Source organism: Mytilus trossulus, chromosome 9 (assembly GCF_036588685.1).
Source record: "Mytilus trossulus isolate FHL-02 chromosome 9, PNRI_Mtr1.1.1.hap1, whole genome shotgun sequence".
In the NCBI taxonomy this organism is placed as follows: domain Eukaryota; kingdom Metazoa; phylum Mollusca; class Bivalvia; order Mytilida; family Mytilidae; genus Mytilus; species Mytilus trossulus.
This window is the reverse complement of record NC_086381.1, coordinates 27,250,545-27,538,902: the sequence shown is the minus strand read 5'-3', so window position 1 is coordinate 27,538,902 and position 288,358 is coordinate 27,250,545. Positions and strand designations below refer to the sequence as shown.

Sequence of the window (288,358 nt, the reverse complement as noted above, 5' to 3'; positions counted from 1 at the left end):
CAAATTTTGTAATACATATATATATACAAATGTACAGTGTATCATATTTCCTCAGATATATATTTCTAACAAATTTTATGGTAAACTTGTGTCAAAATCTGGTGTTGAAATTTAGTACATATTGTCTATATAGCATATATATGATATCAATGTTTTAATGAGGTAATACTTTAGGCTGTAATATGTTTTTTTTTAAGTAGAAAAAAAACAGAGGAAAATATGACAGGCTGCTTTGTGTAATACCCTTGCTCATCATGTTGGGTAACAATTCTAATCACAGGAACAAAGAATGAAAGCAAAGAATTACTCATTCCGACCATTTCCATTCCAAATTAAGTTAAACATACATGTAACCATATGTCTTACACCATGAAATGCAATTGGATTTCTGCATTTGTTGTGATTTATCATGAGATTAGGTTAGGTTGCTGAAAGAATCTCTCCTAAATTAATGAAAGAACTCCTCTTAAATTATTAAATGCACTCACTTTGCATTAACAATATGGTGTAAATTAGATCTGGGACATAATATATTGACTACTGTATCTGGGGGCGGATCAAGCCATTTTAAAAAGGAGGGGGTTCCAACTAAATGTCCCCATTCAAATGCATTGATTGGCCAAAAAAAGGGGGGGTTCCAACCCCGGAACCCCCTCTGGATCTGCCAATGGTGTAATAACGGGGTTAACCTCCTCATGTGAATAAAATGTTTACATGTATGATTGAAGCCAACCAGCACAAGATTACACTATAACTACATGTTTATAGGCTCAGCACAGACTTGTTCTTAAAAAGATCTTAAGACTTATTATTAAATGTATACATCAATCAAATTAACTTTTCTCTTCATATTTCTGTATTTAGCTTTTGACTTATGTTGACTGTCATATTGTGTTCCATTTTATAAGATGTTGCAAAAGCTGACCATCAAAGTAAAAAGTTATGTAATTAGAAGTTCAATATTTACATTTGTAAATGAAAGTCATTGACTTAAAAGTTTAGAAGGCATTATACAAGCTTTTTAAGTAGAGAAATATTTATTTTGCGGTGACAGTGAAGTGAATGCTATCATTGAAGTATTGGTGACACAACCATTAACATTAAGATTACAGAAACATAGTTTGCTCAAACACAGTACTTAGAAAGTGAAATCGGGTTAATACTTGTAAATGCAAACCTTGTTGGACTTTAAAAACTCATTAAGCTACACTGACATAAATTTTATTTAAATTTCAATTTGAGTTCAATTTCTTGTAAGAATCAATGTATGTTTTTTTTGTGTTTTAAATGCAGATTTGTGATTTTATCGTTGAACACTGTGATCGTAATCTGGTATCAAGTCTAAATCAAACTTTTGTTGTGGATTTTAAACGTAGAAAATGTCACTGGATTGACACAAGCCATTAAACATAATTTGAATGACATGTTGTTCTGTAACCAACAATCGTAAGATGTTCTTACTAAGCCCTTTTAACCCCGTTGGTTTTATAATTCCTTTGTATCCTAGAAGGATCAGTCTCAGATTGACCGCCAGATTGACAGAGATGACCTTGTTGATCTTAAAGGTCAATCAGTATTATATTTCTGCCAAATGTAATCTACGTTAGAATGTATGTGATTTTTAGTTTGTTGTCGTGTTTGTCAAAGGTTTACCCCCTTATGTAAACAGAATTAATGGTCCATTAGGTTGTACAGTAGTCGTTGTAAATACCTATATAAAAGTAAGGAGTTCCTACGGATGTTAGAAATGTAAGGAAATTAAAGTCTTTACAATTACCATATATTTGTATGCCCTATCCTGTCTCTGCTACTGACACAGTACATACAATTTGTCCATTTAACCACTTTATATGGATTTGGTTTATGATAATTTCTCTTAAGACTTGTAATGGCATATAAGGAACTACAATTTTTTCAGAAGATGATTTATGCATTAAATAAATTTAAAAAAAAAAGCGCACACAATAACCATTTCCTCAAAAATAATGTGTTACAACAATTTATAATTATGTATTCAACTACTGTATGACTATAAAAAAAGATGATGTGGTATGATTGCCAAAGAGACAACTCTCCACAAAAGACCAAAATGACACTGAAATTTAGTCTGAACTCTCAGAGGTTGTGTGTTTGAAAGCACTTGACTCCAAGGTAAAGGATTGGATTGTCTGGTTTCCTGCCAAGATTGGTGATTTTCTTGGGCACTCAAGCTTCTTTTACTTAAAAAAAAATCTTATGGTACTCCTCAAAAAAGCCCATAGTGTTGAAAGTGGTGTTACACACCAATCAATTCATCAATCAACCAATACAATTATTGCCAGTTTTCATCACAAATTTCATAACATAACTTGTATGTCATGCTTATTACTAACATTGCAACTGCATTCATTTCTTTAAGTAAACAAGGTTTAGTCAAATGGGCCATAAAAGATGCTGTGTTGTTCAAAGTTTTGCATTTAAAAGTACAATTGTACTAGTATGATTACCCTTAAGCTTATAGAATTGAAGTACATGTATGGGGTCAACAAATCTGAACTGAGAAAAGCTTCTGTTGATTAAAATTTAAAATTTAATTAAACTTTCCCCTTAGATTACGTTAGATAGTTATTTTCTATTTTACATGACTGCAGTTCAAGTCGTTAACAGCTAAACCAATTTACTTCAGCATCTTTGTGTAAAACTGCATGAAAAAAATTACAAAGCAATATTTTATTACACTTCTTTAAATATAGAAATTATCATGATTATTGTGTGCATTTATTATTGCAATTTTGTCATTTTCTATTTTAATTTTGCAATATTGAAAAAATCCTGTTAAATTCATATAAGAATTTCAAAATGCAAGTTTAAAACCCTGTCACATTTTTTGCAATAATAAAAACATCTCAATAATTTATGAATTTACAGTATTAAGTTTAGTACATTTTACTGATAGAGATATGAATCCTGTCAAATTATCATGCTTCCAAAAAAAGATTTGTTGTCAATGAAGTCTGTAAATATTGAATTTTCAATGTTACTATCAAATGATTTGACATACGTGGGTTATGCATGTTATTATAATTTCTTTATTTTGCTTTTGTAAGACTGTTTTTTTGCTGAAATAGAAAAAAAAAGAGGTGGGTGTTAGTTATACATCGTTGGTTCTAAGCATAGCACATTTCCAGGGAGATTTCACTTGCCATTTTGTCAATTCAACGACCTGTGGCAAGTAACATATATGTAGTTACTAAAGTTCTAGATATATGAAAATAGACTTATAGTTTTAAATTTGTTGTTTTCAGGACTAAAGATTCCTGAACCAGAAACCAAAAGCTCATGTACGTGTCCTGATCATTTCTTCTCCTGTGGGAATTGTATATGTATTCCAAAGAAATGGGTCTGTGACGGAGACAATGATTGCTCCAATAATCAGGACGAAAAACATTGTGGTAAGTTTCCATGGTAACTGTTGTCTGTGATGGAGACAATGATTGCTCCAATAATCAGGACGAAAAACATTGTGGTAAATTTCCATGGTAACTGTTGTCTGTGATGGAGACAATAATTGCTCCAATAATCAGGACGAAAATCATTGTGGTAAGTTTCCATGGTAACTGTTGTCTGTGATGGAGACAATGATTGCTCCAATAACCAGGACAAAAAATACTGTGGTAAGTTTCCATGGTAACTGTTGTCTGTGATGGAGACAATGATTTCTCCAATAATCAGGACATAAATCATTGTGGTAAGTTTCCATGGTAACTGTTGTCTGTGATGGAGACAATAATTGCTCCAATAATCAGGACGAAAATTATTGTGGTAAGTTGCCATGGTAACTGTTGTCTGTGATGGAGACAATGATTGCTCCAATAACCAGGACAAAAAACACTGTGGTAAGTTTCCATGGTAACTGTTGTCTGTGATGGAGACAATGATTGCTCCAATAATCAGGACATAAATCATTGTCGTAAGTTTCCATGGTAACTGTTGTCTGTGATGGAGACAATAATTGCTCCAATAATCAGGACGAAAATCATTGTGGTAAGTTTCCATGGTAACTGTTGTCTGTGATGGAGACAATGATTGCTCCAATAACCAGGACAAAAAACACTGTGGTAAGTTTCCATGGTAACTGTTGTCTGTGATGGAGACAATGATTGCTCCAATAATCAGGACATAAATCATTGTGGTAAGTTTCCATGGTAACTGTTGTCTGTGACGGAGACAATGATTGCTCCAATAACCAGGACGAAAAACATTGTGGTAAGTTTCCATGGTAACTGTTGTCTGTGATGGAGACAATGATTGCTCCAATAATCAGGACAAAAAACATTGTGGTAAGTTTCCATGGTAACTGTTGTCTGTGATGGAGACAATAATTGCTCCAATAATCAGGATGAAAATCATTGTGGTAAGTTTCCATGGTAACTGTTGTCTGTGATGGAGACAATGATTGCTCCAATAATCAGGACATAAATCATGGTGGTAAGTTTCCATGGTAACTGTTGTCTGTGACGGAGACAATGATTGCTCCAATAACCAGGACGAAAAACATTGTGGTAAGTTCCCATGGTAACTGTTGTCTGTGATGGAGACAATGATTGCTCCAATGATCAGGACGAAAAACACTGTGGTAAGTTTCCATGGTAACTGTTGTCTGTGATGGAGACAATGATTGCTCCAATAATCAGGACATAAAACATAGTGGTTAGTTTCCATGGTTACTGTTGTCTGTGACGGAGACAATGATTGATCCAATAATCAGGACAAAAATCATTGTGGTAAGTTTCCATGGTAACTGTTGTCTGTGATGGAGACAATGATTGCTCCAATAATCAGGACGAAAAACACTGTGGTAAGTTTCCATGGATTCTCTAGCTGTCAAGGTGATGTTAACCTTGATCTTTTCAGTTGCTATTACACTGACCAAAATGACTAGTCTGCCAGCTACAATAATGGAAAAAGTAAAAATGTGGAAGAAAATATATATAGTCACAAAATTTTGCTTTCATTAAAATGGAAACTTGAGATATTAAAAGTTTATCTTGCAGGTAATATTATACAATTACTGTCTTTTGATGGGGTAAATGTGTAGTTTTCCAAAGTCAATTAAACCACATATTTACCAAAACAAGAGACAGAAACTGTTTTATTCAATATTCTGAGAGAAATGTATGTAATGGCAAAAATTTTATTAATCAAAACCATCAAAAGTTTTTTTACCAAAATAGTGCAGGTAAAAGCAAACGACGTTACATGCGATGAATATCCTTTTTTCGCATGTGAATATGCTTATTTATTCAAAATCCCATTCATATAGAAAAACATACTAAAGTTTTATCAATATGGAATATATATAATAAGTTTTCTTAAATGCATGACAAATTAACATTTTCCTTTTCAATTCTTTGTGAATTATTTAGATAAGTTGCATTAGATAATTATATAAACACTCAAGGTTGACAATGGTAAATCAATTATTGGAAGTTTTGTCTAATAGTGTCAACATAACTATCGTCTGCATTTAGACAGTAGAAAAAGCTATTTATATTGCTATATAACGAAATTAATCCTTTGATCTCACTAGCACAGTAGAGTGCTATGAAAAATTATTGGTAGAAACAAAGGGTGCACATGCCTTTGTCAATGAAATATCGATGTCGTAATAGGTAAAATAGCGATAAACAGATTATCATTGTTTATCTCGACTCTATGGATTTTCTCACTTTTGCTGTACTCGCCAATGATAATCTATAAATATCTCAATTTTGAGTCTTCATTAATTTTAAAAGTTGTAATAATGCAGATTGCCGTTTGCAACACCAATGTACAGTTACTAACAAAAATTGCCCTTTAAAAATTAATATCTAGAATTGTGTAGAAACATATTTGAAATTTTTCAGTTTTCTTCTTTGAAAAAATGTACTTCAGGATTAAAGAATATAGTGGCAGAAATATGTTTTTATACGACCGCAAAATTTGAAAAAAATTTCGTCGTATATTGCTATCACGTTGGCGTTGTCGTCGTCGTCGTCGTCCGAATACTTTTAGTTTTCGCACTCTAACTTTAGTAAAAGTGAATAGAAATCTATGAAATTTAAACACAAGGTTTATGACCACAAAAGGAAGGTTGGGATTGTTTTAGGGAGTTTTGGTCCCAACATTTTAGGTATTCGGGGCCAAAAAGTGCCCAAATAAGCATTTTCTTGGTTTTCGCACTATAACTTTAGTTTAAGTAAATAGAAATCTATGAAATGTTGACACAAGGTTCATGACCACAAAAGAAAGGTTGGGATTGATTTTGGGAGTTTTGGTTCCAACAGTTTAGGAATTAGGGGCCAAAAAAAGGCCCAAATAAGCATTATTCTTGGTCTTCGCACAATAACTTTAGTTTAAGTAAATAGAAATCAATGAAATTTAAGCACAATCTTTAAGACCACAAAAGGAAGGTTGGTATTGATTTTGGGAGTTTAGGTCCCAACAGTTTAGGAATTAGGGGCCCAAAAAAGGCCCAAATAAGCATTTTTCTTGGTTTTCACACCATAACTTTAGTATTTATAAATAGAAATCTATGAAATTTAAACATAAGGTTTATGACCATAAAAGGAATGTTGGTATTGATTTTTGGAGTTTTGGTCCCAACAGTTTAGGAATAAAGGGTCCAAAGGGTCCAAAATTAAACTTTGTTTGATTTCATCAAAAATTGAATAATTGGATATGCCGAATCTAACTGTGTATGTAGATTCTTAATTTTTGGTCCCGTTTTCAAATTGGTCTACATTAAGGTCCAAAGGGTCCAAAATTAAAGTTAGTTTGATTTTAACAAAAATTGAATCCTTGGGGTTCTTTGATATGCTGAATCTATAAATGTAATTAGATTATTTATTATTGGCCCAGTTTTCAAGTTGGCCCAAATCGGGGTCCAAAATTAAACTTTGTTTGATTTTTTTCATAAAAAATTTAATAATTGGGGTTCTTTGATATGCCAAATCTAACTGTGTATGTAGATTCTTAATTTTTGGTCCTGTTTTAAAATTGGTCTACATTAAAGTCCAAAGGGTCCAAAATTAAACTAAGTTTGATTTTAACAAAAATTGAATTCTTGGGCCTCTTTAATATATGCTGAATCTAAACATGTACTTAGTTTTTATATCGTCGTATATTGCTATCACGTTGGCATCGTCGTCGTCCAAATACTTTTAGTTTTCGCACTCTAACTTTAGTAAAAGTGAATAGAAATCTATGAAATTTTAACACAAGGTTTATGACCATAAAAGGAAGGCTGGTATTGATTTTGGGAGTTTTGGTCCCAATATTTTAGGAATTAGGGGCCAAAAAGGGCCCAAATAAGCATTTTCTTGATTTTCGCACTATAACTTTAGTTTAAGTTAATAGAAATCTATAGAATTTTCACACAAGGTTTATGACCACAAAAGAAAGGTTGGGATTGATTTTGGGAGTTTTGGTTTCAACAGTTTAGGAATTAGGGGCCAAAAAAGGGCCCAAATAAGCATTATTCTTGGTTTTCGCACAATAACTTTAGTTAAAGTAAATAGAAATCAATGAAATTTAAACACAATGTTTATGACCACAAAAGGAAGGTTGGTATTGATTTTGGGCGTTGCGGTCCCAACAGTTTGGGAATTAGGGGCCAAAAAGGGACCCAAATAAGCATTTTTCTTGGTTTTCCCACCATAGCATTAGTATAAGTGAATAGAAATCTATGAAATTTAAACACAAGGTTTATGACTATAAAAGGAAGGTTGGTATTGATTTTGGGAGTTTTGGCCCCAACAGTTAAGGAAAAAGGGGCCCAAAGGGTCCAAAATTAAACTTTGTTTGATTTCATCAAAATTGAATAATTGGGGTTCTTTAATATGCCGAATCTAACTGTGTATGTAGATTCTTAATTTTTGGTCCCGTTTTCAAATTGGTCTACATTAAGGTCCAAAGGGTCCAAAATTAAACTAAGTTTGATTTTAACAAAAATCAAATTCTTGGGCCTCTTTGATATGCTGAATCTAAAAATGTACTTAGATTTTTGATTATTGGCCCAGTTTTCAAGTTGGTCTAAATCAGGATCTAAAATTATTATATTAAGTATTGTTCAATAGCAAGTCTTTTCAATTGCACAGTATTGTGCAATGGCAAGAAATATCTAATTTCACAATATTGTGAAATAGCAAATTTTTTTTTAATTAAGAGTTATCTTTCTTTGTCCAGTAAAGTAAGCAAGAAATATCTGCAAGAATTTTTTTTAATTGGAGTTATCTTTCTTTGTCCAGAATCTTTACCATTCAGTGATAACAAGCAGTTTTTTTACATCTTAATATTTTATGATGTATTTAAATGAGTAGTAATTGTTGCAAACTCCATTAGAATATTTTAATTGAAATTAGTTTTGGAATAAGGGAAAGGGGGATGTGATTAAAAAATTGGGTTCAATTTTTCTCATTTGAAATTTCATAAATAAAAAGAAAATTTCTTCAAACATTATTTTGAGAGGATTAATATTCAACAGCATAGTGAATTGCTCTAAGAGAAAACAAAAATTTTAAGTTCATTTGAATACATTCATTCTGTGTCAGAAACCTATGCTGTGTCAACTATTTAATCACAATCCAAATTTAGAGCGGAATCCAGCTTGAATGTTGTGTCCATACTTGCCCCAACTGTTCAGGGTTCAACCTCTGCGGTCGTATAAAGCTACGCCCTGCGGAGCATCTGGTTCTCATTTGAAATTTCATAAATAAAAAGAAAATTTCTTCAAACATTTTTTTGAGAGGATTAATATTCAACAGCATAGTGAATTTCTCTAAGAGAAAACAAAAATTTTAAGTTCATTTGAATACATTCATTCTGTGTCAGAAACCTATGCTGTGTCAACTATTTAATCACAATCCAAATTTAGAGAGGAATCAAGCTTGAATGTTGTGTCCATACTTGCCCCAACCGTTCAGGGTTCAACCTCTGCGGTCGTATAAAGCTACGCCCTGCGGAGCATCTGGTTTGATTATGAGCCCAGTTTTCAAGTTGGTCCAAATTAGGATCCAAAATTATTATATTAAGTATTGTGCAATAGCAAGAAATTTTCAATTGCACAGTTATAAATTCAGCAATAGCAAGAAATCTTCAATTGCACAGTATTGTGTAATAGCAAGAAATCTTCAATTGCACAGTATTGTGCAATAGCAAATATTTTCAATTGCACAGTATTGCACAATAGCAAGAAATATCTAATTGCACAATATTGTGCAATAGCAAGAAATTCCAATTGGATTTCAATTGGAGTTATCTTTCTTTGTCCAGAATAGTAGTTGAATCAACTTAAATCATTGTTTTATACACTATACAATGTATATTCACTTTTACTTCCAACTGATAGATTAAAACAATCTTTACCATTCAGTCATTGTCAGTGATAACAAGCACTTTTTTACATTTTCATATTTTATGATGTATTTAAATGAGTAGTTTTTGTTGCAAACTTCATTAGAAATTTGAATTGAGATCAGTTTTGAAATAAGGGAAAGGGGGATGTGAAAAAAAAATTGGGGAGGGGGTAAATTTTTTTCATTTCAGATTTCATAAATTAAAAGAAAATGTCTTCAAACATTTTTTTGAGAGGATTAATATTCAACAGCATAGTGAATTGCTCAAAGGCAAATTTTTTTTTTTAAGTTCATTAGACCACATTCATTCTGTGTCAGAAACCTATGCTGTGTCAACTATTTAATCACAATTCAAATTTAGAGCTGAATCCAGCTTGAATGTTGTGTCCATACTTGCCCCAACCGTTCAGGGTTCAACCTCTGCGTTCGTATAAAGCTACGCCCTACAGAGCATCTGGTTTAAAAGTATTAAAAAGTAGGAGCAGTAGCATGAGTAGTATGGTGACATTGACATTAATATTAAAATAACTTGTGTGTAGTGTACATGATACATTTATTTTAAATGAAAGAAAAGCTTCCCATGCCACAGTGACATTTTGAATTATGATTAAATAATGATTGATAACATATATTTTCTGTCAGTGTAGAAATGATTTTAGAATAACCATTTGTGTAATGGGTCCGTTTTCGGAGGATCTATGAAGGGTGCCAATAAATTTTTTTTTGTAACAGAATTAGAAAATTTGTTCAGGAATTTTATTGATTCTTGTTGAACAAAGTTCTATAGGTAAACAAAAAGGAAATGAAATTTGGGTCTATGTACTATAATGGGAATAATGACCTCTCTTGTTGATATTTTCTATTTAGGTGGAATAATTATGTCGTAATGCTGTAAAGATTGGATGAGAGAAATGATATTTTACACCAACTTTCTGCATATATTGAGATTTTCGTTTTTCTGCCAGTGTATTCATGGTATTTGTCATTAGAGATCCAATGTGCCAGGGAATTTACTAACGGCTTTGTAAATTTGTTAACCTCTCAATCGGCATTTTTGGCTAGTACCCCTTGTAAGCATGATACCTTTGTATAAAATTCTGTAAATATTCTGGTTAAATATACGATGCAAAAGAGGATTATAACTTATTGCCATTTGACATAAAAGTTACAGGAAAAAAGTGATAAACAGGATATTTTAGATGTAAGATTACTGATCTAAAGACCCAGACACTATAAAACTTATAAATTTTGTTAAAGATTAAAATTTCTGCTAAAATCTTTGGTTATGATTAATCTTATTTTACATCAAATGTTGAGCAAATTTAAATTAAAATTGTATGCAATAAATGTATGATAATTTAGGTGTCTCATAAAAATATGAATAGCTGTATCTATCAAACATAACTGGCACCTAGTAAAAAGTTAAGCTTTACACCATCATGACAAGGGATCTATCAATCTTAACCAGGGAACTGTGATCAGGAACCTGAGAAAAAATGTTTATTCTGGACAGAGCTAAAGGATTTAAAACATCATGTAGTATATACATGTACTGTCAAAGAGTTTTACATTGTCAATCAAACATCTGTATTACAATGAAGGTTCTTGATCAACATTTCTGACTTTTTCTGCTCCAACTTTTTCGATACCAGGATCAAGGTCCTTTTTGATGTCAAACACTTTAGGACTATGTTTAGAATTTGGCAAGGTTTTCAGACAGATCCTTTGGAGAATTTCCCAGAATTACTATTGACCTATGTCAAAGTAATATCTCACAGCATACTGAAGTGTGTATCTTTGATCTACCCTTTTCCTTTGGAAATGTTTGCATCAGTTTGTCTGCTGTTATAACAGTCTGCTAAACATCACCACTCACTCCATGTAAATAAACTGTCAACAAATTTATTACTTTCAAGATAAAGTAGCTATTCATTAATTTTGAGTAAAGTTTTCTTGTTAAAAGATTCTTGATTATACAACCACTTGATCAGCATCAATAAAAGACACATATCTGTTGAAAGGAAAATGTTAGTGCAGAAAAGAGTGTTTGTCAGAACTTTACTTTGATTCAGATACCACATACACCAAGGCATACACTTCCTGCAGATGTAATGCTGGCATTATAATAAGTTTGATAAGTTCTAAGATAAAATATATAGAATAACCATACTTTGTTTCAAAAATGAATTTTATTTATTCAATTCTTGCTGCTTTCTATTACAGATTTTATAAATACGTTTACTTACTAACAAAAGAGAAAACAGTTCAATTAAAAATCATCAAATTCATACCACTTAATAAGGTGAACCTTGAAAATATGTTTTCTTAAGAATTTTTAGTAGCCCGTAGACTTGCAAGGGACCATTGGTCTGTGGACCCCCACTAGTTTTACGTTGTATATATTTACATACATTCTACTATAGAATACTATAGTGTACATAGTTTAACTCTGCATGAGAGTTTAATTACATTGACTTGTCTTTAACTTGGATACATCAGATTAGTAAGGTTAACATTATATCATATAAAACTTTTTGATGAGCTTTCTGTGGGGGATTAACTCTCAGTCAGTATGACTACTGTACCAATCTCAAAACAAATTTCAAAACATATAGTTTGACAAATAATCTGTTTATAATTACCAACACTATGAAAAAATCGACTGAATTGCTTAATCATGTTGTAAATAAAGTCACATGGCTTTCTGAAAGCAAAATATTGGTAGTGGTAGACTTAAAGTCTTCCGACAGAGTCGGTCAGGTGTCAATCATTCAAAAGAATTGTCATTCATACTTTTTCTTATCATTGAATAATGTGATATTTAGTTGTACAGAGATAATATATACTTCACCTGTAGGTTGACATGATCTTTTGATGTCATATTAATCAGGTGTTATCAGGTGTAAAAAATACAAAAATTATACAAGTCAATATCAATCCAGATATCACATTAGTAGCATGTGCATTTTTTGCTGCATATTTTAGATAATATTACTAAATATTTTGTTTACATTGCATTATTCAGTCTTTTATCTAAAGGTTTTATTTCATAAGATATTGTTTAAACTGTCAAAATTACAGACTAGGTAACGATAGTCGATATCATACTTATAAAAACTTGTCATTAAAATGTATATCCATACTTTTATGAAAATTTGACTTTATAATTATTTTATAATTTATTGAATTATGGTATTTTATAATGTATTCAGTTTCTATACAAATGTATTTGGTCTCTAAATCAACAAATTATACAAAACTATCTAATCTTTCATGATCAGTGAAAATTACAATAATGTATTGCAATTTAAATATGTCTGTGATAAAACTACTGTAATTGTAAGATGGTTAATATTAAATGATCATTGTCCGTTTCTGTATAAATTTTCATTTATAAGAAGATATAGGAAGATGTGATATGAGACAACTCTCAATCCAAGTAACAATTCATAAACGTACACCATTAAAGGTCAAGGTATGGTCTTCAACACAGAGCATTATGTCTCACACCGAACAGCAAGCTATAAAGGGCCCCAAAATAATTACTAGTGTAAAACCATTCAAATGGGAAAACCAACGGTCTTATCTGTTTAAAAAAGCAAGAAACGAGAATAACTCATGAACTACTTCATCAAACAACAACTTTTGAACATCAGATTCCTGACTTAGGACAGGTGCAAACAATGTCAGTTTCTGTATATATTTTTATTCATTACACATGTTAGAGGCAACTTAGAGACATACATTCAGTTAATAATACTTCGACCTGTATTCCAGCAGATTAAATTACCACTGAAGGAGTGAGGAGACACTCAGGTGACCTTTCTGTTTCCCTATTTCTTTTAAATTAAATTTTTGCATGCTAGGTCTCTGTACATTAGAACAATTTGAAATGTTTGGTATTAAGTACTGAATTGGTGGGTTGAAAATTGTAATGCATTTTTTGCTTACACATGTCTCTAGGTAAAGATATATCTCATAGATTAAAATTCATGACCAACTTGTCAAATAGTTTGCAAAATGTAAATTTTACCATGATATTGAGTTTCAAGGGGTATTGTATTTCCTAAGAAATGTAAGACTGTAAGTCACTTATCATGGCTCCGGTATATTGGATCATTTTAGCTTGGTTGTTTCTGTGTGTGGATTGAAGTTTCATTCAGTTTTCTTAGAATTTATATATTAATATGGAGAAAATAATGAATTTCTGTAACTTTAAAATTCCAATTCAAGACTTTGTTAATCATTTTTAGAGTGTTATACATTCACATTCATATGATTTATAATATTATTACTGCTATCTTTTACATAAAAACCAAGTGTAATTAACAGACAGTCATATGTTGCCAATTATTACAAATCATATTCATATTATACAAGAAAAAATCTATCTGCTTTATGTGTATCAGGATGAAGAAAAAAGTTAGTAAATCAAACGAAAACTATTATTCTTTTGGCAAAATCTCTGTCTGCTTTCAGGAGAATCTAAATACAAATCTTGATCCTTATTATTAGCCCACTTTGAGGTCCCCTTTTTGTTCCCTCCTAATATGACATTTATTTTGAGGTCTCCTTCTTGTTCTCTCATCATGACTACTGGTAATCTGTTTTATTTTGAGGTCCCCTTTCAGTGCAATCCTATTATGACCAATCCACTTTGATGTCTCCTTTCTGTTCACCTCTTATGACTAATCCAGTTTGAAGTCCTGACTTTCTGTTTCACTCTTATGACCAATCCACTTTGATGTCTCCTTTCTGTTCACCTCTTATGACTAAATCTAGTTTGAAGTCCTGACTTTCTTTTTCATCCTTATGACTTATCTATTTTATTTTGATGTCCCCTTTCTGTGCCCCATCCTTGTGACTAATCCACTTTGAGGTCTCCTTTCTGTTCTATCCTGATGACTATTCCACTTTGAGGTCCTCGTATGACTTTTCCACTTTGAGGTCCCCTCTCTCTGCAATCCTTATGACTAATCTATTTTGATGTCTCCTTTCTGATTCATCCTTATGACTTATCTATTCTATTTTGATGTCCCCTCTCTTTGCCCCATCCTTGAGACTTATCCACTTTGAGGTCTCCTTTCTGTTCCATCCTTATGACTAATCCACTTCGAGGTCTCCTTTCTGATCCATTCTTATGACTTATCCACTTTGAGGTCTCCTTTCTGTTCCATTCTTATGATTACTGTAAACTTTTTTCGCATGTATTCTTTATTTCGCGTTTTACCCATTCTAGATTACTTCACAGCTATTTGATTTCGCGATGTTCTGATATACTTGATGAAGTTAAATAAGGAATGATTCAAGTTTACATATTCGCGTTATTTTTCACGAAAACAATTTGCTTTCAAAAATTAGTTGGTTTACAGTATTCCACTTGAAGGTCCTCTGTCTGTTCAATCCTTATGACTTTTTTGATTGATTGATTTCTGAATCTATTAAAGTACCTAATTCGTACTTGAATAGTACAGATATATAAAAAATGTGAGAACATTGAAAACGGTGAAAAAAGCAATACAAGTTGTCCCTTATCAGACTTCAGTTTACCAGTACATAAGACTGTACCTTCTAAACAACATCACTTTTCTATTAGTTTACCTTTCAACATTTGAATAACTGAACTGAAGTAAATCTATAAAATTGGCTAGGGCCCTAGCCCCACCGTGAGCTTAAAAAATGGAGAGAAAAAAAAGTATACAAGAGACTATTTACTCAGACTATTTAAGCAATGTGTTACCACTGTTGAGTTTTTAAAAGATCACCCAAGACACCAGTCTTTTGAAGAATGAATGCAGGGGTGCGAATGATAGATTACAAGGTTAAAGGTCACATATTTTAGTCTTAAAGCAAAACCCATTTATATTTATCAAATAGCTAAAATAATCTTTTTAAAATCTAAAATAAACATTTAAACTACCATCTGACTTGTATCAGGAATTGTGTAAACTTTTGTATTTTTTTGTGCTTGTGAAATATTTGCACATCACCTTAAAAAATATATGAAAATTTATTATTAAATGTGGCTTTATCAACTGAAATAAATATATTGTTAAATCAATAGCAATGAATTAACCAAATTTAAAGAATAGAATATCAAAACTTAATTAAATATTATCCAGAAAGTTAACTAAGAAACTACGACTTAATTGGTGTAAATATCAAGTAGAAAAATAATATTTATTAACTGGCCATAAATGGCAATTGCGATGAAGATTATCCAAATTAGGAAAATCTGGGTGAATTATACTTGACAAGTACCTGCAGACATCTGAGTTTAATCATTACCTCCTTAGCGTTCATTGTCTCTCGTTAACATTATAACAATTAGTATTAAGTACTGGTGATCATTGTTATAGTTCATGTAAGTGGATACAAGTGTCTGTGTAAGCCAGGAAATTGATGCTTGCTATCTATTAGTGGAATTTGTATCAAAGAAAATGTTTATATTTATCATATAGATAAAAAAAGACATATTGTTTTTCATAACTGACATAATATGATGTCTGCTATTTAAGTAGTTCTAGTCTACAGGTCTAGTGTATATGTTGTATGGTCTTTGATCCAGACCTTGTGACAGTCTGTGTTCAGCCCAATCTTTAAGGAGAAGTCTGGTGGTCAATGTACATTATTTTCATTGTCAAGTAGCCATTGCCAGCTCATGTTCTGTGGAGGGCATGTGTTTCTTACATTGAAATTAGAAAAGTTATACATGTATATTGTGTAGGTTGAAAATAAAGATCATTTGTGTAAATTTTGAACTGTTGTAAATCTATATATTCTTGGCATATTGTATATAGTATACATATATTATAATCGAGAGGTTTGAGGTCAATCATATTACCAATTATCTTTACAGTGTCCAAAATACAAGTGACTAATCTCCTTTCATCCCTTGGACTCATATGTCCTCAGTCAATTATAAAAATGATCTTTCTTAAACCAGTGGTATTATTTGGATCACAAAAATTATTAGAGTGTTTAGTGTCAAATCTTTGATATTTCTGTTGACCAACAAACAAGTCTGCTGACCATTACTTTAATCCCCTTTGTTTTACAGCCTTTATGAATTACAAGTTGATATTTTAAGTCATATAATTCTCCTATATTGCAATTAAAACCAACCAAAAAGCTTCTTATTTTTATACTGATACAATAAGGTAATAGATATGTTATTTTTCTAGTAAAATAATACTTGAAAAGTGTTATTTAATAATTTAAATGACCAGTTTGACAGATACTGTACACTGCATAATATTTACCCATTGAACCAGCTTTTAAATATTACTGCAGAATTCTCAAATTTTTTGGCAGCAAAGAAAAATAATGACTTCCAAATGTTTCCCACAATTTACAACATATATAAATTTAATGATAATCCCTCTATTACAGATTGTGCTTGCATTATATTCTGCTGTATAAAATTAAACTATTTAAGAACAAAATATCTTTCATATAAAAAAGAAGATGTGGTATGAATGCCAATGAGACAACTATCCACAAAAGACCAAAATGACACAGACATTAACAACTATAGGTTACCTTGTGGCCTTTAACAATGAGCAAAGCCCATACCGCATAGTCAGCTATAAAAGGCCCCAATAAGACAGTGTAAAACAATTCACTCTATTTTACAAATACTACCATATGACACTTATAATAGGAAATAGTATGATTTGTTTTACTTTTCATATAATATTGTGCTATGCAAGACCAAAATGAAATGGAGATATTACAGTTTATATGATAAAACACTCATCATCTACATAATACAAAAATACAAATAAGTTACAATCATGTTTAAAGGCGTCCAATATATGCACGCATATAGGAATTACAGGCAATTTAATTTTTGTATATTAATAATAACATGCACAACAAAATTTAATTCATTTTTACTATTATACTTATTTGAAATTTTACAAATCCATTTAAATAATTAAAGTAGAGAAATAATTCCATAAGAAGAGAATACGTTATCGGAGTGAACTCTTCTTGACTAGCTACCAGTTAAAGCCTATTGATTTCACAAATACTGTAAAACTACTTTTTTTCTCAACAATTCAATCATTCTTCTACTCAGCTACTCTGGATTATTAAATTTCAGAGTTTCTAAATATTTCTACATAATTAAAAGCTAAGATATGATTGACAAACACACCCAGGTGGTTGGGTTTGTGTCCATGTTTTATTAGGTTTCAGGTAGCCTTTCAATTGACACAGGTGTTCACTTTGATGTATTACACACCTGTTATCACCTGTAGTCTGACCATCTTACCTATATAATACCTACATGTTACCTACATGTTCGTACATCTGATTATAGATCATCATCATATATTGACATATACGATTAGTAAATAAATAAGTCTTCTTTGAATTAGAAATATGCATTGCATGCTATGAAATTTTGTGTCTATTTAAATTTATTTGCAAACACATGTCTTTATTATAGATTATACCTTAACATGCATGCTGTGCAGTTTAAATTCAGGTGCAAAACTTTTGTCTGCATTTAACATTTAGGTTCTTCTGTTTCATTGTCAGTTTTCAGTAACAAAATTTTATACAACCAGTAAAATAATGACCTCTGCTGAAGGTTAAATGGAAAATTTCTATATGAATGGACACAAAGTATTTGTATCATACAAATTATCTTGCATTTGTTTGAATTATTTATGTGATCAAATGCATATACAATGCAAAGATACCAGACTTGGAATTTTGTATACCCTACAGCCTGTACAGGCATTTCACCTTCAAAAGACACATCATTGCCATCAATGACACTGGAATCATAAAGATTAAAAAGGCAAAATAAAGTACAAATTTAAAGATCATTGATCATGAGAACCCAAAATTACAGGTATTTTTGCCATAAACATAAAGTAAGCTTCTTTTCTTGTGTAATGAATGAGACCAACTGAGTACTATAATCTGATGTCTTGTGTCTTTATTTAATTAGCACCATGACCTATATTTTTTAATCTTTTTCAGATCAAACATGCCTTCCAAACCACTTCACATGTAATAACCAGCGATGTGTAAAGATTGAATGGCTTTGTGATGGAGATAATGATTGTGGGGATGACAGTGATGAACTCAGTTGTCGTAAGTTACTGTTACTATAGTGATGAACTCAGTTGTGGTAGGTTACTGTTACTATAGTGATGAACTCAGTTGTCATAAGTTACTGTTACTATAGTGATGAACTCAGTTGTTGTAAGTTACTGTTACTATAGTGATGAACTCAGTTGTTGTAAGTTACTGTTACTATAGTGATGAACTCAGTTGTCGTAAGTTACTGTTACTATAGTGATGAACTCAGTTGTTGTAAGTTACTGTTACTATAGTGATGAACTCAGTTGTAGTAAGTTACTGTTACTATAGTGATGAACTCAGTTGTTGAGAAGTTACTGTTACTATAGTGATAAACTCAGTTGTCATAAGTAACTGTTACTATAGTGATGAACTCAGTTGTCGTTAGTTACTATTACTATAGTGATGAACTCAGTTGTCTTAAGTTACTGTTACTATAGTGATGAACTCAGTTGTTATAAGTTACTGTTACTATAGTGTTGAACTCAGTTGTAGTTAGTTACTGTTACTATAGTGATGAATTCAGTTGTCGAGAAGTTACTGTTACTATAGTGATGAACTCAGTTGTCATAAATAACTGTTACTATAGTGATGAACTCAGTTGTCGTAAGTTACTGTTACTATAGTGATGAACTTGGTTGTCGTAAGTTACTGTTACTATAGTGATGAACTCAGTTGTCGTAAGTTACTGTTACTATAGTGATGAACTCAGTTGTCGTAAGTTACTGTTACTATTGTGATGGACTCAGTTGTCATAAGTTACTGTTATTAAAGTGATGAACTCAGTTGTCCTAAGTTACTGTTGCTTTAGTGATGAACTCAGTTGTTGTAAGTTACTGTAACTATAGTGATGAACTCATCTGTCATTAGTTACTGTTGCTATAGTGATTAACTCAGTTGTCGTTAGTTACTTTTGCTACAGTGATGAACTCAGTTGTCTTAAGTTACTGTTGCTATAGTGATGAACTCAGTTGTCAAGGTTACTGTTGCTATAGTGATGAATTCAGCTGTCAGGAGTTACTTTTGAAAGAATTAAACTCAGTTGTCATGAGCAAATTGTAAAAGAAATGGACTCAGTTGTCATAAGTTACTGTTTTTATAGAGATAAACTAAACTGTATGTTACTGGTGTTATAGTGACTACAGTTATTATATTAGCTAGTGTTGTAGTGATGAAGTCATTTGTAAGTTACTATTGTTATAGATATGTACTCAGTTGTAGTAAATTTTCATTGCTATAGTTATGAACTGAGGTGTCAAAAGTTATGACTCAATTGTCTGATGTAACTTGTTATAGTGATACAGATAGTTTACCATGTTTAAATACTAGTATTCAATCTTTTATTTAAAGAATGTAGAATGAAATGATAAAAATCTGTAAATTAAAAAGAGTTGTTGAAGAAACATCAACAGTAACTAAACAAAACTGAGATCAAGACTAAAACAAGCATATTTGTCCACTTCTAGTACAAGCACATGTCTTTCTTATGCAAGATTCATATTTCAGCTTTAAACGATTGATTCTAATCTGTTTCTATGAAAAGATTTTGTGCATATTTCAGCCTCAAAGAATTGTAGTACTGACCAGTTTGCCTGCAGTGATGGAAGTTGTATACCGAAACATTGGAAATGTGACCATGACCCTGACTGTACTCACGGAGAAGATGAAAGGAACTGTGGTAGGTAACAATAAGATATGTTATCCCTTTGATATATAATAGTTATTTACTTACATGTCATGTTCAGGTTGTAGCATGAATATCCAACATAGATCCATTCTTTTATGATTTATTTTGACAATAACACCTCTCATAATTTATATTATAGAATTAATTCAGTAATTGATATCAATGATGTCTTGATTAGTTTGAAAAGAAATGCAACTTGGTGCAGAGTGAATTAATAAAAATTCACATGGTTATTCTGATCATGAACTGTTCAGTTTATAGAGATTTAATAAATTTTGGATTGCAGTGATATTTGATGATTTACATCAATAACGGCCATAATTGATTGCTAGTGTACAGAAAATAACATTGATACTATCATAATTGTTATGGTTATGATTTCACACATAATTTTTTGGATAGACTTTTTTTAGTTTGTACATATGTATGGTTAGGTTTACATCTCTTGAGAAATACGAAGACACTTACATACATGAGATAGATAGTAGGGGTGACAAAACAGATCACTATTACATATAGTATTTTAGATAATTGTATAGGAGTAGGGATGACAAAACAGATCACTGTTACATATAGTATTTTAGATAATTGTATAGGAGTAGGGATGACAAAACAGATCACTGTTACATATAGTATTTTAGATAATTGTATAGGAGTAGGGATGACAAAACAGATCACTGTTACATATAGTATTTTAGATAATTGTATAGGAGTAGGGATGACAAAACAGATCACTGTTACATATAGTATTTTAGATAATTGTATAGGAGTAGGGATGACAAAACAGATCACTGTTACATATAGTATTTTAGATAATTGTATAGGAGTAGGGATGACAAAACAGATCACTGTTACATATAGTATTTTAGATAATTGTATAGGAGTAGGGATGACAAAACAGATCACTGTTACATATAGTATTTTAGATAATTGTATAGGAGTAGGGATGACAAAACAGATCACTGTTACATATAGTATTTTAGATAATTGTATAGGAGTAGGGATGACAAAACAGATCACTGTTACATATAGTATTTTAGATAATTGTATAGGAGTAGGGATGACAAAACAGATCACTGTTACATATAGTATTTTAGATAATTGTATAGGAGGAGGGATGACAAAACAGATCACTATTACATATAGTATTTTAGATAATTGTATAGGAGTAGGGATGACAAAACAGATCACTGTTACATATAGTATTTTAGATAATTGTATAGGAGGAGGGATGACAAAACAGATCACTATTACATATAGTATTTTAGATAATTGTATAGGAGGAGGGATGACAAAACAGATCACTATTACATATAGTATTTTAGATAATTGTATAGGAGGAGGGATGACAAAACAGATCACTATTACATATAGTATTTTAGATAATTGTATAGGAGTAGGGATGACAAAACAGATCACTGTTACATATAGTATTTTAGATAATTGTATAGGAGGAGGGATGACAAAACAGATCACTATTACATATAGTATTTTAGATAATTGTATAGGAGGAGGGATGACAAAACAGATCACTATTACATATAGTATTTTAGATAATTGTATAGGAGGAGGGATGACAAAACAGATCACTGTTACATATAGTATTTTAGATAATTGTATAGGAGGAGGGATGACAAAACAGATCACTATTACATATAGTATTTTAGATAATTGTATAGGAGGAGGGATGACAAAACAGATCACTATTACATATAGTATTTTAGATAATTGTATAGGAGTAGGGATGACAAAACAGATCACTGTTACATATAGTATTTTAGATAATTGTATAGGAGGAGGGATGACAAAACAGATCACTATTACATATAGTATTTTAGATAATTGTATAGGAGGAGGGATGACAAAACAGATCACTATTACATATAGTATTTTAGATAATTGTATAGGAGGAGGGATGACAAAACAGATCACTGTTACATATATAGTATTTTAGATAATTGTATAGGAGTAGGGATGACAAAACAGATCACTATTACATATAGTATTTTAGATAATTGTATATCATTATAATAAAGGTCAGCATTATTAAACTTTCTTTTAGCATGTTTATATGCAATAAACAAACATGCAGTAAAAATAAAATCATAAAAATTAAAAAATAGAAAAGGATATACTTGATTTGATTACATAGGCTGTAGATGACAGTGTAAAAGAAAATTCCTGATGATTTACTGTACATTGTTTTGCAAATATTGCATTTAAAACTATCTCTCAGCAGTTTTCTATATCTCTCAGGAACCACATTGAGAAAATATAGCTGTTTTATTCATAACCATTATATATTTATGTATTTCAGCTGTGACATGTAATGAACACCAGTTTAAATGTCAGGACAAGTCTAGCTGTATACCTAAAGAATGGAGGTGTAACTCTATACTGGACTGCTCTGATGGTAGTGATGAAGATAATTGTAGTAAGTTCATGTTCCAGCTGACATAGCTGATAATTATAGGTAGTAAGTTAATGTTCCAGCTGACATAGCTGATAACTTTTGGTAGTAAGTTTATGTTCCAGCTGACATAGCTGATAACTATTGGTAGTAAGTTAATGTTCCAGCTGACATAGCTGATAACTTTTGGTAGTAAGTTAATGTTCCAGCTGACATAGCTGATAACTTTTGGTAGTAAGTTAATGTTCCAGCTGACATAGCTGATAACTATTGGTAGTAAGTTAATGTTCTAGCTGACATAGCTGATTACTTTTGGTAGTAAGTTAATGTTCCAGCTGACATAGCTGATAACTATTGGTAGTAAGTTAATGTTCCAGCTGACATAGCTAATAACTTTTGGAAGTTAGTTAATGTTCCTGCTAGCAATGCTGGTAAAAACTGAGATGTAGTTTTGAACTATGTAGATAGTTACTATTCCAGCAAACAAGACTGGTAGTGATTGGAATTATTCTAAAAAAGTTATTTTTCTAGCTAAGGAAGATAATAATACAATGATTATATTATCCATCTAAAACCTGGTAGCAAATGACCTTAAGTTGTATTCAAAAAGTAACTCCAAGGAAAATTTTAATCAAAAAGTCCCTTGTCAGATGAAAAAATCAAGAGTCAAACACATCAACCAAATGGAAAGCAATTGTCATATTCCTGACTTGGTACAGGCATTTTCTTATGTAGGAAATGGTGGATTAAACCTGGTTTTATCGCTAGCTAAATCTTCTACTTGTATGACAGATGCATAGAATTATATGCCTGTAAATTTATCTTGTTTATATTTAAGAAAGATTTCCTTGCAGACTAAAACTCGTAATTTATACAGATTTAGATTTACATTATGAATTATCTATGTATATTGTAGATGAACAGCAAGCCTTCTGTAGTAAACATGAATTTACTTGTCTACAAACTTCTACATGTGTTCCACTGAAGATGAGATGTGATGGTAAAAATGATTGTAAGTCTGGTGAAGATGAATTACTTTGTGGTAAGTTTGTTGTTAATTTTGTCAGTTTAATTTATTAAAAATAGATAGGAAATTTACTTTTTAGAAATTTTTACAGTTCTAAAACTATGGAAAAAGAAAACCTACCAATCTTAGACATGATTTTTATCATTAAGAGTATCAATGTCTTCTAAAATATTACTGTCCTTTCCACAACCTTAAGTCATATCACTAGTTAAATATTCCATAAAATACATTGTTTGGAGAATTTGAATAGATATAACCTAGAAACTTCTTCATATCATGTTAATACTTTTACTATCAAATTGCTTTTTACTCCAAAACAGTCTTACTGGTATAGCTCCACAACAGTGAAAATAAATGAGTGTTTGGGGAAGATGATTTGTTTGAGTCTCATTCGATACTACAAAAAATCCTGTAAACTACTGTATTATGCTGTTATTTTAATTGATGTAAGGAAATTAGTGTCAAGGAAAAATTTTGAAAAGTAATATCAGCTGTAAATAATGTAGGACAAGGTTCACACATTATAACCAGGAAGAGATCTGTATTTTTTAAGACATTTATGAAATACTTGTCCTGGTGTATAATACTTTTTCACTTTTGTTCACAGAAGCATCAGATAAATCTGATTGTTCATCAGATGAGTATGTTTGTGGTGATGGCTCCTGTATAGCTATGGACTGGGTCTGTGATGGAGTTACTGACTGTGCCAACCTGATGGATGAACAGAATTGTAGTAAGTTATTCACTTTAGTCCCCTTCTTTCTTTATACTCATGAGTATGTATGTGGCGATGGCTCCTGTATAGCTATGGACTGGGTCTGTGATGGAGTTACTGACTGTGCCAACCTGATGGATGAACTGAATTGTAGTAAGTTATTCACTTTAGTCCCCTACTTTCTTTATACTCATGAGTATGTTTGTGGTGATGGCTCCTGTATAGCTATGGACTGGGTCTGTGATGGAGTTACTGACTGTGCCAACCTGATGGATGAACAGAATTGTAGTAAGTTGTTGCACTGACCTCAGTCACCTACTTTTGTTATTATCATTAGCTTGTACTTTAGATCAAAATTCATGTGGAGTTCATTTAGGGACTGCATTTGCTAATCAGATAGTTAAACTGAATAAGATGAGTAAGGGGGTCTTTAGTTATAAAAAACAACTACTTGGTATTCAAATTTCCTTTGTTATAAAGTTATTTGGTATGTACAGCTTTAAAACATTCTCCTGAAATTACACAAGCACTTGCAACCAAAATTGGAATGAATTATTCCTGATATGTTTTACATTAAGATTTTATCAGACGATAATGTAAACCAAAACATATTGAAAGAACAAAACTCTTCTAGTCAGTGAAGATAGTGACTGTTGTTAATTAAAGCCAGTTAATTTGTTTTCCCATCTTTCAGCATTTTTGTCGTGTAATCCTAACCAGTTCCGATGTGACAATGGTCATTGTATCAGTAGATCTAAAAGATGTGATGGAGTTGATGACTGTTCTGATGACAGTGATGAAAAGGGGTGTGGTAAGTTGTTAGAACATCCCATTAATGAATACTTAATCACACCCAATCACTATTTATTTGTCATGATGACAGTGATATAAGGGGTGTGGTAAGTTGTTAGAACATCCCACTTATAAATAATTTATCCCATCCCCTCACTATGTATTCACCATGATGACAATCTGCAATAAAAATGGTTCAACAGAATTCAACAGAAGTTGCATTGGTTTTAATAGAACATGAAGTTTGCTAATTCTATTCTATTTTTATCTTAACTCTTTTAAATTTCTTATTCTAGAAAATGGACCTAGCCTTTTATACTTATATTATTTTGAAAAAAACAGACAACTATTATTGCTATGATTATTTGTTGTAATACTCCTACAATTTACATTATCTAGAAACCCTGAATGGAGAGATTCAGTGCAGTCCAGGACAGTTTAGTTGTGGGAATGAGAAATGTATACCCTTAGACAAGAAATGTAATACATTTGATGACTGCGGGGATTCTTCTGATGAACTGAACTGTGGTAAGTTTCATGGCAACAAGAACTTTGTAGTTTGTCATGACAACAAGAACTTGGTAGTTTGTCATGGCAACAAGAACTTGGTCACTTGTCATAGCAACAAGAACTTGGTCATTTGTCATGGCTGCAAAAACTTGGTCGTTTGTCATGGCAACAATAACTTGGTCGTTTGTCATGCGCCAAGAACTTGGTAGTTTGTCATGGTAACAAGAACTTGGTGGTTTGTGATGGCAACAAGAACTTGCTCATTTGTCATGGCAACAAGAACTTGGTCATTTGTCATGGCAACAAGAACTGGTCATTTGTCATGGCAACAAGAACTTGGTCTTGGTTGTTTGTCATAGCAACAAGAACTTGGTTATTTGTCATGGAAACAAGAACTTGGTAATTTGTCATGGCAACAAATACTTGGTAATTTGTCATGGCAACAAGCACTTGGTCATTTGTCATGGCAACTAGAATTTGGTAAAAAAAAAATGGTAACAAGAATTTGGTAATTTGTCATGGTAGCAAGAACTTTGTAATTTGTCATGGTAACACAAACTTGGTATTTTTTCATGGTAGCAAGAATGTTGTAATTTTCCATGGTTTTATAGTGTGCTTATCATGGCTTTTCTATGTATTTAGCAAATTAAATAGTGCATGGAGACATAATGCATGGGTTGGGTAAACGAATCCAAAATCATTTGCAATTACTACATCATGTCCCTTTTTATTATTTTCTTGAGTAAAACAGTAAGTAGCTGTATATGACATAAAACAATATCATTTTTGTGTTGACTGTATGGTAGGATAATTTCTCATTTGAATCATATTTTTGTAAGGTTTATGGCCAAAATCTGCATCTGTTGATGATAAAAGATATTTTGTTTGCGAAAGTGATAATACACTTGAATATGAAGAAGAAGAAAAATGGTAGATTAAAAAAATTGTAATGAATCATCTGTTATAAGCCTTCATTGAGGATGCCTTGTTGATGATATTTTTGTTTCTCTTCTGATTTATAAAGATTAAGTATTATACAATACAGACAGTTTAATCTGTGTATGTTAATAGAAGACTTGTGATGTTGATGACAGAACATGAAAAACAAGATGACAGACTGATGATAGAATTACCAAACTATTACATAATTATTTATCAAAGAAAATAGGCTACAGTCAAATGTGTTGAATAGTGTTTTTTTTAAAGATTACACAATAATTCTTTTTTTTTATCTAAGGTGTTGATTTCTTATATCAAACAAAAACAGATAGCAATCATTGTACTTAGGTTGCTTAAGAAATCAGACAGAAAATAACATGCATATTTACCCTGATCCCGTTGAAAAGAAATTACCCATAGGTTTAATTAAAAAAATATGTTTACCGTCATACTTTATTTTTTAGCATCATGATCCTATTTAACACTTTCTGTTGTGCCAGGATGCAATAGGAAACTTCTGAATTGATCACTGATTTTGATAAATATTAGCTAATTGTTGAATGGAACAAATTATTTTACATATTTATATGAATCAATGGTGATTTACAGGACTAGAAGGTTTGTGCACATGAAAATGAAACTGTAACACAATAATCGTCGATTTATTTAATTCGGCAGGCTGACAAAAACATATAATTTCATGATTTTGTGGTGTTTGCCAAGTTTGCATATAAGTATATAGCAAAACCTATGAATTCCACCAAAAAAATGGTATTATGTAGAAATAATGATTCCCCAGTACACATATATTTAAAATACATTTTTAGGTAATTTATTCGACAAAGTATTTAAGTTTTAAAAGAAGACCAGTGTTTATACAATAGCCTTTGACTAACATATTTTACCTTATTTCAGGTGAAGAGGTTCTGATTTATGCCCAAGGACAATACCTAAGGAAGATAGCACTGAGCATGACTAACTATCCTGATGTTAAAATACCACTGAAAGGAGTGAAGAAGATCATAGCCATTGATTACAACCCTATAAGTAACATGATCTACTGGAGTGACCAGGATCTCAACACTATAAGTGCAGCTTATCTGGATGGTTCAGGTACAATAGTTATCTCCCCTTCATTGATTACAACCCTATAAGTAATATGATCTACTGGAGTGACCAGGATCTCAACACTATCAGTGCAGCTTATCTGGATGGTTCAGGTACAATAGTTATCTCCCCTTCATTGATTACAACCCTATAAGTAACATGATCTACTGGAGTGACCAGGATCTCAACACTATCAGTGCAGCTTATCTGAATGGTTCAGGTACAATAGTTATCTCCCCTTCATTGATTACAACCCTATAAGTAACATGATCTACTGGAGTGACCAGGATCTCAACACTATCAGTGCAGCTTATCTAGATGGTTCAGGTACAATAGTTATCTCCCTTCATTGATTACAACCCTATAAGTAACACGATCTACTGGAGTGACCAGGATCTGAACACTATCAGTGCAGCTTATCTGGATGGTTCAGGTTCAAAAGTTATCTCCCCTTCATTGATTACAACCCTATAAGTAACACGATCTACTGGAGTGACCAGGATCTCAACACTATCAGTGCAGCTTATCTAGATGGTTCAGGTACAATAGTTATTTCCCCTTCATTGATTACAACCCTATAAGTAACATGATCTACTGGAGTGACCAGGATCTGAACACTATCAGTGCAGCTTATCTGAATGGTTCAGGTACAATAGTTATCTCCCCTTCATTGATTACAACCCTATAAGTAACACGATCTACTGGAGTGACCAGGATCTGAACACTATCAGTGCAGCTTATCTGGATGGTTCAGGTACAATAGTTATCTCCCCTTCATTGATTACAACCCTATAGGTAACATGATCTACTGGAGTGACCAGGATCTCAACACTATCAGTGCAGCTTATCTGGATGGTTCAGGTACAAAAGTTATCTCCCCTTCATAGATTACAACCCTTTAAGTAACACGATCTACTGGAGTGACCAGGATCTCAACACTATCAGTGTAGCTTATCTGAATGGTTCAGGTACAATAGTTATCTCCCTTCATTGATTACAACCCTGTAAGTAACACGATCTACGGGAGTGACCAGGATCTGAACACTATCAGTGCAGCTTATCTAGATGGTTCAGGTACAAAAGTTATCTCCCCTTCATTGATTACAACCCTATAAGTAACATGATCTGCTGGAGTGACTAGGATCTCAACACTATCAGTGTGTCTTATCTAGATGGTTCAGGTACAATAGTTATCTCCCCTTCATAGATTTCAACCCTATAAGTAATATGATCTACTGGAGTGACCAGGATCTCAACACTATCAGTGCAGCTTATCTGGATGGTTCAGGTACAATAGTTATCTCCCCTTCATAGATTACAACCCTATAAGTAACATGATCTACTGGAGTGACCAGGATCTCAACACTATCAGTGTGTCTTATCTAGATGGTTCAGGTACAATAGTTATCTCCCCTTCATAGATTACAACCCTATAAGTAACATGATCTACTGGAGTGACCAGGATCTCAACACTATCAGTGCAGCTTATCTGGATGGTTCAGGTACAATAGTTACCTCCCCTTCCTGATAATACATATTTTTGACTGACACTGTAAACAAATAAAACAATAATTTTAGCATTTCTTTTTGATGAAAAATGACAGCCAGAATTTTTTGAAGAAAAAAAATGTTTTTAAATTATTGCAGCCAGTTTGACTAAGTCAAAGGATATGTATTTATAGTTTTTTTTAAAATAGACTAAAATTACAATTAACAGTTAGAGAACAATTTTTTACTCGTATTTATATAATATCACAACAATTATTTATTTTTAAAGGTCAGAAAATAATATCAAGCAAAGTGAAGTCATGTGATGGTATAGCAGTGGATTGGATCAACCAAGTGTTATTCTGGACAGATACAGGCTCAGATAAGATAGAACAGGCAAATCTAGATGGTACTGAACAGATTTCTATCCTATCTAAAGATCTGGATGAACCAAGAGATATAGCAGTGGACCCAGTGGAAAAGTGAGTATAATATGGAACTGATGTATAACATTTCTAAGCTGTGCATATTTAAGGATATTTCATTGGGCTGATTAGAAATGTGAATATAGAAGACAACTCTCCTGTATAGATGAGTGAAATATTTAAGGAATAATTCAGTAGAACAAGAGAAAATAAGTTCAAGCACATTGAACTATAGGGCGTTATCAATATATGAAAGTACTCAAAAGCACTTGTACTATTATAATTTACAAGGAAATGATAATCTCATGAAACTACAATATGTTTGAATTTGAAAACTTTAAGAAGTAAAATGTTCACTCAAAAGCATTTTAAAGGGAAAGGTTTTTTTTTAATTATACCCCCGCTTTAAAAAAGGAGGAGTATACTGTTTTACCTCTGTCTGTCAGTCCGTCAGTCAGTCCGTCTATCCGTCCGTCAGTCAGTTAGTCCCATGAAACTTTTGTCACATTTTTCTCAGGAACTACACATCCACCCTTTCTGTAATTTGGTATCAACATTTATATATGTCAGCCATACTGTGTGATGTGTTTTCAGATTCATCATTCATCGACTTCCTGTTTACCGAACACTTGTATGATTTTACACATGATAGCCAAGTTGAAAATTTTCGTCACATTTTTCTCAGGAACTACAATACAAGGATTTCTGAAATTTGGTTTCAGGGTTTATCTAAGTCAGCTATACCTTGTGATGCGTTTTCAGATTGATCACTTCACAACTTCCTGTTTACCTAACACTTGTATGATTTTACTATTGATAGCCAAGTTGAAAATTTTTGTCACATTTTTCTCAGGAACTACAATACAAGGATTTCTGAAATTTGGTTTCAGGGTTTATCTAAGTCAGCTATACCGTGTGATGCGTTTTCAGATTGATCACTTCACAACTTCCTGTTTACCGAACACTTGCATATTTTTACACTATTAATATTATCCACTTGCGGCGGGGATATCATCAGTGTGCAGTAGCTCACAGTTTCACTTGTTATCTTGGATTTGTTTAAGGAAATAACTATTGTTTATAGAACCTGTTGTTTTGTATAAGTTTAAGATTGTCTAATGAAATTTGTTAAATTTTAGATTTATATATTGGTCTGACTGGGGTCAACAACCTAAACTAGAGAGGTCAAGATATAATGGAACAGACAGGCAAATCCTTATTGATAGTGAGATTCAATGGCCTAATGGTCTAGCATTAGATTTGGCAGACAGGAAGCTTTATTGGGGAGATGCTAAGAAACAGAGAATAGAAAGGGCTAACTTGGATGGTTCTAACAGAGAGGTTGTCATATCAACGGATATACCTCATTTGTTTGGGCTGAGTTTGCTTGGTAAGAACTGCAGTATACACTGTCCTTTAATGTTCCTTTGATTAGCGTACTGATTAGGGAGGAGTTTCTTAGATTTGATTTGTCAGGTGTTAATAGAATTCATAAATTCATAAGCCAGTAAATAAATATTTGTTTCCAAATTCAGATTTAATTAAAAATAAATCAAATTAACAGTTGTACAATCTTTCCTTAAATAGATAAGAATTAATGAACATACAATCTAGAAAAGAATGAAACTGGTGAATTAGTTCATGACACAAAAACACTACACACACATGTCATACTTGTTTTATTTTGGTATTTAGGTAACCATATTTACTGGTCAGACTGGAAGGATACATCTTTAAATAGATGTGACAAAAGGACAGGAAAGAACAAAGTCACCATACTGAAACATCATAGCAGGAATCTAGGCATGTTTATGGATGTCAAGGCTATCAAGGTCAAACTTATAAAAGGTAAGGTCATACACATTCATAATTTAAACATGGACTCAATCATTTTAAAAGGTTAAACAAAAACCAGTCAATGTCGAACTGCCTTAGAACTGGAAGCATCTGAGAATATTCATGAGTTAGAATTGTTTATGTCAAATTTTACTGTAATTGTGGAATATTCAAGGTGTCAAATATCAGCAACACACTGCCATTACAGAAAAGATATGTGATATGATCATAGAAGAAATCTGCTAATGTCTATTACCCTAACACTCCAGGAATGTATTTTCATAAGATAATTGAGTAACTTTTTCTTTGAATTTCAGGAGACAGAAATAAATACTGTGGATTTGATGAATTCCATTGTGAGAATGATCTGTGTATTGGGAACAAGAAAAGATGTAACGGGAATAATGACTGTGGAGATAATTCAGATGAGAAAGACTGTGGTAAGATTGTTAAACAGGGAAATCTTGTCTATTACAAGTATATAACAATGAAATAATGTGTATTAGTAATGTTCAAATTGTAATAAATGTTCAAAAATGGATGGAAAAGAAAGTACATTATAAATGCAACCCAAATGGTTGGATGAAACAGTAGAATATTCACACGAAATCCATAAACAGACAATATTTTGCAAATAATAATGAATCCAGAGACTTTTTAGTTTAATACTGAAATATAAATGCCTAACCACCTAAAATTTGAATTATAGTGCACTTTATTTAGTATTACCTTTTGAGCGTCATATACTATAATTGATGGAAAGCGAATATATGAAACTCTGCTAAACATAAATACTGTCTTTTCTATTAATAGATTTACCTGCCACATGTGACAAGGACAATGGAGGTTGTCAGCAGACGTGTCGTATATTTGGCCAGCAGGCGAGGTGTGACTGTTTCCCTGGCTATTATTTACAGTCAGACATGAGAAACTGTAAAGATATAAATGAATGTAACTTTGAAGGCACATGTAGTCAGAAGTGTACAAATGTACCAGGAACATATAAATGTTATTGTGTGGATGGATATACATTAAAGCCAGACGGCAGAGGCTGTAAAGCTGATGGTAGGTAGACCTGAGTAGTTTCTCTTTAGATACATGTAGGTATACCAGTCAGGGATATAACTCTATAGGGTTATTACCGGAAAATAACATACATTTGTTATTGTGGACTATAAATTCAAAGAACTGTGATAATATATGTATGTTATATGTTTCAAAGGGACAATATACATCATTAGTTTAGTTAAAATGTATAAAAGTTCTATTGATAATACTTTTTTCTATATGTACACTTACTATTTAAAGATATAACAATTCATAGTTTGTCAATTTTGCATAGTACACCTATATGTTATTACAGAACAAATATGCCTGTAATAACTAAAGGGTGTTATCACAGCTTCTCTATATCACTTCAAAGCATTTGCTCAGACATACATCATGCTTAATTACAATGAAGTTTAAATGACCAGAGCATGTAATAAGGTTCTGCGCAAGTTTCTCAGTAATTCCCAAGTGTCTTACAAAATAAGTTTCATTCCTTTAATATCTTAGCCTTGTTATCACAGCTAAGTTTATCCCTTAATAGCCTCGACACATTGATTTACCATGGTTAATCAAAAATGAATAAATTTAATTAAAAAATTAGTTATCAAGACTATGCATTTAGTTTCTGCGCAAAGTCTCAAGAGTTCCCTAGAGCCCACTATAAATGAAATAATTTTACAAATAACAAGCATATGTTATTACAGATTTAGAAAATTTAAGGTGAAAGTATCTGTAATAACACACACAAGTTATTTCCTGGAATAACCCTATAGAGTTATATCTCTGACTGTATACCAGGATACCAGTTTAAATCTTATGTAAATTTTTAACAGCTGTATCTGGTGAGATCAGGGTACAATTAAATATGTATTGTAAAGCTTCTGTAAGGTTAACTAATGTAACATTGAGAGGGGAAATGGGACATTTGTCAAAGAGAAGACAACCCGTACAAAGTAAAACAGAAGGCCACCAATGGGTCTTCAACGCAGCCAGAAAATCCCTAATGTGTTTGTTGAAGCCCAGTACAGCCTTTCTGTACAGGTTTTATTTGGTCGGAAGACTTAAGGAAGTAGAAGAAATGAAGAAATGGTAACATTTCTTTGTTCAAAAAAGTATTTTGATATGAGAAGACTACAGAATCTTTGCTGTCAAAAATCCCAGAATCAAGTATGAGTCATACTGCTGAAATGAAATTACTAGAATGACATATCTTTCATTTGGACAAATGGGTGCAATGTTTCCTTATCTGAAATTGTTTGAATTGTCAGTATTAAATAAAACAAAGAATAGCAACATTATGAAAGTTTAACTTATGAATTAAATGGCAGCTTATGTTATTTTTTAGAATTAATAAAAACTTGTATATTTCAGGTGGGAAAGCGTATTTGATCTTTGCCAACCGTGTTGACATCAGAAGAGTCCTACCAGATAAGTCAGAGTATGATTCTATACTCCAAGGTTTACAGAACGCCATTGCTTTAGACTTCCATATAGATAAGAATTATGTGTTCTGGTCTGATGTGGCTCTAGATAAGATTAAGAGAGCTTATATTAATGGTAGTGAGATTAAAGAAGTTGTACAGTATGGCTTAGAAAGTCCTGGTAAGTTATTATCATGGAAAAGGGGTAGGGGTGTACAGTATGGCTTAGAAAGTCCTGGTAAGTTATAATCATGGAAAAAGGGGAAACATTTAATTTGTTTAAAAATTTTAAGATTGAGAATTTGTACCCAAACAGTGTTCATTTACCTCATAGTCAGCTTGTAATAGAACAGGATATCCCATATAAAAATAAGGGGATGTGATATGATTGCCAATGCAACAACGATCAACCAAAGTTCAAATGAAGTGGATGTAAGCATGCTTTCTTGAGACTCAGACAATTAAGAGAAAATGGAAGTGATTGAGTTTAAACATTTATATAATCTTTTATTAATAGGAGGCCTAGCTGCAGATTGGATCCATGATTTGTATTATATATTTTTATTCATAGGCGGCCTAGCTGTAGATTGGGTCCATGATCTGTTGTTTTGGACTGATGCTGGGACATCCACAATAGAAGTGACAGATTTAGATGGAGTCTATCGTAAAGTGCTGATTTGGGAGAACTTAGAGAAACCAAGGGCACTTGTAGCTCATCCTGGAAATAGGTCAGTAAATGTATAAAATTTGAAAGCAAATACTATGGATTCATTATTATTTGTTGGATACCAATTTTCATGGATTTCGTGGGTGCAGTTGAATCAAGAAATTAAATGTTCAACGTTTAACAAATTTTCCATATGCTTGTATGCAAACTTGGTCAAAACCAGGAATTAAATAACATTGAACATGTAAATTTTCCTTTATCTACGTAAATTGGTACCCACAAAAATTAATGAATCCCCAGTTTTTGATTGATTGAGTGTTACATACATATTGACATATCAAATAAAATAAAATTGAAAGATCTTACAAGCATCCTGTACAGGATATGAAACAATGTTAGATAAGTAGCACTAGAATACTGGTAGTATTGTTAAATTGTTAATATTACAATATAATGGCAAACAAAATATCATCTCATGCATGTTGAAATACTTTACTTGTGCACAAGAGAGAACCTGTCATGGTACCTCTCACAATGCTATAGGGGACATATTTTTTCTACTGCTTTTAAATCATTAAGTAAACTGATCAAATTATCAATGTTAATTATTATATTTTCAGATCAATATTTTGGACAGATTGGGGAGGTACCCCTAAGATAGAGAGTAGCTGTATGGATGGTAGTTCTAGGAATGTTATTGCTAACACATCGCTGTTCTGGCCTAATGGTCTAACTATAGATTACACCACTGACAAACTATACTGGGCTGATGCTAAACATCATGTTATAGAATGTGCTGATTTAGATGGTTCTAACAGGAGAACTGTACTTAATAAAGGTGAGAAATCATAGATACTAAGGGCGCTCTACTTTATAAAGGTAAGAATTTATAAATAACAAGAGAACTGTACTTAATAAAGGTGAAAAATCATAGATAACAAGAGGAATGCACTTTTAAGAGGTAAGAAAGAACTGAGGACTGATGTTACTGGCTGTAATAAGAGAACTGCTGTAACCTTTGTTTGATTACCAAATACTGAGAAAAAAAGTTCTTGGAATCTCTGGGATCTTTGATTATTGAAAATATGAATTTTACTGCATTTGAATATCTTTATCTGAAAGACTATCATCTATTTAGATAAAACAATTCAACTAGATAAGATACCATATAGTGGCTTTTTTCGCTTGTGTAAAAATTCCTGATTTAGGGGCAACAAAGTATATAAAATATTTTAGATGTTTTATTTTTGGCAAATTCTTTAATCCATATTGAATATTTTTCTGATTGAAGTTAACCACCTTGAAGCATATATATCTGGCACAAAATAACATCTTTCAAGATACATCATTAATGTTTTTATTTTATTTTCAGGATTGCCACATCCTTTTGCCTTGACCTTGTTTGAAGATGAACTTTATTGGACAGACTGGAATACAAAGAGTATAAACAAAGCTAACAAGTTCACTGGTAATGATGTAGAGACTGTTCATAACAGACTTCATTATCCCATGGATATACATACATTCCATCCTCAGAGGCAGCCATCAAGTATGTACACCATTTTAAGGATAAATGTCAATAATCTGAAAGGGGGGAGATAATTAAGACCATGCTTAGAATTTATTTGGAGTTTTGTCAAAGACTTATTTATTGTATTATGTTTTGATAGTTAAGCATTATGTACTCATAATATTGATTTGAGACAGAAAGTAGGAGTATAAATAATTCAACAGATGCATACACAAAACAATAAAATATAGAAACACATCTAGTGGTTAAAAAATCAGTGATATCAACATGAAGTTTTACTTTGCTTGATTTCATAAAAGATACAAGATAAAAGAATTGGCAAGTCTTGAATATATGACTGTTATGTTGTAATGCAAATGGTTATAGATCACATAAGTAAAGCATATGTTTATTTTAGTGAAGAATGTCTGTGGTAAAAACAATGGAGGATGCAGCCATTTTTGTTTACCAAATTGGCATGGTTACAGCTGTGCTTGTCTAACAGGACAACATCTGAAGAAAGATAACAGAACATGTGTGGAGAGTATGAATCGTTTTGTGGTGTTTTCCACCATGTCTGACCTGAGACGTATCAGTGTGGACACACCTGACAGAACAGATGTAGTTCTCCCCCTCAATAAAGTGCTGAGTGCTGTTGGGATTGATTTTGATGCTAAGAATGACATGATATATTGGACTGATACAGATCTCAATGTCATCAAAAGAGCACATTGGAATGGCAGTCATGAGAAGGTAAAAATAATGACAAAATCAATAAATTTATGAGTGTATTATTATTAAAATTATTGTGCAATGAATAAAAAGATGCAAGAATAATTGATGCTATTTCAGTAAATGATGCATAATATTAATGTTACCAAAAATTAAGATGTGATTTTTTACCACACCTTTCTCATCGCAATTTTTGAATTAATAAAAAAAAATAAAAAATCCAAGTTTACAGTATATAGATTATCAAAGGAATGATAAATATTTGGTTAGATTATTGACTAGTCCTTAAATATTCCAGTGACAAATAATTGCCAACTAGATTATTTTTCTTACATAAATTGTTATATTGGATTGGTATTCCATTTGTCAGGTTGTCATTGGAAACCAGGTTGAGTCTCCTGTAGGTGTGGCTATAGACTGGATTAGTCGTAAGATCTACTGGACAGACCAGGATACAGACTTTATAGAAGTAGCCAATCTGAATGGTAGTATGAGGAGTATTCTGATTTCTACAAGTCTAGATAAACCTAGAGACATCATAGTAGATCCTTTGGAAGGGTAAAATGATTTATTTTAAATTATTAATTTTCTACCTTTAGTTGTACATGTATGTACCTATTGTTACTGAATTACTAAATTAGACTTTGGATATTTTTAACAAGTTCATCTCTGCTGTATTTTAAGGGTTAAAGGACTGCTTATTTTGATTATTATGACATTTTGTTTAAGTTTCTTTAATTGTTTTGCCCCCACCTTAGAGGAGAGGTCAATAAGTGATACCCTTTTCCGACTACATTCCTCCTTCTGTCCTTACACCTGGATTTGATTTCCATTCTCTCATCTTAACTTGCCATTACAGAATGTTCAGAAACTTATGCACAATACTTATTATCACAAAACACAGATTACATTTTACTGTTCTTGAGTTACGTCCCTTTATACCATATGCAAACAGGCGTTTCCTGACACATTCTCCATTTATTAATGTGTTATTTTATTTCTGAAGGTTTATGTACTGGAGTGATTGGGGAAGCAGACCTAAGATAGAGAGAGCAGGAATGGATGGGAATAGAAGACAGGTTCTGATCAGTAACAATATCACATGGCCCAATGGTCTAGCTCTGGACAAAAAACTTAAACGTCTCTATTGGACAGACGGAGGAAGGAGCTTGATAGAATCGGTCAAGCTGGATGGTACAGACAGACAGGTAATTAGGTTACATTTCAGTTATAAAATCATATGCTCACAGGCAGAAAAACTTCTTCAGTGGAAAGATGTAGGAGATTAAATTTATCAAGTTATACAATACAGACAGACATGTAAGCTAGCAACACTGTAATATGATGAAGCCGTAATTGAATAGAATTCATTAAATTTGACAGGCCAGACAGACGGACAGAGGCATCAAATCTTAAGTAAAATTACATGAACAGATATGATTCTGTTGAACAGAATGAGGTTGAGAAGAGTTTCTATACACCAAAATAAATTGTATAAAATATCCTTAGTTTCTATTTATAAACTAAACAAGATGCCTTTAGTTTTACAACCTTAAGGAATCTATAAAAATCACAACGAATATATATTTACTATCTCTTTTAGATTATTATATCTGTGAATGTTCCTCGACCATTTGGCATTGCTTTGTTTGAAGACACCATTTACTGGACAGACAAGTTAAACAAGGGAGTTTACTCTGCAAACAAGTATAATGGATCAGGACGTGAAGTAATCGCCTCACAGCTTGATAATGTGATGGACATCAAAATGTTTTATAAACCACAACCTAGAGGTAAATAAAAAACAAATTTTTCACTGGCCAAAATTTACTGTCAAATACACAGTACTAGTTGACATGAAGTATGAGCTGCCATATTGAATTGTGTTGGTTAATCATCTGGCTCTTCAGAATTTTTACTTTAAAAAATCAAAGGAAAAACAATAAATACATTAAGAATTGTTAAAACTATATTTTGAAACAGAATTTATATAGCTTTTAAATTTTGATTTATCCTTGTTTCAGGCAAGAATCCTTGTGCTAACGACAATGGTGGCTGCAGTCATTTATGCTTGATATCAACAACAGGGTACACATGTGTCTGTCCAACAGGGATACTAATGTCACCAGACGGGAAGACTTGTAATAAGGGTAGGTATAGCTGTGTGTAATTGTCTTCTTGGGGATTCATAAGCTGTCATTTAGCTTGGCATAGCAAACAATGACAAAGCCAGTAGTATTGCAGTGCTGTTATCCATTAGTAATGTGTGTGATGAAAAGTAATGACAAATAGCTGAAATATAAACTTTTAAGCAAAAAGTTACCAACTCAATTTATTAAATATTGACTTTGACAAACAAATATTGTAATAAGCAAGTGTTAAATTTGTTGTACAAAACATAGTAAAAACTTATAAATGAAAGGAGATATCGGTTAAAATGAGACAACATCTAAACAACTCAAGTTAAGAAAACTTAACCTTTATATGGTGACTAGAGTCCAGCTGTTAAAAAGCCTTGAGTGTACATAACTTGAGATAAATTTAAAATAGACAACCAAAAATCTGACATTCAACCCAAATTTAAAAAGGAGAAAAAAAAACATAAGAAAAAAGTTCATGTCATTATTAAAAATGCTTATTGTATGTTTTATGACATATATTTACCGGTATGCATGTTTCTTTTGTTGAAGAAGTTCTTTTTGAAACAAAGATTGCTATTGAGGTTAATCAACATTTCTATTTACAGGTATGAGTAACTTTATTGTGTTTGCCAGGAGAACAGATATCAGAAAGATATCTCTAGATGTTAATTATGTAGCTGATGTAGTGATACCACTTGGTGAAATCAGAAATGCTATTGCTATTGGTGTAGATAGAGTTGCAGGTAAATAGGGTCTTTTCTACTTTCTGATGGATCTGTTTCCTACTTGTAAATATCTGACAACGATACATCTTCCTTCCAAATTTCTAGAAATTATGGCTGCTTAAGTTGCAATTATATGCACCAATTTATGAAAGTGTATAATTTTTGACTGAATTTTGTGAAATATACAAGTAGGATGCATTAAGCTGTTATTTGTTCCTTGAATTTGTATAAAATAGTAAAACAAGATTTCTTTCGAAACTGTGTGATTTGTTTACTGATGAGTGAAGAGAATGAAACATGACATATACTGGTACCTTAAGTACTGGATCAGTTTAGAAATAACATTTGTGATGTCATAAACATGTTAGATAAACATATTTGACTTAAAATGTCAGTTATAAATTTGGTAACATTAAATATGAGCAAAACACACAGTCTAACGTGGGGTAAATCCAATGAATTCAAATTTTGCATAGTTTACATGTTAAAGTATTGCCATTTAATTTAAACATTTGTATTATACTGTAATAAATAAATTTGGTGTATTTACTGTCTTCTAATTGGTTAAAAGTATAAGTTTTATTTTCAATGTTGTCAATTTTTATGGTGACACGCCCACTCTGACATTGTGTATTCATACGCCAACATGTGTGTACATTGTTATTGCTAATATAAATCATATAAAAAGTTCTTTGATCCTTATTTTTGATAGAAATTTATTTATAATGAATGGCAGTAATTTATTTTGAATTTATTGACCCATAAAAATAGAAAAATCATTTTGCGCTATTGTTGACAACAAATTAAAGTTTTTACCAAGCAGGTCTAAAACCAATAGCTTATCTGTGCCTCACCTGAATATATTGGCTACCAAATTTAGTTAATTAAACCTCATCCTAATGATTTAATTTTTCAGGGAAGCTCTATTGGACAGATACAATTCTAGATGTTATAATGAAAGCTAATCTAGATGGATCTCAGGTGGAGCAGTTTATAAAACATGGACTGGACACACCAGATGGACTGGCTGTAGATGAGATTGGTCGGAAGATTTATTGGACAGATACTGGATTAAACCGGATTGAAGTGGCTGACTTGGTTACTGGAATGAGAAAAGTGTTGATATGGGATAACTTAGATAAACCTAGAGATTTGACTTTGTATTATGAAAAAGGGTAAGAAAAGATTGGTTTAATGTATTTAGCACCAAGGGAAGTCACTTAATAAACGAAAATTATGTGGCTGCTTATTCTATTGGTGTATGTCAGATTAGAAGCCAAATGATCATAATATACATTTGACTATTGTATATTTTGCTATTCTAAGTTTAAAGTACTGTGGATTCATTTATTTTCGTGGGTACCAATTTTCGTGGTTTGAGGAAAACTTACATATTCGTGGATATTCAATTTCGTGGTTTTGGCAAAGTTTACACTCATTCCTGTACAAAATTTATATTTCGTTGAACATTTGAATTCGTGGTTCTCCTGTACCCACGAAATCCAAGAAAATTGGTATCCAACGAATATTAATGAATCCACAGTATAATGAGATTAGGATTTCAATAATTCTTATTTTAAAGATGATTTAACTCATGTCATCAATGTTTGAAAAGTTCTGTAATTATTTTGCCAGGTACATGTACTGGACAGATTGGGGCAAACTTCCAAAGATTCAGAGGGCTGATATGGATGGTAGTAATAGGACAGTATTAGTTGATAAAAACCTAGGGTGGCCTAATGGTATTGTCATTGACAAACAATCCCAGAGAATTGTGTGGGCCGATGCTAAAATGGAAGTGATAGAATCGTCAGATTTAAATGGGGGTAACCGTCGTGTCATCATCTCTAACGTCAATCATCCCTATGGATTGACCATTACAGAGAGACATATTTACTGGACAGACTGGCAGAAAATGGCAATATTTAAAGCAGACAAGGATACAGGAAGTAATTTATTAGTTATAAGGAGAACATTACCAGGACTGATGGATCTGCAGGCAGTTATCAGGTCACCAGATGGTTAGTGAATTGTTATAGTGGATCAATGCTGAAAGTCAATTCAATTGACATGCATAGATGTGACAAATCTAAATTGATAATCAGAATTCAGAGTTATTTTGATCTGGCATTTTGGTAGTTTTTATTATTGACATATTTTCACCTGTTTCAGTTCATGTGTAAGAAATAAAATGGCATGTTTTGTATGTTTTCTGGTCACTTGATAGATTTTCAGGACAAAAGTGTTGTAGTGGCTAAAAAAAGATCAACATTTTCATTCAATTTTCTTAATTTTGAGGGCACAATTTAGATGTTGCATTGTTTAGTATGGCCATCAAGCCCATGAAAAGGAATTATTTTAAACTTAATCTGCCATATTTTATTAAAATACCCAGGTGCTTAAAGGTTTTATTCTGAAAATTTTAGAAACTTTAAGATATATTGGATTTTAGTGCAAATTTCAGCTCAATATTGTACAAATGTAATTTTTTTTCTCTTGTACATACATGTATATGATAAAATAAAAAAGGTTGATATTCATTATCACTGCAATCTAAGAACAAAATTTCTTTGTAGCATCAATCTTTTAAAATAACTATTTTTTATTTCATACAGATGATCTTCACAAATTAGAGAACAAATGTAAGAATAATGGAGGCTGCAGTCATCTCTGTTTACCTAATCATAGTGGAATCACATGTTCTTGTCCTACTGGGTTACAGCTCAAACACAATGGAAAAACATGTTTAACATGTAAGTATGGGTACCAGTACTGTAGTCAATAATGTTTATTTTGTTAATTTTTGCGTAGTTTAGTTTTGACATGTTGAAAGGATGCCAAGCAATTTAAGAAATTTCAATGTTATTTTAACCCAACTATTTATCAAAATCAGGATTAATTCATTACAGAGTGCCATTGTCCTATTATGAGAATTTATTAGATCAAAAAAATTCAAATCTGGTGAAGCAAAGCCAAATCTGATATGAATATTATTGACCTGATAAATTCTGTATTTGAACAATTGCACACTGTAATGAATTTATCCTGATTTTATTATATTACAAATTGTTATATTTAAATTCAATTATTAGGACAATATCCACCAAATATATTAGATATTTAATCTAAAACTGTGAAAAATGAAAAATATTGGGATTATAAAGCAACTCAATTTTTTTTTATCAGGTCAATGGTATAAGGGAGATAATTCCAATTGATGTAATAAAAAATTGTGCTGAAATTTATTAGGACAATGTCAGCCAATCAAATTATGATAATTTACTCTAAATCAGGATAAATGTCTTGATTATGCCTGTGTCCTGTGATATATCTTGTTTATCTGTTTCAGTGCCCAGCAAGTACCTGTTGTTTGCCAGTAGAGGGAGTTTACGGAGAATATCATTGGATACTCCTGATTTTACAGATACATTTCTCCCCATGTCTGATCTCCATAATGTTATATCACTAGACTATGACTACCAGAAACAGAAGATGTACTTTACTGATGTTCATCTGGATGTTGTCAGGTAGTTATATCCCCTTTGTTACCACACTCTTCCCCTTAGTTATATTTAATCTGCAATAAGGTATTGAATGTTATTATAGCAAATGTTTTAAGAAATTTTCCAAAGTTTATCAAGTAAAAAATACTTTAGATTTATTATTCCAGAATTGTCTTATCTTATAGATAATGGTTTGAATTAGATTTGGATTAAAATAATTGACAATTATGTTTCCTATCTTAAAGTTTCCCATTAGTTTGATTTACATATGTTGCAGAAAAATTAATTTACTTGACAAAAGTGGATTTTAAAATCTGATGGATATATTGTTTTGATAAAATAAAAAAGAATATGGAACCAGGGTTATCCATCAATGACACAAATTCAGTACATGCACAGAAAAAAACACACCAAAAGGCAAAAGACAAGTCTTTGTTTTATTTTGTCATTTTATTTTGGATATTGATTTAGATGACAATACTTTAAGAGATTTTTAAAGATATAATGGATAAGTACCAAGGATCCGGAAATTTTTTCACCTAATTTCGGTCATTTTCATACAACTTAAAAGTTGATGCCCCTTTTCAAAAAATGATTGTCAAAATCACATTACTGCATGAGACTCATTATGAGTATGCTCATACTCGATCGTCATGTTTGTAGCATCAACAACTTGTTTCACTGTTGCATCGCATTTACTTCATGATTTGTCCTACCATGTTCCAAAAATCATTTAAGGTGGCTCGTGGGTACAAAAATTTTAGCAAAAAAATAAACCTTTATTTTTTCATTACAAATTTTATTTATTACACTATTAGTTGTTACTTTATGGTATGGTACAAAAAACAACCCAAAAAGGTGATTTGATTTGGCCCCAGATGACTTTAAAAATTGAAAAAGCTCCAAATTATCTCCCTTTGGTGCAAAAATGCCATTTTTTGGCCTTAAATTTGAAATATCTTTTTTAACTCATCGGTGACCTATATTTTTTATTATTGTTTTCAAATAAGCTGTACATAAACTAAATAATTGTTAAATTTAAGCGATTTCTTATATTAGGTTATTTTTTTATTTCGATATTTCCTCTTTTTCTCCTATTAGTTCAACAGAAAAAAATGACATTAACAAAACTGTATGCTTCTTCCAGAGGCAGATTTTAGCTTAAATGAACGGTGACCCAATTTTTTTATTTCATTTTTCTTTTAAGTATATGATAAAGTTCATTTATGAAAAAATATAGCGAAATCCTATATTAGAAAAAAAAATTCATTTATACCCAGGAGCCCCCTTAAGAGCAATCAAGGGAAGGCAACGATTTAAAAATAAAATGATTTTAATGACTCAAAACGATAATATTCTCAGTTATCGCTTCCGTTTCCTTTGATTCTGAAGTCAAAATTCAAACCCGGATGTACTGCGACAATAGTAAAACGAACAATTCCGGACTCATTTCTGGGATTAGTTTTGTTTATCCAAATCACAGGAAATCATCTGCTTTTTAATATTTTACCTTTAATAGTGTAAGAATATTAATTAAAATAGTTGTACTAGCTTTATTTAGGATGGATTTTTTTTTAATTTACAATTAATTGTCTAAATCTGTGGAAGAGAATTTCAAGCATGCGTATTACATAGTAAACAAAGCACGTGTGTTAGAAGTAAAAAAATATTTTTTTCTACGTAAATTAAACCAAGTTTTAATTTAATTTTAAATCATAATTGACAATTGTCTGACCTGTTGAATAATTAAATAATGAAGCCAGTAGGTATGGACTTTTTATTTCTTTATAATAATAGTTTGGAGCTTGTGATTAATTGCCAGGTGTGAATTAAAAACGCAGGTAAAGAGATTAGCAATCATTAGCCAATAGCTCCCTGAGGCATTAATATAGTTACATGTATTAGGAGGGCCCTCAGGTTTATAACACTTTATTGAAGTGGCAGTTTAATTACAGGAAATAGAGAACAAAACAAAAATATGTTCAAAATGGCGATTTTTAAAGTAGATCTCAACGAAATGACCGAAATTATTTCGGTTGAAAAATAAAATTTGACCTAAATCCAAATTCAAAGTTTAGGACATCATAGTTTCAGTTTAGGACATGACTGGCAAATATGACCGTTTCCGGACCCTTGATAAGTACCGAATTAGACTATTTACCGGATTTGTAATCACATAAGCAACACGACGGGTGCCGCATGTGGAGCAGGATCTGCTTACCCTTCCGGAGCACCTGAGATCACCCCTAGTTTTTGGTGGGGTTCGTGTTGTTTATTCTTTAGTTTTCTATGTTGTGTCATGTGTACTATTGTTTTTCTGTTTGTCTTTTTCATTTTTATCCATGGTGTTGTCAGTTTGTTTTAGATTTACGAGTTTGACTGTCCCTTTGGTATCTTTCGTCCCTCTTTTAAGGATAGGGGTTAATTTGAATGTTTTTTTTGTTGCAGAAGAGCTAATTTAGATGGTACAGGTTTACAGTCTGTAGTATCGGAGAATCTAGAGACAACCGATGGACTGGCTGTAGACTGGATTGCTAATAATTTGTTCTGGACAGATACAGGTATATCTCAAATGATTACAATTGTCATTGCAGTAATACTAGTGTTGTACATGAAATAGTGTTATGTCAATTTATTGTAAGTTAAGTTATTAACTATTTTAAAAAAAGTTGCTCAAATAAACCTATCTCATTGGCACTCATACCACATCTTCCTATATCTATTATAAAATAAGATGCATGTATGGGGTAAATGAACATGATACCTAAGAGCTATGAGAGGTCTTCAATGATGGCCAAGTGACACAGGAACATGTAGATAATTGCTCAGGCTTCAAGATTGACAGTTTGCAATTGTAATTTCTACCGTTGTTGTATTATGGACATGTTTTGTTATCTTCAGGTCGTGATGTCATAGAAGTATCCTCCACTGATGGGACAAACAGAAAATCTCTGATCACAGAAGATTTAGATGAACCAAGAGCTATAGCCTTGTATCCACAGAAAGGGTTAGTACTATCATTGATTTAAGACAGTTGATAGGAAAGACCATAAGATACATTATTAATAGACTGGACTGTGAGATATTTTAGAAAGGAAGTTTGGGTTAAAAGTTTAGGAAAGTTAACAGGATGGATCAAAAAGAAATTATCAACAAGAGTACTATGCAGAAATGTTTGATAGGAATTTTAATTGACAAGTTCAATACTGTGTTGGTGCCTCCATGGCCTTCTAGATCGTCAGTTTTCCTATCTATGGAAGATAATGGTTTTCTCCGGGCACTCAGGCTTCCTCTACCAATAAAAACTTACTGACACGAAATAGCCAAAATGCAGTGCTTAAAAGTGGCATTAAAACACCGAAAATCAAAATCAAATCAAAATTATGTCAGAAAGGATTGGTAGTGTTAATGACATAAGACTGTTAAAAGGATTTTTTTTTCTTCATGGAAGTCTTTACAAAATTTTTACAGTATTTACTGAGATGAAATGTTTGATTACCAATCTAGCACAGAATCAATTCTTTGTTGATAACCACAATTGTATGATTTTTTTCAGATTGCTTTATTGGACAGACTGGGGATCACCACCTAAGATAGAGAAAGCATACATGGATGGTAGCAACAGGAAAATTATTATCAAAACAGATCTTGGTAGGTTTTCTCTTCTACCACTAACATTGTTTGTTACAAAGCAATCTCATTGAGAAACCCCACATCTTTTTCATAACAAAACCTCAAATGAACAAGAGACAAAATCGACCAAAAAATAATGTATTTTAATTGTTTTTATAGTTTTCTATTAGTTAAGTAGTGCATATTTCATCTTGTTAAATTGTTAAATTGAGAATAAAATTATATGAAAAACACGGAAATGAAACATTGAAATTTAAAAAGTTAGAGAAAAGTTATCAAAACATTTTTATTTGTTTAGTTAATAGTACTTTATCTTGAGAATTTCTTTATTATAGTCGCTGTCACATAAAATTGGCACCATGATTTTTGTCAAAATTTTCTTAAATATTGACCGCGTTTACTCGCGATCATGTTTTTCAATTAGCGGAATAAAAATCTAATCCAAATATATACTACTGTCCTACCTTTTATTGTGTTTGCACTGTATAATCCTGACCCTCACATTTTTCAAGATTGTTTTCATTGTAAAACCGCCATCTTGGTTTCTATGAGGATCCCTTACTACATAACATTCGTTACTCTCCGGTAATATCATTGTCATTGATGATACGATTTCCCGCGCTTTTTTTATATAAAGATGACGAACAGCTCCGAGAGACACAAGAAAATTGAGAGCACGTGGACTCCACAGCGACACTTCCGGTAATAACAATGTTGGATTTCACCATACAAAATAATCTTGAAAAATGTGAAGGTCAGGATTATACTGTGCAAACACAATAAAAGGTAGGACAGTAGTATATATTTGGATTGGATTTTTTTCCACCAATTAAAAAACATGATCTGGAGTAAATGCGGTTGATATTTAAGAAAATTTTGACAAAAATTATGGTGCCAATTTTACGTGACGGCGACTATAGTTCATCTGCATTACCTTTTTTAAACAGTTTAATTATGCTTCTTCATCCAATTTAATTTTGATAGATAGTTAAAAAAAAATGCAATTTGTTTTCTTCAGGTTTTCCCAACGGACTATCAGTAGATTTTAAGGCAAAGAGATTATACTGGGTTGATGCCAGACTTGATAAGATAGAAACTTCAGATCTGATGGGACAGAATCGTGTTACATTAATTAATCATGTCCCTCATCCATTTGGTCTGACAGTGGTGAGTAGATATTAGATAAGATAGAAACTTCAGATCTGATGGGACAGAATCGGGTTACATTAATTAATCATGTCCCTCATCCATTTGGTCTGACAGTGGTGAGTAGATATTAGATAAGATAGAAACTTCAGATCTGATGGGACAGAATCGTGTTACATTAATTAATCATGTCCCTCATCCATTTGGTCTGACAGTGGTGAGTAGATATTAGATAAGATAGAAACTTCACATCTGATGGGACAGAATCGTGTTACATTAATTAATCATGTCCCTCATCCATTTGGTCTGACAGTGGTGAGTAGATATTAGATAAGATAGAAACATCAGATCTGATGGGACAGAATCGGGTTACATTAATTAATCATGTTCCTCATCCATTTGGTCTGACAGTGGTGAGTAGATATTAGATAAGATAGAAACTTCAGATCTGATGGGACAGAATCTTGTTACATTAATTAATCATGTTCCTCATCCATTTGGTCTGACAGTGGTGAGTAGATATTAGATAAGATAGAAACTTAAGATCCGATGGGACAGAATCGGGTTACATTAATTAATCATGTTCCTCATCCATTTGGTCTGACAGTGGTGAGTAGATATTAGATAAGATAGAAACTTCAGATCTGATGGGACAGAATCGTGTTACATTAATTAATCATGTTCCTCATCCATTTGGTCTGACAGTGGTGAGTAGATATTAGATAAGATAGAAACATCAGATCTGATGGGACAGAATCGTGTTACATTAATTAATCATGTTCCTCATCCATTTGGTCTGACAGTGGTGAGTAGATATTAGATAAGATAGAAACATCAGATCTGATGGGACAGAATCTTGTTACATTAATTAATCATGTCCCTCATCCATTTGGTCTGACAGTGGTGAGTAGATATTAGATAAGATAGAAACTCCAGATCTGATGGGACAGAATCGTGTTACATTAATTAATCATGTTCCTCATCCATTTGGTCTGACAGTGGTGAGTAGATATTAGATAAGATAGAAACTTCAGACCTGATGGGACAAAATCGTGTTACATTAATTAATCATGTTCCTCATCCATTTGGTCTGACAGTGGTGAGTAGATATTAGATAAGATAGAAACATCAGATCTGATGGGACAGAATCGTGTTACATTAATTAATCATGTCCCTCATCCATTTGGTCTGACAGTGGTGAGTAGATATTAGATAAGATAGAAACTTCAGATCTGATGGGACAAAATCGTGTTACATTAATTAATCATGTTCCTCATCCATTTGGTCTGACAGTGGTGAGTAGATATTAGATAAGATAGAAACTTCAGACCTGATGGGACAAAATCGTGTTACATTAATTAATCATGTTCCTCATCCATTTGGTCTGACAGTGGTGAGTAGATATTAGATAAGATAGAAACTTCAGATCTGATGGGACAGAATCGTGTTACATTAATTAATCATGTCCCTCATCCATTTGGTCTGACAGTGGTGAGTAGATATTAGATAAGATAGAAACTTCAGATCTGATGGGACAAAATTGTGTTACATTAATTAATCATGTCCCTCATCCGTTTGGTCTGACAGTGGTGAGTAGATAATAGATAAGATAGAAACGTCAGATCTGATGGGACAGAATCGTGTTACATTAATTAATCATGTCCCTCATCCATTTGGAGAAGTGGTAAGTAGATATTAGATAAGATAGAAACATCAGATCTGATGGGACAGAACCGTGTTACATTAATTAATCATGTCCCTCATCCATTTGGTCTGACAGTGGTGAGTAGATATTAGATAAGATAGAAACTTCAGACCTGATGGGACAGAATCATGTTACATTAATTAATCATGTTCCTCATCCATTTGGTCTGACAGTGGTGAGTAGATATTAGATAAGATAGAAACTTCAGATCTGATGGGACAGAATCGTGTTACATTAATTAATCATGTCCCTCATCCATATGGTCTGTACAGTGGTGAGTAGATATTAGATAAGATAGAAACATCAGATCTGATGGGACAGAATCGGGTTACATTAATTAATCATGTTCCTCATCCATTTGGTCTGTCAGTGGTAAGTAGATATTAGATAAGATAAAAACATCAGATCTGATGGGACAGAATCTTGTTACATTAATTAATCATGTCCCTCACCCATTTGGTCTGACAGTGGTGAGTAGATATTAGATAAGATAAAAAATTCAGATCTGATGGGACAGTATCGGGTTAGATTAATAAATCATGTCCCTCATCCATTTGGTCTGACAGTGGTGAGTAGATAATAGATAAGATGGAAACTTCAGATCTGATGGGACAGAATCGGGTTACATTAATTAATCATGTTCCTCATCCATTTGGTCTGACAGTGGTAAGTAGATATTAGATAAGATAGAAACATCAGATCTGATGGGACAGAATCGGGTTACATTAATTAATCATGTCCCTCATCCATATGGTCTGTACAGTGGTGAGTAGATATTAGATAAGATAGAAACTTCAGATCTGATGGGACAGAATCTTGTTACATTAATTAATCATGTCCCTCACCCATTTGGTCTGACAGTGGTGAGTAGATATTAGATAAGATAGAAACTTCAGATCTGATGGGACAGAATCGTGTTACATTTATTAGTCATGTCCCTCATCCATTTGGTCTGACAGTGGTGAGTAGATATTAGATAAGATAGAAACATCAGATCTGATGGGACAGAATCGTGTTACATTAATTAATCATGTCCTTCATCCATTTGGTCTGACAGTGGTGAGTAGATATTAGATAAGATAGAAACATCAGATCTGATGGGACAGTATCGGGTTAGATTAATAAATCATGTCCCTCATCCATTTGGTCTGACAGTGGTGAGTAGGTATTAGATAAGATAGAAACTTCAGATCTGATGGGACAGAATCGGGTTACATTAATTAATCATGTTCCTCATCCATTTGGTCTGACAGTGGTGAGTAGATATGAGATAAGATAGAAACTTCAGATCTGATGGGACAGAATCGGGTTACATTAATTAATCATGTTCCTCATCCATTTGGTCTGACAGTGGTAAGTAGATATTAGATAAGATAGAAACATCAGATCTGATGGGACAGAATCGTGTTACATTAATTAATCATGTCCCTCATCCATTTGGTCTGTACAGTGGTAAGTAGATATTAGATAAGATAGAAACATCAGATCTGATGGGACAGAATTGTGTTACATTAATTAATCATGTTCCTCATCCATTTGGTCTAACAGTGGTGAGTAGATATTAGATAAGATAAAAATTTCAGATCTGATGGGACAGTATCGGGTTAGATTAATAAATCATGTCCCTCATCCATTTGGTCTGACAGTGGTGAGTAGATATTAGATAAGATGGAAACTTCAGATCTGATGGGACAGAATCGGGTTACATTAATTAATCATGTTCCTCATTCCTTTGGTCTGACAGTGGTAAGTAGATATTAGATAAGATAGAAACATCAGATCTGATGGGACAGAATCGGGTTACATTAATTAATCATGTCCCTCATCCATTTGGTCTGACAGTGGTGAGTAGATATTAGATAAGATAGAAACTTCCGATCTGATGGGACAGAATCGTGTTACATTAATTAATCATGTCCCTCATCCATTTGGTCTGACAGTGGTGAGTAGATATTAGATAAGATAGAAACTTCCGATCTGATGGGACAGTATCGGGTTACATTAATTAATCATGTCCCTCATCCATATGGTCTGTACAGTGGTGAGTAGATATTAGATAAGATAGAAACTTCAGATCTGATGGGACAGAATCTTGTTACATTAATTAATCATGTCCCTCACCCATTTGGTCTGACAGTGGTGAGTAGATATTAGATAAGATAAAAAATTCAGATCTGATGGGACAGTATCGGGTTAGATTAATAAATCATGTCCCTCATCCATTTGGTCTGACAGTGGTGAGTAGATAATAGATAAGATGGAAACTTCAGATCTGATGGGACAGAATCGGGTTACATTAATTAATCATGTTCCTCATCCATTTGGTCTGACAGTGGTAAGTAGATATTAGATAAGATAGAAACATCAGATCTGATGGGACAGAATCGGGTTACATTAATTAATCATGTCCCTCATCCATATGGTCTGTACAGTGGTGAGTAGATATTAGATAAGATAGAAACTTCAGATCTGATGGGACAGAATCGGGTTACATTAATTAATCATGTCCCTCACCCATTTGGTCTGACAGTGGTGAGTAGATATTAGATAAGATAGAAACTTCAGATCTGATGGGACAGAATCGTGTTACATTTATTAGTCATGTCCCTCATCCATTTGGTCTGACAGTGGTGAGTAGATATTAGATAAGATAGAAACATCAGATCTGATGGGACAGAATCGTGTTACATTAATTAATCATGTCCTTCATCCATTTGGTCTGACAGTGGTGAGTAGATATTAGATAAGATAGAAACATCAGATCTGATGGGACAGAATCGTGTTACATTTATTAGTCATGTCCCTCACCCATTTGGTCTGACAGTGGTGAGTAGATATTAGATAAGATAGAAACTTCAGATCTGATGGGACAGAATCGTGTTACATTAATTAATCATGTTCCTCATCCATTTGGTCTGACAGTGGTGAGTAGATATTAGATAAGATAGAAACTTCAGACCTGATGGGACAGTATCGGGTTAAATTAATAAATCATGTCCCTCATCCATTTGGTCTGACAGTGGTGAGTAGGTATAAGATAAGATAGAAACTTCAGATCTGATGGGACAGAATCGGGTTACATTAATTAATCATGTTCCTCATCCATTTGGTCTGACAGTGGTGAGTAGATATTAGATAAGATAGAAACTTCAGATCTGATGGGACAGTATCGGGTTACATTAATTAATCATGTTCCTCATCCATTTGGTCTGACAGTGGTAAGTAGATATTAGATAAGATAGAAACATCAGATCTGATGGGACAGAATCGTGTTACATTAATTAATCATGTCCCTCATCCATTTGGTCTGTACAGTGGTAAGTAGATATTAGATAAGATAGAAACATCAGATCTGATGGGACAGAATTGTGTTACATTAATTAATCATGTTCCTCATCCATTTGGTCTGACAGTGGTGAGTAGATATTAGATAAGATAAAAATTTCAGATCTGATGGGACAGTATCGGGTTAGATTAATAAATCATGTCCCTCATCCATTTGGTCTGACAGTGGTGAGTAGATATTAGATAAGATGGAAACTTCAGATCTGATGGGACAGAATCGGGTTACATTAATTAATCATGTTCCTCATTCATTTGGTCTGACAGTGGTAAGTAGATATTAGATAAGATAGAAACATCAGATCTGATGGGACAGAATCGGGTTACATTAATTAATCATGTCCCTCATCCATTTGGTCTGACAGTGGTGAGTAGATATTAGATAAGATAGAAACTTCCGATCTGATGGGACAGAATCGTGTTACATTAATTAATCATGTCCCTCATCCATTTGGTCTGACAGTGGTGAGTAGATATTAGATAAGATAGAAACTTCCGATCTGATGGGACAGTATCGGGTTACATTAATTAATCATGTCCCTCATCCATATGGTCTGTACAGTGGTGAGTAGATATTAGATAAGATAGAAACTTCAGATCTGATGGGACAGAATCGGGTTACATTAATTAATCATGTCCCTCACCCATTTGGTCTGACAGTGGTGAGTAGATATTAGATAAGATAGAAACATCAGATCTGATGGGACAGAATGGTGTTACATTAATTAATCATGTTCCTCATCCATTTGGTCTGACAGTGGTAAGTAGATATTAGATAAGATAGAAACTTCAGATCTGATGGGACAGAATCGTGTTACATTAATTAATCATGTCCCTCATCCATTTGGTCTGACAGTGGTGAGTAGATATTAGATAAGATAGAAACATCAGATCTGATGGGACAGAATCGTGTTACATTAATTAATCATGTCCTTCATCCATTTGGTCTGACAGTGGTGAGTAGATATTAGATAAGATAGAAACATCAGATCTGATGGGACAGAATCGTGTTACATTAATTAATCATGTTCCTCATCCATTTGGTCTGACAGTGGTTAGTAGATATAAGACAAGATAGAAACTTCAGATCTGATGGGACAGTATCGGGTAAGATTAATAAATCATGTCCCTCATCCATTTGGTCTGACAGTGGTGAGTAGATATTAGATAAGATAGAAACTTCAGATCTGATGGGACAGAATCGGGTTACATTAATTAATCATGTCCCTCATCCATTTGGTCTGACAGTGGTGAGTAGATATTAGATAAGATAGAAACATCAGATCTGATGGGACAGTATCGGGTTAGATTAATAAATCATGTCCCTCATCCATTTGGTCTGACAGTGGTGAGTAGATATTAGATAAGATAGAAACATCAGATCTGATGGGACAGTATCGGGTTAGATTAATAAATCATGTCCCTCATCCATTTGGTCTGACAGTGGTGAGTAGATATTAGATAAGATAGAAACTTCAGATCTGATGGGACAGAATCGGGTTACATTAATTAATCATGTTCCTCATCCATTTGGTCTGACAGTGGTGAGTAGATATGAGATAAGATAGAAACTTCAGATCTGATGGGACAGAATCGGGTTACATTAATTAATCATGTTCCTCATCCATTTGGTCTGACAGTGGTGAGTAGATATTAGATACAATAGAAACATCACATCTGATGGGACAGAATCGTGTTAGATTAATTAATCATGTTCCTCATCCATTTGGTCTGACAGTGGTGAGTAGATATAAGATAAGATAGAAACTTCAGATCTGATGGGACAGAATCGGGTTACATTAATTAATCATGTTCCTCATCCATTTGGTCTGACAGTGGTGAGTAGATATTAGATAAGATAGAAACATCACATCTGATGGGACAGAATCGTGTTAGATTAATTAATCATGTTCCTCATCCATTTGGTCTGACAGTGGTAAGTAGATATTAGATAAGATAGAAACATCAGATCTGATGGGACAGAATCGTGTTACATTAATTAATCATGTCCCTCATCCATTTGGTCTGTACAGTGGTGAGTAGATATTAGATAAGATAGAAACTTCAGATCTGATGGGACAGTATCGGGTTAGATTAATAAATCATGTCCCTCATCCATTTGGTCTGACAGTGGTGAGTAGATATTAGATAAGATAGAAACTTCAGATCTGATGGGACAGAATCGGGTTACATTAATTAATCATGTTCCTCATTCATTTGGTCTGACAGTGGTGAGTAGATATTAGATAAGATAGAAACATCAGATCTGATGGGACAGAATCGGGTTACATTAATTAATCATGTCCCTCATCCATATGGTCTGTACAGTGGTGAGTAGATATTAGATAAGATAGAAACTTCAGATCTGATGGGACAGAATCGGGTTACATTAATTAATCATGTCCCTCACCCATTTGGTCTGACAGTGGTGAGTAGATATTAGATAAGATAGAAACTTCAGATCTGATGGGACAGAATCGTGTTACATTTATTAGTCATGTCCCTCATCCATTTGGTCTGACAGTGGTGAGTAGATATTAGATAAGATAGAAACATCAGATCTGATGGGACAGAATTGTGTTACATTAATTAATCATGTCCTTCATCCATTTGGTCTGACAGTGGTGAGTAGATATTAGATAAGATAGAAACATCAGATCTGATGGGACAGTATCGGGTTAGATTAATAAATCATGTCCCTCATCCATTTGGTCTGACAGTGGTGAGTAGATATTAGATAAGATAGAAACTTCAGATCTGATGGGACAGAATCGGGTTACATTAATTAATCATGTCCCTCATCCATTTGGTCTGACAGTGGTGAGTAGATATTAGATAAGATAGAAACATCAGATCTGATGGGACAGAATCGTGTTACATTAATAAATCATGTCCCTCATCCATTTGGTCTGACAGTGGTGAGTAGATATTAGATAAGATAGAAACTTCAGATCTGATGGGACAGAATCGTGTTACATTAATTAATCATGTCCCTCATCCATTTGGTCTGACAGTGGTTAGTAGATATTAGATAAGATAGAAACTTCAGATCTGATGGGACAGTATCGGGTTACATTAATTAATCATGTCCCTCATCCATTTGGTCTGACAGTGGTGAGTAGATATTAGATAAGATAGAAACATCAGATCTGATGGGACAGAATCGGGTTACATTAAGTAATCATGTCCCTCATCCATTTGGTCTGACAGTGGTGAGTAGATATTAGATACAATAGAAACTTCAGATCTGATGGGACAGAATCGGGTTACATTAATTAATCATGTCCCTCATCCATTTGGTCTGACAGTGGTGAGTAGATATTAGATAAGATAGAAACATCAGATCTGATGGGACAGAATCGTGTTACATTAATAAATCATGTCCCTCATCCATTTGGTCTGACAGTGGTGAGTAGATATTAGATAAGATAGAAACATCACATCTGATGGGACAGAATTGTGTTACATTAATTAATCATGTCCCTCACCCATTTGGTCTGACAGTGGTGAGTAGATATTAGATACAATAGAAACATCAGATCTGATGGGACAGAATCGGGTTAGATTAATTAATCATGTTCCTCATCCATTTGGTCTGACAGTGGTAAGTAGATATTAGATAAGATAGAAACATCAGATCTGATGGGACAGAATTGTGTTACATTAATTAATCATGTTCATCATCCATTTGGTCTGACAGTGGTGAGTAGATATTAGATAAGATAGAAACATCACATCTGATGGGACAGAATCGTGTTACATTAATTAATCATGTCCCTCACCCATTTGGTCTGACAGTGGTGAGTAGATATTAGATACAATAGAAACATCAGATCTGATGGGACAGAATCGGGTTAGATTAATTAATCATGTTCCTCATCCATTTGGTCTGACAGTGGTGAGTAGATATTAGATAAGATAGAAACTTCAGATCTGATGGGACAGAATCTTGTTACATTAATTAATCATGTCCCTCATCAATTTGGTCTGACAGTGGTGAGTAGATATTAGATAAGATAGAAACTCCAGATCTGATGGGACAGAATCGTGTTACATTAATTAATCATGTTCCTCATCCATTTGGTCTGACAGTGGTGAGTAGATATTAGATAAGATAGAAACTTCAGATCCGATGGGACAGAATCGTGTTCCATTAATTAATCATGTTCCTCATCCATTTGGTCTGACAGTGGTGAGTAGATATTAGATAAGATAGAAACTTCAGATCCGATGGGACAGAATCGTGTTCCATTAATTAATCATGTTCCTCATCCATTTGGTCTGACAGTGGTGAGTAGATCTTAGATAAGATAGAAACATCAGATCTGATGGGACAGAATCTTGTTACATTAATTAATCATGTTCCTCATCCATTTGGTCTGACAGTGGTGAGTAGATATTAGATAAGATAGAAACTTCAGATCCGATGGGACAGAATCGTGTTCCATTAATTAATCATGTTCCTCATCCATTTGGTCTGACAGTGGTGAGTAGATATTAGATAAGATAGAAACTTCAGATCCGATGGGACAGAATCGTGTTACATTAATTAATCATGTCCCTCACCCATTTGGTCTGACAGTGGTGAGTAGATATTAGGTAAGATAGAAACGTCAAGTTCAGTTGCACAAAATCCTGCCATGTTGATTAATGATGTCAAAGATCAATTTGACCATATGTGGAAGCGCTTCATTCTAAAGATGTGCACATAGTCAACGCTATTACAACCCTTTGAAATTACAAACATAAGCATTCAATACTTGTAATTACATTTTTTAGCTAGGATCATGAAAGCACAATTTGTATTAAGTTTTTCATTTATTGACCTGTGCACTTTATTGTGGGACCTTGTGTCATCACAAATTTTACATTTCATTGTGCACTGAATGTTAATTTCACAAGGACACAAGATTTCTGTTATCCAATCAAAATAATGTATCATGATGAAACATACATGCAATGTAATTATTATATTTTTAAAATTAATATTTGTTATATAACAGTATGGACCACATATTTACTGGACTGACTGGCAGTCAGAGAAGATAGAAAGAGCAGATAAAACTACAGGAAAAGATCGTGCAGTCATACAGCGACATCTAGAGGGATTAATGGACATTGTAGTGGTGGCTAAAGATAGACAGAGTGGTCAGTTATATTTTCATTCATTTAAAGGAGATTTTTTATGCATGGTATTTTCATAGTACATGTGATATATTCATGGCATATTGTCTTTTCCCTATTAACTTAATTTTTGGTAAGTGTCATCAATTTCTTGAATCAAATTAGAATATGCATCTGTTTTGTACCAATTTTATGTAACACTTTATTTGATCAACTTTTACAGGAACAAACTGGTGCAGTATAGGAAATGGTGGTTGCAGTCATCTATGTCTTGCTAGACCCAGAGGAAGATCATGTGCCTGTCCTGATAAAACTACACAAGAACCTTGTCATACATGTAAGTTTTAAGATAGAAACTTTATGAAAATATTCATGTCTCACTTAATTTGTTTGTATATTTTTATGTTTGTAGGAAGTTTGATTGATTTTATTGTTGATCAATGAATTGAATTGAAAATAACAAATCAAATTTCTGTTTATCAATAGACTTTGTGTTTATCCTGATTGTCTGATTACTTGATTGCTGCTTAACACATATCTAATGACTATATTTATATTGTAGATCCAGTAACAGACTCTGGGATGGAGAACCAGATCCCAGGATATAATGCTGCTGATGCAGATGAGTAAGTTATATTATTTGTATGCCCTTCCTGTGTTATTTAGCACAGTATAAAGTTTTATGCCCTTCTTTGGTTACATAGCATAGTATAAAGTTATATAGATTTGAGAAAGTTTGGCAATGAGGTTCATTTCTTTATGAATGAATGAATATTATACAACTACAGTCCTTTTTTGTAAAAATCAGGGCTGCTCAGCAATAGTTTGGTCACTAAGACTGACATTTTTCAATGAAATGACTTTGGTTTCTTGCATTTAATCTGAATTTTCCAAAAAGAAGGGTTTATGTTAATGGAATTTCATTGCAAAAAATACATTATAGAGTGCAATTTTTTGACCTACATTTTAACCATAGTTACATTCAAACATTTGGTCTTAGGTAATTAATTCTAAATTATGGATATTGTAAATGATAATGTAAGAATATTTGATTCTAAACATGAAGTCCTTATCATAGGTGTACAGACGAAGATGAGAAAGATGGAATTTGTGAGAAACCAAAGAGTGTTACACAAGCAGGTAAATATCAAAGGTTTTATGAAGGAAGAGAATTTTTTCAAAATTCTGATTAAAATGTAATTATTTTGATTTGGTGATACAGTGATATCTAACAATAACATAATTTTTTTCAAATTTTCCTAGCATTTGATAGAATACATTTATTCTGGTTAAAATAAAATTATGGATAAACAGGTGGAATCAAATGGAACTAATTATAAATATACCTTTTTGTGTGATCCAGTAGTGATATCACTAGTGGACAAATACAGAAGCTGAATGACAATGAAATCACTTAAAATGTAATGAATAATGCTGATTAAACATCTCTTTATAAATTTGTCCTAAAATATTCACCATAGTGCATTAAGCAAGCAACAGTTTATTAGTTAAAAGACATAAATACATACATGTTAGTAACTACATATCTATTTCATTTATTACAGTTACTGCTTTAGGTGGAAAAGAAACTGCCATGATAGCTTTGTCAGTGGGAATTGTAGTTATTGTAGCCTTACTAGTGTTTGTTGTCTGGAGAGTTAAAAAGAGGTATGTTCAAAGTATGCCTTTGATATTAAGAAAAATGTGTTCATAGTATGAAAATAGGCAAAAGTCATTACTGTTTTGGGTTTGAAGAACTATTTTATGATGAAATTATTGTCAGTGTTTACTTCATCAAATTTCTCTCCTTGACCAGGAATTTCATAGTTTGATTCTAAGATGCAGGAAAACCACAGTCTTATTCAGCATCGTGACTATGATATTGCAATGTTTTCATTTGCTATTGATTAATTCATTGATGACTTTTAAGGTTCAGACAATGAGCATTTTCTCCATGGCAACAGAAATATGTGATTTCTCAAAAATAAACACAAAACAATCGCACTATTCACTTTAAATTTTTTCGCCAAATTTCATCACATTCTGAAGCGAACAAAATCTTATTAAATGTCCGATGACTTAATACAAGATAATAGTTACCGACCATGTCAGACCCTCATTGGTCGTCAAGGTCATAAACACCGACCCCTAGTAGTAATATTATTCCTAGGTACACAGTAAACCAGTGTACTGTACACCAAATAACAATGATTGTGTATAATAAATTGTTAAAGGGGCACTAGCTACGAGATGCATAAAAATTTAAAGTATGATTTGTTTTTGTTCAATCAATAATAAAAGTGAAATAATGAAATAAATATTCGCTAGCAGCCTAAATGGTTCAATTTTGTCAAATAAAGCTTAATAATATTGATAATGACTGATTCGCTTGCATGTGAATGAGTTGACCTCATTAAATCCGTATTCATGTGAACTTCAATTTAACCCCTTAACTAGAGATGGACAACACATGCTTTGTACGTGTACTGTTTATTTAAAGGAAATGAATGTCTACATTGAAAGTGAAACAAAGGTAAATCATTTGATGACTGATTCGATCCACTAAAAATCTTTCTTCAACATGTAAAAACGACGAGAAACATATATTTTTAATCTATAAGATAAAATTAAACAGACCTATAAAAATTCAAATGCACGTGTTGGCTTAATTTATTTATATCTAATCATTAGTATATTTATGTTTACATCGCTGAGGTCAACTCGATATTTAATTAGATGGAGTCTAGACTAAAATACATGAAACAGATGGAGTCTAGACTAAAATACACACGAAACGAAACTACACATTATTGACCCTATGCTCTGTAAACTGTTTATTCCACACTTTTGAAAGTTTGGATACATTTTTTACATTGTTATAAATAAAATATGAAAATTTGAGTCAAATCGGTGACCATGAATTTGACAGCTAGTGCCCCTTTAAACAAATCAAAGCAAAAATACAGTTGCTAACTACAAACATAATTAATTTACAACATATTTGCTTATGATACATGTATTTGTTGCAGAAGAAGACAAGCATTCCTAACAGAATCAGATGAGTTTGTACGTCTGACATTTTCTAATCCTAATTACCAGAAAACTAGTACAGAAACCATCAACCTAGACAGGTCTTCATCCACTGATTCTCAGGAATGGAAAATATTTAGATATAGTAAAAAAGATGTAAGTATATCAGATCTTAAGTCAGCAACCTACCAATTAACAGCAGTTAAAAATAAACATCTAGATTTTTTTTAAAGATTTTTTATACATGTAATAAAATAAAAGATGGCAACAGTAAAAACAAAGGATATCAGGATTTACGAAAAACTATTGGACAGAACAACAGACCACTCTAACTTCCCTCAAAGAAAATAGACCTGTGTAAAACAAATGGTCCAGATAGCCTGACTTGGTATAGAAACAACTTTTGTAATACATAAGTTTTACAAAACAGTTGTCTTTCCATCAGTACAGTTGAATGCCATGATGTCATAGATATAACATAATGTATTCAACATCAGCTTAAATATAAAGATTTCATTATTTGATAAGTCAACAACCATGTAAGGACGGCATATAAAACTTGATAGTGAGACTTGGGTTAGTGATAGACTGTTTTTTTTAATTTGAAAATTTTATAGGGTTTGTATTTTCCAGAGTTATTAGACTTTTAACAGTTGGGTTTTAATCAATATTTATTTGCCCAAGTATATTGTTAAATAAGTTTTTCTACAGAACCCTTTACGAGTTTTTAATTAGATGCCTTCTTAAGATATCAGTTTATGCTGACAACAATTTCAATGTGGGGAAAAAGGGCATACCATTTCGTCTTTAATCAGCTTCTTTAAATAATGCCTTTTATATTACAGCAACAAGTTTCAATATTAAAACCTTCAAGAGAGGCGAAGATGAGGGGTTCTGAGCGTGCTGCCTTAGTACAACAAATGGACTCTGGTGCTGTGTCTCCGTCACTGCCGAGTCGGGAGAGACAGAGTAAATTATTCAAAGACAGAACTTCTAATAAGGAGAAAGATATTATCTCTAAAGTTCCTTATAAGCCTGTTAAAACATGACATTGTTATGAATATTTTTGTACCTATTTTTTTTATGAAAGTTGGATGAGATGTGCCAATTTGTGATTTGCAGAGTATTTGAAAGACAAATTTTGTGACAATATTTTGTTAATACTTCACAAGTAAACAATTATAGAATACTTTTAAATTAAATTTGATATTATTTAATCATATTTTTTTTTCAAATTATCTCCCTTGTATAAGATATGATCTGTTCTTGTTTTATGTAGTAAATTTGATTATGCGTAGTAATTTTACAACTGACTATAAATCATGTTAGTTGGCAATCTCATCTTATTTATGTATTCATTGAAATCTTTGTTGTATTTTGTGTCCCTTTTAAAGGATTTGCATGTTCTTTTTTGCTAGGTGACAATTTTTGTTGTTATTTGTTTTTTATTAAACTGATGCAATGAATTATCTTTTTTTTAAGTTGACTCAGTATATACAAACATTAAAGCAGACAGCTTGTAAATATGTATTACACTTTCTTACAATTATTTACCTGTCCGGTACAGTTGTAATTTTACTTTGATTTATTCACACTTTTTTTTTTTTTTTAATCTGTTATTTGAATAGTGATATTATATTTAACTTTGCTCAAAAGCCATTTTCCAAAACCAAACTATATCTTTCAGTTTTAATAGCAAGAAAGTATCATTGTAAATAAAAACATTTTCATCAATGTAAATATTAAGGCCTTCACTTGCCAGCATTATTTCAGTGTAATAATCCATAAGTCATTTTATTTATAAAATGTTATATTTTGATGTCATTTTTTATGGTCACAAATATTTTTTTAAATGTAAATATGATTTGTATAACTGTAAAAATATGATCATATTCTTGAGGCAGCCATATTTCTATATTTTAAAGAGAAAATACTTTAGTTCCTAGATAGTACCTTTTCGTGTGTCCCTATTTACACGTATAAATCATGTGATAAAGTCGGAAATATTTATAGTGTTGGGATCTATACAACATCATCAGCATAAAATTGTCAATTTATGGTTGCTGTTGTGGTAGATTTCAATTAGGGTGAGGGTGAGGGTGTCAAAATAGTGAAAATGTGGTCAAATGTTTCAAGTGGAATTTGCCTGCGTTAAATTTTAATTGGATTCATAAACAATTGTCACCCAATACCACATTTATAACCTCTTAATTTTAACTACAGCTATTTCTGAACTTTCCTATAATATGACACTATTATAAAAAAAATATGTCCCAATTGTTGATAAAACATGAAACTTGGATTACATGAATATCTCTAAGAAATCAGTAGAATTATATTTTTTTAAACAGAATGTGTTTAGACAACCATTTAATAGCTGCAGAACCGTATCTCATAGGTCCTTTTGTCATATTTTGACTATTTGCAAACCAAATAGTAAAAAAATAATATCAGGACCTATGAGCTACGGTTCCGCAGCTAACCATTTAATAGCCATTCAGCACTATTGATTTTTGTTATGGATGTCGAGTTTTATATATTTGAGATGCAATTCATTAATGGAAGAATACTACTTTTATGAATGTTGGTTTAGGCTTATTGGTGTTAAACTAATATTAAAATACCCCAGCTGCTATATAAAATAGGAAGTACTGTAATAATGAAACATTTACTTTATTGTGTATGTGTTTGATACTGTTATGTTACATATTATGTACCAATCTTGATAGATCTGATGTAAATAAAAATCAGTTTTTCATTTAGAAGTCATGATTATTTATTTATTTACATGGTTTCGTTATATGTGATAATTATTTTGGTGCTTATATTTTTGTCAACTTCTCAGATGAACTACTAAAATGCCAGTTAGATTTTTATGTGAATCATTCATTTATATTTTTCATTTTGAAATAATGAAATAGGATGTTTGCTAAAAATAATTGACCTAGTTTAAACATAACTTGACTTTATTTTTTCAACTTTTTGGGTGAGAAAACATTTTCTTGTGTTTAAATTTACTGCAGATTATTGATAAACATTTTATGATCAGTTTCAGAAAAATTTTGTAGGTACATGTATATATATATATATATATATGTAGATATTGGTGTAGACAAGAGAAATTTCCATCTTTGTATGTGAAATGTTTCCGATATGATACCTCACTTTGTAATATAGACACGTAGTCACATGGATGTTGGGTTAGATGAGTTTGAAAGTGAATCTTATCTAAATACAAAATGTTACACAAGGGTGTGTCAGTAGGAAATATTTATATGATTGGATTCAAAATAATCTTGACTTTGGGTATCAGTTTAAGTTAAAAAGATTGTTAAAACATAAAGTTTTAGATTTCCTTCAAAATATATTTGACTTCAGATTATTAATGTGTATAAAATGAAAATTATTCTGTTTGTTTGTTGAAAAGCTACATTTTGAATATGTTCCCTTTTTTCCAATCATCTTCACAATATTGGTAATTCTACTATTATACTATTATATATGACAGTCTGAACTGTTCTTGTAACCATTTTATTCTGTTTAGATGTGGAAGTTATGAATGATGCTTTCTTTAAACCTTTTTCAAATTTTTGGAAAATATTTTTTTTTGGTGCACATTTTTTATGCATTGTATATTTTATGCATTTTTTTTATTTTGCTTTATAGTGTAACAAGATGGTGCTCCTGTATTTTTTGCTTTTCACAAAATGATTGTTGATTCAGTACATTGAAGTCAGGTTGTGTTTTGTACATAGATATTGTTATTTTCTGACTTTTTAGCTCACCTGTCCCGAAGGGACAAGTGAGCTTATGCCATCACTTGGCGTCCGTCGTCTGTCGTCCGTCGTCTGTCGTCGTAAACTATTTCAAGAATCTTCTCCTCTGAAACTACTGAGCCAAATACTTTCAAACTTTAACTGAATGTTCCTTAGGGTATCTAATTTATAAATTGTATCCGAAGTTTTGATCTATCAACAAACATGGTCGCCATTGCTAAAAATAGAACATAGGGGTCAAATGCAGTTTTTGGCTTATAACTCAAAAACCAAAGCATTTAGAGCAAATCTGACATGGGGTAACATTGTTTATCAGGTCAAGATCTATCTGCCCTGAAATTTTCAGATGAATCAGACAACCCATTGTTGGGTTACTGCCCCTGAATTGGTAATTTAAAGGAAATTTTGCTGTTTTTGGTTATTATCTTGAATATTATTATAGATAGAGATAAACTGTAAACAGGGATAATGTTCAGCAAAGTAAGATTTACAAAAAAGTCAACATAACAGAAATGGTCAGTTTACCCCTTTGGGAGTTATTGCCCTTTATAGTCAATTTTTAATCATTTTTTCGTAAATCTTAGTAATCTTTTACAAAAATCTTCTCCTCTGAAACAACTGGGCCAAATACTTCCAAACTTTAATTGAATGTTCCTTAGGGTATCTAATTTATAAATTGTATCCGAAGTTTTGATCTATCAACAAACATGGTCGCCATTGCTAAAAATAGAACATAGGGGTCAAATGCAGTTTTTGGCTTATAACTCAAAAACCAAAGCATTTAGAGCAAATCTGACATGGGGTAATATTGTTTATTAGGTCAAGATCTATCTGCCCTGAAATTTTCAGATGAATCAGACAACCCATTGTTGGGTTACTGCCCCTGAATTGGTAATTTAAAAGAAATTTTGCTGTTTTTGGTTATTATCTTGAATATTATTATAGATAGAGATAAACTGTAAACAGGGATAATGTTCAGCAAAGTAAGATTTACAAAAAAGTCAACATGACAGAAATGGTCAGTTTACACCTTTGGGAGTTATTGCCCTTTATAGTCAATTTTTAATCATTTTTTCGTAAATCTTAGTAATCTTTTACAAAAATCTTCTCCTCTGAAACTATTGGGCCAAATACTTCCAAACTTTAACTGAGTGTTCCTTAGGGTATCTAGTTTGTAAATTGTATCTGAAAATTTGATCTATCAACAAACATGGTCGCCATTGCTGAAAATAGAACATAGGGGTCAAATGCAGTTTTTGGCTTATAACTCAAAAACCAAAGCATTTAGAGCAAATCTGACATGGGTATCATTGTTTATCAGGTCAAGATCTATCTGCCCTGAAATTTTCAGATGAATCAGACAACCTGTTGTTGGGTTACTGCCCCTGAATTGGTAATTTTAAAGAAATTTTGCTGTTTTTGGTTATTATCTTGAATATTATTATAGATAGAGATAAACTGTAAACAGCAATAATGTTCAGCAAAGTAAGATTTACAAATAAGTCAACATGACAGAAATGGTCAGGTGACCCCTTTAGGAGTTATAGCCCATTATAGTCAATTTTTAACCATTTTTCATAAATCTTAGTAATCTTTTACAAAAATCTTCATCTCTGAAACTACTGGGCCAAATACTTCCAAACTTTAACTGAATGTCCCTTATGGTATCTAGTTAGTAAATTGTATCTGAAGTTTTGATCTATCAACAAACATGGTCGCCATTGCTAAAAATAGAACATAGGGGTCAAATGCAGTTTTTTGCTTATATCTCAAAAACCAAAGCATTTAGAGCAAATCTGACGTTGGGTAATATTGTTTATCAGGTCAAGATCTATCTGCCCTGAAATTTTCAGATGAATCAGACAACCTGTTGTTGGGTTGCTGCCCCTGAATTGATAATTTTAACGAAATTTTGCTGTTTTTGTTTATTATCTTGAATATAATTATAGATAGAAATAAACTGTAAACAGCAATAATGTTCAGCAAAGTAAGATCTTCAATTAAGTCAGTTTGACCAAAATTGTCAATTGACCCCTTAAGGAGTTATTGCCCTTTAAAGACTTTTTTCACAATTTGTTCATCATGTTGACTTACTTTAAAAAAATCTTCTCCTTTGAAACTGCTGTATCAATTTCAGCCAAACTTAGGCTAAATGAGTTTCAGAGTATCTAGTATAAATTTTATATTTTATTTCCTTGTATGTCAAGAAACATAGCTCCTATGGCTAAAATAGAACATAGGAGAAAATGATTGGTTTTTTTTGGCTTTTGAAGAAAATAGGACGATCCAAAAAACATTTAAATAAATTGAAAAGCCAAAATAATCATTGATGAGAGATTTAACCAAAAGAATTAAGGTGAGCGATTCAGGCTCTTCAGAGCCTCTTGTTTTTTATCTGGACGTCATGATGCAATTTAAATTAATTTGTTGTTTTAGTGCTAACTAATAATCATATGAATTGAAACCTGTCCCCTAAACTTCACAAGATTCAGGTTTATTAAAATAAAATTGATAAAGCAGACAATTTCTTGACAAAAGAATAGTGTCGAAGGCCACAATAAGGAATTGATGTCAGCCAATCAAAACTTGTTTTACATGTCATACTTTTTTAGAACTGATGTTATTGATAATTATTTTACATTGTTGTTTAGAATTAACACTGTTAGCTTGCTTTTTGTAAAAGTTAGTAATATTTATCATCAGCAATAATTTCATTTCATGTTTTTTTTTAATTTGATAAATTTCCAAGTTGTAATAAATGTATATGCCATTGATGATAAGTTCAGAATTTAGGCAATGTATGAGTTAATGCCAAAATATTTTACACATCAATTAATCAGCTTTTCAGTTTTAGTCATAATGTAACTTATAATATCTACCTCAAAAATTTGAATTGAAAAATGTTATTCAATTTTAAGAAACTTATCACTCAAACACTTTCAACTGATTAAACAGTTACAACATATGGTTTGTTGTGTTGTGAAGAGTCAAAAGCTTAGTAACTGTTATGCTTAATTCTATATTTAGAAATCAGATTTTTAAAAGTGGAACAGTATTTTTGTTAGGGAGCTTCCATTTGATTTTTATGGGGGGGCTAGGATGAAAAATTTTGTCCTGCCTTTTTTTTAGCTGTAATCTCTGTCCTGCCTTTTTATTTTTCACTCTATCCGGTCCTGCTTTTTTTTTTTTAGTTTATCCTGACTTTTTTTACATAAATTGTCATCCTGACTTTTTTTTTTTGCAAGTGTCTCATCCTGCCTTTTTTTTTAACTCAAAACTCCTGTCCTGCCTATTTTTTTCAAATTTCATCATAGCCCCCCCATAAAAATCAATGGTAGCTCCCTTAATGGACACATTTTTTAGAAGAGTTGCACATTAAAAGCTAGTATCTTCTATTTGAGCCATTTGAAACTGTTTGAGTAATAATGTATTTACCATATAATTATCATATGAAATTATTAATTAAAAATTTACATAAGTACCAGTACTTGTAGTCCCAAATAATGACCTTTATTGATTTATCATAAAATTCAGCACCATGTAGTTATAGAAGAAATGAAAGTTGTATAGAAACCTCCTTTTTTCTTTCCATTAGTTTTTATCTAACATTTTTGTCACAGTTAGTTACCCAAGAAACTACAAAGCAAAATCTTCAATGTTAACCTTGTCAGAAGAGGCTTCATTTGTCATTTGTCACCTGTCAATGTGGAAATTTTCCATGAAAAAGTTTGCTGTATTACCACTAAGTTAATTGAACCAAATTACCAACAGAATTTTCTTTAGAATGTGAAGGTTCTAAATTTATACATTAAATGGTGATAATGTAGACAACCAACACGGCTGACCTCAAGGGGTTTCATTTGGCAAAATATATATAGAACAATAGGTAGTTGAGGTTTTGATACTGACTATATCATGTGGAATATCTAGACGAGCCTGTTAGGGCGAGTTAAGATATTCCATATGATATAGTCGGTATCAAAAACGAAACTACCTATTATTCTGTTTATTGGTAATTATGACGTCACACAATGTATTGCCTAATATTTTCAGTGATACAGCCAGTACGTTGATACTCGAAAATATTAGGCAGTAAGATCAAAGGGAAAATATACGAATTACCGATAAAAGTTTTTATGGCTATTTTTAATCAGGGAATTTTTCACCAGAGTTGTTTATTTTTTGTATACATTCATTTGAATAGATATATGAGTCACAATTTTCTTCTGTGCTGGATTGTCAGTATTTTATTTTGAATCAAGATAATTTTTCTATTCAAGATTTTCTATGAATATATTTGTAACTGTATCCCTGTCTAATTCAGAGTTCTTTACTGTTCTCCTCATACTGTTCCTCCTGTACTTCATTACATTACATTTCTTTATGATTTAGTTATATACTCTTAGACCACTGCCATTGATTTGTACGGGTAATTAATTACTTTTTGATTTACATTCATCTTACCTTTAATTCTAACTAATCATGTCCAACTTAAGTATTATTTTCAATCTGAACTAATAAAGTTACCATCCTACCATTATTTTTACTTTAAATAATTTTATACATTACATCAGAAACCGTTCATGTTGGTACGTGATTAGCAAGTTTGAAATTCTATTTAATTTTATCATCAAGATTTTTTTCTTTAAATATGCAGGTGTTTATAACATAAATCACATAAATTCTTACGATAGCTCTTTATAGAATAGAAATTGATATGACCTGTTCCATGAACAAAAATTGTTCTACCATGAATGGTTTCTGCGATGATTAAGTTTCTTTATATAAATGTTTAGTTCCATACACAGGGTAAATTTAATATGTAAACTATTCATGTGTTGTGGAATCATGCTGACTGTATAAACAATGACTATGACTAAACCTTGTTCTGTATTCTGCAATAACATAGTTTTGGATTTCTAAAAGTTTATTTAAAACTTTTCCCGTAATTACAACATTTCATTGGATCTGAGGTACATGTGAATTCAGTGAAAATACATACACACAAAATTACTGAATGAAATTAAATTTAACAGAAGCTTACAAACTTTAACGTATTAGTACCTATCCAGAAATCAAATTTGTATGTTATAGACTGTACATCTGTATCATGAAATTTTATTCAAATAACGGGAAACAATGAACTAGATGTAATTATAATTATATAAGAGGGGTCATAGTCATTGCTTTTAATGATAAAATCATCATTTCACCAAATTGATATTATGAATATTTATATATAGAGATATGACTCATTTTCCATTTATTGCATGGACTTATGTCATTGAAAAATAAAATGATATTCTTAAACTGTATTTGTTTCATTTATTTACTCTGAATGATGTCCTTATGTGATTGATTGAAGAGAAGATTTTTATACGACCGCAGAAATTGAAAAGGAGTAGGTCCGGTAAGACCCCTTTTTGGCCCCAACTTATAACAGTTTTACAAAATTATTAAAATGTAAACTTTTAGTTATTTATTGGACAGTTAAATGATTCTGCTACATAAATATGGGCAGTTTTTGACAATACAATGCACATAAATCGGCCTGTAGCACTATTAAGTCATGCTAAATTACGAAAATCTTCAAAATTCTATCATTTTAGTTAAATTTTAGACGGTTTCCGTGTAAAACGAAAGTGGCCGCATTCGTGTTCATCCTTAATATTGAAATGTAAGTTGTATTTCATGATAATACATAACATATATAAAGGTTGTGGATGAACACTGATGCGGCAACTTTCGTTTTTGACAAAAACCATCTGAAAAGTGTGGTTTTGGCATATTTGAGAGATTTTTCATATTTGAGCTTGAATCAGATCGTTTTTAATGACTAAATCAGTTAAAATCTTTCACACAAATTAATTGAATCAAGTGAAATAGACACTTAAGTGATAAAAAAGTCGTCAAAATCTTTCGTCAGATGAAACTGAAATTTGAGGCCAAAATGAGTCCTTACCGGACCTACTCCTTTTGTGGGTCGTATATTGGTATCACGTTGGCGTCGTCATTGTCGTCGTCGTCCCAAGACATTTGGTTTTTCGCATTCTTACTTTAGTAAAAGTAAAAAGAAATCTATGAAATTTTTAAAAACACAAGGTTTATGACCATAAAAGGAAGGTTTGGATTGATTTAGGGTGTTTTGGTCCCAACAGTTTAGGAATTAGGGGCCAAAAAGGGCCCAAATAAGCATTTTCTTGGTTTTTGCACAATACTTTAGTATAAGTAAACAGAAATCTATGAAATTTTAACATAAGGTCTATGACCACAAAAGAAAGGTTGGGATTGATTTTGGGAGTTTTGGTCCCAACGAATTAGGGGCCAAAAGGGTCCTAAATTAAACTTTGTTTGATTTCATCAAAAAATGAATTATTGGGGTTCTTTGATATGCCAAATCTAACCATGTATTCAGATTTTTTTTTTTTGGTCCTGTTTTCAAATTGGTCTACATTAAGGTCCGAAGGATCCAAAATTAAACTTAGCTTGATTTTAACAAAAATTGAATTCTTGTGGTTCTTTGATATGCTGAATCTAAACATGTACTTAGATTTTTAACCAGATTTTTGTAACAAAAATGTCGGTTATTGATTTGGGTATGTACGGCGGTATGATGGGCAGCCGGGTGGGCGGCAACCAAATGTTGTCCGTGCATTTACTCATGAACTGTTCAATCACAGCTTTTCAAATTTTAAAATGTTGTTACAGACAACAAAATGAAGGTCAAGTTCAATAATGACGATTTTGACTTTTACCGTTCAGGAGTTATGGTTCTTGAAAGATTGAAAAATGGCATTTCCAGTCGTGTCAGTGCATTTACGCATCAACTGTTCAACCAAAGCTTCCCAAATTTTATTTTTGTTGTTACTGATGACAAAATGGAGGTCAAGTGTAATAATGACGATTTTGACTTTTACCGTTCAGGAGTTATGGTTCTTGAAAGATTGAAAAATGGCATTTCCAGTCGTGTCTGTGCATTTATGCATGAACTGTTCAACCAAAGCTTTTCAAATTTTAATATGTTGTTACTGATGACAAAATGGAGGTCAAGTTCAATAATGACGATTTTGACTTTTACCGTTCAGGAGTACTGGTTCTTGAAATATTGAAAAATGGTTTTTCCAGTCATGTTCCTGCATTTACTCATGAACCATTCAACTGAAGCTTCTCAAATTTTAATATGTTGTTACTGATGACAAAATGGAGGTCAAATTTAATAATGACAATTTAGATTTTTACCTTTCAGGAGTTATGGTTCATGAAAGATTGAAAAAATGGCATTTCCAGTCGTGTCCGTGCATTAATGCATGAACTGTTCAACTGAAGCTTTTCAAATTTTAATGTGTTGATACTGATTACAAAATGAAGGTCAAATTTGATATTGACGATTTTCACTTTCACCGTTCATCAGTTATGGTTCTTGTGATATTGGCAGGATACAAATAAATGTTAATAAATCCGGTTTGCTGTCGTTGTGACAGCCTCTTGTTGATTATGGGCCCAGTTTTCAAGTTGGTCCAAAATTATTGGTTTCATTCCATTCAGTGGTTCTCTAAAAGAAGTCATTTGTATGCATTTCCCATAGGGTCCTATGTTAAACTAAGTCCCCCTGGCGGCCATCTTGGATGATGGATCGGCTACAAAGTAACAACACTTTGTCAGCACCTCATAAGGAACATGCATGCCATGTTTGAATTCATTCCATTCAGTGGTTCTCTAAAAGAAGTCATTTGTATGCATTTCCCATAGGGTCCTATGTTAAACTAAGTCCCCCGCCGGTGGCCATTTTGAATGATGGATCGGCTACAAAGTAACAACACTTGGTCAGCACCTCATAAGGAACATTCATGCCATGTTTGGTTGCATTCCATTCAGTGGTTCTCTAGAAGAAGTTCAAAAATGTAAAATGTTAAAGACGCCGGATGCCAAGTGATGAGAAAAGCTCACTTGGCCCTTCGGGCCAGGTGAGCTAAAAATGACAATCTCGATTCAACTACAACATTATACAGCGACTGGGATTCGAAATTGGTCAGGAAATTAATGGATGACAACATAATTATTAAAAGCAAACTTTCTACACGTCAGACATCATTGAACACTTTATACATTTTTTACAACGAGGAGCATGATTGATGAAGTGGTGTTTGATTTATAAAAAAAATGTAACAATACGTCTATCTTCATCTACTTGTACAATATCATTTACATCTATATCAACATAAAAATAAATTGTAGTCTGTTGTGTCATATGTTGTCCCTTGTCAGTAAGTGTCAAAATTATTTTGGTGTCGACTTTTGTTTACCTCTGCAATTCCGAACACCTGTGAAAACCGAGCAGAACGCAAAGTCCCGTTGGGGTTCAGTTTGGACAGGTTTCACTGTTCTTTATTCACAGTAATATATAAAACAAAGATAAAACAACAATTGTGATTTATTGATCAACAATAGTACAGTTACAGTAGATTGTCCTACAATTACAGAAAAATACATCCTGTTTACAAAACAGTGTCTCACAATATTCCCCTACTGTTGATGTTGTAAAACTTTACAGTTAAACCAAGTTAATACCCATTACATCCCTACGATTCTTAAAAATTAAGACAGTTAAACCAAGTATAACAGTGCCTCCAATATTCCCATACCATTTCTAATTATGTCCTTACAGCTAAACCAAGTTATTACCCATCACAAACAAAATATTTAGTACATTGTTTATCTGTACAACTAGGTTTAACTGCAGACATATTTTTTATCTGTACAACAAGGTTTAACTGTAAACGATTGATCAATAATTGCAAGTTTATTCATTTTATTTTTAATCTAAAATGTATTATGCTTAATTGGCAAAAGTGGCAAATGTTTGTGGAAAGTGGAATGATTGTTAGAATTGAAAAATATAAAATAACAATTACAGTGACATAAAAGATACTTTAAAAATTTAACAGGAATGTCTATTTTTAGAAAAAAAATATAATAATAATAAGATCCCCAAATGTTTTTGTTTTATCAAATAAAATTCTTCTACGGTTAAATTACATTATGTTAATGATAAATTCATGATTTTTGACAGAAAAACATCACACAATACATTTGCTTTAAATCTAAATTATGCTTTAACAAAAAACTTTGACAATGAAATATATAACCCAATTTGGTTTTATTTTATGGCTGTTTGAGAAATAAATGGGAGCTGAAAGACACTTATTATTTTACCCACCATGAATACAATTTAATTGATTGTTTCCTATAACTGATAATTGTTCAGGCTTTCTTTCTAAAAAGGAAACCACTAACAACCAAATTTATCATGGAAGTGTCTTCCAACCCCCCTCACAATTCATTTCTGGAACAGCATCAAGACTTGCTGCTTCCAAGATAGTCATTTTAAGATTTTAATTCACATTCATTGTATAGATATTACACACTTCAACAAGAGTTATAACAAGAATAAATATATATATATATATATATGATTAAAAAAACAGATCCATGGACGGATATATACAAATCAACAACAAATTGGTATGGCATAAATCAACAATATCCACACCTAGGACAGAAGGATAAAATAAATAATTGGACGGAGGAATGTGTCGGATAAATAAAAAAAGTTAACAATGTATAATTAATACTCTATGACAGATATGGACTAAAATAGTTATCAACACTGACTAGTGGATGAGGCCTGCTCATTTTCGGCTTACCGATTAAAGCTACCCTAATGTTCAACAGGCATGAAAAAAACTACTGCAAACCATTTCCATCTGTATAATTCTGATTCATTATGTTTAAAGGTACCTTTGATAGTTTGTAGCAGTTTTAATAATGCCTCTGAGATTCTTATAACCAGATATCTATATAAAGTGGCACACTACTGAACTGTTGATAAAAAGTACAAAAATAAAAACTATAAAGTATAATTAAAAATATTTCTATAACCCTCATAATCTGTTGTGATTTTTTTGTGAAAGACATAAAGATTATATACAATACTGAGCTGTATCTGACTAGCTGTCCTATAATACCAGATGTCTGTTGAAGATTAAAGAGTCATATGGATTTCTGCAGCTTGGATAGACCTTCTAACCTTTATTTTCTTAATATAGTAAATGCTGGTACGAGAAATTTCGTACGATGTCAATCTCCTTCTTTCACAATCAGGGGCTTATTTAGGGATATTTTTTTTTCATAGTTAGATAGCTATGATTATAGTTGCAGTATATCAAGACTAATGTTTGTAAATATCAACTTTTTTGTATGTGAAAATATTAAAGAGAATCTTATTCTTCCAGTTTCAAAGCTGCATACAACTTTTTTTATATTAAATAAATATCACTCCAAATATTAGAACAATTGTCCCTTCTGAATGATACAATCAGAAGCATATTGCATGTGATAGCAATGATATCAGCCCAACAATTGTCACCTCTGTATGATACAATGAGAGGTTTGATATTGCATGTGACAATATTGATATCAGCCTAACAATTATTACCTCTGTATGATACAATCAAAGGTATAATATTACATGTGACAATATTGATATCAGCCTAACAATCATTACCTCTGTATGATACAATAAAAGGTATGATATTGCATGTGATAACATCAATATTAGCCCAACAGTCTTTTTTTCTTATTTCAATGATTTTTTTTCTATTACGATTTTGAATTTTCAAAAAGAAAATTTTAACAAAAAATATCACATTTATATTGCAAGTAAATTTAGTAGAAATAAAAATATGAATGATAATATTGTCACACAATTCAAGCACTTCAAATGCTTTCTACAGAATGTCTAAAACATTATTTTTACATAAATGGAAAGTCTCAAACAATATTTTTACATCAATGGAATGTTTCAAACAACATTCTAATGATATGATTTTACAACTTTTATCACAGAAGCACTTGCTGTTTGCAATTTTAAGGAATATGTTGCAACAAAAAATAAAGATATCACTCACAAAAACAAAATACAAATTTGCAGTACACGAGTGAAGACACAATTTATCTACATCAATATTTGCTTATACCAGGATTGGATTCTTTAAAAATATCTAAAAAAAACTTGAAAGTTTTACTGTTTTTTTTACACTTAATTATAAAAATATATGAGGTTATGATATTTTTACCAAAATCTGAAATATATCAAATATACTTAACCAGCATTTAAAAAATAGCTTAAAATAATCAATAATGTTTCATACACATTTTAAAATATCAATATTATATTTCTGTAAAGTAAAAAATATCAGATGTTTATGTATTGGATAGTCAGATTTAATTAACAGATTTTACCAAACTGACATGGATTAAAACTGCTGTAATTCTCAAATCAAAGATGTAAAAAACGTAATTTAAGTATCTACCAATCCTTACAAAGTTCGATTGCACATATTATAGTAAATTTGAAAAGTAATAATAGTTTTCTCATATTTTCAATGCTAAATTAATTAAAATTTGTTTATAAATCATCCTTTGAGATAAAAAGTATTGCATTGTATGGGATAATAAAAAAAATAATTAAATTAAGTGCCATTCCAAAGAGAATTGAAATCCATAAAAATGTTTTTTTAAGAATCATATTGTTCAATTGTTTCATACATCTCTTTATAACTTATATTGTTTAACACAATAATAATTTGCAATAACTTTGACCATTAATTCTATAGGATTATTTACTACAGTTAGTATTATGCTGGTAACAATAGAGTTTATAAATTGTTTGGTTGATTGCATCAGTACCCAGTTTGTATCTACTTAAGTTGTAATCATAACGGTTGTAATTCGTTCCTTTTCTTCTTCCCTTTCCTGCCACCATTACCAATAGGTTGTAATGTTTCCAGACGTGTAGGTTTACGGACTAACTGATCGGTCTCTTGACTGATGAGTTGACCATGGACAGCAGCAGCACGTAAACCACTGCTCATCTGGTCATGTTTACCAAAACCATTAGATACTGGCATTGGAGCCTGCTTCTGAATACTCTGTTTTACCTCAGACATATCTGCAATTATAAGAAATAATTGGGTTCATAATACATGGAATGAAGGTCTAAGATTGACTGATATTTACTTGCTATTTGTCCAGTGGAAAGGAAGGTCTAAGATTGACTGATATTTACTTGCTATTTGTCCAGTAGAAAGAACTGAGAAAAATTCAAAAAAAGTTGTTCAATTCTTACAAGTTAAACTAATGAAATTTCAAAAGTTTGATTTGCTTTGTGGTACAATAATTGAATTTAAACATCTGTTTGTTTTTTTTTATCTTACTCACGATTTTTTTACTTAAAGTTTAATATGGTCAATAGACGGTTTTCTTAGCTTCTGATTGGATGCAGGAATCTACCATCTCAGGTTTTAATTATAAGAGGTTACTTATAGTTTATTGATGGTGTGAGGTACTACTAAAAAGAAACCAGAAGTATGACACAGGGCACTGAAAACTTAACATAGGGTGAGCAATATAAACAATAGGAACTCGTACCACATTTTCCTATATCTAAGACCTTGTCCATCAAATAGAAAATTTTGTTACGATAAAACTATGCCAGCATTTAATAAATAAATAATCTGAATCCAGTGGTTTAAAACTTTATATTTTTTCCACCAATAACAACTTGGCTCAGACATTTAATCACTCACTTGTTCGACTGATTGGCTGGTTCAGATATTTTTTCACTCTCTTGTTCTCAAAATAGTCTGATGATGAATCATGCTTGTTGTATAAACTCTGGAAAATATGAAAGCAAATAAAATTCTACCTTTTGAATAAAAAAATGTAAACAACATAATGCTGTAGATGTTTATATTTATCTTTTCTATATTTTTTGCTGCCTCATTAATGTTTACCTCAAATCTAATCTACTACTATATTCATACAACATAAATTAATGAGAATGTGTCCATGGGACAAAGATGAGGCCCTTGCTTGCATATAAAGTTATAAAAGGACATTACTAAAGAACTATAAAAGTTATAAATTAGAACATGTTCTGAGTTTGGAGGAAATAAGTATTATATTTAAGTTTCAAATCATTTGGTTGTGGCAAACAAGAAGGAGAATGGAAACAAAAAAAATTAACAATTTTCCATTTGTAAAGGGACATAACTCTTGAAAAGTAAAATTGACACTACCAAAATTCAAAATTGTTTTGTGTTTTGTGGTAATAAGCATTATGTATAAATTATAAAATATTAGGTTGAGGCAACCAATTTTGAGACGTCCGGATGTACACAGACAAGGATAAAACTAAAACGAAGGTAAAAAAGAAACATATACTAAACACTACTGACCTGTGCATATCTGTCCTCTTCGTTGTCATAGATACTAGCATTGACCTCCCCATTAGTTACAGGTCGTGGTCTGCCATGTGTGTTGTTACTGACCCTTCCTCCTGGCATAACACCCTCTGTAGAACAAGGAAGTTTATTTATACAGTAAAACTCTCAATAATTCATGGTGTTATGAAACTTTAGTTCATTGCTCAAGTATTCAAGATGATTTAACACAATTTTTCTGAAACATAACATTTACAGTAAAAAAAAATAATTGAAGAACTATATTTTAAAGAAATCTCTAAGACATTATTTTCAATAAACGCAATTTCTGCTACAAAAAAAACATCTCAATTATTTTATATTCCAAATAAAATAAAAGTAAAAAATCTGAATGTGTCAACAGAACGGTAAGGAAAACATATATACTTTACTGAAATGAAATGACTTTCAAGAAATGCTTTTATTTCTCAAATTCAGTTTAATGGAAAATATCATTTCATGTAAACAGGTAGTGCGAGAGAAAATTCTATAAGATATATCTCCATATACAGTTAAATAAGTTATATACAATTTTCTATCATAATAATTTGCCTGAGTATACAAAAATGTTAGAAAACTGTTTATTACATCTTTACAATGGATCCTTTAGAGGAGTACTTATTGATATTATAGCATTGACAAAAATCTGGTTTATATTTAAGCAGAAATAATGTGAATGTCTCAAATCAGGAACATGTAATTTAGTTGTTGTTGTTGGGTGTGCCATAATTTTTATGTTTAATCTTTTAGCAGAAATCAATTGTTTTACATTTTTTTAACCTTGGGGCAATTTATAGCTTACTATACAGCATGGGTTTTCTCATTGTTGAAGGGTATACAACAACCTATAGATATTTCAATTATCCTCCTTTTCGTTGGGGTCTCAGGTGGAGAGTGGTCTCATGTCCTTATCATGCAATTCAAGGATGCTACTGAAACAGTAGTTAATAAGTACTTCTTTATAAAAAGAGGGAGAGGGTTCCAACAGGTCATTGAAAACAATCAACTAACAGCACTATGACAACAAAATAATAATGGGGAAAAGATAAAAAAAAAATCAAAACAAAAATAAATAGAAAACTACAGAGCAAAACAACCCCCACCAAAAAGCCAGCGTTGCATTCAGTTATCACATAAGTCCAAAAGTAATTTCTTGAGGATTATTTTCCGTCTCAGAAAAAAATGTTTAGTAAACAAATACTCTCCCTTCCAAAACAATAAATGCAAAAGTAATAGGTCAGTGCAAGAGAAAATTGTAAACACACTTGTACACTTCTATATACCCAAGAACACCCTTGATAAATATTGATTATACAAAGATTCTAGACAGTTTTCAGAAACATATAGCAAAATAGAAAAGTTAAAATGACCTTGCTCGGGCATTCCTGGCATTCCTGAAAATTAAAATAAACATGCTTAGTAAAAAACTGAAAACAAGAAACTTGTCAACTGTATACCTTGTCTTTCTAGTCCAGATCTGAACTCAGTATCTAACAAATAAAACATATACTTAGAAGAATCTATAGTAGTTATCTTTGTACACTGAAAACTGTTTTTATCTTTTAAACACATGTTTTAAAAGGCCAATTGAATGGGGGAAAAAAGTAAGATAATGCAAATTTTGGAAAGCAAAAGTAAAAGGCTACTTTTTAAATTAAAGTTCCATAAGAAATGAATTTAAAATCTTGTTTATATAAAGATATTTGCATAAATAAATCCTTTGTTTTAACATGCATAACATGTGAAATGTTGAAAATATTGAAAACTTATATTGTCTAGTGTGTTTTGGGGGGAAAAATTAAGATATTGTCTATAAGTGTATATTTTTATCAATTTATTACAAATGATTTTCAGTTTTTAAAGATACTGGATAACACAAATTGGCAATTGGTAATTTTTCTAAAGTGAAATTCTTGAAAGTTAACTCAGTCTACAAAAATGTAACATAAAAAATATATAGTATGTACACACACAACATGAAGACTGTATCTCTGTTAATGATGGGCTGAGGGAAAAATGTAGGTACCAGGTTATAGTGAGAGAACATGAGAAGTTAATATAATACCTGTATAATCTAAGACATATACCTGGGTTAGAATATACTGATTTTTATTATTTTTTGTTTACAAAATTAAGACCTATAAATCACACTTGTCAGCCCTTAAAATGATCAATTTAGATAAATACTTTTTAACATTAACTTTGCACTAGTTTATGATAATAATACTGAGAAGTACTAAAATTAATTCCTTCAGTACATTTTTCAAATAGTAATTCATCCTTTGAACCTTAAAACCAGAATGCAGCAGAACATAGGTTTTTGATTTGGAAGAAATAAATCATAAAAATTAGGCTAATTTTGTATTAAATCTCTCACACCTAGTACATAAACTTTTCCTGATGACCTGGATGTTAGCCTTGAACCAGAAGAAAGGAGCTAGATCTTTAAACCCATGTTATAATATAATCAATTACAATGTTAGACATATCTAGCAACAACACCAGCATATACTACTTGTTATCAAAACTTTTACTTTCATTCAATTATTTTATACTTTTGAACCAAACTTTGAATTTTACAAACCATTCACAATCATGTTTTTCTGTTAATTAATATGAAAATAAGAGGCACAAATGACCTTGTAGCAATCACTTCACGGCCAATTCTTATGTTTTGAGCATTCAGTATAGAAAATCTAGATTTCATGTAATCAAATATATAATATAGCCTAAAACATTTATTTTTTTTGTCTCCTGCTTTCACATAAAAGTTATACATAAATCTCATGTAAATGAAAGTAAAAGTTTTTATGACTACAAGCAGCACAATAGTTCTGAAGTTTACCTCTTCTATCCATTACACTATTGCTATTTCCTATTAATAAAATCAATTCAACTTTAAAACATAGAAAACTTTTAAAGAAAAGATACAGCATATATTTCTTTTATCTATTTGCTCTTTACTCAAAGATTGTTAACGGATAATGGATGTTGTATTTCTCATTTTTTTTCTGTTATTCAATGTTATATGTGCACCATAGCTTTTGTGATTATAAATGGTATGTATGGAGTGAACGCTTGTGATAATAATTGTCATTCTACATATATATATGGATGGTATTTGAGTTATATATCAATAATTAGCATGTGACTTGGGGTAATGATATGTAATATTGAAATTTAAGGAATGTATATGATGTTTGGAATTCTAATGATTACCTATGTGTCACAGAAACTTAAAAATCGGATAATTACCTGCAACAGGAAGTGCTGTATTATTAATTTGCATCCTGGGAAATATCCATCTTCCAGTTTCTTCATCCCATTTACATTCCTTCTTAACTTTATCAATATTTGCATAGTTACAATCCCTCCTCAAACAAGGATGAATTTTGTCTATCAATCCTTCCAATAGTAAGAGTTGTCTTTCTTGTTTTCGGATTGTATCAAGATAATCTATTCTCTCAAATTGGAACTCTGACTGTATGTCTATAATATCTCTTTCTAATGATTCAATCTACAGAAAAGTAACATAACGATCAGAATACAGTAAAACTAATTTAAATGAATGTAAATGTGTATTACAGTTATAGTAGATGAAATGATATAACATATTTTATGTGCAAAAATTTGTATACTAGGAATAATAAATATAAGACAAGGGAAATTGAAAAATGAGAAATAAAGTTTTTTTGATTTTCTGTGTTTTAACAGCATTTAAGCACCCCTTTTCAGCTACTATTTCATGGCGGTCAGTTTTTATTGATGGAGGAAGCCAAAGTGCCTGGAGAAAACCACTAATGGAATTAAGAACAAACCAGTTTTAAAACTATACTTCAACATATAAGTTCCATGTCAGAGTTATAGAGGAATAAATGTTATGTTCCTATCTTTTCTCATGGTTTGTATATGTTCAAATTTTTATGAAGAATTTTAGTTTCAAATATCTACATCATATATCTCAAATATTTTTTTATAGATAATCTTACTGTTAGTTCACCACTGTTGTTGTCACATAAATTCTTGATAAATATGTTACATAAAATCAGAGAGAATGAAAAATACATGTAAATTTGTTTGCACCTGTCCTAAGACAGGAACTTGATGTTCAGTGCTTGTTGTTTGTCGATGTGGCTCATAAGTGATTCTTGTTTTTTATTTAGACTAGACTGTAGGTTTTCTGATTTGTTTTACACTAGTCCAGGCCTCTACAATAACTTGTCCAGTCCAGTAGAACAAGTACATACCTTACTTGTCCGAATGAAATTGTAACTTGTCCAAATAAATCTTAATAATAACCTTTTTGCATTTCAAGTTGATTCAAGGAACAAAATGAATTAAAAAAAAATTGAACAGAATTTGATTTATATCCTTTGAAATACTTTTAAAAGATATGAGTCATGAACAACTGAATTTAGTTGTATCATAGGACTTACAGTAGGTTCTAGTTTTTATCAATGCTAAAGTCTCATCATACTTTGACATGAGGCACCATCTGATTGGCCTCTAAATGTACACTCATTGGATTTTTATCCTATTTTATTTTAAAGTTGAAAAAAGTTTATTTTAATGCAATCAATAAAAAGAATTTGAGGTATGATTGTCAATGAGACAAAAGACCAAATGACACAGAAATTATCAACTGCATTGCAAGTATTGTTTTTGCTATATAAAGATCAAACATGATTTGATGATTTTTATGATAAACAATAAATTTCCTCATTCTTATTTAAAAAATACGGTATGGACATTGGTATTAATTATTATAAAGCAACAAAATAAGGTAGGAAAATAGGTTCTGGTCTGTCTTGGTCCAGAAATGTCTACTGCCTTGTCAAACTGTCTATTAATCATGTCCCTGAAATATGTCTCCTACGGTGCCCAACTGTCTATTAAACTTGGAGCCGAATCATTTCCGAGCTGGTGACGAACTGTCCTTTAAAGTTACCTTATCTAAAAAGTGCATGGTTGAACGGGATGGTAAGACTGGTTTCCGAGAAAAGTGTGCTTTTTACCTGTTAAAAGTACTTGACAAAGAACCAGTTTTAAATTATTGATTGTAAGTCTGAGGGGTCTTAAAAAGTTTCAATTAGTTTCAGTTTAAAAATGAAAGATGTCAAACAAATCTTCTTTTCTTCTTTTTTTGTTAAGAATTACACTTTGTTTATCAAAGTTGGATTAAAATTTATTTTCTGCAGAATGATTCTACTTGTCCCATCGGACAAGCTTACCGGTAGTATAGCTTTTACTTGTCCAACCTTTTTTACCTCTAGTACCGGACAATCGGACAAGCGTTCTTGTTGAGGACTGTAGTCAAATTTGGGGCCCTTTATAGCTTGCTGGTTGGTGTAAGCCAAAGCTCTGTATTAAAGGCCATACTTTGAACTATGATGGTTAACTTTTATAATTTATGACTTGGATGGAGAGTTGGCACTCATGCCACATCTTCTTATATTAATATATAAAATGTAATATATTTTTTATTATACCTTGTCTTTTTCCTTCTCTAAAACTTTATTTTTAGCTTGTAACTCTGCCTGCGTATCATCATAAATCTCCAACATGATAAAGTCATCATCCATGTTAGCTATGGCCTCTGTTGACAAAAACAAATATATCAGTACCACAAATAACAACTCAAGCATTAGATGTATATGATACAAAGATCATCAAATTGAAAGAGGATTGAATAAATATAACTGATATAAAAGTTACATGTATCTGAGAAAATTAAAGTTATAAATAAAACATAACCTAAGTCATTCAAGTATGACAAGAAGGTCATAGTGGCTTAGTTGTGGTTTCTGTTCAAATAATTACCCATAAGCCTTTCCTTCCTTTCATCTGCGACCAGCTGTCTATTTTTTCTTCTTTCTTTCATTTCTGCATTATCACTCTGTTCACCTCCTACCATCTGTCTTTCCAACTCTTGTAATCTGAAGTATATTTTGTAATACCATATATCTTATCATATTATTAACAGCTCATCAACTCAAGTTTTAATACAATTGCATAAAAAAATTCCAAGCCAACCAACCTTCATATATAACATTTCTTAAAACACACAATATCCATGCTTGAATAGGGCCATAATAAATAATAGGTTTGTTTGCCCAAACGCTACCTACCCAGACAAAAGCTGCCTACTCAAATTCTTTTAATGTCCTGATTTGAAGAAGTTTTTTTTAATCAAATAGGCATGAAGACAAATAAACATCTGATACTTCAATTTCTTTTTTTGAAAAAAAAGGAGGTGCCTACCTACCTACCCACTGTCTCAACCTTTGGGTAGGGTTTGGGCAAACCAAAATATTTTTAAGTGTGGCCTAGTGTATTATTATTAGAGCTATATAAGTCTGTAGAACTGCTTGAGATGATCTACTACCTTAATGTTAAAAAATCTGCATTTAATCTAATTCTTTTATTTTTTGTATGTACTTGAAGAGACCAGTAAAATTGCAAAATGAGTTCTTTTCACAAGTCTGATCCCGCTTTTAAGGTTGTTTCTGTTGTAACTTCATATCCATTTCAGTTGGAGAAAAACTCAATTTCTCATCAGTTTCTATATTTTTATCTACAATACCGCCTCATTTCCTTACCTTTTTAAAGCCTCTTCCTGCTGGTGTTTAATTTGGTCTTGCATGTTAATTTGAGTTGGAGAAGAACTCGGTGCCACCAAACCTTCATCGTTGTTTAACATGGGTACACCATCTATCATGACAGCAGTTACTTCTTCCTCTGCTCCAGGCTCTAGGTTCTGATTCTATAATACACAATATTGCATGTAACACAACAACACTAACAAAAGATAGAGAATTAAAGTGGAATTAAATCTAAGTCATAGGCAATGACTAAGTTGGTCTTTTAAGATAATCCATTTTAAGGGAACTCATAATCTGAGTGGTGTAAGTAGTTATTCTACAGTAATCACTAGCCTGCCAACACTAAGATTGTATATACCAACACTCCCTATGGCAGGTACATTTGACTCCTATCTTTATTGACGTGGAAGACTAGTTTTCCTGCTAAAAGTGATGCTTCTCCCTGCAAATTTCCACTTACAGACACATTTTCCAAAAATAAACAATAACATTCTGTTAAAATCAAATCATTTTTGGCAAAATACATTGCAAAAGAATTTTAATCCTTTTTTTTTTTGTGGTTCTCTGACTTTCCTTTCTGAGCCAAAACTCTGCTTTTTACCCATGAATTTGCTACGTGTTTTGATTTAGACAACAAATTAATAATCAGCTGATTTCAAACCCCAATTTTACCCTGAATACACATTTTCTACATGAGCAAAGTCAAAATAATTACAAGATCGCACAAAATACACAATACATGTACTACTTTCATTTGTTTTGTAAAGGCAGGGTTTAATGTCAGTTCCCCCATGACCTTTCTGTGATAAGCCAAATGGAAATACATGAGCTTCCAATTTGGATTTTATGGAGAAAAAAAGCTGCCTCGTTTGAGCTGGAGTCATTTTGAAAAATATTTGCTATGTGAGATCCAATTTTTCACAGAAAAAGCTGATGTATCAACAAAAATAGAAGGCAAAAACAACACCACAACTTTCCATAAATTAAGAAATGACTTGCAGCATAATGAATAAACTTACCATGGTCATAATCTTCATTTCTCCTGCATCTAAAAGAATACATTTTTGTCAATGAGATATTTTTTTTTTTAAATTCTAAACAGTTCTTACTAGCTGTGAATTCAGAAATTATTGTGATTTTTTAAAAAAAGAGCACCATGCATTTTAAGGAAATTCTAAATAAATATATATAAGTTCTTTTTGCTTGTTTTGCGATACTCGCCTAGTCACATTATTTGCATTGAAAAACACCTCACAATAATTTCTTAATTTACAGTAATTACATTTATACCATAGACATGCAATTATTTTTTGAAATATAAATCCTCAAGAAATTTTGAGACAAAATAAAAACTAATGTGTCAATAGACAACTTTCGTGTTCGATGCATTTCCGTCAAAAACTCTGGTTTTAGTGAACGTCATTTTTGCGTTTAGGGGCGTCATCACTTCCGTTCCAATGTTGAGCGAGTGGTTGGAAAACTATAATTCTATATTGTATGAATTATTCGGCAAATTAAATTCTCAAAATTGACAATCAGTACTGCTGTCATTAGGGAATTGTCATTAAGTACCTACAGAACAACAATTATTTATAGTTTATCCTGCACAATGACGATCACTAAGACACTTGATGAACGTTAATAGTGCAGGGATACAGGCGACCCCCTCTATCTGGTAAATGACTTCATAAAGGCGTGTATAATTGACAAGTTTTTTCCGGTGACGGATGAACTCAAAAGTGGTCTATTTATTCATTTTTTGAAGTGGAAAATTATTAGCTATCTAGGTTTTATTGAAGTATATATATCAAGCATTTAATTCTGCAGAAATAATATATTCCATTTTGGCTCAATTTTTTTCTTTGAACATCTTATTCTTTTGCTTACTTGTCTTTGTTGTCTAGAAACCCCCAACGAACAACTGTAACCTACTCACCTGGTCCCACAGGTAAAGCTTGTCCCATCACAGAAGATGGTCGTTCCTCCCCTTCTTTCTCCACATACTCTGTCTTTGTGATATATTCTGTATTGGTTGTATTCTTATAAACAATCTTAGTGCCCTGTGGAACCACAACAACTGAGCCATCTGGCTGCTTGACAGCCGTTTTCCCCTCAGGAACCTGTACAATTGTGCCATCTTCCTGTTTGACAGCAGTGACACCTGGTGGAATCACAACCACTTTGCCATCTGCTTGTTTGATGGTTGTTGTTCCATCTTTTGATGGTTGGATGACCTCTCCACTGATTATTTCACCATTTGCTTGTGATACTTTTCCTCCTCCTGGTTGCTTTTGTTCCGATTCTAAATTAAAAGTAAAACATTTTGAAATATTTTTCTTACATCTTTTAATTTACATGAACAAGTAATAATGGGATATAATAAAAGTGAGAGTTAACTATGTTTAAAGAAACTTCACAGTTTATCCTTGTTGTTGTTATTTATCATAAAACACTTGTAGCAAAGAGTGAAATCTATTTCCTTCAAGTTTGAAAATAAGTGTGTTTATTCTCTAAATTCAATTTAAGTAATTTAATCTCAACTAGTAAATATTCTGAAAAAGTAGTATCAACATGATAAAAAAATCTGAACTTGGATGTAAAACTTAATTCCATACATCTAAAAAATATTTTGCCGATATAAAATTGCAGAGCCATTGGGAAGCCATATAATATCACACTGTGTAACAGATTGTAAGTAGAAAGGTTGATGGAATAATTCCCACTATTAAAAGAAACAGTCATACTTGTTTGTAGTTATAGGAGTACACTTGTCCTTCAAATTTAACATTCATTCAGCAAACTTTTACACTTAACTATTAACATGATCAGGATTGAAGTTTAAACAGATAAACTTGGCAGAAAAATAATAAAGACAAAACTCTTTTCACTTTTTTTTTTTTAAATATGATGGAGGAAACCTTTTTAAACATAAAAAGTCATGTAGTTTAACTTAACAGATTTTTAAGTAGAGAGAATCTGCCCCTTTAAAAGGGAGTATGATAATATTTTTTCAGTGAAGTTAAACTCACATTTCATTGGCATAGTTTGCTAAAAGAATATTCAAATAAAACTAATTTTAGAAGAGCTAGTGACATTTCATGTAAAAGTGCAAGTGTAGTGCTATGAAGTAAGTTAAGAACCAGTCACAATCTGGTAACAGATGTATGTTGAATATCCAGTGGTTACTGTCTGTATGATTTATATGGAAATATAACCATTCACTGCACAAACAAAGAAACAAGCTTTAAAGATTTCTCAAACACAAGCGAAACAGCCAAAGCAGGAGACTGTTATTATGCATATTGATCTGTTCATCTTCGGGTGCTATTATGCTATTGTGGACTTCTATGTAACTTTTTTATTTCTTTGTAATCAGTTTACTTCTTTGTAATTAATTTACTTCTTTGTTATTAGTTAATTCTTTTTTATCAATTTACATTGTTTATTCTAGGTTTTTTTTCATCACCAATTTTGTTCTGCTACTTCTTAAGTCCATTAAATTTAGGTTTTAATTGTGTAGTTGGGTTTTTTTTACCCAAGAAAAATCATCAAACAAAATGGTTTAAAATTGAATATATATAAGTTAATTTTCTGAGCTTAAAAAAAAATAAAAAATATAGAACCTTGATAGTCTTTTGTTACAAGTTTCCATTTTATTTTTTTTATCCCTTTGTTAGATGTATTGAACAAAGAGAGAAATATTACATGCAAATCAAGCAGGTCACCACACCCACAAAAGTGTAAACCCAAAGGCCATTATGACAATGTGTATGTTTGTGTGTGTAAGAAATAAACATAGAACTGCTTAAAAGTTAAATTATAATCTAGACAAAATTGTAAAACTTTTTCACTTTCCAAATAACAATTGAAGTAGAAATAATGCAATAAATTCATTTATGTCAAAATAAATTATGAACATTACAAAACCATCAGTATTCAATGAATAATTAAGCAATTCTATGTATTACTGTGATATGAAGTATTGATCACACAAGAGATAGATGGAGAGAGAGAACGGCAGAGTACACTTACCAAGGCTTTCCAGATCAGGGTGGGACAGAACTTAAAACAAAAATAAACACTTCCATTATATTGAATATTCTTTACTCAATAAAGAACTATAATACATTCGGTCAGACTTTACTTCATAAATGTCTATCTCACTAATTCTTTTTTTTTTTTTAAACTTCTGATGTTATGATTTTAGAACATGACTCATTGTAAGATTATTGCTACTTTGCATGACTGACGTTAGACATGAGTTCTTTATTTTGGACAGAGAATAAAAATTGAACAATAAGAACTAAGGTGATTAGATTTTCCCCTAATGTAGCTCAGTAAATATATAATAATTACAACAGTTATCAATAGGAAATTCAAAACTTTAAACTTTAACTTTAAAATAGTTTGGAAAGGACTGAAAAGAAGGTCACTTGATCTGAGATATGAACTTCAAAATGAGGCTTAACTTAGTATGACAGAGAATGGAGATCAGCAAGTTATATGATTGTAAGTCACAACTATCTGATAAATGGACTTGTAAACATAGGTTATCTACCGGTAATATAGAAAAGTGTGTCTTGTACCAAAATTGGTTCTTATATAATTGAAACTGTTATCAAAGTGAGTTTCAACTTCAGTATGATGGTATGACAGAAACTAAAATGTATGTCACATAGTGTCTAAGATCCACATTCAGACATAAACTTATCAAGCATATATGTAGATCAGAGTGACCTTGCTGCATGAAGCTGTTATTACCCCTCTGATCTTCACTGAAACAAACTGAAAAAGACTTCTGAAAAAAATTTGCTTATGACGATTCTGAGAAAAGATCTATTTTAAAGTAAATTTTCAATTTGTTTGTACAATCTTAATGTTGATCTACAATTGTAATTTCAGAGAACTTATCAATTACAGCTTTTGGATTAAGGTTGAAATATAGTTTTTTAATCAACAAACTGCTATTCATATCATATATACCGGTATATGTTTTTTATTCATTGATTAATGTAGTAAATTGACTTAAACTGAAACAATAACAGGTCAAGCAAAATGAAGATTATGTCGTTAAATAAAATTGAGAATGGAAATGGGGAATTTAATTTTTTTTTCAAAATATAATTTTATGAGGAAGCACATTTTGTCAATGTATGAACACAAAGTTTTAAGCTGGGGTGTGCAAAAATCTGTTGTGCAAAAGCAAAAAAAACCAAAAAAGTCTTGTGAATGTATTTCTCTTACTGTAAGAATTTACTGCTTGGGCATATTAATTTTATTCTATGGAAAGAAGCTGTATAGAGCAAAAAATAAGCATGCAAATGTGTGATACAAGCCGGAACAAAGCCTTGTAATATTTTGACTGGTTATAGTTGTTGACTTTTATTGTCTAACAGCAAAGGTTTCAAATATATTTTTAATAGATCAATAGAGTCTTAAAACATTGAATTGTATCCTGTTAGATTTGAGTAACAATTTATTTTTTTCTACTCTGATTTATAAATTCCCGAAAATGCAAAACAGAAGAAAAAAATCTATCAATCTTTACCAGAAATAAATCATGGGGATCTCGTTTTATTTCATTGCTAATTTGGATAGTTTAAGGAAAAAAAAGATAACAGCTATAAAAACATGTTTATCTCCCTTAAGAGATTCTGAAAATAAATATGTATATATATATATTTATAGATGTCAAACACTTGAGAAATGAGAAATAGTATCATGATTATAAAAATGCATCATAAAACAAGAGAACATTTCACTTTAAAATAACAGTCAAGATTCGACTCAAGATGCAATGTTAGATTATCTTATAAATAAATTAAAAATTCCTTACAACAATATACATTTGTATTTTAAATCATGATACTATTTCTAGAATAACCAAACTCCAAAAAGGGAAAGGGATACTTGTGCAGGTGATGTGAGAGACTGGAATCTTTAGTACCAGGCCATTATATCTCAGATCACCTGCGAAGGATTCTGTCTACAACCAATATTTCTGTTACACACTGAATGTATAGAAATATTGGCTGTTAACATTGTGCCCATTTTCTGCTCAATTCTATTTCTGTACAAGAAGAATATCTGAATATGAAATATCTTTCTCTCTGTTAAATAAAATTATGAAATAATAAACAATTAAAGTTGAACTTAAATTAACCATATATATTTAGTTTCAAATTTATTAGCAAAACCAGATGTTCTTTATAGATAAGTAATTTTCTTAATCATAGTTCATGATTTCCATCAAAAATTGATTTAAAATAACATTATATTATATATAGGTTTGATGAGTGACTTATGTGAACATTCATCCTTTATTTCTGTACAAGAATTGAGCAGTGATTGTCCATGCAATGTGATAATGTAGGAGAATTTTAAACTCACTGTTCCCATCTTCATCTTTCCATTCTATCTCGCCTAAGACTACATGATATATATGTTGGTTATTATACAATTACTATATTAAAAGCTCTCAAGCATTACAGAGCAAATCAAAACTTAATCTCTAAAATGGATCTATGATGCTGCAAACTTTATCCATAAGTGAAAAATAACATTAGTAGATATCATACAGCTATCAAATTTCAAGAAACTCTGATACATAGTCTCTGAGAAAAAGTGACAAAAATATCATAAATGGCCATTACATGTAAAAAGTAAACAGGAAGTTGATGAGATATATGTGTGGAATTCATCACACGTCACATAGTAAGGCAGGCTCTCATGAAGGTAAATTCCAAATTTCATGAAGGAAGGGTGAACAAAGATGTACCATTAGGGCCCTTATTTCAGAGCAGGGGCAAACAGAAACCAGTTCCTTATATATAAAATCTGCATACAATCTTTAAATTATTGAAAACAAATGTCACATCTCATGGCTGTTCCATCAATATTTACAAGGACTAAGGGAGGTAACCTAAATTTGTTCCTATGGGTGGGCGATGAAATATTTTTGTACACATTTAAAAAGTCAATAAAATAGCCTCTATAAGTGGTAAGCTTATTTTAAAGTATCTCCTTTGGTATCATGTGTGTTCCTTAGAAGTAAATAACATTCTTCCCACTATGAGAAAACCTGATAACAAGTTATTAATTAAAGTCGGTACACATTTAGAGACTTAATGACATATTGAATGATGAATCCATTATTTTAGAGATTAAGAACTATGTCTAATGACTGCAGCTACTGCACTGCTCTACCTTTTAATTAACTACTTCTGTAATATAATTAGTTTGTGCAACATTGAAATGCATTCATTATGTTTTAAACATTACAATACATGCAATGTTATGGTATAAAGACAGATAAATAAAATTATAAATTGCAATGATTGTTTTTTTTCACATCTTCATAATAATAACAGATGAATAGTTAAATGCAACTTGACAATAGAAAAATTACAATACAAAAAGAATATTTAAGAAATAAAATGTTGGAATTTCAAGATTAGGGTTGAATATTTGAGAAATTTCAGGATAATGGCTGTAGTTTGAGGCTGAAAATCTAACCAATTTAAAGATCTAACTATAAGATCTGAAGATTACAGATCTCAGAATTAGGACAAAGGTTTTCACAACTAAAGATAAGATAAGATTGTTGATTCTTAAGACAGGGGCTGAAGATATGAAAATTTTAAGATTTAAGCTGCAATTTAATGTTTCCCAAGATTTAATAGGAATGATGATTTATGGTTGATAATTTCAGTTATGGAACATGAGTAAACCAAAATGTTATATGGCATATATATGTAATAACAACAATATAATTATCTTAAATACAGTTTAAAAATAAACAAGCATATCTACATTTAAGTAGCACATTACAACTTTCAAATCACAAAACATGCGTTATAAAATAAAATTGGCATTTATATTTTATTACTACCAACACTAAACTATTGATTTAGTTAAGATATTATAAGCTCTTTATAGGACTAAATTATCTCTATTTCTCTAGCTTTAATATTGTCTATTTTATAAAACTTTTCATGTCAGTTATACACTGAAATTTAGTATTGTAACATTTGATTTGTGTTATAAATATGGACTTTTTAAACTTAACTGTAGACCCACATATTAAAATATATAATGAACCACTCTAAACTCCTCTATAACAAGAAACAAAAATACAAACCAATCGGTTTACAACTTTTCTAGATTCAATGGTAATAAATAAACAATGTGTTCCACAATTTATTGAGATATTAAGGAGAAAATAACTATAATAAGTTTATCCCACAATATTTATATGTCTGTTCCCAAAGCGAATATAAATAGCGGTTGTAAATCTCTTTTGATTAAAATTAGTTCTTAGGTTGTTTGAACACTGAGTTCACTCATTTATTTTCCTTACTTACAGTGCTTACTTCATACTAATAACCTTTCACTTGAGCAATCTGCTAAAATATTTTTGGGACAGGCACATACATATATAATGTGGCGAGGTTAAACATGTTAGCAGGATCCCAACCCTCAATCTGTTTTCTTAAATATGACATAGAATTGAACTTTTCAGCCCTTAAATATTAACTGTAACATTTTTATTTGACAACAACACTAACACTAGAACACTAGAACAGGGCATTATGGTGACCACACTAACAACCCTATTATTCCGTCTTCTGACAATGTTAGGCCTATTAGTTTAGTCTCAGAATAAAAGAGTATATGAACATAGATCCAAGACCATTAAACAATCCTTTTATGAAATGAGTCTTGTGTTTTTTTTATTGAAAATGTCAATCTTCAATATGCATCTCCTCTCATTTGTTATTGTCCACAAATGCCTCGAATGTTACAATTCTATTTCACAGATGTATTGTATGAAAAGAGATTAACTGACTAGTTCTATACTATATAATGAGTGTAATGTCTAATACCTGCAGCAGTGGGTGGTAGGTCAGCAATCTGTCCATCAACATTAGATAATTTGTTGTCGTAGAAAGCTCTCAGTCTCACCATATCATTCTGTATTTTATTCTTTGAAACCTTCTCGTTTTCATATTCTTTTTTCATGTCTTCAAGTCTTGCATCATATTCCTAAATGAATACAAAATTACTTATTCTTTGTATATATGTTCAAATACAGTAAATGTTGCCACTTCTCACAACTACTACAAAACAAATCATTATTATTTGTTTTTAAGGCAGAATACTCTCATAAATCTTGTTTTCCTATTTTAAATATGACTTTTATTGTAATTGTTGGTCTTTTTTAGTTTTTAGGAATTGAAATTTATGTTGAGATTAAAAAAAATATGAAGCAAAATTCAAATAAAAATGATCAAATTCTGTTGAAGATTGATAATACCATCTTGAAAGCAGTATACTGTAGCCTTCAGATGCTTATTTTCTTTCCCTGTTATCTTTGGTTGATAGCTGTCTTATTGGTAATTGCATAAGTTACTATTAATACATTTGCATTGTAAATGACTATTGCTTGAAAGCTTTTATTTTTGTACTAAACGTCAGAATACCAAACTTTCATCATGAACGATATGAGATTTAGGGCAAGTATCTGTCAGACAGCAATCCAACATGATTTCCATACCTCTCTTATTCTTTCTTTCTCCTCCTCCAAGTCCTGTCTATTTGCCTGTTGTTTAGATCCTGAAATAATGAAACACTATAAGAGAGCATGCTTTATAGACAGAAACAAGGGACATAACTCCACAACAAGATGTTGCATGTGGTGTCTGGTAAAGTATGCTCCCTACTTATTATAAGACATTTACAGAAACAAGGGACATAACTCCACAACAAGATGTTGCATGTGGTGTCTTGTAAAGTATGCTCCCTACTTATTATAAGACATTTACAGAAACTTCAATGCATAACTAAAATTAACAGTATCATTCAAAAGGAAGTGACTGCCAGTCAGATCTGAAATTTATTACACATTGCAATACAAGTGCAGGGGCAAATAATTCCATAATTCACAAGTTAATAAAAATGTAATGAAATTCTCTATTCTCAGTGGGAATAATAAGAAAAATCAGAGGTAAAGAAAAACAGGAAGTGACTGTCCAGCTGATCATAAAATCACATTCCAACACAGCAATATGAAGTTCAAAAGCAATATAAATCATTTCTTTATACAGAAGCGCAGTGACAAAATTCAGCTGTGTAACAAATATGAATCACATCAAAATCATTTTGAAATGTATCTACCTAGAAAACTTAACAACATTATCATCTGATTGTGATGACAAAGAAAAGTTACATAGATCTGCCTGAATTTGTGACTTTATTACAGGCAAGACAGAAATGTGAACAGAGAAAGGAAATAAAATTCATTATACTTAAATAAATAAATTCATCTATTTATCACCAGACTTATGAATTTCAAATAATGAGGGTCAGCTAGATTTTCTATTTTTTTTTAATTTCTTTTTCAAAATTGTGCTTTTATCTAAAGTTATAACAATAATCAAAATAATAAACAGTAAGAAGCTAAAAATGTCTTGTGTGCAATTTTTTTATTAAGTGCAATGTTAAAGTGTAACAGAATTAAGGGTCTATTGATTGTCTGGTTAACAGTGTTCCTTATTACAATGAAATCCTCAGTGTACTATTTCAACTTTGAACTGTTGGACTGATGAATAAATTCTATGTTTTCACAACTATTTATCATTGGCATATTGACAAATGATAATGAATATAGAGAATTTGAAAAAGACAATTTAATGTATTCCCTTAAACATGTTATAGAACATTGAAGTGAAATGTAAAGCTAAACACACAAAAAAGCAAGTTTCTTTTAGATATGGTACTCCAGTTTCTCAATAAAAGTCATGAAAGTTAAAAGAATTCAATAATGTTTCAGTTATAGAATTAAATTGAACATAAATACTAGTAAAGTTGTGCATGAAAGTCATACTGCATTTAAATGTGATTCAAAAATAGGACATGAACACACAAGTTTCAATTTCAGGTACTATGTATGGACATAAGTATTTTTCTACCTACAGTGTTTGGCTACATATTGCCTCAATAAATTACAGGCAATTGAGGACAGATTTTTACAAAGCAGATCTTGAAAGATGAAGAGTATTCTGAAGTTACATGTTTTTTTCGTCATCATTTGTTTCTGTTTTCTCCTCATATTGACAAACATGATAATTATTAACCTTAATTTTATTTTCAAATAAGGCAAATTTCCTTACAAAAAAACATCTGTTTACATCACCAAGAAAGAGATAAAATTAGGATCATACCAAAAGATATACCAGAGAGAGTTGGGACCTTTTTGTATCAGGTTAATTTTAATCCGACCAGAAAACATCATACTATAATTTTTCATAAAATGTGGTTCTTATGAGGGCATATAGTGAATATTACAACGGAAAAATACTTATGTCCATGCAAGTTGCAAGTTAATTTTGTGCATGAAGATTAGAATTGTTTCTTAGAGGAACTTACCGTCATAATCATCATCATCATTCATATCTGGTTACAAGGAGACATATTTTTCAATTTAAGTATTATAACAGTCAATCATTGGTTAAATTTATATCACGAAGGAAATGAACAATTATTTCAAGCTTATGATACTGTTGACAACAGAAGTTTCAAGATTTTTAACCAATCTATTCTGAGATAAAAAGTTCTTGTGAAAATATTGCCACTGTCTTATTTACATTACTTATTTGAAATTAAAGGAGGTGGCATGAATATGTACGTTAAAATGAATGTAGCTGGTTTAAATTAGGGTACCCTTACTTTAAATTGGTTACTTTTACAGGGTTTAAATACCAAAGACCATTGAATACTTTATATTTTTTTAAAAGATGTTAAAATCCTTAGCTAACCTGATGAGCTTGGTTCTGAAGCTGTTACAGGTATCTTTCCAGCTAACATAGCTTTTAGCTTCTCAATCTCTTCCTGGTATTGTCTTAACAAAGCATCTTTAGGATCCTCATTAATCTTGGGTTTGTTTGTAATATTCTTGGCACGATTAGCATATCTCAATGTACTCAAGGTTTCATCATAGTTATTATCAGCAGGAGACAGACAAGCTATCATCAGAGTTTTTGTGTTACCTCCGAGAGAGTCTTGTAACAAACGAGTTAGTTTGGAGTCTCTGTAGGGTATATGTTTAGATTTTCCATCAACGAGTGCAGAAATGACATTACCAAGGGCTGACAATGACAAATTAATTTTGGTTGCTTCTTTCAATCTGGCACCAGTAGCTCCTATAAAGGTAAATTTAGTTTGTTAAGAACATTAGAATCAAGAACAGAAATGTTTACATAAAAAAACATTTAATTCTGTACAAGTTTAAGATTTTGTTGAGTTTTTAACAAATGGTTCTCTACTAAAGAAAACTTGAAGATACAGAAATCCTGAATCAATCATTTATCTTTGATAATGTCAAATATATTTAGCCTAGTTTTCTGTTAGGTATTGTTAATTTTTCAAGATTAAGAAATAGATCATTTCCACGCGGATCACTGTTTTCATTTTCAAACCACATTTGAAATTTATTGTTGAAAAAAATATTTATTTATTGAAATGTGATGTAGTAACATAAGCATACATGGTCATGTAAATGCACAAAAGAAAAAGTTGTCCATGATTATTTTTTTTCCCCCAAGGTGATGTTACAAAGAAGCCAAATCTACCTACCTGTTTTTGCCTGTCTTTCACTACCAGCCAAATCTACTAAGTTGAGTTTTCCTGCCCTGATATGATCTTCTCCTTCCTCGTCCTGTTGACTCATTTCTAACATGACACTAAATATAGAGTGACTTCGTGATGAATCAGCGTTCATCAAAGTGGCACCTGTTGCTCTGTTTTTCCAACCTCTTTCCATAATTTTCTCACAGTCAGCTACATTGTGTACTGGGTGCATAGTTAATCCTGGAAAATCACATATGATAATTCATCATTCAATGTCAGGAGCTCTTATGCTTAATTGCCTTTTAAAAAAAATGTTCAAATATGTTCCCCTTAAAAGGTAGATAACCAAGAAGTTTAAGTATAACAAAAAGATGGTCACAGATACTAGTGATAACTGACAGATAACTTGTTTTATTATGATGTTAAATATCACTCACACAGTAGTTTGTTCAGATTGTTAAACAAACATAATTAAATAAAAATTCAAGAATACTTTATCTGTTTTTCTAGTGACATATTTAATATCTGCATATCAGAAACATTTTAGCCTTTATACTAAATAAAAAGTACAATTAAAATATACTTGTTTTTAATTTATATGTATGCAAATTTTCACTGGCTATTAATCTGAAACCAACTTTTTATAGAATGTGGCCTAAGGGCAATAACTCAATTTTAAAAGATTGTCACTAAAACAATTCCCATTCTTCTAAGTTAAACATCTTTAAAAGTTACCAAATGATGCTATGATATGGTTATTATACATTATTTACCGTTGACATAAACTCCTTTATCTGGATGTTCATGTAAGTCTAACTTGGCTTTTACATCTTTACTCAATAAATCTCTGATTTCTTCATTGTAGATTTCACAGTAGGATGCATGTAGCAGAAATTTTGTACCCTCTATTACAGAAACTGTTTCAAATATATGGTCAAAAGTTCTGAAAAAAATAAATAAACATATATCATCACAAGTGGAAAAAAAAGATTATGTAAGAGTTTGAGCCCAAATTGGAATTCTGTCTGTGTTTCTTAAATTGACATTTATAAGGTAAACTCTTAATTGGCATAAGGTAAACTCTTAATTGGCATAAGGTAAACTCTTAATTGGCATAAGGTAAACTCTTAATTGGCATTTGGCATAAGGTAAACTCCTAATTGGCATAAGGTCAACTTAAGATGCAGAAATTAAATTGGAACAAATGGACAGAAAGACGGTCAAGGAAACATTTTAAATGCCCCTGTTGAATTTTTGTTTCTGCTGCATATTAATTTTGAATTATCACTGGTGACCTTAAATCTTTACAATAACTATATTTACCTTGGAATAACACCTCTTTGTGTTGGAGGATCAACTATACCCTGCATAGTAAATGATTTACCACAACCTGTCTGACCATAGGCAAAAATTGTACCATTATATCCCTCACATACACCCTGAAAACAAAGGTATAATTAGTTTTACTTCGTTTATTAAAGTAAGAAATAATGAACACATTTTAATGATGTACAAATGTTATAAATCTGCCTAAAATAGATTGTATTAGGTGTAAGGACAGCATCACTGTTTAAATCAGGTTGGGATGTTACCATGTTTGTATTCATAAAAACAACAAATATGCTGAAAGGAAGAGTTCCAAAAGGAATGCAATAAGTATAGAACAATATAACATCAAACCAATACTGGTCCTTTGTTTATATCATAAGGCAAACTTCTTTCTATCAGATGTTCAATAATCTAGCAAAAACACACTAATAGTCATAACAACATAAACTGATCATTTCATAACATTTCATGAGTACTTTTAAAGTATTGAAATATCCTCTCCGTGTACAGTAGAGTGTGATCAGCGTAGAAAGACTTCAAATCTTGCATTTAATTAAATGTTTCCCTTTGTACAATTAGAAGATAACTGTGTTGTATTTTAATCTCTGATGGAACCAATTGGTGATTAGATGCTTTTTAAGTTTACTGACAACACATTAGCAGAGCCAGAAAACAGCTATTTCATTGTAAATATTCTCTGTAAGGTCTTACCTCTACCAACGGGTAGGCTATTTCATTGTAAATATTCTCTGTAACTGAGTCTGTGTAGTATGAACCATCAAAGGTGAACATTTTGGGGGGAGCTTTAGGATCTCCAGGATTCTTTATTGTACATTGTCCCCTCTTTGACTCCATAGAGAGACATGGTTTACACTTCAGGTCATTTTCCCTTTTATTCATGGGACGACATCTCACAATGACCTTTACACACTCTCCTTCACTCATCTTTCTGAAATTTAAAAATGATTCATATCAATATGTATAATATATGTCTACTTTCTTTCAATATTGAAAATAACATGTTACTTTTTTCGTCCCTCAAAACTTATAGACTGCTTAAATAACAGTAAGGCTAACATTGATTAGTCATATCCATGTTTGAATGAACAGGAAAACTTATTTCTTATAAAAAAAAATCTTCATTTGAATCATGTCTCATTAAATGTTACATAGAAGATATATAAGTTAAGACTCAGATCTACTTCTGCTCCTCTAATTGACTTCCAAATCAAGTTCTCTAATCAGTGTCTAATATTTTAACCCCTTAATCAACATGCAATGTGACATACTGAATCACAAAATCTGTTTGATCAGTCTCCTCACATCAGGATGATTATAAATTTCTTTGAAGCATTTATTTTTAAATTGATCTTTAGATTGATCTTTGTTTATATTACATGTATCTGTATCATTTTGTCTTTTTGTGAAGTAGCTTACAGAAACTGTAACTGTTTTCTTATATTGGCATCAACATATCTGTTTGATAGATGTCTGTTTTGCAATCATACCACTATTCTTTATTTTATAAATAGTCTTTTATAGTGTTCTTGTTTTTTTAACTAAGGTAAGGTGGGTGTGTAATACTGTATTATGTAATTTCACATGTTTCATCTTGAAAAATAAAATAATTACAAAAAAAAAGGTAAGGTGGGTGTTTTGAAAAAAACACTTGCAACCGGGTGATTTTTTTATAATACATACGACTCAGTTTATTATTTTGCTGTGGGTGGGGGTCACAAAAAGAAGGATAAATATTGTATTCACATTGAATGAAATTGAACCATTCTTCTGCTATCACTGCTAGCCTTTCATTTGACAAATAAGTTTTGTGCATCTCAAATATCTCAATCTGATCATGAAAGCTTTTGCAGGAATCCCACCTGTGAATGCATGGCCTATAGAACCAAGTTTTTGTCCTGTTCCTTGTTTTAGTGCTGTATTTATGGCACTCAGAACAGAAATATCCTTCTTTGACAGTTAGCCATTTCAAGTCCTGTTCATATGGGGACAAAGTCCCCAATTACGGTAGAAAAATCAATAAAATTTTTTTTTTTTTAAATCGGGAAAATTTCCCGAATTTTTCATTCTACTAATGAACTCAAAATCCTTAACTTTTTTTTTCAGATCTACTTCCTGTTCTGGTTTTCCCCCATTTGCGCAGATATCTGTCTTGTTTGCATGAGACTTTGAATTTTTTTTATATTTATAAGTCTAGTAAAATATAAGATTGGATCTCAATACAAATTCAATTTTAATAATTGTTTGATATGAAAAAAAAAATTAGCTGATGAAAGCGTTTCCTTTGTTTACATCGAATATGACGTCATAACTTAGAGAACGTCACAGCTAATTCCCTAACAACAGAACCAAAATCGGGAACGTTACGTACGGTATTTCGGTTTTTTTTATCAACATGATTGAATTAAAAAAATAATACATACAGACTTCGTCCCCATTCACAGGTTATGCCTGCCTCATATTATTTATATGGTTGGAAACTTCCCCGTAAAAAAATTACGAGAACTTTTGTGATGTGCAGGATAGATCGACAATTAGTGAAAAGATGTATTGAAAAGGGGCTATAAAAAACCCACCTTCACTACCTTGAAAAGATTATCATCAAAAATTGAAAAATAAAAGCATTTATCTATTAACTATTATTGGGGATTGTAGATGAAAACCTTAACTGGTCTTATATCTAACTTGAAAATGTCATTCTCTCAAAATCTCCCCCTCAGCTGTTATATTAACTGAGGGGAAAGGGGGGGGGGGGGGGGGGGGGTCTTCCACTTGGCAGTTATGAAGTCATTATGTTTTGGGTAGGGTGGGGTGTCAAATGTGTATCAAGAACTAGGCATAGAAATGGAAATAAAATAATTTACAATAAACTTCAATATTAGTTATATTACTATATTTCAAGAAAATGTTTCCTTGGAAACTATGTAAACTATCCAGTTTCAAGTTGAAATTCTCGTATATTACCTAAATTATATGTCGTACCAACTATATGAGTTGAAGCTGTACTAAAATTAAAAGCTATGAAATTACTGCAGTTCGAAAATTAACCTATGCAGAGCAATTTAAAGACATTTTAACAAAATTTCATTGGAATATCTTCTTCCTCTTTAGAAATATTTTCGCAGTGCATGACGGGAAACGACGACAAAATTTTCGAAACAGTTTTAGTTTTTCTATTTTATTTTTTTATTTCTATAAATGTTTTGTGTCTTCTCATTAATTTTTAAAGGTCATCACCGCATTTCATATTTTTTTTACCTTTAATTTCAATTTATTATTTAACGAGATTACAAGAGACCAACAAACATGGCTGACAAGAAAAAAGAGGAACCGGTAGCACCGGAGAAAAAGGATGAAAAGAAAGTCAAAAAAGGCGATAAAGAACCAGAATTGGTACTTGTGAACGAATCTTAAACCTAATGAATAGAAAATGTAGTTGTAAACACAATTCGATCTTTTTTATGTCATTAAATTGACTGATAAAAACCTCAGGGACGTCGAAATTTTCCAAAACTGCATTGTCATAAACTTTGTGTGCCAAACATGTGCAATGCAGATGGGTAATGTTATGCCTCAAAGGCTTAGAATTTTGTGGGAACTAATTGATTGTCCAGACTCTTAAAGTTTTGTCTGTGTAAATTCTGGTCAATTATTTCTACAAGTAAGCAATTTTACCATAGAATGTGACCCTCCCCCTTTATTGGCTTTAATAATAAATAACATGCAAAAGTATCAACACATATATTTAGCTTTAATTTCTGTTTCTGACTGGTTATAGTTGGTATCCTATATAGATTGTATTTACTTCTTGTTTTTCCATTAATCCCATTTCAGTGATATTGTTGGCTTTTTTCAAAACTACCTCTACCCTTTTTTATTGGGAAAATATGCGTCATTTTCATCAAATTGGGAAATTCAAAATATACCATGAATTTGACTGAAACTTCAATATACAGACCCATTTTCACAAGTCAAACCCTGCTATAAAATAAGACCCCATTTTATCAGTGATGATACATAAATAGAACCTCAAATCTGCACCTATAGTCATTTTAGGCATGAAAAATCTTTAAATGAGTGATTTCAGTTTGTATTCATGTACAATTACTATTGAGACTGCACTAATTGGGAAAAAAATTGTCTTTTTGGGAATAATTTAAGCCATTTTTTTCTTCAAATTTGGATTCTTCTCCTGGGGAAAAAGCCTGTATTCTCCACTAATTTTAGGCAAACAATATCACTGCATTTTCTACTTGAGTATGCCATTTGCCATGTTTGCAATATTTTAGTAAACATAGATTTTTTTATAAAATTTTGGGTACAAGTCAAATTACAAAAAAAATGTAGCATATAAGCCTGGATGATTGTAGAAATCTTTGTTTTTTAAGCTATGAGCTTATGGACATAACACTTCAATCTAATAGCTATTTGGAAATCTGTACAGCTTGACTTGAGAATCTGTCCTGCTTGAACTTTTGATGTCATATAACAATCACTTTTTCATTGTGGTGTCGGATGTTTTCTGTTATGACATCAAAATTTAAAGGGGAACTTTTGTGATGTTTAGTAATGGCAGACAATTAGTGATAAGGTGTATTGTAACAGGGGTCGAATTTAAGCTTTTTTGTGTACTGGCCAGCCGGACCAGTGGACTAAAACCCCTACTGGTCCGGCTCCAAATCTACTTGTCCTGCAAAAATGACATTCATTTGACAAAAACTAATATAAATGATAGATGTTTAATTTTATTTTGATGCTTTCGTTTATACAAGTTAGACAGGAACAAAGGGATAGTCTTGATTCTGATTTTGATAAAGGTATTATTTTAATTTTAGTTTCTTGTGTACAATTTGGAAATTAGTATGGCGTTCATTGTCACTGATCTAGTATATATTTGTTAAGGGGTCAGCTGAAGGACGCCTACGGGTGCGGGAATTTCTCGCTACATTGGAGACCTGTTGGTGACCTTCTGCTGTTGTTTTTTTATTTGGTCGGGTTGTTGTCTCTTTGACATATTCCCCATATCCGTTCTCAATTTTATTTGATAATCGCAATGATTTTCTTTATCAAAATCAGGATCATGAACAGATCTAGTAAAAATATCAACATTGTCTTCCACGTCATCACAATCTTCACGATGACCATAGGTTGCCTGACTGGGTCGTCTAGAGCGCTGTCCAGAAATATTCCACATTTCAATAGCCGGGACCGGATCAAATGATGCTATATCTTTAGTGTGAAACATTATGAATAAAAGATCTGATCACCAATCATTCTTGACAAGTTTCATCTCAGAAAAAAAAACTTTCTGCATCAGCAGAATGAGTAGGAAGGGAAAGAATTTAAGGTTCTAATTTTTGAAGCATTTTTATTGCAACCTCTAAGATGCAAAGAAGTACAATTTTAAAAGCTCTTTTTACACTATCTTCTGAAATATTTTGAAACAAACAAAAATATTTGAGTACATTCTTTGACAATTGAATTATGAATGTTGATTTACAGTAATTTATAATACATTTTTCATTTCAGTCAGAAGAAGATAAGCAGTTACAAGAAGAATTAAACATGTTGGTGGAAAGATTAAAGGTTTGTACATAAAAAAAGGGTTATTGAATGGCTGTTAAATGTGTTGCAAAAATAGTTTTTATAAACATGTTGTCTATGTTGTATAAAATGGTATTCAGTGTTATTGTTTGCTGACTACAATATAGGTGTAATACCACCATTGATTTTCCCCTATTAGTCTTTGTTAAATTTGCACTTTTCATAAAAATGTGCAGAATTTATACTTGTTTCAAATATTTTAAAGTGCCAGTCTTTGTAAGAATCAGGCAATTTAGGTAAAAATCAAAACATGATCAGAAAAAACCCACCGAGCTAATCATTCTATTTAATACTAACCAGCATCCTGAGTTAAAAATTATTAGTCTTTTGTTTGTGTGTGTCTGGTAATATCAAATAACTCTGTTAGAATATTGGTTAGAATGATAGCAAATCACAGAGTTATCTCCCCTTATTTGTTAATTTCTAGTGCATTTCAACCAAATTGTATCTTCTATTACCAGAACAGAAAACAGAAATGAATGTTATTTTTGTGCATAACTACATATTATGTACTGAAAACAATGTCAAATTGGGTGGGTTTTTTGGGTCATGTTTTCATCACTGCCTGATTATTAGGCAGACTGGCACTTAAAAGAAATACTTGGCATGAGTTAAGTTTTATCCTGTCCAGTTCTTAGAAACAAATTCACATAACATTTCATAGCATATAAGAAAATAACCATCATTGGAAGTTAACCAATCAAATTTCTCCTCTGGTTTTATCTGTGTACAAGGTTAAGTCACCATGTAACCTCAAGATTACAAAATTTTCTATAGAAATTCCAAATAAAAAATAACGGTGTTTTGAAATACCCAAGACATATGTTTATGACACAGAAATGGTTTTACTGCAATAAAATGTAGGATTATTAATTAATTACATACAACTGTCAAATTTAAAGGGAATATTTTTTTCAACCTACTTTCATATACAACCGGATGTGACGTACCATGATTTGGTGGTATTACACCTATATGTCTTTTGTTTGTTGTTTTTGTCCTACTTGACCTTTTACAGCTCACTGCTGAAATTTGCTCATTGTTTAATGAAGTACAGTGACCTTTATGTATTTATATCCTGTCCTTTGTTTAATTACTTTCTGACTGTTTAGTCAAATAATGTTTATTTAATATGAATAGCAAAGTCAAAATTTATAAAAATATGTATTATGTGTTACAGTGTTTTCATTAAGAACCGGCCGCCGGCCATTTTGAACTGTTCAAATCAATTTCTGGCCGGTTCAGTTGTCCTTAACAAAAAAAAAAAAAGTCCGATTTTTTTTATCAGATCTTTTTATATTAAAATCATGACAACGGAGTTTGAAGATTTGTGTTTATATTTTAAACCGACATGCGGTTGCAACGACGATTTTCATTGGCTGTTATTTCAGACTTCCTGTTTGACACACGTGCTTATCGTTGTTATGATTGAATGAATAGTAATGTACACGGATTCCACTGTACCCTCGCAGCTCTCATGGGGTGTTCCGTAAACGGAGGGATCTACGTACATACATACATAGTTTTACTGTTTAGGTGATCTATGTACAACGGACCCCGTCGATCTGCCGGCAACTACAAAGCATCCGAAAAGGGGGCAGGGTACATCGATGAAAAATTGCTTTGGCAGAACTTCTGGTCCCGTTCCAAATCATAGATATATTTCTGGTGATAATACTTTCAGTTGTGAGGTATGTAACCCTTTTAAAAGCTATCAAACGAAATTTAGAAGAAGTGGAAGCTCATGTTTTCTTATAAATGAGCCTGGCCAGCACTTCTTCTTTTTCTTTCTTAACACATCTTTTCATACCACCGGGATAATGGGAAGGGGGATATTTAAAACTGCTGCGTGCAGGGGAAGTGCTGTCCAAATTTTTTTAGGGGTCCCCAAAGGTAGGACAAGTATCTGGTTTTAAATGTAAATAGCACCATAATTTTCTTATTGTCCCATGTCCCTATTTAAATAAAATTAACCTCTTTTCAGGTTCAGAGTTTTTGCTACTACATGTAACCTTTTATCAACAATTATTATATAGCCAGAAATAAATTATGATGCTCAATGTAGTATTTTTTTATTCTGAGGATGATCAGATTTTGAGGACGATTGTTGCTGGTGAACTCTATTTTGGCATGAATAACAAGTTGTTATACATAAGTGTCATTGAATTGTATCCATCAATCATTCTAATAATTAATCTCTTAGTGAAGTGATATAAATGAAAATATTTCAATATTATACTTTCTGACTTAGTGATGTTAGATATTTAAATTCAATTTTTTTACTTAGAAAAACTTTAGGTTGCCTACATTAACAGTGGTACTGTAAAAGTGACATTTTTAGAACAATTATAATTTTCTGCCATGCCCAGAATTCAGGATTTTGTGTCTATTTTTTTTTTTAATCTTTGATGGTGGGGAAAGTGGTAGAAATGACATTTTCAGAACTATAGTTTTATGCCAGGTATGCAGGTTTTTAAGCCTTTTTGTTAAAATTTTGAGGTGGGCTAGTGGTAAAAGTGACATTTTCAGAACTATAATTTAATGCCCAGAATGCGCCAGAATGCAGGATTTTGCGTCTAATTTTAAAAAAATCGTGGGGGGGCAAGCCCCCCCAAACCCCCCCTGTTAGGTTTGGGCCTGCTTAAATCTCTAATTGGCCCCTTCAAACAAAATGAAGTGAAACCCCTGTGTGTATATTGCTTTTGACTTGGAATGGTTAAGCCAATTATTTCAATTTTACAGGAATCAGATCAAAAACTTTATAAGCCAGCATTAGAAAGTCTGAGGTCACAAATTAGAGCATCAACAACATCAATGACATCTGTACCTAAGCCACTGAAGTTCCTTCGACCTCATTATGAATCTCTAAAAGAAGTGTACGAAAAGATCAAAGATGATACAACAAAAGTGAGTTCCCTTCATTAATATAAATACATCATTTGGCTTTAAAATTTCTAAACACAAGCTCAAGATTGAGAAAAAATACACTGATTATAAACTAACTTATTGAATGTTTGTTGTTAGATTTGTTGCAAAAATAAATTACATTAAAAACTTTCTAAGAAAATGGTTTTTTTCATGAACACCTGGTCTCATGTTGCAGATATCATTTCTGACCACACACCCCCCCCCCCCCCCCCCCCCCCGAAAACAAACAAAAAACGCTTTAAAAGTATTGAGCCAGGTATGCTTAAATTTCACCCTGTCTCTGAAACCTAATCCAGGGGAAATAGGTATATTGTACATAGCTGAAAACATTACTTTTGTGTGATTTTGTGATTGAATTGTGACTTGCATGCAAAAAAATACTAGTGTAAAAACATTCAAACGCGAAAACCAACGGTCTAAGCTATATCAAAAATATAAAACAAGAAACACTTAAGAACCACATCAACAAACTACTGAACATCAGATTTGTACATTGTAGAGATTTTGTGCTGACATTGTATCAGTATTAGGAATGACAACATCAGATACAAGAGAGAGCTTAAAGTACAGAATACTGGGATCAAAGGAAGAAATAGGCTCATGGGGTCATGAATATGTCAGGTAAGTTATCATATAAAAAGAACAGAAATGGTCAAGTTGATAATATCATTGTAATTTGTAATTCAGTTATAAACTCTATTGCCATGACTTCTAAAATATAATTTAACCTAAAGAAGACTATTTGGAATTGTTAGTAAAATAAAAAGTAAAAATTCTTTATCATGGGAAATACATTTTTTTACTTTGTTTATAGACATATTGCTGGTCAGGTTGCACAAGAATGGAATGATCTGGAGGTAAAGGACACAGAAATGAGAGACAAATTGTTAACAATGACCAAAGAAATAGTCCCCTATCATATGGACCACAATGCTGAGGCAGAGGCCTGCGATCTGTTAATGGAAATAGAGAAATTAGACATTCTTAAAAATTATGTTGATGAAAATGCTTATCCTAGAGTTTGTTTATATTTGACTAGGTAAGATTATTCTCAAGTTTGTGTTTGTTTATTTGGACAATTTTCTGTTTTCAAAACTGATGATCAGTAATACTAAGCAAGCTGAATTCAATGGTTTCAGTGAATTTACAAGAATTTTGCGGCTGGTGCTCTCTAGGCTCTCAAGCATCTGTCACTATAGGAAAAAGCATTGGTCACCGTGATATAGCAACAGTTGCTGAAAGTCAAACAAATTATTGAGCTATTTCATATTTTTAAGAAGATCATTATTATCTTTATATATGATCAACTAAATTGTACGTAACTTTCTTTCGTAGGAAAAAAATTAAAGCATGAACTAAACATCACAATATGAATTCCTGTAAAGGAAGGTTTCTTACTCTTAAAAGTCTGAAAGAGAGGAGTGTAAGGCCATGATAAAATTACTGACATTCTTTCAAAATTGAAAAAAGTATATTTACATAAAATGGAGAATATCTGCTTCTTCGCTTTGACCTGATGAAGCGCAGAATTCCTTAGTTGTACTCATTTAAAATGTTATGTTTAATATTTTAATTCAAAAGAAACAAAATCAGTTGTGTTTCTTACTTGCCAAACTAACATGATTATAATTTTATGATTATAAATTTCTTGTATTATGAATGGAGTAGTACATGTGAATTAAACATCAATGCTTTTACTACAGTTGTGTTCCCTATGTACCAGACCCTGAGAACATCACCCTTATGAAGACAGCTGTAGATTTATATCGTAAATTTAACCAGTTTCCACAAGCCATTAGATTTGCTATGCAGTTAAATGATATGAAGCTGGTAGAGGAAATATTTATGTCTTGTAAAGATATGTAAGTTAAAATTATAGCAACTAAAAATATGTAAATTGTGTGTCAATTTTAGCACTGTTGAATTTGATAATGGGAATCTCAGATACTTACTGTATTTACTTTTCAATATGAAATAACTGAAGTTATTGTTAGCTGAAAGCAAGAATACCTTTTTTATAACAAAAAGATGGAAGATCTCAAGGAGATGGTGACAGCTACATTCCAAAAAAGCCAAAAAGGACCAAATAAAAACCAAAAGACAATTCCAAAAGCAGTACATATCAAATTAACGATTGAGCAACCTAATACCATTGAAATATCTAGGATTATCTCTTGAATATTTATGGGGCTGGAAAAGCAGTCAAATTAGGCACATTGCAATAGTATGATAAAAGTCATAGGTAGTTCTCTGAATACTGCAAGTATTTTATAGTGTGCATTTTAAAATTGGTTTAGAGAAATAAAATATGTCAATGCATAAATTACACATATTTGTATTTAAATTTATCTTTCATTCTTTCCAGATTGGTGCAGAAACAGTTAGCATACATGTTAGGGAGACAACAGATATTTTTAGAACTACCAGATGATATAGAAGAATTTGATGAATTGACAGAAATTATGTCTAATGCTCATCTAAATAATAACTTTTTAGCTTTGGCTAGAGAGGTAAGGAGGACTGAACTATAGATTTAAAAGTAAAGTTCATATCTGATTTGCCATAGCATCCAAATTGTAAAATTGATGTAAATGACAAATAAATGAATTAGTTCTAACATCATGTACGTCATTTACAGAAATCATAGTTATTTGAACATGTGTAGGTCAAGAAATCATGGTTACAGAATATGTTATAAATGTTCATGAAAGTCAATTATGTTTGGATTATTTGTCCTTAAAAAATTTAGAATCTTATTTACAAAAGTTTCTAAAAATAGGTAAAATATAGTTCTGTTTTCTTATCATACTTAACATAAGTTGATGCAGGAAATAAGAATAGCAAAACCTTATGTTCATTCTTTAAGAAGGAAATCATGGTACACACAATTGACACAGAAGTTGCCTTGTTCAATTATGGAAATGATTTCTATTCTGCTCTAAGATATTATTGTTATAAAATATATTTTCTTTTTGACACATGTAATATATAGAAACTGTTTAATTTTGTAGCTGGATATCATGGAACCAAAAGTACCAGAAGATATTTATAAATCTCATCTAGAACAAAGCAGTAAGTTATCTGAACTATAAACAGGATGTTGTAGACATTGATAGGAATCCAGTCGGTGCATGATTACAGTTTATAACACAAAACAATGAAAACTAATTTGATTTTAGAACATACAAAAGAGTTGACAATTTCAGAATATGGTGAATTTGGCAAACTTTTTTTTAAATTATAAAAGTATATTAGATAAGTATACTAAAGACAAGCAGTCAGGAGTATATATAATTATTACACTGAAAATTAATCCATCAATGAAATACAGAATGGAAATGGGGAGTGTGTCACAAGCTGACTAAAGAGCAAAAAGTAGCCCTACGTCACTTATTGGTCTTCAACACAGTGAGAAAATCCTGCACTCACTCAAAGCTGGTCCCTAAACTTAAATGTGTACTAGTTCATTGAAATTGGACATCCCACTAAACTCAAAAACATATAAATGAACCAAAATAACAAAAATATACAAGGCAAACAAAGGCCTCTTTACCATATTTACATACATATAGACCTCTTTATTGATGCATGCTGAAGTACAAGAAAAGAACAACTTTCAAGTAATTTTATCCAGATATTTTTGTTTTATTTTGCAGGAAGTAGTTTACCCAGTACAACAGTAGATTCAGCCCGACAAAATCTAGCTTCATCCTTTGTTAATGGTTTTGTTAATGCTGCTTTTGGTCAGGATAAACTATTAATGGAGGATGGAAATACCTGGTTGTATAAAAATAAAGAACATGGTAAATTATTTATGGTTTATAACTATGGGGAGACAATCCAGTCATTGAATGATGTCCATAACCATTTGTACACATCATGAAATGTACAATTTGTAAACTGTAAGAGGGCACTGAATACTTTGTAATTAAATGATTCCAACATTCAGATTTACTCTAGGTAATTACCATTCATTAAAAATCAATGCAAGCTGCATGTATCTCTAAATCGAAAGTTTAGATTTTCGGTTTAGATAAAAACTACGAAAACCAATATTCTTACATTTTATGTTATTTTAGTTATCTACATTTCCATAGTGTTCAATGTTTTTTTTATTTACTCTTTGCAAAATTTCCCAGTTATTTCAGATATTCTCTAATATTGAAATTATTTTGTAGGTATGTTAAGTGCTACAGCATCATTAGGTTTAATATTATTATGGGATGTAGACGGAGGATTAACACAGATAGATAAATATTTATACTCTTCTGAAGATTTTATTAAGGTAAGATTTATCAATATATGTAATCAAATCGAGTTGACTTTGAAAAATAAACTAGATTTAAAATACTCTGATTAAAATACATGTTTCTACACTTTGATTTAAAGAATCAAGATAATGATCTTTTCTTGTTTTTTGTTTTAAAGAATCAAGATAATGATCTTTTCTTGTTTTTTGTTTTAGAGACTTTAGGGTTTTGTCTTTATAATAAAACGCACCTTCATAAGTTGAAAGGATAAAATTTCTGAAAGAACATAAAATTCAACAGACTTTTTGTTAGACAGATATAAGAAGATGTGATATGAATGCCACTGAGAAACTCCCAATCCAATTCACAATTTGTAAACTGTTTACCATTATAGGTCAAAGAATGGCCTTCAATACAAAGCCTTTGCTCACACCGAAAGGCAAGCTATAAAGGGCCCGAAATATGACAAGTGTCAAACTATTCAAACAAGAAAACCAACTGTCTAATCTATGTGAAAAATAAGAAACGAGAAACACTTATGAACTCATCAACAAAAAGACAACCACTGAACATCAGGTTCCTGACTTGTAAGCAAAGAATTGACACTAGATTCTGTTTTAGATTAGATTTTAAAAGTGATCAACAGTTAAGAAATTATTGGTTTAACAAATATTTGATTTTTATTTACTTAAAATAATAAAATAATGATTTTGAAATAAAATGTTCTAAAAATTGTAGACCTAAACTTTACATTGTTTTGTTTTTGTTACAGGCAGGGGCATTGCTTGCTTGTGGTATTGTTAACTCTGGAGTTAGGAATGAATGTGATCCAGCTGTTGCCTTGTTGTCAGATTATGTAATGCATAATACAGCTATCATGAGAATTGGTGCTATAGTTGGGTAAATTGATATTTTAGTCACAAAATTATTGATTCTTTTCTGAGGAGAAATTTCCACAGTCCTATATAATGTAGTCTTTGGTAGATGATCAAGTAAAAGAATAACACTTAAGTTTAAATTTTAATTTTTAATATCTTGCAATTTCAATCTGTCAACAATCTGGACTTTAAAGTTTTTAAAAAAAGGTTCATTATTTGAAATGGGGGGGAAAATGAAAATATTTGACAATGATTAACAAATCAGAATCTGTGATTAAAAATATTTACAAATAACACCATAGAAAGTTTGTATTTGACTATTGTATTATATCCTTTCAGACTTGGTTTAGCCTATGCTGGATCTAACAGAGAAGATGTACTAGCAATAATTCTGCCTGTGTTAGGAGATACTAAATGTACTATGGAGGTAAGTGTGTAAGATTCTGTGTGTGTTGGTAAATACTTGTGGATACTTAGTATCACTGAACTGCAATTGATTTCTCAAAGATAACTTGAAACAGCTTGATATAAAATTTTCAATTGTACATTTGATAGTTTAATAAATTATAGAATAACTTGAAAGATCATTGGAAGCCCCATTATTGCAATATCCTTGGTTAAAAGTAAAGTCAGTCTTTGTAATCATTTATATGGCTATGCTGATATTATGTTCATGTTTAAACTATGTAGTGAATGTTTTTCTTTTAATGTGATATTCTGATGAAATATATGTAAACTATGAAACCTGTCAAGTGTCTTCATGTCTATATTGATGTTAGATGTTGATAAGATAAAAAAAAAAAACTTTATTTTTTGTTTGGGTTCAAGGTTGCTTTAAGTCTTTAGATTTCGATGTTGTGTAATGTCTACTGTTATTTGTCTGTATGTCTTTTTCTTTTGTAACCATGGCCTTGTCAGTTTAATTTCAATTTATGAGTTTGACTGTCCCTCTTGTATCTTTCACCCCTCTTTTAAGTCAACAATACATCATGCTATTCCGGCTTACCATAGAAACAATTCCTTTATTCTCTTTTCTGTATGTTGTAGGTGATAGGAATGGCTGCTTTATCCTGTGGAATGATTGCAGTAGGTAGCTGTAATGCTGATGTAACATCCACCATTCTACAAACCATGATGGAGAGGAGTGAAGCAGATCTTAAAGATACACATGGCAGATATCTAGCTTTAGGATTGGCATTGGCTTATCTAGGTAAATTACATATTGTAAACTTAGCTTTTAGATTGGCTTTAGCTTATCAAGGTGCAACTTGTGGATCAATCTTGGCTTATCTAAATAAGATATACGTTCTGCCAATATAATAATAATGTAAAATAGGTGTAAGTAACCCTACAACTACAGATAGTGCATTTGCACTGGTATTGATGTGTTTTAGCTCCAATGTCGGATTTACTAAAATAAATGTATTAGGAACTTTTCTTGACATTTAAGAATGTATGGGTTACCTTATTGTTAGTCTCACAAATGAAAGTTGCATTGATATTTGATAATGGATACTGTGGATTCATTTATTTTCGTGGGTACCAATTTTCGTGGATGAAGGAAAACTTGCATGTTTGTGGACATTTGATTTCGTGTTTTTGCCGAAGTCTTTATACAAGTCTTTAGAAAATTTGTCATTCGTTGAACATTTAATTTTGTGCTTCACCTATACCCACGAAAATTGGTATCCAACAAATAATAATGAATCCACAGTAGATGAAAAAAAAATCTGTGGTTCACAAATTTCTCTTTATGAACTGAAACGACATTTATTACAGAAGTTTATTGATATGAATTTACAGGTAAGCAGGAAGCTGTAGATGCCACCTTGATGGCATTAGAAGTTATCGCAGAGCCACTGAAATCAATGGCCATGTTGTTAGTAGAAGTCTGTGCATATGCAGGTATGTTTTCATCTTGACTATCTAGAATAACAAAATAGAGTGATTACTGATTGACAAATGCAGGGTTTAAGCTAGGATTTTGAGGGCTTTAGTCACTTTTGCGCGCCATGAAAATCAACCTTTTTTTTGTGTAACAGCAAGGTACCAAGGATGTATGTTACTAGCTTCATCTTTGACTCTGTCAGATTTTAAGGACTTGTAGCCATGTAGCTATATAGGCATGACTGGCAGTCAGTATTGTATGATTTGACTGTATTGCCCTTATTATGAAAGATTCTGACATGGATGTTGAAACTAAGTTCACAATATTCTCTTCAGTTTGTTCCAGAGGACATTCCTGAACAACACAAGTTGGATTCGTTTGTTTTAAACAAGGAATCACAGTAGAAATTAACTTGCAATGATTTTATCACTGCATAATCATTATCCTTATAAATCGTCTAAATCGAAATCTGGAAATCATTTCTATTAAGTTGGATGTATAAAATCCTTTTTGGAACTAGTATAACGACTGAAAGGAGGTTGTAAACAAATCAAGAATAGATAACGTTTTCTACTTTCGGTTTTAAAATGAAACGTAAACGGGAAGTGACACGTGAATAGTAAATTCAAAACGAGTCCGGATTCATCAGGAAATTCTCATTTTTCGGTTTTAATTCCTTTAGTAAGAGATATATATTTGTCTCTTTCGTTTAATTGCTTCTAAATGATAACGTATTTTACGTTTTTTTATCAGGGTCTATAAATAGTTATAGGATTACTTTCACGCATGCGTAGCACAAAGTACAAGAAGCACCTGTTTATCTCGTGAAGACAATTTGAACATTTTGAATAAAGTTCTATATAATATTTTTTAAATGGAAATTGTCAAAAGTTTTTGATGGCAATTTATATCAATTGTAACGAAAATGCGTTCAAATGACGAATCTACGACAAACGAACTTTAAATTGTGATCGTTTGAGAAATAATGAACTTCAAATGCGAACTGTCCGGGGGTAACAAATTATTTCAATCAAATGACGAAACTATACTCCTGGTTGTTGAAAAGCCAACTGACTGATGTTCCTCGGGAAAAAATTATAGTGGTCAATTATGAGATTTATTAATAATTAACGGATTAGTGACCCATCGGATGGCGAAAAGCAGATTAGTTGTAATCACAACTTGTAACACCTGTTGAAAATGTTAATTACCTGGGGGTCATAAACTTGTCAAAAACATAAAGACAGGTAGATTTATAGTATTTTAATGAGAAAATATTTTTACACTTTCTAAATTTAAGTGACGAAATTGATTTTAAAAACTTTCGTCAATGCGAAAACCCTTTCGTAAATTACGAAAGTGACGAGCGCTAGCAAAATCACTGACAAATGGATTTGCATTGAGTCAATTTGACATGTGGCAACAAATGATTAATAGAACTGTGAAACAAAAGTTAAAGGAGATAATGCTCTTGACCTTTCTGTCTGTCTGTCTATCATCACTTAGTTGTTTGCCATAATGGGGACTTGTAAAAACAGCCTATATTTAATTATTTAGTTTAGCTAGAATCATACCTTATACAGTGGATGCATTATTATTTCTGTGAACCAAATGTTGGTCAGATTTGTGGGTACTGGTGAACCATTAGTAAATAGATAACTGATTCCAGGAGATCAGTAGGAGTTCTTCATGTTTGGGCCTGGGGTATGTGAACTTGCTCACCAAATTTCTTTTGTATGTTGTGATGTTCTCTGTAGTGTATAAAAAAATGGCAGTTTGAATGTCTTAAACCTTTTCCGGTTTTGTTAGAGCATGTTATCTCATTAGTAGATCCTTTTTATGTAATGTCTTATCGAAATATAATCTTTATTTTTCCCAAAATAATCCATCTCATTAATACTTTTTTATCCAGGGACAGGAAATGTGTTGAAAATACAGAAACTACAACATATATGTTCTGAGCATGATGAAAAGAAAGATGAGGTATGGGTATTTCTATAAAGAATAAGAAATTTTATGACCAAAGTAACTTGGGAACACTGGATTTTCTCATATTTACGGATCCTTTATATTGTTAGTAATATTTAGTGGGCACTCTGAAGGAATCTCTTGCTTGAAGGTCATTATGACAAACACTGTTAAATGTTGCAGACAATAGGTCTGTGCTTTCAACTTTTATATCCAGTTAAGATATATCTATTGATAAACAATACTTGTTTATCCAGAAGTAAATTTCTTTTTAAGTTTTGATAACAAGCATCTAAAGACTCCTATGTGAATAATTTTAAAAGTTAGTATAGGGAATCGGGGATCATGCTCTTGAAATTTCACATCCGAAAGGAATCTGTGATGTAACCATCCATATCCAGAAATGGGAAATATATATACAGACATAGAAAATAGCATTCATTTTAGAAGTATTGCCATAAATTACATGTTTACACTTAACCAAAAAACAGTTCAAGTAATGAGCAAGTTTCTTTTAGAGGGAACTGATTCTAGGAGATTGTTTGTACCTTCATTGTCACATGAAAATTTGTTTTCCATTTATACTGTGATTATAAATCATTGAATATAGGAATAATGATTTGTTTATTTGTTGATTTATTTTCATAGAGTCAATGAATTTAATTTTTGTAGGATAATAATGATAAGAAAGATGATAAGAAAAAGAAAGATGACAAAGAAAAGGAAAAAGACAAATCAAAAGAAGCAGCAACCTCTGATCTGTCAGCACAACAAAGTAAACTTTTAGTATTATCTTTTCTCATCTAGGTTTAAAGTACATCTCAGTTTTCAAAGATTTATTATTCTGTTGAATTAAAAGACAGTTTCATATTTGCATTAATTATACCCCCACTTTGAAAAAAGGGGGGTGTACTGTTTTACCTCTGTCGGTCAGTCCGTCCCATGAAACTTTCGTCACATTTTTCTCAGGAATTACAATACAAGGATTTCTGAGAAATTTGGTTTCAGGGTTTATCTAAGTCAGCTATACCGTGTGATGCGTTTTCAGATTGATCACTTGACAACTTCCTGTTTACCGAACACTTGTATGATTTTACACATGATAGCCAAGTTGAAAATTTTCGTCACATTTTTCTCAGGAACTACAATACAAGGATTTCTGAAATTTGGTTTCAGGATTTATATAAGTCAGCTATACCGTGTGATGCGTTTTCAGATTCATCACTTGACGACAACTTCCAGTTTACAGAAAACTTGCATATTTTTACACTTTTAATATTATCCACTTGCGGCGGGAGTATCATCAGTGAGCAGTAGCTCGCAGTTTCACTTGTTTTAGTCAAATTCAACTAATTATATAGATGATGGTGATTTATATTAATATCCTGTTTGAATATTCCTCTTATATTTAAAAGAAAATTGAAATAAAAATATTTTCTAAACAAAATGTGGAATGCAATTGTATAATAATGTCAAACAGTTAATGCTTACTCCAAAAATAATTTCCTGAAAAAATCTGAAAATTAATTTAATATTGTATATAAAAAGAAGATGTTGTATGATTGCCAATGAGGCAACTCTCCACAATAGATCAAATGACACAGAAATTAACAGCTATAGGTCACCGTATGACCTTCCACAATGAGCATAGCCCATACCACATAGTCAGCTATTAAAAGTTCTAAAATGACAATGTAAAACAATTCAATCAAGAAAAATTTTGCCTTATTTATGTACCAACAATGTGATTATTGAGACACTATTGTGTGTTTAAATTAACCAACTGTGAACTGAACATACACTAGAAGTCTTTAATCTTTTTTTTGTATTGAGTACAGAAACATTTGAAAGCCTAAGACTAAATTTACATAATAGCGGTATATGCTGTATTGTATTTTTCCTTGTAATATACAAATAAAGACTCATGGTATTTTTTCTTTTAATAGGTATAGCAGTTTTAGGTATAGCTTTGATAGCTATGGGAGAAGATATTGGTGGAGAGATGGCTTTTAGAGCTTTTGGACATTTGGTAAGTACTGTAATAATCTTTTGCTACAGTTTAGTAAATTTAATGTGTAAGTAAGTAACCCATTATTTTGGAGGATGAATTAAGTAAAAAGCAAATGGAAAACATAAATATAACAGCATGACAAATTTATTATTCGTATATTGGTATCACGTCAGCGTCGTCCAAAGACGGATGGTTTCCAGATAAAAACTTTATCATCAGTTAATAGAAATCAATAAAATTTTAACACAATGATTATAACCACAAAAGGAAGCTTGTGATTGATTTTGGATGTTATGGTCCCTAAAGTTTAGGTATTAGAGGCCCAAAGGGCCTAAACAACCATTTATCTAGTGTCGTAACAATAAGTTGTGTATAAGTATTTCAATTGTTCTGAAATTGTACCACAATGTTTAATACCATAAGTTGAAGGTTGAAATATATTTTAAGGGTTATTGGGCAAACAGTCTAGGATTAAGGGGTCAACATAAGCATTTTTGTTGTTTCAAGAAAATAAATTGGAGTTGTCTTTCTTTGTCCAGAATGGTTGTTGAATCACATAAAACAAATGCTTTATGAAATGTATTTTGAAAATTGGAGTTATCTTTCTTTGTCCAGAATAGTAGTAGAATCAACTTGTGCTATATACAATGCAATATTCACTTTTACTACCAACTAATAAATTAAAACAATCTTAACCATTTAGTGATTACAAGCACTTTGATTACCATTCTAGGGTTATGCCCCTTTTCCAGTGGAAAAATTGAAGATTTTTTTTTCGTTTCTGTTCTCTTCACTTAAGTTTGACTCAACTAAATTTAATGAAATGTGTATAGAATGCTTATTACCTCTAAACTCAGTTAAAGTTCAATTTTTGGCAGCTTCACGTTTTAACAGTTCTTGAGAGGTATGTCCCTTTATAACATTATATGCTAGCGGGAGCATCATCTGTGTCCCTTTGGACACATTCCCAATTATTTTTTTTAGAAGTTACTATTAATTAATATTAATTTTAACCATGACTATGACATTTTATATTTTAATGTTTTATGATGTATTTAAATGAGTAGTTATTGTTGAAATCTCCATTAGAAATTTAAGTTGAGATCAGTTATGGAGTAAGGGAATGGGGAGGTGAACCAAAAAAAAAACAGAAATAAAAATTAAATTTCTTCAAACTTTTTTTTGAGAGGATTAATATATATTAAACAGCATAGTGTATTGCTCAAAATCAAAAAAATAAAATTAATTCAATACACCACATTTATCCTGTGTCTGAAACCTTTGCTGTGTTAACTATTTAATTACAATCCAAATTCAGAGCAGAATCCAGCTTGAATGTTGTGTCCATACTTGCCCTAACCGTTTGGGGTTCGACCTCTGCTGTCGTATAAAACTGCTCCCTGCAAAGCATCTGGTAAATATATGTAATTGTTAAATAAATGTCAAGGGGGTGGGGGGCAATTCATTTCAAGAAATGGACACAAACTAAGTTATATGTAATTGAATTATTTATATTTGTAGTTGCGGTATGGAGAGGTAGCAATCAAGAGAGCAGTACCAGTAGCGTTAGGTCTGATATCAGTGTCTAACCCTAAACTACAGATACTGGACACACTAAGTAAATTTTCTCATGACAATGATCCTGAGGTCGCTCATAATGCTATTTTGGCAATGGGACTGGTTGGTGCAGGTAAATAAACTTTTGTTTTGAATGTTGAATAATTCCATTTGATAGTCATGAATGATATTTTTAAGTGTACATTTATTTACGTTATAACACATCCTTATTACTGTATGTTATTATGGATCATCTAATAATAAGCTGTATTTGAAAACTACTTCAATTCAGAGGAACTGAAGGATAATTTAAACTGCACTGGTATATTTATACCACCATTTTACAAAACTTGTTCTTGTATGTAAAACTAAGATTATTGTCTCATTTAAAAAAAAAATCATGTTTCCCTTTCTTACCCATTCTATGAATACAATATGGTTTGTTTATTTATAGGTACAAACAATGCACGTCTGGCTGCCATGTTAAGACAATTAGCTGTGTACCATGGCAAGGATGCCAACAATCTGTTCATGGTAAGACTGGCCCAGGGACTTACACATCTGGGTAAAGGTACCCTGACCCTTAGTCCATACCATAGTGACAAGGCACTCATGTCACCTGTAGCTGTTGCTGGACTCCTGGCTGTCTGTGTATCATGTCTTGATGTTAAAAATCGTAAGTTCAAACAAAAAGATGAATTTATTTTACAATCTGGAAAATGGTTGGATAAAGATGCAGTGACAAATCTAAAATATTTTCTGGATATCAATTAATTTATTGAATAAAAGAGGTTTGACAAATTCTTGATAATTTCCACAACTATCAAAAATTCTTTAATATAATTGCAACATTTATCTGAAATTAGAGATTATCTATGAAGTAAAAGGAATGCTGAAGGTGGTACCTAACACTACAGGGAGATAACTCTGTAAAATCAGCAGAACGTTTTAATGACGTTTTGTTCTTAAGGAAATATTAAGCTTCTCAATGTAATTTTTCTGATTAAATGGTTGGTTCAAATTTTGTGAAATTTTATATTTTTGTCAAAGGGTCAAAGTAAATACTTTAAATTGTTAAAATTTAAAAAATAATAAACAAGCCAAATTAATTTTAGTTAAAGTGTTAGGTACCACCTGAATTTAAGTTTAAATTTGGTATAGTTTCCATACAAAAGATCTAACAAAAGGTTCATCACTACAAACCAGTTTAAATTATATTGAAAATATAAGACAAAGATGTCTAAATTTTAATTTAAACTAAATATTTCTCCATTTTCAACAGTGATCCTAGGAAAATCTCACTACATTTTGTACCACCTTGTGTCAGCCATGCAGCCCAGAATGTTGACCACTTTTGATGAGGAATTACGACCAACACCTGTACATGTCAGAGTTGGACAGGTAAGACATTTATAGTTTCTACCTCATATATTTAATAAAGTTTTCTCAGGTTTCACATTTTTTTCACATATTATGAAATGAATAAATATTGGGCAAATAGAAATGAAAAAAAGCAATCAAATGCAGAGGAGTATTCCCCCCCCCCTTCTTGTAGGTAAACATTGGTTAATTATATAGGGAATCACTGAAGCATGACTGGTGCAGACCCCTTCTTAGAAGACCAGTGTGAGAAAACGTATAAGGGAAAATAAAGCATTAATACTCAAAAGAAAGGCAGATTTGATGAAAAAATCCATTTCTTTTTTAATTCACTTGTTTACACCTAAACAAGGACTTATTTATTTTATGTTGACTTTGACATAGTTGTTAAACAAATGTCACTGTTTTATTTGTAGGCTGTAGATGTAGTAGGACAAGCAGGTAAACCTAAGTCTATAACAGGATTCCAGACTCATACAACACCAGTACTACTGGCTTATGGTGAACGGGCAGAGTTAGCTACAGAAGAATGTATCCTTTTTACACTCTATCATGATAGAACTGTAATGGTCCTGCTGAAATTGAGTTTTACGATTGAACTCTTAAATCAGATATTGTCAAAGAGATAAAGAAGGAATTGAATTCTCCAGGCAGCAAATTTTCAACATTAAAAATGATATTCAGATAGAATTAGACCTAAACGAGGAAAATTACTTACTTTGATCTGCTAATTAAGAATTATTTGATACTTATTTCTTGTTGAACTAATACTATGTGTTTTTGACTGATTTTAGTCTGATTTGTTTTCTCCAGATATAGTAATATTGTCCGTGAAAACATTGCACACCATAATATATCACACAATAACAATCCCATATTTTCAACATACTGAAAGCTAAGGTTTAACATACACTAATCTCAAGTTTTCATTTGAAAAGGTAACACTGGTTGATCGTAGGCATAACCAGCATTACTGAACATATAGTTCTCAATAACATAAGCATGGTGACATCAGAAAATTACAGGGAAAGTACACAAATTTGAAAGTGGTCTAGTAACTGGCATATTTATTAATTATAGATAAACAGTTGCATATTATACTTACTTATATATTTCACATTTATTATGATTCCATAATGCATTTGGAATAATTACATTCTCCTTAACTCTGACTACAGATCTACCAATAAGTCCTATCATGGAAGGTTTTGTTATACTGAAGAAGAATCCAGATTACGAAGCTTGAGAACTTTATATGTCGTTAGTGATCGGTACTGTATGTGTGATAATGACCGAGAGGGAGAGAGAGAGAGAGTCATAGTGCTTGCGTTGAATAAATTATTAAAATGGTTGTCACTTGTTTAAGTACTCATTCAAATCCAACTAGGAAGACTTACTGGAAGCAAAAATGGGGAGGGGTGTAAGAATTGGAAGACACTGAAATAATTGTACTATGATGTACTAAGAATTTCGTTACCAAATAAATACATAAATTCCATATGATTTAATGAATTTGTTGAAGTCGAAAGTAAAGGGACTTATTCACAAGCCATCAATACCAATGAGCTTCCACAGACCTCACATAATCAGAATGAGATTCATTAATCAAAAGTATTATCACAGTAATTGCTGCTGTTTATTAAATAATAAAGTGTTGCATGTCAAATAAGTATAGTAAATACAGTGTAGGATAGGGATTATTTGATGCACCCTGTGTGACCCATAATGTAACGTAAGGCAGAATAAAATTTAAACCTACATAGATATATGAATACAGACAAAAGACTGCAATTCTGTCAATACAGGTAAACTTCAAAGAAAAATCTTAGGAGTCCTTCAGAAAAAGACATTGAGGATGTGGTCTCTAGTTGATCTTGACAGAGCCAAAATAAAAGAAATGAGCCTGTTTGAGATATTTGCTATATCATGTTTGCTAGCTGTTAACATATGTATTGATAACTATACCACTTTCTGTGAGCATTTTGTTATATTTAGGATCTACTAGTCATCATTTACCAAATGGATGGTGATAAAATTGTCTAGAAAACTGGAAAATTTAAAACTTAAAGGACAAAATGGTATAGACATCATCATATATAATTGGGAGAAAAAAATCAGTGAAACTTTGACAAAAAAAGAGTATATTTTCACAAAGAATGACATGATTTGAAAGAAATGAAGAGACAGTGGCTTATAATTATACTTATATATCAGTTATTCCCAGACAGATGAACTATTTAGCAATGAAATTTAAATGAAAAACATTATACATATAAAGATCATTGCATCACAATTACACAAATGAATATTGCTTTATCAATACAGCTACTAATTGGAAATAATTCTGAAAATGTCATTAGCTTCACCCAATGCAAAAGACAACTTATGAAAGTACCAAAAGACCAGAGCAGTTTTTGGCATAGAAATCATTATTGGAAACATGAAACAAATCCATGTGAATAAAATGGAGTAGAAAGTTGATGATTGACCTGTTTAACAGTAGTTATACATACAAGTGTGAATCGAATGTTGGACTTTTAACTGTGCTTCATAGATTTATACCTGTGTATTCAATAAAGAATGCCCAGCTTTTCTATAAGTACAATAATTTTGAAGACACAAATACTGCTGATTAGATAGAAGATGCATGTGTACATATATACTCCATATATCTTTATGAAAAAGAGTAAAGGACAGAGAAGTCTGAATATATTTGTTCACTCCCAATTTGCTAAGTAAGTTTAACAATGGATGAACTGTATGGACTGAGATCATTTCCCTGGTAAAGCAATGATAGCTGTATTGGTTGAGGTCTGATACAATAGGCCATTTTCATATTACTGACTTTCTGACTCCCGATTTTATATTTTTAAAGGTTATCTTTGTGGTAGGACATTCTGGTACTTGGTCAAACTAGAGCAACATAGATAATTAAATTTAAGATTTTAATTGGTACAATTTTGAGGGAAAGTTTACTGGTTAGTGTATTCTAAATACATGGCTATGTCAGTAATATGAAAATAGGTATCTCCTTTTTATGCCCCTGCCATAAAATAGGGGGCATTAAGTTTTACCCTTGTCTGAATGTCCCAAAATTGGTTTCCTCTCTCTAACTATAGTTGCCCTAACCAAATGTGATGAAACTTGTGCACAATTGTTATTACCACAAAACTCGGACCAAGTTCAAATTTGGGTAGCATCACTATTATCGTTTTTCACTTATCCCCCTTTATATGAATGACAAGCACGGCATCATCTGTTGCTACCGATCAATTTGTCAGCCTGTTAACATGATTTTTTTCTTATTATATAAAAAGTGGAAAAGAGTAATCATTAACCATAACTTGTTGTGTGAGCCCAAATTTTTAATGTTATTTCCTATGTATTCATAAGAATAAAGAGTACTTCATGTTCTCTTTTGATTCTAACTTGTGATTTAAAGTATGCAACAAACTATAAGTAGATATTCACGACGGTTCTGGCTTTACTGTTCCCTTAATGACTGGGATTCGGCTACTGTTTGTGGTACTAGTAATAATATCTTTGTTCTTTTGAATGACTGTAGATCGAGAAACGAGACTTATATTATTCTTAAAAGATGAGAAATTACTCTTCATGAAATTATGATCAATTAGGATTTTATTGGGTTCAACTTCGATGATATCAAGATGGTAAACTTGTCAGTTAACATTTTTGTTCTGTTATTCACGTTTGCTGACCTTTTTGTTCCTAGTTATAAGATGCTTGTATTTCTCAACATACTTAATATGCTGTTTCATTTCATCATTTAGTTCATATTTTTGTTTACCGCTGTCCAGGGATCAAATTTAACACGGGATATTTTATTTCGGTATGGCAGGTATAGGACTCATGTTTGATATTATCCTCTTGTAATATAACATGAAACAAACCTGGAGACGGAAGTTACAGTTGATTTACCCCTATTAGCAACATATTTTACCATAAAATTAAAATATGAAAGTTACGTTATAAATATCATCATGCAGTGCAACCGCTTATGCTTATACAACACATTATATAATAAATCAAAAGAAATATCGCACATGGATACACCAGTACACTTTATGGCTTGTCCTTTGTGATGTGGATGGCTTTAGTCAGAGGCGGATTTAGGGGGGGGGCGGGCCCCCCTTTCTTGGGAAAAAATTTGGTTGCTTATATAGGGAATCACTGAAGCGGGCCCCCTCTTAGGTCAGTCACTGGGCCCCCACTTACGAAAATTTCTGGATCCGCCACTGTTAGTTGTAAAACGTATTGTTTATGTCATCAGGTTTTGTCCATACATTAACAACCTATAAAAAATAAATAACGTCCAAGTGTGAGCTATTTAATATATGAGTGAAGGAAATATAATTTGTTTACAAATCCGGGTAATTTCGTTATTAACTCGGGTTTAATGTTTATAAAATTAATCTAAAATATCTATATACAGCCGAAAACGTGTAATATACCTTTTAAAAGCGACGAGGCATAGTGATTTAAATATCTTATTGACAAATCCACGTTGCAGGTTTTCTTATTTATTTTTGACATTTAATTTTCTTCAAATGACTTGTAGACAGAAAAGTGACTTAATAATCATTTCCAGAAATGTGTTGTTATCATATGGCTCAGAAAAGTAAGTAAGCTTCAAATTTAAAGTAGGTCATATTGTGTTTTAACTTTAAAAATTAATAGTAAATACACTTTTGACATACATAAGAAAGTTAATATAGTAAGCACAATACAACTGCCACGTACTATACCTCAGTATGGAAGTCATGTGAGCTCCTTTACAAACGATTGTATGTATTGTCAACAGTGAGGATAGAACCCCCAAATAGACAGTACCAAACAGCAGATATTAACCTACACATGCATTGGCATTAAAAGATTATCGTTAGGCATTCGACACGTGACAAAGACCTAAATCGTGTATCAAGCTCCCGCTGAAATCGGGTGCTGCAATCTCCAACCAATAGTCCCTCTCATATGAAGTTCGCTGCTGTTGGTTACAAGAAATATACTAGAAATGAAATAATTATCACAGTTCACATGTAATCCGATTTTTAGTTTTGGCAAGCTAGTAATACCTGCAGATGAACTGATTGGCCCCGTCCGATTGGACCACCCGACAACCTAGGCCTCGCAAATGTTATCTGAAAGTAACTCTTCTTATAAATATCAGTTTCTGTTAACAACACAAATATTGGGGACAGGGATGATCATATTGGATGAAGCAGCTATTTTGTGGCATGAAAATTAAAGAACCGTTGGTCTACTTCAGACATCAGATTTCTTTATGTTTCCAACCTCTACTTTAATGATAATGAGATAGACTTTCATGTAAGTTAGCACATGCCACTTGCATCAATGATTGTATCAAATAAAATGAATAAAAAATATATTATGAAAATGTCAAGATATGCATATGTTTGCCTGAATAGTTTTACATTTACATTTGAGCTACGTATTTACATGGATATGTTAACTGGATAGAAAATTCAGCAGTAGAAAAATTGTAATATTAAACGTTCGTCATTTTTGTAAGCAGAATAAGTTGTCTCCCTTTTTGGTCATATATAGCGCTCAACGTTTTCAAGTAACTATACACCCCTGACTTTTTAGCTTGATGGATTTCGATGATAAAGCTTCGGGTGCACTAATAGTTTGTGAATTTATTTTAAATTTTTAATAGAGTATCTTGAAAAGTTGAAAAGACTTCAAAGCAAAGTATACACACCTCAATTGCCTATTATAACTTGATTGTCGTAGCTAGGCCATTTAAGACTATTTAACGTATACGCAATAACCTTGGGCAGAGATTTGAGGGCCCAAAGTGGGTTCAGGTCATAAAACCTGATGGTAGTGAATTCGGGCCCGCGAAAGACTTGAATGGAATGGAAGCTAACGAATTATCAAGAATTAGATACCACTCCTGTCTTTCAAAACTCACAAATAGAAACATATTTCAGAATCAAAATGGTTTATTTTTATGTCTCCGCAACTGAAAATTGGGGGTGCATAATGTTATACCCCTGACCGTCCGTCCGTCCGTCATTCCGTTCGTCCGTCCCATTTAGGTAAAAAAAACACCCAGATGAGTTGTATTCCTAGATTAAATATTAGCATAATTCATTGAATATCAAAACCGATTGTATTCTGTTATCTTTAATGGCTAGTAAAGTTATTCAAACATCAAGTATTAGTAGATCTACCTTACATGTAATTGAAATTTTCTGTCTGTTTTTCCAAAATTATTTCCACTTGTCTAGTCTTCATACTTCAATAACCGTCTAGACAATAAACAGTTGTCTTTTAATGGGGATAAATCTAACTTGTCAGCCTTTTGACAGCATGACATTTAAACCATCTCTAAACAGAATGCGATTTGCATGCTGCTACAAAAACAATGTTTAGTATTTAAAGAAAAACAACATATGCAGTAAGGTATATATTAAATATCATTATACAATAACAAAAAAGTTTTTCATACTGCTTTGAATTAATCTATTAATCTCATAAAAGTGAGAGGTTTAGCGCTATAAAACCAGATGTTCTTCATTTGAAAATGCCTGTACCAAGTCAGGAGACAGTTGTTGTATATTTCCCAGTGTTTGATGTGCTTTATCATTTGATTTTACCATTTGATTAGGGACTTTTCGTTTTAAATTGTCCTCGGAGTTCAGTATTTTTGTGATTTTACTTTTTATCAATGAAATGCAAACTTATATTCACAAGAGATTGAAGGCGTTTATATACTATGAGCATCATATACCATATTGAGTGCTTCTTTAAGATTACTGTTAGTAACTGTTAGTTATGTCAAGATAACACGGAGAGTTACATTTCATCATATGTGACGTCGACCTACTTGAAGAATGATCAAAACACAACATAAACAATTTTATATATTGAAATATAATAGAAACATATTTCAGTGGTTTTACGTCACATTGTTAATAAATAGAGGAATTTCTACGTCACTATAGAGAGTTTCAACATGTGTCGCCTGCCACTGTGATCACATGATCATGTTCTATTGATTTCAGCATATCTCAAACAGTCAGCAGACAGTTTATTTACATGTTCAGGTGAAAAAGACATTTAAATTATACGTGGACAACTTACGGATTATATATTTTGTTTTATTTGCATTTGAAACAATTTTGAAGATCGTTAAGTAAGTTCTGTAAATTAAGAAGGTGGTGGTTTATTTTCCATGGTGATGGTGACCCTTTATGCACTAAATTATAGCATGTATATCGTAATATAGATAATATTTCCTATTGATGCATTATCTTCCTTTGAGAGTACTTCCCTTTAGAATGATAATAAAAAAAACTGACCCTAGTTCTATATTTCAATGTATTAAAGCAATGCTACTTAAATGTACTTCCAATCAGCTTTAGTACAGTCTACTAGACCTGTATAGTTCAATGACATTTTGATAGGAGCATTTTTGCATCTAGAGGGATACATGGGTTGTTTCAAGGATTTATCAAATTTCAGTTTTAGTTGGCATTTCTTTATTCTACTGCTGTAGAGTGTTCATTTTTTTTGCATTAGTTCATCGTTTTATCTTCGGAAGACACTGTCACAGTTAGATGCTTTAAGGGAAAAACTGGCAAATTTTAAGAATTTGATTTCGCAATTGTGTTTCCATTCTAAGTCTGAACAAAAAAAATATCCTTTGAAGTTTGGGGTTAGTAATTGAATATGGTGTTATGGAAAGTTATGAAAAGCTATCAACTTTGTTATTTATCATTAGTGTGTTGATATAAGATTCTGAAGGTGCATTGCTCAAAACTTTATGTCCTAATGTGCATGTTCAATATTTATGTGCGTCTCTTTTCTTACACCTAACATGGCTCGTTATTATCCCCTTAATATTCTGTTTCTTGCTGTATAGTATTTGCTTTGATTTAGACATTTTAAGATATCAATATTTCTGTCGAATAAACATACTGTTGTAAAATAAAGATATTATGTGACACAGTTGTGATAGATATATTTGATATTTTGGGGAATATTGAATTTTAGAAAATCTGTCGACGAGAGCACATACAGTAACTGGTCATTTCACCATATATATAGTGTACAGGCCAGTTTAAGGTCACATGAGGTGGGAGGTTAAGAAACATCTTGTCGAATGCTAAAGGTCTGTGTGTACAAAAACATCAATATTATAAGGATATGCCCCAGACAGTGGACAAATAATTGCTTTCTTTGTGCATCGTGATTGAAAGTTTTGACGTTTATAGTTGTATCCACTTCTTTCTTTGTTATTGTTGAATGCAATTACAAGTGCAATATGTTCCACGAGGAAATAATTATCCCGTGAAAGAGTCGTTGAACTTGGAGTTATACGATGATATATTGTTATCTGTAGGAGGAGGGCTTTGTCCTTATGTGATATGTTTACGGTTAATCCTTAATGAAATGGCGATGCAACATAAATCGAAACAGATTGATTTTCTAAAGATAAATGCCTCCTGTCAATCAATAAAACCAGTCGGAGGTACGATGATGAATCACAATATTTTTTATTATGATTTGCCGTTACTCATAAAATATTAAATCTGAAACGAGTTAGGATTGTAACCTTCAAGAGTATCTTACATAAAGCTTTTTAAGGCTTTCTTTATCAAAATTTAACAATTTAACAATAAACAAACTGCAAATGCATAATCAAGTAATTATCAATTAAACAAGAGACCAATATTAATCATACCTTTAAATTTCTATCATTTATGATGCATGTAAGCAGATTGTATTCTGCTGTATGTTCACCGTGGTATGTTTGTATTCGATGTTCTGTGTTGTTACTTCATTTGCCAAATTTGTATGCCAAGTTGTATGTTGCTTTTCCGAGTTTGTGTTGCGTTGTTGAAAAACACGTTCTCTCTGGGATTGTTAGCATAGATTACATTAAAAGAATAATCAGTATCAATGAATACGCCATAAATAATGCCACATGAGTAGGGGTTAAATATAAATATGGATTGCAGACACTTAATTATGGCGTTTACCTCAATTATTGCCAGAAAGGTGATTTGTTTTTGCCCTAGGCTTTTCCCGCGCTTTGTGATAGTGCTGTTATATTGACACAAGTTAAAAAACGTATTTGTTCTTTAAATATTTTACAAAATAATGAATGTAATCAGCAACGTATTTATCCGTACATAAAGCCGATCTCTTCATTCGTTTTACAGTAAATCAAATAGCAAATGTGTATACCATTTTCAAATAGCCATATTTCAGTTCGTTTAGGTTAGGAATGTCATTTGATTTTTGTTTGTTCTTATGTTTGTGCTGTAACGCTGCTTTTCCATGTTATGTGAGGGTTGAGCACTGACAAATATGTTAAACCCTGCAACATTATTAATGTGTTTTTCTCAGGTCTGGATCATGTAATCCATTGGTTGTTGTCAGTGTCTTCTATAGTATTTGCGTTAATTTTTGTATGATACATCATACAGTTTGTGTTATTAATTTTAGTTGTTTTACATTTTGCATGCGCTAAACTGTTTAGTAAGCTACTAAGCTTACTTAACAGTGTGAGTTTATTCTTTGTTGAATGCAGATAACTTGTAAATGAACATAACATTATTAATTCCGTGCGTCCGAACCGCTTTTCTGGATTTACGAGAAGAGATATCTTTATGACCTCGACACGTGAAGAGATATATGACCCAACTGGAGAAGATAGATACATTTGTCATTTTGGTCTCTTGTAGACAGTTGTCTCATTGGCAATCATACCACATCTTCTTTTTTATATTTGCATGAGGAAATTGGAACCTTAGTTGTTTTTAACAAATGTTTGATTTTAGCCAAATTCATCAAAAGTGAAATGACTGACATTGTGTTGTGAAAGAGAGTATTCAGAAAAGACTGTGAAACTGTATATTCGCGTAGTGGTATATAACCATATGTTGATTCTATAAAACGTTTAAAAAACTTCTGGATAATTTTAAATCTCGATTTCTTTCTGAAATTAGTTCTATCAAAACTATTGATTTTTCAATCCTGTATACCACCATTCCCAATGTGAAATTGAAAAATTGTCAATTACAAATAACCCACAATGGTTTTCAACATAAAAATGGTAGCATACGCTATAAATGTATTACTTTTGGATACCGTACGGCAGATTTTGTTCATAGTGAAGTAATACACGGTGTTATTGAAGTATAGATTCTGGATACTGACTTTGTTTATCTTCTTAATTACATGTTATATTATTCTTTTATGTGTCTTTATGAATATTACTTGTTCTGGACCGAGAACACTGTTATTTCGTAGTGCATTTCTTATAGACAATAAATTGAAATTAAAAAAATCGCACCTGCTCTTTCTCAAAAAGATTTTTACAGTGTAGTGTACTACTATAGAGACAAATAAAATCAATATTATAAAAACTTCTACCAGCTCTAACTCAAAATATTGACAATTCTGTGTTATGGGGTGTAACATTCAGTTTGACAGCTTCAGACAAGATAACATTTGATCTTTTTGAACTGGACCGAATCACTACTTAACATAAAGATTCAGCACCCAAATTTTTTTAACATGTAATAACATCCACCTTCCTAGTATTTCATGCATTAAATATCAAGAAATGAATTGAAAGGTGTATCAAATAAAACATGCAAGTTATACACTGTTCACACTAGGGACTATATTCGGTAAATGTGTCCTTGGACCTACTGTTTAGTCTGTTTTTGGCGATATCCATCTAACGTGACTCTGTACTTATACATCCTGTCATTGTGTCATTATTTTATGATAATTTTTGTATTCTTTTCTTTCTTTTTTGCTAACGTGCTTTGTTTATATGTCTTTTTGTGTTGTTTTGATACATATGACGTGGTTCTGTACTTGTTTGTCTATATGAGTTTTGTAATTTCTTTGATACACCTGACGTTGCTCTGTACTTATACATCCCGACATCGTGTTATTGTGCTATGGTAATTTTTGTATTCTTGTCTTTAATTTATGCTAATGTGCTTTGTCTATATGCTTATTTGCTCTTTTGTTTCATATTTGTTTGTTTTTATAGTTATTAAGTTTAAAACACCATGTTAACCTCTGTACCCCTATTTTTGTCATTATTATCTATTATATCTGTTCGTGTTATTCACACATCGTTGTCAATATAATGGATTTTGATGCGACTGTCAAACAAGCGAGAGGTTTAGCTAGCTATAAAACTAGGTTGAATACATCATTCCAGTTACAAGTCAGGAATACGAGTTGATATCCATTCGTTTGATGTGTTTGGTCGTTTGATTTTGCCATTTGATTATTGAATGTCCGTTATAAATTTTCTCGGAATTAAGTATTTTTTGTGATTTTACTTATTACATCATCTTCTTTTGGAATTTGGTGGAAAGTTGTCTCGAAGACAGTCATGCCACATCTTCGTATTTCCTAAAATCGACGTAATTCCTACATATTGTTTACCGCTTAATGACTTGTTGAATACCACCATTCCCATCCTCAAATTTCAGCACATTTTATAAGATGAATTTAAGATAAACAATCGATTTTGTAATGAAAGCAAATGGATAACGTTTATTTTCTTTTAAAACCACTTCATTTTCAACTGCTATTTCCTTAAGGTTCCACTAAAGTCAAAATATAGGACACTTCATAAACATCTAAACTTTGCCTGTATTTTTCAACCTATAATGAATAAAGTCATAAACTATGAAAACATATGTTCATTTAAACATACTTTACATATACACACAGTGTAAATTTTAAATAAACTTGAAATTGTTATGTTGTGGCCAAACCGGTTCTTGGGGTGAACACTAAATTTTCAAAAAAATCTGCAGGCCTGCAAGACGACTTAATTTGCTTAAAATTGGTATGGACGAATACTATTACATGTAATGCAGGGCAAGCCATTGTTGATTTTTTATTAAATGTATTGATTTTCGAGTTTTAGTTAATTTTATGTATCTAAGTGAACGAATATGGAAGGTACAATACAGAAATTGGACAAATATGCCATTAAAACATATGTTTGTGACAAATCAGCATTAGCTTGCCCTGCATTACATGTTACAGTATTCATCCATACTAATTTTAAGCAAATTAAGTCGTCTTGCAGGCCTGCAGATTTTTTTGAAAATTTAGTGTTCACCCCAAGAACCGGTTTGGCCACAACATAACAATTTCAAGTTTATTTAAAATTTACACTGTGTGTATATGTAAAGTATGTTTAAATGAACATATGTTTTCATAGTTTATGACTTTATTCATTATAGGTTGAAAAATACAGGCAAAGTTTAGATGTTTATGAAGTGTCCTATATTTTGACTTTAGTGGAACCTTAAGGCTTTATGTATAAAAAATAAAAGATATGGTATGATTGCAAATGAGACAACTCTCCACAAGAGCCCCAGATGACTCAGAAATTAACAACTATAGGTCACCGTGCCTTTAACAATGAACAAAGCCCATACCGCATAGTCAGCTATAAAAGGCCCCAAAATGACAATGTAAAAAAAATCAAACGAGAAAACTAACGGCCTTATTTATGTGGGAATTTCAAATTTGACAGTATACAGATGATGGCATTTTTATTTGTTTCCCTCCGATCTCAATTGTACCGGAAGATAGAGACATATACATTTAACCACTAATAAACTGCTCCTTTAAATGCTTGTTTGATGAATGAGATAGTTGGTATAGAGTGGAGTGGTATTGGACAGATGGTTCACTATATCAACCTCCAACAAGAATCAATAGATAGCAATCGGCTGAGTCATATATACAAACCTGGATTTTTTTTATTGCAAACAATATGAATCTTTTTTTTATTTTTTATCAAGATATTACATTGAACAAAAATGGTATCCGTTACTCCAACAAATTAAGTTCTATCACATCTGGTCATTGTTGGTAGATCGATTTATTCGTACTAGTATGTCTCGAACCAGACCTAAAAGTCGAACGTTATTTTTTAAAATACATTTGACACGGCCAACTGTTACTATAGGTATCCGATAATTAAATATTAACTAATGAAAAATCATAAGAATTACAGATTTCAACATGATATCAATTGAAAATTACCTCCACACATAAAATTTACATTTTCATGTGACACTGATGGAAAGGGAGATAAATCGGAAAAATGATAGTTCAGAATTGGGAAACATGTGTGTACCTCTTCTTTTCGACTTGTCCCTTTATTCATATGGCAGATTTTATATAAGGTTTGTAAGTAACAATGAGTTAATACTATCATTATCCTCTAACTTAACGTTCCATCACATAGTTGATGTCTAGCTCTTACGAAATAAGTAAATATATGTTGAACTCCTCGATCCTTTTGAAAATAAAATAAAAAAATATATATATCCCTAGAACCTCATTACTTAACTTACACATAGAAATTGACATAAGATATCGATTGAGAACAAAAAATTACGGATAAAAGAGAAGATTTTAGCATCCAAATGGCAAAATTTTATATTCTATGCAGTAAAATTAAAGCAGCGCCTGCATACGGTTACAGAGTTAATAATCGAAAATTTCAATTTGAGCATAACTATAAATAGTTAGTATGGTATTTTTCAAATGATATTTTTTTTAGTTTTAAACAAAAACAAAATTGTATTTAACATTATACAATCTTCATATATTACACAAGAATAATGCCTGAATCCTTTTTAACTTAAATACAAGAATGTTTTGATTACAATTAGTGTTATACTACTTTAAAGTATAATTACTCTGTGTCAAACGTCAAGGGCAAGCCGAACAAATTACTGTTTTTTTCAATTACTGTTTTTATATTGGCTTAAAGGATTAAATACTTGTAATTTTGCTGTTCACGGCAATTCTTTTTTCCTTTTTTGTGCGTGGAGCCAAAAAGAACCAATTTGCAGGAAGGTTAGTTAAAGACATTTGATACTAGGATAAATTGATGAATGTTCATTTTATGTCAGTTAACAGTTATATAATCATATTTTCTAAATGGACCGTCAGTTATAGAACCCGTATTTTTGATAATACAACATTTATTTACATGATATTTTAAAACAAATGTTTTCGTAATACGTAATGTACCGGCTGTCGGTACGACAGATGCAATGGGTCTGCTGTACACTGTTGCAAATTCCATTGTACTGCATGCAAGGACAATCGGTAACAAATCTGCTGTACACGACAGCCTGAAATAAACAGTTGTTTATAAGATCATATATAAGATCCTAGCATACATCTGTACAGGGTGTGGAATCGTGCTTGCACAGACATTGTTAGAATGATTTTAAAACTTCAGCAAAAGTTGATTTTGGACTAAGATTTTTGTTATGTTTTATAGATTTTGTTTGAATGTTTGCCCCCATTTATTAATACAAGATGACTTTCTTACAACTGGTTCAGGGCTTTGCTGATCAATGAAGAAACAGCTCCTCCAATGTAGCAAATTTGAATATGTTTCAATCAATTACTCATTAGATTCATTCAACTTCGTTGATGTATTTTTCGTATGTTCTATTGTGTTGGTAATTTTAGAAAAGAAACTTTGAATTTGAAATTAACCGATGTTTCCTGCAATTATATTTTAATGATAGAAACAAAAACGGGGGTTACATGACTTACTGCTACAGATTTGTTAGCTCCGTCAGTGTGCCATACGAATGTCACAAGTGTAAGAACTCTTGGCCTTCTTTTTTCTATTTGCTGACGAAATAAAATAAAATAATTAAAATAAGATTCAGACAAAATTTATAGTATGGATGCATGTCTATTGTTAGAGAATATGTTACTCTCTGTATGTCTTTTTATTGTTTATGTCTTTGAGATGCTGTCCGAATCTTGTTATATTTATTCTGTAATTAAACACAAAAATGAGCCAATGCAAGTATTTTGAATTAAGTCCAAATGATAAGTTCAATGCATTTGATTGTTTGGTGTAGGCCAAGGCTTCATGTTGAAGACCGTAATTTGACCTATGATGGTTTATTTTTACAAATTGTGACTTGGATGGAGAGTTGTCTCATTGGCACTCATGCACATCACGCCTGTTTATATCTAATAATTAAGTCAGTCTTATAAAACATCATCAACTTTCAGAAATAAACCATTTTTTGATATGAAGATGATGGACAAACGTCAATGAGACAGAGACCCATCGATACACATATGTAACTAACAATGATATGGAACTGTAGTGTCATCATTTTTCTCGTGCTGCTTTTCTGTTTTTCAATCAATTTTAAAACTTATGATTTCTAAATTGTGATTTTCTCGTATGTGATGTCATACGAATATGGTAACCGTCAGAGGTGTCAGGTAGGGCCACGAATATAGACATAGCCTGCTTCTTTGACATTGCGTATTCCATCCTGTATTTAAAGGACTTTTTGTTTGTATAATAACTAGGAATGTCTACGATGCATCAGAGTAAGATTTAAATTGTTGAATTTTAGGGTAATATGAAACTGCCGTGATCACTGACCAGAGTACAGACATACGAACAAAAGTACAAAAACACGAACAATGTATGAGGATTTAAATGACCACGCCGAACAATTATTTAGTATTATTGACTTGGATGGGTCCGGTTTTATTGACGAATCCGAATTAGCACAGATTTGTGGCGATTTACCACTGGACGAACTTAAAGAAATCTTTCAGGAACTTGACAAGGACGGTGACGGGAAAATTAGCCATGATGAATTTAAAGTTGGATTTAAAGATGTTTATAAAAATGTAAAAAGACGCCGCCATTCCAGTAAGGCCTCGGCAGATGACGTTCCTGATCTGGATGCTCTAGATGATTTTGTTGGTTCACTAGACGAGGGTCTGAAGGCATTAACATGGTGAGTATTTTGCTGATCTTCTAATACTTGCTTGGTGTGAGGTATTCTACCAAAACTATTTGTATTTCTAAATGTTAAACTTTACTAATAAAGTTTTTTTTTGTTGAAAAAATTGAAAAAATGGGAGAATAGTTCTTCCAAACAACTTGTAACTTTAACAACACCTTCTTTGTATACAGAGCATTGCAATACCTTATTATGTGAAGCCTGTTTTTGGAATAAAACAACACAACATATCCTACAAATGAATTGTAATAAGAAAGCGCAAACAATTGCATCCTCTAAACAGGCATGTACACTGTAAATAAATTTACAGCAGAACGCATTGCATGTGTAGGTAAAGGTAAAATGTTTGGTTAGCTTGCTTGTAATATAACCGTGAAATCTTTATTAAGTTTCGGAATAGTCTAGTCCTACAGCCAAATAGATCAGTTATCTGTCGGACCAGTTTACTCTTAAAAGAGGGTCGTTTACCTAATATCATCTAGTTCATCTAGCAAGGTAGCTAATCAAAGATATTACCTTCACCTACAGACTCAATGCATTCTACTGTAAACCGAAAATTGTTTATGACAAAAAATTTACCTACACACTCAATGCATTCTGTTGTAAACCGAATATTGTTTATGACCAGAAATTTACCTACACACTCAATGCTTTCTGCTGTAATATTGTTTATGACCAGAAAACTTCGATTTGTTTGTTTCAATTCATTTGTTATTTTTTTCTTTGATGTATAAAGTTCGTAGTCCTATCTAAGATCTGTTGTGGTGTTATAGAGAGACCTTGGATGAATTCAATCACAAACTGCGTGTCATATAAAGTTCACGAAAATAACTTTCAATTGAACATTTATATCATTTATTATTTTCTCCAATCTGGACAGGAATTAATATTTTGCATGAGTTTTTATTTGGTGAAAAACAGTATTGATCAGTGTGAATTGTATTAGTCATCATTATGGATATTTTGTTATTACCAAGCACCTGTTACAGTATCTAATACACAAGACATATTCAGCCCAGATATGGTCTATATTAATATAGCCGTGTTATGTAGGTGTTGGAATAAAAGCATTAAAATTATATAAAACCCGATAATTATTGAATTTATATGCAAATGTATTTTTTTTTGCGACAGGTTATCCAAATGAGTCAATCATGTCACCTTGACATGTTTAATGTATTTTATCAACATGTAACTTATTTTATTCATATGTATGTATGCAATAGTAAGCGCAGTTAACCTTTAATTTATTGATTCTTACTTTAAATCATGGTTTAGGTATTGAATGAGCGATGTCAGATTATTGCACCACTTTGCATACACATTAGTCCCATGTTTGACTAAAACTAAATATAGAATCAAAATATTTAAAAAAATAGTTCGCCTTTATCGCTGGCATATTATTGTTTATATTAGGTTTCTGTTGATCTTCATTTGGACCCTGCACGTTTGGCAAGGAAAAGTTTTGAATGTTACATTTACCAATACCCATTCAAAACTTTTCCTTGCCAAACATGCAGTGTCTTGAATGTTATATCTACCAATACCCTTCGTCCTGAATATGGATGAAATATTTGCCACTGAAGTTAAGCAATCAACAATCAATCTACCAATACCCGATACCTATATTACCAGATCTTGTTGTCCGGTCTTTAAAGCCGTCCTTTTCAGTTTTAACAATATATCTTACCGACTTTAATAGTACAAGATGAGTGTTCACTTGGTTAGGTTGATAGGATTGATGTAAAACCTCCCACTACATAACCTAACCCTTTGTTACAGCGATTACAGGCCACATGTTACAGACCTCCTTATAGGCTAATATCGATGGTCATTTATGTAGAAACAGTTTTATTTGTTCTTACTTACAGTGCCAGGTTTTATTAAAACACTATATATTTGTGTACAAGTAGATTGCAATGTTTGACCGACAGTATTTGCAGTATATGCATGTTTGTGCTAGTTTATGTTGTTGACTGCATATTCAACACTTGACACTCAGTAGATAAATTTTTAATGTTTCTAAAATTGCATCACCGGTTTTAGTACTAAAACAATTGTCTATATTTATTTACATTAGACCACCGACCGATCCTTGGACATGTATACCAACTGTTACAGACTAATATAGAACCTATTATAAGTAAACAATTGGTCACATGTTTACTAATTCAACTTTAATATTAGAACGGAATTATAATCTGGATTTGATTTGAAAACCATGATGAATATGTATATTATTCATTCTTCTAAATCTTCATTCAAAAATCAACAAAAGTTAAAAGTACATTCATATTTTTATTTTGCTAGTTAGAAAGACCACAGTCCTATATGTGACATTTTATATATTAAGATGTAAATTCTTAGTCACCTATATATATACTCTAAAAAAAAACAAATGATATTTGGTAACACATATTAATTTTCAATTAAACTAATGCAACTACTTAATTCACCAGGTAGAGTAGACATATAAAGATAATGTTGTCCGTAACCTTTTAACATTAATTTTTAAGGGAGCTACCATTTGATTTTTATGGGGGGGCTAGGATGAAATTTAAAAAAAAAAGGCAGGACAGGATTTTGAGTAAAAAAAAAAAGCAGGATGAGTAACTTGGCAAAAAAAAAAGGCAGGATGAAAATTGTTGTAAAAAAGTCAGGTTAAGCTAAGAAAAAAAAAGGCAGGACCGAATAGACTGAAAAATAAAAAGGCAGGACAGAGATTACAACTAAAAAAAAAGGCAGGACAAAATTTGTCATCCTAGCCCCCCCCATAAAAATCAAATGGTAGCTCCCTAATTCAATATCAAAGTTTTCATCTATCTTTGGTTTTCAAACTTGAAGCATTGAAAATATCCAATAAAGTTTAATCCAGTAAATCCTCTATTATGTTTCTATAAACAGTACTTCACATATAGACTTAGAACAAGATAACGTCACTATATGACCATTTCAGTATATGTATAAAATACTGCCAATGAAACTCTCTACCATAGTCCAAAAGACGTGGATGTAAGCATTTAAACGTCACATTAATTATCCTCACCATTCCCTATGATTATGCTTCATGTATTTAGCAGAAGAATCAAATTCCTTAATTTTTACAATGTACACGTAACAGGTTATATGATTATCTTGTGCATTGTATGACGTACTTGGGGAAAGTAAACAGCTTTGAAAGTTCCCGTATCACCTCTATTTTTGTATACACTTTACCTTTTATAAAGAGCAAGCATGGTATAAATAGAAATTTTCCTTTAATTTCCTGTACTTTAAAATGATCAAATAAAACGTCACCTTTGTTATTTGAGGATAAATGTATGAAGTTGAAGATTTCAATAGAGATTGTCCTTTGTATACACGATGATATTTATATGAAGTTAAAGATTTCAATAGAGATTGTTTTTTGTACGTGTTGTATAAGATATTACTTTTCGATACATAATGTTATCGTGTAAACAAGAACAAAACACATACTTATACACTTTCTTATTATAATATTTCGTAATAGTCAGTTGCCAAAGGGAAAGTAACAAATAATATAACCTTTGTGAACTATTTAGTTAGCAGCTTAAATATTACCTTCATTTAGATCCGCCTTATTGTATCTTTTGTCTGTATAACTTCATTTGATACGAATTTTGGGTAGATTCTATCACCCATGACTAGAAACCTTATTGGTTATATCTGCTAAACTTAGCACATTTTCGTTTAATGACTTGATATATAAGCAGACTGTATTGCAATGGTTACACACGGAGAAAGGGGGAGGGGGACTGTTTTCTGCTCTTTGGTCAGGTTGTTGTCTCTTTGACACGTTCCCCTTTCCCATTCTCATTCTCGATTTTAATCATATACTTTCTAGTTATTTCATGCGAGAAGAACAAACATTAGTTATATATGTGTTGCATTGGCATTATCTACCCTTACCTTGGTCAGTATTCGACGAAATATTGAGTCTAATAAAAAAAATATCCATACATACAAGGCTACGGGGCGCCGAATGGGACTCTTGTGGTTTTGTACAAAATTCAATTCTGTCATAACAAAATCATTTTTGTCTTACAAAACTATGTGCTACAGACTTGTTTTGTGAGAACTTCAATTTTGTGATGACAAAATTCATTTGTGTAGACAAAATTCATTTTTGTCATGACAAAATTCATATTTGTCATGACAAAAGTCAATTTTGTCTTAAAGGTATGCAAATATAAACATATTTGCATACAAAATTGACATTTGTTACCTGATATGGAAATTAAATCACAAAAGTCAATTGTGTACGGTAAGATTCAATTTTGTGAGACAAAATTGACTTTTGTGAAAAAAATTAACTTTTGTGAGACAAAATTGACTTTTGTGAGACAAAATTGACTTTTGTGAGACAAAATTCAATTTTGTCATTTTTGTTGAGACAAAATTCAATTTTGTCATTTTTGTTGAGACAAAATTCAATTTTGTCATTTTTGTTGAGACAAAAGTCAATTTTGTTAATTTTGTTGAGACAAAAGTCAATTTTGTTAATTTTGTTGAGACAAAAGTCAATTTTGTTAATTTTGTTGAGACAAAAGTCAATTTTGTCAATTTTGTTGAGACAAAAGTCAATTTTGTCAATTTTGTTGAGACAAAAGTCAATTTTGTGACGACAAAATTCATTTTTGTGATGACAAATTTCAATTTTGTAACAACAAAATTAACTTATATGAGACAAAATTGACTTTCGTGAGACAAAATTGACTTTCGTGAGACAAAAATCAATTTTGTTGATACAAAATTCAATTTTGTTAATTTTGTTGAGACAAAATTCAATTTTGTTAATTTGGTTGAGACAAAATTCAATTTTGTTGAGACAAAATTCAATTTTGACAATTTTGTTGAGACAAAATTCAATTTTGTTAATTTTGTTGAGACAAAATTCAATTTTGTCAATTTTGTTGAGACAAAATTCAATTTTGTTAATTTTGTTGAGACAAAATTCAATTTTGTCAATTTTGTTGAGACAAAATTCAATTTTGTCAATTTTGTTGAGACAAAAGTCAATTTTGTTAATTTTGTTGAGACAAAATTCAATTTTGTCAATTTTGTTGAGACAAAATTCAATTTTGTCAATTTTGTTGAGACAAAAGTCAATTTTGTTAATTTTGTTGAGACAAAATTCAATTTTGTCAATTTTGTTGAGACAAAATTCAATTTTGTCAATTTTGTTGAGACAAAAGTCAGTTTTGTGTAACAAAAGTCGATTTTGTATGCAAATTAGTTCACAGAAACCAAACCAAACTAATTTAAATACAAAATTGACTTTTGTCGCTCAGTTTTCAAATTAGGTAACAAAAGTCAAGTCTGTGTAACAAAAATGAATTTTGTCATGACAAAAGTGACTTTTGTCCGCTGATAGATAATTTTGTATGACAAAATTTCAAATTTGTAGTATGATACAAATTTTGTTAAACTGAACTCATTTTTGTTGAACAAAAGTCACTTTTGTCCGTACAAAATTGAATTTTGAGTACAAAACCACAAGAGTCCCATTCGGCGCCCCGTAAAGGCTACAGATGAGACGAAACATGATTCTATATGATAAAAAATGACTCTCGATCACAGCTTGACAGAGGCATAGTTAAACTTGACATGAAGATTATTTATAATTGGAAAATTTGTAGATACACTATAAATATTTATGTTAAAAATTTAATTTAATGTTTTGCTTGCCAGTTCTGTTTTGTTAAGTTTAATCATATAACATTTAGGACATTAAGTATGACCCTTAGAGGAACTAATATTGTAATAATATTTACTTTGGGACAATTCAAATAAAAGGTAGTTACAAAAACACATAAGTTTATATAAAGCATTTATAAGGGATAAGGTGGGTTAAATATTATGACAAAGGATAACTGGTTGAATTATACCATCTTTGGACCCAGATGTACATGTGAATATAATCAAGAAATGACGAATGAACATAATAGAGAACTAGAGTTAACCGGAGAGTTTATTTGAGATTGTCGCTCACGATATAACTTTGAATAAGTAGGTTAAGTGCATTGCGTGCTGGAGAACCTTCAGGAAAGCCATTTCTGAAATTTATATATTCAGCTTGCGGCAGCAAAAACGTCAGTACAAATCAAAGACTAATTTTTCATTATTGAAATTCCATGGAGTACTTCGTGTAATTGTTTCAGAGTACAGTAGACATCTAGGTTTGTGGTAAAGTCATCTCATCTATGAAATAGAAGTTCACAACGACTGTCACGAACACAACGTTCTGAGAGAAAAGTTTGCATGTTCTATTATTATAGTAAATGGCAACAACTTAAATAGGTCGTCTTACTATAATTGAAAAATCATATTTACTTTCCTCATTATGTTTAAAGTTCCCAAACGACAAACTTCACAGATCGTGACAGAGATAGAGGGTGTTGATTGTAGGTTCATAAACTAAATAATCTGTCAAAAGTCGCTCTCACCTGTAAACATAGACGTCCTTTGATAATAAACAAACAATACATACATGTAGTGTGGACACAAATTCGGACGTCGGAGATCATGTCAGTGGATAGTTAATTAAAATTAAAATTAAAATTAAAACGTATTACCAGGATATTTGAGATTACACACGAAGATAGACGCCCACAACTGTAAAAGTATGCATTGTATTTGTCAATTACCTGCTATCAGTTTTGAGAAAATAAGAAATACATACACCTGTAAATACTGAAGACATAAAGACAGCTGTTGGGAACCAAAATATTGTGACATTTATTATGAAAGGAGAATAAATAAAATAAAATAGGATTTAATATAACGTTTAAACCAGTAAACAGACCGTGAAAGAGGAAAAATAAAAGATAGGATCACAGTAAATAGAAAGAAACTTTTATGTTTTATGTTATTTAATCTTGTGCAGTGCAACCAGGTGTAATGTTATCATCTAGCATCTTGGACATATATTCCTAAACTTCAAATCTTCACATGTTCAAGAAAGTTCCTGAAGTAGTGTTTTCTGATGTTGGAGAGGACGAGTCGTATACAATCGACTCATTTCGACACGTGGCAGATCGTCTAAATCTGTCGTCGGAGGAACTTCAGACAATCTTTTCAGCAGTCGACAGTGACGACGATGGTGTCATTACTAAGAAAGACCTATGTTCACCTTCGCCAAGTCCAAGACGGAAAGGTGGTCAAACATCGGAAATGTTACCACCACTAGAAGATAATGATACAATTAAAACGGATTTAGATGTTTTGTCTGAGAAAAGGTAATTGTATTTTCACCAAATCTATGACAACGTATACCCTGTTTCACGCGAATTCATCTTTGTATGTTGTATCTATGTATTAGTCATACCAATGTCTGGTTCTATTTGTTTAGGGCTTATTGAGAAATGTATCAGCGCGAAAGTTGCATTTCTGTACAGAGCGTAAGAAAGACTACTTATTTTATAATTGTAACTGTCCATTTGGTATGTATTGATGATCATTCAGTACTACTAAATTGAGGGGTATCTTCAGCTCAGTAGTTCGGTTCTGATATGATTTATAGCAAAACTTTCTAAAATTGTCCTTTTGTATTTATATATTATTAAGAAACTATGTTTTCAAATCCCTAAAGCAAATTTTACCTTTGAAGGATAATTTCCTTTTTTGGCATATAGCTCTTCGACTGTTTCGGTTCTTTTTGTGTTTCTATGATACATATGACGTGTCTCTGTAATTGTTTGTCTATATGCGTTTTGAGTTTCTGTGATATAGCATATGGCGTGGCTCTGTAATTATTTGTCTATATGCGTTTTGAGTTTCTGTGATATAGCATATGGCGTGGCTCTGTACTTATACATCCCGTCATTATGTTATTGTGATATGGTTAATTTTTGTATTCTTGTCTTTAATTTTTGCTAATGTGCTTTTTCTGTATGCTTTTTTGTGCTTCTTTGTTGCATATTTGTTTGTTTTTATAGTCATTAATATTTTCGACTGTTTCGGTTCTTATAATCCTTAGCTTTCAATAATTCGGCTCTGAGCAATCCTGATATAGCTAAATTAGGAAAAGTGCTTAGAACGCCGGAAATTTATATATAGTGTTAACATTGAGATCAACTTGAAACTAAGTACACATGTTCCCTTGATATTAAATTAGATTTTTTACCCAACTAAACTTAGAAAATGATAGAGTGAGTGGGGCATCGTGTATTATAGACAAATTCTTGTTCAAATTATGAAACAAAAACAGTCTGAGAATGTAAACCTGTCATGTTCCTATACCATTTGTGTAAGCAGTAAGAGTCTTTTAAATTTTTCTCGACAATTAATCTTTCGATATTTGGTCTAAACCTAATTGACATTTTGATTTAAAATCCAGCAAAACTTGTTTGTCCCTTCGTGTTATTTGTTCGTTGTAACGTTTACAAAGGTATTATGACACACGCATGGTTTCTGTGAAGGTTGCATTTAAAAACATTTATATTTTGGCTTCATATAGAAAAAGAGGAAAACGTTTTTGATTACAAAAAAAACAATGTTTCATTGTGTGATGTTGTTTGTTTGTTTGTATTTGTGTTTCTTTTTCGTATTGTTAGGTTGCTTTTTTGTATTTTTTGTGTTCATATTGCCGTTAGTTTTGTCAATTGATTTTTTTTTCATTTCGGGGTATTTTATAGCCGACTATACGGTGTGTGTTTTGTTCATTGTTGAAGGTCGTGCAGTTGAATAAAGTTGAAATTTGGTGGATAATTGTATTATTAGCAATCATACCATACCTCATTGTTTTTATACATATATTCTGTACTCAATTGGTATGTTTTCATTTTTATAGCATAACAAATTAAATATACGGTTACTATTGCTGTATTTTTAATATGTCGATGGACAAACCCGATTTTTTTATTTGTTTGCTTATTTAAATATCATATTTAACTATAACAGCTGGAAAGCTTATGGCGTAATCTTCTATATAAAGAAGTTTAGGACATCTGCCCTGATTAACTATACATGCAGATATAGAAAACAACAAACATCAGAGATAAACAAAGAGATGTACTCTTGTTTCCATTTATTTATATTGTTCGAAACGTTTGTTTATTTTTTTCATATGTGACCATTATACGATATTCTATTGTGGTATATCATTGTTTTAATGTCTATCACCAGCTTGACCTTTGTGTTACATTCAAGTAATTGCTGCCTGGTAAACAATAGCAAGCACAATTTGATCACGATTCCCAAATCATGTGCCGACTTTTATTTTCTCGTTTAAGTTAGTGGTCATCCTGTTATAATCTGGCATGTGCTGGTTTTTATTGATATGCTTTGCTTGTTTGACATAGGTTTTACTGGTTTTACTCTAACACATTTCTAAGGCACACAATGTTTTGTTCGTTATTGTTTGTCTGTTTGTTGGTATTTGTCTGATTTTCTGCTGAGCAGTCCTAATTTTTTGGAAATTACTGTTATCATTTTTGTGCATTAGTTAGAAACATGACATTCGTTTTCAAATCGTTTGTCGTGTTCGACTTTTTGAATTTGTCATATGAAAAGGGACTTTCCGTTTTAAAATTTCCTTGTTGTTCGGTATTTTTGTTATTTTACTTTTTGATAACTTATCATTTATGATCTTATGGGAAGTGATACAGTGTATTTTTTTCCTTTTATCCAAATGAGTTGTTCATTGTGTTTGATATACTATGCCAACAATATAGAAATAGGTTTTAAAGCCGAAGTTATATATTTTGAGTAATTATTTCCCCATTTAATCAGATCTCGTCTATACATACTTGCTAAATACTTCCTCTTCACTAATATGTGATTTGTTCCATTGACTGCAACAATATTTCAACCATATTCGGTAAAATATACATTTTCAAAAGGGATTTATTTTAAGTACATGCTTGTGTTAAATGTCAACTGCAAGTAATGGCTTGAATAACATTTTTGCATCGAGATAATCTTTCTATGCAAAATATGTACACATTGCAAATATATTTTAAGTTCTATACAATGACAAAAGTGTATATTTTACATAATGTGTACAATTGCTGATTATGGTCCTTTTATAGACATCATCACTTGTAGTATTATCAGGTTGAGTCTGCTTTCACATTTGCAGGTGACTGTGCCAATTCTGGTAGCTCGTCTGCGACAGTCTCATGTTATATTCAAATGCCTTTGTCATTAAGTAAATTTGGTGTTGATGCGAAGTCCTTGAAAAGTCCCTGTTGAAATTTCATAGTTGTCCTAGACTAGGGTTGGTGTAGAGTTTGACATATTGTATAAAAAAAATGTCAATCTCTTTCATAACAAAGAAAAAATACTTGATAGGCATTATACAAAAACAATCATATGATCATCTCAACTCTGAGCTGGAACATTTATAAAGTAATCTTCTGAATTAGAAAAATATTCCCTGACTGAGCATCTGTTTGTAAGATGTAAATAATACCACCAATGTATGTCAATATGACTGAATAAATATATATATAGGTCATCAATCGGTTCGCTGTTTTATACCTTTTTATTTCTGTAAAATTATATGATATCTAATGAGATACAATTTCATGGTAGCAATAATTGAATAAAGATATTAATTAGTATAAAATCATAACAATCATATATATAGAATGTAAATCAAAGCAATAAATAGAATAGCCGAATTAGACTTATAACCGGTTTGTATACTGACCAACATTAGAAACGTAACACTAGATTATGTTTTGTAATTGCCATTTTCAAATAATCATTTTTTTGTAAACAAACTTATGAACAGAAAGTTATTTCATTACTTCAATGTTTAAAAAAAAGTCCAGGTCGAAAGTTCAAATATTGTGGTAAACATTGAAACCCTGGTTTCTCCCTTACCAATGAACGTGTAACCAACAAAAGCAATGACTGCCTGTAACAAACGCCAAAATGATTATCCGAAAGCTCAACCAATTCAGTCCGGTACGTTTTAGTCAATTCAGTCCGGTAGGTTCTGTTTTTCACGTTCTGATTTTACCGTTATTTCACCCATTACAATGGGTTTTTGGCAATTATGCGGTTAAAACTTTAAGGCTTTAAATGTTTTCTGCAGTCGATTCTTTGACAGTTCAGTTAATGGGAAACATTTACGGCATACATCTGTGCAAAATGGCATTCAGCAGTTTGATAAGCAGTTGACGTTCCGGCGGTAGGTCTGTCTCGCAAATGGCGTTGCGTAATCAAATTTTATTGACGTTGCAGTAGCATGAGCAATACGACTGGTGCAAAATGTTGAGGAGGATCTGCCTTCCCGTCCGGGGCATCCGCATTTATGGTGGGTTTCGTGTTGCTCAGTCTTTATTTTTCTATGTTGTGTTTTGTGTACTATTGCTTGTATGTTTGTTTTTCATTTTTTTCAGCTATGGCGTTGTCATTTTGTTTTCTATTTGTGAGTTTGAATGTCCCTTTGGTATATTTCGCCTCTCTTTTAATGAATACATTTTAATGTTAGCTCTAGATTTTAATAATCAAATGAGAACACTACAATCATTGTACATGTTTTGGCGTTATTACTACAACAGGTGCTGAATATGTTTTAATTTAACATTGTCTATTGCTTCAGTACAGGTCAATGTACAAGAGGTTGAAAGGTTCTTAGGGTTGTTCGATTTCCCATTTATTTCAATCTTACATTTCTATTAAGTAAATGAACGCGTGACAAATGTTTTTTTTCTCCATTTCAGCCAAGAACAAGTGTGTGATCTTTACCAACAACTGCATGCCTCAGACAATCCAGAACTCCTCCAACATTTCGAATCAATCATCCTCGGTGTTATAAAAGATGTCAGTACGTACAAAGTGGAAAACCAACGACTGGAGAAAACATTTAAAAAGTAAGATGCGTGCGCAAGTACATAGCACAATCAAATTCTGCGCCGACATTTCTTAATTCTTAATATAATGATAGTATAAATGTAATGTATAAAAAGAACAAAAGAAGTAAGAGTAGAGATAACTGAGATTATCTTGCGACGATGATTAGTTCATCATGCATTTTGTTGTCGTACGCTAACTTAGGAGTAAGGTACTATTAACGAAAATACCGAACTCAAAGGAAAATTCAAATCACAAAGTCCCTTGTTAAATTACAACATCATAAGCTCAAACAAATCAAGTGTATGGAAAGGCTGCCATATTCCTCACTTGAAACATGCATTTCCTTATGTGGAAAATGGTTGGAAAAACCTAGTTTATAGCTAGCTAAACATGTCAATTGTATGAAAGTCGCATAACATTCGATTATTTTGACGTTAAAGTGTGAACAAAACAAACAGACAAGATAGATAGATACGAATGTCAAAAATAGGGATATTTACAATCTTAGTCACTATAAAACCAAACAAATATGTCAACAAAGAAAAAACAAAATTATAAATAGACAATATTCAAAGTTTATACGATTTTTTTGGCGATTTTGTGCGTGTATGTAGTGAGTGTTTGTGTGTGTATTTTACCTAAGAAGGTAAGACCTATATAAAACTACCTTCCACAGATAATCATGGTAGTATAGTTTTTTCAATGCATTCATCAATTTAATAGGACACTCTTGTAATTTAGATACATATGAACTACAGGTGCTAGTGTACATGGATATAGCCGTGTATGTCTTGTACCAATGACGAGTACAAGAGTTCTGAAGAATTTGAATAAAATTAACGTTATAAGATACTAAATGTATTTAACGACTACTTATAACTAAATGACTAAATGATTTTCTTATCAAAGGGCGAGACATTTTTGTACTACTGAGAATTGTTTTTTTCAAATATCAAATTAAATATCTTATTTGCTTTGAACAGCAGGTTAATCAAAGTCAATTGTCATTTCTTCTTTCATCTTAAGCATTACATGTATATTTTGTTACGTAACAATTCGAGTGATATATAATATATATATATATTGATATTCACTTAGTTATTTTCATAAACCTAATGTAGAGAAAATGGTAGAACACAATCCTCGTTCGTATTTTCTTGATAAAAATACATTTGATGATTCAATCGGCATGCATTTTATACGCCTACATTCGACAATGTGTTACCAGAAAAATCCAACAGTGAATATAATTAGGGTTTCTTTTTATGTCATAGATACTCAAAATGCTGCATATATTAAGAAAGAAAAATCGTCAACTGTAAAAACGCTTCAAAGCACCAATATTATAAATGATAACTCTACAGTTAACAAATTAATCGGTAGTGCTTTCTTATTTTAAAACGGCGTAAAAAAATTAAGCGTAATTTGCGTGCATATGGTCTTTTCTCCATGATATATGGATAGTGCAAAAAGTTGAGAGACTTAGTTTTTGTAGACTTGATAGTGTTCCCGAATTTTTGATTTCTTAATTTTCCAAAGACATGGCATTAAATGACTAACATAACAAGTTTGTATCATTTCTATAGTACCCACATCTTTCAGCTTAGATATCCTCTTAATACTATTTTGCACATTTACTTTTCTAACTACACATGAAAAACAGGTATTTGCACCGCCTCCCCTTAAATAAATACGGATAGATAAAAGCAAAATCACTGTTAATCAATGCTCTTCAACTCTGTACTTGTTTGGCTTTCTATAACTATTTTGGTCTGAGCATCACGGATGAGTCTTATGTGGACGAAACGCTCGTCTGGAGTATTAAATTATAAGCCTGGTACCTTTGGTAACTATTAATGATGATAAATTACTTTTGAGTTCAAGTAAGACTTTTTAACAATTTTTGAACATGTATATAACATAAGAATATAACATAAGATGATGCGGTATGATTGTCAATGAAACAGCTATTCAATAGAGGCCAAATGAAGCGGATTTAATCCACTACAGCTTGCTTTTTGTTTAAGTTAACGTCTTCGTCATTTGGTTTCTGATTTATAGTTTTCTCATTGGCAATCATTCCGCATCTTCTATATTTATCATATATTTCACTGTAAAGTACCTACCAGTAGAAAAACATCAGAACACATTTAATAATTATCTAGAAATGGCTTGACTCAATGAATTGGTATTAGGCACTTAAATTAATCACACGAAGACGATAGGCAAACAAAACTCATATACGAGTACTCACATGCAATAAGTTAAAGCTAGTTCAATTAACAACTAAGTTAACACTGCTTGGCAATTAACAAAGGACACATTACCCATTTACAAAATCAAGAACACATAGTCATTATTTTACTTATTACAAACACATGTAGTTCTAACTTCGGCTTACGTTGAAAGGTCTTTATACGTTTAGAAAAGTAAATTGAGTAACAGATTCAGTAAACGCTGAATATCTATGAACGCTTAAAACTTCTGATTTGTCTTTCAAACCTAAAATACATATGAGATTTGCATTTTAATGTTTTATCTAATTTCTCCATTTTAGAGAAAAAATCCAACATGACAAACATCTACGACAACTGGAAGAAGAAATGGAAAGAGAAATGTCAAAAATGGAAGAAAGAATAAGGGAAAAAGTAAGTTTCTATTGAATTTTGAGTGGTGTGTTGAATCTCATTTACGTGTACCTCATATCTTTTATGCATATCATCATTAATTACTATTGATTCTTTAGCACACTGATGCCTAAATTTGTTTATTTCATACGAATAAGTGCGTGAAAATCTGTGTCTGTATTTAAAAAATATACCACAATTTTCCAAAAGATTCAATATAGAATTTACAATAAGAATCAGTATAAACAGTACCAGAGGGAACTATGTACAATGCACATTAAATATGGCTAAAATTCATGGGACCATTAAACAACAGTCTCGCCTTATCTGGTATTATATAAAAGAAATCAGCTGTTTATCTTGTCGTACACTACATGTATAATTGCCATTCATATATATTATCAAAACATCAACACTATTGCATTGCAAGCTGCCGTCTATGATTCATAGGAAAACTATCCGTAGGTAAGAAAAAATTTGCAATTGACCTTTTTTAAGCTTTGAAACACATGTTACTTAACAACCAGTAGTACATTGTATATGGAATATGTATAACATTGATTTTTTTGATTGTTTTCTAATTTGAATCAACAAATTTGTATGTGGTTTGTAAGTTTTAAATAAAGCTGTGAATTCAGAAGCAGATATTATTAGAGGTGTCTTTTTTATGTAAATGAATGAAATTAGATATTGATACTACTGAAATTAAAATAAAACAAGGAGGAAGAGAACATAGCTTTTTTTGAAATACAAAAAAGATAAAATTAATTGTATCACACAATGTCTGTTCGTCGCACCGATGCTCGAATTGAAAACATTATCACACGTATTCGAGTTGTTTACTCTATCTTGTCTCGTCTTAAAAAAAAAAAAACACAACAAAATGAAAATCTCAGAAATTATCTATAAATGACAATATGAAAAAAAAATTGACATTAAGGCGACATTGCTGATGTATCTTGTTTCTTAATTTGGGTTAGGAATAGTAATTCATATAATATATGTTGCGAGTATCTTTATATCATGGAAGAAGTAGTTGGTCTATATACCGTCTTGTGCTTTTTTGTTACATATTTGTTTGTTTTATAGTGATTAGAATTATAATACAATGTAGACTGCTGTACCTATTACGTCTGTTCGTACAGTTCACACATTGTTGTCTATATAATAGAAGTGATCCGACTGTCATACAAGTGAGAGATTTAGCTATCTTTAAAACCATGTTTAATCCTCCATTTCTACATTAGAAAGTACATGTACTAAGTCAGGAAAATGGCAGTTGTTATCCATTCGTTTGATGTATTTGAGCTTTTTGCCATTTGATTAGTCCTTTTTGAATACTCCTCTGGAGTTCAATATTTTTGTGATTTTACTTTTTGTTACTACTCAGATAGTACTTGCAGGGATTGATAGTACACTGGTAACGGCGCCGCTTTTCAGTAGTATAAAATGTATGGTAATGTCTTTAACTTTTTTGGATTCGATCGTCACTGATTAGTCTTTTGTAGACGAAACGCGCGTCTGGCGTATATATAAAATTAAATCCTGGTATCTATGATGAGTTTATTTACTGTAATAAATCTCGTCAGTTTCTTTATGAATAAAAGTTTGAGAGTTAATACATAACGACATCTATCTGAAAGTCATATACAAGAGTTTAGCTAAAAATTATATAGGATGTATATAACACAGGAGTGTTTGATTTTAACAGGAACAAAGAAAAGTGCAACAAGAAAAAGCTCAACTAAAGAAAGAACTAGAGACAGAGTTGTTAACATGTCAACAAAGTTACAATGTCATGCAACAGGTGAACAAGGCAATTAATCTTATCTTCTTAATATACTGAACCAATTAACGCGATTTTGCATTTCAGCATTCTTTCTTTCAAAAATAAATATTCTTTGATATACATTGAAAAGAACGATAAGAAATTGCAGAAATATACAGTTTGTAATATTGCTTTATGTGTTTTCTTTATTTCCCCTAACCTTTATATTAAATAGTCAACATGTATTTAATACATACCGAATTTCAGTAACATGTACTTTTTCTTCGGTAAATTTCACTTTTAGCCAATATCATTACTAGTATGAAGAAGCAAATAATTATATGCTTAGATATTTTTAAAAAGGTCGATTACAATGTTAATATAGCTTCATTTTGTATCCATAACTACAATATTTTTGGAATTTATGCACATAAAAACTGCTTCTTTACAGGAAGGACTAGGGAAAGAAAACAAAGAAATGGAAGAACAACTTTTGAATTTACAGAAATCATTAAATGATATATCAGTGGAAAATAGACAATTAAGGAGTGAATTAACGGACAATAAAACAAATATGGCAGTAGTGCGGACAGAGTTATCAACGTATAAACAATCATACAATGAAAAAGTCAGAGAATTACACTTGTAAGTAATCACTTGGTTCAGGAGTAGTAAATTCCAATTCTTTTTATTACAAGAGGAAGATATCAGCTTGAAAAACAGTATTTTAGTAATCTATTATTTATTTTACAAACTATGTTCTGGCATATTAATGTTCTCAAAGCAAACAAGATTAGACAAAAGTCAAACATGCTAAGCATAAAGCATCAAAGAAATGAAATCAAATTGATTTAAGATTGAAAACAGGAAGAATTTGTAAGTCTATTCGTGGATTATTTATGACAAGTAAGATCATATAGTAAAGAGTCATAGCTGCTTTTGTTTACCTTACAGGGAGAAAGCCACTGTAGCAGATATAATAAAAGAACAAGACAACTTGACACGACAGTTACACTTATTACAGTAAGTATTGCCTACAAATATTTAAAAAGGGACACTTATTAAAAGAAAGCAATGATACAGATTACCGTTTGGATTGCTAAATCGGCTTCATTAAGTTCTGCTTTCAATGTAAGATTGTATACTATATTGTTGGGTCGTCAATTTGATCCGCGTAGCCCTTTGCAGTATTTATTTATTGTACATTTCTACAGAAGAAAATACATTTACAAAGTCAGAAATATGACAGTTGTTGTCCATCCGTTTGATGCGTTTGAGATTTTAATTTTGTCATTTGATTAGGGATTTCCGTTTTGACTTTTCATCGGAGTGAAGTATTTTTGTGATTTTACTTTTTACTATGACGATAGCTACTCCATGAGTATTGTGCGTTAAATACGAGTGCTTAACTATTCAAAGAGTAAGTTACAGTACACCCAATCAAGTTCCCAAACCGAATACGACACTTTTAAAACACAGAGCATGAAAGAAGGCTAGCAATATAAGTTTAAGAAAATTCCAAACTGATGTAAAATGTTTTGTTTTTGGAAAGGGAGACCCTTTAATCTTCTTGATAAATTACTGACATCAAGTTGTTTGAGGTATTTGTTAACTACATTTTTTTTTCTAAAGGGGGTTGAACATATTTTCTTAAAGGTTTATTTAGTAATTGCCTTCACAACTTGATTAACCGTTACCCATTTTCTATGTTGTTTGGACTGGCAACAGTCAACACATTACTTTCTTGCAAATGATTAATTTGATAATGCTTTGTGACAAGATATAGCGGGTCACATAAACCAGTATATTTTGCTTAACTTTCCGTTGCCCCATGTATGCACTGGTGAATTATAGAGTTTATTTTGGTTTTTTTCTAGTTATTCAGAGAGTTGTGTATTTATTTCAGTCTATCCATGGATATCTGTTCTTTGCTTTACGGTTTCTAATTGCCCCTTTGCTTCTCACTTCTGAAAATGCCTCTTACTTCTGAAAATGCCTCTTACTTCTGAAAATGCCTCTACCTTTTGACAATGCCTCTCACTTCTGAAAATGCGAAGTAAAAAAGTTAATTATATGATATTATAATGCATTTCAGCAATGCTAACAAACAACTACATGACCATAACGATGATTTGATTGAATCTTTCGAGAAGCGAGCACCAAATAGACAGCTGTCATCTGTAGTAAGTACAATTAATTACATACACTGTGTCAATTAATGTTGAGTACAAAAGTGTTAAATGCCTAAAATATAGATATCAATGCAATGAAAGATGTCAATTCAACAAAAAAATAATCAAGATATCGTCACTGAATTACTACATAGTTATGCTACGAAACTGTTTTGAGTTGATGGAAAATTTCTGTTCAAGTACATTGATAATGAAAGAAAGGTGCTTTCTTTAGTTAAAATAAACTTGATATTTTGTATTTTGCAAGTATTTCTTTTAAAGAAGTGCAAAACCTACAGCGCGATATATTCAAAAATTGTTCAAAAAATAAAAATAAAAGTTTTGTTTTTTATTTAAATTTTTATCTAAATGCAACTAAATGGAGATTAAAAATAAAATATTTTCATGTGAATTCTAGTTGATTCTGAATATTAGTTTCATACTTGTCATGGACGGTTGTAAAATTATTTATTTCTGACTTATTACTAAAAAATGTATTTTTCAAAGATTATGATTATTTTGAACTTTTCAGTCATTACCTAACTCAATAGCAGGTGACAGAAGAGGCTCATTAATGAGTGACTATCTACCTAGCGGACCATCATCGTGAGTATTTAGTATTAGTAATTGTTATCCAATTAATTTTTTTATTGCCTCTCCACATTTTTTTTATCTCGCACTTGTCAAAATCACACATCTGGAAGATCCGCTTTTAGTTTGGCTTTGTTTTTATCTACCGTAGTTTAAAAAAAATCTGTTGACATACACCCGTCTTATCAGTTTTTCTTACTTAATTGAATACAAGTTTTAGTCTTATCGGTTAAATAGTTTATTCAAACAAAAAGTAATGTAGCTTACATGAATATCATAGCTTATATATAGATATTGTAACAAATGATTTCAAATAGAGCAGATACAAGACTATAAATCGACATAATAAAGCAATTCAAAACATCAGCAGGCCAATCGTTAATCTGTACCATATTTTAAATCTTTTCCCAATATAGACAATTAATTTTCTCATTTGTTGACAATCATTGAACAAATGCGTTTTCATACATCAATAAAAGTAATGATTGTTCTAAAATTTCCAATGTAACACTTAATTTCTTGATAATTTCTTGAAACCAATGAAACTAATATGGGTGATAATGGTTCTCCTTGTATCACTCCTTTTTGTACAGGGAAAATGCCAGCAAAGTTTTCTTTTAACTTTATAAAATTTTACAAAAAATAGAAATTAAGATTAAAAGGAGTTTACAACGAATACCACATCAATTAAATTCAAAGAAAAAAAATGTCCAATCAGTTGGTCAAAAGCATTTTATAATCTATGAACAGCAGTACATCCTTTTCTTTAATCCAAAATATTTATTAATAATTGATTGTTAAACAATTAATGCGTCTGTCATCAAACTGAGCATATATTACAATATGACTTTGACAGCTAATAACTCGAAAAATTGAGCCTTTCATTTATAACTTAACACTATTTTTGCAGGCACAATTACTTAATGGGATACCGCTATGATTATCGGTAATTTTTTAATGTACTGGATTGATATTTATTAAAAACACTGCTTAGACATTTAGCCACATATACACATAACAATCGTAGGCGATGCATTTTTGTTATATTGATAGTCTGCTTATATTTATCAAAACAAATACATTATCTGCTTCAAACAGGAAGTTAATCAAAGTCAACTATAATACCCTTTTCTCCCATCTATCTCATGATATTTTGTGGTTACGTAACAGCTCGTTTGAAATTAATATCTATTGTTATTTTCATACACCTAATGAAGAGAAAAGTAAGGAACACAATCATCTTTCGTTTTTTTGGAGAAAAAAATATGGTGGATCAATTTACATGCATATTATACGCCTACATCTGACAATGCGTTACCAGAATGATCCAACAGTTAATATAATTAGGGTTTCGTTTTAAGTCAAATGATAGCTTTATAGTTAATAAATGAATCGGTAGTGGTTTCTAATTTACAAAAGTGTTTTCGTTTAAGTGAGTGCTGTTACATAAACATTGATAGCGCATGTGTACTGAAGTTTAAGCGGTTTTTTCGTCATGAATTGAGTGCACATATGTCCTGTTCCCAATGATATATGGATAGTGCATGGAGTTGAGGGAGAATATGAATTAGTTCTTGTAAACCTGAAAAGGTTTTTCGATTTTCCAATTTAATCAATTTACAAAGACATAACTTAAAATAAATACTAGTGCCCATCATTCCTGCAGTACTTATATATCTGTTAGCTTATATACCCTGTCATTACTATTAAGTCAAAAATAACAGCAATTAAATAATCTGTCTATATAAATTTATCGGTTATGTTTCCGATATTTAAATTTTGAGAAGTTGCTACTTACTTTTACTGGTGAAAAGATCGCGTCAAAGTCGCGGTAAACACAAACTCTTGGTTATTTTATTCAAATTCTTCGGTTGTGTTATGATAGTTTTATTTAAAAAGCAGTCAGATTTATTTTTAAAATGATTACAAATATAACAGACTATTTCAAATTACTAATCTCGATCTAGTTGCCTAAAAAAACATTAAGAACAGTTTTGGATTGTGTTAACATTAGTAGTCAATTCGATTTTGGTTTGTTTTTATCCGTTGACATAAACCGATCATTTCATGCCGGTTTGTCTTGACTAAATACGAGTAAAGTCTTAGTGATGAAAATTAAAGTAAATCCTAAACATGGTTGATGGGGGTATACTGCTCAAAGCATAGTGAACGACAAAAAATACCATGACATTATTTGAGTAAGAGAGTGCAATGAACAAGTTTAGTTTAGATTAATGCTTATTAACATATCACAGATCTATGAGAAATCCCACACGTAACAATGGCAGGTAACTTGACATATATTATAATATTATTCATAGAAAGCATATTTATTTGCGTAGATAATCATAGCTTTTTGTTATAATTTGAATATTGTTAATATGCTTACAACTTGTGTCCGTGGGAGAATTTGCCTTTATATTCATACTAATCAAATTAACATAAACAGTTACTTGTGATAAGAAATAAACGAACAAATAATCAAGAGATGAGTCCTGATTTGCCCATCGAAATAAGTAACTAATCTTAATTTTAACATTTATAGAACGTTTGTATTTAAACATTATGAAATTGTTTAAGGCTTTGTTGAATAATAGTATTATAATGTATGCAGCGTACATGTTAGTTCACATGCTCTATTTCTTACAATATCACATAATACGACTTTCGGACCTGCACCAGAGTTGAGTTCATTAAGTTCATTAAAAATTGTCAAGTGCTATTTCTGATGCAGTTTACATGTATTCTCCTTTAAACGAATCATTTACCGTCCTACTTAATGGCATTACTTTATCAAGGACATACGTTTTTCAAAGAAGAAGAAGATGTTTTATTTGAATTAACAGGGATAACAAGGAGCATACTAACAGATTATTCATCATAAACAAAAAAATGTGTTTTTTTTTTAAATTAGCTAATTGATTTATTTTTCCTAAATTTTCCTGAAAATTTCATTTATACATTGTAATAATAATTGCTATTAATATAGGTCGAGGTAAATATGATGTATAAGCAGAAAAAAACTAATCATACAATTCATAAAAAAACATGTATTTGTTTCATTTACTCATGGCCACAACCATTACCTTGTAGGCTTCTAATTGCATCCTTACCGAATACTTACTTTATAAACCGTGTTTATTTTCTTTTACAGAGTACGATCATTAAATATAAGCCCCACACCCTCGCTGGCCGAGGATTTACAACAAACAAACAACGTGTCAGTTAATGCATTCTCTCTACCAGGACAGTCACCACGTGTCATCAGGGCTATATTACCACGTGACGAGACTTGTGAAGACGATGATGCGGATGAAATTGGTAAGTAACTATTTGAATATAAATCATATATAGAAATAACTGATGAATTTCAATCGTTTTCATTAAAAAAATAAGTTACTTTTGTCTCTGAAAAAAACCCTTAATATTTCTTAAAATTAAAGCATTTTAAGCTTAGTTTAGACATATTTTATTTGCTTATATATTCAAAAGGGATAAGACACAAGTTTATTAAACTTATATAGTCTTTTTCCAAAGCATTTTAAGATCAAGTACACGAAAAAAGACCAAGTACATGAAAAATTAGATTGAAAAAATGTGGTGAGTTTCTGTTCAAATGTAGACAATTTGTAATGCACAGAAAGTAATCTGAATATAAATGACTGGACAAGTATAAATCAACGTATGGTATAAGGTTTTTTTTATATTTTACCTGGTTAAGCAGACAGTGGACATTCTACCCTTCGAGATTTGAATGATGACTCTGATCCTGAGGGCCAAAATCCTGACGACGATTACTATAGACGATCACATAACAATAGAAGACATCGGAGAGAATCTAGTTATATGCGAAAAAATGAGGTAATCATGTTGTTAAATTTATATTAGCCAGCTAAAAATAAAACACATTAGAGCTGCAATATCTGAAAAAGGTAATGACAAATAGTTATTACAAAACATTATGACGGAAGATAACGAAATGAAGATAACATGAAAAGCAATGAAAAACAATGATTAAGCAATTTTCAGATTGGGAAAAAAGTTGTAATTTTATTTTGAAGATTTTTGGATTACACAATCTGAAGTTAGAATTGGCGAAGATTGAGGTTGTCGTTCTTTGCCACAATCACAACTCTTGATTAGATGTCTGACGATGTTTGCATGCATTTCTGCCTTCCTCCTATTAGAGCTTTTGAATCTATTATGCCTAACGCCTCTCTTTTCATTACACATTCATTCTAGGATATTGTATCCACCTTGTCCGTTTGTCTAACAAATATTTCATCACACTTGTCTAGGTAATATTGACGATAATGACTTTATTTTTTGCTGAACTGTGATAAATGGTAACGTGTGGGCACATTTTTGGTCCGTGGCACACATACTAACTGTTTGCTCAACCTTTTCTTAAAAATATATTCTCTGGTATTTCTTAACAAATTAATTCATGTTTTGTTTGATGGTGATGAGTTGTAACTGCTGAAATGTTTTCGGATAGTTAGAACCTTCTTGTTGTTTTCAAGTTCTTTAAATAATGGAGGTAGTGCTGCATACACAATAGTTATCATGTTATCAGGTACCAGGATTATTATTTAGTTCGCCAGACGCGCGTTTCGTCTACATAAGACTCATCAGTGACTCTCATATCAAAATATTTATAAAGCAATACAAGTACAAAGTTGAAAAGCATTGAGGATCCAAATTTCCAAAAAGTTGTGCTAAATACGGCTAAGGTAATATATGCCTGGGATAAGACAATCCTTACAAACGATACAATTTCTTATTGTATTACGTCTTTTCATCTCTATGGTAATTTTTCTATCCCTGCCAGCTAACTTTGAGAGTATATAGCCAACTTCGAGGGTATATAGGAATATCTCTGTGTTTTTCTGTCTATCTGTTGGCGCTGATTGTGTACGGATGATAGCCCATCACCTACTGCAAGAATTTTCATGATACTCGGTACTCATGTTGTTTATATACTGGAGGATAGACGGTAAATACGAGTGAAATATTTGTCTGCATGGTCAGAGATAAAACTTATTTCAACTTCGCATTCCAATTTTCAAATATATAAGGGTTTCTCGTGAATATTGAATGCCTTAATTCATAATTTTATGCATAATGAAATGCCTGTCCCAAGTTTGAAATAGGACAAATGTTTTCGATTTGTTTGATAAGTTTGAACTTTTGATTTTGCCGTTTGATAAGGAATTTTACGATTTGAATTTTTTATGGAGTTGGATATTCTTGTTATTTTACTTTTTGAAGAATATTAAGGATATTAAGACTAAGTATTGCCTGCCCATAGTCTGATAGTGTGTCACGAATAAAATATGAAAGTCTATCTGATTGGTCAATGTAGTTTTACTGTACCTCCTGTAGTTGTAAAATTTTAGAAGATGTGTAAAAATAGTGGGGATATCATTTAATAAACTTACTCCCAGTACTTGGATTTTTGTTTAAATTGTCTCCGTTAATTTTGTAGTAAAAAAAAAAGAAACGTTAATTTATTAAAACAAATCTAACCAAACACCTCTGTATTATTGATAGGAAAATGATTCACATGATGAGGTCGAAACAGAATCTGAAATGGATCATTTACATTCTAAGCCCATAAGAAGATACGACCCCGTAAGATTAAGTTCTGGAAGTAATAGCAGCAGGAAGTCACGGACAAGGTCAAAGAACAGGGATAGGGATAGGGATACAGATCATGGAGGCAGATCATCTCCCGCAATTCATAGGCACAGCTTGATACGAAAAACCAGCAACGGCTCTCAAGAGGTACCTAAATTAAATGTAAATGCATTTTTCCAAACTCTTTTTACCAAAAATCAAATCTCAAACTATAAATAACAACAGTTATTAGAAGACAATTAATAACATATATATCATACGTTTCAGTATTAAATGATAATAACTTTATTTATTTATTTTCACAGAGAAGTGCAAATAGAGACCCAGATAGAATGTATAAAATTGTGTTGGCTGGAGATGCAGCTGTTGGGAAATCATGTTTCATAATGAGGCTGTGTAAAGGAAAGTTCGTTAGTAATCTCAGTTCGACATTAGGTAAGTAAATCGTATTCATTATTTGATATGGTCATGTAACACAACAAAACATATAAACAGCATGCTTTTGTTTTATAAATGATCTATGTTTGGAGATTACTCACGTCCTCCATTATATTTTGTGTCTAAATGTTCGTGCTCGAGGTTAAGTATATTAACATAAGATTCACTTTCTTTAATGGTAAGATAGGTGTTATATGTTTGTTATGATTTTTTAGCGTGTTCGCACAACGACTTCTCTACATTTTTATGAACTTTTTTTTTTGGCTTTTGAACTTTTTTTCACCAGAGCGTCACTTGTGAGTATTGTGTGGACGAAACGCGCGTCTGGCATATGAAATTTTAAACCTGGCACCTTTTGTTAGCTTTTATTCGTGTGTTTCTCTGTCGTATATGTTCTCCCATTTATTTGTAATGTAGTCTCATCATGTAATGTTGTCATTTTAATTTTATATTAACCATTGCCATGAAAGCGGGATGTTTGGCATGCCACAAAACCAGGTTAAAGCCACCAGTTTCTTTTGTACCACGTCAGGAAAATGGTCATATTATAGTTCGTTTCTGTGTGTGTTACGTTTTAATGTTTTGTTTCTGTTGTGTCGTAGTTCTCCTCTTATATTTCATGTGTTTCCCTCAGTTTTAGTTTGTAACCCGGATTTGTTTTTTTCTCAATCGATTTATGAGTTTCGAACACCGGTATACTACTGTTGCCTTTATTTATACTCTTTCTTTGATACTTTAACTCTTACAAATTTCAACGGAACGATTTGTAAGAGATCTAAAATATTTATACACAAAGTTTGAATATTCCTGTATTTTGAATGTTTCAATAATTATTTTTTTTAAAAAGACAATTGTTATTTCAAATACATTAACTTATAAGACATCATTTTTCACAGGTGTTGACTTTCAGACAAAGGTTCTAGAGGTAGATGATAAAACTGTAGCTTTACAACTGTGGGATACTGCTGGCCAAGAAAGGTAACCACATTTAATATTTTTAAAAAAGGTAGTGTAAAAATATAGTCAATTTCATGATTATTATAAATTACAAAAGTTGTATTGTAAAATATCAACATAAAGAACAAACATATAGACGATATCACATTACTAACGTAGTCGCATGCAAGTTTAAAAGGTATAAAAAAAGAAGAAGTACGCACATCCTAACACAAGTAACAATGTCTAAGAAGTTAAGTTTTTGTCAATAGATTTAGAGAAAATGGCTATAGTGAGGCGGATAACAAATGAGAAATAGTTACATCGAAATATGTTCAAATGTAGCAGCATATTACGAATACAGCAGTTGTAATCTTAATTACTTTTACAGTAATTTCCTTGATATGGTAGTTCATTTATTATAAAGGAATACATAGAGATTAATTATATTATTTCAGGTTCCGAAGTATTGCTAAATCTTATTTCCGTCGAGCTGATGGTGTGTTCCTCCTGTATGATTGTACATATGAGCGATCATTTCTTAGTATCAGAGAGTGGGTTGAAGCAATCGAGGTACGTGTGTCTTTGTAAAGTTATGAATTCAATTGTGAAAAAGAGTGTTTTAAAAAGTATCTATACACTTGATACATTATAGATACTTAAAAACTATTTAGTTCTAAATTATTTTTTACTTTTTTAAGCTTTTATTAGTAGAACTTCTTAAATTTTAATTAAGATTTTTCACACAAGTGTTAAACGATAGTTATTAAATTAAAGATGGAAATTTCAAGGACTAAGTTGATGAAATAATGATATAATTTTGAAAGTAATTTATATTTGTACACATATAGGATGGTGCTCAAAAGAAAATCCCAATAATGTTGATTGGCAATAAAACAGACATGCGACCAGAGGCAGAAAAACAGGGAAGACGTGTGGTTGCTTCTAGTGTTGGACAAAAGTTGGCAAAGGTAAATTAGCAGCAAAGAGTAGTCACTGGTCAGCCACGGTGTTGATGTTTTGAATTTTGCCATACTCTTTTATATGCTTTTGTATGCCATTGTTTTACTTTACTGTATGTACTTTCAACTACAAACACTCAATTGTTGGTGTCTTAGTTAGATTTTTGTATGATTAATGGAATTTTGAAATAAATTGTGTGTTTAGTACGCCTCCGGGTGCGGGAGTTTCTCGTTGCATTTGAGACCTGTTGTTGACCTTCTGCTGTTGTTTTTTCTATGGTCGGGTTGGTGTCTCTTTGATACATTCCCCATTTCCATTCTCGACTTTATGCCTGCTTTTGGTTGCTGGATCCCAATTATTGAAAATTAACTAATTATTTCAATACATGTTACTGCAAATAACTGTTATGTATGTGGGAGGTTAATCTGGCAATACAACCAGTTTTAACAAAAATATTCTTCGGGAAAATTCTGGACTAAATCAGGAATATTTCAGATAATTTACATTTGTTCCGTTGGTTTATACTGCATAGCGTTTACCTTTGTTAGGTTTCATCGACATCTTAACTTGTCAATATATTTTGATGTTCGGTATTTGTGTTAATTTTGTTTTCAACCTGCTTGAAACCTGTTCATACAGTATAGTAAGAAAAAGGACACGAACACTTGATTCCTCATGGTATTGGACAAAGAGTGGTTGAGAGGAGAGAGTATGCTAAAGAATTTTATATACAAATGATTTCTGATGACGATGTAAAATGATTAGAAAGTGTAGAGTTTGACAAAAAGGAAATACGACGGCTTATCACAATGATGTATTGACTTCATAAAATATCACTTAAATAGTATTTTCAAAGATACAGACAGATATTCAGACGACCATTTATCTAAGAATACCAGTAATTCAAAGGTTTTTAAATACACAAATAAAATTCATCAACTTTGTTGAAAAGTATCAATTTTATGGTAATCTTCATGATAAAGATTATAACAGTATAAAAATAAATTTTTCCTTACTTTTTGAAGTACAATTTTGTGTTGGTTCTACCTTTCTTTTAGAATTAAAAGTTTGAGTAAAAACATATGATAGAATTTTGCAAGCTCGAGAAGAAGCAAGTACGGTGCATCAACATGCTAAGTGTATCTCATTAAGAATGCCATAACCAATGATTATAAGGAAACCGAAACTGTCACGTTTGTCGTGAATTCTTGTTTGAAAACGTTCATCTGTGTCAATTTCAGCTAAAAAAAAATCAGATATGAATTCTGACCTTCTTGTTCCTTTAGAGTTCCTGACTTGAAAGTATAAAAAATAATTGGCATTATGGTTTTTGAGTAAAGATTGCATGGAATGCAATCAAAAGCCTATGGTACTGACTTTATACCTAAATCTTTTAATGTTTATCACTACCTTTGATATTCACAAAATATAGTGCAATGATTTTACAATTCTATACATCCTTTCCATGAATACTTCCAAAAATGTATCAATGATAGAAATTTAGCCAAATCACAAAATGATGGTATAATTGTCAGTAAACCGCAAATAGGGTGGCACAATTTGTTTATTTTTGATAACTGACGGTTTATTGAAATAACAATCCACCAAACTCGACATATATATTGTTGATCATAAAGTCAAACAATTCAGTAATATTTTTCTCATAAGCTGACTTAAAAGTGTACCCTTGTTTTGTAGGATGTCAGTGCTTTATTCATAGAAACTAGTGCTAAAGATGGTTCTAACATAACAGAGGCAATAACCGAATTAACAAGGTAAGATATTGGCCTTTGAATCTAACTGGAATGATTTGTGAAAAGGATATAATTGTTTTTTGACGTTAAATGGTAATTATGATAAAATGACCAGAAGCACATTATATGAGCCTCAAAACTTTAATCAAAACTCAATTTATTTTTTTTTCTTTCAAAAATGCGATGTTTCATCACAGTCTAGTATTATTTGAAAATCTTTTTCTGTAGGTTAATGCGAGCAAACGAGGACTTAGAGGTCAAGACTGTTGGGCTTCAGCTGCATGAAAAACCAGAAGACAAACGAGCATGCTGTGGACGTTGAAATTTTGGAATATATATAAATATGTGCATCAATCATACACTTGTTAAATGTAACACATGTACAAATATCATTTTTATTTAAACTGGTAAACATATCATATTTCAGACTAATGAAGGGTATGAGACCTAGTATTGTAATACATGGGTCGGTTACAAGCATTTATTGTTTTGAACTTGATGTAAATATTGTTAATATTTTTGTGTAAAATTTTCATTACGCAATAGTGCAATTAATTGTTTTCCAATTTATGTCATCCTTTGGTTTAGCTATTTTGATTGTGAAGAATCAAATGTTTGGTTTTGAGATTATCTACTTTTAAGGTAAAATCAAGAGCTACCAAGGTAGCTATAAAAACGAAAAATATTGAGTACAAGAAGACACCACCATGTCCAAATAAGGACGGAAAAGAAAATATGAACACTCCTTAAAATATGTAGCTTGAGCTACACCAACTCTCCGAATGATTGGTTGGAATTTCAGGTCCTTTGGATGTTGATCTGCAAAGCATAAATCTAGGAAGCTATAAGATGAACTTTATTGTACAGTATTCAGCAAAGAAAATAATTATATTTTACATCTTACGCAATAGATTGTTAATAATGTTACGTATATTTATTTGCAATAATATAGCTTTATCTAATTTTATAATAATTACTGTACATAATATAGAATCAATTGCCACAGTCATGTAAATAGAAAAAAAATTGTTTAAGTACAAGACTTAAGTTGTTGGATGATGCTGGAAACAATGTTGGTTTGAATTATATTTACATTCTTTATTATGTTATAAATACTGTTTATTAAGTTATTGTAAATTTTTTAATCATTATTGTTTTTCAAAAATAATGTTCACCTTAGAACATAAGTGAAAATTTGTAAATTATATTCCCTGTTATTGCCTGGTTTAATACTGCTGAACAATAGCAAAAATTATGGAAATTTTTATTGTGTTGCATACAAAAGGAGTGTTTTTACACAATGTCGAATATCATAAATATTTGAAAATGAACTGCACTCTCAAGCTCGTGCAATATTTAGTGCAATGACCTTGATATTATTATGTCGACTATATTAGGTTTTATTAATGTTATGCCCAAAAGTTTCCCAATACATCTGAAATGACAAACATAAATTGAAGGAAAAGGTTCTTCAAAATATGTTGAATTATCACTGTTGCCGTCTTTCATTTAATGGTTTTACTTATGAAAAAAAATATCAATCAATCAATTTAGACATTAATCTCCATTCAATTCGCCATTCAAAAATTTTGATTATTATGGGTAGGGTATTTCTTTTTATCCCAAAAAGAAATCACGTGAGGCTGTAAACGTATATTTGTTCCGCCTAACAGAAGTTCCAATGGAAACTTTGTTATAAACATTGTCATAATATCTATTCCTGTTGGAACAAATATTCTATAACAAGTATTCCGTTAGGAACATATACTGTAATATTTATTCCTGTGGAAATAATATTCCAGAATATATTTTCCTTTTGGAACTTATGTTATGAAGACAGCTCTTTTCTATTGATTAGGGCAAGTTATCATAAACTATTTTAACTTTTAATGAGGCAATACGAAACTGTGCAATGACACAATATAACATATTATGGACATTTGTCTCTTGCTACTGTCCTTGAAATAGCCTGACTGGTCAGTGCTTTCAATTAACACGTTATTATTGTTATAACCGTTATTGTTATGCTCCGCCCATTTAGGAATGATCAGGTAAATAACTTTTGTTGTTATTTATTTTAATGTATATATCATCTATTGTAATCCATTGTTATTTATTTAAATGTATATATCATATATTGTAATCCATTGTTATTTGGGTAATTGTTACTGAGAGGAAACTTTCTGAATGTCTTTCATATATCAGCTTATCATTAACATTATAATTCTTACATACCTTTTGTTAGATTTCATAGTGGTTGATCTTTTGATTGTTGTTATGATAGTTACTTTGTTTTGAGTTGAACACATCTGTGAAATCCGTGAAAATGTAATTTAAAAGATGAAACAAAGACATTTTACACAGTTATATAGTTCATATCATTAGAAATGTATGTAAAATATGCATTTAAACCTTAACAAACTTTTAACTTGCATTTCAAAATTGTAACAGTGCTGCTGTTATGTACTATAATACATTATATTAGAACTAATAAAACAGGCTTCTAATACTAGTTACTGATCTAGCTCGTATGATTTCGTCGTTTTCGTTACGAGGCCTTCATTGCTGGTCTAATCAAGTAGAGATAGGAAAAACATATTTTCTGCCTAACCAGTTTTCACCACATCTTAATTCTACAGAAAAAAAGTCGACGACAAAAATATATTTCCTACTTCCTACAAAGATAATGATTCATATTCTTTTTTTATCTCTGGTGTAAGACATTGCATGATGTTTATCAGGTGAAAAAAATATTTAAGCTAATGTTTGATTTTGTAAAAAGATAAACATTACAAGATCTATTGATTTTGCCATTTGATAAGGAACTTTCCGTTTTGAATTTTCCTATGAGTTCAGTATTTTGGGGAGATTACTTTTTGCAAAACAGATTTTTCTCTTTTATTTTGCATTGAAGATCTCGTGTAAGCAGTTATAAGAGAGAGTAGCAGCTTTTAAAAATATGCGCTAGAACATTGTGGCATTTATCATATTCGGTAGAAAATATTATTATCGTATCGCTCCTTGATTAGACTGATTTTTATTTTATAAATTTTAACTCGAAACACTCTGTGAGAAATGGTTGTATTGATATCATAAGCTATATTTCACAATCCTGAGTGTCTTCTGTTACACATGTTTCATACTTTCATGTTTTAGTTGTTGCTTCAAAGCATAAAACAGAAATAAATGCTTTCCTTATATGTTTTTACTTGTGTTTAGCAACCATTTTTTTTGCCCTCTCCTTTAGTTGTAGTTTTACAAAATCCCTGATTTTATGATATTGGAAATGTTCTTTTTTGCATACCTTTTCTGAATGAATGCCTACAGATTAGAATTTACCTCGTTTCATTATTAGAATCTAATTATCCATTTATTTTATGAAAAAGTATTAAGGTGGAATTTCTTTAAGATTTAATATTCGGATATCGAACGTATCTCAAGTTTGAATTGAGTATGGAAATGGGAATGTGTAAAAGATAAAACAACTCGACCAAAGAGAAGACACCAGCCGAGAGAAGACACCAGCCGAAGTCCACCAATTGGTCTTAAATGTAGCGAGAAACGCTCGCACCCGGAGGCGTGCTTCAGCTGTCCACTAAACAAAAAATATACTTATTAGTGATTGTGGACGTCATACTAAAGTCCGACATATACACAAGAAACTAATATTAAAAATCATACAAGAGTAACAAAGGCCAGAGGATCCTGACTTGGGAAATGCGCAATTTTTTGGAGATCTCAACCCTCTCCTTATACCTCTAGCCAATATAGAAAAAAGCACACAACAATGCGCACAGTTAAACTGAGTTTTAAAGAAGTCATAGTTCAATGTCAGAAAAGGTAGCAAAATAAACTAAACAAAATGACAATGATATATAAGTTAACAAACGACTACTAGCAGTTACTGACATGCCAGCTCCAGACCTCAATTAAACTGCAAATGCAATGTGATTTTATTATTATTCAACTCAAGTTGACTTGTTTAGAACATCAAAAATGTTAAGTATGATATTATGAAATAATGAAATAAATTATCCTAACCAGAAGGAGAGACATGTTTCAAAGGAAAAGGACCAAACATTGTATACAATTGTTTATCAAAGTGATAAACATGTTTGTCATTCAATAATGCAGGCAACAGCGAGACCTAATCAAATTTCTCATTGCAAAATCTTCATCATTTTCTCCGTTCAATATTTGTGGAAATGCCGTGATTTTCCTCCACAGTTATAAGACTATTATCTATGGACAGAATCCTTGACTCCGACAATATATGAATATTAATATAGTATATCGTGACAAATAGAAAAGATATAAAAGACTAAAACAAGATTATTTCAAAATCCATAAGTTCCATATCAGGAAAGTCGCCTCCCAAAACATCAATATAATTATAATTTCAAACTATAAAATAACAATTTTGAAAACTTATAGAACGGTTATGATTGTAAAATGTTCAATACTTGGGATGTGGTTGACATATATCCCTATTAAATTCGTGTCTTGGATGTTTATTTGGGTTCAATTCAAGGCAACTTTGATGGCCACTCCATTTGTGTTATTGGAGTGAGGAAATCATTGTTGCTTACACTGTATCATTTGTCAAATTTTTCCAGGAAGACTATTTGAAACTCCCATTACGACACAAATATACGAAGGTTCGTTCATCACAGCGTTGGACAAGAGAATGAGTATAATCCTTTAAATCAAATTCGAGGCCATTCCCTTAATTACAGACCCTCAACATATGTTATCAACAAATAAGCACACGTCTGTGTAATTCAAATATGCACGCATGTAACGTATCAAATTGAATTTAAAAAAAGAAAGGACTTTTTTACAAAGTGAATTTTGATTGCATCTCGATTGATACGTTACATATGTATATATTCAAATTATATGGACATTATTGCTATCATAAATATGGTTTCTTCTCATAAACCAAACACAACCCGAGAAAATTTTACTAGCAGAACAACTAAACTAAACGCTGCACAATTAAAACAGTCACCATCACGAATTGGTTGACTGATATAAGGTGTATGTGTATCAACTTATAAGAGTTTTATATATTTTGGAAGAAAATAAAAATGCTCGGCTGAATTAAAATATATCGATTGTTTCTTGTTCCGATTAAGAATTGAAGACTAAATAAAATGGTGGTCTGATTTGTTACTTTACCAATTGGGTCTTTTTCCACATCGTGTCATTTTGAGTGAGTCTGGATAACCATGGCGGGTGATGCACATTGTGTCGGTTTATTTGATTTTCATGTAATTTCTATCCTGTACGTGTCTCACTTAGTTTGTATCTTAACTTAACAATTACCTGTTACTGTTTTAATTAATTAAGGGGTCAGCTCAGGACCACCTCCGAGTGCGGAATTTTCTCGCTGCATTGAAAAAGAATTGGTAGACTTCTGTTGTCTGCTCTTTAGTCGGATTACTGTCTCTATGATATATTCCCTATTCCAATGATCAATTTTACCTCTAAATCATGTCGTGATCACGAAGAACCAACGTAATAACGTCCGATGCTATGGCATAGTTTATCAATTTTTCAGATCAAATGATAATAATGGAAAGAACATTGTTTGTCTGTTAAAATAATATAAAAGTAACAGTATTATATTAAAATAAGTAAGTACTGTTATATTAATTTTTTTTTAAGACATATAAACGTTTTATTCCTAAATATTTCCTGTGTACAATTACCTTAGTCGTCCAGGATCAGGCTAAGGGTCCCTGTTTACAAAGTGAAACCACCTATCAAGGCTATCCACATATTCATTATTAGTTTCGAGTTTGACGGGATATATTCAATTAACAGCCATAAAAGCTAAAGATGATAAAACGTTTTTTTCTATGTTAGAATCTTTAGAATTGAGAATTAGTTATTGTTTAGTAGGAACTTAAAAACTCTAAAAGGATAGAATAATCTAGTTTTTAAGCGATAAAGGCCACTAGCCGTAGACAAATATACTTATCATTCATACCAGGATGTACGCCTCAAGTTTCGTCTAGAGTAAGCATCTCCTGTTATGCATACATCTACGTCACAAGATTTAAACGTCGACTTTAGTGTTCATTGTCAAATCCATGCACATATGTAAAGAGGAATATCAACTTTTCTAACATTAGAAACAGCCTGAAATCTCTTTTTAGGGAAGTACTGGGTAAATGAACACAAAGAAAAATAGCAAAACGGCAAAAGTGTGTCCGTGGCGAATATGTGCATCCCGCTCTAACCGTAATATATGCATATATATATATGATGACAGGTTAGAAAGAGTCTTAAAAAGATGAAACACACGCCTCTAGTACTTAATTACAAGTCTTGTATCTTTGATGAGCTTTTACAAAGCCAAAATATCACTAGTGAGTTGAAAGAAAAAGGCTGTCTAACCTATTTATTTTTGCAACCAAAGAATAGTTAAAGAAAGTACAATATGATTTAAATTAAAAAGAGTCTCCAGCAAGTACGATCTGGACTAAATGTGTGGAAAGCAAAAATAAACACGTCATCAGGATTAAAAATCAAATATAAAATATTGCCTGAGAGAGTTTCAACCTTAGCTAGTCATAAATCCAAAGTTGTCTTGCAGTATTACCTTAAAGAAGAACAAAATATGCCGATTAGGACATAAGCCTTCTTTCTTTGTAGTAGACTTTATTTCAATATCATAGGTTAACTAACAGTAATGCATAGTTAATATCACTTGGGAAACAAATTTGTTAAAAAAAACTGAAATACATGTACTAACAATTTTTATAACAATTGGTGTATACTAGGTTTTTTGATTGCAATATTGAAAAGTTTCGTATTATAGAACCCCAATATCTAGTTCAATTTTCTTAACTACTAGAAATAATTTAATTGCAGAAAAATATTAGATTTGAATTGATAAGGGGCTTTTCTATTTGGATTTTCATTGGAGCTCGTTGATTTTGATATTCTACTTTTTCTGGTATCAAAGTTTAAAAAAAAGTATAGAATGAAAATTTAATATCAAATTGTGTTTTTAATCGAATACTCATTTATTCTAAAACCAATGCAGTAGATACAAATTTAAAATCAGGATACCATACATCATAATTTAAAAGACAAAACAAAACATAAATCAAAAAAACACTATGTGCTAAATGTATCAATAGTTGACAAAATTCGTACATATATTACCTTGTGATAGCAAACACAACATTTATTTGAAATAAAAAAAAGGTAAAAAGTTATTGTACTTTTTCATCATATTTCTTAATTACAAAGTAACCAATTAATCCAAAATTGGTTTAAAATCACTGGACTTATGAAGTTATTTAAGGTAAGTGAGAAACCTTGTAATCCTTTAATTGACCTTAATTTTGTACAATTTCGCCAGAGGAATTTAAAAATTAAGCTCATAATCTCATCCTGTATAACGTATAAAATGAAATGGCCTTGAAACTAATTTCATATTTTCTTTGAGGCGATTTTTAAAGACAAAAAGGTAGGAAAATATATATGATAAAAAGCAAGAAATACAATATGTATGTTATTGGTTAATTTCACTCTAGTTATAGTTGATAGAATAAAAAAATATATACACATGTAAAAGGGCGGAGTTTTTGTAAAAACGTTCAAATTCATCTACATAACATAAATGTTTTATTCACCATTTTCAGCATCAAAAATGCCTTTTAATAATACAGAAATACCTGTACCTGTTCAGGAATTCGAAAATGACTGCTGCTTTTAATTCGTTTTATTTGCTACGACACAATAGTTGATTTAACTTCTGAAGCAGTTTCTTATCTTTCTTTTGTTAAGGCTTATTTGTGTACTCGCTGTAATGCGTCTTTGCTTCTAGGTTCGTACAAGCTACAGAATCGGAGATCAAATGGCCCTTAGCATTTTTCTGATTTGTTGCGGACAAAAGCATTTATTGCACAGATCAGAACGCAGGAAAGGACAAATACGAAACGGTTCCAGAGCTATGTTTCTACTCGTAACTTGCTAATTTCTGCCAGTTCATTTTCCGAATATTTTTCTTTATCTTGTTGGGGTCTGATAATTTGTTATTGTCTAGCTAGTAGAGTTTTCCAATAATTTTGATTTGTGGTTAGTTATTTGGTATCAACTTGTCATTGACATGGAAATTCATTGTACATCAAATACACTTAAACCATGAAATTTCGAAAAAGTTTTGTTACTTCAAATGTAAAAAAAACTTTATATCATGCTTTGAATAAATATCGCTAATTTTATACATTAATACAACGAAAATTTAATTAACAAATTTAAACATTTTCAGAATGGATGCTGGTAAATTTTGTTCTGGATGTTTACGGCATCAGGAACAGAACGCTGCAGCGGTATGGTGTCTTGACTGCCAAGAAGATGTATGTGAGGCATGCGCAAAGGCCCATAAGAGGATTAATCCTCCACACAAAGTAATGCCTCTTAACGATGAACATGTAAAAGGTCCTTCATTTACTCACATGATACAGTTTTGTGATGTCCACATAGACCAGAAGTATGTTCAAATTTGTACAGAGCATGACAAAATTATTTGCGAGTTATGTCTGAAAGAAGTCCATGCAAATTGCAATTCGGTCAAACCAATAGAAAGTTTCAGCAAAGAGTCAGAAAACTGTACATGGATAAAAGAATTACAAAAGGAAATGAAAAATTTAGATGGTGATTTGCATACATTGATGAAAATTCAAACAGACATGATACCACAACTGAAAGAAAGAAAGAAAGAAATCCTTAAACAGTTATCAGTCGTTAGACAACAGATTGATGCTCAATTAGACAAAATGGAGAATGAACTCATAGCTGATCTTAGTGAGAAATATAATACTTGTAAGAAAATGATAGAACAATCAAATCATAGCACTGTTAAAAAAAGTAGCGACTTGCAATGTTGGATTCAAAATCTGACAAAAATAGAAGAAAGTCATGACGAAGTCCAAATATTTCAAGCCATCAAAGTCTTTGATCGTAAACTAAAAGAGGAAAAAAGTAGCATGGATAAAAGTCAACAAATCAGTATCGAATTTCATACACCAGATATAAATGAGTTACTGCTCAACTTTATGAGTTTTGGAGAAATATCAGTGATAGAATGTGTAAATGTAGAACTTCTGCACGCATTGAAACAAGACCAACCAACGAACGAATCAGAAAAGTCAAATGTTTCTGATTCAAGCTTGAGAGAAGGAAACATTCAATGTATTACAGCATTTTCTACACCAATTTTCGGGACTGACGTTGAAATTGAGAGGGGATGCTTTATAACTAACAATAGACTCCTATTACTAGACATTGACCAGCATTTTCTATATGTGTGTAGTTTTGATGGGTCAGGAGTAGAAACAATCCAAGTTGATCAAAAACCCTGGGATGTCGCATTGATTGATTCCGTGAATGCTATAATTACATTTCAGAATAGAGGGTATAGAATTTTGGACTTGTCAACTCTTACACTTGGCCAATATTTGAAACCTGAAGCTCCAGGTTGTTATGCTGTGACCTCAAGTCAAGGTCAAATATGGATTGATACAGGGTCGTTCGCAATCATTCAGATTGACATCAATGGTAACGTTTTGCGGACTTTAACAACAAAACATGAAATAAAATCTATATGTTCAAACGACACAGGTTACATATACTATGTATCTAATGAAGTGCAGAATGATAAAATTTATTGCATAAAGGCTGAAGGAGAAGAAAGTGTTTTCTACGACAGCCCAGATCTACGATGGCCTTCTGATATCACTTTGGACAATAAGGGAAACGTTTACGTTGCTGGGGGCGTTTCGAACAATGTGCATAAAATATCACCTGATGGAAAGAAACATGAAATCATACTGACAAAAGAGGACGGTGTATACTCATCGTGTGGCATGTGTTACAACAAGGAAAGAAAAACTATTTTTGTAATTAGTGATTATGGGAATAACATTGTGACATACAAGTAAATCGTTTACAACAATGAAAGAGAGATAACTCGAGATATTTGTATGGAATACAATACAAAGCCAATTCTTCATATCAATGTGTTTTTAATTTATGTTTTTACAATAACTTTCATTCAATAATTATCATTAAGCCCTTCTGTATAGAGTGATTGCTTACAGCCCACCTTCCACCGCGAAGAGTATCATCCGTATTTATAAAAAAGGGGCTTTTCGGAACAACAAGTAGATAATGGCAGGTAAACATTTGTCGGAAATAAAAATGGTAAGTGAAATTATTTGATATCACAATCAAGGTTATGTGGATTGGGGTTATAAAAATGTATTCATGATCATCGGCTGAATTTTTTTTCCGTGAGGCCAATAAACCATGATAGCGTCGGTTCCTCATTTGTAGTGATGCATTCAACTTACTCGTCAATAGCCTCTTTTTAAGATGCGACAGTCATCTGTTTGGAAGAATCGAGGCATATAACCGCTGAACCCATTCAAACTCAACGTTATAAATCATTTGTTCTTACTCTCGGCTCTAGATTATTGTTATGTTGAACAATACGCTTCGTGCATAAGCCGTTACGCGGTCGTTTGAGGTATTATTCCGGTATGCATTTTTTTCTGATGAATGTCATATTAGAAACATGTGTCGTAAGTTCGGCAATCAGTTTCATTATTTTTTATTACTAGACCTGATTCTAGCGATTTATTAGTCGTGATGGTAGCATCTTCGCAATAGTCATTATTCGATGCACGTTGGATTTTGGTAATACCCTTGTCAGTAAATTCCAGTTAACAATCTATGATATTTTTGTTCCAATATATTGATAAAAAAAACTTTTGTTCTCCGACCGAAGTTACTATAGACAGTATTATTCATTCGTTTGATAAGTTTGATCTTTTGATTTTGCCATTTGATTAAGGACTTTCCTGTTTTGAATTTCCCTCGGATTTCAGTACTTTTGTGATTTGACTTTGTAAGACTTTATAATTTTTAAATGCTGGTTAGGATTCATTCAGTTAAAAAGGAATTTACAAGATGTTTACACTGTTACATCATTACCAGCAATATTTGGGGTATTGACCTTATTTTATAGCCTTTAAAATTACCGAACTGATATTAGTCCAGAGAATCTGAGATGAAAAAGTGGCTCAACCTTAAACTTATTGCAGAAACATGTTGTCTTTTAGCCAAAGTAACTATCGACAGTGCATACTAGTAGTAATTTGAGAATGCTGTTAAGGATTCATTCAGTTATAAAAGGAATTCACAAGATAGGTGCACTGTGACATCATTATCAGCACCATTTAGGGTATTGACCTCATTCAATAGCCTTTAAAATCAAAGAACTTATATTTCAAATCTTCTTAATAAAACAAAATTTAAATTCAAGTACGTTCACTGGATAAAGAAATATGCCAAGAAACGGCAATGTTTTGTTTTCTTTATATTAGAAAAATAAGTTCAATTTATTAAAAATAATCAGATACACATTTTTTGTTTTAGGAAGTGACAAATAATACTTGGTAAATACAATCATATACTTACTAATTTTTTTATTAATAACATATATTTCCTACGTGTTTTTTTCTCTCAACAAACAGCATATAAATCGGATATATATAGCCATGCGCGAAACAACGGGAGACAACAGTAGGACAAGTACAGCATTTTATTTCCAGTTTATTTGAGATCAACTATAGTTTTGATGGGTTTTGTCTACTTTTTCTTCAAATTATGATTTTTAATTCATGCCGAATGTATCTTCTCCAATTTAACATAGCTATTACTCTAGTTTACCTTTCAGTTTATACAAACTTTGGCTAATTTGCAATAGTTGTGAACCTGAATATAAAATTATGTATAATCCTTGTTCATAATCAGCAGATTTTTAACCGAACGAATTTTTAAGCTGGTAAAACATTTCAATTAATTAACGAATAATAAGTACGATTCATCAAATCATGACACGCAAATTATTTTAGGTTTCAATTCCCTCGGGCAAAGTTCACGATTTAACTATTGTTTGTCTTTTTATCATAAAGAAACGAATTTTAATCCAGATAAATGCTGTTGGCGCATCAAACTGATAACTTGGTCTATTCCTAACACAAGGAGGAATTTGGGCTCAACAAAACAAATGCAGAACTACAAATATGAAGATTTCAATATACCCACTTTGATGAACATTTCCCAATTCTTTTGACATACAAGCGATTGCAGCTGCATCTCAGCCTTTGTAAAACGTTACCAGTGTATGATAGAAAGTCAGGAAAATATGTTATAGTTCGTTTCTGTGTGTATTGCATTGTTGTTGTTTTTTGTTGTTGCACTTTAGTGTTTCTGTGTTTTTGTTGTTTTCCTCTTATAATTGATGAGTTTCCCCCAGTTTTAGTTTGTAACCCGGATTTGTTTGTTTTTAATCGGTTTATGACTTTCGAACAGCAGTATACTACTGATGCCTTTATTTATATCGAAGAACATCTCGTCCTTTTTAAAAAAAAAAAGTTTATCGGAAGATACCAAGTCTTTGGTGATGAATATTCCGCATCAGCCACAGAAATAATACATGTATGTCTTGAAGTATACATTCTAAGTAATGACGTTGTGTCTCATCTTTATATCGTGATAGAGTATACTCTTATTTGACTTCGTAAATTATTCCTTTTACTTTTTAGTCTATTCCTGTTGATATCTATTTTAAGTGACTCAGTACTTATACATCCTGTCATTTCTTATTGTGCTATGGTAAAATTTTGTATCTTTGTCTTTCGTATTGCGTATGTGATGTGTCTATATGCCTTTTGGTTTTTCTTTGTTGACATATTTGTTTGTTTTTATATTTATTACGATTATAACGGATGGTAACTGCTCTACCCCTATTTTTGAAAATTTCACCTTTTATGTCTGTTTGTTTTATTCACACATCGTTATTACTATAATAGAATATAATGCAACTGTTTTACAGGTGAGAAGTTTAGTTTCATCCACCATTTTCTACATTTGAAAATGCCTGTATCAAGGCAGAAATATGATAGGCTTTATCCATTCGTTTGATGTGTTTGAGCTTTTGATTTTGCTACTAGTATTTGCAATGGGACTTCTCATTTAGAATTTTCCTACGAGTTCAGTTTTTTTTTTGTTATTTAACTTTTTAAAATCTGCATGCTGCATACACCATTTCGACAATAAAGTAAAAACATAAATTTTAATATTTTTGAAGTATTTTATTCTATATATAGATAGAATAATAAATTTGTTCACATGATATTACTTTAAAAATTTCACCTGCTCGGACTGATTAAATAGGTAAATGAATTAGGATTATACCGTTTAACGACAAGTTCTAAATTGTGATACGAATTTTTGTTATCAATTCCGCTCTATTTTTGAAGTCGTACTTAACATATATCAAAGGTTAATCTTTCTGTATTTTTCATACATAGAATATCCTTTAATATCATTGTAGTTTTGTCCGAGTTGGTGATATTTTAAAAGTAATATTACAAGCTGATACCAATTGTATGAAGAAAAATGTCAAAAATATAACAACAAAAACACAACAGATCATAACAAGCAAGGAATGATAAACACGGTATATAAATAATAAAAAGATTGATATTGGTAATTCCCAGTGGTTCTTTCATGCCATTTCAGATTAGTTCTTACATTAAACTTGGACTATGGTTTCAAGTTTTATATATATGTATTGTTAAGTACATGGAAACGTTAAATATTGCTTTCTTTTTTCAGATGTTTATGATAAAATGTTTACCATTACAATTTTTGAAAGGTTATTAATTAAATGGGCTACGTTCTATAAAATGTTAAGATTCTCATTTTATTTTAAAAAAAAAATCAATTTCTGTGTTAAGACTGTACTACTAGTTTTCTTGAATGGATTGCCAGATAAATGTATGTTATTGTATTCTACTTATCAAAATTCCAAAAATACCAATACAACCAATATCTAATTTAACGTGTGAAACATCCCATGTATTATTGTACAGACACTCTTTTAGTAAGAGGACATCCTACAATACGAATAAAACAGAATGAAATACATAACAAGATACATCATCAACTAAACAAATTACCCTATGAAATGAAAAAAATCTTTTTTCTTTTACAAAACGTAACATGTTTATACAAAAATATACAAATAAAACATAAATATAATTGCATTCCATTACAAAATAAAAACATCTTAAATTTCAAATGCTTATATATACATAACACTATAATATATGTAAACAGATTTGCAAATTTGATTTGTTCTGTTACGAAAATGGCAAGTTAATTCACGTCTATATTCTACTTATATATGTATTTACACAAATGATAAATAGCACGCTTTGATCTAGCTATTGCTGTGGAGTAAAATCACCTACACACTAACAATTGGGTCTTAAAAATCATTAATACATTTATATTTACTTTTATTCTCAGATCATTTCCAGCTCAAATAGAAAAACGAGATATATTGCTTGCTTGTCATAGAAACAAAAAACCTAAATAAAAAGATAGAAACGTTTCCTATTACTAATATCTACTTGATAAAAATCGCTATAAAAGAAGAAATATCATTTCAAGGTATTAATAGTATTCGGTTTGATATTGCTTACAAGGCTTCCTTAAATCAAAGAAATAAAACAAAACAATAGATAGAAGCATATAAGTAATAAAGAACATATTAACAAGTAACACTATGAGATTGCAAAATTTAGGCAACAGAAGTTTACCGATGTTCAAACGAGGATTTAAACACAAATAATTCATGCTTGCCCTTACATTAGGTCCCTTCGAGCATCAACAAAAAATGTGTCCTTAAATCACAGTTCCTTTTTCTATCATGATCGAATCTGTATTTAGCACTATCATTGCACTTTAATTTCAATTGCTTCAACCATTTCCTCTGATGATAACTTATGACGTTGAATGGCAAAACGCATGCAGCTTGATCAACACCAGTCATTGCTTTCAGATTGCTTTTGATTTTGTTTGATTCATCTAAGCCATCTTCCATAGAATGATATACAATAAGATAGGTTGATCACGTCATGAAAATGGTATTGACAGGTGGTAACGATCCGGGGTCAGCGAAGTGTGACGACATGTCATGGTCTGCTGCTAACATACCATTTACTGCCATTCCTATTATGTCATCTCCGAGATTCTCTGATTGGTGAACTACAACAAATAATCAATTAATTAGAACCAAAAAGACAATTAAACATTTTGCATATCATTCCATCCTAATTTTAATGTTTTCAAATATATATTATGCAACCTTACTAACACTAAGTTAAGAAATTCCTCGAGGAAAGGTGACTTCATGTAGTCTTTATATAATTTGGTCTTTTGGGTTCTGATATAGATTATTCAAGAAGCGAGTTTTACATGCACAAACAATCGTGTATGTACTTTTCAGTTTCAATTTATTAAGAAAGATATACACCTTTATACGTTTAACATATAATTTGTTTATGCACTATTTTAAAAATTATTTCGTTCCATGGTACTGTACTGTGGTAATTTATAATAAGATAAAAGAATCATAAAATATATCTACCATTATGTAACTGTCTAGGACTGTGACAGCTAGCAGGGCTACCATAATTAGCCTCTTTTCTATGGTGTGGTTTATCTAATATATTCAATGGGTCGATGTCGTTCTGGAAATGGCTTCGTGACTGGATAACAGATACATGTTCCACCAATGGTTTGTTTGATTGTTGGTAGTTTGAGTTAAAAAATTCTGAAAAAAATAGTATTCATTTGATTGCATCAGGATTCATTTCAATTGTTCCATATTATTGATATAATTTCGAAAACTGGCAAGCATTGAGTTTATAGGGAAATCGAGAATTGCAGATTCAAGATATAATCCAAAATAAAGAAGAAAATGTGTCCAAATGCCACAACGCTGTTATCGCACTATCAAAATTTCTTTGTTTAGAAAAAAAAACGCAAAATCAAAGCCAAAACACTAATTTGTCATCAATGTTCAAAGATTCATATCAAAACGAAGATATAAGTTAGAAGATCTGCAAATGAGACAATTATCATTTACTAGTACGACACAATGTAATGAATGTTAACAATTATTGTTCAATGAACGGCATTTAGCACAGAGCCTTTGTTCACACAGAATAGCAAGCTATAAAGGGATCCAAAATGACTAACTAAAAAGGGAAACCAACGGTCTAATCTGTACACATAACAAGAAACACGTATGAATTACATCAACGAACGACAACCGCTAAAAGACAGACCAAAATTTCACTGTAGACTACATTTAACCAAAACATTAAACTGATACGAGCTAAAATGACAAAAGTGAGAACTCATCCCTTTTCTTCCTTATGATATTCGGTAAACTAAATTGGGTTGCAATGCTTAGAATTTTCCAAAATAGCAAAACTTAGTAACACTGCAGTCTCCTTGGAGATAACAGCTTAATAATAATAAAATAAATCTTAAAATAAATTAACAATATGTGAACTGTATCTTGAGTCTTAATATTAACATGTCAGTTAACTGCTAGAAGTCTGTTATTATTTATGTATTATCGTCATCAATGTTATGAGTTGATTTCATAGAAGTGTAACCCTATTTCCAGCTAAGACTACGTTCGTTGTGCTATATGCCTGATTATCACTCCATTCAACCCGGTCAAATATTTTCTCATCGACTGTAGGTCATTGAATAACAAGAACGATGAGAATATAACATCATTTAGTGCCTTTACTAAGAACATGCTACAACAATCTAGTGTATACGCTTCTCTCGTTTAAAAAAGTAAAATAACAAATTGGGAAACATCGAGGAAAATTCTAAATGGAAAGTCTATATTGCAATGATAAACAGAAAATAAAAGTGAACTGTAAACGTTATAAATAATGTAGATTCTTACCTCCAACCGAGTATGGTGCATTAAATGATGGGTTACTCTGCACTACATTAAACGCACTTCCGGTCTGACTTTGTACTGTGGTGGATGGGAAAGTTTGTTGTTGTGGACTTGGATATGATGGATTAAAATATGGATCATTAAAAGTATGTTCTGAAAACGGATTGAACATGTCAAAGTCATTTTTCATGGTGTACGGCACTGGATTAACAGGGTGAGAACTAAAAGCACTTCTGGAATAAGGAGTATATCCACCAATGTTATAATTAGAACCAGATTGATAGTCATGTTGCCCTACAAATAAAAATAAAATACAACGTTATTGATAAAATCACACAAATGTCTTCGGAAAGTATTTACAAAGGATAAAAATCATACGAGTGAGTTCATACAACGATGTACAAAACCATCAATTAAACCAAAATGGCACACGTGTGAATACGTATCGTAAATTGAAGATTTTCGATTATTAAAAAAATATTTTTCCTTCAACGGTTTATATGTAGGGATTGCATTTGTCAATGTGCTTACACCACTTGAAATTAAGAGATGGTATACAAGAACTTCATCTTTTTATTATACTACTATTTCTAATAATGTTTGTGTATGGAAAAGTTCAGTTGTACCATACGTGTTAAATGGGCAAAGGGAGGCAATTCTAATGACTTTAGAACCGATTTGGAATATGCCAGAATTTTTTTTCATCTGAAATTCAAATATTCATTAATTAATACATAGGTGACGTTTAGACAAACCAATGCAGTTTTGAGTTAAATTGATTACAACCAATAAAAACGTTTACATCAGAGAAACATATATAACTTTTTTGAATGAATATGAAGATGACTGCGTGACTGTGTTCACAATGGCTATAACTGACATATCTATATGATGTAGATTGCGTACCTAAATAAGGATATGATGGCGGTACTAATGATTGTGACTGAGACACGTATGACATGGGTGGATTGATAACAGACGTCCTCATTGGGTTTACGACAATTGGCGAGATGGGTGGCGTCAACAAATTACCTATACCTCCTCCTTGGATAGTCTGAAATCATAACAGAAGTATAAATTTATAAACTATACATTTTGTTTTGCAGTCATTTAATCACTAAGCATTTTCTGAGCAGTTTCGACTCATTTTTTTTTATATCAAGCAAAACATATGTATTGTTTCTTTTCCTTCTAGATGGCGTATGTTTATTGTTTTATATATACCTTTATGTGATGTAGCTCCTCATGTTTTTTTACATCCTTGGCTAACATTTACTTGTATGTGCGTTCCTGATGAATGTAAATCCAGATATATTCTTCTGACACACCAAATTAACATAGTGTTTTTCTCAATATCTGTTTGTTTCTGGATTATGACAGATGTTACCCATTCGTTTGGTGTGTTCGATCTTGTTTTTTAGCATTCAAGTAGGGACTTTCGGCTTTTAATTTTCCGTAGAGTTCAGTATTTTTGTGATTATACTTTTTTCTGATCATTTTAGTATTTCTTATTTCTATTGAGGTATTTGTTTCATAGCTGCTTGTTGCTCTGCACCATGGTCTAAAATTGACTAATGTTTAGGCATTTTTTGTAATGTGCAATTGATTTTAATTCATATGCTATAAATATAATACGACCTACGTCTTTCGATATAGAAAATAGAATTTTCAACAAAGATATTAATATCTACATTGAATAGAATTAAGATTAACCCCTTTGATATATCAATGAACTTACCTGCGTCATTGCAGAAAGATTATGTAGATGATTTGACATATATGCCTGTTCCTTATCAGTGTGAATCATTTGGCCATATGGATTGATTCCATTTATTGGCCCGTCCATTCGTTCCGGTTTGATCGGCATGATATTATTATTATTACGAGCATTTCCGTTTGGTCTGTTGGCAAGGAAACAGGTACTTGGTTGGGTTGAGATAGGACGAGAACCCGTTTCATCTGAAAAGAAATAAATAGGATAAATATACAAACAAAAAAATAATACATGTGGTATAATTACCAATGAAACAGATATATATATAGTCATCTGATATGTTCATTTACTAATTGTGTCATTTTGACGGAGAGTTAATTGAAATGTTGGTTGGTGCTTGAACAGAATTAGACACTTATTCTGATTTCGCAGTCCACATCCCTAAATTGTTCGTTTACTTTATTTGTATCTTCTTAATTGATTTTCTTTTATCATCGATACATTTCAGTCGTCCGAATTTAGCCAAGAAGAGGGTTATTCACGTGAGATAAATGTGGTAGAAAATGTATACATATAGAATAACGACACTTTTTGGTGTAAATGTTTTACTTATGTTGAGAATATGAAAAAAGTACTACGGTTGATTCTTATTCAAATTCCATGACGATATTTTTTGTTCTCAAATGTGAAAGGAATCTGTTACTATGCTCATTATCAGCGAAATATGAACGTAACAAATATGTATATTAGTAATTTGATAAATTTTTGTTTAACCCATACACGTCTCTTGCTCAAACCTTTAATTGAGAACTAATTTTATATTGTTGCAGATTCTTCATTTCATAAACATACCAGCTTTCATATGTTTTTCCAATATGGCTTGTAATTCTGCGTCTTTCTCTACATGTATTTGAGTTTCAACAGCTAGCAATACATATTCATCAAGTAACATTCTGATAAGGTGAAATGAACCTAAAATACAAAGTCAAGAGGCTTTTTGTAAGATTTTAGCATAAACTTTATCATTAATACATGTTCTACAATGAAGTTTTTTAAGCTATGGCTCAAATTGATATGGATTGAGCTCATCGTTATCAAAATTATTATTGAAACAAAAATCTTCTATAACATGTTTATATCCTTTCAAATCTTATGACCGACGCTCAGTGCATTTTTCTCTTTCAATTTTATAAATCCGTAGCTTCGCTGCAGGATTTTGAATGATAATTTTATAAATTTATTGTTTCATACAGATCAAAAGTAACTGCAAACATATTTAAACGTGCGATATGGGCAATCAATAATAAAATGTATGACACTATCATTGTTCAGTAAAAACATTTTACCAAAAGATCTTTTTTACGGCACTTTTTAATAAAACACAAAACATATCATATCAAACTACTATATCCCATAGTCACAGTTTTGTTTCTAACTCCGACTAAACATAAATAATGAAATAATATTAAATATATTTATCATATAACATTGAAACACAACAATTAAAAGTATGGAAACCTTAGATTGACAGCAGCAATCTAAAATCAAAATCACTAAATCGAGAAAAAATTTCAAAGCTTCCAATGAAAATTTTCAATACACTACTAGAACCTTAAAAAGTTAAATCACAAAAATACCGAAATGCCTAAAAAGGTGTATTTTTTTTCAATATAGACAATATAAATATGTGAATAAGAAGATAAAGGGCTTACCAAAACATTGTGCATTATTGAGGGTAAGATTGTGCATTAATCTTGCTCCAAAGAAAGACCATTTTAACAAAAATGCTGATGCTCTTTTCTTGAAAGATCGTCCGTTTTGCTTACTCGGCTGAAATATAAATAAAGTAATGGTAAATACATGATCTCTAACTAAAACTTAAACAAATGGTTTCATTTTGGAGATACTTCAAAATATTCGAAACCAGTGTAAAATCTTTAATGGATAAACAGAAATTCAGACAATTTAGTAGCAATCTATACATATTCTTATTGGTTAACAACAACAACCTCATGTATTTAAATCATAATGCATATATGTAATGTTAAGAAAATTAATAAATTGCTGATTTCCCTGTTTTCTAAACCGGATTGCAGAGCTATAGTCTATAGTTGTACTGTTAACTTAATCTTACCTTAACAACTTTCTGTTCAACAAGAGTATCTAGCCATTCCGTAAACGCTTCAACAGTTGCCTGCTTCCGCAGTAAGTCTTTGAATTCTTTTAAAACTAAAAACAAAAAGAACACGGGTTCAGATGAAAATCTAATTTTTTAGGCATTTAGATTTTTTTTTAATTTCTGAGTTTTCTGCATATTACCTTCGTTTTGTTGTAAATATCAGAGTCATTGGATTGTCTATATAAATAATGTTGTCCGATGTTAAAAAAGTAAAGCAAACAAAAAACGAGTTCAAAATATGGAATTGTAAAAATTGGATTTTCTAAAAACGCGATCATGGCTAAATATCTGGCTATGCATTCACATCTGGCACATGTTCAAAATTCAAATAGAATATAAACGTATAATTCAGGGCCATAACGAAGCAATTGGTTAATTTTTTTCCACAAAGTTTTTCTCCTAAAATGTTAAACGGTTGCAAGGATATCAATTCTCGAAACTTTGTCTGTCACCAATACATAATTTAGAAAGAGAGTCAGATAACATTTATACATATTTCTATATACGTTTACCAAATTAGGTTTAGTATATTAAACCAACGTGTATTTATATACATAAATTAAGTATGTAAAATTAACATGTATTTTATAGGAAATTATATCAAAATCACATGAAACATTAACAGGCATTTAACATTCAAATTGCATATTGTTACAAAAATGAGACATATATGTGTCCACATTCAAGACCAATGTCGCATACTTACATTCCCCATTTACATCTAGGTCACTGTCTGAATCACTCGATGTGCATAGAGCATTACTGGTTATACTACTCAAGTCTATACGATCAACATCTTCTATTGTTTGATTTACTAAAGCGGCATCATACAGCACCGGTCTAGCAGTCTAAAAAAACATATGTAGTAAGTTATCATATCATCAAAATTACTCATCAATACATACGACATTAGATAAAGGCAACCAGTAGTATACCGCTGTTCAATAGAAATAAATTGTTTGAGTGAAAACAAATCCCGGCCATAGAACAACAATGGTAGAACATACTACAGTTACATGATTATATGTTTTACTCTTGATGCTTTTAATGTTGAGCAGGATACAATCTTTCTTCTTAAACAAAAATTAGCATGTCAAACTGATTTAAAACAACCATTCCCAAATTTTTAAGGAAGTAGATGTTTTGAATATTCGAAGAATCCCAAAATTTGCCATACATGTTCTAAAAATAAAAGTTAACAGACTGAAAATACTAATTAAATTATAAGGTAATGATAAATGTGTATACCTGAGCTAAATGAAGAAATGATGTCTGTCGTTTTAATGCTGATGAAAATCTTCTTGATACTGGAAGTTTGTGCTCAGATAATTTCTCTGGTAAATTTTCAAGAGATGTGGTTACCCAGTTTTCCCAATGTTTAGCAAAATTTCTTATATCACATAATAACCTGCAAAGTAAATATTAAGCTGCAATGTATTGTAAAACAAGCATGTACTAGTACAATTAAAACATTTATAATACCAAGCTTAGACCAGGAGGGGCATATGAAGATGAATGATTGACTGTGTGTGCTTAACTCCTACAATGAGAAGACATCAATATCATATCCATTTAAATAACAACACACCTTCCATCACTACTCGTGCACTCCATGACACGTTAAACAAATTAAAATTAATTAAACTGACAGCTGGATTTAACTTGTAATTTTCTGGTTTTGGCATACTTACAAATGAACGTTTCTTGTAATAGCTAATGGGTTGTCTTCTGCCACTTTTTATGTGGATAATCTATAGGTGGTGACAATGAGTTCCTGAGGGCATCAACAGCTCAGTAGTCGGCATGATTTATAAAATACTTTAATAATCAAATTCGCCATTAATAAATTTCGATATCATTGAAAACAAACTAGTGTTCCAACTCCCTCAGACAAAAATGACCAGAGATATATTTCGCTATTCTTCTATATCAATTTTGGTCCAACAGCTCATCACGTGTCTATGTGTTAACATATGTTTCGGCTTTCAATTTTGGGGTGTAAGCGTTTCAAATAGATACATGTACTTACGTTTCTGGCATTTCCTGCATAGTAGATGGAATTAACACCTCTGTTAAAACCTACAAAACGTAGTATATTGACTTCAAATAACTGTAGTTTGCTTTGAGATCTTCAGACGATAGCCATTTTAATGTATGTGCAGGTCTATAATCACGATTCATTGAAGGAAGGTATTAACCAAATAACCACAAAAAAAACATGCTGACGGTCTACTACCAAATTCACTTTTGAATGTGCGAGGACGTTTTCATTTATTTTAAATAGAAAACTAGATTTTTATTTTTTTTAAATTTCTGATTGCAACAACCTTTGACTTCATCTGTTGGCGTCCGTTTGAATAGGTATTTTTTGTCATAGATTAGTACTCTTGTTTCAGGATTTGTAAGTTTTGATTAAGAACTTTTTTCAATATACATAATCATAAGGCAAATTAATGCAGTGTGCAGAGATTCGGCCTTCTATGATACTTAATAGTTTGCTTTAAGTACTCATTTTGTTCATATTATTGTTGATTGCATTGTTTAATGATGTGTTTGTCATTTATATATAGTAATGTGGTTTTCTTTACTATAGTACGAAGACATACCTTGTATAGGATGTTATCACAGACACAAATTACATCAACAATCACTTGGTTCTCAACTAAGGGGAACAGATGCTCTGGAAGTCCTTGCCAGAAATGTAGCAAAAAATTTTGAATCTAAAACAAAATATGTAATCACATCAATACGGTTGTTTAACTGTTCTAAGGAAAACATTTGATCAACCAAAGACAAGTAAAAGAGGGCCAAAAGATACCAGAGGGACAATCGAAAATAAATTGACAACGCCTTGGCTGAAAAAGGAAAAGACTAACAGATTAATAATAATACACAAGACACAACATAGAAAACAAAAGACTTAAGCAACACAAAACCCACCAAAAAACTGGGATGATCGCAGGTGCTCCGGAAGGGTAAGCATATAAAATAAAAAAAAGTCTTTATTTTCTAGACGTAGTAAAACTGCAACATCGTTTATAATGTACTTTCGTGACACAGCGATATTCTTTCGGATAAAGGTGAAAAGTTAGGGAATCGTGATTCCAATATGTGCAGAAAACCCATGGATAAATGGTTGATTTTTGTTAAATCTGAAACGTACAGTGGCAGACATTTCATGCATTTTAATTGATTAATTGATTGTTGGTTGCTTAAAGTCCAGTGGCATATTGAATGCATGTTCAGGGCGAGAACAAGTTAACAATAAAACAATAGGTAGGTCTTGTAATGGAGGCCTTCCGAGATGATAGTCGGGGAAATTTGGACTGCCACCGGAAAATGAGGGTATATTGGACAGGGACAGAAATTTTGCCTTCCATATTGAAGACGAATGGATAATTGAAAAAGACAGGCAAAACAAAAACATCAATCGTCAACTAACATGATTTTATTAGAAATTCCTTTTGGATTTTGTTTAAATTATTTACTTTGTTAAAATCAAAGAAAACAATTCAATGGTGTGATTAAGTCTCATTATCAAAGCACCTTCATAGAACATCAACCAAAAGAATCGGTGCACATGTCTAGTTTTTGTTAACCAAAATTCAAATTGTTTACATAAAGGAACGCTTCTCCGTAATAATTGCTTCGTCAGTGTTGAGACAGGATAAAAACTTCACACATGATCCAAGACGTGACACAAAGTCAAAGATATTCATACATAATACAAACTATGTTAGTAGATTGATGGTCATGACAATTTGGAATTATCTTAACCGATGACTCATAATCTTAATTCTTGAAGCAAAATCCGTCTTTTAACCATACCCCATGCAGGTTGAGAATTTACACAATGTTGTGAGTTTTTGGATTAACAGAGTGACAGGCTACCATTGAGATTTTTTATATTACGCTGTGCGTTTTTGAACCCGTTAGTTTTATGAAAAGAAATATATTGAAAAATGTGTCAGTACTAATCTATTTGATTCAAAATTTGTCACTGATTAAAATTTCTGCACTATCGGAAAATGGTAATCCGAAACTACAAGCTGATGACCATTCACATTTTGAACAAAGGTAAAACCCCATATAATTTTAGAGAAGAAAAAGCAAAATATAAACATGGGACTAAATCATATAAAAATAAGAATAACATTAATGAACCTATCTTACCGCACAAGGAGCGCATGATAGCCAATGATACAACTGTCCATTTGAAACCAAAACGTAAGCAACTTCGGGGACTGTACGAGTACAATAGTCCAAAACTTACTGTTTAGTGAACAATCACTAGTATCTCTATTTAAAAACTTTTGTCATGGAAGACATGAATTTACAAGACACTATATATGATAAGAAAAAAGAGAAATGACGGAAAAAAGAGACAGAGATTTGTCAAAAATTTCTAATCCATTTTAAAATATTTTGTGGTTTAAGCCGATTTCAAACGGTGATCATCATTATTGGGTTGTAGTAAAATATACCAAGATAAGTGAAAATCAACCATGGTGGTGTTCTTGGCAAAAATCCCAGAAACAATCTATAAATTTGTGTGCATGTATAGTGCTCTAAAATGTAACCCTGAGCCATATCAGTATTGCCTACCTCGACCAATGATACAGCTGTAGGAAACTTTAGTCACTTACAAACAATTTATTGTTTTCGAGGGGGATCTTTATCAGGTCAATCATAAATGAGACATGTAAATCGAATTAAATTATCTGTTACAGAAATAAAAAAAGTACGAAACAAGCAAGAATGGTAAGAATTAAAATCACAAAAATTCTGAACTTCAAGGACAATTTGAAACAGAAAGTCCCAAATAAAATGGCAAAATCAAAAGCTTAAACATATCAAACGAATAGACAGCAACTGTCATATTCCTGACTTGGTACAGGCATTTCCTTTTATATCAAATTAAGACGTCTTTATCTTGAAAAAACTAATATGAAATGTACTTAAAATAACAAGAAATCAAAATACAATTTCTTTTTATAATACAATCTAGCTTAACAGACAAACAAATGATTTCAAGTTTAAGAAATAAAATACCCTAATTTGGGGTTGCATATAACATTTTTCCATATCAAATATTTTTAAACCAAATATAACTTGTTTTTTGAAGACTTAAAGTTAACACTGTAGTTATCAATAATTATATGGTGGGTGGTAAATTTATAAAACATGTTTTGAAATTTTCTGCAATATTCAATAATTCTGACCCAATAGTATTTTTGAAGCTTTAACCTTTTATCTTGTCAAATTTATATCAATTTTTACTTAAAGCTCAAACAGAATTTAATATGTCATGGTGTGAACCCAACTTTTATCAGTGCGGCTTGGTATAGTATGATCCCTCTTTAATGTTTCCTTTGATAAAGAAATTTCTCACAGGAAGAGAGGGGTACTCATCATTTTTATCGAAATATTAAATTATAATTTATCTGTGAAATATTCAGAGAGTAATCTGATTACACAACTCTTAGTCTATATTAAAAATATGTCAAATAACGTTTTCTTTATTCTGTCTAAATTAGGATATTATTTCAATATCAAAACATTACAATGCAGTGTTACAAATTTGTGTAAAAGCCTAAGTGTTCAAAAGCACCTTTATCATTTAATGTAAAACCTTTTTAAAGATGCATTCGGGTTATCTTTGGTAAATATATTAGACATATTTGTGATAATGCATTATCATATATGGTATGTAGGACTAGTTTTTCTATGGTGAGGTAATTGATCTACCTTATTTGGAGAACATTTGCAAGTGTGTTTGAATCGTGTATGAATCTATTGACATCTTCATTCCAATTTAAAAGGGGAAAAAACAAAAAATACCGAACTCAAAACAAAATTTAAAATTGAAAGTCTTTTTATCAATTGAAACAATTGATGAAATCAAAAGCTCAAACACATTTAATGAATCTAGTGACATTTTCATTACAATTCAAAAAGTAAAAAAAAAAAAAAAATACCGAACTCAAAGGAGAATTCAAAACGGAAAGTCTCTCAACAAATGGCATAATCAAAAGCTCAACAAATCTACCGAATGGAAAAACAGTTTAATTTTTGTTAAAGTCCACAAATTTTTAAACAATTTCAATCGGGCGTTCTTAACATTAGGCAATGGCGAAAATTTATAAAAAGTGTTCCTATCAGTTTGAAAAAGAGAAAAGTCAATTCTTGGATGAAACTTAATAATTCACTGTTTTTAGTGAAGTCTACAGAATATGCACAATCATCTGAAGTCAAGCATCGGATTTAAAATCGTTTACAAGTACTAATTTCAAACATCAGACGGATGTATATCCGGATAAACCTTCAAATTTAAAAATGGGATTAAAACACGGTGCAGTATAAAAACACCAAATGCATTAATGTCTGGTAATTGCACAAATTTAAAACATAGTCATCATTATACACTGAAGTCAATAGTTCAATACAAAGTATGGACTGCCGGGATTGAAAATATGTGTTGCTTTCTTTTCCACTTTTATTTACTAATGAAGTAAAATGTACAATAACTGACTTGTCTAAAGTTTGACAAAATTAAATCGGATTTAAGTTTGATTTTTTAATGCTTTGTTGAAAGAATTTGTCTCTTTATTTACAAAAATCGCATCACTCCACTTTTCTCAAACAAATTAATTACACTAACATCATGTATCTTTGTTCAACAAACCCAATAACAGAAGGTTTATCAAGTATCCACTTCAAAATATCAAACAAATACCCAAAATTAAACGAGGTTTCAGACAGGGAAATTAACAAGTGCCGGACCTAAGATTGTACTTTTCATCTCTGACTGTAAGAAGTCTACGTGAGCCATTTTTGTACAGATAATTTTCCAAGTATTGTTTACTTCGTTTTATCATGAAAACCTTCTAAATTATTAATTTAATATTCAGTGTTCACCGCAGTTCTCCTTCCTTTGTGATGGAAACATTTTGTATTAATCGTTGTGTTTACAATGTATTTACAACTCTGATCCGACATAATACTTAGATAATGATATCATACTTTCTCTGTAAAAGGATTAAAGTTTTAGATATCCTTTCAGATCTACATCAAAGATACTTTTAATCCTCTACCTTTCCGGTAGTTTTCTACATCTATTGCTTTTAAGTAATTTGTTCTAAAAAGGGAAATGTGGTTAAACCATTATTTGAACATGTACAGAGTAAACTTTACAAAAATATGTCACTAAATTTTCTTTTAAAAAAATTACTTTTTAGATAATTAAAACTTCAATTAAAAAGAGTTTATTATGATATTTTTAATAGTATATAGGCCTATCTTAATTTCACATGCATCAACAATGAAAAACACATTTAAAAAAATACCCAAGGTTTAAATGTATTTGCACTTTTTTTTACCCAAATAAAAACATCACTCTTGCTGTCATAAAGAATGCAAGTCTTTCACAACACTACAAAATTAGGGTGAATGAAAAAATTATAAAAAACAAAACAAAAAAATGGATATTAATAAAAAAAAAAGTAATGTGATTCTTTTTTTTTTAAATATTTTTATTAGATAATAGTTCATTTCAATTTTCTTTATACTTTTTTTGAGTAAAAACTAATATCGTCAATCACCCAACATAATTTGCATCATAAAAGTTGCTGCCAAATTTTCCATTCCTCCACAGACATCTCGTGTCAAAAGGAAGAGACACATTTCATGTTAATTTTATTGAGTTTTGCACCTTTGTCAAAGTCAACACAAAAAGTCTTGTTCAGTTCATTAGGGTTTACAATGATCTGTCTTACATACCAAAGGACCATCACAAACCAGGAATGTTAATACACAAAACTTCTATTCGGGATACAGTGGTGTTCCAATTGAAATTTAAATGAAGTAATCAATACATTTGTAATCATTGGACATTAAGAAGAATTTGGAAGATGTTATTAGGACTTAAATTGGTGTTGTATGTTTACACAAAGATTACTGTTACAATTCTGCATTATCATTCTGAAACATGATACACAATTTCCTGTTTGGATATTTCTCGTTTCTTATGCGTTCTAATAGTATGGTTTTTATTCTTCTTAAACTCGTTAAGAACGAATTGCTTATATTTGTGGTTCAATTTTTCAGCAGTATTACAGTAGGTCCAGATTATTCTCAAAAGAACAATATTCACAAAAAGAACAAAGCTTAAAATTGACGAACATAAACCCTGCTAAAACCCAGGGTTCAGATCACCAATGTAAAAATCTGATGGTAAATCTTCGAAAGAGAAAAAAACTTGATTTTCACTCTTGCCATGATGACTCACTGTTAATATCTTTTTCTATATATGATCTAATGACTATTACTTACCTCTTCAAAGTTAGCGTTTATTGCAGTATCTAGAATGCATTGACAATGTGTTTTGTACATCATGATAAATGTCTCCACCTAAAACAAAAGCAAACAATTAATAAACAACTTGGAGAACTAGAGTAAAAGCCGTATTGCTTCATTCAGAAATATCTTTTTAGCCATGGCGTCAGTTTATTTTTCGAAAAATGAAATTGAATGTCCCTCTGGTATCTTTCGCCCCTCTTTCATTCAAAAATAGGAAATCATTTTTTAAACTTTTTATTTTTTAATTAAGCAGCATTGTCACTAAATGTAAACAAAAAGTTAAATTGGGTTTTCCCCTCGAGTTTGGCAGATGTATCCAAATATGATATAAAAAATTAAAAACCTAGTTTGAAACTTGATACAAAAGCCGTATTTATCAATAAGACAAATCTTTGTTTATAATTAACATATTGTAAACAGGTACAGAAGTTTCTTTTTTCTTCTAAAAAAAAGTGTCAAAATAAATGAACTGTTATTGGTGAATGAACCCATTGTTAAAAGTATATCTCCTAAACAATGTTATATTTCTTGCCAATATAACAACATGACTCACTTTATTGAAATGGCACTGATAATCTGAGAGATTAGAACAATAAAGGACCGGAATGCTACATTTAATATGTTTCTGTCTATCCTGGCTCCAAACACTAAGCTCTGCCAATGATATTACCGTGCATAAATCACGCACCTGTTGTAACTCGTGCTGTACGACACTCATCTATTTGTTATTTTTCTGAGAGTTATATATTGTGAACATTTGACCACGGTAATTTACTATATAAACATAGTTTATACCATTTGCCGTAACATTATACTATATAGTCAGAAATATATAAAAAGTCTTTTACCTTTTAATTCGGATTTTAAGTTAATGGTGTGTTTTGCGTGCTATTCTAATTCACTGGGCTTGACATATGCCGAGACTACGTAAATTACCTCAGTGATAAATTAAACGTTGATACATTTTTCCTTTTATAATTTCTAAGACGGCAATGACTATGTCAACAAATGAATGTTTACATAAGGTTAATATTGTTGGAAACATTTCATATGAAGAAAAAGACTGGATTTTCTAGCAATTAATAAACAAGCTCCTGGTACAAAGTTTATCACTAAATCAATAAACATTAGGGAAAATGCAATAAAATATATTAAATTTGAGAGAGGAGTATTTTATTTAGCTAATAAATATTATGTAGTCTTCATAAGCTACTGACAGGGCGAATATAAAATTCATACTTAGTAAAATTAATTAGTAATTGATTAGACAGAAAATAATATGAATTAGTTTTTGGACGTCTGTGATTTTGAGAATAACGTGCGAAATAGACCACTTACAAGGAAATGACGTCAAAATTATACTAGGTACATGCATTCTGTAAATAGATGTAACTTTTATGATGTACATTCATTTCAAGAGGCCATACTGGTTAACTTACTTTATGATCTATACTCTTTCAAGGAATAATTATTCTAAGATATTTTATTTTTTTCGATTCTGATTCATAGATTTCATGAACTAATAGGATGCTGACATGCTTTTTCTTTTTTCTTTTTCTTATTAAAATAGAAAAAAATACACTACCTTTTCTCGTGGTATAGACAATGGTAAAATCAAGTATTGTGCGTTAGGAAATTCGGGTAACAGCGTTCCTGTCTTCGAACTTAGAGTATACTTTCTAGTGAAGCCTCCCTGAAATTAATTTATTATTTTACATACAGTAACCATTTTGATAAATATTATGTAATGTTGTAAAATAATTGCAATATTTGAAACAATCGTTTATGCATGATAATTATTTCTATTTTATGTAAAACTGGTAGACATTTCTATCCAGTAATAAACAATTAAAATAAATTCCATTTTATTTACTTATACTGTTTGAGAAACAAACAGCATTGTTGCTTATAACAAAAAATAATAATATTGAAATACGTTTTGAAACAGTAAAACGCGATTAATTTGAGTCTTTTCATGAGTTTATGAATCAAACAAAGATTCCGAGTAAACACTTGGCAAACAACAAAACTGCCTCTGTCAATATTTGACTTTTCTTTTAAAAGACAAATTCGCTTTAAGTAATTTTGTAATGCTATTTACATACATTTCTGTGTAGAAAACACTGAGTGTGGTGTTTTTATTTTTTATTTTGGGACTAAGAAAGTTTTTATCATCGAGAAAGATACATATGGTTACCATTTTCAGATGCAAACAGATATGCATGCGAAATCATTTAACAAATTACATATAATTACAATGTGTACTTGTAACAGAAGCTTAAATGGCGTTTTTCAGACATTATAGGGAAACATTTTACACGAGTCTTAACATCATCAGTGAGTCTGGTCCGAGTCTATTATAATCACTAACATCATTAAGTAGCATTTATAAAACACTGGTGTCAAAAGCATACCTCAGTTGATGGCGACAGTGTAGTAAGTATAGAGGATTAAGAAAGTGATACTAAGATTAATGATAAAACACTGAGATAAATAATCATCCCATCTTAACATTGTAAATAAAGATGAAGAAATAAATTTGTATAATGTAAACACTGATAAAATGAATTTCTAATGGAATAAATGCATCCGTGATGTTTGTTGGATGAGTGAATTTCAATTAAGGAAGTATAAAACAAATATACCATGATGTATGACTTCTCAATTATAAATGCAGATTCATTTTATCTTCAAATTGATACAAGCTTGACAGTATGTGTATATGATATTTACTCTTTTGTAGTTTCTTTAAACTAGATATAAAATTAAAGACAGTCTAAAAAAAATATCTCTATATAAATATCAAATATATCATTTCTCATTTCTAAATGCTATCAGCTTCCTTTTATCTCTAGATTGATATAGTTTCTAAACTTGACAGCACATGTATATGATATTTACTCGTTTGTCGTGTCTTTAAAAAATATATAAAATTTACATAAAATAATGACATATTTAAAGGTTTACAATGATGTAATCTCTTCTTGAGTACTGATACCAATATACCATAGTTTAACTCCATACTTGTAAGTAGGTATATTTTAATATCATTTTATTAAAAATTATTTAATATCTTTGAGGTGGTCAATTTATTTGAAAGGTAACATCCAATCTATATATATGGGGACTGCCGCTTAGATTTTCATTATCATGATTGGTTGTGTAATGTAAATTCATGCTATCTTACTGTCGGTGTTCTTGTATATTTTTTCATTCACGAAACGTCTTATTACATAGAATTCCGTAATAAATTGAACACAACACCTTTAAAATATTACTTTTTTGTGTCTTTCTGTTTTAAATGAATATGCAGATAAAAACATGTTCTCACTATGTTTTCAGGAGTTTTAATTTTTTTTTTTTTTTAAGATCAAACCAAAAATTAAATCAAGTTTATCCAAATCCTGACAAGGAATCAGAGCTTTACATGCTAGAAATATAAGCCATAATTTTAAATAGTTTTCAAAATTTTATAACAGCAAATTGGAATAATTTCCAACTATGGCTATCAATATAATGCTATCATTGTAAATTTCCACAACACCTTTTCATCCTAATCTTCTCTTCTAAACACTACATGACTATATTAAAAGAACGATACGAATATTCAAGTAACGACTTACCTCATTCTTCAGCTTGCATCCTGAAAACCTGAAGACAAAACATAAAACATATATATTAAACAATAAAATAAAATGAAAAAAGAAAATACCGCGAACATTTAGTTACACCAATATTTAGATATTAATATCAATCTTAAAATGTCAATGCATAAATTTATCTTTTATAACTTGGAAGTGATCTTTCTTTGATGATTGTTTTCCTATATACATGAGTACTAGTCATAATGACTGTTGTTATGTGTATACATCTGTATCAACATCTATAAGTTAAATTGCCACAGTCAACAAGCATGGAATCAAGTTTGACAAAAATAGCGTGCGGCGAACATAATACAGGCAATTTTTTTTTTAAAGAATAGTCATTGAAAAAGGGACATTCCAGTATATATATTCACGAACAAGTAAAATAATAATACTCCTCAACAAGACAAGTGACGTCTTGGATACCATAAATCAGAAACTATTGCGATTTTTGTTAGTTATTGCGATTAATGCGACTAGGTGATGATTGCAATATTACGAACTCGCATTATCATGGACTTTGATATATGATGCATATATCTGTATGCAATAGTTTTCTAAAATAGCAATATTTAATTTCCCATTTTTGTTCATTTTTCACAAATCGCAATAATAAATGCACACAATTATTTCTGAATATACAATACTTTGATGAACGGTCTGTCGTTCTCATTTAATTAAATTTAAAAGATAAATACTTTATTGCAATGTATTAAATTAGGCGCCAACTTTCATTTTTAGGATACATGCATACGAATTAGATTATTTGGTGTAGACAATATATGTCCATTCTCAAAATTGTAAAACGAAAGAGTAATCTTTTTTTATATACTTTATGATTTTGAAAATCATTCCTTCTGACAAGCTTTTGGTTTAATGTAACCGTTATTAGAACAGCACAGTTAAATATATTTCCAATAAGACCCGTAAACATAAACAATGACTATCTAGGTTAACCATGAAAGATATGATACAGGCTCGACTGACAATTCCTTCTTTATCTGGTAAATAAATATAATTAGATTTATGTCGACAAATATACATTGGTGGAAGCTCTTAATCAGGGCTGCCCGATAAGGTTCATTCTCTCTGTATACATTTATACCAGAGCGTATTTCAATATCACCAAAACCTTATGTAGCGAAGATAAAGTTGGGTCATAGCCGTATTATTTGGTTTTAAGGCATTTATAAGCTGTTTCATCAGGTCAACAATAGCCAACGTCGAAGTTTGATAAGCCAGACATCCAAAGCAAACGTTTAATCAAATAATTTAATACTTCATCATAGAAATGTATTGAACATTTGTAAACGTGGAAGATAAATTGGAATAAACCAGATGTAGCTCTATTGGTTCTTTTGTTCTGATATTAAAGTAACAGGTTTGATACTATCATTTTATATCATAAATTATGCAGCTTGTTCGCTGTGGATTTAATTTATAGAATAAATTATCGACTCGTATGAACTTCATATATCATATAGAGCCCTTCCTTTGAGTCATGAGAAAAAATAACTATTGAAATATCCAAAACATCTTTTCGTTAACTTCCGCAACAGTTCTTTAAAAAAGAATTTTAGTGTTAGAGGAATGAAAATATAAATGTGTATGTTTTTTACACTCCGTCCATTGATGGTAGTGTGTATTATGTTTTTCAGTCAGCTTTCCCGTCACTCCGTTCTGTAACACTGGTTGAATATATTTGTCTTCGTCACTTCAACTTGAAACTTAGTTCACATGTTCATAATAATGTGAAATTTTGAAAATTTGACTATCAACTGGGTGTTTTGACCAAGATTTTGTGGCATACTGAACATACAAATTTGACATTGTGAATCGGCCATGGTGTCCCATAGTCACATAAAGGTGTCCCATAGTCACATATTCTTCTAGTGTTTTTAAACTTGATGAATTTTTCTTACAGTTAATCCTTTATTTTGAATTATGATTTGTTTAGGGAGAAACCTGATCTTGCTAGATTTTTCAAAGATAAAACTTGTTGAATTTTTGGATTAATGCATAACTTCATAGATGTAGCGATAGTTTATCAGAATTGATTACCTTTTTAATGTTGGTCCAAAAGTATTTCAATTACTTCTTCAAAATGGGTTTATTAAATATATGTAAACCACTTATGTTATAACTTTGATCCAATTTTACATAACTTGAACACCTGCAGTTTTACAACCAGACAAAAAATATCTAAATGAGCTGTCAAAAAAATCTTTGACACTGTGAATGTTCTTCAGAAGTGATTATAAATCTGCTAAAACAAATTAGAAATCCAGTAATAATCTTATAAAGCTGTAAATTTTTACCAAAGAGGTTAACCTGCATGTACAAAAGTATAAATAAAGTATAATAGGTTGTTAACTGAACATTCGTGTCTAATTGTTCATTTTCTCCGTACAAATATTAGATAGATGCTCTTATGAGTGTTTCTTTTGATTTTTAAAACCACTTCTTCTAAACTTAATAGAAAAATAGTTTACACTAAGAAATAAATTTACAACTGTAAATATAATATCAAAATAAGTGTTTGAAATAACGCCTTTAAGTGACTTTAAACAAGTTTTCTGTTGATATAAACACCCTCGAAAAGAACGTATTTTACATGTATGTGCAATAAATAAATAAAATTCTCTTGTTTATTTTTTCACTTAAAAAGCGTTATGTAATGCTAGGGTTAACACCTCTGCTGTGAAAATACTGCCTACAGTTCAAATGCCTTTTATTATTTTTGAATTACCTCACAGCTTTTAAACGAGGTTCATAACCAATAAACATTACAATATACTATATCATTTTAATACTTTCTTCAAAAACACGTTAGCCTTGTGTTTTAAATCTACTGTATATAACGTAATCTGTAAAGACTGTCAAAGACAAAATCTTCAGTCATATCTAACTGTATTTAGAGCTTTAATATGAACGATGACAAAGTATTTTAAGTTGAGTTTCAAATAATCAGCTCATAATGTGAACTATGGACAAACAAGAATCATTGCAATTGCATTAGATTTAGAAAAAAAAATACAATTATAAATTGACATTAAAACAATGAATTCGTCAACTGTATACGAAAACATATTAAATAAGGAGATGTGGTATGTTTGCCAATGAGACATCTTTCCAGCAGAGTTTATATGACGTTGATGCAAGGAATTTTAGGTCTCTGTACATAAACGTTTCCTAATAATGATGAAAAAAAGGGGAGAGATCCGTTTGCGCCAAAAATTCGTCATTTTGCGCCACAACTTTTTTCTCCAATGCTACGATTGCGCCACCTGTTTTAAAATAACATGGTATCATTTGCGTCAAAAATAAAATATACGATTGCGCCAATTTAAAGAAAAATGACTTCCATCCTCCTGTATCCGTGCTTGGGACCGACAGTATGATTAACTTTAAAATATATAACTATGTACAGGTTGTATTCACCTTTCACAAACAAGAGTAATAATTATTTATCGAATAAAAATTTATAAGACAAAAATGATTCTAAATGTGTTCAGGTAAATTGGCGCAAATGAGTTCCGAAAACTGGCGCAAATGATACATTTGAAGAAAAATAAAATTGGCGCAAATGATACCCCTGAAAAACAGTAAATGGCGCAAAAGGAGTGCTGCCAAAAAAAGAGTACTTACCGAGTTAACCCCTTCCCTGTGTACACTGAATGGTAATACTGGCTTGTCTCTCGAATACCTATTCCATAATAATGATATCTGAAATAGCAAAATAAATGTACTTTATACTGTCTTATTTTATTTCAGGAGAAAAAGTTTGGGGATAACACATGTTTGGATTAAACAAAAATAGAAATAAACTTAAAACAAAAGAATAAACGACATAAAGCCAACTAATTACGAGGGAGGGATAGCGTCATGGAAAGAAGGATTAAACAACACCAACTCCACTCAAAACTGGGGGGTTCACTATATTTGCATGACGATTTGATGATAGCGTTTTTGAAATAAAGATGTAAAAATACTTTTATTTAAATTATACTAATATCAAAATTTGTAAAATACCAGTCTTAAATATTCATTTAAGGTATGTAAATGAATCTGGCATTAACCTATGACCTGTAACCGGCATTAACCTATGAACTGTATCCGGCAATAACCTATGAACTGTATCCGGCATCAACCTATGAACTGTCTTGATTGTTGTTCCGTCTGTAAATGAATCTGGCATTAACCTATGAACTGTATCCGACATTAACCTATGAACTGTATCCGGTATTAACCTATGAACTGTCTTCATTGTCTGTATTCTTTTTATAAAGAACATTCTTGTATCGATTCATGAAGGAAATGATGATAAAATCGGTCTACAGACATAAATAATTGTCGTTTGTCTCTCTTCCTGTGACAACTAGTATATCCATATTCTGATCAAATAAATGGTAGAATAAGAACACTTACTTTGAGTGTCCTCGTGTACCAAGTCGTCTTGTTGTTAGATGTGGAAACTTCTGTCGTATTGTCTAAAATAAAAAAAAAAAAACAGAACATATATTTTTATTACATTTACAATAATCTTACAAGATAAATGATCAAATGAGAAATGTTAAATTATTATTTGCATTCGTTCATTTCTTTTTATATCTAGTGCAGATTTATTATTACTAAAACCAAAAGTAATACCTTTCCAAAAGTAGCTGCACATGCTGGCTCTAATGTTTCCTTTCTACAGAAGTCTAAATAATGTGCATACAGTATACATCTAGGTAAACATACTCCTTCACAGATACAATAGTTCTCTTCTAACCTACAAAATATTCAATAAATGCAAATGAAACATCATAGATTTTTTTCTATATAAAATAGCAATTATAGTTTATTTTAACTACGAAAGAAATCTAAATAAAACTTCTGAATATTTTAGTAGAAGGTCTAACGTTAAATCAAGTTACACTTACAGACTTTCTCTTATCCTTCTATCCATCTGAATAAAAATAGATATTCTTAGGTAACTTGCATTATGAGTATAACTTAATGTATAAAAAAGAAGATTTGGTATGATTGCCAATGAGACAACTATCCACAAAAGACCAAAATGACAGAGACATTAACAACTATAGGTCACCGTACGGCCTTCAACAATGAGCAAAGCCTATACCACATAGTCAGCTATAAAAGGCCCCGATAAGACAATGTAAAACAATTCAAGCGAGAAAACTAGCGGCCTTATTTATTTGCGTGTTTCAAACTGAGTACAAACACATATTATTTCAACCCATAATGTATCTTTTTCAAATATATTCACATATACATGTGCATAAATATTAATTTCAATTTTTGTAAGACTTACAGTATGCTACATTTAAAAAACCCAACGAAGCGCATTAAAATGTAGTGGTGATCGAGAGACAGAACAAAATAAAGGAGGGAAAAGGGAGCAAAAATTGAAAACTACCATGAGTACCATTCAAACTATTTTAAATAAATCGAACAGAACAAAGACTAAAATTACATGCTTTTCCTTGTGTCTGTCCGTTCGGATTAAACCGTGCATTCATCAAATAATACAAGGTACTTTAAATCGGAAATGTTTATCGGTAGAGGAAAGAGTTCGGTATTAAATATTCCTTAATCAAAAGTAAACGTTTTACTTGTGATAGATTTATTGATCTGATAATCAAGAATGTCCAGTAAGATTTGATAAAATAGAAAGAAATGTTGGCTTATTAAATAGAATATATCTTCTTAAGGTGCGTGTCTAAACAAGGACGATTTTAATCACCAAAATTTGACAGATTCCTTTTATAAATTATTAGCGAAAAACAGTTTTGAATTTTCAACACGAAGGTTTATACAAAACAAACTTATTTTGATATCAATATTGATTAATTTCTGATAATGTGTTATATAAAAGAAACATTCGTGCATTAATATTGATAGGAAAAGAGCAGTGGTCTGTGCCGATAATGTATAAAACTAGGTGGTTTCATTGTCTTTTACGCTAAAAAAAAATTCACAATGACACTTGCAAGAGAGAGAGAGAGGCAGCACTATAGTATCAAAAAGAAAAGATATGATGTATGATCATGTATCCATTCATGTCACAAAATCAGTATGTGTAGAGCAAAAATAGCCTTCCTAAAAAATGATGACTATAAAGATGTGCATTTATCATATGCATATAAAATGCAAAACGCTTTCAAAATTATGTTTATATTTTGTAGTGATTTTGACCATTTCATGCAATCTCTTATTCTTATAGCATAATTATTGATAATTTGTGTTTATTTTTTTAACTTATAGAAAGTGGTGAAGAATAAACTTGAAGACAGCAATGCAACTAATTTGGAATAGATATAGGAAGATGTGGTGTGAGTGCCAATGAGACAACTCTCTATCCAAATAACAATTTAAAAAGTAAACCATTATAGGTTAAAGTACGGCCTTCAACACGGAGCCTTGGCTCACACCGAACAACAAGCTATAAAGGGCCCCAAAATTACTAGTGTCAAACCATTCAAACGGAAGCATATATTTGATGTAAAACTATTCTCATATTTTTGCTGACATTTAATTTTCTTTATTTATTTTTACATTGTTTAGAAATAAAAATAAAAATGTTTGATTCAGGTACACCTTACTGAATGTATTTAACAATTTGAGTTAAGTGTGTGCACTGTCAAAACACTAAACACCGAGTAAATAATTTATGAACTGTCCTGTTCTTCGTTAATTCATTCATTCATTTATTGTCATATTGATATCAAATATTTATATGTTTACAAACTACATTGTAAATTTGTTTCAATTGACAAACACTTCACACCATCGACATCTTTGCTAAGGAACAAACTGTGGTCATTCCATAGTTTCGAGGAAATCCAAATGTTTCGTTTCTATGTTTTGTTAAAGTTTATAGTCAATGATAGTAGTTGGCTATAAATACTTCCCAAGTCAAGTCCTAATGTGTGAATTACAATTAAATGAGTCTTTAAGTCGTCCGGGATTACCATTCACTTAGCATAACACTTGTGTTTGAATAGGAAGGGATAGTTGCATAAAATGACTGTCTTCAAAGTTGCATTAGGATTACATTGTTGTTTGTTTAGATGCCAATACTCGTTATTACATATAGTTGTCTCCAGTTTTTCTAGACAATGAGTTCGCGCAATTATTTCAAGGTCAACATTACATGTTTTCCGTGGATGTTATTCTTTATAAAATATGGAATTTATTTGCTCTGCGAGAAAAAGTACATATCATTGGAGTTGCTGTTGTGCACTGTATTTACGAGGACGATTAATGAAATATAGATTAACAATTGTGATCATATTTAGGTACTATTTCAGTCGATATGATTTTAATTTTATTCATAAATGAAAAGGTTGAGAGGTGGTGTATTTATTCTTTAAACGAAATCCTTACATACACTTGACACACACCAAAGTTAGCTGGAACGCCGTTAGGTTTCTTTTTTTTTGTCGTCTAAAAAGTCACATACATGCATTTAACAAGGAGCAAAAGTTTATGTTTTGTGGCTCAGTAAAGAAATGAGCCTTAATCATTATTTTGTTAGTTTAATTGTTATTAGATGACATAGTTTTTAAGGATTTGAAAAAAACCTACGTATGTGAGTGGGTCAAATCATGGTTATACCCTACTGTGAGTCTGAATCAAATGGTAAAACTTTAAATCACGTTACTTTATTTTGTGCAATATCATCTTTTATGTAATATTTCTTTTGTATATTGATTATATGTTATATAAATCAGTAAGATAGCATATTTTTGTACACCATATGCACTATCTATTATCAACACACATGTAACATGTACGAATATACCTTCGTTAATTATGATTATAGCATGTTCCCGTGTCATTTGCCATCTTTTTGTTAAACTTTTCAAAGGAATAGTGTATTTGTAGCGGACTTTGCATGATCTAGTCAAACGATTGGAGGAAAGATAAGGAAGAATTTATGTGACACTGTATAAAGTTATGTCAAATACTCCACTCGTACAGAATTAGCACCTTTGTGTGATTTGGTTTGCAGCTAATCTGAAACTTCATTTGATTTATGTTTTATTTTCTGTTCCTTTAAGTTTAACTACCACCAGTGCAGTACTTTATTCGGTCTATTTATGAGTCGTCAAACATTGGCTGGAAGTAACTAATAACAATAATTTGATGTTACCACAAACAATTACATAACACAGCCATAATAACAGAATATAACCACAAACAATTACATAACACAGCCATAATAACAGAATATGAACAGAAAATAACTTGAAATAAATAACAGTCAATAACAGGAAATAACCACAGACAACAACTTAAAATAAACAACAGACAATAACCGGAAATAACCACAGACAACAACTTGAAATAAACAACAGACAACAACAGGAAATAACAACACTTAATACACGAAAAACCACTGATAATAACAGCAAATAACAGTAGACAAAAACAGAAAATAACAAATAAGAAATACAACTTGAAATAAACGCAAGAAATAACAAGACAGTATAAGGGAAATAACCGCACTGATACAATAACAAGAAAAAACAGAAAATAACTGGAAATAATTACAGACATTCACAGGAAATAAACCACAGACTTTCACCTGATAAAATCACAAACAATGACCACAGACAATAACTAGGAATAACCATTTACAGTTAATGCAAATAACCACAGATCATAAAAAGAAATAACTCAAAACAAATACTAGATATAACCACAGACAATAACAGGAATTTACCACAGACCATTACAGGAAAATACAACAGAAAATAACCAGACAATAACTGGGAACAACCGTAAAAAAACCGGGAATAACCACAGACTTAAAAGGAAAAAACTACAGAAAAATAACAGGAAATAACTGAAATAAACATAGAAACACAGAACATTAATAAATCTAACCAATGAAAACACCAGACAAAAGAAGAAAATAAACATAGACAACAACAGAAAATAACCAAATGAAATGATCACAGACAATAACATCGGAAATAACCACAGATAATAACATGGAAAAAAAACAACACCAGAGAAAATAGTAGGAAATAACCAGTTAATAACAGGAAATACTCACATCCAACAAAAAAATATAACCACAGAAAATAATAGAGGATATAACAGGAAATAATCACAGGCAATAAGTATACTAATCTAGATAAGTAAGGCATCTGCACCTAATAGCATGGAGTTCCAGGAGCTAATGTCTAAACATGACTAGACACGTAAAACGGTATAGTCTACACCAAAGTGAACACGCTCATCATACAATGTGTAAAATTTACACCTGACAAGACATTTTTAACATTCAGTAGGTAATGTCTACAGTCTATGAAGTTCACATATCAGCAACAGATTCTTTCAAGTATTTTTTTAAAGAATAACACTGAAAAAAATCGATGTGCGCACACTTATTAGATCGATTAATCAGATTGAATAAAAGGAAGAGGTCTAATTGTAGACACGAATGACAAGATTATGTAATTTTCCTGTTCGTGTTGATTCTAGAAATAGACGATGTAATTAATAGCTCTTACTCTCTTTTTATATGTCGCTGTGAAGAGTATTATAGAGTATGATATTTTCAGAATTAATCTTTGTCAGTTATATTCCAGATAGACATACAAAGTCATGATATTATACGATTTATCTTTCGTGTTGTATTGTCTGAAAATATATACCTTAAAATGGGGATTGCAATGATCCCAATTTTTGCTTCAAAATTTTGACAAATTAAGCTATTAGTGCTATATAATTTTTAACCTACAAATCAATCGGTGTCAGAGAACAAATTTATGTAAAATTAGCCTACAAAAAACATCAATTTAATTTATAAACAATATGAAGCACATGGAACCCCAAAAACCACAAAACTGTTTAATGTGAGTAACTCGGCCAACCATTCTATTGATACGTAATCAAAGTAATAACTGCACATGTTTCTTAAGCTGTTTGTGGTGTTTCGAAAAATATTACTGAGGCCTTCTGTTTATTTAGATTTGAAAATCAAATTGGACTGATGGCAGCATGACCAGATTTCTTAACAAATTTTTCTATGATCTATAGCAACCATCTTTTCGTTTAATTCTAAACAAAATATGTCAATAAATAGTGCAGTTGATCATTAAAATAGAAATATGCCTCTCATCTTATCCAATCACAGCGCTCCAATGTTGACTTTCGGTACCCGAGTAAGGAACATAAACTTAATCATTCAGAAAAGGACATTTTTTATTTTCCCTATAGCTTTCCCAATCTGTAATACTGTTAATAACAAAGAATTTAACTTAAATCTAGAGGTACGTTTTAATGCAATGCTTTTATTGCTTACACATGGACGTTACTCTTTCTATTTCCTACTGAAAACGGACCATTTAGTTTAATATCTTGAGTGTCACTTTTCACACTTGTATTAGCCTTGTTGATTATAAAACAATCATGAATTTGAGTTGTGGAAAAGTATCACCTAAACAAAGCAAAAAAAGAAAGGTAATGCGACGACTCTTCAAATTATAAAATCATTATGATATGTTTCAGATAAGTAATCGTTCATCGTATCGACAATATCAAGAATTTGGACATAGTTTTAATAGCAAAGTCATTCTAAAGAGCAGATTTATAAATCAAAATCTGTATGCACTTTGTATTTATATTACCATTATCCTTTACTCGACTTATACAAACAAGAATAAAAGACTTGTTTTAAAATCTTGACATGTTTTAATGGTGAAAATCCAAAAGAATTATACCATAAAAGCTAAAGGTAACTTTGTAGCCATTTTCAAAGACAGAGGTACAGGCTGAATCCTTCCACTTAAATATGAGTGACACTTTATTTACATTGAGATCTCGTCTGAGGCGTGACTTTGATATAGGAACACGTCGGGCCTAGGGATGCAGCGATGTCAGTACGTTTGTATTTTTACAAGTAAGCTCCTTAGAAATAAGGGCATTTAACACAAAAGCCATGTGATGAACACGGATTAAAATCTTAGGATTGTTGTTATGATCTTGTATACCAATTTTACATTTTAATGTCAAAAGATTATATTTTAGTAGAATGTTCAAAGCCTCAATGCAAACATTCGAGACAAAAGTTATTCCGTCAATGAGTATTTCCTTCCTTCCTTTGTCTTTATAAAAACAAATTTATGTGATCCTTGATTTATGTTGTGTTGGACGTACAATTTTTGTGATACATTAATCGTGGGAATATTCGTTTTGTATTTAATCAAAGTTGCAGTCATGGGAGCACGAGTCAGTGCGAAGTGTATTTTTTTTTTTGGGGGGGGGGGAACTCCAAATTAAAAGGATGTCAATCCAAAAAGCATTAACTATTTCAATGTGTTCTTTTTGATAAACAGGTTTGCAACAAAACATTTCACCAAAGGAAACAAACAGATTATGCTTACTTTCGTTGTTTTGTGTTGTTTTATCAATGTTTTTCCCTCTTTCATTCATAAAACAAACCAATGATTAATTTCCATTAGGAAGAAAACTGATTCAACCATATTTTTTTGCATGTTTTGAATATGCAAACACCAGATTCTTACAAAACTATATTTATTTACTCCACGATGACCTTCTTGTGAGGTTTCAAGGTCGTTATTATCAAGTTTGTTATCATTGTTTTATCATAGAATTTTTGCAAATTTGATACTTTTCTTATCTGATTATCAAATATTTAAAAGCCTCTTCAAAACGACATAGAATTTTAATATTAATTTATCTAATAAACATTTCAAGAAATTAATGAAAACAGACGTTTAAATAATGATAAGCTATCACATTTCTACTACATTCTTATTCCAACAAATCTCGTAATATCTCGTTATCTCTTGCGTTGACAAGACGAAGGTAAAAACATTGAAGAGTTCCACTTGAGATGCGTCATATAAGGAAAGAGTTGTATTTAGTTTTGCACGGTAGTTTAATCTATTCCATCCTAACCAATCAACTTTCGCTTTCTCACTGAAGCTAATCAAATTAAGTTGATAACACGGGCATACAGCATATTGTTGGCAGATTCTTGGTAAACATTTATGACAGATTTATGTATGTGATTACTTAAACAAATATCACCCGCTACGAACAAACTCTTCCTTTTATCCATAAAACTAAAAAAGAAACATAAGGCTTCTTTTAAAAAAGGAGACCAATATTTCTTCTGTTTTCTATAATTTCATTATTATAAAACAAAGCAATATTTAGATTCAAGGTTGTCGAGATTGCATGACGTACTTACCAAAGGTACTTACAAACTTAAGAGGTTATTAAATTTTAAATTATATTGTTTTAACTACTGGCATTAAAACTGCATTGGTGCCAGTCGTTATTATAACAAACATATGAAACCTGTATGAATGCAGGTGTTTTACGCTCTAGTAACTTTAAGTTTCCGTAATAATATCTAGACTTCTGAGTATACTAAATAAACTCATCAAAGATAGCAGCATCACCATTTTGAAAGCCAGACGCCCGTTTCCTTTACAAAAGACTCGTCAGTGACGCTCGAATGAAAAAATGTAAAAAAGGTCAAATAGAGTACGAAGTTGAAGATCATACTAGACAACGATTATTTCATGAATCTAAACAAAACTGGTACTTTTTTTTTATATTATTAAGCTTTTTTGTCTTATATCCACAAATATATAACCGGCATATTTAATTATAATATTTGTTAAGAAATAAGCTTAATATAAAACAAGTTGCTCGCGAGTTTTAGATTAGACTTATTACCCGATCTCATACGTTTTCATTCTTTTAGTTTTCTTCATAGGATTTGTATTGAACTGTTTAGCTTGTAGTAAGCTTTTTCTGCTATTTTGGGTTAAATCAATTCAAATAATAATGACTGGTATATTTAAAACCAGTACAAGCCAAAATACCTTGCCACAAAAATGTGTGTCACTTTTTTTTTCACCAAATGATAACTTTATTTTGTTGTAATACACGAGTAAATATCCGTATTTCATTGAAATAGTTTTGTTCAGATCTGGGTTTATGTGTGATGCCTCTGTATATTTACACTCTATAACGAGTCTATATATACAAGATTTTTAACCATCTTTAAACAAATATCATTTACAAAAGTGATTTACAATCTGAATAAAAAAGATACAAGTTGCATTATATTACAAACTAACAGATTATTTGTATTTCATCAAATATCAATTTTTCATCAGAAAAGATCCGATTTTGTAAAAAATATTTCAAAATGAGTCATACACTGTTGAAATTATACATGCATATGTTGTTCCGTCTCAAGTAGGTATACTGTGCACTAAAACAACAGCTGTAAATCAGTGACTTTATACTTAAGTACAAAAGTCAGGCTATTGTCCTCTTACCATGGTCATGTATTACAGCATTTATGAATTATAACAAAATAAAATGTTTAAGAAGACTGCGTAATCCAAAGTTATAAATCATTTACAAAGACAATATAATTTATATTATGTAATAAACAGAAGACGAAGATACATAAGTGAATATCACATACAACGAAAAAGACAAGATTAGCTTATCTGAATCAACTGTGGCAAACAGACTTCAAAAACAAGATTGATTGGTGCGGGCTTCAAGGGAATTACAGATCTCTGGTCTCCTTTATTAGTCCTATCCCGTTTGTCAAGAATCGCCTAAGCAAATGTTCGATAATCATGGGCCTTAACTCTTGATAAAAGTTAAACCAAATCGACCTATATATAGGTTTACAGTGTAAAAAGTTTTAAAACCTAATTTGGAGAAAAAAAATGTGCGGACAAAAAGTGTCATAACAATTGAATATTGTGTTGAATAAGGTATCATTGTCATTGATAGGCTGTTGTTGGTGTTGTTGTGTTTTTGGATTGCTGAATATGAAAGACATATACATAAACTCGTCCTAGGATTTTTAAAAATATGAACGCCAAACGCGCGTTTATAAACATAAGATTTATCCGTGTACTCAAATAAAGAAGCCAGAATAAAGAACGAATATGAGGCATACTAAAAACCAACTCAGTATTTCTAGTCCAATCTAGATAGTGTGTATCTGAGAGAAGAATGTTGATTGTGTTAGACATAAAGATTTTATAAACAATGGTCAGAAGTGGCTACTGCTGGTCTGTCTGTTTACATTACTGTGGACATCTTCTGTCGCCATTAACTTATCAGATAACGCTTTAAAACTACAACAGACACTCTGTGATTCTCGTCAATAACCTTACAGATCTTCTTACAAATCATTTCACAAATATTTCCTATTTATCGTCGATAACCTAACAAATCATTACAAATATTTCTTCCCATATTTTCTTGAGGACACAGTCTTATGTTAATTCTTCAAACCGTAAGAACGTTTGAAAGCAGAAGTGCTCAAAAGTCATCAATCTGGTGGCTTTCTGTCTGCTGTGCATTTCAGTATCATATCTCGTTTTCAGTATAACTTTGTTTGATGCGTTTGAGTTTTGAAATTTGCCATTTGATAATTGACCTTCCTTTTCGAATTCTCCTCGGAGTTCAGTATTTTTGGTATTTTTATTTTATTCTAAAATGATATTTTCATGCAAGTTGATTTGATTTATTACATTTTCAGACATTTCGATAAAAAAGGAACAGATCATTTCTCTATTCCACTGTTTCTGTGTACATCAGTTCTACCATAAGTTTAATTGAAATTCAAGAACGACTGAATTCATCCCCGGTTTGTTTTTGACATAAGGAATCTTTAGTTTTCAGAGAAGACATTTTCTTACTGTTGCTTGTACTTTTTAAATTTCTTTTGGTTATGGTATCTGGTATCGCAGGTTTTTTCAAAATCTTTATTCGTATGGTATCACAGTTTCTTTAATCAATTATTTTCACTTTCTTCTATGTCATCTTCCTTCATTTTTTATACAGAAATTAAGTGTTTTTTTTTTTAAAGATAATTGCTCAAATAGTGAATTCTGTAAGTGAACGATTTCTTTTTTCTTTATGTTCATTTGATCAAAGCAATTCAATATCTATGTAGAATGACTTATAAATTTTGCATTCAAAACTTTCAACATAATTAGTATTTACGTTTTATTCGAGATGATGTGTCGCCATGCCGTTATCAAATTGTTACAAGTAAGGGAGATAACTTGATAATGTCGTCCGATAACGCCTAATGCCATTTCCTCTTTCTGACATTTTTATTGTGGTCCTTTATCTTTTTTTACAAGTAAATTTAGATAAAAGGAAATGAAAATTGATTTCGTTATTAGGAGAAGAAAGTTAAGGACTAAATTTTGTAATGCAAACTGTAATTTGCAACTTCTTATTGACTTAATCAGTCACCGATCCCGGTCTAGGTTATGTTGTGCAAGGAAGATTATATACATATTCTGAGTATACGCGGCATATATATTTCTAACTTTGTTTTGTATGAATGCAAAAATTAAATGTTAATTCAATAAGTGTCCACAAATACTGTTCTTTATCATTCAAAAGTACTATAACAACAATACCGAACTCCAATGAAAATTCGGAAAGTTCATTATCAAATTGCAAAATCAAAAGCTCAAATGAATGGAAAACATACGATTGTGGTTAGAACATCTGACTCAACAAACCGTCTTCAATATTACTGACAATACATAGTGCTTCTGGGATTTTAACTTTACATGTGCATCACAACAAACTCTCCCTTTTCTCCACAATCAGAAAGACCAATGAAACTAATTCATTCAGTAATATTCCGCCATAATAATCCCCAATCTTAACCTTAAGATATCTTAATCACTCAATCTCATGTGATGACCTCACAACAAACTATTTCATAAGAATTATTAAATATGTATTTTATATGAGAACACCAGGTGTAATATACGGGTACAGGCACGAAATCTAACACACAGAGACTACAAGAACACATTATGATTGTAGAATTTCAATAAACACTCGAAATCAACTTGTTTTAATCACCTTTTGACCCAACAACTATGATAAATGCAAATTCTTAACATGCATTTGTGACCTGCTGAGCTTTTTCAAAATGGCTGGTACATTGATAGGTACTCGAGAATAAATAAGATTTGGTGATATGTATAATAGGTACGTATTTCCCTGATAACACACCTTTGTTCATGTGCATATTCTGTTGAAGAGGGTAGATTCAAATGCATAATAGCAATTGACAAATCTATGTTCTGGTCTGTCAAGATTTAATATCCATTGTTTAGGTGTAATATTTGTTTGGCCACGTGCTGCCTGTTTGACAATTACATTACATATATCAGACTAAATGCACATAATTTGTTAAAATGTCTCTTTATGTACATGACACACTATCGATATAAAAATAAGAAGATTGTGCATGATTACCAATCAGAGAACTACTAGTATATTCCCAACAACAATCAAATAACGACTACTTTAACGACATAAAACAACATCACATTCAACAATGAGCAAAACCCAAACCGAAAAGTATGCTATTTAAGTCGCCAAAATGACAAAATGTAAACAAATAAAAAAAGAAAACCAGCGTCGTGATTTATTTGAATAAAAATGAACGAAAACAAGGTACCTCACTTGGAACTGGCACATGTAGCATATATTAAACGTTTTAGCTCTCGGTCCTCCCCTAACCCGCGAATAGTGTGTAATAGGCACAACATAGGAACACACTGTCAGATCAGCTGAAGGCTGAAATGTTACCAATATAATTATGTTAATTTTTGTGTCATGTTGGTCTCTTGTGAAGAGTTGTCTCCTTTGCAATCATAGATACCACGTCTTCTTATTTTTACATTTATACAGTCTCTTAAGAATTGCGTAAACCTAATTTTTACTTGTTTAATTTTGTTTGTTGTATATCTTGTTTTCGATGTGAATTGCTACACTTTTATTCGGTTACTAGTACTTCAACAAACTGAAAAATTCGCATTGCAACAAAAACCAAATTCATGGGGATCATGATATACCTCAGAGTTGAGTCATAGTTATAGATTAGATGTGATTGAAAATAAATAACCCCGTGCTACACAAAATTCTTCTTACTGTTTATACAATATCTTTGGTAAATTATCAAAGAAAAACTGAAATATATAATATTAGTGTTTTCATAAAAATGTACTACACCCAAAGATAAGTCGAACACAACACTTATTAATATCTTCTTTTAAAATCTGCAAAACTCCCTTAACGACAAAATAAAATTTTGTATTTTGAAAATGAGTCATTTCAAAAGTCACTATACTGTAGCTGTGGTAGGTCATATTTTGATATATTTTTAGAACTTTTCTGTGTTTTTCTTACTTCCACCAATATCAAACTGGTTTCATCTTCTTTAATATGTAGACATTAAATAAATAAATCAGAAACAAACGAGCTAATGTTGACGTATGGAATCGTCTCAAAACCATAATACAAAGGACGATAATTCTAAAATATCGCTTTAGTAAAATCAAAAAATTCTGTTTGGACTTTGGGACAGGAAGCAATAAAATAAATCAATGTTACCCTTTGTCATTTTTTGTTTTATTTAAAAAGCATATTGATGTAATTTGGATTTTTTAAATTCTAATATGGTCAAAGGTCAACTTAACATGCATTTTGCATTGTAATTCATTCTCCCCCGTCGCGTAATATTCTCTAGTATTGCAGTTCGTGTACGTTGTAGAGGGGCAATTATTTCGCCAAGAGTCATCGCACTATTTTATCTAATCAACTTTTGTATTGACTTTCTATACTTTGGTGAACATTTTTCCATAGAAAACGTCAAACACGACCAATATCAAAAATATAAACATCTCACTTCATAGTTATTGGCATTATCGAGAAAATATTTAATATTTCAATCTGAAGCCTTGTTAAGGTGAAGCATTTCGAAAATTGACACTGTTTGGACAACAAGTACTCGTTTCCTCATAAGAGTGCATATCTTTTAACCCGTAAGATGGAACTGTAATCAATATTTAAATTTCTGATGGCAATTGAGCAAGAAAAGGATAACACAGAAATCGAAGGGATTTTGAAAGCTTTTAAATCAAAGTATGTAAGGTTAAAATAAGTTATTCATAGTAGGAATATCTTCTTTTGAAAGTACCATTTTGATTTTTTTCAATATATATGTTGAAATCTACCTGCTGGAAGCCAAATACTATACGTGTGTTTAAAAGCAATACAAAGCTTCTGCTTAAAAACAACAGCAAAATATCTTTAGCCAAATAAAAATGACCATAAATATATAAACTGAAAACCTCAAACTATAGACGCTACAATATGCCATGGTCTGATATGTGCTTCTACCATCTGACGGCAAACTGATAAAAGGACATATACTTAATTCAGATTAACTGTATCTTTCAGATTTTTCATACATTTTTAGAAGCAAAGAACCATGTAAGAAATAAAAATATATTTAAAACACATCTTTATCTATTGCTACTATATTTTACAAGACAAATAATGCCGGTTGTAGCAGTTAAGTGAACTATGCACTAAAGACAGACCCTGCAGCAAATACCACTTAACACAAAAGTTATGTACTCACCATTGTAACGTTAACTGAGTCTGTTTCTTTTTATCACGCATAATTTGTGCAACAGTCTTTTTCTGTGGTTGAGAATTTCCCCCTTCGCCATTTATATTCATCGCTTCACTTTTATCTTCATCGTCCAAAACACTGTCTTCATCTGTAAAACCTGGACTATTTTCATCTGTTTCTGGTTCTACAAAATTTGTTCCGTTTAATATTTAATGTATATTTAATTATGCATTTAGTAATAATGGTTGTCTAACATGAAAATATCATAATGAAATTTAGTAAGTATTGTTCGTTCCACAAAAATGACAAAAATAAACTGACGCTCAAAAAATACCGTGCTTCATGATACTTTGTGGAGGGCAGTTCACAACTCAAACCGGAAAAGACCTATGTTTTACTTAATAATGCCCTGGGGGATTCTGTAAACAATTACAAAAGAGAGGCGAAAGATACCAAAGGGACTATTAAAGCTCTTAGGTCGAAAGAAAGAAAAAAAAAAGAAAAAGACAAACAGACGAACAATAGTACACAAAACACAACATAGAAAACTAAAAACTGAGCAACACGAACCCCACCTAAAACTGGGGGTGATCTCAAGTGCAAAAGTTTTGTTTCATAAATATATTGGCATTAGGCACATCGAAATGCTAATCTTTGTATTTACAAAAACCAACAGGACAGAAGGAAACAGGATCTGGCCTAAAACATGGCTACTTGGATTACAATAAACGCGTGTTGTAATTTCATAACAGTACTGCTACATCATAATGCCAGTTATTGGCTGTGCACAAATAATGTAAAAACAAGACAATTAAGACAACATTAAATTAAGATTGTCTAGTAATATATGCCAAACAAAATAAACGATTGAGCTTTTTATATTAAAATTCGAGTCAAATTTATCGCCTTTTTTTAGATAAAGAAAATGATTTCTGACAAAGATGCCACTGAACAAATAATTCTAAGTAGGAATGTTGAATCCCTTAACTTAATAAAAGTGATATAAACGTCATGGTGTTGTTTACTTAATAAGAATTCTGTTTCACAGATGACCACAACTATGTTACATTTTTCGTAGCCAAAGTATCAGCCTACTCTGTTGAACTTCGTGACTCGATGTTCTGTTACTTTTCAGATTTATGCTTATTCGTATAGAAGAAAAGGAGAGGTGGAATTCTGGTATAAAGGCTCCCGACTAAGTATAACAGCGAGGCGGAACACTATATAGCCTGCTGATAAATTTATCAATGCTGGTACGTCAATTGAGTTCATTAACTTATCCCCTTTTAATAACATGTGAAAAAGATGGAACACTTATGTCTTTAAAGAAAACTATTGTTTCATTGTTTTGTACTTAAACGAAGAGCATGTTTTCATTGTTTTGTCCATACTTTAATGAAGAGCATGTCTTCCGATTGACGTAACCGCAGCAGACGACTGCAGTTTACACATTCCCGCCAAGATAACAGAGATTACTATCTCCATAAAGATTAAACATGGCCATTGAAAAATCTAACAAACAGCTTATGAAATGTTTAATGTGGTCCAATTTAAATTGATAGTGGTGGATTCTTGGATTAAATAAGGAGTAAACTAGCCTCTTTGAAGATGATGGTGGTGTTGTAAGAAAGTGGACGATGATTATACACCAACATTTTATTCATAAACTGGTGTATAGTTGTTTACTGTAAAGATGCTTCTTAATTTCATTCAAAAAGGTCTTAGTCGACTGCAAAATTTGTTATTTCAACTTGAAGGAGTGTCTAGTGTTTTGTGTTCTATTCTATTGTACCAAATTAAATTTATTTTTGTCTTTCTTTCTTTCTTTCTTTTAAATTATTAACGAGACAGCTTATGATGCTTTTTATTCAAATATATCTACTTAAATGAGCCCGTCGAAATTTACACTTTTTAGAGCCCCATTTATGGGCATTATGTTTTCTGGTCTGTGTGTCCGTTTGTCCGTCCCACTTCAGGTTTAAGTTTTTGATCAAGGTAGTTTTTGATGAAGTCGAAGTCCAATCATTTTGAAAATTAACAAACATGTTCCCTATGATATGATCTTTCTAATTTTAATACCAAAAAGAGATTTTATTTCATTTTCACGTTCCATTGATTATAGAAATTGATAGTGCGGATGGGGTAACCGTGTACTTGGGACACATTCTTGTTTAATTAATTATTTCAGTATGTACTTCAATTGTTAAATTTAAGTCCACTAACGGCACTGACAGGAGATGAAATCTAGGTTTCAATATACAGTTCCAACGATAGCCAAGTGTCTTTGTAATATGTGATGCTCGAAATCAGGAAAAGTTTTTTCTCCTTCCAAAATTTGAATAGAAAATATAATCGTATTACATTGTGTTTCGGTGCCAGTAAAGTAAAATGAAAGACGAAAAATATTCTTCCAAAGTTTATAATTACATGTATTATGGAATCCTATTATATTGTGTTTTGATGTCAAATGAAAGACAGAAAACATTTCTTATAAACTCAAATGATAAGTACATCTTACACAATTTCTATCAATTCAAACAGTCATTGCAAAGCACAAACTCAATATCGTTATGCAAATGCATACCAGTAATGTAAACGACTGGTTTCTAACGGTCTACAAGAATGATGCTTTATTTCAGATGGACGGGATGATAAAAAAACGGATAAGGGTATAAAAAGAGTGCTGTCCAAAAAGAAGTTAAAGAAAAACTAAGATGATCATTTCAGCATGTGCTTAATCCCAGTAAATGATGTTTCGCCTAAATGAAGAAAAAAAAACCAACAGTTTAGTTCATTTCTAAAAAAAATAATATATATTATTTTCTTGAGATTCTTTTTTTTTGTGTCATAAAAATATAATCTTGTTTTGTACTCGGCGCAAAACTGTGGAAGGGCTCAGTATATAGAACCTCGCCCTTCCCCAGTTTCTCAGCCTCATACCAAAAAGTTTATATTTTTATTTCATAGTCCTAATATTGTATATATATTATATATTAAAGGATTAAATATAGTCAACTTTACCACCGTTTTGATAGTCTGGCGACGAGACATGCTTAGTAATGAACCTAGTATCGATTCTTAAAAAATAAGACTATAAACTTGGCACCTATAATTTATGTACATTGGTATTGGCATGAAAATTCGGATATTGTATAAATTTGCTGTAAAAAAAATTTGAAATTTACTTTGAACAAAAGAAAATTTCTCCCTTATGCAAAGCTGTGATTCCTTGTCCGGCTTCGGCTATAACTTTTGTCCATTTTGGTTGATAAAGTTTAACGCTTTTTTATTTAATAAATTTTGGATTTTCACTTTTGGGGCCGCGATCATCACTGAATAGACATTTATTGTCGGAATGCGCATCTGGTGTAGAAAAAAAATACCGTTCCTGTTATTATGACTTGCACATGTAACATATGACTTCAATGTACATGCAAAATACTCGTTTCCTTTCAAATGAAACAAGGTTTCAAAATAAAATCAACCAAGCGAAAATCTCTGTGCGAATTAATGTTTAATTGACCGTTTTTATTTAAACTGAAGTGTTCTAGATAGTGACAGTTGTTGTACCAAAAACCGCACTTCGAATAGGCTCTCAATGAATATCAATTTCATACTAATTTTCTATACAGTATTAACATATCTATTGTACAAAAAACAAACGCAAATAACTTAAATTAATTTAAATTTTAAAATTATGACTTATGTAAATTAATTATATCTGCAAGTCATCTTTCTGTGGGGTCTATAATGATTTTCTATTAAGGTCCGTTATTTAACCAATGGTTTACTGAATAGCAAAATAAATATTAAAATTGTAAAGTATTAGCTTTCCTGTCTCTAACTACTTACAGCAACTCTTCACAAATACATAATTAATTGTTGGATTGAAAAAAGTTAGTGCATTAAATAAACTTTTCACTCTATCTTTTTCTTCGTGATATTATGATATTCATGTTTAATTGATACCTCCGTTCGAGTATATTGTTAACTTTATTTACATTCACTTAAAATAAAAAATATAATGCAAATATATACATTTGTATTTTTACTATTCAGTAGACTGAATCCTGTTCCTCCTTTTTTGTCATTTAAACTCGATTAAGAAGAAAGCAGGTAGTGATTCCGATAGTTCAGTCATAAATATGAAAGAACACATCGGGTTCAATACCCAAAAGGCAGAGACCCGCAAACCGAGGACTATTTAGATTTAGAGTACAACTTAAGACAGGTCATTCGAATTGATTGCGTTAGTTCGTCTTATGGACTCTCGCGAATATATGGCTGCTCATGATCGTACCTATCTTATTCATGTTTTGTTGTTGTTGTTATTTGTTTTAAAAACAAAAAGAGAAAGAGAGAAAATGGTTATCTAAAAATTCCAAACACATACAAATGCTATGCTTTATTTAACTCTACAAATACTGTACAATTAGAAAAACTGTGTAAATTCATTAAATTAATTAATGTGAAAGTATGTCCTCCTAGTTTAACTATGAAACTTACATGTAGTATTTCACACATGCATGTATTTATTCTATTTATGTATAAATATGTACCATTCTCTGTAACTTTGTATTTAGTTTATGAGAATAAAAGGAAAAAGATTCATTCATTCAGAGATTTGTGATATGCTTGCCACTTTTATTCGGTTTGTCTAATTATAGGAATTTAAAAATTTGTCGAAACTTTTTTTCAAAACAAAAACAAGGAGATGTAGTTGTTATGATAACGGGACAACTTTTTCAAGAAAGACCAGTTCAAACCGTTTGACCCTCAACAATGAACAAAACACATACCGTATAGTAACTATAAAAGGCATATAATTACAATGTGTCAAAAAATGATACAAGAAAACTAACAGCCTGATTTTAGTTATTGCAAAGAACAAAACAGTTTTTGAAGACAACAAACCATCGAAACTTCAAGGCTTGAGATTGGGAAAAAATTCGAAGTTGTCTTTTTCTCATAAATAGGGTTTGAATACAATTATATTTCCATTTCGATATCATATTTTTTCGTCTCTTTTTCAAAAGATACACCCTTAAGACTCATAAACATAATTGAAAATACTACCAGTGGAACAAATGCATGTTGGGATACAAAAAAAATGCGAAACCTTTCGGAATTGTACTCTTTTAAGTCCTTTTTACAGAAAAAGGTTTGAAAGTTTTATTTAAAGCGTCAATGTTTACGCGATTTTAACAACGCAGAATAAAGAATAATGTAGACCTCTTTGCAATAGAAAATGATTGACTTAAACAATATTACACTTTTCGTTTCATGTTATTACTTTTTGCTGTGCTCACTTCTACTAATTAATACTCTAAAATATAATCACATTGACCTATTTGTTTATCATTTAATCCCATCTTAAAACCTTGTTTAGTAAAAAATGATCCCTGACATGTAACATATACCTTAAAACAGAAGATAAAAAGATAAACAATGGCAAGTGACAGTCAGACAACAGCGTTTATACTGTCTACTAAAACAAACAAACTAAAACCGTTATCTTCTAGAAGCTTAAAACCGTTACTTCGAATTAACAAAAATTAAATTCTATAAAAATCGTTTAATTATTATTGAAGTTTGCGCATGGTCTTAATATCTATTGATAAAGTTTTGCTTTCATTTATTTGTATTTTGCTTTATTTCAATTTGCCGGTTTGCATTGACGAAAGAGATGACTTACCAAAAAAAAAAATCATTGCATCATTATATAAGTAACGAGTATACTTTTTATTTTTTATTTTATTTAGCTGTTAAAGTTGAATGCTTTTTTTTGGTCATGTTATTGAAGCATAAAAGTTAAATGCTTCTGTTTGTCATTATATTGAGGGTGTAAAAGAATATGAAGCGCGAAAGCAAAAAAGAAATAAAAAAATATATATACCCGACCCAAAATGTAACTGTTGAAGTATATTTTAAAATAACCTTTCCCATTGTTGTAATCGGTCTTGTGTAATATCAGTAGTTTGTAGGTAAAGAAGCCGAATTATTCAGAAAATGAAGCCATATAAATTAGACGTTCAAGTCATACGAAGGCGGCACAAATAAAAAGGTCATTTTGTTTTAATTGTAATTAATACCGTAGATAATATTTATTACGTTTGATATATAAATGTGTAAAGTTCATAATTATTATAATTACTATCAAAACATTGTCTTTATCTTCAAGTTATTTAAATTAAATGAAGACTTACAGATAAAGTGAAATTCTAATTCAAGTAATAAAAATGTCAACCCTAAGACATTGTCTTTTTGGTTCTAGAACAATTAAACAAAAATATTTATACGATTTTCAAAGGGTATATAAAATACAATTTTCATATCCCGAGACATTTAGGTTTTTCTATGTGCACGTGCCTTTTTACAGTAGATTGCGACACATGATTTCCCATAGAAAGATTAAAGTTGAATTAATATTTGTAAAAACCTAAACTCCAGTTGTTTTTCTAGATTTCCATGTTGTTTTCTGTCTTGTTTATAATATTTCAAGATTAAAAAGGAAGTCAAATCTTTAAAACATTGTAAATTTCGCTAGAAACCACAGATGTTAAAAAACTTTTCAAATAATATTTTCATAATTCTATATGTTTGTCTAAATATCCCACTTCTGAATATGAATCAAAGTAAAGTTCAGCCACTGTTTCCCACACCTCTATGTTGAACTGTTACACGATTCATAATACAATGTCAATCATCCCAAGCATAATATTTCAGCATGATAAAAGGATTTACTTTTATTTTAGGAAATAAGAAAGCCACTGTGTACATGCACTGACAATCCTGTAACATTTATATATAAAGAAATGATGTGAGTAAAACAAACTATTATAGTTTGTAAAAGAAATTTGAAACAAGGGATGAGGAATTAGGCTCCACTGAATTTTTTTTTTGATTACAATTGGAAAACATAGACTTTTCAGTGGAATACATATTTCTATGTCTTTTTTTCATTCTAATAACAATTCTTTAGAGTAGTTAAAATAATTAAATTTTGACTGCATTGAACTATTCTCAGCATTTCCCTTGCCATGAACATTTTGGGGGAAATTAATGGTCCTGATAAAGGTAAATAAATGCATAAATACGCATTAAGCATATACAAACGGAAGGTTTAAATTTGACCGCAAATGCACACACAAAATAAGTTACCCATACTGATTAAAAAAAAACTTCCAACTATAACCACAACGTTTTTGAACACTATTTGTTCAATTATTTTAGTTTCACTATCAAAATAAAATTCTCCGATTTTTACAAAGAAAAGTCTCCATACCTGCCTGTACATGACCAACGCCTATTACTTATTGAACCTTATGTCGGTGGAAAATGGATCTTACAGAGAAAGTCTCCATACCTGCCTGTTAATGGCCGATGTCGGGAAAAAATGATGACAGAAAAAAATACGTGATTGCACATAACAAGCAAACATACCAAATCTAATTCTCAAGATGGATGTCAAGCTTTGGTTTAACAGATAATACATTCAAGTACTTTGATTAGAACAAATATGACACAATACGTGTGTGTAGCCTGCTGTGAACTACCTAAAGTTTTATATTTTCTTATGACAGTAAAATTAGTCTAAGTAAATTTACACATTTTTCAAAATTTGTCAATTTTTATGCGGATGTTTGGATAAGAGAAAATCCACTGTTGTGTTTTGTTTTTTAATAAAGGTTTACATTTCATTTTATTGTCTCTTATCGATTTAAATGATAAAATGTGATTTTGGGTCAAGATTTAAGGAGCAAATTTCCAGCACGAACCCAAGATATTGATAGAAAAACTTTAAAATTATGATCAGTTTTAAAAATATCGTGAGAAAAATTTAAGATCATTTAAGTGTAAGGGGACCAAACCATTTAATTAGCCAGAAAATAAATACAAGATATACTTAGCAGAAAATGAATATTGGCAAGTCTTTTAGTAATACATAACATCTTGAAAATAATTTCCAGGGACATGCGAAGTTACGAAGCAGTCGGAGGTTAAATGTAAAAGTAAACTTTTAGTATGAAATAAACAAAATGCATTTTCCACAGGAATTAAAGTAATAGTATAATTAACAAAATTATTGAAATAAACAGATAAATGAAATAAAGAAATAATGAAATATAGTAAACATAGGACATCTGGATGACCCTCAAGTCCCTAACAATAGAAAAGTAGAAATGAATTATTATTTGAAAATATTCAAATATTTCATAAAAAATGTAGAATTACATAATTTTGACATGGTCATATTTTTTCTCATGCAATAAAAGAAGAAGTTAAATGTTTATATAACTATTATAACCCCACTTAATGGTAAATTTATTATACCAAATTCTACTTTAACAATTTTAATGCAGTTATTTAAAAAGAAATATCTTCTTTAAAAGCCAATAATAAAATATTTCAATATCTACCCTGCTATAAATCCCAGTAATAAACATGTAGAAAAATAATGTTCTAAGTGTGAAAAGACGAGAAAATAAATATACTTAAAGGTACAATCATAAGTTGTTATTTGAAGTGAATACTTAAAGTCCTTTGGTATGAGGCCTGACTGCCTCCGTTAGCACGCAGGGAGGTAGTTACGGCGGTATTAGACTTTCTCCAATATTTTGGATCTTTAGGAACGTACTACAATATATATCGAACACCAGGAAATAATGGTTTAATCATCATTATAAGATGTTTGTAAACAAAATATGACATAGAGTATACACATTACTGAATGATTATTATGCAAACAACTACCTTGCAAAAAACTGAAGTATTATGATCAGTTAAGTGATTTGATGTTTACAAATGTAAAAAGAGTAGGTCTTACCCGACTTTAGGCCATTTTTTATAATTTTTCGACTTTTATCATCATTGTTGTTGTTATGCGACAAGGATCCGTTCTCAGCAGTCACTTCTATGGATGTTATTTCCGCTTCATCATTAGTTTCTCTGCACACGCGCTTTGCGGGGGTGGGCATAGTTTCTGCTGCTAGATCCAACATTGGTAATGTGAGCAAGGGATACAGAAACAGATATTTCAATAAAATCCCACTTTTCACTTTATAATGTTACATGATGTCCATAAACAACCAAAGTCACCAAAACAATGTAAAGACACAATGCTGCTGATAAAGAATAAACAAAACCTGACGGTTACACAATAACACGGTACAAACTATTCCACGGCTCAATATACTATTATTTTCAATCTACTCTCTATAAGGCAGAGAATAATTTTATGTCATAGTCCATTTTTTACCTGGAAAAGTGGCTTCATAAACAGTATCAGAAAATAAATCAAATTGAAGAACTGATTAAGGTAATATTGATTTTAGGGAGTCACGTGGTTTAAACTGTTATGACCGATATGAAAAAAAGATAAGAGGTTTTGCAATAACTGCTACAGTCTTATCAAAATTCAAATCCCGCCCCAAAGATTGATAAGTTTTACATCCGATTCAGGTATCAAATCTGTACGTACGGTAAAGGTAAAAACTGGGAGAATACGTAAAGTTTACATAATTCTAATTTCAATTCCGCTCATGGAAGTATTTATATTAAAACTAAAATATGGGACCATCTACTGTATTTACATAGTTATTACAAATATAATAAAAAAACGAGAAAAGACTTTCAGGTGATCAGGTATTACTAAAAACAAGGTTCTTTAACACCTACTGCATATCTTTATCCAAATCAGAAAGTACTCCACAAGTAGTGTTCTTGAGAGGGAAAAAAAATCAGTAACTCTTATGGAAATGTAGAATAGAAAACTCTACATACATTTTGTACAACCATGGAAGTAATATTGAATATTTAAATATTACTTCCATGGTACAACCAAGTATGCATGTGTCATTTGCGAGTGAAACACGGACACATGACACCAATCATATGATCATCATATTGTTAGTTATGCTGCAAATAAAGACGACCCTGCATTGTCAAATGATTTCGGAATTTTTGTTTTACTGTTTATTCTACGGTTTGTTGTTTTGTTTTTTGTGTTGCTATGCCTGTTTTTATTTCTGGCTCTTGGCTACGTTTTAGATCTTGGATTTAGGATATTTTGAACAACTATTTGTGCGAATTTCTTTTTGTTTTGGTTTCTAATTGCATACTGATCATGTAGTGGTATGAGGTTATTGAACATCAATTGCTTTTGCTTTTTGCAGATAGAAGGCTCTTATATTAATAAAAAATTTTTCGTATAGCCACATATGCTTAACATATATAAAGAAAGCCGATAGATTAGTTAAGTTTTTCTATTTTTTCTTATAATTTTAACGAAAAGCATGTTTGAATAAAAGTGTTTCTGAATGAAAAGAGATTCATGGCTGCTAGTTTTCTCAAAGGTGTACTCGACCAAACTGTTCATTTCTTCTTGTCAAGCACACATAGTGTGGAGCTGAATTTAATTTGTTCCAAGATGCAAGGGAATTACTTTCAGCTGACATATTATTGTCCAAGATCTTCAAAAGACCTTCCACATTAATTGCTGATATCTGATATTTTACTTTTAGCTGTCACAGCTCGACTTCAAATCATCAGTTTATCAACTTTAAAGTCAACTTTAGAAAAGGCAATATTATAAAATTTTTATTTGAGAAAACCAAAAATCAGTAATAAAGAACACAATTTACTTTTAAATTTCAGAACACACACACTGACCAACCTGTTTATCGTTTTGTAGATTGTATTACATTGATCTCTTCATAGTCGAATGAGGTAAGACAAAAAGACAACGATCTAAAATTTTGCATTTGTATATATACATTTCTGTGCTCCTTGATTCCGATTAATATATATATATATATTACTACTGGACCCAGTTATAAAACTCGTAGTGTAAGGCAAAACAGAAACGGATTATCATGAGATTTGTTTTTCTCAAAGAAACTGATTCTAATGCTATAACTCTTGAAATACAATATTTCTCTAATCTCAATAGTTAAATTTAAATTATTTAAAATGCTCGCCAAGCCTCGCGCTTTGAGAGTAATAATTTAACTGTCCCGAGTGTAAACATATCGTAACACTTGTTGCAGTGGTGAAATCTGTAAATTTTTTTTATGTGTACGGGAAATAGAAATATCGCCGGAAAAGTGAAAACTTTACTATTTAACCAATCCGAATACCCCTTATAACAAATTAAAAAAAATACCACGACAGATGTGAAAAAAGTTTTGATCTTGAATCTCTGTAAAATGCAGAAATTATGCGTAATGTTTATCTTACAAAATATTGCATAAAATACAACCTGTGGTGTCAAATGAAAACAGAAACAGTTAAAGTATGGCGACAATCTGACTAAATCCAGTATATAGTGTGTGGGTTATATAAGGATACAGACAGAACCGTCAATGATTTATCCGGATATTGCCCGTGTAATGTTAACAATTTTATTTGAATTTATCAACTAATTTGATAAGCTTTAGATTTTAATTAAAATTTTTATCTGTAAACTGATTTTTCATAAAAGAAATCGGGAAATTCGCAACTTCTCATTTATATCTTGTAGGAAATACAATGGAAAAAAAGGAAATTGATTTATACAGGTCATAAATTTGGACTAAAATATATTGATTTAAAATCGTCTTGTTAAACATATTTGGAGCATTATACTGCAGAATCGAGACTAGAAAGGAAATAAGTTGAGATAGTTTTCTGTTTGCTGACTTTTGTCTTTGTGGTTTGAGTTTAGTCGGTTGATGTCTCATTGAAGTGTGCATTTTATCTCAATTCAGTCGTATATATCTATCTAAAACTTCATTCGGGATAATTTTGGTATGTTTTTTTTGCCTATTTAGTACAAAGAAAGGAAGAGAAAAGAAATATACATGGGCTATCCGTGCACAATCCCATGTAACGATAAGAATAACCAGGTTTGTTATGATTGCCAATGAGACAACTATCCACAAAAGACAAAATGACTTGGATGTAAGCAGTTAAGGGCAACTGAAATATTCTAAACATGAGCAAACCCATACCGTTCAGTAAGCTTTAGAAGGCCGTGGAATGTACGTGTGAAATGATGTAAAAAAAACAACCCCAAAAGTTGGTTTTGCTGCTGTTCTTGAAATTACAGTAGTCATTTCAGTATTGAATGAAAATATGGGCAATCAACAAAACATCTTGCCAAAAAGCAATCACATGAACGAAAAATCTTGCAAAAAAAGCAACCATATGCAAGCCTTAACTTCTTTCCAAAAAGCAATTATTTAAAAGCCTGAACATCTTAGCAGAAAGCAATCACATGAAATGAACTGCTTGTTTAAGAAGCATGCATTCATAGGAACGCAAAACCATCTTGGAAAAACGAAGCAACCATATGAACAAACATCTTTCTAAAAGAAACAATTACATGTACGCAAAATCTTGGCAGAAGAAGATCTCAAATGAATGGAATATCTTGTAAAAAGAATCAATCATACGAACGCAAGATTTCGACCAAAAGAAGAAGTCACATGCATGAAACATCTGGTTAAAAGAAATATAAAATTTAAAACCAAAAGAAGCAATCATATGGATGGAACTTCTTGTTTTAAAAATGATTGAATCATAAGTACACGCAAAATATTGGCACAAAAGCAATATAAACTGACCATATTGTTAAAAGAAATAATCATACGAGCACATATATAATCTTTTAAAAAAGACGCAATCATACGAACAGAACATCTTGTTAAACGAAACAATCATACGGGCATATAAAATATCGCCCAAAGAAGCAAGTATATGAACGGAAAATCAGGTTGAAATTATACCGTATATACTTTAACACAACACTGCATTTATACATCAAAAGGGTAACTTGTAACTTGTATTCCATATCTTCCTCCAATAAAGGAGCACTTCAGTCAATTGGTAACAATAAGTCTCATTAGTTTTGTTACTTTCTGGAGTAGAATCCAATCAAAAAAGAATTTAGAAAGGTGATTTCTATGCATAAGGGGAACTAAATTCATCCCTTGAATTGTCTTTGGTATCATCATGAAAAATGAAAACAACACTTTATAGTTTAATGCTTTCCAAGCATTTTTTTCTAAGGATTTTGAGGCTTGTACACTGGTTTTGATTAAAGACAATAGACAAAACCAGTTTATAAAGTTCTTCATAGTCACAAAGCAAAACCGTATCAAAATGTGAATTAAAAAAGATATCTGGTATACGTCAAAGAGACAGCAACTCAAAGACACAGACAATCCTCCCGAAAGATATCTATAGGTCCTCAAGCAACCTCAAATCGCCCAGGTTATATATAGCTGTAAATATATATAGCAACTAATATCCAAGATTTGTTATCGTTACTAAGATCAATATATGACAGAAATATTGAGATTTACCAAAAACAAACACTGACGAGGTTCCTGTCTTTGATAATGCACGAAATGATACGACAAGGTTATAGCAGGTTTTTTTTTAAAAACTCACAGCCAATTTTAGTATCGACCTGTTAGGAATTAATTTTTTTATTTGGAAAATATGAATTTAAGACTGTACATAACTGGTTATGAATGATCCATAGCACTATTTACTCATGTACTGACACATATACTTGTAAATATAAGAGCACATTCTGTTCATGCCCAAACCACAATTAACATTTTACTTTTTCCTGTATTCCAACGTTCAAAACGTCTTTACCGCAGGAAAGAGAAAACAAAACAACAATTTCCTCTATTAACTTTAGCCGTCTTCATGTATAACAATTTAGTATTAGTATCTTTAAGGCTTATTTTCACTAAATAAAAACCTATATTTTCTGAACGCTCTTCATGGTATTATTTTATTTTAATTTTGTAAATGAACTGCACGGCTGAAACAGCATCCCACAACTCAAAGTCAAGACAAAAGGACATACACCCCATTTATATTACATGCGTTTTGGTTTATACTTGAATTCACAAAACCGTAGAAGATACTGAGGATCCCGAGGCAGTCAAGACCATGAGACTAAGAAAAAACACAGACAAAAGCATGAAAACTAATAGGTCGAAAAGACAAAAAAACAGTTTATAAAACGCTTGAATAATAATATAACTAAAGATCGAACAACTAAACGGATAACTCAAAAGTTTGTTCAAATTGTAATATCAATTTGGGACCGTGGCCATAACTTTCTTCTTGGTCAACATGACCTCAGTCTTACTGAAGTCCTAGTTATTGCCCATGACCATATTTCTGTTTTGCTTACTAGACATGATTCTAGGTTGTCGAAATTGCTAGGTTTTTTCAAGAGACAATTCCATATTTATTTGATATTATAAATATTTTGAAAAAAAAAAAAAAAAAAAGCATTATATAAAAATGAAATAATCTTTGGTTTAAGATAATATTAAATTAAAGATACATTTAATTGGACAGATTTAACAGCCAACCAAGACATTGTAACCTCTCGCCACTCTATGTTTAGCTAAAATTGATGGGTATTTTTCTTTTTATGAGGAATTGTTACTGAAAGGAAATTTATCACACAGCGACAAACATCTAGGAGTTTTTGATATTATAATTCCTGAATTGTTCTACTTACTCACGTTCCATTTAGTTTATATTCTAAATAAATAATATAATATTTTTGTCCACTGTGATATATACTTATGAATCGATATCGATATATTGATCACAAAGTCACACACATATAATTATGCCTTTTCGTCAAATTAACAAATAATAATAGTTTCTCCTTCACTTTTACTTTCTCATTCTTTGGACGATTGGCATTGGTGTCATGAAAAGGTTATGATTTTCAATACTTTTTGTCCCATTTGGTTTTATCAGATTTTTAATTTTTGGAAAGGCCTTGAATTTTTAAATATTTGGCCTCAAGCACCACTAAAGAGACATTAATTCTGCATCTGGTGCATACACATTGGTACCATTAATACCATTACCACCACTGCATGAGTCTATACTGCTGCTAGTGTACTATTAGGCACCGATGGTATCACCAGCCTAGTAGCCATGCAGTACTTCGGTACAGGCATGCACATTTGATATTATGCTATTGAAATTTACTGTTTAAAATTGTTGAAAGTATTTTAAATTAAGGATTATGTCTGCCTCAGGCAAAGCTCTGATTCCTTGTTTGCTTTGTTCCCTTTAGTTTTTTCAGCTCTTTGATTTTTAAGATGTTTTGATTTTAAAATATTTTGGCGGTGCAATATCACTGAAAATATATTGCTTGTCGAATTGGAATCTTTAATATGCACCTTGGTATCGCTAATGTTATTATAGATACATACCTCACTGGTTACAGACTTATTAGTTTTATAACTATATGAAAATATCAGGATGTGGTATGTTTGCAAATAGGTCAACAATCTTTTATAAACAGATTAATTTTGGAATAACTTATTTACTTATATAAAAAATTGAAAACAACGCGTTAAATAATTTATTGCGTCCGAAGCGCCTTTCTGGATTAACCTTCATCAGGAACACTATGTCAAAAATACCTAAAATAAATAGCCAAATTCATCTTAAGCCAGCTTTGCCTGAGGGATTTGAAACATTGGTTTCTTAATAAATTCAAAATTTATAAACGGATAAGTGTTGTTATAATTTGAGACATTTTCAGGTTTTAGTTTTCTAAAAGTTTAATTCTTTATTTATTGGAAGGAATACACCATATATTCCAAGTCTGTACAGTTGCTCAAGAATTGAACCGAACTATTGTGTACATTTCCCTTAGAGTCGCATTGTTTTCAAAATATTGTGGTAATAAAAATAAAATAATGAAACTATACGATTAAAATATACTTCAAGTTATTTACTCATTACATAAAATGCATTTAAAAAATATAAACATTACAAAATTTGAATTAAGTTGTTATTTTATGATGTGTACTTAAACCACACATTTTACAGGATATTATCAACTTTTAACGCCCAGTATTAAACACGCATATGATGCGTTTGTGGGTGTGAGTCGCACCCTGAGCCGGAGATGATAATAAAAAATAGTTTTGATAAATATAGGGATTTATTGATTCATTCAAATAACACAAATATTAGAGTATTTCTGATTAAGTTAAGATTTGTTTTGAACGGAACTGATTTTTCTATTAGTTCTACGATACATTAGATATGCTTCTGCGATTGTAATATCTAAACTCAAGGGGTTTTAAGCATAGCATATCAGCCCCGCATCTTAGGTTTTTCCTGATGACATTTAGCTAAAGTATAATTGTTAAGTAAAACATTGGTATAACAGATTTAATTTTTCAACAAATATTTGCATCGTAAAACATACTAAATAAATAAAATCTGCATACAACGTGCCGATCGTAAAAACATAAAAACAAATCTACAGATACTAGACACATTGACAACAATTTTACAGAAAACATAAACCTTCATTTTTTTTTTTTTATTAAAAATGCCTATGCACGATATCCAAAAATAAATGTACAGATAAATGACAAAACCACATTGAAGTTAAGTGGAGTTACGGTATTGTCACAAAGTTATTTCATTTTACGGCCAAATCAATCAGTCATTAATTTTCACCGGAGACACGGCGCTAACATCAAATACAAACTTTCAACATGTTTATGTATGTTTTACCGTTAAATTATCATTACGACTAACAAATTAGAGCATTCTTCTTTCTTACACTCACGTATCTATATAATACTATCATGTGTAAACTCTACCCTATCTCGTGTTTTCAGATTTAGTCTTGATCCAATCAAAATTCTACCGGTTATTTTATTTGATCAATTTCACTCGCTTTCAATTTACGAAAAATCTAATTCAACAGATTTATCATTCAGCATTGGACTAAAATTTTGTCTACTTTTAATTTATCTGATAAAAACGTAGAAAGTTTGTGCGAATCCGTTTGGATTGAGGTGTGCTAATCGGGCTTTAGCTACTGTCGGTAAATCTGTTTTCCTTTGATGTTCATGAGACAGGTACCCAAGTTTGAAGATAAAATGAGTAATAAAACTGTCTTCTCTGTATGTTTATAAAAATTTCAAAGAAAAACATTTTAAGAATATTTAAACAAAACTTTGTTAAGTAAAGAAGAGAATCTAAAAGGATTGATCTTCTTGTTGTTGATTTATTGATGTGGTCAATGAGGAATTCTTATTGTTAAGTCCGTCTAGTCGCCACTGTATCTACTTTGGTCGCCGCTGTATCTCCTTCTGTATATACAGTAAATCCATCAAGAAACTAATGTTTTTACATATTCATAAAGAATTTTTTTTTTTGGTTCTCTTTTTTTTTTTTTTTTTTAACAAAATTGAGGTTTAAAAAAGAGTAGCAAAAGATATCAAATGCATAAGTCGAAAACAAACTAATCATGCCAGGAAAAAAGAATTGATTGATTGTTGGTTGCTTTACGCCACATTAACACAAAAAGGCATAAAAAGAAAAAAGACCAGAAGACAACCAACAATATATATAACACAACACAGAAAACTAGAGACTGAGCAACACAAAACACAATCGAAGAAGAGTTCGTACCTCAGAAGATTATGAATGCTTATAAAATGACATGTTGAATTTCTTATGATTGTGCATAAATTAAGACGATTGGTTGATTGGGCGCATATACACTATGTTATAAAAAAAATTAATCATTGTAAAAACGCATTTTTTTGGTGAAAATATATTTTTTGGTGTGAATATATATCATTTGGGGTGAAATATATTTTGTTTTAGTGCAAATATCAATTTTTGGGTGAAAATATCATATTTTTTTTAATTGAATCCACTTTAATTTAAGTTACTCTTTATAATTCTATGATTATTATATCGGTAATTATTTTCCTTGGCATTGAATTTCCCATATACTAGGACGTCCTTATTCCCATATTTGAAAAGAAACGGGACACCTTTTCTTTCTCCTTTTTATTTTAATTTTCCTTGTCAATGTTCTTGATGTTTTATAAACTATAAATAACATGGAGTCCACCAAAGGGTCTTCGTGCTGGCTTAAAATGGCCCATAAACACTAATGTATACTAGTTCAGCAAAAATGGACATCACACTCCAAAAGATATAATTGAACCAAAATATAAAAATAATTCATACTAGACTAACTAAGACAAACGCAAAATTACGGCGGGTTTAAACATGTTTTGTGATATCTCAATCCATTCGAGCCAAAGTAAAATAAAAAACATATAGCAATATGTACATGCACACTTAGTCCGAGTCCGATATTGGAACAGAGAACAGAACTAAGCAAAGTGACAATGATCAACATAAATTAACGAAGAAATACTAGCAGTTACTGACATGCTGGCTGCAGACCATAATTGAATTGCTTGAAAGATTTTGTCTTCGTCATCATATGTTATACGTCTTTGCTCCCAGCAGAGCTATAGAAAAACACTACAATAACTGGTGTTACATTCAAACTCCTCTTTTCTAACTTGGGTGATATGAGTTGAATGAACCCTACCAGATCACCATACCTTGGCTGTCCTTAATTTTTCTGCATGCTTTTTTTGTTCTGCAACATTTTAGCGGGAAAATCGAACACACAAAATAACTTCGAAAATATTTGTGCAGAATGATAATTAACTTTCAAAATTTACGAAGACAAAATTGTATTTGATATCTAAGAAAAATCATTGATGCTCATACTTAGCTAAAGGGAGATAAATGTAGGAATTTATGATACTGATATGCGAAACGAATTTGTACAAAATTCAAGATAAAGATCAAAATAAAGTTCTTCGGTACTGTCATGCATTTGTCTGATGAGAACTTGAGAAATTATCAGGAATCTCCCTCAGTTAAAACTGACCTTAGCGGGATTGTCTAGCACGTTTGGCGGCGGGTCTGTTTTGGTGAAATATCAGTTTTGCGCGTGTTTAGTTTCTTTATGTACCATTGGATATGACATTTTTGCCCTTTTAAGTTAAATACAGAAACGCACCCCGCTATGGACGCATACAATTTATAAAGTGTAATTTTCATTTTGAACAAAGCCTAGAACTATCATTATCTTCAGAATCATTTAAACTATTTTTTAGAATATTTGTTCTTATATCATCTACATTTTTCACAGAGTTTCGATTTTCAATTTGTTTGTCTGATCGTTCAGAAATAAGTTGTAAATTTTATAAATAAGAAATGAAGCAGTATAATCCAAAGGTGAATTTAAAGACAAATGATTGGAAATGCTTGAATAATAAGAATAGAACATGTTTTTGTATAATCTGACTTCAACACACTTTCACTCTTCAACTTATCATAACAAATGCATCCTTACCTAATAGCTTCTTAGACACCGAAAGTCCAAGTTCAACAGGTCTTAACATTTTAAACTACTGTTGTTCTGTTATTTACCCTGTGGTCACATAAGACGGGTTTATTGTCAAAGTTTGTTTTTTTACCCTGTGGTTACACAAGAAGTGTTTGCTGTTCTGTTATTTATCTTGTGGTCATATTAGACGGGTAACTTGTTATTCTATTTACCATGTGGTTATATATGATGAGGTTACGTTTTCTATTATTTCCTCTTGCGTAAAAAAATATCTGTAACGACTTTTACTTTTCGATTCCACGTAGTTTTGTTTGATGTGTGGCAGTTACAAATGTAGGATTATTATTACATTATTATTTCCCTTGTTTAAAACTATAAATTTCATATTTCTTATTTAAGAATTTACATGAAGTTTATTACATATATATTTGTTAAATTACATAGATTTTGCTATTTGAATTCATTAATTAAAGATATTTATTTATATTGTAAAGTTTAATATTTGCATCGTTGCAAAACCTTTGATTACCTTCTGCAAGAAATTTATATATTTTATATAACTAGTTTTAGATTCTTATATTGAATCTCCCAAGGAAAGCCAGGCTTAAAGGATTAGGATAGTGCATTTGTTACATGCCTCCTTAGTACGGTAATTTGAAGTTGAATGCTCCATTTCTACTTACTATTGGCTTTACATGTTAAAAATTGTACTTTGATGATTAAATTATATATTGTTTTCAGTTTTTGGTTTTCATTTAATTAGATATATTATAGTGCATCACATTTGGCATCCATCGTCTCCGTTACGTCAGTTTACAAACTAGAAATAGCTGTGGTCCGCATTCCCAAATCTTAGGCAGAATTGTTCCTGCTACAGATGTTTAGTAAATGCCTCCTGAGTCAGGTTTAATCAAACAAAAAATGGGAACTAAAATACTGAATCTGACGGACAACAATTGAGAAAAAAGGCACTGCACTATGGTAGTCATCTTTTACTGACCACACTGCGCTCGTCACGTGATTTCCCAGACACGTGCAGTAGGATTGTCAAAACAAAGAACATGCTGAACTGGACGATGGAAGAGAGTTAGAATATCACAAAGACCACTGATTTATATCTAATGTATTAACATAAGCGGTACCAGTTTTTACGGCAATGCATACTCATTTATTTTACCGGGCAGGGATATATATTTTATTTTCCTTAATGCATATGTTGTATTAAAAGGAAGAAGGAAGATTATGCATGTTTATGCCAAATAATCAGGTCGCTTTCTGTAGATTTATATACAAGTTCATTGATTCATTCTATACATATATTTTACGTAACAAAACACTAAAGTTAAAGCATTCTTATCAAATATTTTAATTTAATTCAAATCATATTATTTCTCTCTTTTAGAAAGAGGAAATTTAAGATAACAACAAATAACATAATTTAGGTGCGTAATTTTACTATAGGTTTATATCGTTAGTGATTTTTTTTATATATTTATAACAAGAACAAGATATTTTAATATCTTTTTTGCATTTTGGTTTTTAAAGAAATTTTGCCCTGTACAATTCATATAAGAAACATACCAATATATGTACATATCTCGACTTTTAAATGTGTTTCCCTATCAAACAAAAGGTTAAAACTAGTAGCTATTTTTCTTGACGAGAACAAATTAACATTAAATTGGTTTCACATCTTTCTACTAATTAATCATAAAAACTTTCAAGCAAATTAAAAAAAAAAGAATACACGTTACTAATGAACCCCATAATTCGAAACTTTAAGGCAACATCTTAATTTCTTCCTCGGGCAGATATAAAAAAATCAACTCGAAAGTAATTGAAAATAAACTTAGCATATATATTTTGTACGCTATACGCGAGTTTCGTCTAAAAAAGTCTCGCCAGTTACACACTAATTAACAATGTTGAATTCCAAATAGAGTACGAAGCATTTAGTACTTACAATTCCAAATGGTTTAGCCAAATATAAATTAAGCTGACATTTGATATTTTCAGACAGAAAAAATCCTGTAAATTTACTTTTATATGATAAGTTACAAAAGGAAGAGGAACATTATGTATTTTGAAATTTTAAACCTCAAACTTGAAGTGTAACAGTTTCTATGCTTGTTGTACTAATTGACTAAATTACAAATTAGTCGAGAGAAGAAAAAAATAATTGAGTTCTGGCACAATTTACAAGAATAGGATTTTTTTTTTAAAGATTACAACAAAAACAAAACAGCCATGGAATTTTTACTAGATAACATTTTTGTTCGCTTTGGGGATTCCGTATATCGTCAGATTATCGGAATTCCAATGGGGACTAACTGTGCACCACTTATTGTGGACCTCTTTTTGTATTGTTACGAGTTACAATTTATGACAAAAATAAGCAAAGACCCATCAAAACAACATCTGATAAACAAATTTAATAATACTTTTAGATATTTGGATGATATTTTGGCTCTCAATAATGACGACTTCAGTATGTATATTAATGAAATTCATCCTGGTGAACTTACTTTAAATAAAGCTAATACTAACATTGACCACTGCCCTTTCCTCGATCTTGATATCTATATCACTAACGGAAAGCTGAATACTAAAATTTATGATAAAAGGGATGATTTTTCATTTCCTATCGTTAATTATCCGTTTTTAGATGGTGACGTTCCCTTGTCACCATCTTACGGTGTTTACATATCTCAACTTGTACGATTCGCTCGTGTATGTAACAATGTTTTAGATTTTAACGAGAGAAATTTATGTATTACTGAAAAATTATTACACCAGGGTTTTCGATATCACAAACTAGTCAAAACATTTACTGAATTTTATCATCGGTATAAAGACATCATTCGTAAATATAGCTCAACATGCAGACTTTTTATACGTTCAGGTATTTCACATCCAATTTTTTATGGAAATATTCTTTATAAAGCACAAAGGTGTCAGTATTCACCTCATAAACTTACAAAACCTTTGAATAGACTTATTAAGAAGGGATATAATTACGATACTGTTGTCAAGTCATTAAAGATTGCATATTTTGGCGTTAATATTGAGTCACTGATAAGGTCTTTGCGTCGGAACTAAACACATTTATTCTAAAAACAGTTGTTGGCATGACACGGGTTATGTTCTTCTCATATATGTTATGATGGTATGATACTAAACCCCTTACGGGAAGGATTGTGCCTGATGTTCATATGATGAAATCATAATCTTTCAGTCAGTTTATTTGAAGTCTGGAGCTGGCATGTCAGTTAACTGCTAGTAGTCTGTTGTTATTTATGTATTATTGTCATTTTGTTTATTTTCTTTGGTTACATCTTCTAACATCATACTCGGACTTCTCTTGAACTGAATTTTAATGTGCGTATTGTTATGCTTTTACTTTTCTACACTGGTTAGAGGTATAGGGGGAGGGTTGAGATCTCACAAACATGTTTAACCCCGCCGCATTTTTGCGCCTGTCCCAAGTCAGGAGCCTCTGGCCTTTGTTAGTCTTGTATTATTTAAATTTTAGTTTCTTGTGTACAATTTGGAAATTAGTATGGCGTTCATTATCACTGTACTAGTATATATTTGTTTAGGGGCCAGCTGAAGGACGCCTCCGTGTGCGGGAATTTCTCGCTACATTGAAGACCTGTTGGTGACCTTCTGCTGTTGTGTTTTTTTTTTATTTTGGTCGGGTTGTTGTCTCTTTGACACATTCCCCATTTCCATTCTCAATTTTATGAGAAAGGGCTGAACACTGACTGGAGCTAATGTCAAAAACCGCAAATATCAAACAACTTTAAACTTATTAACCAGGGGCCTGGTTTTCGAAAGTATCATAAGATATGTCATAAGATATATCTTAGGACATATTTTATGATCATCTTATGACTATCATATGATATGTCATAGGATGTAAATCAAAGCTGTCTTAAGAGAGTCATAGCTATGATGCTCTTATGACTGTCATAAGTAAACATTATTTTCTATTATTTTAAAAAATGATTTTAAAAAGTGATAAATATTTAAATGAAATTTAAAAGTATGCTCATATTAATTATGATTACCATTCCTAATATTTACGAATATTTTATTTTTTTCATTATAATGATGGTGTCTTCCTCGAATGCCAACATTTTATATATTACCTATTCCTTGAATGCCAACAAAAATATTTCTATAGATGTGTTTATAAGAACAATAGGTGTTTTTATACCTATTGAAATGATTTTAAGAGTATCTAAATGTAAAAATTAATTAGAGTACTTGATAAAATTGCAACATTTTATCACTTTTTGATAAGAATATATAGTAGATTTTGGGGTTAAAATGATCACGAATTCTAAAGAAATAAAGATTTTTTTTTATATTTTATTACTTTTTATTAAAAATAAATATTTTGGGAATGGAAATGTTTATAAGACTTATTCAAACAAAATTAAAGAAATTCTAGTTAAATACAATTGTTTTAAACTAAAAAAAGGATATATATATAGATTTAACTAAATCCATATCAAATTGAATATTTTATTTGTAAATATACTATATTAACTTTTTAATTTTATAATTAATTAAATTTTACACTTGTATTAGACTGTTTAATGAAAATTGCTTGCATAAAATATCCAACAATATTCCAAGACATATGAAGATTTTTAGCTAGTGCTTTTTGTCAATCTGCTTATATGTTGACTTATGTTATATGTATTGTTTTCTGTGTTCTCTGTCTGCAAACAAGTAACATATTCAATTTTTTCTTCTGTTTGTGCAATGAAGAAAGTATCAGATTATACAAAGTTTCGAGAAATTCCATCAAGTAAAATAGGAGGATATTACGGCACACAAAACTAAAGAAATATTGAAAAAGCATCCAACTCATAAGACTTAGTGATGCAACAATTTCAAAGTTTTATTTTTTAGAGAAGAACATATTGGTTCAAGCAGTTACACCAACAAAATGAATTTTCAACAACCTCACAAACAGGAATGTTATTTAGCTACCTGGAATATACTTTTCTGTTTAATTAGAATGATTGTTTTAAAAAGCATGCACTTTTGTTGTGATAATTTCTTGTACCTATTCCTCGAATGCCAACATAATTTTACAGGTAAATTGTAGGTAGATCAAAGGATGTTGGCATTCAAGGAATAAACCATAATGATTACGAACATGAAATTTTACACAAACAAGATTTGAAATATGAGTTTATAATTTGTTTAAAATAAGTTTGTAATAAATAATAAATCTTGAACTTCGCTTTCGTGTATTAGCATACATGCATTGTTATTTAACTGTGAATACCTTTTAGATTTGGTACATCGAGTACCTGTTTAACAAAAAGCCCGTGCACATACGTTAATATAGAACTATTAAATATACTAGGAACAAAATAATATGTATATTTATTATACAAATCATGAGTTAGAAAAGAATTCCAAATTGTATGTCGCAGGAGATTCAAATTTTAATTCACGTAGTTGAAAAAATCAAATCTTAAATATTTCCCTGACTGAGAAACACAACAAATATTTTTATTGCAATTAATATGAAATTATACATGAAAAGTAATTAAAATTATAGTTGACAATCATAAGACCATCATAAGTCATGTCGCGAGGGGTATTAAGATTACGACAAAAGTTATGACGAATCGTAACTTGGGACACTTTCGAAAACATATCTTACGACTATGACATGTCCTAAGACCATAATAAGACATGTCTTAGTCATAAGATACTTTCGAAAACCAGGCCCCAGTTAATGCTCGTACCTGTGTAGGATTCATCAATTGTATATAATTGTTTCATTTAAGGCGAATGCATCATGTTGAAATTACAATTCTAGAAGTCTGTTAACTTTAATTGTTCTAATGTCTCAACAAGAATTTCTGGTGCAGAAAATTGGTAACGTTTATTTTATAAGAATTAATCGAATATGCTCTGAGCATAAGTTCTGATTAAAAAAAAACACCCACTGCAACGCTGACTTCAAGGGTATAATGCATGATTTAAAACAACAGCCATTATGCTAATTTTAGTGGTTTAATGAAATAAATCTCAAATTTTATATTTATTTCCCTTGACGGAACACAGGAATTCGAAGCCCTCGTATGAGAATGACGGAATCAGAGATCTATATTTTAATTAGATTTATTCCAAATTTATCTGCATTAATATAGGCTCTTCAGTGCAAACGTTATTCTAAATACAGCAACTTTTAATTAAATCCATCTTTGCCTATCGAATTCATAAGTAAATTTCTCCTGTTAGTAACATATATAATTCAATATGCTCGTATCCTTTATGGCAATGCAATATTTTTGTGATAATCATTTATACTAGGAAAGTTGGCAAAAATATAGAATCATTTGCAGTGGCAAAATAGACCTTAGTATTTTCAATATTATGTAGATGAAAATATGTTGTGTAGACAATAAGTAATACAGATCTAAAATATTGACAAAATTTGTAAAAACTTTTATCTACATGTAAACATATAGCAAATATTCTTGTGATTCAATAAGGTAAATTATATGAACTATGGAACATTATTTTAAAGGAAGACGCAAAGCGCCAAAGCTCAAATTGAAAATACATGCATTTTTTTCAAAAACCTGTTCTATAATGATCATTTTTAAGGATACCATTCACAAATGTTCACGTTAATTCCCAAACATTTAAGAATATAACTTGTGAATTGTGATATAAGAAAGAAAGAAAAATAAAACAACAAGGACAAATTGGATTTTCATATCTGGAAAATGGATAATTTCAAACCAACCTCAAAATAAATGTGTGTCATTAATATTATATGTTATATCAATTGCATATATAAATATATTTACAAAAAAATATCTCACCTATTTTTGTCCACGGCCGAAAATCTGGAGTTCGGAAATAAAATCCACTTTGCATAGTCAAAACTATTCAACAGCTATCTATCTTTCTAAATTATTGTTCATTTAAATTAAATAAGATTGGAATAAAACAGTGTTTTTATTGTACGGAAGCCCATTGACATATTGTTTAACAATGTAATAAGTGAAAGTTTTTGTATCTAGACAAAGGGTAGATTTCTGGACTCCGGTACGAGGCCAAAGCTATGTAACCTCAAATGAAGTGATGGGCCGCCGTTCTAACACGACGACACAAACATTTACACTCGTCTGATTGGCTGAAAGCACCCGGTATTATTGAGCAATGCGTAATTGTTTTAAGTATTAAGTCTTGTAGTATCCGTTAAGCACGATAACGATAATTTTTCTCGCCTTCATCTCAATGTTTACTTGTCTCTGTTTTCTTTGTAATATCAAACGAATTTTTATCCCATTAAATACAGAAATTGACATGTAACCTTTGACTATGTTACTCCTACAGTAGATAGACAAATAGAGGGATAATTGTGTTTAATTGATATACAAGTAGAAAGAACCAGGTTAAATGAATCAGCACTATCTAAAGCATAACACAGAAACACATTTGTGGATTATATTTCATGCATTATTTTAGAGTTTGCTACATTTTGAAACCTTTTTTATCCATTTGTATGATATAAACAGTCAATTACAAAATCGTAAACGGATCTTCCTTTACCGTGATCAAGTAGGTCTCGTTTGGTCCTGATATAGAAGTCATGATGCTGCTTAATTATGTTGCTTCACTAACTATTTTTTCCGACATTCCTTGTAAATATACATGTGAAAATATATCAGTTTGTAAAACTTAAGATACCAATTTGTCCACGCGACTCTTAATGTAAGGATAATGTTAATCTTTTGTTAATATTTTTTGTTATATATATATATAACATAAAGCTATTACAGTATTCTGTATTCAAAACTGTTTCAATCTTAATTTTTTGATTGATTTGTAGACTATTCACTTCAGCTTTTGTTTTCAAGATCAAATCTAAAATTTGATTGTAGATTATTTATTTTTTTCAAATTAAAATTAATGTTTAAAGTTAAAGGAATGACCTCCAGGATGTAATATGAAAACAAAGGATGATTGAACACAAATATCTGTGACGTCGTATATGATATTTCGTGTTCAATCATCCTTTGTTGCAAGACCGAAACAGTGATCGTATCTAATGTAACACCCGACTTGTAGTATTAAATATAGTTAGACCCATTTTACAGAAAAAACTTACCAACTTGATTGTTATTTTTTTTATTAAATTATCTTGCTATTAAACGTTCATTGATTTCATTACTTTTTTTTATACATGGTCTCTCTATATATTTTTGTAGGAGTTAGTGTTTCCATGACATGTACTGGTTTGAAGTGTTATTCGGAATGCATTTGTTCACCTTTATTGTTTTCAGTGATGAGTGTTGTTTTAATAAACTGTTGTTATAAGCTTTCGGACTTCCAATTTCGGAATTTTTAATGTTCAATACAAAATCAGTTTGTCAGATATTGTGTGCATCTTCAAGAACCACAGGGAAACAGTTGTGCAAAGAAAAGGGACACATACCAGGATGATTCGTCAATATCGAGAAACAATTTTCAATGCACAATGTTATGTAGTTTTAAAATTCAAGTTTTCATAAATATTATGATGAGATATATTCAACAATTTGTGTTATTCAGGTGTGGATTAAAAAAAATTCTAAAGATCTACTACGTAATCTTAGATCATAACATATGCAATTTTGTAGCATTACAAAGACCTTTGATTTTTCTATTCCTATCACTACTATTCCCCTTGCTCAATTAAAAGACCGACCATCATATTTGAATATATCATATTAAACAGAGTTTTTCTATAAAAATGTGAGTCGAAGTTTTTGGTTACAACAAATGTAATTTGACATTTCAACAGACAGTCGGTCTTCCAATGTGAACTAATTGTTCATCTCTTCTGGTCGACTTATTTTTGTACTTCAGCATGAAGCAGAATTTATTCAAATCCTTCTTAAAGACAAATAGAAAAAGTACCTTGCAAAATTCTTTAATTTTATTTTCAGATATATTGTTGATGTCCTATTAAGACGTATGGTGTTTACATATCTGAATTGATACATTATGCTCGTATATGTTCAAACAATGCGGACTTTATATACAGGAGTGTGCTCCTTATGCAAAAACTGAGTTATGAAGAGTAAAGATTGAAAAAACCACTTCGTAAATTTGTGCAACCAACTTTCGTGAGTTAATTTATGATGTCTCTGTTATGAATTTGGTTGGACATGGTGTTATGTGTTATCGTGTGTCGCTTGAATTATGTATTCTGTATAATCATGATAACAACTGTTACCTTTATTTTTCATTTTCAAATTTTTAAGATGTTGCAAAAGGTTTTTTAAAAAGGTGATTTTGATCTTTTTAATATAAAAATCTTGTAAGTCTGCCAAAATGAGACAAACGTTGGCAGGGACAAATTCATGCAAAAACAGTAAGCTATACATTTGTTTGATTTGAAATCACATTGGAAAAAGAACCTTTCACAGGTCATTCTTACTGTCTCGAGGGTCCTTGTTATTGCAATTACACAGGGAAAAGTAAAAACAGTGGATTGAAAATTCAAACAATACGTACAAATATTTTTCATAAATAATCTTCCATTTTGACTGATTTTACTACTTTGTTATTTCACAAATTTATGCCAATACAGCTATTTTGTATTGAAAAGTTGACAATTTGTTTTAACTATATCGTTTAAGCATGAATAACCAAGTATCTAATCTTTTTTATGTAAATGATAATGTGCAGTGTACTCCAATTCGATATACTTTACAAGATTTAAATGCACTGTCATTGTTTTGTTATTTAAATAACAGCTTTGTCACATTTTCAGTTTCGAAGAAAACATCTTAACCTACGATATGGATTTTAATCAATGTTGGAGGACATACGTTGGTGTGTAGTTTATAACATCTTTTGGTGTAATCTCATTGGCGATCATATCCTTTATTTTGAGTATATGGTGAGTAAAACTAAAAATAGTTTATTTAACGCAAAGTATGCTGGTACATTGTTTTAGGTCAATAGCACACTGTGTAACTTATAATATTACGCATAATGCATGCCATTCAATTGCATGTGTTAAATAAGGCATCACATAGTATACCGCTGTGTGGAATGCCAAACCTCCCGCTTTTATAGCAATGTTAAATATGACATAAAAATGACAACATTACATGACAAGATTATTTGTGGGAGAACTTATAGCACAGAGAAACACACGAATGATATCTATCAAAAGGTACCAGGTTTAAAATTTAATAAGCCAGACGTGCGTTTTGTCCACACAAGACTCACCAGTGACGCTCACATGAAAAAAAAATCGAAAGCCAAAACATTGTACAAAGTTGAAGAGCACTGAGGACCAAAAGTTCCAAAAAATTGTGACCGATACGGCTAGGGTTATTTGCCTGGGATAAGAACAACCTTATTAAAAATAATTCATACTTTTGCAAACAGTAAATTTTATAAAATGATTATATAATGAAATTACATGATAAAAAACGAAGTGGTGATTAACTACAGAATAAAAACGGAAACATAACATAAAACAAACTTAAACAGGACATACAAAGACACAGCTAGTTAGTCAAAGGCATTAACGCACAAAGTGACGTCACATTTAAATTTCTAAACATATTTATTATCTTATTATTTTTTTACATAAATAAGGCCGTTAGTTTTCTAGCTTGAATTGTTTTACATTGTCTTATCGGGGCCTTTTATAGCTGACTATATGCGGTATGGACTTTGCTCATTGTTAAAGGCCGTACGGTGACCTATAATTGTTAATGTTTGTGTCATTTTGTTTTTTTGTGGATAATTGTCTCATTGGCAATCATACCACATCTCTTTTTTATATTCGCAAAAATAAGATAGAAATAGGATAGAATTCAAAATTAGATTTGTAAGGCTGATATAACATTTATTTAATATATCTATATTAGGTCTTATGTTTTAAAATAACACACTCTCAAACATTCAACGTATGTGTATAATTTTACAGATGTACATCAGATAGTTAGTATTACATTATTCTTAATCTAAGAATTGTTTATACTTTTTGAAAATGGTTTTCATTTAACACATTTTAAATGAATATGCCACTGTATGTGACAATAATTAGATCACTAGCTTAACATGACAAAACGTAAAGTCACCATAAAAAAAGAAATACCGTACTTCAAGGAAAAATGAAAGACATAAAAAAATCATCCATATCTTAAAAAATAATGGATAAAACCTGGTGTTATCTAGATAAACCTCTAACTTATAATTCACCAGTTATAATTCACCATTGTTAAACGATGACAGTGCAGGTTCACTGTTTCAACCATAGTTTTCTGCAACGTTTATATAGGAATTTTTAATTTACATACAATTTGGCCTTCAGCATCCCTAGCAAGATATTTTAGAATTGTTGATATTCATATACTTTTCAGACAAGATTGGTTCTGTTATTGTTTTTATTAGTAGTTTATCATCGTTCATGATTGAATCTAAATATTTTCATAGGTTCTTTTAAAAAGTGCTAAAGTTTGTAATTTGTGCAATAAATAAAGGCTACAGTAGTATACCGCTGTTCAAAACTCATCAATCAAGATAAAAAAAACAAATCCGGGTTACACACTAAAACTGGTTTAAAATTTAATACGCCAGACGTGCGTTTCGTCAATACAAGACTTACCAGTGACGCTCAGATGAAAAAAATTCGAAAGCCAAAACATGTACAAAGTTGAAGAGCACTGAGAACCAAAAGTTCCAAAAAATTGTGACCAATACGGCTAGGGTTTTCTGCCTGGTGCTAGGTGTTAGATTCCTGAAATGTTTATATACGAATTTTAATTTACAACAATTTGGCCTTCAGTATCACTATCAAGACATTAATTGTCAATATTCGCATATGTTTAAGAAAAGATTGGTTCTGTTATTGTTTTTATTAGTAATATTTTATCATCGTTCATGATTGAATCTAAATATTTTCATAGATTCTTTTAAAAACTGCTATAGTTTGTAATTTGTACAGTAAAAAAAGGCTACAGTAGTATACCGCTGTTCGAAACTCATACATCGAGATAAAAAAAACAAATCCGGGTTACACACTAAAACTGGTTTAGAATTTAATACGCCAGTGGTGCGTTTCGTCAATACCAGACTCACCAGTGACGCTCAGATGAAAAAAATCGAAAGCAAAAACATGTTCAAAGTTGAAGAGCACTGAGGACCAAAAGTTCCAAAAAATTGTGACCAATACGAATGGGGTTTTCTGCCTGGGATAAAAACATCCTTATTTAAAATAATTCATACTTTTGCAAACAGTAAATTTTATAAAATGAGTATATAATGTATATACATGATAAAAAACGAAGTGGTGATTAACTGCAGGATAAAAACGGATACATTACATAAAACAAACTAAAAGAGGACATAAAAATACACAGCAAGTTAGTCAAAGCCATCAACGCACAAAGTGACGTCACATTTAAATTTCTAAACAAATTTCCCCCAAAAAAGATAGAATTAGGAGAGATTTGTAAGGCTGATATAACATTTATTTAATATATCTATATTAGGTCTTATGTTTTAAAATAACACACTCTCAAACATTCAACGTGTGTGTATAGTTTTACAGATGTACATCAGATAGTTTGTATTATATTTCTCTAAATCTTAGAATTGTTTATACTTTTGATGTTTTGTCATATATAAAATGGTTTTCATTTTACACATTTTTAATTAATATGCCACTGTATGTGACAACGGTTAGATCTCTAGCTTAACATGATAAAAAGTGAAATAACCAAAAAAATAAATAAATACCGAACTTCAGGGAAAATTCAAAATGCAAAGTCCTTAATCGAATGACAAAATCAAAAGCTTAAACATATCAGGGAATGGACAACAACTGTAATACTCTTGACTTGGTACAGACATTTCCTTATCTAGAAAAAAATTGATAAAAACTGGTGTTATAGCCAGCCAAACCTCTCACTTACAATTCACCAGGTTAAACGATGACACTGATGGTTCACTGTTTCAACCAGTTTTTAGCTGCTAGATTCCTGAAACGTTGATATAAGAATTTTAATTTACAAACAATTTGGACTTAAGTATCACTGGCAAGACATTAATTGTCGATATTCACATGTGTTGCAGAAAAGATCGGTTCTGTTATTGTTTTTATTAGTAATATTTCATCAATCTGAATATTTTCATAAATTCTTAACTGCTATATTTTGTAATTTGTACAGTAAATAAAGGCAACAGTAGTATACCGCTGTTCGAAACTCAACTCGATTGAGAGAAAAAAAACCACACGATACTTCAAATATTTTTTAAACTGTTTTGTTATTTAGCTTTACATGACTTACATTTCCAAAATTTGGTTGTCATAGTTGTACAGTACTTTTTTTGGCGTAGCTCCAATGTCCGATTCTCGGACTCGTTATATAGCTCATATGTAATGTTTACAACGTTCGGTTCTCAGTGTTATTGCTTAGCTTCATATTTTGTCCCCTAAGTTTGGTTCCAGAAATGTCCACTTTGTCCACTTAACGTAGAAAATAAACTCATCATAGATACTAGGACTAAATATTATATATACGCCAAAAGAAAGTATTTGCGTCAGAAACTTTTCTGGATTTACATTGAGAAGGAACGTTCAAAACACCAAAAATCAAATCCTAGGATTAAATATTACTGTACACATGAAGGTCTATAGGGACCTTAATCTTATGAAACCTTTATGATTGGTAACTTATTTGACATACTAGTAAAAAGACATTTCATGCAGATCATAATGGTTTACCTAAATCTTATCCCAGGAAAAGATTACCGTAGCCGTACTTGGCACAACTTTTTGGAATTTTGGATCCTCAATGCTCTTCAACTTTATACTTGTTTGGCTTTATAACCATTTTGATCTGAGCGTCACTGATGTATCTTATGTAGACGAAACGCGCGTTTTGCGTATTAACTTATAATCCTGGTACCTTTGATAACTAGTTACCTGTATGTTGGTATAGAATTTGATATATTCTGATTAGATGATAATATGTGATATAGATACAATGGATAAGCGTTGATTCTTGAAAAAAGAAACCATGAGCCCGCAGGGCGAATGGTTTGTTTTTCATGAATTAACGCTTATCAATTGTATCTATAACTTAAACTATTGTGATAATGTCTTTTCAAAATTAAAGCCTATTCTCAATTAGAAGGTATTGTAAGTGAGTTTAAATAACCATGTGATCGTGACAAACGATGCATTACAATAAATTATATATTCCAATTTTAAATGGTTAAAACAATACACATACATGTTTTACACAACACGTCTGCCCACAAAGATTTTCATTTATCCGGCATCTGAACATTACATGTCTTGACAACATGAGACAAATTTGATCTTATTTCTAATAAAATTGAGAATGAAAATGGGGACTGTGTCAAAGCCGGGGACAACAACTTGACAAAAAACATATATATAGCATATATATAAAGCAAGTATCCGTAATTTCTAACAAGATGTCTTATTCTAGACACATCACGATATTCTAGGATAAGAATTTGCAAATAAACAGATAAAATCATACTATATTGATTTATAAAGCAAAAATGGACACTTATAATGTAAACATTTTCGTTTGAAACATGTGGAATAGCTAACAATGATCCGATAATAAACGACCAAACTCGCTTTTATTAAACAAAATTTCCACAATAACTTAAAAAACAAGAAACAAAACTGGAAAAATAGAGAATAGGGACATCAACAAAAAAACTCCAGGATTCGAACATAAGCCGTCAAGTTCTAACTCAGTGAGCATAACCATGAAACCTCGGGGCTACAAACTTATACTATATTATTGTATATATAAAGGTACAATTCATGTGTGTCCGTTGTACCGATTTATATCAAATATGCATTTATATATATAAATTAGACAATTAAATCGTAACCAATTGGTAGCGGAGAGGTTAAGTCGATATGTTGATGTTAGTGACTCTTAAGAGAATTCATGGATGGGTTCGACTCCCAGTGCAGGCATATAGAAATTACAAAAATGAAAGGTAAGTTTTTAAAATAATTTAATTACTGAACAGAAATCAGTAAATTGGCCAATTCAAACTTAATGTAATTAGGCACACAAAGGAAACAAAAGAATATAAAATGGTGAGTCCATTTCAGCGACGGATTAAGGAAGCGTTGATTCTAGAAAAAAGAATCCACGGTAAATGAATAGGCTGACGTCACCACAATGGTTTAAGTTAACATTGCAAACAGTGAAATAAAAAAATGATGTTTATGTATTATTCAGCTGCATACCCATGTGATGTTCATGTAATTTCTTGGGCACGTAAACTATTTACCTAAATAAAAGTTAAATATTGTATACACTATATACAAAGAATACATTGTACTCTCATAGATATATTGAAATGATACAAATCAAGAAAAGAAAAACAGACGTAGGGAATTGCAGCATAAACTTCAAAAGGATATGACCGGGCGCGCGAACAATGTCTTCTCATTGTATACGCCCCTCACTTGCCATTCAAAGCATTACACAGTCAAAATGTAATTATAATAGGTAAATTAAAGAGCACACTATGACTGTTGTAGTATTTATAGTTCCAATATTGTGAAAATATGTCGCTACTGAGTTGAAACAAAACTCATCGTAAACTGTACCGCATATATTTCCATGTTAGAGCATTTTTAATTTCTCAATATATAAAGTCAAATTAAAAAATGTTTTTGATCAGCATTTTCAATATTTGCTTTATAGAATGAGTTTGAAATATGTTTATCCTCGTGAAATCAAAAATTGTAATGTCATAAAAAGTTACAAATTTCCAATATGATTTAGTAAATGATTTTGTAAAGTAACTTCAAAAGATTTATGTCACATTTTCCATCCCATCAATAATACTAAAATTACGAGGTCCAATTTGTCAGCCGTCATCACGTAAAAACGACGAATCAAAGAATTCAACTTTATATATCACTAATATAGTACAAAGGTGTAGATTAAAAATTACACCACTCCAGGCCCCTTTGTTTTCCACGTAATTAATATTGCCAATAATTAAGAAGTTCCGGGTCGAGTCCGATACCGATACCAATAGTATATTCACATGTTACCTATTACCTTATCTGTACGTTCCGCATCTGACAGGCGCACCACCAAACGGTGTATTCAGGATTAATATGCTATATACACGGGTCATAATCACAGGGTTGACACTACTAAATTGTCAAATTTTTACCTATTGTAGTATTTTAATCAGTAAGTCTTTCTGAGATAACAATACGAATACTAAAAATGTAGACTTAAAATAAGGCGTATAGGTACAGTTTAACAATTTCAATTTGTTAGCGGGCATGACGTAAAACAGCGAATCAAAGAATTCAACTTAATTTATAACTTATATAGGATAGGACAATGCTGTTGATTACAAAATACTCCTTTCCAGGACCTTTTGTTTTCCAAATAATTAATATTACCAATAATTGATAAGTTCCAGTTCGACGGGTTCAAACAGAAAGATTTGAAAGCAGAGAAAACTGTGTATCTTATAATCGGCATGACTTTATCAGATGACAATTCTTATACTAAATTAAGGCTTGCGCATAGTTTTATACTTTATAATTCAGTCAAGCAGCCGCGATATCACGGGTGTGTTCTAGTTAACTTTAAAATACGAGAGCACTTTTCAAAATTTATTTTTCAGTTTAAATGACAAATCTTTTAGCGTGAATGTACACGGATGAGTTATCGTAAGCAATTATTTTGATTTAAATTTTCTTTACCATTTTTTTCCTTATCTAAATGCATATAAAATTTGATTTAAAGGATTTAATCGACAAAGGTTGCGTTGAGTGGGCTACTTTCATTTTATCTCGGAACTGCTGTTTCGTGTCCATTACCATAGAAACTTTGTAAGTCATATTTAACTAGATTCTATGGGTTTCTATTTATGTGTTAAAGATGTAAATAAAGACAACAGTAGTATACCGCTGTTTGAAATTTATAAATCGATAGAGAAAAACATATCCGAGTTACAAACCAAAACCGAGGGAAACGCATCAAATATAAGAGAACTACGACATAACAGCAACACAACATTAAAATGTAATGAACACAAAAACGAACTTTAATGTAAGATTTTTATTGCTACAAATTTTTTATGTTTTAAGGGAGTGATTTTCAGCACAAACTATCGCATGGCAACTTATTGTGCAACTCTTCTTGCAGACTTGTTCGTGTGTTCATGCGAGACAGTAATCACACAGGAGCTAATTATCCAAGACAAAAAAAACTTGTATTTGCTTTATACCTCAGTTCTGTTAAAAAAAATGTTGCCCGCTCACTTATCAATTTGAAGTTCAGTTAATATGTTGAACGCATCTATTGGATCAACTTGAATTAAAGAAGACAAATAAGTTCAGACTGTCATATGTCTTGACTAACAGTTAACCTGATTTAATTCCAATTTTCTTTATAAGAAAATGTTTGTACTAAGTCTTGAACATGACAGTTGTTATCAAAAACATTAATTTATGATAAAAGAAAAGATACGATGTCTTTTTTTCATCAATAAAGCAATGATTAAATAAAAATTCATCATAATTTCAGAATAACAGCTTTGCCTAGACCAATGATATGATAGAAAGAATCATATCAGTGGGATTTAAAAAAAAAAAAAAAAGTTTTGATTAGGGAGTTTCCGTTTTGAGTTCAGCATTTTTGTGATTTGTCTTTTTAGAAAGATGAACTACAATTGAAAACATTTATAATACAAAATATGTATGTTTCTAAGGCTGAAATTATTTCGGAAGTTAAAAGTAAAAAAAAAATCATCAATTTTCAGCACTTTAACTCAAATTACCAAAAAGTATCTGCTAATTCCTAAACAAATTTCATCTGATCTAACAAACAATCTCAGAAACCCATAATTTTTTTCTCTTTGTTATGTTAAAGCTGTCTTCATTCATTGTCATTTTCAATAAAAACATTCAAAACTGTATACAACAACAGATGTCTAAACAAAATTCACATTTCAAATTAACATTTTTAAACTTTTCATTATATGATTTTAAAAAATCTGCATTATGCAATTAGAAAATAAATAAATATTTTTTAAAGTGGTGTTAAAGCTAAATTGAAACAAAATAATATAAAAGAGTTTTATCCAAAAAAAGTACCAGTAAACACACACGTTATGTTCTACATAACAGTAGAATGACATATCTGAAAAATGTACCATACAAGGAAGACAAAAGTACATAAAAAGTACATAAACAACCTGCTACTTTCTTGCAACCAAAATAAAAATTGAGAATGGAAATGGGGAATGTGCCAAAGAGACAACAACCCGACCATAGAGCAGACAACAGCAAAATGTCACCAACAGGTCTTCAATGCAACAAGAAATTCCCGCACCTGCAGGCGTGTAAGATTTTTTTTGTTCAATTAATAATGATAGTGAAATAGTGAAATAATAATTCGCTTTTAGCAGCCAAAATGGTTCAATTTTGTCAAATTAAGCGAAGAAACATTGATAATTACTCATTCACTTGCAAGTGAATTAGTCGACCTCATTTACTCCGTATTCATGTGACCACCAATTTAACCCCTTGCTAGAGATTGACAACGCATGCATTGTACGTGTACTGGTTATCTAAAGAAAAAGAATGTCAACAATGAAAGGAAAACTACGGTAAATCATTTGATTACTGATTCGATCCATATAAAATCATTCTTATAAGGTTAAAAACAATGAAAAACATATATTTTTAATCTATAAAATAAAATCAAACAGACCTATAAAAACCCAATTGCACGTGTTGGTTTAATCTATTCATATCTTTATTCATGTTTACATCGCTTATATGGTAATCTGAGGTCAAATCGATAGTTAATTAGATGGCGTCTTGACTAAAATACACACGAAACGAACCTACATATTACCTACCCCATGCTCTGTAAACTGTTTATTTTAGACTTTTGGTAGTTTGGATAAATGTTTTACATTGTTCTAAATCAAATATGAGAATTTGAGTCAAATCGGTGACCACGAATTTGACAGTTAGTGCCCCTTTAAGTGATATGAACGCCATACTAAACTCCAAATTGTACACAAAAAACTAAAAGTTAAAATAATACAAGACTAACAAAGGCCAGAGGCTCCTGACTTGGGAAAGGCGCAAAAATGCGGCGGGGTTAAACATGTTTGTGAGATCCCTCGATACCTCTAGCCAATGCAGAAAAGTAAACGAATAACTATACGCACATTAAAATTCAGTTCAAGAGAAGTCCGAGTCTGATGTCAGAAGATGTAACCAAAGAAAATACAGTAAAAAAAATGACAATAATACATAAATAACATCAGACTACTAGCAGTAAACTGACAGGCCAGCTCCAGACTTCAATTAAACTGGTTGAAAAATTATGTCTTCATCATATGAATATCAGGCACAATCCTCCCCTTGAGGTTAATTCTGCAAAAGGAAATAAAAGGTAAAGATATACTATGATACTGGATATGTTCCTAAGTCGTAACTACAATCCCTTTCCCTTTCATGAATGTGACCTACCAAATTAGACTATTAACCGGATTTGATATCACATAAGCAACACGACGGGTGCCATATGTGGATCAGGATCTGCTTACCCTTCAGGAGCACATGAGATCACCCCTAGTTTTAGGTTGGATTTTATTCTTTGGTTTTCTATGTTGTGTCATGTGTACTATTGTTTGTCTGTTTGTCTTTTTCATTTTTAGCCATGTCGTTATCAGTTTGTTTTAAATTGACGAGTTTGACTGTCCCTTTGGTATCTTTCGTCCCACTTCTATACATAAATACTACCAATATAATTTATTTACACACATAACAAACCATAAAGAGGATCAGAGTTACAAATATACAAGACAACATCTACGATGGTCACTGTTTACAGTTGACTAATTCTAAAACAGAAATTTGTAACAAAAGAATCGAAAGTATGCAAATAAATATAAATAAATATTGAATTATCAAATTTTTTTTGTGACTCAGAAATTAAGATAATAATTAAAACAAATGATTTTTCAAAACCTAATATGCATTCAACCGTTCTTAATGGGGGTCACTAGCAACTGAAATTTCACGTACTATAGAATATTGACGAGGATGTAAGAAAAATTCTTTTTTACCTGTTGTTTTTTTGTAATACAAGAATTGAGATTTAAACCAAAAGGAGAGCCAAGGTGAAATGGAATGCAATCATGTGGAATGCAATCTAATGTGAACATTGCATCAACATTGTAAGGGGATCGTTGAATTGTACATTTCAAAAGACAAAATATGGGGCCTTGACAACTCGGATGTGCTATATAGGACATATGTAGTTACCAGTCCAATAAATATAGACTGTATGAAGAATTTTGTTTAAGACTTTGAATGCATTTATTGAAAATAACCTGAATATTATTTACCTTTCATAACCCAGGGAAGTATACGCAAGGGGTTATGTGACAGTGTTTACTATGATCCATCGTCCAGGGTTAAACGGTAGACTCAATTATAAAAATAAATCTATTTTATATATTTTGCACATAAGTTATACATTCATTTTTATTACTCAGAGTTTGCGTACAAAAGACTTATAACATGCTACATTAGATACAATGCATCAAAAGATTCACACACTAAAATCTACACATTACCTTAACTATAATTGACATTTTAAATTATTCTTTTAACACCTGGATTACATTGTAAGGTGTTGGTCAGTGATATTTGTAGGTCACATGCTCGACATTGTTTATTCGTGTATTCTATATTTATGTTGTTGGATGTGTATAAGGTTCTAAATGGGAAAAGAAAGTAAGTACAAAATTGATAAGTCACTTATTAATGTATAAGGTTTACTGTAACTTTTTTTTTCAGCTACACAATTTTATATTTTTTAAGATGATGAACTATTCATAGATTCAATTAAACTGCCCAGTTCTCGTTTTGCATATAATATCAATTGAATGGAAGTAAAACTTTTAGACTAATATTTGATTATATTCCTACATTTTCAAATATTTAATCCATTTAAATGTATTCATAATAGTATTAGTTATAACATTGTACTTTTTGTTGTAATCGTACATTCCTAGTATGATAAGTTCTTCTCTCATTGGAATATAGGGTTATTACATGAATATTGAGGAATATTGTCCCGAAAAGAATTTTATATTGCACGAGCTTGCGAGTGCAATATATGTTCTACGAGGGACAATATTTCCCAATATTCATGTAATAACCCTCTTATTGAATAGCAATATAATATTTGAAAGTATAAATTGGTTTAAACTAAGATTTTGTCGTTGATGACGTCATGAATTTTGAAGATTTATTCCACTAGTGCAATATTAGAATTTATTGCACACTAACTTTTGGTTACTTTCTGTGGGAAATATTATATTGCTATACAATGATATGTGTTGTATTATTCAGTATATTATACTTTTTAAACGCATCAGAAATATGTTCCCAAACAACCATTATAATGTTACATCTGTGAAAAAGATGTGTGATTTTCCGATTCTAAATAGTTTTTGCTCCGTAAAGATAATGTTTTGAACAATTTTCCAGCTAATTTGACATATTTTTATTTGAATTTTTTCATATCTTTTTCCAATGTTATTCCGAATTATACTGAATACTCATTTTATTTGACAGTTTGGAACTATATCTAAATTTAACGAATATGGGATTTATTTCAAAGACGTTTCACCTGTGATTACTATATAATTCTGTGTAACGTACAATTGAAAAGTATTTTAAATGTAATAACCCTTCTTTGACTTAAAGTCACGTAGTGCCGAGAATGTATTTGCAGTCAATTTGTATGTAGATGCTGTCGTTGCAAAAGCTTAATTTAGTGCCATGCATCCAGTAAATCCAACCAATGAATAATTGCCTTCTTCAGACACATCGGCGTTGACTACTAATGGACCAAAGAGGCTTTGACAGATTTAAATTCAGATGATATTGAGGAAAAATATTTGGCAACTGACCCGACAGCTTTGCATTTAAAGCTGCATTATATTTGTATCACGAAATTATATCACAAACTGAGCCGGATCATGTCATTGCAACCCGACATCTGGTAGAAAATCACAGGTAAAATTTTAAGAAAAAAAGAATAAAAAAATCTGCTACACAATTTTGCTTTGACTTATTTGCAAGATATGGTGATGAACTTGCAAGATACAATAGACAAATATGGTGGAAACTTTAGTACAATAAAATCCTTTATAAGCCAATGTGTTCTACTCGAAATCATGAACTATGCTGTCGTCTTTTTTTTGCTTGTATAGGTGGTCAGAAATGCTGTACTTTTGAATTGCACATTAAAGATATTGAATATATGTTAAAATATTAATGAAAAAGAAAATGTGTACCAAATACGCTGAAGACAACATTCATGCATCAGTTCAATGTGTTTGTCCAGAGAAATCGTTTTATGTTCATCTCATAAGTAACAACTCGGAGTGTCATTAATATTTCTGTGGGAAATATTATATTGCTATAAAATGATATGTGTTGTATTATTCAGTATATTATACTTTTTAAACGCATCAGAAATATGTTCCCAAACAACCATTATAATGTTACATCTGTGAAAAAGATGTGTGATTTTCCGATTCTAAATAGGTTTTTTTTGGTGCTTTAATAAACAATCTCTAAATTCAAAGCGAAGCATTTATCATTTTCGAAAGGAAAATAAGAAATTCTTTTCTGACAAAAGAAAGAACTTGTACGCAACCGAAAAAGAAAATCGAGACATTGAAAAAAAACAATATTGATTAACAACAAAAAGAAGATTGCAGAAAAAAATCATGACCATGGTTTCTCAAAGCTGAAAAAAAAAGTAAAATCACAAAAATACTGAACTCAGAGGAAAATCAATTTGGAAAGTCCATAGTCACATGGCAAAATCAAAAAACAAAACGCATCAAAAACGAATGGACAAGAACTGAAAAGGGCACACAAAACTTTAATCAGAATGATTGTTTGATATCAAAGACAGATTATTTTTGACGAGGGTGTTTAAGGAGGCTCGAGGGTATAAAAATTTCAGGAAAAAAAATAAACATTTGTTTTTCATTTCAAATTTTATTTGTTACCTTTTGTAGTTGTTACTTATCATATGTTACAAAAATCATTCAAAACAAACAATCCGTGTTGGCCCCAGATGACTTTTAAAATGTATACATCATTGAAAAAGTTCCAAATTATCTCCCTTTGGTGGAAAAATGCCATTTTTGGGCTTTAAAATTGAAATATCTTTTTTAACTCATCGGTGACCTATATTTTTTAATATAATTTCAATATAAGCTGTACTTAAACTAAATTATTGTAAAATTTGAGCGATTTCTGTAATAAATTTCTTTTTTTTATTTCGATATTACCTTTATTTCTCCTATTACTTCAACAGATAAAAACCACCTTTACAAAAATGTATGCTTCTTTCGAAGGCAGATTGTGAGCGCAAATGGACGGTGACCCCACTTTTTTATTTTATTTTTCTACTAACTATAAGATAAAGTTCATTTATAGAAAAATATAGAGAAATCCTATATAAATGATTTAGACCCGCGAACCCCCTTAATCTTGCATTGGCCTTGGTATCACAATTTTCTAAATACACTGTAAATTATCACGAAATTTACATTTTCAGACAAAAAACCTTATCCTTATATTAAATGGCTGTTTTGGAATAGTTTACAGTAGTGTATCGTATGAAAAAAAAAAGAGGAAATTTTCCGACTGTGAAATATATCCTGTATCATAGAACGATGGTGATTTGTTTGGTTTTTTGTTTTGTTTTTGTTTATGATTAAATTTTAAACACATTTTATTAATAATCACTTGTTACGTCAACCCTAAATTAGAAAGCAACTAAGGGGCCCTCGACCTTTACAGTCTCATTTGTTAGGGGAAAGGCAAATAAGAATACAACTCTCATTATAAATGAAATTATCATCTATCTATATATTCATACTTCACACCATATATATATTCATTTGAATAAAGTATTCATTCTATCAGTATTGTTTTCTCTCACAAGAGCTACCTGTTTTAATAACGCAGTTTCAATTTTATAGAACTTCAACCCGTTCTGTTATTATTTTAATTTCTATAACATTAAATTTTTGGTCGAGTGAACTTTGCCACGTGCTACTCGATAAAAAGTATCTAAAAGAAAATGTGTAGTTCATTCATGAAGGTTGGATTTAATATTTTGTTTCCCCAAAAGGATTTATTTCAAAGATATTGTAAATGAATGATTGCTTATAATATATACATGTTGATACAGCATGTCCTTCTAACAAGTAAATAATATACATAATTTTCATACTCAATAGAAAATACATAATACATAATGGGAGTTGAGAGCAATATGTATATGATAATTTATTCTGTATTAAAGATGGCATTACGCTGGCCTGACCACACAACACTATATATATTTATATACAAAATATCACACAGTAGAAAAGGTTTATTGTTCGTATTTGGTTTAAGAGAGGGACGAAAGATACCAAAGGGACTGTCAAACTCATAAATCTAAAACAAACTGACAACGCCATTGCTAAAAATGAAAAAGAAAAAAAGACAAACAATAGTACACATGACACAACATATAACGTTTAAGAGATTTGAACAAAAATTGTATTTCATGTTTTATCATATTGAAAATCATGGATTTTACCTTTTTCTTTCTGATACTCGTTTCCAATTTTTGTAATTTTCGATTTTTTTTTTATTTAAATAGTAATAGATGAACGGTGCGACATTTAAGCAACTTGTGCATTTGCATTTATAATTTTACATAGATTGTTCGTCTTAACTATGCGTTAACATTTTCATTAACATATGTATGAATTAATTGTGTTTAAGTTCCGAATTACAAACGCTCATTATATGAACAGTAATTAAAAGGAATTATTTAGATTTAAGTTTTCTTTTGTTTTTAGTTTTTTTTGTTACATGCGTAGAATTTTGATTACAAGGATTAAATTGAAAGATAGGATTGCTGAATTTGTTTTTTGCGTGTCAAATACATTTACCTTTTATTTTTACTCACACAGTATGAAACTAAGTGCGAATATGAGGGGCTCTTTTGGTGATTATTTCAAGTTCTGCCGATTACTGTCAATTCAGAAACCCTTGTGTGCGTTTATTTCTGCTATTGTTGGACAGTGAACAAGAATGCACAAAAGTTATACTGTCGAAATTTAAAATTCACTTATTTATTTAGCGAAAAATATCCATAGTATATTCGCAAACATAAAAAATTAACAAACTCATTTTTGAATGTATGACCACTTTTTTTCAATTCCATTGTCTTGCATGTAATGAATTAAATGAATTATCAAAATCATTGTTGAAAAGACGCAGATTTAATTCACTATTTTCTACATCGGAAAATGTCTGTACCGTCTTAGGAATATAACAGTTGTTTTTCACTCGTGTTATGTGTTTAAGATTTCGATTTTGACGTTTGATTACGGACTTTGCGTCTCGAATTTTTCTTGGAGTTCAGTATTTTTGTTATTTTACTTTTTTCTTGTATCTGCATATACTGTTCTCTTCATTCATCCGACCTTCTCAAAATATTTTGATCAATCGTCAACTGATGAATTACCTGTTTGTTTAACGAGTTGCAGTTTTCACTGATGAAATGGATCAAACTAATAAAATATAATATATAAATTAGAAGACAACTCTCCTACCAATTCATAATATTAAAAGAGTACATAATTATAGATTAAAGTACGACCTTCGACACGGAGCCTTTGCTCACACCTAGCAAACTATAAAGGACGCTATCTCATTGCCATTTCATTTTTTGTCATAAACAATTTTTATTTCAGTTTTTTGCATTTTTTGATAACTTTTTATAGACGGTAAGACGTAAAATCGACTAACCATTCTTAGTTCATAGTTATTGAAAAAAACATCATTTATAATACTTTTATTCTTAATTTAAAAATAGATCATAAATCGATTGAAAAAAACTTTTTCGGGTAACAAACTTTAACCGAGACACGTCAAGCTTGAGAGGAAAAAAATTGGAACAACAGAAACACTGACTTGCAACAAAAACAAACGCCAACATACATAGGACCGGACTATTTGATAACAACTACCATATCCCGATCCAGATTCAGAACATTTTAAGAAGAAAAAATGGTGAGATGAACCTGGTTTTATGGCTAGCTAAACCTTCAACCAATATGGTAATGTTACAAAATATCGCTTAAATGAAAACACTACGTGAAATACAGTACAACAATTAAAAACAAAACACAGAGTAACGCATCAATAAATAATGAAATAGTACATTAGTGACATGTACACCGCATAATAACAATTAACATCTTTGATTTATGCCAGCGCAGGACACTATAAACAGAAACGTATAATCTCTCTATGTATGTACATTCTCTACCAGGTATATTTATCACTTCAGTTCATTAATAGAATATGTTCACACTGTGTTAAACAAATATGTTTTGAAACATTCTATTGGTTTTCTAGGAATACATATGGGATGAAAGATTCAATGATGACTGATTCCGAACAGAGAGAAGTGAGGAGAGTAACCGACGCTGATTACGATGACGTAATGTCCATCCGATCCTCTGTTTATGATGGATACGATTATCTCCCTTTTCAGTTCAAATCATTAATCAACCATCCAGACAACGAAGGATATGCTACAATTTTGAATGGAAAATTTGTAAGTATGATTTAAAGAGGGACGAAAGATACCAAAGGGACAGTCAAACTCATAAATCTAAAACAAACGCCATGGCTAAAAATGAAAAAGACAAACAGACAAACAATACTACACAACATAGAAAACCAAAGAATAAACAACAAGAACCACACCAAAAACTTAGGGTGATCTCAGGTGCTCGGGAAGGGTAAGCAGATCCTGCTCCACATGTGGCACCCGTCGGGTTGCTTATGTAATATCAAATTCGGTAAAAAGTCTACCTATGTAGGTCATAAAAGGGAATGGGATTGTAGTTACGACGTAAGGAACATATCCGATATAGAGTCGAGTAAAGTTATATTTAAAAGACAAATTATATTATAATGCATCTTGGTTTTTTTTTATTCAAAAAGACAATTACCTGCATTTTGATTGTCCCTCTGGTATCTTTCGCCCCTCTTTGCAATTAATGTTTTTCCAGCGATATATAACCAGCTTGAAAATATATAATGACACCTGGTGATTGAAGATGATAAGCATTCAGTTATCTAGTTTTAAATGTAATTCTATAGAAAAAATCAGGAGTAAGACTATTGTTCAAAATGATAGTTCTTGTCACTAATGAGACGAGGTATATGGTTTATTGAAGCTACAAAACGGAATATAAAATATATATGTCTTATGTACCGGTTTCATAGTTTTCATTGCTTAACTGATTCGTGACGCCCATGTTTGAACATTAAATATGGAGTTTATGTTCAAGGGTAAGCTCAAACAGAATAATTAATACACGTTTAGCAAAATTTTGCAAATCCAACCATTCCACAGATAATACAACATAGGACTTATTAGTGATTTTAACTTCTTTAAATATTAAAATGACTTTATTTTTAACATGGCATGTCCATACTGATGTGTTTGCTACTGAACTGCAGTATCGACTGATTAGTTACAAAAATATATAGTTTGTAGTTGAATATATCTATTTTCTCATGACGTGTTAACAATAGCAGCGTTTACAACAAGGCAGAACAAGCATATCATTCAGAAAATAGTAACCAATCAAAATGTAATGTCGATTTCAAATCTTATTAAATATTTTCTTTTAATAATGGTACTAGTAGTTTATTTGAGTCCCATGTATGAGTCTTGTGTTAACGTAACGCATTACAATATGAATTATGTATCTTTGTAACTATGTATTATGTCTGTTTGTTATGTTCCCTCATCATAGATTCCTATATCGGGTCATAGCATTATTCGAAGGTCATCCCGATGGTTAATTAGATTTAAAACAACGCATGAAATGCTGATACAGTATAATTTATTCGTTTACCAATAATCGTTTTTCTTGCATGTTTTGTAATTGGTGTACGTTTTTTAAAATATGTTATATAGCAAATATGAGCATGTGAATCATATTTGTGAACATGCATTTCACAGCTCATGACCCTTCAACATTTTTTTGGGATATATTTTGAAAATAAATTCATTTAGGGTAAGGCTGTGACTCATATTGAATGATAAGATCAAAATGTTGACTATTTTGTATGATTTGTAGTTATGTATCAATGTATTAAAAAGGTTAAAGCTTTGAAACAAATTTGCAAAACAAAAATCTAATATGATATTCGTATCTAATAAACAAATATCTTGGGATCATATATTTTTTTTTTACTATTGGATTTTCGAAGTCATTGTCTTATTTTCGTACTTATAGGTAGCGTTCTGTTTGGTGTCCAAAGTTGATGGAGGGGAAACTATGGTGACTAGGGCAGGTCGGATCAACAAACAGTTCGAAGGACATGGCATATACAAAGCACTTAAATCATTTATTAAACAACGCCAATGCAATGGTACCGTATGTTATCATGCATATATTGCAACTAACACAAATCATCTGATTTCGGCCGCGATTTCTAGAGGGGAACTTGCTGTGTTGGAGAAAAAAGTAGGTTATTGATATTTTTATGAACAGGAACTATTAAAATAGAATTAAACATTAGGTCATGTAAGCTATTTCTGCCACCTTTCGTTCGTCGTCAACCATAGATGTAAATATTATCATCTATCTCCACTTCTAATACCACCAAACATTTCTACCAAACCTATCAAACGTAGCCTTGTATTTATTATTGCATTACTTGATGAATTTAAACGGTTTAAAAATTATAAAAGGAAGAAATGGTGAATTAATAAATTTAACGTATAACTAATATAATAACTTACAACCACTTCATTTGAACACTCAGTTGGGTAGTTGTCTCATTGGAAATTATACAACATCTGTTTATTTTTATGACCAAAAAAAGCCGGTAAAACTGTTAAAAGATGCACGCACTTCTAGTACTGATAACTTCTAGTAGTTGAAAATACTTTTCCACATGATAATGCAGGTGTATTAAAAGATAAAATATGGGACTTATCATTATTTAGTAAGTAACTGACAAAATGATCTTAAATACCATGACTCGTTACTATCAAATACGTGCATTGTCATACTGTACACTTAATGTAAAAAAATGTGTATAGAGACATGATAACAGGAATAAAGATTCAAACAAATTCATTCTGTAAAAAAATGTTTGTATACAGTAGGTCCAGAGACATAAAGCTTCTTTCATATTTAACTATATAGTAGAAGTATACTGTTCTAAATGTGATGAAATTACAGTATTGAGATATAACTCTTGGTTATTTGCATTACAGAACACTGTTTTCTACAACCCCGAGCATGATTTAAGAGCTCTCATAGAAGTGATGGGTTCACCAAAGTATTCTCGTATTATGTCACCGACGGATATGGAAGATATTTTTCAATCTAATGAAGCATGCACAAAACTATTTCCAGCTGCGAGAATAATGTGTAATATAGTACCGTATAGGCTTAAAAAATCTAATATTCCATTGATTTTTTCGGACCTAACCTTATTAGTCGGAACTTATGATTCCGAATGGCAACTCGTCACTTGTGGGTCATATTCCAAATGTGAAAAGGGGCATGTTTATGAATTGTATGTTTATGGAAATAGCTGTTTCATGAGTGAACATGTAATTATACATTTGAATTATATCTTGAAATACTGCCACAGCGGATTAGAACTGCTTTTACATTATAACGAAAACCAAGTCAGAGCATTTGGTACTGAAATGAAGAAATGTCAATTCATTGAATTAAAAGGCTCGTGGAAATCGGAGTATCTGCTTGAAAACAAACTGAAGTAAAACTGTATCATCTGAAACTAAAGAGGACATAAAGGAGGAAATAAAATAAAGTTTATCTCAGGACTGCTTTAATTCGTTGCATGAAAGTTGACTTCAACTACTTTAATAAAACATTGCATTATTTGGTTACCTTTTCTCTTATTTTTATTTATTAATCTGACGAAACTTCATCTTTGTGACATCTAACGTAAGGGTACCCAAATTGCACCTAGTACCCAAATTGCACCTATCCGAGAGAAAAAGCGCTGGAAATCGGGTTATTTTGTAAAGAACGTGCAACGATTGAATTTTCGTCATTTCCGTCCATTTTTGCGTCTCTGGAAAAAGTCAGGATGGTTCTACCTTAAAGGAAGCGGACAAAAATACAAATACAAAGAGTAAGTCCTTACGAAAATGATGCCGCACTGATAAACCCTTCGTACACCTTTTACTCCTTAAATCGCCAGAATATTACCCGAAACCTAAGCGTTTTTAAAGTATGAAACGTTTTGTCCAAAAAAATAAACGTCAGTAAATAAACTATCAATGTATAGAACAAAAAACTGTGATGTGTCCCCAAACCCGTCAGTTCCGCCATTTTGTATCGATAACAACAAACAGGTGCCCTATAACGAGATGAATGAAAAAAGGGCAGTTTCGACCGGGAACCATTTTAATATACGGAACACAATTAAAATTACAACAATGAATATCAAAATAAAATAATTTGTAAAATTAAAATTTGATTTGATTTGTATTCCTATTAAACTGTCAAACATGAATCACAGAATCAGAAATAACATACAAAAAAATTGAGATGTGAACTTTTAAAGAAAAGAAAATCCCAAGGTGGGAATTATATAATACTTTAATTTAAATTCCAAAAACACCGAAACGTAACACACAGAGAGACGAACTAAAATGTAACAATGGCCATTTTCCTGACTTGGTACAGGGCATTTTATGAAAAAATGGTGGGTTGAACCTGGTTTTGTGGCATGCCAAGTCTCCCGCTTTAATGGCAGTGTTAATTTTAACATTAAGATTACAACGTTACACGTTTTTTATTTTTCTGTTTGTAGCAGTTTCTTATCAAGGAGCTTTGCCTTAAACATAAACTCCGTATTTTATGATAAAAAAATGGGCGTCAAATGGATCAGTTGAGAAATTAAAACTATGAAACAAGAAAAGAAGACATACATTTATATTCCGCTTTGTAGCTTTAATAACTCTTCTCGTTGATGACAAGCACTATTAATTTGAACAACAGTCTGAAACCGGTTATTCCTTATCTATAGAATTACTTTTGAATAGAACTTCGAATGCTTATCATTCTCAATCACCAGGTGTCACTACAGATTTTCAAGCTGGTTATATATCGCTGGAAAATATTATTCTCACTGCTGATATCATAATTATTTTCCATTACCCTTCTTTCGTTTTATTTTATTTGAAAAACAACTGTATTACTAATGTGTCTTTTAAATAAAGCTTAACTCGACTCTAAAATAATAACTTACAAATTGTCCATTCAAAATTGTAGCATATCCTTCGTTGTCTGGATGGTTGATAATGATTTTAAAAGAAACGGTAGATAAGCATATCCATCATAAACAAAGGCTCTGATGGACATTACGTCATCGTAATCAGCTTCGGTAACTCTTCTAATTTCTCTCTGTTCTGACTCGGCCATCACTGTATCTGTCATCCCACATTAAGTCCTATCAAATTGAAACGTTTGTTTAAAAAACCCAACACATTTTTTAAATTCACTGAAGTGAAAAGAATATCTGATAGAATATTTACCTTTATAGAGGCATGTATAGTGTTACTTTTGCACTTATCTATGCATACTTAGAGTGCATTCATTTATTTGCCTTTCATTGAACGACTTGCAAATAAACTTATCATAGGTTACAGGATTAACATGTTATGTTCACGCTAGACGCGCGTTTCGTCTACAAAAGTCTCATCAGTGACGCTCGAATAAAAAAAATTTTGAAAAGGCCAAATAGAGTTCGGAGCTGAAGAGCATTGAGGACAGAAACTTCCTAAAAGTTTTGCTAAATACAGCTAAGGTTATCTATTCCTGAGGTAGAAAAGCCTAAGTTTTTCAAAAAAACTCAAGTTTGTTAACAGTTAATTCATAATTATGAACATATCAATCAAAGTGCTGACTACTGGGCTACCTGAAGATACCCTGGTCTTAAGGTCCTAACATACAGGGATCTTTACTAAAATAGCTGTGCCAGTGAGTAAATCTGTTAACAGCATGTGATATATTGTTGTTGAATAAAAAAAGAGTTAATTTGCAACCACTTGGTCGATTCCACTGCTGGTGGAGATTTATTTCCCCAAGGGTATCACCAGCAGTATTTTTATATTTTTGTTAGTTTATATATTATTTGTCGTTAATTCATTGTAATTGTAAAATACATTAATTCTCTATAATTTTACAATTATAACTCTGAATATGAACTTTATATATATATAAAATTTACAGATCTAACATTGTTGGGTTGGTGTTTAGACGAGTTGTATATATATATTTTATACAGATGTGGATCAATTTGCTAGACGCCTTCGCCTAAAAGAACATTTTAATAGGCAACACAAAAAAACCTTACAAGAAGCCGGAATGAATGATTCGGAATATGAGAGTGATAAAGAGGACAAGTGCATCCCAAGATTTAAAAAGAAAAGCGAATGGAATCCACCAAGGAGTAAGAACGACAATTTAGAATCCTTTATATCATCAATTAAAACTGAAGTAAAATCATCAGTCAGTGGCAAACGTTTAAGGAATCTCTCTGAACAAGAAAGCCAGGCCATAAATAATTTAAAAAGCCGTGATGATATTGTTATTAAACAAGCAGACAAAGGAAGTGCAGTTGTAGTGATCAACAAAACCGACTACATTAAAGAAGGGAATCGTCAGCTTTCAAATACAAAATTTTACAAACATTTAGAAAGTGATCCTACAAAAGAAATAAGTAAACAAATTAATGAGGTCCTTTCAGACATGAACAGCAAAAAACATATTGATGACGACACGTACGACTATCTACGACCTGATGAAACCTGCACATCCGGTCGATTTTACTTGCTCCCAAAACTCCATAAAGAAGGGATTCCGAGAAGACCGATAGTTTCTGCAAATGGCCATCCAACCGAAAAAATATCTGAATTCGTGGATTACCATCTCAGACCACATGTTAGAACAATGCCATCTTACATTCAAGATACTACAGATTATTTGAAGAAAATGGATTCATTAAACCCCTTACCAAACAACACAATTTTGGTATCGATGGATGTGTCTTCTTTGTACACAAATATTCCACAAAATGAAGGATTAGTCGCTTGTGAACAGGTATGGAACAATCGTAAGGATAAACATCCCCCAACAGACTGTCTGGTTCAGTTGCTGAGACTAGTGCTTGAAAACAACAATTTTGTATTCAACGACCAGCACTACTTGCAGGTTGACGGTACCAGTATGGGAACCAAAATGGCACCTTCTTTTGCCAACATTTTCATGGGGAGTCTCGAAGAACGCATCCTTTCGAATGTACCATACAAACCCTTGTCTTGGCTCCGTTATATTGATGACATCGACATCAAATGGAACGAAACTGCAGAACGCCTGCAAGAATTTCTCGATTTCTGTAACAACTTTCATCAATCGATCAAGTTCACATCTGAAGTTTCAAATGAGAAAATTGCGTTTCTCGACACCACCATAACTTTAGAAAACGGAGTCATGACAACAGACCTTCACACCAAAAAAACTGATAAACCCCAATTTTTCTCTCCGAAGAGTTGTCACCCGAAACCCTTCCTCCCGGAGCATTCCGTACAGCCAAGCCATCAGGTTAAAACGGATTTGTTCATCGGAATCAAAGTTAAACCATCGTTTAGGGCAACTCAGACAGCAACTCAAATCAAGAGGTTATAAGAACAAAAGTATTTCAGAAGCTTTCGGAAAAGCAAACGAAAAAGAACGAACAAACCTACTTGAATACAAAGAAAAGACGGCCCAGACAAATAAAATCCCGTTTGTTGTTAGCTTTCATCCTCATCTGACAAATATTTCATCAATTGTCCACAAACACTGGCGTCTTATTGAAAATGATCCTTCCTTAAGCGAGATTTTTCCATCACCTCCCGTTATGGCTTACCGCAGACCAAAAAACCTCAAAGATATTCTAGTATCATCCAAAGTATCTAAACGGGAGATATCAACAATCGGAGGTTATAAACAATGCGGAAGGGGCAATTGTAAGTGCTGCAAAGTCGCCAATATAGAAACCCAGTTCATCAGCACAGTCACAAAGAAAAATTACAACATATTTATAACATCAAATTGCAAAACGCATAATTGCATTTATGTTCTAACGTGTGGAACTTGCAAATTACAATATGTTGGTGAAACAGAAACCCCATTTAACATCCGACTAAATAACCATCGGTCATTTTATACAAAAGAAAGGAACTGCCCAATTACAAGACACCTTTTAAGAGCAGGACATGATTTTGAAAACATCACATTTCAAATCATTGAGAAAAATCAAAATTGGGATACACAAGGAAGACAAAAAAGAGAGAGATTTTGGATGCACCAGTTACGAACTCTTGAACCTGATGGACTCAATGAGAGAGACGAAAAAAGATTTCAAAGCAAATCAAAACCATAGTTATCTTGAAATCATACAAATTAATTTATAAAAATTCATACAATTAATCGAACATCTATAAATGTGTTAAACTTTTATTCCAACTTCATGTAGTTGTAGCTACAAACATATTTTATGACCGAATTAATATGTTACACCCATCCCGCAAATCTTGTATAGATTAAGCTACAAAAATATTTTTCTGTCATGCATCCGATTTCACCTTGAGAGATGCACACGCCTGATGAAGCTAATTTGTTTAGCGAAATATTGCGTATTTCTATTTAACATCTAATAGAACTTTTTAATGTATCAATTAGTGTGTTTTAGTTATATTCTTAGACATTTATATAATTTTAATTCAGTAACTGTATCAGTTTATTTTCACAAACTGATCCACGCTTAATTAGATTGAATGTTGATTGTTGCTATTTTTAGACATTATATATATATATTGTAACTATAAGATAGATGTTGAGGATAAAAACAGAATCACGGGTTATCTAGGCGTGTTCCGAATTTGATTTGTGGTTTAATGTATTCCTCTGTTGTCCGGTATAATGGTAAATTCATTTGTTATTTTTTGTGTGGATTAATTGCTTTCACCACGTGCTTGCCAAATTTAAATGATTTAGCCACAGAAGGTAGGTTTACAAAAGAATTTTGTTATCATGATGTATTAAGCATAATTAGCATATCTTATGTATAATCTAAAGTTACAGTATATAAATTTTGGGAAAAAGTACATTTGTACTTTCACTTTCCAAATTCATTGAAAAAAACTAACTATCAAACAATTTAAGTACAAGGAGTTCTGTAAAATACACATAATATTGCAATATAGACAATAATGCTGTCAAATATAAAAATATATCTTTTCTAGTATCCCTTTACCTTCAATATTAATACATTTTTTTTGTAATAATAATCCTATTTTAAATTCTGACCTAAAAACATTATATATGTTGATATTTTGTGTTCTATATTCTGACAAATAATGTATTTTGTGAATAAAGAATACGATAACTGTAAGTAAAAAGTTTATTTCATAATAATAATCATCATTAATTTTATATCCCCAGATTATTTTTTTTCCGTGAGAATGTGTCTACCAATCTTAACTAATTCAAGTATCTTATATATTTCCCAAAAAAACTCATCAAAAAAGTGGCATGTTACAATAAAAAATTCGTAGTCTTCTGTAACGTTACAGAAACTACAAGAAGTGTTATGGCTTATTTTCCATTGTTTTAATAAGACTTTGTCTGGAAGAATAAAGTGTAATGATTTCCATCTGCACATTTTCAGCTTATTATCTTTTAAGTAATTGTCAATAAATTTTTGCACATATTGAGCTGCAATTAGTATGTTAAATTTTTCACATTTTAAAATTCTATTCCACTTATGATATCCTATTGGAACTTCTTTATCATATTCTATCAAAATTTAATAAATTTTCTTTGAATCTAATTTTTCTAGTTTATGTTGGCAATTATTTTTTTCACTTATATATAGTGAGTTATTGATTAAAACACTAGTTTTAATTGAACATTCTTCATTTAATATTTTTAACATTCTTTTGGAATTGCTTTTCTTAATCTTGAGAATTCAGCTATCCAGTTTGATTTACTTTTTAATTCTAAACTTCTAATTCTTTCTGAAAAGACTCCATTTTCATCAATGATATCATTTATATGAATGATATTACTGTCTATCCAATTTTGAAAAAGAAGTGTTTTCTTTTGAAATTTAATTAACTCATCATTGATACCAGAATTAAAATTTTATGTTTACACCAGACGCGCGTTTCATCTACAAAAGACTCATCTGTGACGCACGAATAAAAAATGTTTATAGGCCAAATAGAGTTCGAGGTTGAAGAGCAGTGAGGACCGAAAATTTCTAAACTTTTTGCCAAATACAGGTAAGATAATCTATTCCTGAGGTAGAAAAGCCGAAGTTTAAAAAAAAAAAAAGTTTTGTTAACAGTTAATTTATGATTATGAACATATCAATTATAACTTAAGTCAACACTCAAGTGCTGACTACTGGGCTGGTCCTACCCTCGGGGAAATTAATCTCCACCAGCAGTGGTATTGACCCAGTGGTTGCATATAAACTCATCATAAATACCAGGACTAAATTTCATGTTTACGCCAGACGCGCGTTTCGTCTACAAAAGACTCATCAGTGACGCTCGAATAAAAAAATGTTTAAAAGGCCAAATAGAGTTCGAAGCTGGAGAACATTAAGGACCGAAAATTCCTAAAAGTTTAATAAATACAACTAAGGTAATCTATTCCTGAGGTAGAAAAGCCTTAGTTTTTGCAAAAATTTGAAGTTTTGTAAATAGTTTTTTTATAATTATGAACATATCAATGATAACTCAAGTCAACACACAAGTGCTGACTACTGGACTAGTGATACCATCGGGGAAATCATTCTTCACCAGCAGTGGCATCTACCCAGTGGTTGCAAGTAATTCATCATAGATACCAGGATGAAAATTTTATGTTTACGCCAGACGCTCGTTTCATCTAATAGAACAATATCATACTGACGGGATCTTTTAAAGTACAGAGTCATGTTGTAAAAGTAATATTAATAATAGAACAAAGACAAATGTAGGTGAAGTTGGTATTTTGCTACTAAGGTGGGGGAAATTTATAATTTCAAAATTAAAATCGTCTCGTTTGTCATAATTTCTGGTACTGAGATGACTGTGTAAGTCAAATTCGAGATATAAGTCTAAATGAGGCGGAGGAAGCCGTGTCTGTTGTTTCTTTTATCTCTAGTTCTGGTGGATATATTAATGGAACCCAATCAGGAAAGATCGGATTGTTTTTGGAAAGAACATCATCAATATATCTGAAAGTGAAATTAAATAATCTGACTTCTTTGATCCTCTTGTTTTTGACAAGTGTCTGGAGGAACTCCGATTCATATGAAAATAAGAAGAGGCGCACAGTTTGTTTCCATAGGAATGCCGACAATTTGTTGGAAAAGTCTACCTCCAAACTCAAAAAATATGTTGTCGATAAGAAACTCCAGCATACTGACCACTTGTTCTTCTGTGTAGCATGTTTTACCCTATGTTTGTCACTATTAACGAAATATGCCTTATGAAATCCCAAAGTAATAAATTTATAGCGTATGCTACTATTTTTATGTTGAAAGGCATTGTGGATAATTTCTTTTCGGCAATTTTTCAATTTTACATGGGGAATGGCGGTATACAGGGTTGAAAAATCAAAAGCTTTGAAGGAACTAATTTCAGAAAAAAGACCGAGATTTAAAATTGTCTAGAAGTTCTTTAGAATTTTTAAGAATCCACATATGTTTAATACAACTACGCGAGTAAACAGTTTCAAAGTATTTCTGAAGACCCTCTTTCACTGCAGACAGAATTTTAGTCATTCTTTAGTGGAACATGAAGATCCGCCAGCAATATACCGTTGTTTGTACGGAATTTTAAGAAGCTTTGGTAACAAGGCAAGTCCTTCGATTTGGTGTTCAACGTAATGTTTATTGAAGCCATGAAGGACTTATGATTTGCTAAAATCTCATCCTTGTCAAATGATATGTCTTTGTATGTGGGATTACCTGAGCGCTCCTTTATACCCAATTCTTTTACAAGACATTCGTAGTAGTACGATTTACATACAAAGACAATATTATTTGAAGCTTTGTCCGCAGGAACAACAACATACATGTTCTTATCATGAAGAGTTGATAGACATTTCATGGCCATTCATTAACATCGTGCGTGTTCAAACGAAACAAATTTCTTCAACAGGAGTTTTTTCCTAACACAAAACTGCTTCTATCAGAGTTATATTGAAGAACAACATCACGTGAAAATTGGTTAACCATTACGATGTACGGTTGTCTCAATTCATCACAACCGATTTTTTTGTCTTAGTCCTAGATCTTTAGCTACCACTGTAGTGGTTTTTAACTTATGCGATTTTGCCCTATTTACGACTGTGACATTTTAGCTGGGTGGGATTTATTATGGCGTGTGATGCATGTACAGCAGGAGATGCATACTCTGTCAACACACCAGTTGCACTACTTTAGAGTTTAAGCGAATTCCGTAGGTTCTGGATTTTACCTTGAAAAGTCTCTTCCTAATCGACTAATGAGATTCGGCCTTTGGTAAACTACTGCCGCCCTAATTGACCAAGTGGTGTAATGGCAAGAATGGTGTCATTGTAACAGTCACCATATGATTTGAATGATCGTATGAAATATCTGACTTATAAATTAATAACAGGGTATAGTAGTGATAAAATTTCGTAAATTGTTTTTTGTTTTTATTTTACAAAACAAGGTAAAAATTGAGGGAAAATAAAATCAAATAAGTACTAATATTTGACAAAGCCGAATTACAACTTCGTTTTTGCCAGTAAAAATTTCAAAGTTGTGCTCAGAGAAAAAGAAGAATTTGCTTTGAACCCCGGTTTGTCAAGTTCAATCTTTAGTTTTCTTTAAAATGTTTTGCTCATTGTTTGTCTTTTTGTCATGACGTTGTTTGTTTTCGACTCGTTGTTTAATTGCATCTTTTAAAACTAGTTAAATTAAATGATTTATAAAAAACTTGTTCTACCAATTGTCATCATAGAATAATTGTTTTATTTTCATTTCATTTGCAAATATTCAGGCAAGTAACCAGCCTGAGAAAGGAAATGTATCACCAAACACGACACCTGTTTATCCACATTCACTGTCGTTTGCTGTTCTTACAAATACAGTATCGCCTTGATTGACACGTTCGACTGCTATAGATGTCGAAGTTTGGCTAAAATTTAGGGAACCACTGTATGCGTTTTCGTGTCCATATATTGACTCATTCATTATCAAATCAGTGCATACTTCACTATTGTCCCCATCATTAAGGTGTATGTAAAAAGCGTATACATCGGATGTCGGAACAATACATAGTGCAGTGTGTCGATTGTACCCATTTCATTTGTTTGTCTGTACAGTATCAAATGTTTAAATATTGTGTTCTACCACGTGACCCTCGTTCTTTAACATGTTTACACTAAAGGCGATTACAGGTGATACTGCAAGAATAAACATTTTAAGGAATGATACATTGTATAATTCTTTTTTTATTAATCACTACTCGAAGAAGATAATGTTTCCATGGTCATATGAAGGTGGTGTTGACAAGGATGACTAGAGCTAACTTCAAAGCTGAACGGATATGGATTTTGCTATTGTTTTAGGTTCCTTCTGATTCTTTAATTGTTCGTGTGTTTTAATACGGTATATCCTTTGCTTTCCAATATTTGGCTTTGAGTCTTCCTGGTGAAGGCAAATATAGATATGACCTTCGGAAGCTTAAGATTTTCTTCTTCTCTTTTTTTACAACTGCAAAGAAAAATGTTTTTACTGTTGGGGTTAAGTCAGTTTTGCTCATCACTTGGTGTCCGTCGTCGTCCGTTCACTTTAACAAAAATCTTCTCCTCTGAAACTACAAGTCCAAATTGAACCAAACTTGCCCTCAATCACCCATAGGGTATCTTGTTTTATATGAAGTATAAGTATCTGAAGACCCCACCCACAAATCGAAATGGTCGCCATGGCTAAAAATAGAACATAGGGGTTAAAAATTGTTTTTCTGTAATTTTATTTTAATACAATTTTCTTGTCAAATATTAAGAAATTTACATTTACAACCACAATTACTAATCCCAAGATATAATAGCTTAATTGATTTTTTTTTACAGTAGTTTGTATTATGACAAAATTTTGAAACTGAATAAGTCTAAATATCCAACTGGCTAATATATTGACTTGATCATAGCACGACGATGTTTTGACAGAAACAAATATACATGTATTGTAACTGCAAGTAGTTGTGCTTATTTCCTAAAATCGCAACACAGCTATATTTTGAGCAATGTCAATTTTGAATCACTTGTACAATGAGAGGTTCATTAAGGAATTATAATAAGTATGAAATTAAATTTACAAATTCACAACTTAAACAGCTATTAATGTATAAATTTAAGTCGCAGTAAAAAAGCAATATTAAGTCTATGTCAAAAGCAAAACTTTTTTTTGTATTCAGAACAAAAACTGGGGAAGTACGCAGTAAAACCTTGCACTTTCCTAGTTTTGTGCCAAATACAAAACAGTTCATATTGTTCTGACATTGACATTATATTGTAAATGTATGTCCCGAATAAAAAGCACTCATTATATGAACAGTTATCGTAAGCATTATTTTGGTTTAAGTTTTCTTTTCTTTTCTTTTCTGTTTTCTTTTTTTCCTTCTATTACTAAATGTGAATATAGTTTGATTCTTATGGATTTTTAAAAATTAATAGACGTTGCGGTAAGCAGGTTACTTTTATTTTGTTTATAATTGCAGAATATGTTTTTATTTTGTGTCAAACAGCATTGAACTAAGTACACATAAACAAGGGATGTCAGACAGAGCAGAGGTTAGAAAAGTTTCTGAAGCTGATTATGATGTTGTAATGTCAATTAGATCTGGTGTTTATGGTGGTTATGATTATCTTCCATCCATGTTCACATCCCTTATAACACAGTCTCACAACGAAGGATATGTGTCAATTATTAATGGAAAATTTGTAAGTTTTATTTAACTTCTTTTATATCTAATTTTGTTTAAAAAAAAATGAGGGTAGTTATTATATTTAGTATTTGAACCTGCAACACGAAACATTCAAGTAAAAAAAAAAAAGGTAAACGTAATAATAACTTAAAATCCTCACTATAAAGAAATGTTTCGATACAAAGAAATGTTCATCCTTCATTCAATCTTAATGCACATCAAATGTACTTTGATTTGACAACTAAATATGTATATCATTTCCGTAGACAAAACTATTACATTTACATTGTTTAATATCACAGTGATAACTTTGAAGAGTCATTACTTTTGGTTTATTTAATTAAATGTCTTTGTATTGTTTCTCTGTTGATCCTTTATATGTATATATATGTTATACTAGAAAACCCCGCGCAAGCAGAAGTTGAAGACCACTTGAAATGTTTATGGTAATAAAACAGCTTGGATTCGTGTTTTTCAAGCTGTTTGTTTTATTGGTGCATTATGTTGATAGTTTTAATTAGTTTGTTAGTTATCCTTCCATAGGAGTTTAAATTCTCGATTTTAGACAAAACGTTTTAGAACGGAGAAAATAACTCAGAGAAAAAGAAGACAGCCTTGATCACTGATGAATAAAGATGTCTCAGTTGCGCATGTTTGTAGTATTTCTTATTTGGCGAAAGTTGCGAGTCAAGTTTTGTCTCTGTGTGAAACATGTGCCCAAAGAACAGAGGAAATAACTATGCTTACGCTCAGGGTAAAATAATTGAATATAAATGTCCAACCCATGCTGAAATGAAAACAAACCTACGGCTGCCATGAATTAATTCTTAAATAATACTTCAGACGATCGTCGTCTTCCTGACAAACCGGATAAACAAATTAGGTCTCCTAATTTAATAGTATAGTTACATTACAGGTGGCGTTTTGTATAGTTTCAAAAGTGGATGGAGGCGAAACCGTTGTTACAAGAGCAGGTCGGGTCAACAAATAATACGAGGGTCGTGGTTTATATAATGCCCTTAAATTATTTCTACAAAAACATGTCTTCAATGATGGAACCATTACAATTCATAATGTCGTTTATGATGACACAAATCAGTCAATGATGGATAAGACATCTAAGGGAGAATGGACTCTATTGATGAAAAGGGTCTGTATTATAGCAGCAAAAGTAAACCAATGTTCAAATCTAATTGATATATGTAAATAAAACACACGAAGGTTAATACAGTACAATCACTGCGAAAACCGAATAAAATGTAAAAGCATGGAGTGTCAACAGGCTAAGCGTTTACTGCTATTCTTGCTTCACATGACTTGTAATTCTTATTTTTAAAATCAAAATATCTTAAATTGCTTCATAACACTATAGTCGCCGTCAGGTGAAATTTACACAATGATGTTTGTCAAAAAAATTTAAATATCAGCATATAAATATTACTCGAGATGATGTTTTTTCATTTAGCGGAAGTAAAATCCTGTTCAAATATCCACTACTGTCCTACCTTTTATTGTGTTTGCACTGTATAATCTTAACCTTTACATTTTTAAGATTATTTACATTGTAAAATCGCCATCTTGGTTTCTTTGAGGATCCCTTATTACATTGCATTCGTTACTCTCTGGTAATATCCTTGTCATTGATGATACAATTTCCCGCGCTTTTTACGTTAAGATGACGAAAAACTCCGAGAGACACAAGAAAATGGAGAGCACGTAAAAATTCACGGCAACAATTCCGATAATAACAAGGTCGGAGGCCACCATACAAAATAATCTTGGATGATGTGAAGGTCAGGATTATACTGTGCAACCACAATAAAAGGTAGTACAATAGTGGAAGTTTGGACAAAATTTTGCATCCGCTAATTGAAAAACATGATCTCGAGTACAGGCGGTCGATATTTAAGACAATTTGGACAAAAATCATTTTGCCAATTTTACGTGACGACTATAGTAGACGTACTGTGGTAAATGTTTGGAGTTGAACAGATTCGAATATATTCTAAGTTAATAAATACTGCAAAGTGGAACTTCATTATTCAGATATGTCAATAATGTGTTATGCAATATTTGTAAGAAACTATTTTAAAATTGTGGCTGCTTTTTATTATCAAAAACGCCTGCTTTGTTTGAATTCTTGATACAATCACATCTTTCTTAAAAGTTAAAGATAACAGATATTATTAAAACAAAAACTAGAATTAAAAAACCCATTCAATTAATAAGATATGTGATCTGTATAAAAAAAAAATTAAAAAAATGTTATACAACAATTATATGTTCTTTATAAAAACGTCATAGTACTCAAATTGTGTCGTTTTTACTCTCGGTAAAAATATATAAAAGTACACTTAGAACATGACTTTGTGAAGTTACACACTCGTTTAATTTCTTTGCTAGACCAAAGAACACAATCATTTTTAGTCTTTCCAAACTTGCTATGCCATTATAGATATGCTTTTCAAATGACATTTTATATGAAACTTATATGATTAAGCAAATAAAACGTCAAATACTTTTTAAAAAAACCCACTCTATTCCAAGGATTGTATGAAGTTTAACATATACCAAAGATGAATATATTTTGATTTTACGAGGTTATAAGTTGTTAATGTCATACATGTATATGCTCTTTGTATTTTTGTTAACAAAAATGCAGGCCCTCTTGTTATTTGTTTAATGAACGAATTTTTATTTTCCAGAAAGTAATTGGTTACAGAATAGATTTTGATAAGATGTCAGTAATTGCGAAGAGAACACATACAACAACAAATACTCGTACTTTGAATGAAGTTGATCTTATAACAGTTTTTAAGTCTAGAAGTGTATGTTCAACTCTGTTCCCACAGGAGCGAATCATGTGTAATTTTGTACCATATAGACTGACAGAACGAAACATACCACTTATTCTTTCGGAAGTTTCTCTTATTGTGGGTACTGGTGAACCAGAGTTGAGTGTTATTACTTGTGGTGTTATCTATCGTTCTGAAAATGGCCATATCTTTATCATTGAAGTGTATGGAAATACCGATTTCATTAGAGAGCATTTGATACTTCATTTTCAACATGCATTACAGTACTATCCTAAAGAAATAGATATCATAATAATGTGCAAAGAAAATGATGCTGATAAAATAGATAGTGAAATGAAAGAATGTCAACTAAGTAATATTGATGTTGGATTTAAAACAGTGTTCTTGGTTGGAAAGAACATTAAGTAAAACAATTAGAGGAATTTTAGCAATAGGACAATAAAGGTTGTAAAAATATCACTCAATGATTTCAGATTGCGATTATTAAATACTGTTTATAAAATTATATTTTTGTTTTTGCTTCTTCAGACTTTTTTTCAATCTAGGTTTTTTATACCAGGTACCATATATATTTCGTTTACTTACGAGTGTATGGGATTTTGTTTGATGGACAACTACTATGTATCACACATCTGCGCCCCAATAATAATTCGTCATGTTAATCATTCGCTCTAGTAAATTGATAACAGTTTGTTAATAAGTTTTTGACATTCTGTCTCTAATTAGTTAGACTGTTTTGTGTTGTTTAATGAAATTAACGGTACCAATTTTCTTGCAACAGTTGCGCATTTCGACAATACATGTTTCTTCAGTGATGCTCGTGGCCAAAATATTTGAAATCCAAAGCTTATATAAAAGATGCTATAATACAAAAGGTCCAAAAAGTATAGCCAAATCCATGAAAGGGAACAGAGCTTTGCAGGAGGGAGATACATTCCTTAATTTATAATAATTTCTAATATTTTGTAACAGCAAATTTTAATAATACAAAAAGATCCGCATTTCCATGCCAGTACCGAAGTACTTGCTACTGGGCTGGTGATACCCTCTGGGACTAATAGTCCACCAGCAGAGGCATCGACCCACTGATAGTAATAAAATTATCGGTACCATTTTGTTTTGCACCAGATGCGTATTTCGACAATACATGTCTCTTCAGTTATGCTCGTGGCCAAAATATTTGAAATCCAAAGCTTATATACAAGATAAAGAGCTATAATACAAAAGGTTCAAAAGAATAGCCAAATCCGTGAAAGGAATCAGAGCTTTGCAGGAGGGAGATACATTCCTTAATTTATAACAATTTCTAATATTTTGTAACAGCAATTTTTAATAACACAAAAAGATCCGTTTTTTGTACTGGCTACTGGGCTGGTGATACCCTCGGAGACTAATAGTCCACCAGCAGAGACATCGACCCAGTGGTAGTAATAAAATTAAAGGTACTAATTTTCTTGCACCAGATGAGCATTTCGACAATACATTAAATGTCTTGTTTTCTAGAGCTAGCTGAAAGTACGTTGATTTTGTTGAACGTGGAGTATTGCTTTCTCAAAAGCTGTTAAGACAGGGCTATGAATCAATCAAATTAAGGTCATCACTCAAGATATTTTACCGTCGCCATCATGAGCTGATTGGCCATTATGACAAAAGTATGTCAGAAATCATATCTGATATTCTTTTTCAGTCATAACTACCTTCCATCATTACCGAACTGAACAAAGAAATAACACAACGGATGCCGTATACGGTGCAGAAAATGCTTACCCATTTGGAGCACCTATTTTCACTCCCGGTTTTTAGTGGAGTTCGTGTTGTTTGTTAATTATTATTTATAACTGTTGATGTAAATGTCCTTTGTTTTTTAGTCTTTGTTTACTCCTTGTTTTTGATTGTTATTGTCTTCTTGTTATGGGGGACCCAATCAAGTGCACTTTGTGTTTAATCGGTCTTATTGCATACATAGTTACACATTTTCTGCTCTTCAACTTTGTACTTGTTTGGGTTTATAAATATTTTTGATTTGAGAGTCACTGATGAGTCTTAAGTAGACGAAACGCGCGTATGGCGTACTAAATTATAATCCTGGTACCTTTGATAATAACTATATATTTGCAGATTTATGTTTGAACTTCTGTATGCAAAGTATGAGGTTATTTTAGTGATTATTTTAATGCAAGACTAGTTATTGCAATATCGGTTAAATTTTGCACACAAATCATCAAATGGCAACAATTTGTTCCTTATTTGTATATTTTGAACATAGAGTGCTGCTGACATCTGGTCACACAATTGTACGTTCTAGTTGAAAATCTCTGGATCTATTTCTTTAATTAATTGACCTTATAAAAAGTAATGCACCAATACAAATTTTAGCATCGTATTTATGGTTTATCCATTCAGAGGTAAAATTTACTCTGAAAATAACAAAACGCTACTTCATTACCATTTAATTTTTTTCTTTGTCATAAATAGTTATCAAAAGTACCAGGATTATAGTTTTATACGCCAGACGCGCGTTTCGTCTACATAAGACTCATCAGTGACGCTCAGATCAAAATAGTTAAAAAAGCCAAATAAATACAAAGTTGAAGAGCATTGAGGACCAATAAACAATTTTGATTTTAGTGTGTTGCATTTTTTAAATTTTTTTTAGACGTTAAGAAGTCAAAACTACTATCCATTGTGATAGTTCTTGATAAAAACATCTATGATACAATTTTCTGAATTTAAAAATAGATCAGTAATTATCGAGGCTTTTGATAAAGGGCAATGATGATAAATGTTAGCTTACATATACTATAAATAGATACGATTATGAATAAATAAAAGCAACAGTATATAATGCTGTCTAAAAGTCAAACATCGATTGAGAGAAAAAACAAATCCGAGTAAATAACCAAAAAAAAGAGGGAAACAAATTCTATAGGAGGAACACAAAGGAACAACAGAAACACAGGCATAGAAAACCTTAGCCGTATTTGGTACACTTAGAACATGACTTAGTGAAGTTACACACTCGTTTAATTTCTTTGCTAGACCAAAGAACACAATCATTTTTAGTCTTTCCAAACTTGCTATGCCATTATAGATATGCTTTTCAAATGACATTTTATATGAAACTTTTATGATTAAGCAAATAAAACGTCAAATACTTTTAAAAAAACCCACTCTATTCCAAGGATTGTATGAAGTTTAACATATACCAAAGATGAATATATTTTGATTTTACGAGGTTATAAGTTGTTAATGTCATACATGTATATGCTCTTTGTATTTTTGTTAACAAAAATGCAGGCCCTCTTGTTATTTGTTTAATGAACGAATTTTTATTTTCCAGAAAGTAATTGGTTACAGAATAGATTTTGATAAGATGTCAGTAATTGCGAAGAGAACACATACAACAACAAATACTCGTACTTTGAATGAAGTTGATCTTATAACAGTTTTTAAGTCTAGAAGTGTATGTTCAACTCTCTTCCCACAGGAGCGAATCATGTGTAATTTTGTACCATATAGACTGACAGAACGAAACATACCACTTATTTTTTCGGAAGTTTCTCTTATTGTGGGTACTGGTGAACCAGAGTTGAGTGTTATTACTTGTGGTGTTATCTATCGTTCTGAAAATGGCCATATCTTTATCATTGAAGTGTATGGAAATACCGATTTCATTAGAAAGCATTTGATACTTCATTTTCAACATGCATTACAGTACTATTCTAAAGAAATAGATATCATAATAATGTGCAAAGAAAATGATGCTGATAAAATAGATAGTGAAATAAAAGAATGTCAACTAAGTAATATTGATGTTGGATTTAAAACAATGTTCTTGGTTGGAAAGAACATTAAGTAAAACAATTAGAGGAATTTTAGCAATAGGACAATAAAGGTTGTAAAAATATCACTCAATGATTTCAGATTGCGATTATTAAATACTGTTTATAAAATTATATTTTTGTTTTTGCTTCTTCAGACTTTTTTCAATCTAGTTTTTTGGTTATAAAAAACACTTATACCAGGTACCATATATATTCCGTTTACTTACGAGTGTATGGGATTTTGTTTGATGGACAACTACTATGTATCACACATCTGTGACCCAATAATAATTCGTCATGTTAATCATTCGCTCTAGTAAATTGATAACAGTTTGTTAATAAGTTTTTGACATTCTGTCTCTAATTAGTTAGACTGTTTTGTGTTGTTTAATGAAATTAACGGTACCAATTTTCTTGCAACAGTTGCGCATTTCGACAATACATGTCTCTTCAGTGATGCTCGTGGCCAAAATATTTGAAATCCAAAGCTTATATAAAAGATGCTATAATACAAAAGGTCCAAAAAGTATAGCCAAATCCATGAAAGGGAACAGAGCTTTGCAGGAGGGAGATACATTCATTAATTTATAATAATTTCTAATATTTTGTAACAGCAAATTTTAATAATACAAAAAGATCCGCATTTCCATGCCAGTACCGAAGTACTTGCTACTGGGCTGGTGATACCCTCTGGGACTCATAGTTCACCAGCAGAGGCATCGACCCACTGGTAGTAATAAAATTAACGGTACCATTTTGTTTTGCACCAGATGCGTATTTCGACAATACATGTCTCTTCAGTTTTGCTCGTGGCCAAAATATTTGAAATCCAAAGCTTATATACAAGATAAAGAGCTATAATACAAAAGATTCAAAAGAATAGCCAAATCCGTGAAAGGAATCAGAGCTTTGCAGGAGGGAGATACATTCCTTAATTTATAACAATTTCTAATATTTTGTAACAGCAATTTTTAATAACACAAAAAGATCCGTTTTTTGTACTGGCTACTGGGCTGGTGATACCCTCGGAGACTAATAGTCCACCAGCAGAGGCATCGACCCAGTGGTAGTAATAAAATTAAAGGTACTAATTTTCTTGCACCAGATGAGCATTTCGACAATACAAAAACCTTAGCCGTATTTGGCACCATTTTTTGGGAATTTTGGGTCCTCAATGCTCTTCAACTTTGTAATTATTTTGCTTAATAACGTTTTTGATCTAAGCGTCACTGGTGAGTCCTGTTAACAGAGTTGGGGTAATTGTAATTGTAATCGTTAATTAGTTGATATTGATTACAATTTTTCAAGTAATCATTGTAATCATTAATCAGCCAAAAATCTGATTACATGTAATTTAATTTAATCAATTACTTTTCAAAATACCATGTAATCCTGATTACTTTCTGATTACATTCTGATTACAATGAAAAAAATCTTAAACTGTGTTTATGGTCAATAAAGGAAAGTTTTTGATATTCTTATTCAATTTATATTGAACATGTTTAATAAGACAATTTTTTTTGTTTTTTTTTTGTTTTTTTATAAAACATGACAATTGGTTTGTATACTTCAGTAAAAATAAACTGTTACAGTATTGAAAAGTCATCAATAGCCTAAGAAGAGACATGTAATACAATTATATGTTTCAGGCCTTAGTAAAAGATATTGTACATATATTCACAATATAAAGATGTACATATATATATATTTGATAATAAATGTTATATTCAAGTAATAATTTTCTTTAACCCTTAATTATAATCTTTTGTTAATGTTGTGATTTTTGTCATCTTTGAATTGACAGGTAGGAAACCAATTAAGGTTTGTTTTTATTGCAACTACTAACTAAGGATAGCTGTAGGACGATATATATGGTAAAAGATAAATCAGACATGTGATAATTTATTCAATTAGCACAAAATTAATTAAAAGTTGGACACATATGTTTTTTAAAATAAGCAAATTTTTGTATGTATTTGGACTGGACATGTAAAATGCAATGATATTTAGCACTTATATTTTGTTTACAATTGATTAAACTGGTACAATTTCATCCATATTTTAACTCCCATAAACTGCACCTTGAAACAAATATAAATTAATTTAAAAGTCTAGAATATGTCAAAAGACAAACAGCAAATGCTTTTTGTAAAGCTATATTCAATTGAAGTCAAAATAATTCAGAGATGAATGATGATAAAGTGCAATGGGTCGTAACCAGTGACACAATGTTCATGTATGTATGAAGTGAACTTTTGAGGTTTATTAAATAGATGAAGTTTGAAGTTATCATTTATACTTTCTAAAAAATGCTATAGTTATATATTAAACGTTTATTCATTCACATCATGCAAAATGTATTTTTATTTTAATTCATTGTAATCAGATGTAATCATGACTACTTTGCCAATGTAATCATTAATTTAATCAGACACTTTCAGAAATGATGTAATCATTAATTTAATGTAATCGTACAAATGACAAAGTAATTGTAATTTAATCAATTACATTGAAAGTAATCGGACCCATCTCTGCCTGTTAACGAAATGCGCGTCTGGCGTATTAAATTATAATCCCGATATCTCTGATAACTAATTGCAACACACATAAACGCCAACATACATAGAAACGGAATATTGCAACTGTCCTATCCCGGTCCTTGTTCAAGACATTTTAAGAAAAAAAAATGGCGAGTTGAATCTGGTTTTATGACTGGCCAAAACTCTAACTTATATGCCAATGTTACAAAATATCGTATAATTAAGTGACATGTACACCATATAATAACAATTAACATCTTTCATTAACGACAGCGCATGACTCCACATACAGTGATGTATAGTCTCTCTATTAAGGTACATATTCTACCAGGTATTATTCTCACTGCATTATAATGAACATATTTTCATTGTGTTAAGCGAATATGTTTTGAAACATTCGTTTGGTTTTAATAGAGTAAATGTGGGATGACATACAGTGATTTCCGATTCAAAGCAGAGAGAAGTGACGAACGTAACGGAAGCTGATTACGATGACGTAATGTCCATCATATCATCTGTTTATGATAGATATGATTATCTCCCCTTCAGTTCAAATTATTAAGCAACAATCCAGACAACGAAGGATATGCTACAATTTTGAATGGACAATTTGTAAGTTATGATTTAAGAGTCGAGTAAATCTTCGATGAAATGACAAATCAATTCGAGCGTCACTGTTAAGTCTTTTAAAGACAAAACGCGCGTCTGGCTTATATACAAAATTTAATCCTGGTATTTATGATGAGTTTATTTGTAATACATTTTTAATTTAATTTAAGAAGACGAAAGAAGGATAATGGAAAATAATTATCTGTATTGAGAATAATGCTTCACATCGATAGATATAACCAGCTTGAAAATCTATAGTGATACCTGGTTATTGAGAATGATAAGCATTCACAATTCAGCTTTAATGTAGTTCTATATATAAGGAACAAGATTAAGACTGTTTATAGTTCTTGTCACCAATGAGAAGAGTTAAATATACATTATTGAAGCTACAAAATACGGAATATAAAATATAATGTATGTCTTATTTCCCTGTTTCATCGTATGGTGTTTTCATAGCTTAATTGTTACGTGACGCCCACATTTAATAATAAAATAAGGAGTTAATGCGCAAGAGTAAACTCCTTGTTAAGGAACTGATCCAAATGGGCAAAATTATGAAACTTAGGGCAAAAATTATAAAAATCAACCATTCCACAGATAACACAATCTAACACTTATAGAACTTATATTTCAACCTGATTGGAGGATATAAAGTTTCCACCTTAGATAACAAATGCATAAAGCGTAAATTTTACTAGCTTTGGCAAAACTCAATCAGTGATAAAGCCTCACATAAAAAATGAAGCATTAGCTACGATTTAGAAAAAAATATGTCTTTGTGAAGCTTCAAACATATATAAAACCTGAATATTGAAATCATATTTCCCTACTAGAAGTCAGTATGATTCAATTTGTCATAACACACACCCAAAACATCAATACAAAAATCAATGATGTATTATAGGCTTGCATGTCAATAACGCAATTAATTTGAACCTGTATTCATGCGATCTTTATTCTAACCTTACATGGAGATGAGTTTTGTATGTCTCTTTATTGTAAAAGAAAAGAGTATCA

The 288,358-nt window shown here is 31.3% G+C and overlaps 8 protein-coding genes and 1 pseudogene across 27 annotated transcripts in view; 7 read left to right on the top strand and 2 right to left on the bottom strand.

Annotated features, from left to right (window-relative positions):
- LOC134685404 (low-density lipoprotein receptor-related protein 4-like) overlaps positions 1–65,771 on the top strand; it is a 76,494-nt gene extending 10,723 nt beyond the window's left edge. The window contains exons 2-40 of the mRNA XM_063545153.1: positions 3,285–3,431; positions 18,372–18,485; positions 20,035–20,151; positions 22,478–22,594; positions 23,487–23,612; positions 24,205–24,330; positions 25,007–25,123; positions 25,504–25,632; positions 27,469–27,666; positions 29,438–29,630; positions 30,713–30,963; positions 31,269–31,421; positions 31,727–31,849; positions 32,223–32,474; positions 33,831–34,061; positions 34,452–34,608; positions 35,168–35,385; positions 35,920–36,096; positions 36,476–36,810; positions 37,160–37,347; positions 37,796–37,997; positions 38,393–38,582; positions 38,814–38,939; positions 39,536–39,673; positions 40,572–40,830; positions 41,291–41,676; positions 42,271–42,408; positions 43,005–43,182; positions 45,607–45,719; positions 46,060–46,165; positions 46,715–46,809; positions 47,810–47,958; positions 57,988–58,132; positions 58,332–58,445; positions 58,671–58,734; positions 59,187–59,248; positions 59,674–59,776; positions 61,138–61,294; positions 61,984–65,771. Of these exons, the coding sequence (XP_063401223.1) occupies positions 3,285–3,431; positions 18,372–18,485; positions 20,035–20,151; positions 22,478–22,594; positions 23,487–23,612; positions 24,205–24,330; positions 25,007–25,123; positions 25,504–25,632; positions 27,469–27,666; positions 29,438–29,630; positions 30,713–30,963; positions 31,269–31,421; positions 31,727–31,849; positions 32,223–32,474; positions 33,831–34,061; positions 34,452–34,608; positions 35,168–35,385; positions 35,920–36,096; positions 36,476–36,810; positions 37,160–37,347; positions 37,796–37,997; positions 38,393–38,582; positions 38,814–38,939; positions 39,536–39,673; positions 40,572–40,830; positions 41,291–41,676; positions 42,271–42,408; positions 43,005–43,182; positions 45,607–45,719; positions 46,060–46,165; positions 46,715–46,809; positions 47,810–47,958; positions 57,988–58,132; positions 58,332–58,445; positions 58,671–58,734; positions 59,187–59,248; positions 59,674–59,776; positions 61,138–61,294; positions 61,984–62,187 (6,398 nt within the window). The 3' untranslated portion in view covers positions 62,188–65,771. The remainder of the gene's footprint in view (positions 1–3,284; positions 3,432–18,371; positions 18,486–20,034; positions 20,152–22,477; positions 22,595–23,486; positions 23,613–24,204; positions 24,331–25,006; positions 25,124–25,503; positions 25,633–27,468; positions 27,667–29,437; positions 29,631–30,712; positions 30,964–31,268; positions 31,422–31,726; positions 31,850–32,222; positions 32,475–33,830; positions 34,062–34,451; positions 34,609–35,167; positions 35,386–35,919; positions 36,097–36,475; positions 36,811–37,159; positions 37,348–37,795; positions 37,998–38,392; positions 38,583–38,813; positions 38,940–39,535; positions 39,674–40,571; positions 40,831–41,290; positions 41,677–42,270; positions 42,409–43,004; positions 43,183–45,606; positions 45,720–46,059; positions 46,166–46,714; positions 46,810–47,809; positions 47,959–57,987; positions 58,133–58,331; positions 58,446–58,670; positions 58,735–59,186; positions 59,249–59,673; positions 59,777–61,137; positions 61,295–61,983) is intronic.
- A 7,556-nt stretch (positions 65,772–73,327) lies between these two features.
- LOC134685401 (osmotic avoidance abnormal protein 3-like) lies at positions 73,328–101,940 on the bottom strand. Of its 9 annotated transcripts, none has more exons than XM_063545143.1 (22): positions 101,777–101,940; positions 99,506–99,743; positions 98,789–98,904; positions 98,239–98,408; positions 97,472–97,705; positions 96,655–97,038; positions 96,266–96,292; positions 94,395–94,453; positions 93,724–93,883; positions 91,229–91,267; positions 88,871–88,900; positions 86,775–87,140; positions 85,858–85,886; positions 84,836–84,999; positions 84,057–84,172; positions 83,726–83,832; positions 81,492–81,753; positions 81,082–81,111; positions 79,607–79,630; positions 78,213–78,328; positions 77,562–77,649; positions 73,328–76,924 (listed from the first exon to the last, which is right to left on the bottom strand). In XM_063545143.1, exons 2-22 carry the CDS (start codon positions 99,737–99,739, stop codon positions 76,689–76,691), a joined length of 2,991 nt encoding a protein of 996 aa, XP_063401213.1. In that variant the 5' UTR covers positions 99,740–99,743; positions 101,777–101,940; the 3' UTR covers positions 73,328–76,688. The 9 variants fall into 9 exon arrangements, with proteins under 9 accessions (XP_063401213.1, XP_063401214.1, XP_063401215.1 ...); XM_063545144.1 differs by having other exon boundaries at positions 101,795–101,940; XM_063545145.1 differs by lacking the exon at positions 79,607–79,630.
- Positions 101,941–101,973: 33 nt separating this feature from the next.
- Positions 101,974–122,627, top strand: LOC134685402 (26S proteasome non-ATPase regulatory subunit 2-like). Its single transcript, XM_063545152.1, has 22 exons — positions 101,974–102,205; positions 104,342–104,398; positions 107,159–107,323; positions 107,844–107,965; positions 108,159–108,383; positions 109,048–109,206; positions 109,710–109,854; positions 110,356–110,416; positions 111,001–111,147; positions 111,523–111,629; positions 112,367–112,494; positions 112,812–112,899; positions 113,520–113,682; positions 114,276–114,377; positions 116,273–116,343; positions 117,001–117,103; positions 118,275–118,357; positions 119,861–120,029; positions 120,351–120,572; positions 121,179–121,297; positions 121,693–121,807; positions 122,455–122,627. Exons 1-22 carry the CDS (start codon positions 102,119–102,121, stop codon positions 122,520–122,522), a joined length of 2,706 nt encoding a protein of 901 aa, XP_063401222.1. The 5' UTR covers positions 101,974–102,118; the 3' UTR covers positions 122,523–122,627.
- Positions 122,628–125,804: 3,177 nt separating this feature from the next.
- On the top strand, positions 125,805–169,054 carry LOC134685400 (ras and EF-hand domain-containing protein homolog). 8 transcript variants are annotated; one of them, XM_063545136.1, is made up of 19 exons: positions 125,805–125,915; positions 136,735–137,127; positions 148,830–148,979; positions 151,520–151,610; positions 153,301–153,396; positions 153,809–154,002; positions 154,312–154,380; positions 155,453–155,540; positions 156,061–156,134; positions 157,030–157,065; positions 159,274–159,440; positions 159,841–159,980; positions 161,673–161,921; positions 162,065–162,194; positions 163,094–163,175; positions 163,592–163,706; positions 163,985–164,104; positions 165,795–165,871; positions 166,079–169,054. In XM_063545136.1, exons 2-19 carry the CDS (start codon positions 136,805–136,807, stop codon positions 166,170–166,172), a joined length of 2,295 nt encoding a protein of 764 aa, XP_063401206.1. In that variant the 5' UTR covers positions 125,805–125,915; positions 136,735–136,804; the 3' UTR covers positions 166,173–169,054. The 8 variants fall into 8 exon arrangements, with proteins under 8 accessions (XP_063401206.1, XP_063401207.1, XP_063401204.1 ...); XM_063545137.1 differs by lacking the exon at positions 125,805–125,915 and adding an exon at positions 128,325–128,459 and having other exon boundaries at positions 159,844–159,980; XM_063545134.1 differs by lacking the exon at positions 125,805–125,915 and adding an exon at positions 128,325–128,459.
- A 5,087-nt stretch (positions 169,055–174,141) lies between these two features.
- LOC134684437 (uncharacterized) lies at positions 174,142–175,812 on the top strand. The gene has a single exon (XM_063543721.1). It carries the CDS (start codon positions 174,142–174,144, stop codon positions 175,810–175,812), a length of 1,671 nt encoding a protein of 556 aa, XP_063399791.1.
- Positions 175,813–179,010: 3,198 nt separating this feature from the next.
- Positions 179,011–243,325, bottom strand: LOC134685399 (DNA-binding protein RFX6-like). 3 transcript variants are annotated; one of them, XM_063545132.1, is made up of 20 exons: positions 243,194–243,325; positions 217,109–217,286; positions 203,263–203,386; positions 203,041–203,102; positions 202,261–202,338; positions 198,592–198,619; positions 196,554–196,661; positions 194,942–195,019; positions 189,217–189,330; positions 188,640–188,689; positions 187,859–188,018; positions 187,317–187,458; positions 186,566–186,660; positions 186,144–186,261; positions 185,284–185,403; positions 184,456–184,676; positions 183,624–183,771; positions 182,721–183,011; positions 181,377–181,562; positions 179,011–180,994 (listed from the first exon to the last, which is right to left on the bottom strand). In XM_063545132.1, the coding sequence occupies exons 1-20, from the start codon at positions 243,246–243,248 to the stop codon at positions 180,858–180,860; spliced, it is 2,493 nt and encodes an 830-aa protein (XP_063401202.1). In that variant the 5' UTR covers positions 243,249–243,325; the 3' UTR covers positions 179,011–180,857. The 3 variants fall into 3 exon arrangements, with proteins under 3 accessions (XP_063401202.1, XP_063401200.1, XP_063401203.1); XM_063545130.1 differs by lacking the exon at positions 243,194–243,325 and adding an exon at positions 225,930–226,402; XM_063545133.1 differs by lacking the exon at positions 243,194–243,325 and adding an exon at positions 225,523–225,640.
- Positions 243,326–251,272: 7,947 nt separating this feature from the next.
- Positions 251,273–266,375, top strand: LOC134683755 (probable N-acetyltransferase 16). Of its 3 annotated transcripts, none has more exons than XM_063543067.1 (4): positions 251,273–251,375; positions 262,897–263,098; positions 264,798–265,028; positions 265,787–266,375. In XM_063543067.1, exons 1-4 carry the CDS (start codon positions 251,293–251,295, stop codon positions 266,300–266,302), a joined length of 1,032 nt encoding a protein of 343 aa, XP_063399137.1. In that variant the 5' UTR covers positions 251,273–251,292; the 3' UTR covers positions 266,303–266,375. The 3 variants fall into 3 exon arrangements, with proteins under 3 accessions (XP_063399137.1, XP_063399138.1, XP_063399139.1); XM_063543068.1 differs by lacking the exon at positions 251,273–251,375 and adding an exon at positions 257,072–257,178; XM_063543069.1 differs by lacking the exon at positions 251,273–251,375 and adding an exon at positions 258,143–258,468.
- A 2,544-nt stretch (positions 266,376–268,919) lies between these two features.
- LOC134684436 (uncharacterized) lies at positions 268,920–270,239 on the top strand. The gene has a single exon (XM_063543720.1). The coding sequence runs from the start codon at positions 268,920–268,922 to the stop codon at positions 270,237–270,239; it is 1,320 nt and encodes a 439-aa protein (XP_063399790.1).
- Positions 270,240–276,845: 6,606 nt separating this feature from the next.
- Positions 276,846–280,892, top strand: LOC134684435 (probable N-acetyltransferase 16; annotated as a pseudogene).
- Positions 280,893–288,358: the final 7,466 nt, after the last annotated feature.

Coding starts and splice junctions, on each gene's coding strand:
- LOC134685399 (XM_063545130.1), bottom strand. CDS start 226,104: ATGTTGGATCTAGCAGCAGAAACTATGCCCACCCCCGCAAAGCGCGTG. Junction 181,563..182,720: donor TGCACCATACTCGGTTGGAG/GTAAGAATCTAC, acceptor TATTTTTTTCAG/AATTTTTTAACTCAAACTAC. Junction 180,995..181,376: donor TCCTAGACAGTTACATAATG/GTAGATATATTT, acceptor TATTTGTTGTAG/TTCACCAATCAGAGAATCTC.
- LOC134684437 (XM_063543721.1), top strand. CDS start 174,142: ATGGATGCTGGTAAATTTTGTTCTGGATGTTTACGGCATCAGGAACAG.
- LOC134685400 (XM_063545136.1), top strand. CDS start 136,805: ATGTATGAGGATTTAAATGACCACGCCGAACAATTATTTAGTATTATT. Junction 159,981..161,672: donor GTTATATGCGAAAAAATGAG/GTAATCATGTTG, acceptor TATTATTGATAG/GAAAATGATTCACATGATGA. Junction 163,176..163,591: donor GATACTGCTGGCCAAGAAAG/GTAACCACATTT, acceptor ATATTATTTCAG/GTTCCGAAGTATTGCTAAAT.
- LOC134683755 (XM_063543067.1), top strand. CDS start 251,293: ATGTTGATGTTAGTGACTCTTAAGAGAATTCATGGATGGGTTCGACTC. Junction 251,376..262,896: donor AGAAATTACAAAAATGAAAG/GTAAGTTTTTAA, acceptor TTGGTTTTCTAG/GAATACATATGGGATGAAAG. Junction 263,099..264,797: donor CAATTTTGAATGGAAAATTT/GTAAGTATGATT, acceptor TCGTACTTATAG/GTAGCGTTCTGTTTGGTGTC.
- LOC134684436 (XM_063543720.1), top strand. CDS start 268,920: ATGAATGATTCGGAATATGAGAGTGATAAAGAGGACAAGTGCATCCCA.
- LOC134685402 (XM_063545152.1), top strand. CDS start 102,119: ATGGCTGACAAGAAAAAAGAGGAACCGGTAGCACCGGAGAAAAAGGAT. Junction 107,966..108,158: donor TGGGGTCATGAATATGTCAG/GTAAGTTATCAT, acceptor CTTTGTTTATAG/ACATATTGCTGGTCAGGTTG. Junction 117,104..118,274: donor TGATCTGTCAGCACAACAAA/GTAAACTTTTAG, acceptor TTCTTTTAATAG/GTATAGCAGTTTTAGGTATA.
- LOC134685401 (XM_063545143.1), bottom strand. CDS start 99,739: ATGAGTGAAGGAGAGTGTGTAAAGGTCATTGTGAGATGTCGTCCCATG. Junction 93,884..94,394: donor AGAAAGAAAGAATAAGAGAG/GTATGGAAATCA, acceptor GTATTCATTTAG/GAATATGATGCAAGACTTGA. Junction 77,650..78,212: donor AAGAGGACAGATATGCACAG/GTCAGTAGTGTT, acceptor CATATTTTCCAG/AGTTTATACAACAAGCATGA.